The sequence below is a fragment of the Crinia signifera genome, chromosome 4, assembly GCF_055691185.1.
Source record: "Crinia signifera chromosome 4, ASM5569118v1, whole genome shotgun sequence".
In the NCBI taxonomy this organism is placed as follows: domain Eukaryota; kingdom Metazoa; phylum Chordata; class Amphibia; order Anura; family Myobatrachidae; genus Crinia; species Crinia signifera.
The window spans coordinates 44,195,715-44,484,072 of NC_139220.1; the positions used below are offsets into that span (position 1 = coordinate 44,195,715).

Below are 288,358 nucleotides of genomic sequence, written 5' to 3' on the forward strand. Positions count from 1 at the left end.
TCTGCACCAAAAAAGATTAATAAAGTTGTTGAAGTTATTTACATTTGAAGAAGAGCATAGAACTGTTTGGCTGGGTTATTATATTCATTGTGTCGGGGCACATTTGACATTGAGCCAGGACGGTGGAGTTCACGAGCGCTAACAGTCAGCCTTAAGTGTGATAGAAAAAAGTAAATTATAGGCAGTGAGGATAAGGAACAAAAAAAAGACACATGATTTGCTTGTTTTTTTTCAACGTATCTCTTATTACTGTTATATCTATCCTAACATGTGTACTTGCAGATGGTAACAGAGGCGGGTCTACCGTTAATCAAACACACCTGATGCGGCAAGTGGAAACCAGATGGGTGCATAGGCGAATCTAGAAATATGGTAATGGGTGGTCACAATCCAAATTCTGAAGCAGGTTGGACCTTTGCGCGGCGAAGCCGCGTGCCAAAAAGGGGCGTGGTATCATGGAAAGGAGGTGTGGCACCACAAAAAAGGGCATGGTGTTACACATTAGACCACACAGCAAACTCCGTAATAACCATTACAAATAAAGTCACACGCCGTAATGTCACTTACACATAAGGCCACACACCATAATGCCCATTACTCATTGTGCCACACATCATGATGCACATTACATACTATATAACAAACCATAATGCCCATTACATATTTGACACATAAGTGCCGCTTACCTACATGCTCATTGCTAGGGAGTTCTTGCTTGATGCCAGGGGCTTCATGCTTGTTGCCAAGAGGGATTTGCTAAATGCTCATTGCAAAGGGGGAGTGAAATTGCTGGTTGCCAAAGGGGTATTGCTCATTGCCAAGGGGGAATACATGCTTGTTGCCAAGAGTGAGTGAATTGTTCATAGTCAAGGGGGAGTTAAATGCTCATTGCAAAGGGGGAGTGAATTTGCTTGTTGGGGCGGGGATTGCTTGTTGCCAAGTGGGATTGCTTGTTGCCAGAGGGGAGTGAAATTGTTAGATTGGAGGAGGAGTCAGGAGGGAGCGTCATGGGGTAACGACTCAGGTCAGGCTGCGATAGAGAGTGGGTGGAGGGAGTGGTGCAGAACAGTGGAGAGGGGGCAGAGAAAGTGTAGGGTTAGGCTGAATGAGGGGGCAAAGACAGAAGTGACTCGACATATGCTGTGTCCAACACACACACACAAGGTCAGGATGCTGGCATTGGTATATTGAACTGCCGTCAGACCAGCACTGAACCTCGAAAAGGATCAGGATGCCAACGCCAGAATTTCACCAGCTGGCATCCTGATTGGTTAGTATGCAGGACGGGCTATCGTACAGTCCGAAAAGGGCAGTGGTTAGGATTAGGCAATAGTGGGGGGACTTAGGGTTAGGCTGCGGGAAGGGGAAGGTTAGGTTTAGGCTGAGGGCAGGGGGAGAAGGGTTAGGCACTTAGAAGAGGAAGTTAGGGTTAGGCTGTAGGGCAGAGGGTTAGGTTTAGGTGACAGGGACTCCCAACTACCCCCCCCCCCCCCCCGCAGGATACTGCTGCGCCCCAGCGGGAAGCGGGACCCTCCTCAAGAAAATGTATGATCCACAAAAATCAGTACAGCTGGGAAGTGGGAGGTATGTATCTACATATATATATGTGTGTGTGTGTGTGTATATATATATATATATATATATATATATATATATATATATAAAATATATATATATAAATATATATATATATATATATATATATATATATATATATATATATATATATATACCTAATTACACTACAAACTGTATTTCAATTAAATTCATGGAATGTTGGTCCCAGGATAGTGCAATGAATTGTGTGTGTTTGTCTATATATATGTGTGTGTACTACACAGGAAGTGTGCCCTCTATTAATCTTTACTCTGCTTATCACTTTCCTTTTCATGACCTAGTGTTAAAGTGATGCCACTGCCTGGGGCTCATTAAGATCTCATTAGAGCTGACAGGTGCAACAGAGTATCCTGACCCCAGCTTCTATCTAGGGGAAGGGTCTGAGCCTTCTCTGCCTCACATTACTGTAGGTGATGACAAAACCTTTAAGCCAATTACTGCAGATAAAGGAGCATTGGTTGGGTACATTCTGACCAGGCCTTTCTTCCACAGATTTATTCAGTCAATAAAAAGGACTTTCCTTTATTACACCACAAAGCAAGAACAGAAAATGTCCCTTTAAAAAAAAAAAAAAAGAAAATATTTGACTTTGTTTTTATTGGATCTAATATATGTAATTGAAATATTATTACAATGATCAATATGACAGCTGAAATTATTTATATATCTATCTATATATTTAAAATGGACAAAACCTCTAAAATGGCGCTATATACTATTTTGGGTCACTATTAACACTTCGTTATCTACTAGTAGGAACCAAAACACCAAATATCGCCAAGCAATAGTGTTATCAGTGTTATCAGAGTCGGGATAAAAGTGGAGCCGGTGGAGGTTTATTCAAACATGCGGCAACGTTTCGGGGTCAAACCCCTTTCTCAAGCCAGAATACATCTCACTTGTTGTATTCTGGCTTGAGAAAGGGGCTTGACCCCGAAACGTTGCCGCCTCTCCTGTCTCTCTGTGTACACGCTGTCAGCGTCTAGGAAGGCACCAGTGCACATTTATCCATTACAGTAACAAGGAGCGCCGGTCCAAACGGACTGTAGGACCTAAGGCCCAGAAACATCACTGTTACCACTTTGAACATACTTTTTCAAAAACGTCAGGGGGGATTGCCACTGTTTGCTTAACGCCGACTGCTATATATTTATATATATGTGTATATGGGTACTGGTCACGTTTATTGAAAATAAAAAAACTTATTTCAAAAAGAAAAACTACAAGTGTATTTACTTATTTTAACGTGATTGATTGATGGACATTACTTGTTAAGGGACCCCCCCCCCCGCCACCCCGAAGAAAAGAAAACACAATTCCAGACAAAGAGCAAGGAAGAATCAGTGAAGTTTGGGTGCAAATACCACGGTGAGTGACACCTTGAAGGAGAATTGTAGCTCCACATGCAAATAACATGTAACTTCACTGATTCTTCTCTTTCCATCGTCCTCCTCTCCTACCTTGCTCTTTGTCTGGAATTGTGTTCTCTTTTCTGATAAACATAAAATTTTGTACTAAATGATGTATGTTTTTATTTATTTATATTGTAATTCACAGTATGAAGTATAACTTCCATGGCCCCTGAGGAAGTCATTTTATATGACAAAACGCGTTGGACATTTCATCCGATATTGGAAATCTCTATTTCATCCTACTTGTTAGATGAAGTGTATTATCCATATACTGTGATGTCAATTCTTGGCCCAAAGGGCATTTTTTATTGTTATTAATAAATTGTCATTTTATTCAGTGGTTGTAATTACATCTATTAGCGCACCCTGCATTCAGAGCCGGATTAACAATGGGCCTGATGGAGCTATAGCTCCAGACCCACTCTCCAAATAGGCCCATTTTGTAGCTGAGGGTCAGGGCTTTCCAACTAGACCAGCTCTGCGTCGCTAGCCCCCCGGGAACCGGAGATACCGCCAGGCAAACCTGGAACGTTTTCCCCATAGGATAACATGGGACCCGCTAATTCCGACCTCCACCCGGTTCCAACGGCTGCCAGTTCCCTCTCCAGCATCACAGAAGCTTGAGGTTGATCTCAGTCAAACCCAAATTGCTGGGCCTTCAATCTGACACCTGGTCCATATGGGTTCATTGGTTCTAGAGATATTGCAGGTAAAAATATTTTTTTTTTCATTTCTGAAATGTAGGGGGAAATTTACTAATATGAAAAACCTAGTTTTTCGTATTAGTATTTTCCCTACGACTGCATACGACTGTTTCAGTCGTATGCAAAGTCGTGTTCCGGAGGGGGATTTACAAAGCAGTCATATACGACTGCTTTGTAACCCTCCGATGTCGTAGGAATTCGTATTAGCAGCCGTATATAAGGCTGCTAATACGAATTATTTGTAGGCAGTCTGTCAGATCCGTGCAGGCTGCTAAAACTATGTCAAGGCTTGCTGGGACGTGTAGTTTCACAACAGCTGGAGGGCCGCTGTTTGGACATGCCTGGTATAGTGTGTATTTTGGCTCAATCCATGTGGCAAAATGTGAATTTTGCCTTAATCTGTGTGCCATAGTGTGAATTTTTGCTCAATCGGTGTGAATTTTGTCTCATTCCATGTGGCATAATGTGTAAGCAAGTACAGTATAAGGGGTTACCATTGTGTTGCATGATTTGTAAAAGGGGTACATGGTGTGGTAAACTTAGGTTACCACATAAAAGGTGCTGACATATTGTCTACCAAGTTTCGGATTTCTTTTTTTTTTTTTTTTTTTTAAATTGTTAATTTTTTTTTAGACAAATATCAATAGTACATTACTGTATGCATTACATTGACGTTTACAGAGCTACAAACGTATGCACAATAAACATGACATAATAAAAGATTCATTTGTGTTGAGTCCAGTTTGTGGTTGCCTCTTAATAATGCTTGAATAATAGTCTGATATGCTACAGATTCAGTACCTGTACTAACCAAAGGTGATTTTTTATTTTTTTTATTTTTTAATAAACTTTTAACTTAGGCTAAACTTCGCGCCTGCTACATTGCTAGGCACGCAACTTCCCATTAAACGTGGGGGAAAGAGTTTAATATTACTAAATAAAGTGCAAAGAAGTACAAATAGTTCCGCTACACAGCATGCGGGGTGTTGACTGAGTAGGGTCTGATGCATTTTCCCTTGAGATTTTAGATTAAGTATGCAGAGGGGGGGGGGGGGGGGGGGGGGGGGCGGTTACTGGCATAGGTCTCTCCTTTCAGGGCCCACCTGTACAGTTCGACTATTCTGGGGGTCAGTGTCCAATGCGAATCTGGAGGCAGACCAACTTCCCCATTTCTTAATAAATGCTTCAGTTGCGCCTCTGCTTTTATATGTGAATCTTTCGTGATCCACGGTCTCATTTACTAGCGCCCTCCAGTGATGGATATTGGGATGGGTCACATCTAACCACTTCCTGGCAATAAGTACTTTAGCCAGTGAGGTCACACATACAACATATTTGTAAATTGGGGGGGTACACATCTCTCTGATCCCCAACGCAAATATACATCTGCCAGGTTGCATAGGTGGAAGGGATGGCTCAGTAATGCTAATGTCCACCCAGACCGCATTCCAAAAGGCTAATACTGGGGGGCAGGACCAAAGCATATGCCAGAAATCCGCTCCTGTTGTGGCACATCTAGGGCAGATATCATCGTCCCGTAGACCCGCCCTCCTCATAGATGCCGGTGATCGGTACGACCGGTGTAGGATATAAAAGGAGATCTGTTGGTACCTCAGGGACGCCGTGGCATGTCTAACCGACTCCAAAACCTCTGCCCAACTCTCTCCGTCCAGGGGCCCAATATCCATCTCCCATTTAGATTTAAGTGTGTCTAAGTCGTCTGGACCTATGCGGCTAAGGATATTTTTGTAAATTGTGGATACCTGCTTCGTGGCGGCCAAACTCTGGAGAAGGGTCCTGATTGGGGAGTCGGATATAGAGGGTACCGAATCACCAAATTGAGCCTGCGTTGCATGCCGGAGTTGTAGGTATCGATAAAAGGACCTATTAGTTATTTGCAGTTCATCCGCAAGTTGTTGGAAGGGTTTAAAGGCTCCCTCAGAGAACAGTTGGGAGATGGAAAGGAGGCCGGCCTTGGGCCAAAAGCCCTCCGCCCCCAACTCTCTGTATTCGGGGTATAACTTGTTATGCCATATCGGGGCTTCCCCGTCTATTCCCGCCCAGTTACAAATTTTGTGGGTCTGCTTCCATACAAGTATTATTTGTCTAAATATGGGTGCAATAATAGGTGTAGGCGGGGTTGATAGGAGAAACTGGAGGGGGGGGAGGTGGGTCCTCACACACTCGGCATAGGATCTCTCAAATGTATGTCCAGCTCTACCGAGGAGCCAGTCAGACACATGCATAAGCTGGACCGCCAAGTAATAAACCCGAAAATTCGGAAGCCCTAGTCCCCCATCCACCCTGGCCCTTGTGAGGGTTTTCAATGCAACTCTGGGTGACCTGTTCGCCCAAATAAACGAGGAGATAATAGTATCAATGACCGCAAAAGTACGTTTGGGTATATAGACCGGGGAGTGCTGTAAGAGGTACAGGTACTTAGGTAGTATTGACATTTTGATCAGATTGATCCGCCCCATGACTATAAGGGGGAGTTTCCTCCACAAGTGGACCTTCTCTTTTAGTGTACTGGTAACCTCATCTATATTAATGGATGTGAAATCCGAGACCCTCGGGGTGATCCAGACGCCCAAATATTTGAATTTAAGGACCCATTGTAGAGTTGAGGGTGAGGGCAGATTATCTGGAATTCTGCCTGACAGGGGTAGAATATTTGATTTGTCCCAATTGATGCGCAGCCCGGAGAAGTTTCCAAAGGCATCCACTATTTTAAGTAACTCGGTGAGTGATTGTCCAGTATCATTAAGAAATAAAAGTGTATCATCGGCATATAAAGCTACCACGTCCTCCCTCCCATCTATAGGGATTCCTTTAATTAATGGAGAGTCACGGAGAAGGATGGCAAGAGGCTCAATGGCTAGGGCAAACAAACCCGGTGAGAGCGGGCATCCCTGCCTAGTACCTCTCCCGAGTGCAAATGCAGAGGTCACGAACCCGTTCACCGCTACCCTCGCCCTAGGCGAGGAGTACAGCAGTTGGATCCATTCGATAAAGTTATTCCCGAATCCAAATCTCCGCAAGACCTCCCACAAGTATCCCCATTCCACCGAGTCGAAGGCCTTGGCGGCATCAAGAGAGACCACCACTGCCTCCGACCCAACTTCCCTCTGCAGGTGGCAGAAAAGTCTTCTAAGATTACGAGTAGAGGAGCGACCCGGCATAAATCCGGATTGATCCTCGTGTATGACTGAGGAAATCACTGCATTGAGCCTGGTAGCCAAAACTTTAGCAAGTATTTTCACATCAGTCGCAAGGAGGGATATGGGTCGGTAAGAATCTGGAACGGTGGGGTCCTTCCCAGGCTTGGGGATGACCACTATAATAGCCTCCGCCATGGATGAAGGAAGCGTGCCTCCCGTCTTTAGGTCTTTAAATAATTGCAGTAAGTATGGGACAAGGTGGTCTCTAAACTTTTTATATAGCTCAATTGGGATGCCATCGCTGCCAGGGGCTTTATTATTGGGAAAAGAGGCAATGGCACTCTCAATCTCTTGGGCTGTAATATCTGCCTCAAGGAGATCGACTGACTGTTGGGGCAGGGTGGGGACATCTATTTCCGCCAGGAATTGCATCAATGAAGGGTTGTCATATGTCGCTCGGGACGAGTATAGTGAGGAGTAGAATGAAAGGAATATTTGAGCTATTTCAGGTGTAGTATGATATTCCACACCCTGTGAGTTTCTCAGCATCTGCACATTGACGGAAGCTTTTTCATCTCGAGCGAGATATGCCATGTAGTTACTCCCCGTATCTGCCTGGGCATACCTAGCGTGCGCTGCAAATAGGAGCCTTCTCTTGGACTTATCAGTCAGGTAGTCAGTCCACAATTTCCTTGCCACATCCCACCTCAGTTTGTCATCATCCATCCCCGAGTTCAGGTAGGCTTTTTCACATTGTAAACATGTTTTTTCTAACCTAGCTTCCTCCGCTCTGCCGTTTTTTTTTATTCTGGCGATCCTACCTAGCATGGATCCCCGCATAACCGCTTTAAACGTCTCGTGCTTAATGCCTGGGCTGTCACATGAGGCGTTATTGATATGGAAATCAGACCACTCTTTGAGGACACCCTCCACATCCTTAATTAAAGTCAGCCAAAAGGGATTAAGTTTCCATGTACTTGCCCCCTTGGGCGGAGCCAAATCGAGGGATATACTCACAGGAGAGTGGTCCGAGATGCCCCTTTGGAGATATTCCACTGATAGGATCTTAGGGAGAACATTTGATGTAACTAAGGCTAGGTCTATCCTGGAAAAGGATTTGTACCCGGGTGAAAAGCAGGAGTACTGTCTTTGGTTAAGATGTCTGTATCTCCAGGCATCCACAAGATCTAGTTCCTGTAGTAGTTTGGCAAAAGGAGTGGGGGATGGAGCGACCGGCGCCTCCAGCCTCCCAGCTCCCGTCCATCTGTCTAGGGATTTGTCAAGTATGTTGTTAAAGTCCCCTATGCATACTACAGGTGCAGGTGATAAGGAGGTAAGGAATAAGACCGCTTTTTTAAGAATATCGTTGTTGTAGGGGGGTGGAATATACACTGCCAGAATGTTTATATCTGTATGATTAATTTTAGCTCTAAGGAAAACAAATCTGCCCTGCGGGTCTATTTGTTGATGAGTAAGATGGAAATTTACACTCTTTTTAATCAGAACTGACACCCCTCTAGCATTACTCGAGTAAGTGGAATGGAATACATGGCCCACCCAGGGTTTTTTGAGCGACATAGTCTTGGAGCCCACTAGATGAGTCTCAGAGAGGCAGGCTATGTCCGCCCCGTGCTTTTTAATTTCAGAGAGTACCAGGGATCGCTTTATACGGTCATTGAGTCCCCTCACGTTCCAGCCGAGTATGTGGAGACCCTCCCTATGGGGTGGAAGAGGCATAACACAGTTTAGATCTATGGGAGGAAGGAGCAATTACCCTCTGCCTATCATAAGGCTCGCCACGAAGCAGGCACCTCCGGACACAGAAACGAGACGGACCCAAAGGCCCACCCCATACGCACCAGCAGGCACGAGGCGGGTATGTATTTAGGGACATTTTAGAGGGTTTAACATCGTATATAATTTCCCCAGACCCGCTTAGACTTTGAATAGCCCCGAAATACTTATTGCAACCATAAGTGTGGTATGTGCGCACGCTGTCGTAGCTCTCAACAATAAACAGCACTTGAAATAAATAACAAAAAACATAACAAATAAAAACATTCCCAATCTGTCCTTTCCCACCCGGCATACCTAACAAACAATAGATACGCTTGGATCCCCAAGTTTCGGATTTCAGTATTTTTTTTATGACTGGAGTGCCTCCTGACCCTGCAAGTATCTTAGGACATCGGCATCCTGCGGGTGCACCTTTGGAGGGCACCCACCAATATATCTCCCTGCCTTTTCCAGGCATATATAATTAGTTGAAAGTATTTACACAAATAGAGACACACCCATGAGCTGACCACCCAACCAGAACACTGGTCATGCCACCCACATTATTAGGTGCTGGCCGCAACCCCTATTATTGCGCATAATAGGCCCTTGATCATTTTCAGCTTCAGGCCCATTTAGACCTTAATCTGGCTCTGCCTGCATTTCCCTTCTTTTTTCATCTCTAAAATCCTGGCTCCTGTCTAACAGGGGATCCCGCAGTGGTGCTGCTTTCACTCTGTTTTGAGCGCAAGTTTGGGGTATTGTTGTGTTTGTTTATATATATATATATATATATATATATATAATGTAAATATATATAATCTCCAATAGTGTCTACAGCGCCCTTAACAAGTAATGTCCATCAATCAATCACGTTAAAATAAGTAAATACACTTGTAGTTTTTCTTTTTGAAAGAAGTTTATTTATTTTTATTTTCAATAAACGTGACCAGTACAACAAGTGAGATGTATTCTGGCTTGAGAAAGGGGCTTGACTCTGAAACGTTGCCGCATGTTTGATTACCCTCCACTGGCTCCACTTTTATCCCAACTCTGAGTGCCGCCTCTCCTGTCTCTCTTTCTCACTCACTCTCTCTCTTTCTCTCTCTCTAGATTATGCAAAAGCAGAAAGGCACTCACGTTTGGGTGATGAAATACTGGGGCGCTGATAACAGTAAACCGTAAACCGAGCTACAGACAGATCTACTGGTAAGTGGCAGCGGCTGGGCGACTAACAGAGTAGACGTTGTGTAGATCGACCACGCTTAGTCAAACCCGTCTAGTTAGACACCTAAAGATAGGTCGACGGGAAGGTGACACAAGGTGGACATGAGTTTTTCGGGTTTTTTGCTTGGGATCGACTTGGTCCATCCAAGACTATATAGTCCAAACTGAATCAAGAATAACAAGAATTGTACTGTTGACTGCTGGCTACATTCAGAGAGAGCCTCCAGCGGGTTGAAATTGAAATACGAGGTACTTGTTACCTAGCAGGGCGCCCAGTTTCACTACGCCCAAAGCGTGGCGAGTGGACACGGAATACATGTAACGTAATCCGCGTCCCCTTGCGGGGCTTGCTGCGCTCGCCGCACCACATAAAATCAACTCTAGACCGACGTGGATAGTGGGGGTATGAAAAGGTCGGGAGGACGCGTTCCGCCGCCGCTCGCCACGCTTCGGGGTGGCGTGGATACTGGGGGGGGGGGGTTGCCTCAATCTCATTGCATCTCATACAACTGTATAGTAAAGTAAATGTCATCGCACCCTATACAATCACATGCGATTTCGCAGAGCAATTCGATCGCATGCGATGCGATCGCACCCCCGGGAGGAAAAAATAGCAGTGAATACATTACATAGGAAAAAACGCAAAAAACGGCATGCGATGCGATTTTCTTGCGCGGAATCGCCCGCTAAGCTATTTGCATGTGGAGCTACAATTCTCCTTCAAGGTGTCACTCACCGTGGTATTTGCACCCAAACTTCACTGATTCTTCTCTTTCCATCGCCCTCCTCTCCTACCTTGCTCTTTGTCTGGAATTATGTTCTCTTTTCTTCGGGGTGGCATGGATACTGGGGGTGGGGGGTCCCTTAACAAGTAATGTCAATCAATCAATTACGTTAAAATCGCATCGCATGACGTTTTTGCGATGCGATTTTCCTATGTAATGTATTCACTGCTATTTTTTCCTCCCGGGCGGTGCGATCTCATCGCATGCGATCGAATTGCTGTATAGTAAAGTAAATGGCATCACACCCTATATAATCGCATGCGATTATGCGGTGCGATCGCTCCGCCCGGGGCGGGGGGGAGATGGGGAATAGCAGTGAATAAATGACATAGGAAAATCGCATCGCATGCAAAAACACGCATGCGATGCGATTTCACTACGGTACCGTACGTAGTGAAACTGGGCGCCCTGCTACCTCGGTATTTCAATTGATGGTAACTCATACCGAACCCGCTGGAGGATCTTGCTATGAATGTAGCCAGCAGTCAACAGTACAATTCAGTGTTATTCTTGATTCAGTTTGGACTATATAGTCTTGGATGGACCAAGTCGATCCCAAGTAAAAAAAAAAGATAAACTCATGTCGACCTTGTGTCACCTTCCCGTCGACCTATCTTTAGGTGTCTAACTAGACGGGTTTGACTAAGCGTGGTCGATCTAGACAAGGTCGACTCTGTTAGTCACCCAGCCGCTGCCACTTACCAGTAGATCTGTCTGTAGCTCGGTTTACTGAGGAGGTTTTAATAACCCCACTGTGTGTTATGCTGCTTAACCAACCCAGAGCTGCCGCACTCTGTGCATCTACACATCCCTGCAGAGAACGGCTTCTGGGCTTTCCCGGCTAATGTGCCGTAACTACAACTATCACCTCCCTTTCAAAGAGGTCAATATGACTGCTGGGATGTAAACATCACCTCCTCGTGTGTGGAATCCTTATGATGTTAAGTATCATCCTTTGTAATTCTTCTATACAAATATATATGGAAAACAATAAATAATATCAAATCAAATTAATGTGAAAAACTTTATTCCTGAAGACACGACAACAGCGTTTAACCCTTTCCTTTAGTAATGTAAAAAAAAAAAAAAGAAAACCATGTAAGTGGCGCAAATACATGTGTACCCTCACACAGCCTCAATGGGTTTATTTACTAAGATAAGTGTTCTATTGAAGATGGGATGTTGCTGTGGGCAACCAATCAGATTCTATTATCTTCTAGAAGGTATTAAATTAATAAGTAGATTCTGATTGGTTTGCTATGGGCAACATCACATCTTCAATAGTACCTCCATCTTAGTAAATATACCACAATATGTCTGTGGCTGACTTTTTCTTTAGCATTTAACCTGATGGCTGCAACAGGATAAATACCGGCCGCTTTAGCATGTAGCCCACAAGTGCTGGGCAGCTTCGTTTTTACATGGACTGATTCAGACCTGTTTGCTAGGCAGCATATATTCGCTGCCTAGCAAGCAGGTGAATGGCGCCCACCTCCAAAATCCCCTCTGTAGCACCTGAGGGGATGTGTATGCGAACAGCGATTTCATGGGGACGTCATCAGGGGTTCCCCCGATGTCGCCCCCTGCCTCCCCTACCCGTACCAACGCCTTGGCAAGTGTGATACTCGGCAAAGGCGTTCACACAGGCGGTCTGCACGGATCCGATACGATTTGCCGGCGGTCGGGATCCCGGCGGTCGGAATCCCGACACTGGAATCCCGACCGCCGAAATCCCGACAAGGGGGGGACATGGATCGCCCCCCCTTGCGGGCTCGCTGCGCTCGCCACGCAGCGGGCCCGGTGCCTCGCTACGCTCGGCACGCTATTTTATTCTCCCTCTATGGGTGTCGTGGACACCCACAGAGGGAGAAAGTTTCGGGATTTCGGCGGTCGGGATTCCAGTGTCGGGATTCCGACCGCCGGGATCCCGACCGCCGGCAAATTAACTGCATCCCGTCTGCACATGTACAAATACACACATGGGGCCGAATGTGACCCCTTCCCAACAAGCCTGAATCAGGCTTTTAGATTCAAGCTTGACGACGCCCTCTATGTAGATCAGTTGAGACGATTTGTGGTGCTGCATACACATTCTTGGGCCAAATGGTCGGAGATTAGCAATTTGACCCCATTATTGCACCTATTCGTAGGCAGTATTGTCAGTCAACCAATTATTGTTCTCCACAAGGAAGGGCTTCTGGGAATAGGAAATCTCACTGGCCATATATGCATTAGCCATGCATGGAAGGCAGATATTAGCTCATAGTCACTGGCAAGTTTGTTTCGATGGCCTATCTGCAGCGCAGCAATAAAAAAACACTAGGATAGATGGTCCCAGGCGTTGGATTTTTTTTTTTTTTTGTATTGCGGCAGTTTTTTTTCTCAGGTCTTCTATGATTAAGGGCCCGATTCAGGTCTGATCGCACGGCTGCAAATTTGCATGACGGCCAATAGACTGTGCATAGGCCAATAGACTGTGCATACATACCTAGGTACCATTGCTCCACTGACCTGTTGGCTTGAGGGACATCCTCTACCACCTGCCGGATCTTGATTGCAACGTTCTCCCTATTGACGGCTGCTCCTGCACTGGGATTCTGTTCTGCAGACTGCTCCTTCCCGCTGGTCACTTCTGAGCTGAGCACACTCATTTGTTTTGTTAAAGATGGGACTGGACTTAAATGGCTCTTCAGGGGTGGAGCTAAGCTTCACTGTTGACTTACCATTAGCAGATGTGCTACATTGTTAAATAGCCTGTGAATTCCACAATATGTTCTCCCTTCATGAACCCTCAGCATACAGGGATGGCCTTTGTGATTGCTGAGCAGAACATATATTTAAGAGATCAGTGTCCGAGTGGACAAATACAATATGGAAAATGATAGATCTAGGCCACAGTTAAGTTGCAAGTATAGTCAGAAAACTGAGGGAGAAATAAGTACATTTACAGAGGAGAAAGTCCTCACAAAACTCTCAAACCTGAAAGTGGATAAATCAATGGGGACAGATGGGATACATCCAAGGATACTAAAAGAGCTTAAAGGGGAGCTGGTAAAAGCAATAACAGGATTATTCAACCAGTTACTAGCTACTGGAATAATCCCAGAGGACTGGAAAACTGCGAATGTAGTCCCACTAGAGGTAAGCAACTATCGACCAGTGAGCCTTATGCTGGGTACACACCAGGACGACTAGGGCCCGATCCCCTCAATCTAGATCCAATTCCGACCAATTGGATGTAGATTGTGTGGTGATTGGGCCCTTTTCTGTCCTGGTGTTGACCGATACCGATCCGATGCGCGGTCCCGCGGGTCGGTCGTTATTCAGATCCTACCTGCTGCAGGTAGGATCTGAATAACGACCATACAGCCGGGTGCAGGTCGCCATCGGATCGGACCCGCTCACGGTGCACATCGTGAGCGGGTCGTGCCCCCCCGCGTGAGCGGGTCGGACGAGACACTGACGACCCGCTCACAATGTGCATCGTGAGCGGGTCGTCGTGGTGTGTACCCTACATTACATTAGTAGTAGGAAAATTGATGGAAACACTCTTAAAACAAAGAGTTGAAGAATATCTCAAAACCAGCAATTTACAGGATCAGAAACAGCATGGGTTTACTGGGGGAAGATCATGTTAAACAAATCTTATTGACTTTTTTGACTGGGTGACTAAAGTAATAGATCAAGGTGGGGCTGTAGATGCAGCTTATCTAGACTTCAGTAAGGCTTTTGACACTGTCCCATATCGCAGACTGTTAAATAAACTTGAAAGCTTGGGATTGGATTTTAAGATAGTTGAATAGATAAGAGCGTGGTTGCAGGAGAGAAAACAGAAAGTTGTAGTAAACGGAGTACAGTCAAAGGAGGGAAAGGTTACAAGTGGGGTACCCCAGGGATCTGTACTTGGACCAGTGCTTTTTAATATCTTTATTGGTGATATTGCAAATGGAATTGAGGGTAAAATGTGCCTTTTTGCAGATGACACAAAGGTATGCAACAGGGTAGACACACCAGGAGGGGTAAAACAAATGATTGATGATCTAGGTAGATTAGAGGAATGGTCAAGAGCATAACAACTACAGTTTAATGCCAAAAAATGCAAAATCATGCACTTGGGTCTCAGAAATCCAAAGACTAAATATAGTATAAATGGCACTATAATGGAAACTACTGAGGAAGAGAGGGATCTAGGTGTCACTATTTCAGGGGACTTAAAGGCAGGTAGGCAAAATAACAAAGCAATGAAGAAGGCAAGTCAGATGCTTGGTTGCATAGGGAGAGGTATCAGCAGTAGAAAGAAGTAATAATGCCACTGTATAGGTCATTGGTACGACCTCACCTAGAGTATTGTGTTCAGTTCTGGAGGCCATATCTCCAGAAGGACATAAATACATTAGAGACAGTACAAAGAAGGGCAACTAAAATGGTGCATGGCCTACATCACAAAACGTACCAGGAAAGACTAAAATATCTTAATATGTATACTTTAGACCAGAGAAGGGAAAGGGGGGACATGATAGAAACTTTCAAATAACTTATATCAAGGGCTTTAACAAGGTACAGGTAGGAGACATTCTTCACAGGAAGAGGAGCAGCAGAACACAAGGACATGCATTGACACTAGAGGGAGGAAGATTCAGGGGAAATTTGAGGAAGAATTACTTCACAGAAAGAGTAGTAAAAGTGGAATAGCCTCCCATCAGAGGTGGTAGACGCAAATACAGTAGTACAATTTAAACATGCTTGGGATAAGCATATTGATATCCTTACAAAAAAATAAGGCTCAAATATGGTTTGAGGTAACATGTTTAAAAAAGGGGCAGACTAGATGGGCCAAGTGGTTCTTATCTGCCGTCAAATTCTATGTTTTTAGGCCAGCAGAGTGAATCAATGAGGCTATCAATTGCAAGGGATATTCACAGATGAATGTAAGTGCTGTAATATGCGTCTACTGTACAAGGTTACAAAGAAAAATCCAAACTGGGTACACCATAGTTAATCTATATCTGAACGTACCCGAGTGAGTGATACTGGCATGGTAGGTGGACGGGGACCTCTTAACAGGTCTGCTAGATAAACAGGGGGCTACTGGGTCAGATTAAGCTGTCACAATATTGCAACAAGTCGTTGCTGTTAAGAAAGAATAGCTGTGGGCCTCTCTACTGAAATCTATCAGGCAGCTCTTTATAAAGCAGCAGAGATTTACTCCACAGGCAAATCACAGTCTGGGGACCGGCTTTAAACTCCCACTGAGACAATGTAGCGAGTTCAGAGGAATTTTATGAGTATGTTAGTTGAGTGCTAGAAAAATGTATTTCTAACTGTGCACCGTTCCTGGGAACTATGATCACACAGTGACTGGGGAGATAATAAGGCCAATGCCTATTGTTCAGTTTCATACTCCGTGATCAAAGAGACAATATTTAAAGAAAAATAAATGTGCATAACTTGTACACAGTCAGCCTTGGGCATATGGAGGTGGTAATTCAATAGCATTCAGGACAAAAACGTGAAAAACTCATGTCGACTTTTCGACTGTTGACCTTGCCATTGTCGACCTACTGCTTGTGTCGACCCTCCAACCCTGTTGACCTTAACCATGTCAACCTATTCCATGTGTCAACCTAAGCCATGTCGACTATCAGTGGTCGACCTAATGGTTGACTTAATGACCCATACCAAATTAGACTTTCCCCAACAATAACATTTTTTTTAAGCTGAGTAACGTTTAATGAATTATGCAACAAAAAATAAAAATTATATATACGCGACTTGCGACACACCAAACTTTTACCTGAAACCTTTTTTTTCCTTTATTTTTGACACACCAAAAATGCTCCATGAAGAAGGCTTTTGAAAGCTGAAACGCGTTGAGAAATACGGACACTATCCACAATCAGGACCCCTCACAAACAACGCATGGCAACTCCGTGACGCAACCCCGGAAGACTCTACAGCAAGCGCTGATACTGAGGACGCGGCACGGCAGGACCATCCGTGAAAGGAAGGGTAAGTAGGAGGCAGACACTGCACGAGAGGCAGGAGGGCTCCCAGTCGGGCGGCGGAACACCACGCACACACCGACAATATCGGTTACGGCGAGGTGATCCTGTCACCCGCTCCAGTGCACACACCGGAAACACCGGGACCGCTACACGCTGTGGGATCCACACGCGTGCGGCGGTAACACGTTTGACAGGCTGTTCGCACACTGGCATACCCTAGGCTGCACCAACAGTTAACGCTTCCGAAAATCCACACCCCGCACCCACACCGTGGCAAGTTCTAAAGGGGTACCCGAATTCTGACATTGTGTCTGAGCAGCGGGACGCCACACTCAGACAGAGACTTTCTGCATTTTTGCAATTACCAGCAACCAAACTTTTGGGACATTTAACTTTAAACTAAGGAATCGTCTGCTTACCCCCAATCACCTTGGCAAGACGGGCAGCAAGCCCGGTGCGCAAGTCTTTTTGGGGAGATAGTTGTCTAGAAGTATTGTGATCATTTAGACCACTGTTGCAGACGACAATTCATTGTGTTACAACTTTGCTTGTATTTTATTTTGTTTCATTTACGATACCACTCAGTAAAAGCATTTTTTTGCATCACTGTGTCAGACACAATTTACATTTACATTCGATTGGACACACACCAGGGCAAAGCTCAGCACTAACCCCCATTATTTCCTATGACTACCAATATTAGAATAGTTTGAGTCGGACTATACTTAAGTGCTTTGAAGCTAGTCTGACCAGGGAACACTCAGTGCGCAGGTACACCCCCAGTATCCAAAAGTTGCCAAGGCACACCATCAGACCCCCACAGGAAATAAAACACATTGGCCCCACAGGAAAAAACAACCCATTGCAGTGTGCCATGGCAGTGGTTGAACAATGCTGTCTATAAGGGAATAGATAGAATAGGATTGGTTTCCCATAGCAACATCCCACCTTCAGTAGAGCGTCCATCTTAGTAAATAAACCACTCAGTGTTCACATGCAAAGGACTTAAAAGGAGAGTGAACTACACCCTAACCAAAGCCAGAGGATCACAGGGTAATATCCTCCTGCAGACAATCTCTTGCAAACTGTGTTGAAATTAAACAATGTAAACTATCTTCCAGTAATCATGCAGCTTTCCCTGATTAGGCAGAGAATAAGCAACATCTCTTGCCATCTACCATGTATTCTGACAAATATGGCCTGTATTCAGTGTTCGGTCTAAAACAGCATATTTTCTGCCTGAAAAAAAAAAATGTCTAGATGAATTGTACTATTCACAATCATTTTTCTAGACCAGTGGTTCCCAAACTGTGCGCCGTGGCTCCCTGGGGTGCCTCGGGACATATGCAGGGGTGCCCTGGGTTGGTAGTCCGGAACCAACTCAAATTATTAATGGTTAATTATTTATAAGCAAAACCAGTGCTGGTGGCTGCCAATCATAAAATGTGTACAAATAGAAGCAATTCCTGCCCTTTTCCACATAACTGACCCTAAGAATCGCATATAAATCCAATCTAATTAAAATAAATTTGGCCTAGGGGTGCCGCGAAAAAAATTCTTATACTCTAGGGTGCCGTGATTAAAAAAAGATTGGGAACCCCTGTTCTAGACAGTCTAAAGCATTTCGCCTGTAAACTCATTACCTTTGCCTAAATGAGTCATTTAGACTTTTTGTTTCAAATTGTCTAAATTCAGTAATGTTAATCTGATTTAGCCTATTTAGTGTCTGATTGTCTAAATGGATTCTACAGTTTTCAGTCAGGATTAAGCCAATGTGAACTAGACAATTTCTTCTGTCAGGACTGCTCTACAAAACCTTAAATATTATTGAACAGAGTTCTTTTATAGTCCATGAGCAAGAACCATAAAATCCAGCAAATTTACAGACTTCGATTCCAGGATCCGTTCTGGTTCAAGGTCTAAGGGCCTCATTCAGACCTGATCGTTGGCCTGCAAATTCACAGGCCGAGCGATTACACTAGGCAACAGCCAAAAAGGATCCAATGTAAAAACAACCAATTCTTACTAATTTCAATGCGCTGAACATGAATATGATGTTTGAAATTGTTTATTAGTTCAAGTTTTGAAGATCCTTCAGGCCCTAAATCCAGATTAACAAAAACATTTGATTGTTTCTACAAGAACAATTAAGATTAACGTAATGTCTGCAATAAGCATGGAGTGCGTTAAACATCCAAGGCTGTTGTGTGACCTAGGAAAGCATGTGACTCGGGGGTCCAATAAGGACTTATGGAAGGGCAGTGTTAGCTGGGATATCAGGGCAGGAAAGGGAGGAGTCTTCCTCTCTTTACTGAAGTTTTCCCTCCCTCCCTTGTGTTATTATGGTTGGGTTTTTAATTGCGTTGGCTGATAGGTGGGAAAGAACAGCAGGTTAATAGAATTAGTTCTTAATCAAATGATGATGCTACATATATGTTTGCTTTCGGTGCGCTCGCCTCTCATTGGCTTAGGCCTTCGTTCGATCACCCACTCCGGGGCAGCGACCCCACCCGGATGGGTGGGTAGTCAATGCAGTAGGTCCATCGGATACCGCTTGTTAGGGTAGGCTTGATTACGTATGAAGATTGTGTGGGTGGAGCTTAGTTAATTAGCCGTTCTTTCTGGGCCACCATTAATTAATTAATTATTAATAAATGAATCTAGCTTAAAAGTGCTAAAAGTCTCTGAGTCTTTATTTTAGGTTTAGTTTTGAAATGTAATGTATATACATGCTAGAGGTCACACACATCAGATGCTAGGAAGTTTAATCCGCAAGAAGGGGACACTTCATTTCTTTTTCCAAAGGAACATATAAGTACAAGGAACTCCTGGGCTAAGAAGCTCTTTGGGTGGACAGATGGCATAATGAATCTGGAATAAAATATGTTCTGTGCTTTGCAAATGCAAGGCCGGGCACTGCAGACACTAAGTCACCTGCTCTAAATGAAGACTGGACATATAAAGGGGGAAATTAGTAGATGTTTTGGTACTTTTGAAGGTTTCCCGGCGACACTGCCTCCGGATCGCATGCGATTTGCGTATGATTTGCATGATATTTGCATACAATGCGATTTAGCACACCCCACTATCCACATCAGCCTGAAGCATGGCTAGTGCAGCGTTCCCAGAAAATGAGCCCCGCGATGGAAAATCAACATCATTAAAACCTCATTGCATTTCCTAAACAAATACATGAAAGCTAAATTCCATGAGGTGATTTTCTGCCTCACTGCTAAAGATGGCTCCTTAGCTTCCACCAAAAAGGTCGATGTTTCAGGTCAGGGGAATAATGATTGAATTTGGCCAAAGACTCATACCAATTACTCTGAATCAGTAATATTTTTCTGCAAAAATAGGTCAAGATACTCCAGGTCTGGGGTGGATCAATAAATATAAAAAAAGAGAGAAAGAGAAAAAGAGAAAGAGAGAGCGAGAGAGAGAGCGAGATTGTATTTAGAAACAAGGTGACTTTAAAATAAAACTGATCTTATGGAAAGTACATTTTGGCCCAGAACAGGTTCATGCAGGAACCCAGTTCTTGATGATGTCATATTTAATTAGAGGTTTAAGGAACTGAGTTCCTGCTGAAAAATAGCACTGCTCTTAATGCTAAAAACGATGTGTGAAAGTGGCAGAAGTGACCCCAGCTCGATCTCAGCTGGGAAAGAAGGAGAAACCCATTCTTAGGGTGGATTTAGCATTCACCAGACACACCTGCTGGCATCATCATTCTTTCCCTGCCTGTACATGTTTCTCTGGACATACAGGACTATTCCTAACTGTTTCAGGATTTACCACTGCTTCAAAAATAATAATTTAAATTTAAGATATTTAGAATGGTATTTACAGGTTTTTTTTACTATTTTTTTTAAAGTAATGTATTAAAATAACATTTTTAATAATGATAACTGACCAATGTAGCCTGTGGAACATTTGTTGTATAAAAACAAAATAAAGAAATTAGTTGATCCGCATTAAAGCACAAGTTCACTTGGTTCACGAGTCTCCTAGTGCCGCTTGTCTTCTTCGCTCTACATCTATACAGGGTTGCCATACCACTCTTGAGGGCACGGGAAGCAAGTTATCCCCTGGGGGACGCCGGGGCACCAATGCGCTATATATATATATATATATATATATATATCCACAAGCCCCCAAACATTGGTAAGTCAGAAAATAGAGAAATATCTACAATCAACGGCGCTGAGTGATACAATGTGAAACAACTATATACTACATGTTCCTTTTGTGTAGAATGGATGATCAATCGTAAATAACGTGTAAACAATGTCCTCCGCCGGTTTCCTCCGTTTGGTGTCCAAGATCCACCAGACATATGAGAGGAGATGAAGAAATAAAAAAAGGAGGCAATGTGTAATATTGTCACCTCAACGGGGAAGTTGATAGGGGACATTGAAAGGGTCTCTTTGTGCTTGACCAATAAAAAAAGCGTACCGCACTCCCACATATAGGAGTAATCACAGGTGCCAAAAGGTTTCTTTATCCTCCGCTAGTGTTAGCCCTCCACCATAGGTAGGTATAGATTCCTTGCCCCAACTGTCATGAAACATGTCATGGTGAAACACATAGCGGTATCTTTAACTTTCTAAGGGTCAATAGGCGACACAAGGAGGGCGTACTACACTCACGATTTTTATGGCGTATATACGCATATTTTTTCCTGTTAGTTGGTGTTCGGGAGATAACTTTCTCATCCTCCAAATGTTAATATGTGCAATAAAAACCTTAAAAAAAAGTATACAGATTCCCCAAAGTATGGACGCGTTTCGGCTCAATATGAGCCCGTCTTAAAAGGCTTCTATTGAGCAAAAAATGCATCGTTAAAAGCCCCTCCATCGTCTGCACATGAACATCGGCAAGTGTGTGTATGCTGTGACAAATCACCCCCAGTGAACAAGCCATTAGTCACACTAGATTCCAAAGCCATCAGTAAGAAGCCAAATACATGCACTCGATTCTACAGCGTTGCCATTGCTACCCCCTATTATTATTATTATAATTTTATTTATAAGGCGCCACAAGTGTTTCGCAGCGCCGTACAGGGAGACAAAACTTGGCATAACATTGAATAAATAACAAAATAGAGTACAAATAAAGAGCGCCACAGTTCAATACACATTACAGCTTAAATATAAGTAGTGAGGACTCAATTAACATAGTATAAGAGGCTTGAGGCCAATGATGGAGATGAGTATGCAGACAAAGATGGTCACTGAGTGTTTGAGTATAGGAGAGCTGTGAGTGAAATGTGAAGAGAAGAGGGCTTTGACAACAGGAGGGAAGAGGGCCCTGCTCAGAGGAGCTTACAATCTACCGATGTTAATTGATTAGATATGGATGACATCCAAGTTTTGTGTATACATTCAAGATGGAACCCAAGAGTAATGCCTTAGATTTATTCTCTTAATGAGACCCTTATCTTCATATGCTGCTTACACGGCTATCCACATGTCGGGGAAAATGCAATAGCCTGCGAGGGAATTCCTGCAAGTCTGTCCAAGGTTTTAAAACCGCAATCATTTAAAAGGCAAAAAAATGTCAGTTTTGTCTTTTAAATGATTGCTGCTTTAAAAAATATAGGCGGTCTCGTAGGAATTCCCAACCGGTTTGCATCTCACGGGCTATTACATTTTGCTTGTTGTGTGCTAACATATTCCCAGGAATTATGGGAAAACACGCTGGTCTATAGCCAGGTCTGTGGTCCCCGTGGCCCTATTCAGTTCATTAAGATTTGTATTCTCACCTGGATTGATTGTGATTTACCAAATCTTTAGCTGTATCACTATAGCAACCTTCCACCTAGCGTAGTTCGCTCTGTGTGCGCTGATCATACAGCAACTTTTTGTTTCTCCACATCATTATTGAATGAATATACTGTATATGTAAAGTCTGGTCTGGCACTGTAGGTGCAGGGATTATAACTGGCCCGGGTTCTTGCCTCAATAGGAGTGGTGCTGGCTTTGACCGTATCTCCCCCGTTTCGGGCTCTGCCCGTCTTCAGGATATCAGATTAAAGTAACTGTCAGGCCGAATATACAAACTCCACACAGTGAGGCTGGTTTCACACACTCCGGCTCCTGCCGGACGGTGAAATCCCGCACGGCCAGGGAGCCGTGCCGCACACACTAGTTTATTATGGAAGGGATGGCCACAGCCCGGCAGCCGTCCCTTCCAGTGGCGGGATCCGGCTGCAACCGTGCGGCCGGGTCGTGGCCGTCCCGTGTGAATGGACACAATAGTGTCCATTCACAACTAATGTGTGCGGCACGGCTCCCTGGCCGTGCGGGATTTCGCCGTCCGGCAGGAGCCGGAGTGTGTGAAACCGGCCTTAGGGCAATTGATAGGAATCGGACCAATGACCTCAGTGCTGTGAGACAGTAATGCTAACCATTACACCATCCATGCAGCCAACCAGAGAGGTTGCAAACGTGATCCTCAAGGCGCCCCAACGGTCCAAGTTTTAAGTATATCCATGCTTGGCCACAGTTGACAATTAGTACCGCTGCCAATTTTATTGACCCATCTGTGATGAGCCATGCATATACTTAAACCTGGAGTATTTAGGTGCCTTAAGTACAGTGTTTGAAAACCTCTGATCTATACTATTTCAGTCAGTCTTGCCAGGAGTATCTTTCCTAGATTTCTTGAAGGTATTGTCACTTAGGCTGACATCAATAAGCCCTGGCCCACTCCACAACACCATGATTCATGGGTCTGCAAAGAGGGGGCGGGGCAAAACGGTCACAAAATGATGCAAGTCACGTCATGTTATCCCGTCCCTTGCCCAGAGGGCCGCGAATTTCAGCATTTTTTGTTGTGGGGAAGGGGCTGCGGGGGCTCCAGGGAGCAACAAAACCCCACAAGTTGATATTGAGCGCTGATTGTATATTCTGTACTGCTGCTGAACCCGTAGGGGGATTACCAAACCCCTAAAAAAGTATGCACAAGAAAAAATAGAATAGGAGCAGCGCTGTACTGAATATAAAAATATTTAATTATGAAATGCAATTAAACATGTTATCACAGTCAATAATAGACAGACAAGACTTACACACACATAACATGAAAAACTCCCCCCTACAACTGGTGCTGGTTAAATTTGTTAGTTCAATATGCAATTGCAGGTTCCTTGCTCATATACAGAGCCAGTTAGTAGGTTAATACTGAGTTCAAGTCCCCACAGAAATGTGCACATTTATCGTGGTATACTTAATTGTAATGCGGGGGTCATGCAGATAGCTTGTAAGCAGCGGTGAATTTCTCTGACCGTTAGCACTCGGTCATATCCAAGAACAATTCATCAGGCAGATGTTATTGGCAGCCTCAGTGTCCCCTCTCAACGTGTTTCTCCACCTTGGTATCCTCTCAGCGGCTTCCTAAGGAGAAGTGTGCTCCAGGGAGCATGCTGGAGACTTGCCTACCCCCCCCCCCCCCCCCCATTAGGTGCAATACACTGGGGCATTTCTGGCTGCTAATGTAGACCAAACTGTTTTAAATCAGAGCATTCACCAGTGGCGTAGCTACATCTGTGGTGGGTGCCGCTGGCTGAACTGACAGGTGACCCAGGCAGCAGTAAACCCTGAGCTTGTCCCGCCCCTTACATATCTAATGAGTGGGACCAAATGCAATGCATATTTTTGGAATAGGGTTAATCCCCACCACCTCAAGCGCTCCCTTCACCTGCTGAACCCAGGTAGGAAAGTTAGGCCTTAATTGCAGTGCATATTTAATGAGCGAGTTGGGGGGGGGGGGGGGGGGGGGGGCGCCGGAATTTTTCTGGGCAGGGGGGAGAAAAATTTATAGCTACGCCACTGCCATTCACATTGGACAAACCAAGCTTTATCCAAAATACATCCATAGAACATCAGCCTTCATCCAATCAGAAAATTTCTTCACAGAACAAGAGCAACCTGTACTCAATCAGATCATTAGAACAAAAATCAGGTCAGCCATACAGATCCCACATACAGAATATCGTGTTAGAATAGTTATATTTCAATGCATTGTTCCTTCATATTGAAAAATAAATCTTACACATTTTGTAACCTTGCTTTTGTTTCAAACTTGGTCGTAAAACGGTCTGTGTTTATTGTTTTCCAGCTTAACCAATAAAGGGGATACATAAGAGCATTCCTTCATGCTTGTTCACACACTTACACTTTGACGGGCGCTTAATTAAACTTAAAAACCCACAATAAATTTGTTTAATTATCACCGAGATTCCCACAAATCTTCTAAACTTTCAAGGGAGACCATAACTTAGAAAAAGGCTGCGGATTTAGAGCCTTTGCAAGCCTTGTAAAATAAGCGGTTTGCCACATGTGGTATAAACTGATAAGTCAACTCGTCGTAGGGATTAGGAAGTAATCAAAGCCGTAAAGAACTGTATTTTTATTTTACATCTTTTACCAATTACTCCTCATGCTAACAACGATGTGTGCAAGTGGCTGAGGTAAGCGTAACCCCAGCTTGTTCTCTGCTAAATCCTCCCTCAGAAAAGGCATAGTGAGCCTCTGCCTGCATGTAGGTGTTTCTTAGTACATAGGGAATACATTTTTTTCTATACTTTCAAACTGTAGGTCAATTGTCCGCAAACATTTTCTGTCCGGCCCTAATCAAAGCAGTTACATGAATTCCCTTCTCTTCTAGAAACAAAAAAAAAAAAGGATAATATACAGAATGTTATTTACACAATTCTTTAATTATTAAGGGGGTATTCCATGTCGGGCACTATTTCCGACAGTGGAAATAGTGCCCTCCACCTATTCAAGGCGGATTTCAACAAAACAGATCAGACTTTTAAACCAGTCGGACCTGTTTGGTTGGAAACGGTCATCAATTGGTAAATTCATGGCCGTTTCTCGACAATCCATGGCCATTTTCACCGACACGCCCCCTTTTCGACACTCGACAAGCGGAACATTGAAGTCCTACAATATATGTATAGAGTAGATATGTTTGTGAGTGTGTTTATGTATATATATATATATATATATATATATATATATCTATAGATAGATATATATATGTATGTACACAAGACCTGCACTCTCACCCTGTATGGAGGTAGCCGCTGGGGTGCCATATAAATAGCAGTGTATATACATATAAAAAGAAAACAGCACTCACCAGACTTCAGCAGTAAAGGTCATCAGGAACAGTAGGCCCCGTTTTTATTTAAGTAAATAAGGAGCCTGCCGACGTTTCGGTCCTACAGGACCATTCTCAAGGCAGTTGAATTCCAATGAGGCAACCCCTTTCCATGCTGTTTTTTGTTGCCTCATTGGAATTCAACTGCCTTGAGAATGGTCCTGTAGGACCGAAACGTCGGCAGGCTCCTTATTTACTTAAATAAAAACGGGACCTACTGTTCCTGATGACCTTTACTGCTGAAGTCTGGTGAGTGCGGTTTTCCTTTTGGGAGCTACTGTGTATATATATATATATATATATATATATATATATATATATATATATATATATATAATATATAATGGTTGGTGGGTCCTGGCACTCGCTATACAAGGCTTACTTAGCCTGTTGCCATCCGCATTTAGGAACCAAGGCAGTCCCACAATATCGCAATATTCCGGCGGCACTCAGGAATCAACTGAACAAGAAGCACAGCCTCACACGGGTATTAGCCGACGTTTCAATAAGGTTTACTTATTTTCATCAGGTTTTTATATATAAAATTATTAATTTTGAGAAATAGATCTATGAATGAAATGTGTGTAGCAACATCAATTGCTCCCTGATGTAAATATAAGTGCACATTTTTAAAAACAGTCAATATAGAAGGGAGTAAACCCAATTTTACATGGACCAGACCCAGATGAGTAGTAGCTCAGTCTTTCTAAAAGAAAAAGGTAAAAACCTGAATTTCTTTTTATAACTCAGTCCAGTTGCAGCGGTGCTGTTGCCTTAGGGGGGTTAATCCGAGATAACTAACACCACATCTGGGTAACTGCTTAATGGGGGTAAGCCACCGAACATCCACCAAGTCATCAGCTTACAGCACCCTGTGCAGAGGGATCACCAGGAAGTGTGGTAAAAGTGCAAGAAGAGTGTCCTCAATACTTTGCTGAAATCCACGTCCCAACCCACAAATACAGTAACTCATGAGTTTCTTTCTGGGTTCTAAAGGAACAGGCATGTAAAGTCTTTAGTTGGTGAATGGTGCAACTCAATTTAATGTACGTACATTTGACATAATAATTGACAATAATGCACATACCTTTTTATACAACTAACATACGGCTTTCGGCACACAACTGTGACCATCAACTGTGTTTGTAAAGCGTCACTATGTGTAGTATGATATAGAAATGCGCAGGACTGCCATCTGGTGGAGAGTTTGAAGACTGCGATATGCAATCAGCTGTGAATGTTGTTGCCCAGTTGTTGGAGGCTGTTTTTATCCTACAAACTCTAGGACTTGAAGTTGTAGTTCAATGACCACTAGAGAGTCAGAGGTTGGTAATGTCTGAAATTCAGCGTGTGCGGAAAGCTCAAAACATTATCATCAATTTGTAATATATTTATAATCTGTTCATGAATGTTCAGTCTGAGTAAAAATGCCTACAGCAATTCCCAATGACGGGATCAGCTTACTACTCCACTAGGCAGCATAGAGTTCTGCATAATTGTCAATAGGTTAGGACAGACGTTGACAGTAGACTGGAGTGAAAAGGTTGAAATTGAGATATTCAAAATCTACTAGTGTGGAAAAGTTGTGACTTGACCTGAATAGGAAACGTGCAAAAGCATTTAGCTCTGAAATCAACATCTTCTGTTCCGGCAAGACACCTAAAGTTTTGCTTTTTAGATGAAAATAACGAAATGTATGAAAAAGTTCGGTACTTGTGAGTTATCCGGGCTCCCGATTTTTTGATTGTATGCCTTAAGTTAAGGCATACAATCCGATGCGATGCGATACGATATCGCATCGCATCACATCGCATCCGACCATCGGATGCGATGACCCGATTTTTCCATAGGAATCAATGTTAAAATGATTCCTATGGAAAAAGGGGTCCTTTTCATACCCCTACTATCCAAGTGGGCATGGAGTTGGATATAAACCTGTGGCGAGCGTAGCGAGCCACCGAGCCCGAAGCGTGGCGAGCGAAGCGAGCCCCGCGAGGGGACGGTATTCCGTGTCCCCTCGCGGGGCTCGCTACGCTCGCCACAGGTTTATATCCAACTCCATGCCCACTTGGATAGTAGGGGTATGAAAAGGACCCCTTTTTCCCATTGAATTCCATGTTAAAATGGACTCAGTCCATTTTAACATTGATTCCTATGGAAAAATCGGGTCATCGCATCGCATCGCATCCGATGGTCGCATGCGATGCGATGCGATGTCCCGATCCGACCCGATTTTAAAATCGGACGCCCGGATAACTCACAAGTACCAAAAGTTCTAATCTAGTTAAAATAATGTCAGGGCGTCTTAAGGTGGCCATACATCAGAAAGATATTGTACCCAATCATACAATCTCAACTGATTGTAAGATGGATTGTATGCAGATTGTGTGCACATCTTATGTACATAATCATACAATCAATCATCAGATGGATTGTATGACTGATTGTATGATGGATTGTATGCAGATTGTGTGCACATCTTGTGTACACAATCATGCAGTAGATGGATTGTATGATTGATTGTATGATCAATTGTGTGTAGATTGTGTGTCCAAAAACCACCAAGGACTGCCGGGGATTTCAAGGGAAATTGTACACAATCATGAGCGCAATCGATCTTAAGATCGATCTTTCTGATGTATGGCCAGCTTTACAGTGGTTCATTAATATACTTTAGCATAGTGTAAAAAAAAAAAAAAAAAAAAAAAAAAGAATACGAGCTTGTCGCAGTGCAAAGTTAATGACTTTGGTGGGAGGGAAAAATCCCTGATAACGGACCCGTTTTCATGGTAACAATTGTGAATCATATGTGTTTTCACCTGAAAGTGTTTTTTTTGGGGGGTGGCGGGGGCTGTGGTGGCAGATTAAGAGTATGCTCTGTAGTTCAAGTGACCAAGAGAAAAAATTTGGGGTAAAAAATCCCTTGTGTTTGCCCTTAAAAGAATAGTGCACCTCTGTGTCTTCTAATGTCCAACTCTTTGCTTATTTTTTAATCAATGTTCTTGATTTTATTTTTCTAAACATTAGATGTATTTGTTTATTACAGCACAATGCACTTATTTAACTGTTACAGGTTGAGTATCCCTTATCTTTTGCATAATTATATTCTCTAATGCAGCCCAATCATGCATAGGGGATGCACAACTGTTTTCAGACCAATTCATGTTTAAAATAAACTGCCACAATTAAAGACAATAAACAGAAGTGTTTCAAATACTGCACCTAAATAACAAAGCGTAATGCATTGTTTGCTGGACTTACTATAGCATTCAGTAAAGAGTTGGAAATGAGAAGACACAGAGGTGCACTATTCTATTAAGGGCAAACAAAAGGGATTTACCCTGATATTTTGCCCCAAGTTTTTTCTCTTGGTCACTCCAAAAAAAAATCTTTCAGGTGAAAACACACAATATTCACAATTGTGACCATGAAACCGTGTCAGTTATCAGGGATTTTCTTCTCCCACCAAAGCTCGTTTTTTTTACTATGCTAAAGTATATTAATGAACCACTATAAGACGTCCTGACATAATTTTAACTAGATCGGAGCTTCATACATTTCGTTATTTTCATCTAAAAAGTGACACTTTAGGCCTCTTGCCAGAACAGAAGATGTTGACTCAGAGCAAAAAGCTTTTGCACGTTTCTTATTCAGGTCAAGTCACAACTTTCCCACACTTGCCGATTTTGAATCTCTCAATTTCAACTTTTTCATTCCGCCCTAGTGGACAGGCTGAAATATGAGGCAGCGCTATTTAAAATGTCCCATTCAGGCTGCACTTTGGAGCCAGGGTGTCCTTTTATTGAAGTTCCAGAAAAACTTTTTAGAAACAATCTAATCTATCAGAGCTATCATCTTAACATATATAATGGTATATACTGTATATATAATGGTATATTACATGTGAAACATGTAAGGCTTATTCAGATATGTACGTAATTCCAATATTTATGGAGTCAAATGATTGTCGTCTGACTGCGATTTTTTCGGAAAGTGATTCAGTGTCTGATATAATTTAGGGGTGATTATGGGGACTGGCAGTAAATGCAGGTGTGTCATGACCATTATTGGGGTGCGTCTCAGCCTACAACTATGATCCTGTAACATAGCGCCAGTGTCTCACTCATGCATCAATTTTGTACAAATATTAGATTGATTAGAGAGTTGATTAGTGAAGGATCAGCCAGGCTATCACAGTATTAACATATTTCCACACGTGCGCTATGCAAGGAATCACCGCTGTGAATGCATTAAGCCTGCATCAGGCCCACATTAGATAAAATGCAATATACAATTGCTCCAAAGCTTTCTCTCTACAACTGAGCCTACAGTTTACACACACCCTCCACCTGTACCGTTTCAGCTGGTACGGCTCCATCTGACAGCAGCGCGGCCTCGCAGACTGGGGAGTGGCGTGGCCTGGCAGGCGGGGAGAGACGCAGCTTGGCAAGAGGGGAGCAGAGTGGCAGGCGGGGAGCAGAATGTCTAGGGGGAAGGGAGCAGGGAAAATGCAAGGCCCCTATGCCCACATCCCCTATTTGCACCACTTTTTATGCATGAGATGTTGGGGAGTATGTATTTATGGTGGATGAATACCAACATATTTACTGACATCACTCACACCGCCCCCTCAGAGCAAGGCGAGTGAAGCAAGCCATGCAAGAGTACGCAATACACTAATTGGGGTACTGCATGCTCAGGTGTCGACATTGACACCAAAAAAAACATGAAAAACTCATGTTGACCTTGTGAAAATCAACCTAATGACTATTGGCGTAGACCAGTGATGGGGAACCTTCGGCCCTCCAACAGTTGTTGGACTACATATCCCAGCATGCCCTGCAACAGTTATAGCATGACCAAATATCAAAACTGTAGCAGGGCATGCTGGGATGTGTAGTTCAACAAGAGCTGGAGGACCGAAGGTTCCCCATCCCTGGCGTAGACACTGCCTGTGTGCGGTACCACGCCCAGATTTATGTAATAGCAATAAATCAAACAATGCGTCAAATGAAATGTATTTATTGTTGGTAAATAGAACATTTTTCATAAGAAAACAAATGCCTTCATATCAAAGACACAATAAGTGTTCTCAAAACATATTTTTTCTATTGTACAGATATAATACAAAGGCTCACATTTACAATGCGACAGAAACAAAAATGAAATATACAGTAGTAGTTGGCATATCGCCAGCACTACAGGCCGCTAGAGGTCCATCACTAATCTGCGGCACATTCTGTCTCCACTCCAGTGCTTTAGTTGGCCAATCACTAGAAGCCCCGGGTTTATGAAATGGCATTCACTCGTTGTATCTAGACAGCTTAAGTCTGGGTATAATGTTCATGGACTGTAGTTCTTGGAACAGTAGCTTGCAGGCGTATGGGATTCTCAGGGAAGACACATGACAGGAGGACTTGCAGTAATGGCACCTATAAAACACACACAATAGTTACATTTAATACTTACATTTAAAGGCAAAAATGGGATTTTCTCTCAGTCCATAAGGGATACTTGGGTAGCTTAATACAATGGGGTACAGACAGGGTCTAAAAGGAGCCAATGCACATAAAAACTTCTTCAACAGGGTGTGCTGGCTCCTCCCCTCTATGCCCCCACCTCTAGCTAAGCTTAGGAAAACTGTGTCTGAAGGAGGGATACATACATGAGAGGAGGAACAAACAGATATGAGTGGTGAGACTAGCGAACCAACACCCCCAAACAAAAATAGACCAACAACGGCTGGTCAAACAGACAGCAACAACTGATAAAACAACCACATCATAAGGGGGAGAACAGCAAGGAAATAAAACCTGCAGTCAACGAACCACCAAATGGGGAGCCCAGTATCCCTTATGGACTAAGGGCCTTATTCTGGTTCACTCACAGAGGCAAATTCCTTCTCAAATGGACAAAACCATGTGCACTGCAGGTGGGGCAGATGTAACTTGTGCAGAGAATTAGATTTGGGTGGGGTTTTACTTCAAAGTGAGATCTACATTGCAGTGTAAAATAAAACAGTCAGTATTTACCCTGCACAGAAACAAGATAACTCACCCAAATCTAACTCTCTCTGCACCTGTTACATCTGCCCCAACTGCAGTGCACATGGTTCTGCCCATTTGAGAAGGAATGTTCCTCTTCGAGTGAACTTAGAATAATAGACTAAGAGAAAAGGATTTAACGGTAGGTAATTAAAATCCCATTTTCTCTGGCATCCATAAGGGATGCTGCAGTAGCTTAGTACATTGGGGACGTCCCAAAGCTTCCAGCACGCGTGGGAACGTGGGAAGATGACTGCAGCACCTCCCTTCCAAACTGGGTATCCTCATTGGCTAGGGTGTCAAATTGGTATTGTTCCCAGACCATGTAGCGGCCCGGCACAATTGCAAGGCCGAGACACTCCAAGCAGCCGCCCACAAAGACCCCCACCAATCTAGTAGAATGTGCCTTAAATTGACTGTGGAATAGTCAAAGCCGCTGAAGCATATGCCTGCTGGATAGTTAGCTGAATCCATTGAGCAATAGACTGCTTTGACGCAGGAAAGCCCTTCTTTTTCACATCATACAACACGAAAAGAGTATTCATCTTATGAACCCTAGCTGTTTGTTGAAGATATAACTTCAACGCTCTTACAACATCCAAAGTCTCTGGTATGAAAGAAGTCTCAGACTTTGCCGGAACCACAATCAGCTGATTTAAATGAAACGCCAAAACCACCTTTGGTAGAAACCTCTGGCAGGTCCTGAGTTCTGTTCTATCCTCATAAAAGGTCAGATAAGGACTTTTGAAAGAGCAAGCCCCAATTCAGACATGCGTCTTGCTGACCCAAAGCCAAAAGCACAACTACCATGAAGAATGTAGAAAGTTCAGCACCAACGTCAAGTCCCACGGTGCTGTGGGAGGTACAAATGGGGGCTGAATATGAAGAAACCCTTGTAAAAAGGTCTGAATTTCTGGCATAATAGCCAATTTTCTTTGAAAGAAAATAGACAAAACAGAGATCTGTACTTTCATGGAACCTAGACGTAAGCCCAGATCCACACCTGCCTGTACGAAACGTAGTAAACGGCCCAACTTAAACTCCACTGGAGAAAACTTCCGCCCTTCACACCAAGAGGTATAATTCCTCCAGATAAGGTGATAATGTTTTGACGTAACTGGTTTTCTGGCCAGAAACATAGTAGATATGACTTTACTTGGAATACCATTTTCGGCTAGGATGAACCGCTAAACTGCCAGGCCGTTAAATGAAGCAGCTTTAAATTCGGGTAAAAGAATGGTCCTCGAACGACAGGTTTAGGAGGTCTGCATACCACATTCTCTGAGGCCAATCTGGTGCAATCAGGATCGCCTCTACCCGCTCCTGTCTGACCTTCTGAAGAACCTGGGGAACAATGGAATTGGAGGGAAAGGGTATACCATCTGATAAGGCCAAGAACTGTACAGCGCATGCACAGCTGTCGCCCGAGGATCTCAGGTCCTGGAAGAGTACAGCAGGAGCTTCTTATTGAGCCAAGATGCCATGAGATCTATCTGCGGATAGCCCCATCAGTTCGTGATCTGTTGAAAAATCATAGGGTGTAAGCCCCCCTTCTTTTTGTGTAGATCGTGGCGGTTAGATATCCGACTCCCAGTACTCCACACCCGGGATGAACGCAGCTGAAATCGGCAACATATGCCCTTCTGCCCAGACAGGCCCTGATGTATGTAAAGAAATAAGACTGCTCATAGAGGCACAAGATGTGTGGTAGTTGCTTTTGTAAATTAACAAATAAAACATTAATAAAATAAACCTTTTTTATTGACTATTGAACAGGCATACTGGATAATGAAACATATTCAGAAAGATAAAATAAATCCTTAATTGCATATAATTAGAGTCACTGAGTGGCACAATGGATGCTGTCCAGCAGTTGTTCCCTGGACGAGGCTTTTATTAACAGGTCATCCAGGTATGAAATTATGTTAACCCCTTGGATTTGGAGCAGAGATATCATCTCCGCCATTACTTTGGTAAAATACCCCTCAGTGCCATTGATAAGCCGAACGGCAACACTTGGAATTGGTAGTGTTCTTTCCCCAGGGCAATCCTGAGGTATGCCTTTGGGAAAACCTCTGCCCTCTGCATAGAGAAGGGACTGGTATAACAACCTGTGCTTTTGGCAATTTCTGTATAGCGTTTAGAAATAATGGGGTAGATTTATTAAGCTCGGTGAAGTGATAAAGTGTCTGTTTTTTATCACCGTCCAATCAGCTCCTACCTGTCATGTTTCAAACCAAGCCTGTAACGTCACAGGTAGGAGCTGATTGGCCGGTGATAAAAACCAGACAGTTTTTCACTTCACCGAGCTTAATAAATCTACCCCAATGTTCTTGTCTCCTGAGGAACTGGTAGACTTGTTTTGGGGAATTTGTAAAAACTCTAGTCTGTATCCCTGGGAGACTAGGTTCTTCACCCAGGAATCCTGACAAGAAACTTGCCAAACCAGAGTGAAAAACCTTAAGCGGGCCCCCACCTTGAGTCCCCCTACCAATGGAGGACTGGCATCATGCTGAAGATTTTGAAGAGGCAGAGCCAGTACCCTGGTCCTGTGGAACAGAGGCAGCAGGCTTACGTGGATTCCCCTGACAGCATTGGAAGCACCCCTGGCCCTTCCCCTGAACCTATGAGTTTGAAAGGACTGAAGAGAAGGTCCTGGATACAAACGCCTGGCTGGTGGAACCGCGGACGGGAGGAAGATCGACTTTCCCGCTGTAGCCTTAGAGATCCAGGCATTTAATTCAGCTATGAAAAGCCATTCCCCAATAAAGGGGAGAGCTTCCACACTCTTCTTTAAGTCATTATCTGCAGTCCATTGTCTAAGCCATAAGTTCTGCGTTCAGACACCACCATCATAGAAGTTCAGGCATTAATAGTGCCAACCTCCTTAAAGGAATCACAGATGACACGTACTGTGTCCTAAATGTGTTTTACCAGTTGTACCATTTCTACTTGTCCCCCACTAAGCCCTCCTGTAGTTGACCAGCCCATGAATGTATGGCATGAGATATCTCAGCCATCATAGATTTCATAGAACTAAGCCAGGCCAGCTCTGAAATATCTCCGCCCGCCCACCCCCCCACCTGAAGCTTCATTGGTTCACCCCTGTACCAGCTTTTCAGCAATGATCTGGAGGTCTCTGAAGGAGCTGGCGTCCTGCTGCAGCGCTGTGAGGCAGAGAGAAAAGGTGCCAGGAAGCCGATGGTCCCGCTCTGAGTAGGCTCTGCCCCCAACAGGGGCGCCAGTGTCTGCTTGTTATTTATACTGGTAATATCTCCCGGAGGTTTAAAAATGAAGTGCAAGCACCACCTTTTACCTAACTGTTGGTAGTCCACGCAGGGGAACTATGGGATCCCCCATGCGAAGGTCCGTATGTTCCCACTGCAGTAATGCCGCACTGCTACCGGGTTCCCTGGCTTCTACTCACCACTCCAGTGACCTTCGGACAGAATGCTAAGGGTGTGCGGCAGCTGTGGGCGGTACACTAACACTCAGGACTGGCGTCCTGTCAGCGGGGATGGAGCAGGCCTCTAAAGAGGTTGGTTACCCATCCCTCCCTTAGCTCCCACCAAGCAGGTATGCTGTTGTCCAGACAGCATACCTGAGATTAAAATAAAATAATAAACTGAAGAAAACTTTCTGTGAGCGTGCATCCTCTCCTGAGGGCATAATTTTCTAAACTGAGCTGGGGGTGACGGCATAGTGGGGAGAAGCCAGCACACCCAGGTGAAGAAGTTTTTATGTGCATGGGCTCCTTTGGACCCAGTCTATTCCCCATTGTACTAAGCTACCCCAGTATCCCTTATGGATGCCAGAGATCCAAGGGTGACATCTGCAACTCCTCCCGTTAACTCTGCCCAACCCAGCCTAACCTACAAATCCTGCCATACCTCATTTTCCAGTAACCTGGTTATACTTATACTCTTGGGGAAATGGGCACATGCCAGAAATAGACTTACCAGCCGGAATAGCCAAGTAACCCGCATTCTCCGCAGACATCTACCTCAAAGGCATCGCTTGAGATCATCAGTCTCTCCAGCAGTAGCATGCTGGCTCCATAGCCAATCAAACAATCACGCTCCATTTCCCCAAGTCGTAACCCACCATCGCGGGATCGGCCTTCGGTGGGCTGCCTGATGGGGTAGGACAAAGAAGCCAGATTACAGACAGATCATGATCTGCAGCAATAATACATTTGAAAAACTGATCATATATTTTTATGGGTCACAAGAAGTGTGCGTAGCACTGAGCATGGAGAATTGTACAATACAACAGAAGAGCGAGATAGGACTGGGAAATAATTATACCGCAGAATGAGATACAGTTAATACCACCAGCAATCGGTCACACAGCCTCTGTATAAGGCAGACAAAGGACCAGAGCCATTGTACGCTAAGTTGTGAAGCAAGAGGATGGAGGGACCTGCTTCTTGTAGCTTAAAGTCTATAGGATTTTATTTTTTTTCTGATGGTGGGGAGTTTTAGTTTTAATACAGGTGTAAACGACCCATGCTGCACAGACTATACCAGTGTGACTAGTTCTATATACACGCAGAGATCAATTTAAAGGTGGCAAAGGGTTAGTTTATTAGGGTGGCACATACCAGCAGTTCTCGCTGGGGCTGAGCAGAATAGCAAGTTAAACACAGCCCTGGTATTTGCTTTGGAAGACATCCACTGACAGCCTCACTGCAGCCTTTCTACACATGTCTGGAACAGATGCTGCAGGGTCTGCACAACAACCAAATTAGGGCACACTGTGCAGGACAAGCACACGGGGAAAACGGTCATCTAGAAAATGTCCATGTATATGCTAGAACAGGAAGCCACAGATGTGTCCTCATACACCAAGCATTGGTGTGCCATACGGCTCCAGACACCTGGCAAGACTTCGGCGTGTCTCGTTGGGCGCGTAAAAGTCCATGCCGCAACAAAACAGGACTGTGCGGTGTGTCATGAACTTATCATAAGTGTAAGATAAGTGTATGTGATAGATCTTTATGTACTGAGCAATGACACCTCTGTGCTATATAGAATGGATATAGTTACAGATAAAGGGTTCTATACAATCTAAAGCTGGTGAAGGGTGTGCTGACTTTGTTAGGCATTTGGTTTGGCTCAAATTAAAAACATTATACAAAATGACAAACTTGTACTATCAAAACTAGAGAAGCGAATTCTGGCTAATTTTGTCCATCCCAGGACTCAAGAATGAAAAAAAAAATATCAATGCCGGAAATGACTTGATCAATGAAGATACTATTGTTTTGTACTCTGTCTGGCCGCAGCAGATTCCAACACCTGATCGCTGGGCTGCGAATCTGTGAATATGTTTGCAGCTGTGCACACATGGAGACATTCATTCACCAGCGAATGAATTCCCCCTGTTTGCAGCGCCAAGTAAACCAGAACTGCGATGCCCGTGGTGAGAAAGAGCCCGTTTATGACCTCAACGGCCCTCTCTCCCAATGGCAAGGGAATGCCCAGCAAATGCCAGCTGCATGCCCCCAAATGGCTGCCCGCTGTTAATCACACCGAGTTTGTAATCGCACAAAGGGCTCACTCATGCACACTGTGGACCGTGCCCATGCACGGTCCTCCAATGATCGCCAGGTCTGAGCTGCTTAAGCCCAAAAATTCTGTAATTGGCGTTTCCACTGCAACATCTCGATCCCCGAATTGGGTTCCCTAAGCAAGACCTGACTAAGAATGAATATGATTGGATAGGACAAAGCAGACATTATGGGGTATTTAAAGTCCCCATTTAAATTTCTGAATCTTACCACTATCAATATACTGTACTGTCCTAAAGAAAATAATCTGGTGGATTTCCAGTATTTACAGATGGGTCTGAGCTGATTTTGCAAGTGATACTTAAGCTGGGTACACACTAGTGGTCCCATCTGCAGATACACCTAAAGACGGATCTGTTGTGACTGACCTCAAAACTAAGCGGGCGCATGTCCATTGAGCTCTCCTTCATCGGCGGCTCCTACAGCGCTGTACAGGCGGATCGCCCGTACCGTACAAACAGAACAATGCACCAATATATTTTTAGCTATATCAGGCATCGGCTGTGTTGCACGTCCGAAGCAATATATCTGTCAACGATGCATGTGTCCAGAGGAGCCTGCAGCCCATACGCTAACAGCAGCTAACGTTACAAGCGATGCATATACACGTGTATGCACCGCGTGTAAGACCAGTGTGGACAGATGTGTACTTATGAAGTGTAGCCCTTGTTGCATGTTCCGTAAGCAAAAATTAAGCATTTTTCCATTGCTCGCTGTACATATTTGCTGGCTGATAAACTTACCGTGTAAGAACGGCCCTCGGGCCCCTAGCTCGCGCATGCATCTTGTCCAGCACCATGTGCTTCAACTTCTGATAGTACACAGGTCCGAAGTAAATGTAGGCCTCAAGAGGTTCACTAAGAGAGACAATACACAGACATTTTGCAGTTGTCATGTGAATACGAAAATATACTTTTATATACTTAAATGCCTACCACAGGCCAACCTAAGTCCACTCCCCACTTCCACTATCCTCTTGTTCAACATTTAAAAAGTTAAATCTATTCTAGTTTATGTTCATTGATCACGTTAAGCAAACGTTTAGGATTTGGTGAGGATTGTTAATTATCTCCTGAAATGTCACCTGTTTTCTCCCCTGCACTGCCCCCTCCTGCTTCCCACTGTGAATATAACTTATTTTTGAAAACTTTTTGAAAAGGAACTACCTGTTCTAGCAGAGTGTTATATTATTCCTAGTGTGCAAAGTGGAATGCATTTCCCTCAACTATGTCTAGCAAACGTTTGGTCTTGCAAAAGATCATATCAACCTTTGTGGTGCCAGTTGCAGAGTTCTTACCCAGTGATACCAGATGTCACATAATCTTTCCCTAAGTAGTTGTAGCCATATCGAATGAGGTCTTCACAGACATCCTTCACTTTGCTGCCACCAAAGGCTGTTCCGTAGTGAAATCTGCCATCGAGGACTCCGGCCTTTCCAGCCAAGAGTTCAATTAGCTTTCCAACCTGTGTAGAGAAAGGGCTTATTATTATTATGCTTTATTTATACAAAGCAACAAAGTATCCGCAGTGCCCAGATACAGAATACATCAACAAATAGGCAACACAAGAACACAGTGACTAAAGGTCCCCAGACACTAGTATGATTTGGCCACTTTCCACCAAATTCTGGCAGATCAGGATGAAAAGGTGAAAAGTGTCCAAATACGATGTGTTTGACATCCGATCCGATGATCGGTCCCTTGCACATTGGATCTGAGTTGGAGATCGGACCGGCTGCACATCCAATCTCCGACTCAGACACCTGCTCGGGAGCGGGGAATGGAGTCACATGCGATAGATCACATGTCAAAGCACCGCATGAAGGGTACTCAAGGGGGGTCGAATGGCTCTACACTGCTCTGAGGCGCAGTAGTGTATGGCCACCTTTACAGTTAATGTAGTTTAACTACAGGGCAAATAAACTTATCTGCATTAGCAAATGATACTGAAATAAGTATCAGAAAATCAAGGCATTAGATGCCGTTCTACATAACATACTTATAGCTACAAGTTGGGCACTCTGTTTGGAAGATGACCACCCACCATTGACCTGGGTGCATGGCCATTAGCCAACCACACTAACACTGGCACCCAGTGTTGTCTGAAAGTAAATGGAGTTTGAGCGGAATTATTCTGTACTGCAGATAATATAATTGAAAAAAATTGAAATTATTGCTGACCCTAAAAAATCTTTACTCCTTTCACCTTTACAGACCTGTGTCTAAGTTTGAATCAAATCACTCTGGTCTCCAACACCAGCCATGTCAAAAGTTATTGGATGTATAATTCTCATATGTGCAAAATGATCACTTGTCCTTTAATTTGGACAAATATACCAATACCCAGCCATACAGCAAATGCTAATACCCAGGGGAACCAGTTGCCAGTTACCCACATTTAAAAGTTATACCCAGAAACACTTTGATGTAGAGTTGGGATTCTAAAACACAATAATGCCTAAATGTACAAACTTAAAGGTCCATTTATCAACTAGTTTCAGATATTTAGAGCCCGTTACGTATAAGAAATGGTATTCCAGCCAATCAGTTTCAAAATGTCATGTGAAAAATGATAGTTGGGGGGAGCTGATGGGCTGGAGCACCATTAAAATATGCAAATAGTTTTAAATAGCTCAAACTTGCAGATAAATGGGACCACTAAAATGTATATTTATTAGACATTGTAATAATGTCATTATTTTCCATGTTCATTGCTCTACTACAGCGTTTCTCAAACTGTGGATCTGGACCACCCCAGCATGGGGTCACGACTCACATTAGCTGATGGTCAGCAACATGGTCTGTGTGTGTGTGGGGGGGGGGGGTATAAGAACTCATTATGTAGACACCTTCTACTCCCCCCAACCCCCAACCCCCCCCCTGCTCTACTATATTAAATATTGTGTTCTAAAGAGCAGAGTATTATATAAGTCCAGAATTACAAAAATTTACTGTGGATATTTAAAAACAGGGACATTTCCAGTAACAAGTCCTTGAAGTCTGAACCTGTCCCTTGAAATTGGGGACAGCAAGTTACTTACAGTATGCCAGTAGCAAGTCCTTAAACCAACAAGTGTTGATGTCAGTCATGCTGTAACATACACCAAGCGACACTGCTTCAGCTTGACAGTTATCTCATAATAATTGCTATCAGTTAGAGGACCACCGCAATCTTTTACACCGTGACAAATGAAATTGCTCTGGATTACTTCTAAACTTTCTGACAGAGAATTTAAATCACTCCCTGGTCTCAAGGTCTCTGGAGCCTGAGTTAAAAGCAGCTGGGGGTTTATTAGTTTCAGTTCCATATAAAGCACTTTTAACAGGATTCTCCTCTTAAATGTAGAGAGCTTCAATGCTCACAACTCAAGACAGACATTTGTTAAGTGGTCCATGTTCCTAAAGCATGGAAAAACAGATCATTTAGGTGAGGTTCCCAGCTCAAAACTGATGTAGAATTTTCTTATTTAATAAGGATTCATGGGCCTAATTGAGAGATGTACTCTAGCCGAATGGTTTCCATACAGATCCGATGTTTCTTAAACTGGGCATGTGCAGAAGAGGTAGCATATTTTAGCACAACCACTGGGCAGCAAAAGCTGTACAATACAGTCCATCTCTGAATCAGGCTCCAGGTACAGTAGAGGAGTCCCGCTTCTGTAAAAAGGTGGGTCAATAACTGAAGGAAAGTGCTGCCTTTTCAATGGGGAGGGGATAATTTACAGGAGTAGGCAACACTTGGCAATAGCGGCACTCAACAATGTTTGGAGAAGAACTTGGGGTCAGGGGTGTTGGATCATGACCATGAGGCACATACTGTAGGTGGGTGAGTGGTGAATGACGCCACTCAGTTTCCCTGCAGCAGCGTCTCCTTTAAAAGCACTGTGTTGTTGCAGGGTGCTGTGTCCCTTCTGTACTAGCTGGCTCTCTCTCTTCACAGATGCATTACTGGCATGAGGCGTGGCTCAGCATGAGGAGGGAGAAAGGAAGCCAGCACCATAGGGGCGACAGAATGAAAATGTGTGCTCTCCCCCACCCCCAAGGTAAAAATGTATTGATGCCCCTGTTTGTGGGGTCAGTCCTCATCCTACTAGTATACCCCCTCCAGACTGGAGAACACAAGCACGGCAGACATACCCAAAGAAACCCGGGCATCTGGTAGGTAAACCAGTTAGTTCCCGCTCATTCTGATAACAGTATTTCAAAAGCATTAACTCATTCCCCAGGCTGCAAATGACCAACCTAGTCAGAGAAAATTAGCTTTCAGAAGTGGAAGCCACTAAAACCCTTTCAGATCACACAAAACACTGACTTGGGTCAAGGTGCGGTGTGAAAGCACCAAACCTACTAACCAGGATCGACCAACCCGGCAATTAAAACCGGGTCACCCTTTGTATAATGGGTGACCTGGGTTTATCGCGAAAATATCAGACCCGGGATCAAGTGTGACAGCACGGATGGTGTAATGGTTAGCATTACTGCCTCACAGTGCTGAGGCCATGGGTTCCATTCCCACCATGGCTCTAACTGTGTGGAGTTTGTATATTCTCCCTGTGCTTGCGTGGGTTTCCTGCCACAATACAAAAATATACTGGTAGGCTAATTGGCTCCCAACAAATTAACCCTAGAATGTCTGTGTGCGTGTACATGTGGTAGGGAATATAGATTGTAAGCTCCACTGGGGCAGGGACTGATGTGAATGTTCAACTACTGTATACTCTGTACAGCGTTGCAGAATATGTATGCGCTATATAAGAAACTGTTAATAAATAAATAAGAAGATCCCAGGACCGGCTCGGCTTTGCAATGCTTTGAAATTGCTATACCGCTATTAGTAATATCTATTAATTTTGTAAATATTGTAATCGCCGAGGCCCTATGGAAACTATTTTAGCTTATGATATTTTATGTATGGCACCCAGATAGAAAAATGTTGCAAGACACAATTTTAGAAGGGTCCCCCAGTTTTCAATATTGGGCAAGCATGGACAGATCCAGTGCCCAGCAATGTAGAATGTGCAGCATATTAGACTACAATGTGTTGAATACCGTAAAGCACAACAGGTTCTCAAACTCGGTCCTCCAGACCCCCCACGGTGCATGTTTTGCAGATCTCCTCACCGAATCAAAAGTGAAATAATTAGCTCCACCTGTGGATCTTTTCAATGTGTCAGCAAGTAATGCATACACCTGTGCACCTGCCGAGTGACCTGGAAAACGTGAACTGTGTGGGGTCCTGAGGACCGAGTTTGAAGAGCACTGCCTTACAGCAAAATTTTTGATTCTATAATTGGCAAACTGTACAAATCGGTTTAGTAATGTAACCACTTCTATCTAGAACATAGCAAAGGGAAGTTTGGGAGGGAAAGGTCATAGATCACAAGGTGGACATGAAGAACATTGCAGGAAGGAGGCAAGATGCAAAGTTACCAGGGGATGCAATATAACTTATGGACAAGGTCGGACATATTAACTTCTGGAGGCTGGATACACCAGGATTTTCTCTCAATCATTTTCTGTACTGTAGATCAGATCCTCCCCAATTGTCAACAATAGGCAAAAGTTGGGACAATAACAAATTACCCGAGTATAATCCCAGGATACCTACTTTAGATCAGGGGCATGAGTCCTCTGAACATAAACAAATATTTAAAAAAAATAAAGACTTCACATACAGCTATTAAAATTATGATTTACCATGGATTTCTTTTAGCCGGATATTTACATGGTCCAGATGAAGATCTACACAGTCAAGTTTGCCACTGTCCTCCAAGAATACACACTGGAAGTATAATGGCCCCCACACACTGGAAGTATAAGACCACTGTCCTAATCAACAAATATTTAAAGGGAGTGGCTGTGTAATGGTTTGGGGGGTAAAAGCAGCATAGGAGCCAATACAGGTAACACAAGTAAGGGTAATGACAGAAGAAATATGAATACTTGGAATGTGAATAAGCACAGCTGTCACAGTAAGTATATATGATAAATAAAGGTTACCCAGCTCGCACAGGTAACAAGGTGCCATTTAAGAAAAGATACGGATCATATGGTCATGTAGAGCTGAATTATAGTAAGAGACGTCATTAAATTACCCCAATTATGGTACACTTGGTGCCCTAATAAGTATCTCTAATTACCTATTGGCCCAAATAATTTATACCAAATTTAACTACTGGAACAACTCTCCAATTCTAGCAAGGGACTAAATCAAACTATTGGAATTAAAGCTATCCTATAAAGTTTTCAAACAATAAAAAAAAAACACAGTATAGCCTAAAAAAAAAACACAGCATAATAGCAAAATATCCAGATATGCCCACCGACAGATTGGATACTAGGAGCGGCAATTGTGAGATGTTTGGTGCAACCAGCATGGATCGCATAGGATTACATTGGCGTGTACACTCAAGCAATAAAGGCAATGAGGAATTCAAAAATACCCAGACCGGAACCAAAAGTGAGTATTCTTATTTGCCACCACACACATGAGAAGGGATGAGCACAGAATATTAAAGTTCTTGACCACGAAGCCTATGCATAACCATGAGGAATGGAAACATCAAGGTCAAAATCAGGATAAACCATCTCTGTTATTGTCCAATTTGAGAGGACCACATAGCCGGATTAGTTTAAGAACAGAACCCTCATTTTTCTAGTGGCATATGGACTATATGAGAGCTAATGACGAGCTCCCAGAAGGAGGAGACATGGAAGGAATACAATGAGCATGCTCCAGAGAACAGTGGGGGGAGAAAGCCTCCATGCCGAACAACTGCACCAGCCAATTTTTTAGAAATACGTGGATCCCCCAGCCCGCACCATGTGATGCTGATTGTTTTGCCAGAGCTAAATCTCCAGGTCAGATAATCTGGCCCAAAAAGCATTAAATCTGAGAGAATAATCAAAATCAGTTTTAATGGCCAAGTATACAGGCATTTACAAGGATTTGTTCCTGGTTAGCCATATATCATAAAAAAAGCATAAAAACTATTTTTAGAACATCAAAACAACAAACAGGAAATACAGCCCTCAATAAAAGTTCAAAACAATTATAAAAATATCCCCATTTCCTATTCTAATTATATGGGAAAAAACTGATACCCCTTTCAGACTGCACTTTTTACCGTTACTTTGCTGGGTTTTTTTTACCATTCCAAAATGGTAATTTGTGCAGTCTGATAGGTGCAGAGTGAATTTACCGGTTCTATTAAACTGGTATTTCTAAATGACAATAAAGCAGGGTCCTACCCGTTTCAGACCAGTTTTTTTTCCATCCACTGTTTTCTATGGGTTAAAACGGGTTCAGTGTTGTGAAGGAACAAAAATTGCACTGAAATACTGTTTAAGGACAAAAACTGCACTGAAATACAGTTTAAAGACATGTGGTGTGAAAGGGGTTTTAGCTGGCAAACCCGTTTTTAGAAACGTTTTAAAATACCTGGTCAAAGCCAGTTTTGTGGTCTGAAAGCAGCATGAATGTCTTGAAGTTTTAACCCAGCATGATCTATAACGCCAACCAGAGTAGTTGGAATAAATTATACCCTGTGATGTGTTGAATCATCGACATGGAGGCAAATGCTAGAAAAGCCCCAACTTTGGTACAAGGGGCAGTTATATTTGCCTCTAAATGAAATGTAGTCAGGGGTCAGCACTCCTTTAGGATGGATAAGAGGATGTTCTGCAGAAAAGAAGGCACTAAGTGTCCTACTCCATGCTGCTCTAAGCCTCTCCCTTATGGTGGAACAGTAATTAAAGGCCAACAAATTTCCACTGACTGTAGCTGGATACATGATCATCTATCTATCTATATCTATGTACTGTCTGATTGTGTGTCTCCAAAACACTGCCATCTGTTGGCAGGGAGTGAATCTATATCTCTTTCTCTCTCACACATGCACAAACACATAGGGTAGCAGACTAGCTTTCGAGGCATTTACTTCGAGCGGGCTTACTAGTTTAAAAACAACCAATAAAAAAGATAAAAGAAACATTCACAGGATGAATAGAAAAAGTAACTAACCGTCATACGAGATGGAAAGCCATGAGGATTCATGATAATATCGGGGCAAATGCCGGTATCACAAAACGGCATATCTTCTTGTGGAACGATTAAACCACACACACCTGCACAGAAGAGAAACCAAGTTACTTTTTTAAAATATCTGAATATTCAATTTAAAACCTTCGGGGTTGGGCTGTGTTCAAACATTACCAAAAACACTACTTCTTCGGGAAAGATAAATAAAAAAATGTTGAATAAAAGATAAATAAAGGTTGTAACTAAAGGAGGAGTTGTGCACACTTCCATCACCAGCTTTGTTTTGTCTTGCAAATAATTGCTATTTTAAAAATATGAGCAATCTAGGAACCGATTACAATTCTCTGATGGTATCAGTTCACGGGAAGTGCCTACAGGGTGAAAATACAATGAAGGAAAAAAAAAAACCTCTCTTAATAAAAAAAATATAATCAAAACATGCTAGGACTGCGCAATAGCAAATACCTTCAGGACTGCCCTATGACATTCTAAATGTTACGATCACTATTACTGGAAGAGAACGTTTCATCTATTATGAGCTCCAAGATGGACAATCGCTAGACAGTGGCTCAAAGTTCACTTGCCCTTAACAACGGTTCTAAACAACTTCAGAATTTTATGGTCAGTGCAAAATTGTTAATGCTGAAAGATTAAATACCTCTATAATGTCAACCACACTGCATCTGCCTTTATTGTTTTGATTATTCATTATTTTGAAATATATACATTGAGTTTTTGATAACACATAAGTACTATATCCTTTTATAACGTTACACAAGAACGCCACTGAACTACTTGTTTGGCTCCTCTGGCTCAGTAATTTCAATTCCCTTATGGAACCATTATTTTCTCATTATATATTTTAATTCATAAATTAAATAACTTGGAAAATGGAATATTTAACAGTATTTAATACAAAAATGTATACAGGTTTGATCATGTAACCATCAAAACCTTACAAAAGCTACATCTAAAATGTTACTTTCAAGCAGCATTGGAAAACATCTCACTTGCTTTCGGACTTCCTTGACTACAAATTTATGCTCCAACTCAGCTCTTTCCATCACTCATCTCCTTCCATTGCCCCATAACCCAGCCATATCTTCACCACTGTCCGGTTCCCACTCATGCCTGCAACACAATTAACACTCTGTGGCACTGTTGCCAAGGGCTGTTCTTAGACTATTTTAACCATTTTTTCAGAGCTTGAGCTTCTAACCCCCATCACTTCATGTTGGTGTCAGGCAAGACTCTGTCACTGGACCCCCTAGCTTTCAATTATACACCTTGTCCCTTGGTGAGCTCATCAGCTCATTTGGTCTCCCTTACCACCATTACACTGACAATGCATATATTTAATTAGACACCGACTTCTTCACCTTCTCATATCTTAAACTATGCTTCTTGGATGAATTATCTTGTTCTTGAACTCAACATATCTATTATCTCCATAAAATCTGCAGGTACAGATAATTCTTGATTCTCCAAACACTTTCTTGTGTCTTCATGATCTCCCATCTTAACTACTGAATGTCTGGCCTCTCTCTCGTCTCTTTCTTCTTCATTAATTTCTCAGTGGTAATGCTGGTTTCTTTCCCATCTCATCACAATCTTCAAACTTTCCTCTCCTTCACTGTCTACTTCAACTCTACAGAATCCAGTTTAGTCTCATCACTGTCACTTTTAAAGCACTCAATCACTCCTCCCTTCCTACAGGACATCTTCAAGGTCACTTAGTTCAGCATCCCTCTTGTCCTCTCTGCTCTTCCCCAGACTGTTATTTGCCGTATTGCAATTACCTCATCCCATTCGTGCAATTTAGACATTTACCATTATTTGGAACACTCTTTCCTGCTAAATAAAGTCTACCAGCTCTGAAACGACCACATTCTTAACTTACATCCTTCCCTCCTCATGATTTCACCTCTCAGTCACACTCCTCACTTTATCTATGCTGTAATCATTCATGTGCAGGGCCCTCCATGCACTAGTTCTTCTGACCCTACATAATACTAGACTCATACAGTGTGCTCACACTGACCAGTAGTCATGGTTACAGGTGCTGCTATAAAGTGTCAGATATTAAAAATATGCCTGACAAATAACAGCAAAAGCCAGGTCCAAGTGATGATATACAGTAGGACATAAGTCGTATGTTGTGTTAGCAGTAATTACAATGAACTGTGGTACCCAACTTAATTAATTTAAAGCTAGCTTACCCCCTTACCGACGCAGCCTGTTTTTGCCTTCCTGACAGAGCCCTTTTTTTCAAATCTGACATGTATCACTTAAGTGGGGATAACTTTTTTTTGCTTTTACTTATCCCAGTGATTTTGAGATTGTTTTCTCGTGACACATTGTTCTTCAAGTTAGTGGTAAATTTTGGTCGATACAGTCTGTGTTTTTTTGTGACAAATACCAAAATGTCGTAAAAAAATTGAAAATTTTGCAATTTGCAAAATGTTAAATTTTCTGCTTGTGAGACAAATAATCATACCACTCAAAATAGTTAATAACTAACATAGACCATATGTATACTTTATGTTTCCATCATTATTTCAACCTCCTTTTAATTTTTTTGGACACTAGGAGGCTTAAAATATGAATAGCAAATTCTCAAATTGTCAAGAAAATTTCAAACACTGATTTTTTTAGGGACCAGTTCAGTTCTGATGTGACTTTGAGGGACTTGTATGTGAGACACCCCCATAAATGATGCCATTTCAAAAACTGCACCCCCTCACAGTATTCAAAACAGCATTTTGGAAGTTTGTTAACCCTTTAGGTGTTTCACAGGAATTAAAACAAAGTGTAGGTGAAATTTCAAAATTTCATTTTTTTAGCAGATTTTCAATTTTAATACATTTTTCTAAGGAACACAGTAGATTTTACTAGAGAAATGTGACTAAAAATTGATTCCCCCAATTCTTTTGTTTTTATAAATATCCTGTATGTGGCCCTAGTGTGCACTTTGACCAAACCACAGGCTTCATAATAGAAGGAGCACCTACTTGATTTTGGAGCCTCCTTTTTATGAGATTATTTTTTAGGCACCATGTAGGTTTCTAGGCACCATAAGATGCTAAAAGTTAGGAACCCCCCCATTTTGCAAACTATACCCCTCAGGGAATTCATCTAGGGGTATAGTGTACATTTCAAACCCCCAGGGGTTTCACCAATTTTGGTACAACTGGGCTGTGAAAATAAAAAATTACATTTTTTTACACAAAAATGCAGTTCTGGCTCAAAATTTTTCATTTTCACAAGGAATGAAGGAGACAAAGCACCCCAAAATCTGTGCCCCAATTTCTCCCGAGTACGGCAATGCCTCATATGTGACCAAAAAATACCATTTGGGTGCATGGCAGGACTCAGAAGGGAAGGAGTGTTATTTGGATTTTGCAGCACACATTCTGGTGGAATGAATGGTGAGTGCTATGTCGCATTAGCAAGACCCCCGAAGCACGGTGAAATGATGAACCTAATAATCCATAGATGTGTGGTATATTTTAAAGCACTCCTTCATACATAGGCCGGGTTTGTCGGGGCAAGTTTCACAGTGGAAAATAGTTTGCTTTCGTATTCCCTTTTTATAGCAAACTTTGCACCTTTTTTGTGTCCTGCCCTTTTTTCCAGTGAAGGGGATTTCGTTAGGAAAATGCTGCCCTGATACAATACGGGGGCCAGTACTAGAAGTACTGGGGCCAGTACTAGAAGTACTGGGGCCCTCTGCCTGCTGGTTCCCAAATATTAGGCCCTTTATGACTTCCTCTTGAAAGTGCATAAATGTCCCCGTCTGGCTGGTAGAACGGAATAGTACGTAAGCGTTATACAGTGCCATCTGGATGATATACACGGCCAGCTTCTTATACCATATTTTTGTTTTCCGCAGGGCACTGTACGGCTTCAGTACCTGATCTGAAAGATCCACTCCGCCCATGTACTTATTGTAATCTAGGATACAAATAGGTTTTGAGGTGTGGGTACTGGTACCTCGTACAGGGACGGAGGTGGTACTGTCTCCGTGAATTGTTGTCAGTATAAGGACATCCCTCTTGTCCTTATATTTGACCAACAACATATTTTCGGTGCATATTCCCCTGCTTTCACCCTTTCTCAGTAATTGGGCAACTTGCGTTTTTGGGAGGCCTCTTTGGTTCTTGCGCACAGTACCGCAAGCTGCTGTACCTCTTGAACCAAGGGCCTTAAACAGGGGGATGCTGGTGTAAAAGTTATCCACATAGAGGTGATAACCCTTATCCAGGAAGGGGTGCACTAAATCCCAGACAATCTTTCCACTAACACCTACGAGGGAGGGGGGGCATTCTGGCGGTTCAATTCTTGTGTCCTTCCCTTCATATACCCTAAACCTGTGGGTGTACCCTGAGGTACTTTCGCACAGCTTATACATTTTTATGCCATACCTTGCCCTCTTATTGGGAAGGTACTGGCGGAATTTAACCCTTCCTTTAAAATGTATAAGGGACTCGTCTACACAAATGAATTTTTGGGGGATGTACATCTCAGCAAATTTGGCGCTGAAATGTTCAATGACCGGCCTGACTTTGAATAGCCGGTCAAAGGTGGGATCATCTCTGGGTGGGCACTGTGCATTATCGTTGTAATGCAAAAATTTAAGGATCGTCTCAAAACGAGTCCGGGTCATGGCCATACGATGAAGTGGGGTGCTGTACAGAACATCTGTACTCCAATATTGCCTAATTTCTGGCTTTTTAACTAATCCCATATGTAACACCAGACCCCAAAATGTCATCATCTCTACTGCATCTACAGGGGTCCACCTAGCAAATGATGACGTGGGGTTTTGGGCAATAAACTGCTGGGCATATAAATTACTTTGGTCCACCATTAAATTTATAAAATCATCAGAGAAAAAGACTTTGAAAAAGTCAATTTCTTTGAGGCCTGTACTATCAAATTGGATTCCTGGGTTGGCCAAAAACTCAGGAACCTGGGGCTCAAAATTGTCTTGTGGTGGGGTCCATACGAGATCAATCATTGGGGGGGGGTCTCAGCTGCTCTACGGGGGCGTCTTTGAGGGGGTCCCTCATCACTAGAGGAGGAAGAGGAGCTTAAGACGAATGCAAATTCATCGCTTTCTTCACTGGCTGTGTCAGTGTCAGAGGCAATAAGGGCATATGCCTCCTCCGCTGAAAACAGTCTTTGCGATGATTGGGACATTTTTATTATTTTTGTGTAGGCGTGTATAGTGTAGGGGGGGGGGTACAAACTTTATTTCAACACGGGGGGTATGTAGTGTGTATGTAGTGCTTTTACACGTGTAAGTTAAAAGAAAAAAAAAAAAGCTCCTGCGCCAAAAATTGAGCACAGATGTTGGTCAGTAACGTCCGTCACTGATCAGCGCTCAGCGGGCACTGGACACCCACAAAAGCACCGTGGGTGTAAAAAAAATTAAAAAAAAGACTCCACAGCACCCTCCAAAAAACAAAAATTAAAAAAAACTTCTGATGAGTCAAAGACAACAGGAATTTGATCCCAAAAAAAAAAAATTTGATAAAAAATGCTGATCAGTGATGTACGTCACTGATCAGCGCTCAGCGGGCACAGGACACCCACAAAAGCACCGTGGGTGTAAAAAAAATTAAAAAAAAGACTCCACAGCACCCTCCCAAAAAAAAAAAAAAAAAAAAAATGCTGATGAGTCAAAGGCAACAGTAATTTGATCAAAAAAAAAAAAAATTAGATCAACCCTGTGCCAAAAATGCTGATCAGTGATGTACGTCACTGATCAGCTCTCTGCGGCCACAGGACACCCAAAAAATCACCGTGGGTGTAAAAATTTTTTTTTAAAAAAAACCCACAGCACCCTCAAAAAACAAACAAACTGCTGATCAGTGATGCAACACTGATTAGCAGTGAGGGGCAGCAGGCACACAACTGTGGGTGCAACCTGACAGGGTATATATAAAAAAAAAAAACCTGCACCCCAAAAAAGGTGCTGATCAGTTAGTTTATACTGATCAGCACAAAAGGGGGGCAGCAGATACAAAATTATATCACACAATATATATATCTCTGACACAATGACGCTGCAGCAGCAGCACAAGCAGACAGGAAGCAAGAGCAACCAGGAAGCACCAGTAGCTGGCAGCACGGATGCCACCAACGCTGATCAGGTCAGTATAGGGCACAGATGGGCACGGAGACCACTCTGCACGCTGTTCCTGACCGGAATGGCGGCTGCAGGGCTGTCTGCGTTATTTCATTTGAGGTGTAATGGCTGTGATTGGTCCGTCGGTCCGACGGACCAATCACAGCCTTTGGGGGCAGGTGGGGTGACCACCAGTGACACCCTTACACCCGGGGGTGATTGGTGCTGTACTTAACAGCACCAATCACCACCGATCCCTGTGTCACCGGCGAACGTTATTCGCCGGTACACAGAAAACGCTGTAATTGGCTGTTCACATTGAACAGCCAATCACAGCGATCACCGATGGGTGGGGGCATCGCTGCCCCCCCTGGGCAATGAGGGAAGATGTCTGCTGTCAGGGACAGCAGACATCGTCCCTCTGTCACCGCGTCTATAGACGCGGTGACAGTTTAAAGTCATGACGTACATTTACGTCATGTGTCGGGAAGTACATCCCGACCATGACGTAAATGTACGTCAAATGTCGGGAAGGGGTTAATAAACTACAGTAAAATAAACTTCCAGTAATGGGTATAAAATTTTTGTGCGAAAAATTAATAAATCATTGATGGAACTGGAAACAGATTATGCGTGATAATAAAGCGATAAGAATTTATATTAAATGGAGAAAAAAAATAACTAAGGGAGTGTACACACTAGGCAATATAATGAACAATATCCTTCACAATGTCCCCCAGTGTGTATGTAACCCCCCCCCCCCCCCCCGGCATCAGCAAGTGTCCCTGCCTCTCCGTTATTGGCGGTGGCTGGAATCAGCAAGTGTGTACAGGCCAGGGCATAGGTTTCAATGTGAAATTCTATTTACAGCAAAACTACAGTAAGTTATATGTACAATACTAGAGAGTAATGAAAAAAGCATCACAACTCAAATACCTTATACACAAGTAGATTAATTAATAGCTGCTTATAGTTCAATAATTTTAGGACATACACTATTACTTTACGAAGAAAAATGATCTTGATATTCAAATGGATTTTTTTGCATTGCTTCGTACACATAAGTTTTATTTATATAGTGTCTCGGGTTTAAAATAGCTAAACCCAAACAAAAGTACAGTATGTGTCAAAACACATTTTGCACATTTCTGCTGCCCAGCATGGGGGTCTGCATCTTCCCGCGTCTAACTGCGCCCAGATGGCGCAATTCATGTGCTCTGTTGGGCACCATCTAGTGGGGAAACCATTTGTCCAGTAAATGTCCTTGTTGCAAGTGCTTTTCATGCATTAACCCTTTTAGTGCCAACATTGCTGAGTGATCCTCAAAATATTCGCTAAAAATGCCAGTGTTGCTCACAGAAGCCGTTCTTTTAGTATCAAAATAATGATTGGGGCCGGAGCGGATGTCATATGACTTCCCCTAGAACGTCTGGGCATGCCGGTTTTCCCCTGACACTCCCAGTAAATGGCCGGTTACCACCCCCTAAATGCCGGTTTGTTATCAATCACCTTGAGAACAGCCAGTGATTTAAAAAAAAAAGCAGCAGGATTTTATCACAGGACATCCTCGCACATGGGTACTATGGGCCGTACGCATGAATTCACAAGTCTAAACCAGGGCCTTCGCAACATCATCAGTTCCGGCCAGATATCCGCATCAACAGTCCATTCCGATAATTACTTTCATGCTTCCAGTCCAACAACCACCTCATTGGTCTCAGCCTGCTGTCTACTTATCGGTTCTGATTATTGACTCCAGTTTGTAATCTACAACATTGGTTACTATCCAATATCTATATTTTGACTCCAGCACCAGAGATCTCACATTTTCTAATAGGTCATTGCATAAACAGAAGGATTAACATACAGTTTGTCTGGTTATATGACAATGTGTTTCTACCACTCATTCCCTCATACAATCTGCGATAGTACTAACTTTCCCTGATCTTGTTTGTGATTACTTTGTGTCATGATCATGACTTACATTACACATGCTCTAAGTTACTTGTGACTTTCCTCTGCAACATGTCCTGCCGGTCAGGATTCCTGCTTGTCCTTGTTTTAATGTCAACCACTGCATCGATCCAGTTAGAGCTTCTTACCTCATATGACACAAGCAACCAGAGACCTGCAACTCCTGTTTAAACCTCTGTCCAGTTGTAGCCCGCTTCCAGGCCGGTTCAGGCACAGCCCGCCTCCAGGCCGGTTCAGGCACAGCCCACCACCACGCAAAACCCGCATCCAATGGTATCAGCTGGTATCCTGCCACAGTCCAGGTGCCACTTCAGAATCCAGAATAATTATCCAGCCCCACAGCATAACACCACCACCTCCATGCTTTATTGTGGGTAATGTACACTCTGGCATCTGGCGTTCTCCTTGCAATTGCCAAACCCAAAAACATCCATCTGTTCTCAAAAGCATAAATTGTGATTTATCACTCCATAATACTTGCTGCTACTGTTCCACTGTCCAGTTTTGCATTCTTCACACTATTAAAAGTGTATGAACAGCTGCTTGCCCATAATATCCAAGTACATGGGCCTCCCAACGAATGTAACCGTCAAATTCGTGGCCATTTGGAACTAATGTGCAAAGGAATGCATGGGACGACAACTCCTCTTTCACAGTTCCCTGATTAGAACTATCCTGTTCCTGGGTTGCAGTTTCAGTGGTCTTCCAACATCCACAATGGTTCTCAAATCCATACTCTCTAATTGACAAATCTACAATGATATCAGCATGTCAGGCAGAAAAGGTATAGGTCAATAACATAAGTTGATATGGTCGCCACATGAAAAGGTCGATGTGAGTGTATTGCACTTTAAATTTTCTTAATTTTTTGGACTTTTTCATACTTCACCACCCACGTGGACTCCAATTCGGAACAGTAAAATGCCGATGTTTGGCAAGCAAAACTAGGGTACTAAGGGGACTAAATGGGTGTCCACGTGGTAAGGTGCCGACACGGACACAAAAAACCCTGAAAAACTCAAGTTGACCTTTACCATGCCAACCTTGTGCATGACTTTTTCACCTAAAATTCACCCCAAGAGTCCACCATTTCACTTGTGCTGGGGTGTCCACTCACTTTTGTCTACATAACCTATTTAAATGCCAAGATGTGCATTAAGGCCCATACACACTAGGCAATATTCATTTCAAAAGACTTTGCCAAAAACTCTGATAGATATATCTTTCACGAAAATAGTGTGTACACACTGAGCTATTTTCCCTAAAGAGCAAGAGATGTTCAGGAAGCGAAAGACTTGTATATAAAAGAGTATTTACATAATGGACTGGGTTTAAATTCCACGGGTGGGAGCAGCGGCCATTGTATTCAGTGCATTTTCTGTTCTTGGGGCCTGATTCAGAACTGATCGCTGGGCAGCATATATATTCGGAGCCCAGCAATCAGGTAAACCGTGCCCTGCCAGGGCAAAATCCCACCCATGTGTACGGCTATATTTTATTTGCAGCCACGCACGTAGGAGAAATCCATTAACCTGCGCCAGCCATGTATATGTTACCGCCATAACGAAATATATTTATTTGGCTAGTGGCAACGGTATCGTATACATGGCTTGCTTGCGCCAGCCAGGTATATGTTACCTTCATAAAAAATATACATTGGTGGCTAGTGATGACGGTAACGTATACATGGCTGGCTTGCGTCAGCCATGTATACGTTGCCACCATAAAAAATATATTTGTGGGAAGTGGTGTTAGTAATATATACATTGCTGGCCTGTGCCAGCAATGTATATATTACTGGCTTATACTTTAAAAATACATTGGTGGGCAGTGGTGCCAGTAATATAGACATTGCTGGCCTATGCCAGCAATGTATATATATTACTGGCTTATAATCATTGGTGGGCAGTGTAGGAGACCTTGCTGCTGGCCTCTGTGCAAGGGGAGGGAGAAAGACGGGGAGTGGGGCGTTCTGACATGCTGCTGAGCCTGTCACTGCTGTGTGGCCGGGTGGCGCAGCGCGGTCAGCATCATGGTGAGTATGCTCCATGTGGAGCAGGGGAAGAAGTGGGCAGTCTGCCAGGCTGAAAGTCTACCATCTTTTAACCCAGCGGCCATACACACACTGATAAACCAGCCATCATCGGTAGACGTGCTGGTAAAACCAGCAGACTGCCCACTTTGCTAGCGATGATGCGGTCATCGCTAGCAGTCCATCACTGAGGCTTACACACTGGTCGATTTTCAGCGCAAAATCGCTCAAAACGCCCGTTTTGAACGATTTTGCGCTTAAAATCGGCAAGCGTGTATGGGCCATAATCGTATAATTCTTTCACAGCCATTTAATAACACACTTGACCATGAAGAATTCAGACTTACTCCCAAGTTGCAGATTGCTAAAGAAAGTGAAGTTTAGGAACAATTCCCAGATGAAACTACAAATCAAGGCATTTAACTTTTTCTTTTTTCCACAAAAAAATTGTTATTCTAAAATGCAAAACAACTTCCTAACTCATAGAATGATCTAAAAATTGTAAAAAATTGTAAAAAAAAAAAAAAGTATTGTTTGAAACACAATAATTCTGCACCAGTTAAAAACAAACCAAATAAAAATACAAATCAATTACAGTACCTCAACTTTCACGATTGTTATTTTACCTTAAATGCTACAATATTTGTAAGACTCGCAGGTAAATTATTTTAATGTCTACTGTAGTCACTAAACTATTTCAACAATATAATGGTATAAAATGTAAAATAAAGCATTTCCCACTATAGAACTTATACAAGTAGTCTAATCAAAAAGTATCTATTGTTATCCAACAGTCAAAAGATTAAAACAAAAAAGCAGCGAACGTTACACGTTTCTTCACTATAACTGTATATTGCAGCCTTGTTTAAAACAAACACTGCGAACCAGAACTTAAGCTCAAGGTAGCATTGAATGCGCCAATTCCTGAGAACCCCTTTTATGTGCCAAAGCGGTTCCCATAGCAGACAGTCGCTGTGTTGTTTGTTTTGTGTGAAAGTGAGTGATAAAAGAACCATGAAATCGACACAGAAAAGCAAAACAGTAGAAAGAAGTGGGGACTCTCCATCATAGCGGCTCCTACCCTCTGCTGACTCGTGTAACAATGGGATCTACACATCCATCCGCAGATCTAACACAGCTGTGCATTTCATTAGATCAAGAGGCCGAGTGACACAAGTAAATAATTAACTTATTCTGCTCCGCTGACTGTGCCTGTAAGACCAGTCATAGCTGACAGATTTTAATACAAGATTACACAAAGGGGGCATAATGAGCTTAGAATAAGTTATAGTTGGAAGGTAATGAATACTTAGAAGGGTAATATTAAAATTAAGAGCTTTTAATGCCTGAACTAAACACATCTTAAATACAAAACTTTAGAATAAAACAATTTACAAAATAAAAAAACTTTCCATTTAAAATTTTTAAAGTACGACAAAGAACACAAAAAAATAGAATGCACATTACTGTAAACAATTTAGTAAATCGAGGACTTTTTTTCTTCTTTTTTAAAACCAAGAACACACACCTGGTCACTTATCTGATAATATGCTGAATTCAGATTTATTTAAATTTGACAAATTAATTAATTAAAAAAAATATATATTCGATCGGCAAGTACCACATCATTTTAATACAATATTTGTAACCAATGTAGTCTAAAAAACTTTAATTAAATGTCACTTTCATATAAAATTTGAAGTTTCATTAAATTGTGTGGGTACTGTAGATATTGACCCTATACCATAAATAATGATAAAGGGAATTTGAATTATTTCATAACTATCAGACATGCATTTGTGTTTATGTAGAAATATTTTTAGAAAAATAATATTTTTTTTTCTTTTTAAAAGTAATCACAAAACTGACAAACTTTTTGAACTTGATGAAACCGTAGTAAGGTTACAAAATACATTATTAATAATGCTAAGGTGCAAATATATTTATCACTCTACAGTATAAGTTGTAAATATAGGAAAGCAAATAAAATAAAAACAATAATGACCAAAAAAATAGAAAGCATAAAAAAAAATGTAAAAAAAAAAAAAGACGAGATGTTACAATAAAGAGAGGAACACGGGAAATAAATTTTGTAGCTTTGGACTCAAAACATGAGCTTGGGGTAAGGAGAAACAATACACTTGGGTACACGGCTTTCCCAGAAGTCTCCAAAAAAAAAAGGCTGAGGCTAATACATTTGCATAGTGGTAAGCGCACAAAAGACCTGATTAATTGAAAAACCTCACAATGCTCCTAACCTATTATAAGGCAACTACAGGAACTTGACAAAACACACACTGAAAAAAAAAAAAGAACCTTTATCGTAACAATGTGTGCTTAGTTTAGAAGTGTCAGAAAACACAACTGTAATTTTATTCTGTGCCATAAAACGAGGAAAGTGAGAGAGCCTCTAAAGAATGTGCTGCAAGGTCAGCAGGTCAGCTCCATGGGCTCAGGGTGAGCTAAATATTTGCTTACCTTTAAATGAGCATTTAATATGGAATTCATAGATAGAACAGCAGCTAAAACCCTAAGCAATTAAAAGAAGCCTCATCACTCCTTTTCGGGACTTGCCAATTATTCTGTCATTTGAAATGAGTATTTACAGAAGGAACGTCTTATTTATGAGAACCTCACAAACGCACAGTTTGATTTCAAAGCTGTTAAAAGAGGAAAACAAAATGCCCTGAAGGGTTTTTCATGGAAAAACACAAGCGCCTTGTCTCAGATGTTATTACATTCACAATCCATTTTTAAGCTTCATTTTTTCTCCCCATTTCCCTGCAGCATCCAACTTATTTTAGAACTACAGGGCCTGCAGGCATGATGGAGCTTGTAGTTCTACCACAGCTGAGATGTTTGTAGGTTGTCCAAATCTACTTAAAAGGAAAATATATCTCTAGATCTACTAGCTTTAGAGGAATTTGCTTCGAGCGGGCTTACACTGCCAACTTTTGGCAGCAAGTGAAACTACATCTACTAGCTTTCGAAGCATTTTCTTTGAGTGCACTTACACACACACACACATAGAATTATTATTATTTATTTTACTTTTTTATCAATCTAATTATACCTAATTCATGTGATTATATTTTATATCACCATAAAACAAAGTCAAAACACAACTGTGCACCAATTTTTAGCTTTCAGCAAGTGGGTCTTACAAGAAATGTATTATGACAAGGAGGAAGAAGGGGGAGGCTGCATTTAAAATCAACACCGCCATGGCTAGTAAGCTTTGTAAAAAGATCTACACCGTTTTTTTCAATGCCTGATGAGGAATCTGTTTCCTAAACACCCAGATTTCCAGTCTCAATATTTCCTCTAAGTTGTAGAACTAGAAGGAAAATAGAAAGAAGGGCTGTTTTCTTTGATGTAAAGAAATCAATATAGGACTGGTCTTTAAAAGCATGTCTCATTCTGTCATGTGAAAAAGGATTAGCACCTCCAACAAAGATTCTGCAGATCAGAGGACTAAGCAGCAATGCCAAACAGTATTAGGGCGGGTGGAGAGTGCTAGGTGTGAGCACATGATGGCTGAAAGGGGCACAGAAAGTTTTCAAAAAGTTATTTATACTACCAATTGTGTTAATTATCTATACATAGTTTTTTGGATGTGCTAAACATGTGTATCATATATATATATATACATATTAGTTAGCCTTTTTTATTCAATAGGCTCATTTCCCGATAGTTTATTTATTTATTAAGTTTCTTATATAGCCCATACATATTCCGCAGCGCTTTAAAGAGAATATTTGAGCATTCACATCAGTCCCTGCCCCAGTGGATCTTACAATCTATATTCCCTACTACATGTACACGCACACACAGACATTCTAGGGTTAATTTGTTGGGAGCCAATTAACCTACCAGTATATTTTTGGATTGTGGGAGGAAACCGGAGTACCCGGAGGAAACCCACGCAAGCACAGGGAGAACATACAAACTCCGAACAGTTAGGACCATGATGGGAATGGAACCCATGACCTCAGCACTGTAAGGCAAAAATGCTAACCATTACACCATCCGTACTGTGATAGTTGTACCACATTATACACTGGAACATAGTCCCCGACTTTTCTATACTGTATTTAGTGCTGAATGCAGTTAGTTACTTGGCTGCAATATTTTACTCTATGTATATTGCACGAATTACAGTTGTAGCCCCTATCAACTTTGTGCCTTAGGTCGTGGCTCACCATGGCTATCCTATTGTTCTGAGCAGCAATACAATACATAGAACAATACAGTAGGGGATTAGCAGAGTAAACCAATTACTCACTTAATCCAATTAACAGGCTAAATGAAGAGGGCTCCGTCTGTACTGCTAATATTATAAATTACTATACAAATATATGACTGGGCAAAAAGAATACGTTTATTTCTTTTTTTCCTCCTGGCTTTTTATTTTACTATGCAGATTATTTTTGGGTGTCGATGGTTAATGCTGTAGTATTGTAGGTCCCTGATCCTGGAACAGTACATCTATATCTTGTAGGTTCTGCCATGAAGCCATCATGTCAACATTCAATAGACCCCCCACCCGTCAACAAGAAGTTGGAAAAATTCTACTCCAGGTCTACTCCTAGATCCAGGTCTGTGCAGGTCATTGGCTTTCCAGTTGTCTACACTGGGAGTGAGGACTGCATCTACTTATCTGGCTGGCCTCCCACATGGTCCAGTTATTCAGATAAGCCAGCCGGGGCATTCTCAATCTGAATTTTCAATGTCCTACCTTGAAGAAAAGTTAGAGCACTGGTCCGGCCTTGGAGGATTGCCCTGAACATGAAGACATTTATGGAAGTACAAGTTCAATTCATCTTGGAAGTGGATTGCTGTATAACTGCATATCTAACCTCTGAGACTGCTGTCCATGGTTACCAATGTCCAGATATTGAAGGTATGACACTGGTTTAAATGGCAGAGAGAGATAGAGGTAGTACTCCATAGTAATACACTGGGGCAGCTGCTGGTAAGAATTGCTACATTTCCTGATCACTGTGATCTGGATTACACTTGGCTAAAACTTGGGGGAACTGGACTGACTCAATGGTGGAAAGCATCAATTGCAGGGATGATTCAGCACCAAGTGAACCATGGCCTGAAGGGACAAGATCTGGGGAAGAAGCATCCATTGATGGATAGTTATGGAAATGATACACAAAGAACTCCATCTTCAGATAAACCAATTTGGATTTTCAAAAACGGATGATCCAGCTGTGGGATACCAACACTTATGTCACCTGTACATGAGCCAGAAGACCTTTTGGAGAATGGAACCTCTATCATAAATCTACTGTCACACCTATGGTCTTGAAATTGTTCAGGATCTTCATCAAACTCAGAGAATGATGACTCTTCCAGATGAGAATATGCAGATAGGTATTCCTGATTTAAATTTGACACCAGAAACACCCACTGCTCTATGCTTAGCACTGCCTGACAGATAGGGATGAAATGCTCATGTGCATTTTAATCGCGAAATCCCGGGATTGGAGGCACCGATCCCAAGACTGAAATCCCGGCCAAAAATACCTTGAAATCCAATTTAATCCTGTCCACTGCAGGTAGAGAATAGGAGGACAGTAGCCTGAATTAAATCTAAAATGTCTAATCAAGTCCAAGCTTCATAAAGAAGATACACCAACACAGGAAAATAATGGAAACCAACAGCTTTTTATCTAGGTGCCTGAAGACACTGGCTCTTCTGCCTCATGCAGGTGTAGAGCAAGGTACCAATGCTCCTCATTTACTTGAGAAGACAACTCCAGGTCAGAATGCTGCAGAAGGTTCTCATTCAATTGAGATACAGTAAGTCAGGCATTGAATCATCTCAAGATTGGAGAAACCCAGGTAACTGTACCAAGCCTTGAACTGACCAAGGATTCAAGAAAATGGGGGGAAAAAAACACTGTGGTTTGATTACCAACTGCCAGTGGCAAATTTCCCACTAGGCACATAAGGCATGTGTCTTAGGGATAAATCCTTCTGGGTGCGGGACAGCAGGCTGTCCAACCCCCACACCGGAGACAGTGAAGAGGATGTAGGTGGCAATTGAGTGCAGTAGATAGCAGAGTATCTTCTCTGTAGCTTTGCTTTACAGCCTGACTACTAAGGTAAAAGGTATTCATATTTTTAATGGAAGGCATCCAATAATATTTTGCCTAGGGGCAGCTTGACCCCTAAATTTACCTCTGCCAACCACAGTAGTGGAAGAAGACTCCCCCCAAAGGGATCTACTAGGGGGACAGCCCTGCCCTAGCATCAGCTAGGGCATATCCCAAGATGACATGTCGATTGTCACAGAGGAACTCATAGGCAAGTGTGACAATAGCACACATCACTGGCACATTGCTGTGCAACCCAAAACGTTAAGTGTCACACCAGTATGATTTGGCAATACGTATGTGTAAAAATAAAGACAGACTCCAATATACATGTTAAAAAAGTAAATTTTATGTCTGTTATCGGGATTGGTGGTGGGGGTGTTTATTGTGGGATTTGTATGGGAGGATGTAGGTACGTTGGGTATGTTGTGTATAATCAGATAGCGCTATGGTTACAATGTACTGATGCTTATCTTTTGATATGGTCTCACTGATTCCCTTTGGGGCACAGAGTAGATATACAATGCTTGTATGCAGCAGAGGATAAATGGAGAAAGACGAATGAAGATTGTGAGGAAGATTTGTACCTTTTTGTCCATGCCGACTGCTGAACTTATCGCCAATTTCTGGCCGTCTTGTTTGTCTCAGCAGGATTTTAATCAAGAAAGCTTCTTCTGCATTTGATGAAATCATAACTTTCTCAATGTAGGACTCTGTAGACCCTTTATAGCTATAAAAGAAAAGAAAAAAACCTTTGTTAAAAAATCTTGAATAAATAAAATTTTCGTTATAACTGTTGTGATAACTTTATATCCCATTTTCTCAATAGGTCTCGTTTGATATTTCTGTGAATATCTAGGATAGCAGCCACCCCATTCTTGTGTAGAAAATCATTATACGATGGCTGAAATGTGCTACTGGGTGGAGCTTACTAGTTTATAACACCGAGATATACTGGAATGCATTGGTCTTCCATGCTGGATACTACCACTGAAGACCCCAATATTCAAGGGCTGTCCTTCTCTATGTTACTAAAGTGGGCTGGTTTCACACAAGAAAAAGCCCAACTGCTAGTGAGAAGGAAACCAGTTGGAAAGCCTTGGCATTTCCGCCTGTTAAATTCTGCGGGCGATTATTGGTTATTAAGGACCCAATTTGTTACATACCATTTTCTAGTTCTGGATAGACTCGCCCATTGCCCTTAAACAGTCAAAATTGGTTGTCCGCTGGTAACACTACTTAGAGAATCTGGTCCACACTAGTATGACAGAACCACGCAGTTACTGCAGATGTGTGGGCTGCACAGAATTGTGCTGCGATTCTCCAGTTACAGTACATCCTAAAATTAGCTGTCCATTAAAGTACACTTAACATACATTGTCATGTAGACCTAGCCTGAGGTGATGTGCTCTGCAGCGAGGCGTGTCTGTTGGGTGTAGCCATTACAAGATGGTAGACCGTGGCCTTAATGTGGTCAGCAACAATTCTTTGGTAGGCTGTGGTTCAACTGATAAGTAGCCTAATATCATACTTGCCTACTTTTGAAAACTAGTTTCAGGGAGATTATAGTTGGTAGTAGAATTCTGCACAGCGCACCATTGAGGGGGCGTGTCATGCTCCACCCAAAGGGCGTGTCTAGTTCCATATATGGAGAGTTTGTGAAAAGAGATTGTGAACGTGGCCCCTAGAAGCGTGGCTGTGTACTGCTACATCTGAGAGGAATCTTGTAAAATGATTTATATCCAAGTGTAGATGATCCCCAAAGCAGTTAGTAAGAGCTAGTATACTTGGTAAAGTGCTGGGAAATGGCGCTGATGATTCAATGTAAATGTATCTGTGTCTCATTCCTTTTCCCCAAAAAATGTAACAGTCTAATGTGGGCTAGGTGACATGAGGGAGATTGCTGCTATTTCAGGGAGTCTCCTAAAGAATGCAAGAGGGTAGGCAACTACCGGTATGCCTAATATGCTCCAATAAATCATCCCTTACACCAGTGGTTCCCAACCCCTAGAACACCGTAATGCCATTCTAGGCAATATTATTCCACTCCAACTGCCCAGTTTTGAAGACCATGTGCCCACTGTAGTCTCAGTTTCCTGCTCTTAATCACTAATGATTTCAAATAAACTCTCCTTTAATCAAGGGATACACATTAAATATAATTTTTTGTAATTATTCATTACAGTTAAAGAAGTCTGAAAGTGGTTCTTTCATAAAGTACCCTTTGACAGGCTGCATGGGTAACTAAATCTATGGTTAGTAACAAAAAGTATAACAATTCTACTGTTAAATAACAGCGCTGTAGTCGAGACAACATTACAAAAAGCAAAGAGTTAAATGCATTGAAATATGGGAAAGTTTTATCGAAATCCAACCCATAACTAAGATCCAACTCAGAAAATGTTTTCAAACAACACAATGCTATGAAACCAGGTTATTGTTACAAGATGATCCTATAAACATAGAAAAATGAGGGTAATGAGGTAGAGTTTGGGGGACCTGAGCACATACAAGAATAAGAACAAGGAATCTAGTTGTACTAAAAGTTAAATGTGAAAGGAAAAAAATAATAATGAGTACACTGGAATTGTATTGTGGTTTTAAATGTTATGCACAACTTGTATACACTGATGTTAACAAAATGCTTCAAATTGGAAAAAAAAAAAAAATTCATGAAAACACAAAATTAATGAACTAGCTACACTCTGCAGAAAATCAATTGAATTACACTTTACATTAGAAGCAAAAGACCTCCAGATATCAAGGATTATTATTAAAGTTTAATTATATGAACATGATCACAACGAGGACAATGGCTGCACAGAAGTGTAAAATTAACTTACGTTACTGGTACATCCTTGAACTGTGGTTGCTGTGGCACACTACTGCCCTCTAGGGAGGTCTGCGTGACTGTTGGCATGGACTTGTTCACTAGGACTTGTTTGTTTTCCACTTTCTCGCCTAAATGAAAGAAGGGAGAACGTGAAAGATGACGAATAAAAAGGAAGCTTTGCGTACGCATCATAGGGATCAGTGTAAAACACAAAATATCTATGGAGGAGGATTAAACATCATCAGAACAATGTTTAACAGCCCATTATTGCTTAATTATTTGTAAAAGTTATTATTAACCCCTTCAGTGGCTGTTTTTTTTTGTTAGGGAGCGCTCTCCCCACTGGGCAAGGTTTTTTTTAGGAGCGCTCCCAAAAAACCCCACAATGTTTCCAGGGGCCGGGGAGCGCTGCGCACTTGATCAGCAGCTGCCCAGCCCCTGGCAACCCGGCTGTGTACGGCGCGACGTTAGCAAGGTCACGCCACAAACAGCTGGGGGGAAGGAGACGGAGCCGGGGGGGGGGAGGAGGCGGGCAGCGGCTGAAGCTGAGCACAGTGCTAATCTCAGCGCTCAGCAGCGCTGCCCAGAAGAAGGGAGCGCAGACAGTGGCACCCCTGAGAATTTTCCGGGTTTGTCAGTCTTCGGAGTGCCAGTGAAGGGGTTAATGATTGGAAATGTGCAGCAGGTAACTAAAGCTGGGTACACACTGGACTTAAGGATATCGATAACAATATTATGTGCATATCTTCCAATGTGTATGGTCAATATCATTAATAATGCACGTGGCAGCAGGTAGTCAACAACCCCCACTGTCATATGTACATGCAGCTAAATCTGACCATCTCATCAGCGACTGCATGTACGGAGCGGGTAACGTCACTGAACGATATCTGTCAATGTGTGGGTGCCCCCAATTAGTTCCCCCATGGCATCGTCGATATAGTTAACGGTACTAGTTTCCTAGAACGGCCACACCGATGTTGATCGGGTCAGTCGCATCGCATCGATCGCATGCGACCGACGCGATGGTCCCTGGGACCCTATTTTACATTGGATTCAATGTAAAAGTCTCCCCAGACCCCAATTTTAACCCCCTCAACGGCACCCCACGATTGACGCCAACCCGAAGCGTGGCGAGCGTAGCGAGCCCACGAGGGGCGGCGGTACGCGTCCTCCGACCTTTTCATACCCTACTATCCACGTCGGCGTGGAGTTGAGAATATAAAGTGTGGCGAGCGCAGCGAGCCACCAAGCCCGAAGCGTGGCGAGCCCCGCGAGGGGACGCGTATAACTTCACAGTTATACGCGTCCGCTTGCCACACTTTATATTCTCAACTCCACGCCGACGTGGATAGTAGGGGTATGAAAAGGTCGGAGGACGCGTACAGCCGCCCCTCGCCACGCTTTGGGTTGGCGTCAATCGTGGGGTGACGTTCACAATGGGGGGGGGGCATATACAATGAGAAATGGGCCATATTGGCCCATTTCCCATTTTTTTCCCGATTACAACGTTAAAAATATTTTAACATTGAACCATATGGCAAAATCGGGTGCATCGCGTCGGTCGCGTCGCGTGCCATGTTAATGCGCCCGACCGACGCCATGGACCCAATTTTGCCTTTGCCGGCAAAATGGACCTGATTTCAAAGGAAATCGGGTCCATCGGGGGTAATCGTGTACCTTAAGTTAAGGTACACGATTACCCCCGATTGTGGCCGATCTAGGAAACAAGTACCTAGTTAACTATATATGGGCGGCCGCTAGCATCGCTCCAGTGTGTAACCATCATTAGCAAACTTTTATGCTAAAGCTCTGATAGATATTCAGATAGTTTTATACCTATAACTAAACGCCTTCTACTGTATAGAATACAGTGGTATTTTTTAATGGGGAAATTCAATAAAAACGTTCACAGGTTGGCACTTTCATTAGAAACTGACCTAGGTCCTAACTACCAGACCTTTAACCTCCTTTCATTGTTTGCTGGAAATGATCATCCACTAGAATTCCGATTTGTAATATTTATGCATTTTTGGCTAAGGACTCCTATCGATACCGGGTTGCACAGATGATAGTACCTTTTTAGATAACTGGCGTTTTTTTGGGGGGAAATCCCCGTACTCTCGCACCTATTTGACACCAATACTACTGATCCCAAATATTACCTAATTCCCTTAACTCTTCCCACTCATATAACTTTTGTTATGACATGTCAAATCGCTGTTGTCCCCCCATCACCAACGCAGGCGATTATATAATGTATCTTGTATGTCTACAAGACAGGTACATGAATGCTATAATACATAATTCATACAGAACAATGAACAAAATCTGGTCTCCCGGGCAGACTTCTCACAATGGGGTAGATGCACCAAAAGGAAAATGCAGTGAACACCCCATTATCGCAGTTTTTACGGCATTTCCCCATGCACTAAAGCCTGATGGTCGGGTTTTCGCAATATAGAGTAACTCCAGAAGCCTATGGGCTTCTCTCCAGCGTGGTGTTTAAGGTCACAGATACCTCGAGCATGACCTGGGGCCGGAGCGGTCCTCACAGACAGCGCCGGCCAGAGCCACTTTGCAAAAGGACAGCTCTCATAGCAAGAGCTGTCCTTTGTGTCTATAATCGCATATGTTAGTGCATATGTGATTATTAACAATGCGGTAGCCGGCGAATGCCGATGATGCGGGGAGGTAGATGTTAATGCATCCCCCACAATGTTCCCTCACCATTTAACCCCTGATATATGAATACTCAGATATTTTAGTATTTCGATAGAATATAGCTGACAATCTATATACAAGTGCATGCACAGTAGCTTCTCCGGTACTGCCCTCCAGCATCTATGGGCCCATTTAGAGGCATCACCTCCCAATGGGACTGCCATGGGTGACTAGCAGGTCGGACTTCCAATAGGAAGTCACTGCCAGTCACAGTGAAGCCAGAGCAGTCTAAGAACAGTGGCAGATTTTACCTGGGGGGGCTGCAGCCCATAGGTAAAAACCACCACTGTTCTCAACGCTTTCTTTGCACTACTCCTTCTGACAGGTCGGACTTCCAATAGGAAGTCACTGCCAGTCACAGTGAAGCCAGAGCAGTCTAAGAACAGTGGCAGATTTTACCTGGGGGGGCTGCAGCCCATAGGTAAAAACCACCACTGTTCTCAAGGCTTTCTTTGCACTACTCCTTCTGACAGTTCACCACACCTCCATTGTGAGTTTTTTCACTTTTATTCTTATAAAACTGTTCACTTTATCGTAATTTGACGTACAGTATTGTGAGCTTTTTACTGTTACTGCGCTCCGTCATGTTCATCAATTTTATTGTGATTCATTCTATAAACAGAGGTCTTTTTTGTTTGTTTGTTTGTTTACACAGCTTTCACAGGAAAGGTAAAACTCCAGTGGTCACCCACACAAAACAAAGATTACAAAAATGACCAGCATGTAAGAACTGGAGGAATTAACATGTCCCGTGGTGTAGTGCTGTACTAAACTTACCAACAGCAACACAGATTCATTGCAGGTGACCAGCATATAATTGACATTAATGAATCAAACCCGCTTTGTTATTTATATGGTAAGGACTGCAGAGCTTAAGGCAGCCATAGATCGACAGATCGCTTGTCAGATTGGGCTGGTTGGAACAAAATCCTGGTAATGGATGAGAGCAAATGACAGTTGACCATTTGCTTTGAAATGCTGGAAAACTGCCATTCAGATACTACCAGGTTTTTGTTCCAACCAGCCCAGTCTGACAATCTATCTGTAGATGTATGGCCAACTTTAGTCTCTGAATCAATCATTCCCAAGTTCAGACCCCCAAGGCGCACTAACAAGTCCAGGTTTTAGTGATATCCGTACAGATTACTTCATTAGTTATTTTCATTTAACTATCTGTGCTTAAACCTGGATATCACTAAAACCTGCACTGTAAAGCTGAGTAAACACCTAAAGATTTATCGGTCCAATCTGTCTGGTGGGAACAAAAATATGGTAATGTATGGTAGCAAGTCACAATTCACCATTTGCTCCCAAACGCTGGAAAATGGACAAAAACGATTGTTTGGTTGATACATTTGACTTATCAAATGTATCATACAGTATTTGTCGTAATGATCATTGTCTGTTTTCCATTGCTTGGGAGTAAATGGTTGATTGTCATATGCTTCCATACATAACCAGATTTTTGTTCTTAGCAGAAAGATTGGACAGATAAATCTTCAGGTGTGTACCCAGCCTTGTTGCGCTGGAAACCAAGGTAAGGGATGCCTGCTCTAAAGGTGTCCACACTTGGATAGATTTAATGTACAATCAAATCTCTTATACAGGATGAAATGTAATAGGATAAGAGATTTGGTAAGAAATCTCCAGGGTTTTTTTTAAAGCGGCAATTATTTACACTGCAAAATCAAACTGGTCTTGCAGTGTAAATGATTGCCGCTTTAAAAAACTGGAGATTTCTTACCAAATCTCTCACTTTCTGAATCTCTCATCTTATTAAATTTCACCTACAATTTCCCTTGAAATCCAGAACACTTCCTGCCAAGCAATATCATACACGCACACACACATACAATGATTGCGTTAATGATCAGATGGTTAGATCGGTTGTTTAACGACACGGAACTTTGGGGCAGATGTATTAAGCCTTAACAAGAGATAAATGCAAAGGTGATAAGGAGAGATAAACGTCCAGCCAATCAGCTCCTTACTGACTTTTTTCAAACACAGCCTGTAACATGGCAGTTAGCAGGTGATTGGCTGGATGTTTATCTCTCCTTATCACCCTTACATTTATCTCTTGTTAGTGAGTTAGTGTGTAAAATCCTGCTCTGCAGGTTGTTCATCTTGCCTCCCGCTGAAGGGATCAGCAAGGTTGATGAACGACCGGCGGGTGCCCACATTGGTTCGTGATCATGCCCACACAGAACATTTTTGAAGGATTGGCCTTTCCCATTGGTCGAAAACAGATCTGTGCTTTCTGCATAATTTAACAAGAAATACACGAGGTAAAAACACAGGTTATTACCTGGAGAACAGATGCCATCTGCATCTAAAATCTCATGCCTCCAAATGGGCTTGCGTGTGTTGGCATCCAACATAGGACCCATGACTTTATCAAAGGTCTGATTGCTGTAGCGTTTCAGTGTGCACTTGGCATTCTTATACACGAGGCAGCGTCCAAAGCCTAGAAAACAGGAACAGATACGATTATTCACGAAGCAAAGTTACACAAGCGGAGAGCTTTTCTAGCATGTATGTAGCCTGGAACTTTGTCACCATGAGATTAAGGAATAGGAAAGTGCCGCCTTCTTCCGTCTTTAACTGAGAAGAAATATATATGGAAAACCCAAGAACACATGCTTAAGCTGCCCATACACGATCAGTTTAACGGATCCATTCGGGACTTAAATAGAACGCATTGCATCGCATCGCATGCCTTGTGCATGCAGTGTGTATGCAATGCGATCCGATGCGATGTGTAGCTAGTACAACAAGTATGTGCAGCACATACTTTTTGTACCGTACTATGTGATGCGCGGGAGCACACATCGCATAGTACAGAACGGAGCCGGCAAAAACAGATGGTGTATGGGCTCCTTTACTCTGCCAGCACAAATCATTCATTGAGTTCAGATTGATGGTGAGTTGGAGTTCTAGCCAAAGGTGGCTTGGAGAACAGAACGAATAGGCGTGACACAAAAGGGGCGGGACAGGGCAAGGGCTCAGAGATAGGGCAAGGGCTCAGAGATATGAGTGAAATGCATTGTTTGGGGGTGTGGCCAGTGTGATCACACCCTTGCCACCACATAGTGCAATGCCGTTATTACAGGCACAGCGGTGGACGGGGCTACAGTGATGCGTTCCACGTTATTTGGTCCCGCGGACCCCCACCCCACACGAGAAGGGGGTTTGTGGAATACTGGCGGCAATGCGGGGGGACTCTTTCCAAGGGTCTGGGAGCCGGACCTGATTTTTGCCGCCTCCTGCCCATTCAGGGAGGATGGGCAACCCTGCCCACTTGTGGCTAACCTTGTGAGGGGAGTAAAAATGGAAAGTGTCTGTGTTAGCGTCCATGTGTCATCATATGTCCTTGTGTAGGTGTCTTGTGTTGGTATCAGCATCAATCTTTGTGTCAGCATGTCAGTATGTGTGTCAGTGTATCTATGGGTGTCAGCGTTCAGCTGTCCATGTGCCAGCATCTATCTGCGGGTCTGTTTGTTAGCATTTGTCTGTGTGTCAGCATCCGCCTGTCAGCATACGTGTCAGCATCGATCTATGTGTCAGTGTCAGCATGTGCATCTGCATGTCAGCATAATTCGGCATATCAGCATCCGTGTCAGTCTTTTTGTCAGCATACATCTGTTTATGTGGTGGTGACCAAGTGTTGACATCTGTGTCAGCATATGTCTGTCAGTATCTTTGTGTTAACGTCTATGTGTCAGTGTCGCATAACATTTAGCACGGCAAGCATCTGTGTCAGCATCTGCCAGTGTCATCCTCCTTGTATCAGTGTGCCAACATCCGTTCACGTGGCAGTGTCCGAGTGTCAGCATCTGTCTGTGTGTCTGTGATGGAATCTGTATGCACGTCAGCATTTGTGTGTCAGCTTCCATGTGTCAGTGTCTTTGTGGTGGTGATGCTACAAAGACAGCAACTGACAAACTTACACAGTCTGCTTTACTGGTCCTGCCATCTTAAGAACACACCCATTGTTATTGACCACATCCCCACAGGCACTTTACTGTACCCTGAAATGGACACAAAATCCTTTTCACCTCTCCATACCCCACTTCGACCACTGAATGATAATAAATAATAATAGTGCCTTTTGCTCCATGGGAAGTTCTGTCCACCCTGTGATCACCTCAGGTCACATGCGTTACAGTTTGTCTGATGTACCGCCCCCGTCAAATCCCCCACCCGCCATTTATATGGAGTCTTTTGAAACCTTTTAATCTTCCTCTTGAGATGCTGCTATTCATGTTCCTTCGTTTCCAATAGTAGCTAGCTTCATTAGTCTCAGCATTAACAGAAATACTAATGTATCCACACAAAGGTTGACATAACCGAAAAGTTGCCATGGAAATGGTCGATATGTTTTTTTTGTGTTTCTTTTGGCGTCAATTTGTACATTGGATTACTGGAACCTAAATTAGTGTACCGCTTCACTCGTCATGCTTCGGACAAGGAGTCTAGCCCCGCTACAGCTGCGCGTGGCACACTTTACTATTCCCAATCAGATTCCATGTGGACGGTAAAGTGTGAAAAAAAAAATAGAAAAAACACCTCAGGTTGAGCTTTTGTTTATGTTGACCTTGGCCTATTGACCTGTCATCCCACAGCCACATCTCTTCCCTGCTATAATTTTTCTTGAAAAAGCAGTGATTTTGAAAAAGGATTTTTGGCAGTTTGGTTTTACTTTCTATGGAATGTGCCATACACTAAAACACCTAGCAACACTGGAATGAACATTATATTTAAGCCAATACTTCTGGGCGAAAGACAAACTGGAGCCTAATTCAATGCGGGTAGGGGATGGATGGGGGCGGCTGCAGGGGAACAAATTTTATGGGCGTCCTCATGAAAACGCTGGGCGTTCCCATGACGTCTTCGGCGATCAGCGGCGGAAATAAAAATCAGGAGTTATTTCCGAAGGGGAGAGAACTCATTCAATGGCCGGCGACCATTGATTGAATAATCTCCCCTTCAGACACAAGCGAGAGGATGTGCTCTCTGACATCCCCTCCCATGTTACCGAGGGGGTGCGGTTACAGTACAAAGGGCCTAGGTGGACAGTCAATAGATCGACATCATACTATCGGCATTCACAAGGTCAAACCAAGAAAATGTCGATATGAGTTTCTCAGAATTTTTTGGCCAATGTGTGGATTATCAAATTAGTGTACCGCTTCGCTCGCCATGATTTAACGTTCCTTATTGGACCCAACGTGGATTGTAAAGTTTTGAGTAAATGTTTTGTTTGACCACCCCAATAACTGACTATTGTTCAGCATAGAACTGGATAGTGATATTATACAATCCAATGTCAACACAATCATGACAGATTATAAATACACAACACAAAAAGTTCTGGGACGATATAAAGAAACTTGATGATTCCATAGATCTAAGCATAAAACGCCACCTAACCAGACCTGCAATAGAGTCCAGCCATACATCGCACTGCGTGGGTAGAACGATAGGCTCAGAGTAAATTTACATAACGGGCTGCATGTGTCTGTTGGGTACACACAGACGATACACACAACACCAGGGTTCAGCACTCCTCAACAAAAGAATGGCACCTCCAATTAACATCACTAAATGGACAGACGCCTTAGTGCTATTGTTCCACAACACCAAGTCTTGGGTCCAAAGAAAACTATAAAAGACTATTTCAGTCTCAACACTCCTCTGCTTAATGACGTGTTCGGTAATGGGCACCAGGGCACCCCCAGTTTGCAATACAAGACTAATATTACTTTTCATGCATGAAAGACAAAAAAAACCCCTACCCCACCATAGCAGAGACACTTCCCCGAAATGCAGCTGGACACAGAGCATAGAAGGGAAAAAAAACATTGAACAAGAGCTGGGAATTCATCACAATGAAACAAGTTTTAATTTTCCTTTAGATTCTATTTTACAGGAGAAATAAAAGATCTCCTGTTCAGTTCCCCTTGTATTGACACAGCCGCAAAAGCAGACATTAATGTCGAAGATAAATGTCTGGGAACAATTTTACAGACGCCTAGCAACCGACGCTGGCCATCTTGTCTGACACAGGAATAAAGGAGGCACAAGCCTGTGTGCTGTACATAGAAGGAAAATGGATCCAAGTCATACTCGCTGAAGAGAGGCTCATTTATTTCTCACTAATGACCATTTCCCCTCTCAAATTCTATCCCAATTAGCCCCTGTCAAAATAAAGGTAAGGATGGAATTTGTTTTGCCAACAGTAAATGGCGACACTTCTATGTCAATGGTAAGACATGAATGAATACAGGACGACGGAGGAATGGCAAACCATTCAGTATTAATGTGATTACTAATTTACACAGTAATTGAGGAATACAGTCCAAAATATAACCTGATAGAAACACATCTGTAATGCTAAGGAAAAGCTAAATTCTTAGAGAACACTTTAATAGCCGCCCCTACCCACCATAGCAAACATAGGTGTGGGGGGGGGGCTCCAGTTACCTGAGGCAGAAGGCCTACATGCACAGCAACCGACAGGGCTGTGGATCATAAGATCAACAGCATTTACGGGAACTATGTCGCCAGTGTCTACCCATTTAGTTCGGAACATTGACCCAAAAAAGTAAAAAAAAAATGGTCATGCTGGCAGGGATGTGTGTCAAATCCCTCTGACAACACAGCGAAGATAAGCCCATAGGCTTCTATAGGGTAACCCTATTATTAGCATAGACAGTCTCACTGCCATTCTGTCTCCTGGACACCATTTTACTTTCTGGTTATTAGCTACATAGCTAATAAGAGGCTTCACATATATCCTTTGTAAGGGATGTGGTTATGATGGTCGACAGTCATTAGGTCGACATGGGTCTAGGTCAACATGGGAAAAGGTCGACATGGTTCTAGGTCGAAAGGTCATTAGTTGGACAGGTCATTAGTTCGACAGGGTCGACAGTGTCAACAGGTCAACATGGGGTTTTTCACTGTTTTTTGAGCTGACATGTGCAGACAGGTAGTATTTCATGCCCTACCATCCACTGGGGTGTGGCGGGAGAATAAAATAGTGTGCCGAGCATAGCGAGGCACTGTGCCCGAAGCATTGCGAGCGCAGCGAGCGATGTGAGGGGATGCGGTGCACTTTAAACTGTGTCCATGTCGACTGTGTTGACATTCGGGTAAAAAAAGTGAAAAAAAAAACATGTCGACCTTTTGACTGTCGACCTAGACACTGTCGAACTAATGACCTTTCGACCTAAAACCATGTTGACCTTTTCCCATGTCCACTTAATGACTGGTGACCATCATGCTGTAGACTAAATGATCCCAACCCCTTTGTAATCTCCATGTATCTATCCATTTATGAGAATCAATCTGTTGGTAACCTATCACCCTCAATATAACTATTCTGATTTATCCCATTCTGGAATAGTGTATAATATGGAACTACTGTACAATGAGGCATTTGTACAAATGTATTATTTAATGACATTCAAAACATACTCTGACTGCAGATAAACACTTGGCCCATCTAGTCTGCACTTTTCTACCTTTCGGCAACCTCAACCCAACTCAATTGATCCTTTGTTTTTGTTTTTAGAAGAAATTCTTGTCTCTATCCCAAGCTTGTTTAAAATGCTCTACCAGTAGCAATATCATCGTGCATATCGTTTACTGTATCGTTAACTATGCGCATTCCCGGGGATGACCCGGTTCCGCTTAACATGCAGTCCAATCTGATGATATAGTCAGTGGCTGCATGTTCGCCAGGGCTTCGGGTGAGGTCACTGATCGATCATGTTAATGATATTGTTAAACGTTTGTGCCGCAAAACGCACAATCTGTTGGTTAGCCTATTGTTCACTATATCTTCGGTGATGCATATCGTATAGTGTGTACGGGGCATTAGCCTCTACCACATCAGATGTGAGGCTATTCAACCTATCTTACTCAAGTTTCCTTCTTCTACTTTCATTATATACTCTTGTGTTCTAAGACTTCATATTCTCCTTTAAAGAAGGTCTCCTTATTAAAACCCTTGATATATTTAAAAGTTTCAATCATTTTCCTTTCCTATTTCCCAAACTATACATATTAACATATTTAAGTCATTTCTGGTAAGGATTGTTGTGAAGACCATGCACCAGCATAGTTGCCCATCTTTATACAGACTTTAACATCCAAATATGCCATCAAGAATCCAACCTGAGTGTGCCGCCAGGTCTTGTGCAACTTTTTGAGACCCACGTGAATCATTTGGAGGGCATTAAACTGTCGCATCCATGATCTTGACAAGTCCTCTAGTCTACCTAAGTTCCCAAACATTTGTACTTACTGTACTTTTGTGTCATCTCCAAAAAGGTCTATTTTTCCTTTGAAACCACCTGCAATGTCCCTAACTAAGATGTTAAAAAAGTACTGGTCCAAGTCCAGATCCCTGGGGTACATAACTTGTAACTTTTCCTTTTTGAGAGACTAGCTAGTACGGTTGAAAAGGCAGCCACCGATCATAAACCAGTTTTGGTTCTAAGGTAGAAGTAAACGTGTCTACAACTATGACTCACCTCTGTCTAATGACGCTTTATTCAATACAAGAGCATCTTCAATGTCGTAGCCGCTATAACTCATCACCGCCACGGTAGCATTCTGTCCAGCGGGAAGTTTCTCAAAGTCAATGAGCTCGATGGTCCTGGTCTTTACCATTGGCTTTTGTGGGTACGCCAACAAGTACATTAGGGTGTCAATTCTATTCCTCTGATTGTATCCGATAGTCCCTGACCAAAGCAGAACAGGATAAAATCATTTTACACAAAGTACTAGGAACATTTATACATTAAATAGCACTATGGTGTAGATGGATCACAGCTTGGAGAGAGATAAAGTGATCTAAGATAAAGTACTAACCAACTTCTAAATGTCATTTTTCAAACACAGTCTGTAAAATAACCCTTAGAATCATATTGGTTGGAACTTTAACTTTCTCTACTTTAACTCCAAGATTAATCTCCCCTATTACATTTGTTGCTGCACGGTTTGAATGGACCAGATAGTACAGTATGATATGTTATTATATTCAAATTAAAGCAACATCAAAATATGCAGAGTTTTTTATGTATGGTAAAAAGTGCTGCTATTTAGTTCTAACATGTAGAATTAAACATTTTTGGGGCAGCACGGATGGTGTAATGGTTAGCATTACTGCCTCACAGCGCTGAGGTCATGGGTTCGATTCCCACCATGGCCCTAACTGTGCGGAGTTTGTATATTCTCCCCATGCTTGCGTGGGTTTACTCCGGGTACTCCCGTTTCCTCCCACAATCCAAAAATATACAGGTAGGCTAATTGGCTTCCAACAAAATTAACCCTAGAATGTCTGTGTGTGTGAGTGTACATGTGGTAGGGAATATAGATTGTAAGCTCCACTGGGGCAGGGACTGATGTGAATGTTCATATATTCTCTGTAAAGCGCTGCGTAATTTGTGCGCGCTATATAAGAAACCATAAATAAATAGTTACCAATTTAGTACTATAAAACATGAGGGATTTAAAAACAATGGACTGAATGGACTAATGGATCATTAGTCCGTTGGCCAGTGTGTACCAACAATACAGTATATCTGTCAACATCATCGTTCACAGACCGATACTCGAGTCAGCAGTATAGCACAGCCAATGGTCAATGCATCTAAAGATATATTGGAGCATCGTGCTCTGTGCAAGTCTGATCCACAGACCACCCATACGCTTGCTGCACAAACCAGTGATGATGGACTGTGCAACTAGGTGGGCACATGTAAATGGTGACATTAGTCAACAATGACCGGGCAGAGTGTATGGAAAATACACTGCCCAATCCATCTCGAGATAGATCTGCAGATGAATCTTTAGGTGTGTACCCAGCTTTAGTGCAACTATTAGTGATATCCAGGCGTCAGCACAGATGGTTAAATCAAAAGTAATACTTAATTAAGTCACCTATGCTCAAGTATGGCTATCACTTTATAGGGTATGGTGAGATATGTACTATTATTCTTTATTCGATTTTGATTATAGAAGCAAAATTGAATAGAAAAATCGAATGGGCATCATTCGTTTCCAATTGAATCAGGATCGAATCGCAAGAAAAATCACACTGTGTGTACAAACTATAAAACCTGGACATTTAGTGCTTTGAGGACTGAGGTTGGGCATGCATGCTGTTGAACATAGTGGAAAGAAAGACTATAGCAGTGGTTCAAACACTGGCCCTCAAGAACCCCCAACAATGCACGGTTTCCAGGTCTCCACACAGAATCATAATCACCTGTACACCTTTGCACCTGCTGGGTGAACTAGAAAATAGTGTTGGGGGTACTTGAGGACCAGGGTTGGGAACCACTGGACTATAGGACAGACCGTAGGAGGAAGTTGTTATCAGACAGATTCTATCAACTTTTCAACAGATCACATCAAGTGAATGATCAACTAAAAAAGCATGAAGTGGAGTCCACACACAGAGAGAATAATCATCAGATGTGACCAACATTTTGGTTCTGATTTTGAGTTGGAAGCAAAGCAGAAAAATAGAAGTAACTTCGCACCTGGAACAAACCATGTTGCAATACAAGGGGTGGAAATACTTTTATCTTTGCATGTAGGGTACAGAGTGTATGCTTTTGCATGTAGCCCAAATATGCTGGTTAAGCCTTATTTTTCCACTGCAGTTTAGATTTGAGCAGGTACAGTACATATCTCTCCTAAATCTAAACTACTCTGCCTCTGCACATTTTAAAATCTGCCCCACCTGCTTGAAAAAGCCCCTGTGTCTTTAGCTTACTTGCCTACTTTTATTGTTGCCTCTCCGAGAGAAGCCTGAAGAGGCAACACGTCGTGGGGCGGGAAGGAGGCTGATGTCACCAAGAACCGCTAAAGGCCTAAATGATACAAAACTACGTAATTGTGTAATTTACCACCGCCCCTCGCGCAGACACGTTAATTCCCAGTATTTTTGTTAGCGGGGGCTCCATGAAGCAAGAGGGAGACTTGCTCACCTTCCCGGGGGCTGAGAGGGGGACCCGATTTCGGGAGCCTCCCGGCCATTCCGGGAGGGTTGGCAAGTATGGTATTTAGTGATCATCTTTCACAATTTTTATCTTTTGACTAGTTACAATTTACCAAGGTTAGTTTAGGTGAGCTGCATCACTGTCAATGTTCCTTTCAGTATAAAACTGGGAAGATTAATATTTGCTTATATAAAATGATACTGGTATAAGAGAAAATATAGAAGAGTCTCAATTTGTCATTTATTTTAAAAACTTAAGCATTTTATAAATAAATTCAGTTCTAAATCTTACTATGTAGAAGATCTTGTTCTATACAAGTAAAACACCACCACCAGAACAGACAACAGTGCATAGTACCCCACATGCGATAAGAACAGCTATACACACAATACAGAAACGTAAATGAATTCCATATTTGGAATAGTTCAGTGGTGAATGTCAGGCCTGTAGCAGTATAATGCCAAATCCAGGCATACTGAGGTCATTAACCAACCACAGATTCTACATCATTTTAGATTAGGTTTCAGGTCATAATATGCCAGAGGTTCTGTATTGTTATACTCTAAATCCTCCCAAAACGCTTTATGACTCTATAAATTCACCGGCAATATTGAAACTACATAATATCACAGACATTGGGAACTTTGTCCTGAACAGTAAAGGCACAACATTTACTATATATACACATATTTCAGAACAAGGTACTTGTGTATCATCACGGCGCCCGATTTTACAAACGTAGTGAAACCGGATCGCATGGCATGCGATGAGATGCGATTTTACCTGTTATAATGGCATTTAATGTACTATACCCCCCCCCAGTATCCACATCATACCGAAGTGTGGCGAGTGCAGCGTGCCCCGCGAAAGGCGGCGGAACGCATCTGCCCGACCTTTTCATACCACCACTATCCACGTCGCGTGGAGTTGAATTCACATAGTGTGGCGAGCGCAGCGAGCCCAAAGCATGGCGAGCGTATTATGTTACATGTATTACGCGTCCCCTCGCAGGGCTCGTCACACTATATAAGATAAACTCCACGCCGATGCTCACCACACTTCAGGATGACGTGGATAGTGGGGGGGGGGGGGGCCCTAAATAAATGACATTATATGTAATTTAATTGTATAGCACATTAAATGCCATTATTATATGTCCAATCGGAACAGATATCTGATCACATCGCATGCCATACAATAATGGCATGCAATGCGATTTTTTATCTGACCCAATTTTTGTAATGTATTCACTGACAGAGAGCAGTGAATACATTACATAGGAAAATCGCGTTGCATCGCATGCCATACAATAATGGCATGCAATGCGATTTGACTACCCTGAATAGCCCACTACGCAAATGCCGTAGTGGGCACCGTGATAATACACAAGTACCCAGAACAATAATGTTATCTGTATCAAGTCTAACAATTAATAGTACTTTTGTAATACAGTAGATCTGTACATGGAACCACAAACACGAAACGCGCAGTACATGGAGGAATAATTGACATTGATAAATGTTTCCCATTAATAGTAGCGTCATGAGCCGACTGCTCAGGCATCACTATAGCACTGCGCACAAACCAAGGCACTTTTAGGAGGACGTGCGCAGTGAGGAATCAATCACAAATGATTTACAGCAGAATTGCGTTTTGTGGGAGTGTCATATGCATTGCTGGGCGTCTCTGCCTACGTCGGTGATATAGGCAGGAAATATGTATGGTTCAAGGATCTCCGTTCCTGCGAACATTCTGTGTGACCACACAGTCACTTACATGGTCCATTACTGAAGGATCTGTAACCACCGCTGCATCTGTATGCCTGGTGGATGTCAGTTATGGAAGGATCTGTAACCACCGCTGCGTCTGTATGCCTGGTGGATGTCAGTTATCGAAGGATCTGTAACCATCGCTGCTTCTGTATGCCTGGTGGATGTCAGTTATCGAAGGATCTGTAACCACCGTTGCGTCTGTATTCCTGGTGGATGTCAGTTATCGAAGGCTCTGTAACCACCGCTGCATCTGTATGCCTGGTGGATGTCAGTTATCGAAGGATCTGTAACCACCGCTGCATCTGTATGCCTGGTGGATGTCAGTTATGGAAGGATCGGTAAACACCGCTGCGTCTGTATGCCTGGTGGATGTCAGTTATCGAAGGTTCTGTAACCACCGCTGCATCTGTATGCCTGGTGGATGTCAGTTATGGAAGGATCTGTAACCACCGCTGCGTCTGTATGCCTGGTGGATGTCAGTTATGGAAGGATCTGTAACCACCGCTGCGTCTGTATGCCTGGTGGATGTCAGTTATGGAAGGATCTGTAACCACCGCTGCATCTGTATGCCTGGTGGATGTCAGTTATGGAAGGATCTGTAACCACCGCTGCGTCTGTATGCCTGGTGGATGTCAGTTATCGAAGGTTCTGTAACCACCGCTGCATCTGTATGCCCAGGGGACTTCTCAATACAGTTCCATGCAGCAGCATTAAAATATATTTTTAGAAGCCCAGCATGAAATTAAATTAGCATCTGTATCTGGCCCAATATGAATGATGAATGCAGGGTGTTTTATTCAAAAAATATAAGGAGAATGTGGCACCTAATAATGTAGAAACCTTCAGACCCCTCTCTTATTCTAAATGGGTTCTAATAAGTAAAAGAAATCGTGCAATTAAAGTTACATAAGCTTCCCTCCCCAACCCTAGACTGCCTAATTACTATGGGGGAGTATTCAATCCCAGGCCACGACTGTCGGTATGTCCCAACATCCATGACCCTGGACCATTTTCGTTTTGCTTGACCGCAAATTGTCAGACAGGATTCAATGCCCTGCCTGCCGATCGGCGAAAAGGGGGCGTGGATTGTCGTGTTCACGCCCGTTAGCGGCAAAATGGGTCCGACAGCTTTTAAAGTTCGGCCCGTTCTGTCGATCTTCCTCTTCAATGCTGTCTATCCCGAAAGCATTGAATAGGTGCCGGCCGCTATTTCCCCCGTCAGAAATAGCAGAGGGGATTGAATACCCCCATAAAATTGCAGGAAATGTGTGGATGGGACAGAGGCCCAGATGTCCGGAGTGGAGAGCAATAAACAACCAGCTATCTGCCATGTTACAGGCTGTGTTTGAAAAATAACAGCTTGAAGCTGATTGGAGAATGATAAACAACCAGCCACTTTCTCACTTTTTGATGTTTAGTACATCCACCCAGTGGTTTACAGATCTGTGTAAGAAAAAAAAAAGGGGGGGGGGGGGAATACCACCAGAGGGAAATCAGTGTGTTGGGAACTGAAACATATGCATCCGTCCCTGGACTGACTACATATATGGTATGACATTATCGCTATCTGCAGGTCACTAACCACGCGAGTCCTTCAAAAACCTTTAAATTACTGCAGAATAAAATACAGATACACTATTGCCGTAGCTGCGCCAAATATCCCTTCTCATCTAGCTAGGTCCTGCGAAACTTGGCCTTTCACATGTTTCTATGGGCCTTATTCTAGTTCACTCTTTCTGACAAAATCCTTCTTAGATGGACAAAACCATGTGCACTGCAGGGGGGCAGATGTAAAATGTGCAGGGAGAGTTAGATTTGGGTGAGTTATTTTGTTTCTGTGCAGGGTAAATACTGGCTGCTTTATTATTACACTGCAATATAGATCTCACTTTGAAGTAAACCCCCACTCAAATCTAATTCTCTCTGCACAAGTAACATCTGCCCACCTGCAGTGCACATGGTTTTGTCCATCTAAAAAGGAATTTGTCAGAAAGAGTGAACTAGAATAAGGCCCTATGTCTTGGTCGCCATCCAATGTGACAAAACCGCTTCCCAAGACTGCACGAATTTACATATATACAACACTCAAACATCTGTGTGCGACTGAGGACCGTATTCAATGCATCCCCATCGCTGAAAAAACCTAGTGACAGGGAAACGGCGTGTGCAGGGGGTCAGTTGAATACGGTCACAGCTCGCAAAAATTATTGAATATACCCCATGCCAAGTTCTGTAGTACTTTATCTGTGACTCTAATGGGGGTATTCAATGTCAGGGGTACGGCTGTCGAGCAAGCTAGACAGCCGTGCCCCTGTCCCGTTCTCGCTTTGCTCGACTTGAGCTCGGCGGTTGGGATTCAATGTCCCGGCCGCCGAGCGGCGAGAAAGGGGTGTAGCCGCAAGCTGAGGCAGGAAATAGACAAGCTCCGGCCGTGAGCTCGCCTATTTCCGCCTTTTCTCGGCAGAACGAGCCCGACAGCTTGTGATGTCGGGCTCGTTCTGCCGAGAACCCCTGTTCAATGAGGTCGGGGAAGACAGCATTGAATAGGGCCCCGCAGCCATCTTCCCCGTCGGGAGATGGCTGCGGGAGCACGACTAACATTGAATACCCCCATAAATATTCAAAACATTCCATGTGAAGTGAATAGTCGCTAGAGTACACCGCTCGGCGTGGCTCAGTCTCGCTGGACGCCATGTGTGAGAAGTTGTATTGAGGCTAGATGCATGAGTACAAATTTAAAAAACTAATGAAAAAAATTTTTTACGCCAAAAACAAACAAACTTATTCCTGGTGATATTTCTAAAACATGAAAATGAGTGTTTCCAGTAAGAGACATAAACCTTTTCCGATCTTAAAGGGGTTGAACCTAACTTAAACATATGCCTTTAACTTATATCTCATTGTAAGAGTACTGAACATTTTGACTAAATATTTTTCACTTTAGTGAAAACTTTGGTTTCTATAAAAGAAAAAAAAGCTCCGTTCTGTATTCAAATCTTTATGATATATTCATAAATAGTGCGTGTCTGGTGCCAATTTCATTGTCAATGAGGGTTTTATCTGCCTCTTTATTCTTTAGTCAGGTGTTTTGTAATAACAGAGAGAAACAAAGGCCCTCTTTTTATTGCTTAAGATATCTAGCAGCCTTTGTGTCCCGACCATCGGCAGGAACGTCAGAGTATTGTATCAAAGGAGCTAAATGTGCAGGACCTGGGGTCAGAGCAGCTGAATACACCAACCTCAGAAAGCTGAGACAATGAATTGCAAATGACACTCCACACAAAAAAAAAAAGGAGAGGGAGAGGAGAGAAACACCTCATTCACAGCGCAGGACAACAAAAGGACTGGGCCGGGGCGGGATTGGCTTTCTGTACACACTGATCCTCTCTCACTGTGTGGGGTGAGAGAAGAAACGTTTTACAGGACAGGAAAGGCAAAACCCAGCAGTGACCAGCGTCTCTTATTACAGTCAGAAAACTGTATAATGAGACAATTCATTTCAGGTATTCCAATAAAACTCATACCATTTTAAGGCAGATTTATTACCAATTTCTAGAATTTACGGCAAAATACTTAGGTCTAGTTATATCAGGTTCGGTATCTTTTGTCAACATCCTGTCAACATTAGAATATCAAACCCTCAGTAAATCTGACATGCAGTTACAACGGGATACAGTCATTGGGTCAAACCTATTAAGTTTAACATGCATTGGGTTGACCACTGAAGGTGGACATGGCTAAAGTCGACAGGGCTGGAAGGTCGACTCGAGCATTAGGTCGACAATGGAAAGGTTGACATGAGTTTTTCATGTTTTTTTTGTCCTAAATTTCATCGTAATTCGACAGTTGACACCCTACCAGTGTACCACATCCCCTCGCATGGCTTGCTGCACTTGTAACACGGTTATATTCTCCCTAGTGGATGGTAGGGTATGAAATACTGCATGTTTTGGGGGGGGAAATGTGAAAAAAACTCATGTCAACACTTCTGACTTTCAACCTTTCTATTGCCAACTCAGGGAGTAGATGTAGAAGCAGTGATAAGGGAGGAGAAGTGATAAAGTTCCTGGTACTTTATCACCGGCCAATCAGCTCCTGACTGTTAAGTTATAGGCTGGGTTTAAAAAGTCAGGAGCTGATTGGCCGGTAATAAAGTACCAGGAACTTTATTACTGCTCCTCCCTTATCACTGCTTCATACATCTACCCTAGAAATGCATATACCAACCGTAGCTCTGTCAACCTTCATGGTGTCAATCTAGCGACCGTATCCCTGTGCACCTTGCAACAACCAATAGCACAGATCTTTCCTTGCACTGGCAAACCTGTGATGCTGGACTACCACGATTGTTGGTGATGTTCCAGCTCCGACAACCTTTACATACATCTTTTTTAAATGTTGTCGTTCCAGATTCATTGCTGCTTTCATTAGACATATAACAGGGCAGATGGGTACTGATAAGTAATCTTACCCATGGCTTGTTTCCCCATAGCACACTGGTATGTGTTTCTTGGGGACTGGTTATGGTGGGGGTATGGAATTAGCCCAGCACAGACCCCAAGCAACGTAAATGGCTCGATCTCCAAATGCGTGGTTTGCCTAAGAAAAAAAAAAAAAGAAGACAAATGAATGTTATAATAATACAAAATCAGTATGAACATAATTTGCCAAATAATACTATAAATAAGGCCGCTGATAGAGAGCCCACTCTCAGCCTATCAACAGCTGGCCTGTCTTTTGAATTATTATTATTATTTTTTTTTAATTCTGCTGCTGTTGGATCCCATGCACATCCAGTGCCAAATCTTTATTGAGCTCTCCTGGGAAGCTGCCGGGGGAGCTAAGGGGAAACTGGGTCAGACTTGTCCTCAGGACAAGTCGGACTAGTGTATGGAGGCCTTAAAGGCCCCCATACATTAGTCCGACTTGTCCTAAGGACAAGTCGGACCTGATTCCCCCCTGCAGCTCCCCGGGAGGGGGACACACGATTTGGCACTTGATGTGCCAAGTTTTGCAAATGATACATCGCATGCGATGTATCATTTGCAACTCCAGGGGAGCTGCAATGTGAAGGGAGCAGGGGGACATTGAGGCGGCTGGGGGGACGGACGCTGCGGGGGACACAGCTGCGGCAATTACTTACAGCTGAGCCGGGCAGGGGGAGCCGGGAGCTGTCTGTACCGAAGAAAAAAAAAAGCCCATACAATGAATGGGCAGCCTGTGATTGGCTGCTGAGCGCTCTCTCAGCCAATTGCTGACTGGCTGAGAGAGCGCTCAGCCAATCACAGGCTGCCCATTCATTGTATGGGCTTTTTTTTTTTCCTTCCGTACTGACAGCTCCCGGCCGGCTCCCCCTGCCCGGGTCTATGCCGCCTGTGTCCCCCGCAGCGTCCCCAGCCCCCCCTGCTCCCTCTACCGCCGCGCCGCCCCACTAGGTCCCAAGTCGGGTGGTCGGACGTGCAGCAGGTCCGACCACCCGACGCAGATCCGATGCGCACGGGACCGCGCATCGGATCTGAGGGGACATCAAAACTAGCCAATTTTGGTCCGATTTCGGCCAGATCCGACTGATCTGGCTGAAATCTGACCAAAATCGGCTAGTGTATGGGGGCCTTTAGAGCTTAAGCACTTCAAAGCCATCATTGCAGTTATAGGGAATATTTACCTATAATTTTTAATTTGTTTACTTTGCAGAGTGATACAGTGGATAGAGGTAAAATACCAACCAACTCCTGTTTTTTTAAATACAACCTGTAACCGTAATGGCCCCTACACATGTAACGATTTAGGGGAAGTTTCTAAGCAATCTCACTAGATCGCTTAGAAAATGACCCAAAAATTGCTATGTGTGTGTAGGGGCCATAGCGATGCACAGCCCCGCGCGTCGCTATCGCCCAAATACTGAATATTAATCGGTCAGGGCCAGTGTTCTCACCAGAGAACACTGGCCCTCACACATCGCTCAGCCACCAGCGCTGACACATCACGTTGTGCTGAGCGATTTTGATGAGCGTTCTAGCATCTCCATGTGTGTAGGCCCCTTAACCACTTAAGTGGTATGCCCAGAGATTTCTCGGGCTCAGCTGCGCTCCGCAGCGGGCGGTCCCTGAAAATCTCCGGGCATACCACTAAAATGAAGGTGTGCGCCAGTAGTGTCCAGGTGTGCGCACAACCCCCCCCCCCCCCCCCAGTGGCCGCTCTACTGTCCCCTCACCTCCAGCGATTGTACGCCAGAGCTCCCCTGCCCCCGCCACCATTAGTTCTAGTGATTGACAGGCGGCAGGCTCGGGGGTGTTCGGGGCGTCTCGGGAGACTTCAGGCACCCGAGTCCTCCCGAGCAGCCGCGAAACATCATCGCGCCTGCCACCAGTGTGATCACACTGACAGGCGGCTGGGGCAGTGGCGGTAGCGGAGCTCCGGCGTACTAACGCTGGAGCGAAGGTGAAAGGGGAGGGGAGGGGGAGCGGCATCTGACCACCTGTGGTGGGTTTTGCTGGGGCAAGACAAACCTGCCCTGGTAGGTTTATCCTGCCCCAGCAAAACCCACCACTCAAGGGGTTAAGGAGTGGATTGCCTGTTACTTTATCTGGTACTTGTGAGTTATCTGGACGCCCGATTTTTTGATTGTATGCCTTAAGTTAAGGCATACAATCAGATGCGATGCGATGCGATATCGCATCGCATCGCATCGCATGCGATATCGGATGCGATGACCCGATTTTTCCATAGGAATCAATGTTAAAATGATTCCTATGGAAAAAGGGGTCCTTTTCATACCCCTACTATCCAAGTGGGCATGGAGTTGGATATAAACCTGTGGCGAGCGTAGCGAGCCACCGAGCCCGAAGCGTGGCGAGCGAAGCGAGCCCCGCGAGGGGACGGTATTCCGTGTCCCCTCGCGGGGCTCGCTACGCTCGCCACGCTTCGGGCTCGGTGGCTCGCTACGCTCGCCACAGGTTTATATCCAACTCCATGCCCACTTGGATAGTAGGGGTATGAAAAGGACCCCTTTTTCCCATTGAATTCCATGTTAAAATGGACTCAGTCCATTTTAACATTGATTCCTATGGAAAAATCGGGTCATCGCATCGCATCGCATCCGATGGTCGCATGCGATGCGATGCGATGTGCCCGATCCGACCCGATTTTCAAATCGGGCGTCCGGATAACTCACATGTACCCTTTATCTCTCTCTCCACATTATCATTCTCCTTGCTAAGTAAATAGACCCTTTATATCAGGATTACACAGTTTATTGACAGTTTGGAAACTACGATAAATGGAAGAAAAAACATGGCAAGATTGGCCACATTAATATAGCTTTAATACTGGAACTCACTTGTTTATCATGTGTTCATAGAGCGATATATTACAGTCGTTTTCTTCATTGACATCTAAATATTCCACCAGACTTTCATGGAGAAAATCCTCAAAGCTCCTGCAAATTGTCAGTGAAATAATGAGAACTCGGATATAGAATTACAGCCGCCAATGAATCCTAAATCCTGTGCACAGTCTCCCAGGAACAGCCACCTGCTCATATCTTCTGCCAGACACTGGCGATAGCACTTTCTTCACAGCAAGTCAGGTGTCTGTCTCAGGAGAACCGTCTCCTTCAGAAAATGCTTCCTTTTATTTGATATTTGTTTTTTATTAATACAGATAGTAGTCTGCAGAGGGACATTCCAATATTATCCCTCATTTTTCTTTTTTTTTTTCTTTTTATTTGATCCACTTTAATACTTTTATAAAAAAAAAAATTATTTCTAATGGGCAAAATCATGCTGCACTGCAGATGGGGCAGATGTAACATGTGCAGGGAGTTAGATTTAAGTGGGGCGTGTTCAAACTGAAATCTACATTTCTGTGTAAAAATAAAGCAGCCAGTATTTACCCTGCACAGAAACAAATAACTCCCCCTAACTCTCTCTGCACATGTTACATCTGCCCCGACAGCAGTGCAGCATGGTTTTGTCCATTAGAGAAAAAAAATGTGCCTTGCGACTCAGTCTGAATTAGGCCCATTGTCTAGGTCAGGAGTGGGCAATAAGTGGCCCTACCTCTGGTCTAGGTCAACACCAAAAAGACTGGCATAAACATAGGTCGTCATGGAGATGGTTGATCCATAATAAAGGTTGACGTGCTTGTTTGTGTTTGTGTGTCAATTTCATCATGTGCACTCGAAATTAGAGTACCGCATCACTCACCGGGCCAGCCGCCTTCATCCGCTACCGCTATGTACACTTTACCATTCCCAATCAGAGTCCACATAGGTGAAAAAGTATGAAAAAGTCCAAAAAGGAAAAGGTTCCAAAAATCAAAAAAACTCATGTCGACCTATTCATGTGTCGAGCACTGCCGTGTCAGCCCTTTGCATGGGTCACCCTTTTGTCTGTCGATCTTATGCATTTCAACCATATGGAGGGAGTCATCCTGCTCGTGCAGCAGGTGTGAATCAACAGTGCCTTGGTCAACAGTCAAAAAGTCGACCACTATTGGTCGACAGTCAAAAAAGGTCAACAGGTGAAAAAGGTGAACATGCATTAGGTCGACATAGTCAAAAGGTCAACATGGGAAAAGGTTGACATGGGTTTTCATGTTTTTTTCGGTGTCTATGTCGGCACAGACACTGTATAAGTGTACCTCGGTGCTCACCATGCTTCAGGTATGGTGCCTCGCTGGGCTCGGAACACTATTATATTCTCACTCTATGCCCACTGGGATGGTAAAAGTATGAACAAGTCTGTTTAAAATAAAAAAAGATCATGAAAAACTCATGTAGGCCTTTTGACTGTTGACCTAATGACCACATGCCCGCCGGTGCAGGCCCAAGCTGGGGCTTGGCCCGCCGGTGCAGGCCCAAGCTGAGGCTTGGCCCTCCGGTGCAGGCCCACGCTGGGGCTTGGCCCGCCGGTGCAGGCCCACGCTGGGGCTTGGCCCGCCGGTGCAGGCCCAAGCTGGGGCTTGGCCCGCCGGTGCAGGCCCACGCTGGGGCTTGGCCCGCCGGTGCAGGCCCAAGCTGGGGCTTGGCCCGCCGGTGCAGGCCCAAGCTGGGGCTTGGCCCGCCGGTGCAGGCCCAAGCTGGGGCTTGGCCCGCCGGTGCAGGCCCAAGCTGGGGCTTGGCCCGCCGGTGCAGGCCCAAGCTGGGTTTAAGCTCCCCCTGCCAGGGAAGTAATAGGCTCCATGATCTGTGAAAGGGTCTGTATCTACTTGTACATGGCAGACAGACCAGACCTATTTAGTGCCATAGCCTGATGCGTGACAAAAACAAGAAGCCTTGAGGGTCTAATATGACAATATTTGTCATAAAGTGTAATGATTGTTTCTATATAATAAGTCTTATGTGCTCAACGCTAAAATCCCGTCCATTCATAGTAATTATCAGCACAAACCTGTATCCTTGAGTGAGCTCCTGGATATGCTTGTTGGTAACGGAAGGCTTCTGAGATTTGACAATGATATAGGGCCTGTAACAGATATACACTAATGTAAGTTAGAGAAAGCACATTCTAGGACACTGGGGGACAGATGTACTAAGATAAAATGGAAAGTGATAAACAACCAACCAATCAGCTCTTGTCTGACATTTTTTTTTTAAACATAGCTAGTGACATGACAGTTAGGAGATTATTGGCTGGTCGTTTATCAATCTCCATTTGATCACTTTTTAAAGCTTAGTGTATCTGGCCCTGGGTGCTTTACAGTACATAGAATTCTGTGAGGACACATTTTAAATATATTGATAGAATACACAAAGTTACATTATTATATTCATAAACCAGACCTGGACAAAATGTATCCAAATCAGGGACGTGCAGTTAGGGGAGGCAGATGAGGTAGTGCTTCCCCTGTAATTTTGTTTAAAATATTACAAAGAATATAACTATGACACATTCTTTATTATTATTTTACAGATTTGTAATATTTAAAATAGTTTGGGAGGCACCAATAAGTGTGCCTCCCAAACAAGTGGGGATACCAGCCTGTGTGGACCCCTTCTAGCACCCAGTACCAGCCTGTGTGGACCCCTTCTAACACCCTGTGTACCAGCCTGTGTGGACCCCTTTATAGCAGTCTGTACCAGCCTGTGTGGACCCCTTCTAGCACCCAGTACCAGCCTGTGTGGACCCCTTCTAGCACCCTGTACCAGCCTGTGTGGACCCCTTTATAGCAGTCTGTACCAGCCTGTGTGGACCCCTTCTAGCACCCAGTACCAGCCTGTGTGGACCCCTTCTAGCACCCTGTACCAGCCTGTGTGGACCCCTTCTAGCACCCAGTACCAGCCTGTGTGGACCCCTTCTAGCACCCTGTACCAGCCTGTGTGGACCCCTTCAAGCACCCAGTACCAGCCTGTGTGGACCCCTTCTAGCACCCAGTACCAGCCTGTGTGGACCCCTTCTAGCACCCAGTACCAGCCTGTGTGGACCTCTTCTAGCACCCAGTACCAGCCTGTGTGGACCCCTTCTAGCACCCAGTACCAGCCTGTGTGGACCCTTCTAGCACCCAGTACCAGCCTGTGTGGACCCCTTCCAGCACCCAGTACCAGCCTGTGTGGACCCCTTCTAGCACCCAGTACCAGCCTGTGTGGACCCCTTCTAGCACCCAGTACCAGCCTGTGTGGACCCCTTCTAGCACCCAGTACCAGCCTGTGTGGACCCCTTCTAGCACCCAGTACCAGCCTGTGTGGACCCCTTCTAGTACCCTGTACCAGCCTGTGTGGACCCCTTCTAGCACCCTGTACCAGCCTGTGTGGACCCCTTCTAGCACCCAGTACCAGCCTGTGTGGACCCCTTCTAGCACCCTGTACCAGCCTGTGTGGACCCCTTCTAGCACCCAGTACCAGCCTGTGTGGACCCCTTCTAGCACCCAGTACCAGCCTGTGTGGACCCCTTCTAGCACCCAGTACCAGCCTGTGTGGACCCCTTCTAGCACCCTGTACCAGCCTGTGTGGACCCCTTCTAGCACCCAGTACCAGCCTGTGTGGACCCCTTCTAGCACCCTGTACCAGCTTGTGTGGACCCCTTCTAGCACCCTGTACCAGCCTGTGTGGACCCCTTCTAGCACCCAGTACCAGCCTGTGTGGACCCCTTCTAGCACCCAGTACCAGCCTGTGTGGACCCCTTCTAGCACCCAGTACCAGCCTGTGTGGACCCCTTCTAGCACCCAGTACCAGCCTGTGTGGACCCCTTCTAGCACCCAGTACCAGCCTGTGTGAACCCCTTCTAGCACCCTGTACCAGCCTGTGTGGACCCCTTCTAGCACCCAGTACCAGCCTGTGTGGACCCCTTCTAGCACCCTGTACCAGCCTGTGTGGACCCCTTCTAGCACCCAGTACCAGCCTGTGTGGACCCCTTCTAGCACCCAGTACCAGCCTGTGTGGACCCCTTCTAGCACCCTGTACCAGCCTGTGTGGACCCCTTCTAGCACCCTGTACCAGCCTGTGTGGACCCCCTCTAACACCCTGTGTACCAGCCTGTGTGGACCCCTTTATAGCAGTCTGTACCAGCCTGTGTTTACCCCTTCTAACACCATGTAGCAGCCCCCTTCTAGATCTCTGTCCGAGCATGTGGACCCCTTGTGGCACGCATACCCCTATAAGATTGTGTGACAAACCCTCTGCATAGCACCAGAAATCAAATCCACCAAAAATATATCTCCTTAAAAACGCATGTACTCCACCCATTAGGAGCACATACAATCACCTCATTAAAACCAATGGCGACACCTCCCACACTTGGTTAGAGGCCTGCTAAATGTATTCACCAAGGTTACTTGTTATCATGTGAAATAACTGCCTTATATCTCCCCCTTATTCTCCATTTCCTCTAGGCTCAGGATAATGAAATTAGTGCACAGTCCAATTATTTGTAAATCTAATTCCGGTTACATGCGATTATGGAAAGACGGACAGATTTCTGAGCAATTGGAAGACGCAGCTTAGGAATTCGCTCTTTCGCTCCGAATGCAATGAACACAAATATCAGTGCCTTAGAGACTTTAATCCTGGCAGCAGTCCGTATGAAGAACCGCCAACTGACTGACAGGTCTTAGTCTCACGCCCATCCTGGCACTGCCCCTTTGTGTGGGAGAAAGGCTCTGTCTAGAGAAAACCCAAGGGACTGATATGCCAGGCTTTTAGCAAGCATTCATTATTGCGTTTTGGGTCTTGCAGACCTATTGGCAGCAGAGAAAGAGCCACATTATCCACGAGACACGAACATGAATTGTTTGGGTAACATTGGCCGACAGCCTATACCTGGCTCTTTTGATATGGGACAGCTCTATTTAGCTTAATAATCTTGCATCCCCCGTCATGGATTAACACATTTGTGGCAGAATATGGACAGGTCTCTTCCAGGAGGCAGCAAATGACAGTAACAATATATATTCTACGCAATCGCTATCATCCAAGGAAGTATCCATCCACATTCTGTTTGCCAGTCAGTCACTATGGGGCCCATTTATTACGGATCACATTTACAATGTGATCTGGGTGGAATATTACCCCCCAGGATCACACTGTAATAAGCAATGCTATCGCGGGGTGGACAGAACTGTTTAAGGAGCCAGTCCCTGCGATGCGCTTAGCCGGGTGTCAGGAGGTCTGCGCATGCGCAGTCAGAGCTGACCCTCCGGCCAACCGCACTGCCCTGGAGGCAGAGTGGTCTGTAACCCATAGGCTACTGCCATCTCAGAATGGCAGTAGCACAGGGACCCGTTTTTATGTTGATACATCAGGCAGCACCGAATCCCCCATAGAAACCTGTGGGGGATGCGGCCGGCAACGGTGCAGTAGGGATCGCAGCAGGGAGATTACTGCTGCAGTCCCTCCTATGTACATTCTGGGGATACAGATGGAGCGCCTGTCATTCAGTGCCAGATCCCCTCCGCTGGCGAGAGCCGGCGGGCAAGCACTCCATCTGAAGGGGATGCGTTAGCACCTCGCATGCACGCGCGTCCCCGGCGGCGGAATCCCTGCCCGTCTCCGCTTCAGGGAGACGGGCAGGGTTAGGGGGGAGTGCAGGGAGGTGGCGGGGACCAGTGGGGACCGGCGGGGAGCAACAGGGAAGCGGCGGAGAGCTCCGTCGGGACAGGGCTTGTGAGTGTCTAATGCGCACACGCCCCCTTCCGGCAGATGGCGGGGGCTGGCAAATCGCCAGCCCTCGGCTAAATGACAGGCGCTACATCTGTACTTAATATTTTGCGAATGTTTTCGGGGATTGCCTTTAGGTGTTTTTAATTAGCATGGGTCCTTGCATTTGCTGTTGAGATATTATAATGGGCACGATGATCGGTAAGACCAGGATATATTTATTTTTGCCCAAATATGTGCTAAGAACCTCAATTATACTCAATGTTAAATTGTAGAATTTACTATAATCATTTTATCAACATTCCTATTGCCTAAATGTGCAACTGCATTTTCCTTTTATCTGTGTGGCACTACAAATCTCAGCATAGTAGCACCTCCAAAATTAGGATCTGCATGAGAGTGCCCCCCCAATTGGGCGATATACTGTATCATGAAAACCATGCACTCTAATTTAAGGAACATTTGGCACATGTACTGTATAGTATTACAGCAGGGAACTTTAGCATTATTAAACCTCAGCTGAGTAACTACAGAAATTTGGCTTACATAAGAGATACGGCACAAAGACCATTTCTAAAGGTCTATTATAGACATCTCTGACAAAAGATGAGAGCGGACCTTTTGAGACTCACCTCCAAGTAGAAACACAGCTACAATAGATGGAATGCAAGATTTCAAAGTCAAGAGTACTTGGGAAAAGCAGCAGAGTCAGAAATGAGCAGTGAACTCCGGGTGCTAGCCTATCTGTGCAGTACACACACTTGTGCCAACCAATGGGCAGAGGTCATACTAAGGACCTTTCGCTTAGCCAAAGATCATTATTTAGACTAATTATTTTCTCCATTGATAATTACCTGCACAGCCGGCCTCCGTCAGAAGATATGTACACACATCTGTCCGTCAGATTTGTGGAAATGGAGACAAATTCGTTGATATATCCAGCCCGTCTCATTAATCGAAAGGTGCTCACCAGCTTATGGTGATCTCGGATAACCCCAAGAATGTTTCCTACGTGTTAACAATGAACATAAAAACAGTTTAATAAAAAGTCAAAGAGAACTGATAAAAGACTCAACAAAAGCACCGAGGAGAGAAACACATCGAGGTCTAAAAAGCGCAAATCACAGAACAAAACAGGTATTGTTTGAAAACAAAAACAAAAATTATTTTGCTATTGTTTTGTACAATATAAAAAACTGCCATTATAGGTTCCACGGTACTTGTTTAGTTTCACGGCGGCCGATATATTGGCCAATCCGATTCGATCCTATGCGATTTTTTACCTGTTCATAACCCCACTATCCACTACGCATGGAGTTGATTTTGATTTTTATGAAGCGTGGCGAGTCCCGCGAGGAGACGCAGATTACTGCGCTCACCACACTATATAAAATCAACTCTATGCGTAGTGGATAGAGGGGTTTTGAACAGGTAAAAAAATTGTATCGGATCGCATCGGATATATCGGCCGCCGTGAAACTAAACAAGTACCGGTTCCAAAATCTGCAAACAGGGAGACAATCCTGGATTTTACACTTCTGATTTACGGTGGAAATGAAACGGGGCCGGGGATTTCCGGCGGAGTGCCAGCCAATCTCAGATGCTTTTTTTTAAAGCGGCAATCATTTACAAGGCACGGTCTTGCCTTGAAAAACAATTGGTCCTTTAAAAAAGGCCTGAGATCAGCTGATATCTCACATATTTCTTTCATAATGTTGTTTTGTTTTATTTTACCATTTTATAATGAACAGATTTTGCTGAATGGAAATAAGAAGCCGGGATTTAGTTTAAACGTATTTCAGTGTGGGTATTAGGGAAAGGTATATTAGACAACAAGCTGGGTCTGTGCGCCTTAAACACTGAACATTTAAAACTACCAAGGGCATTAATGATGGATTTTAAGAAGAAAAAAAAAATACATCAAATTTAATATGCACATTTTCCATTATCCATTATATAATCCGCTAACACAGACCTTATTACAATAGCCTCCTTTCTGACGCTTCATTTGTCCACGCTAATGGGGAGTTTACATAGCAAGTGAATCCACTCTCCCCACAGGTGGTAATGTGCACATACAAATGCATTATGGGGTGTAATTAATACAGTGTTCATTAGTCTGATCCGTTCTAATCAGCAGCTCAACAAAAAACTCTAATGCTAATACGTTCAATAGCAGAGGTGTCTAAACTGTGGGTCGAAATCCTAATTAGGATTCCAGGACGAAAAAAAGGAATTTTATTTTTCAGAAAACGAAACAAAATTTTTTTTTATATGTTTATAACCGCGACCTGCCATAGAATTTGTAAATATAGATTCCATAGGAAAAAAAACTAACAATATGACGCTTTCTCTTCACTGGAAGAGGAATGCCAGTTTAACGTGGGTGTGGTATAGGGGTCCGACAGTCGGGATCCAGACTGTCATTATCCCGACGTCGGGATTGAGACTAGCCGGACCCAGACAGCATGGTGAGCGCAACTAAGCCCCTTGCGGGCAAGCTGCGGGCAAGGTGGCTCGCTACGCTCGCCACCTATTCTATTCTCCCTCTACGGGGGTCATGGATCCTCAAACTATTTTGCTCTGGGACCCCATCAGACAATAAAAATGACAGGACCCCAGCGAGTTACTGCAGAAGGTCATCACATCACATGTGTAGTCAGCAGACCGCACATACATGGCAGCATTGTGGAGGCACAAAATGATCCGAGGAGTCTAAAATAACAATTACACAGATTTTTCAGACTCCTTGAATCACTGACGGAGACTTGAAAAGTCATCAGCCTGATTGTCAGCAACATGGAGTCGCGACCCGTTGCTGAGAAGGCCGGGACCCACAGTTTGAGAACCGCTGCCATACACTAATTCAGGGGTTCTCAAGGCACACCAACAGTCACGGTATTATGGCTAGCCCTGCTTATTCACAGATGGTGTAATCAAGCTGACTGAGGTACAAATTAAGTCACCTGTGCCTAATGCTGGCCATACATCAGAACGACCTGCATATGACCTGATCGTATATGCAGGTCGTAAGAGTGATCCTATGTGCTTTTAAAGCACATACGATCTGCTTCCGACGGCAAGCCACCCCGACTGATCTTATGTGCAGCAACCTCTGACCCAAGGGACCGCGCATCATATCGATATTTCTCACGATAAGCCTGTACAGCCATAGACCTGGACTGTTGGTGTGCCTTGAGGACCGCGGCTGGGGATCACTGCACTAATTTGCCTTTTAGAAAAGAATGGCAAATCGGAACCTTAAACCTCGCACACACTAGATGAGATTTTAAAAGTTAGAAGACCCTTATAAACGATATTATTACAGTATAAAAAAAGTCTAATGTGTGCGCTCAATATGGTTAACAATGCAAACTATATTCTGATGCTCACATACCGTGATTTAACAAAAGATAAGGTCAGTGGCTGAATTCTGGAGCATAGTCCTGCGCATATTGAGTGTTAGGGGTGCACAGACACAGGCACCGCAGTGTAAACGGTTCAAATCCCGGATCCGACCTAGCTTGGAAATGCACCGGGTGACTCACCGCTCTGGACAGGAACTAATGATATTAGTGCCCAACTAATAAAACACAACCATCTCTCAACCCATCCTTCTGTTTATACTTACTTCATCCCCTTCTGTGTCACCCCTGTCTGTCTAACCCTCCCCTTTAGAATGTAAGCTCTCACGAGCAGGGCCCTCTCTCCTCATGTGCCTTTCTTAGAATATATAAACCTCTGCCACCATGATGATTGCTTCAGTGTCCTGCCCCCTGATGTAACTATCCATATTTACCATGTACTTGTCCTAAAGTGTCTTGTACTGTAATTCGTTATGTGTTTTTGCTCATAGCTATTCTCTGTAAAGCGCTGCGGAATATGTGTGCGCTATATAAGAACCGGTTAATAAATAATTATTAGGTAAAACAGGAGACATTTACCATTAAGAAAGACAATAAATATGTTTGGATACGCCAGTTCTTCACCACAGAGCAGATTGACATCTTCTACGCCAAGATTACTGGCCAATTTGATTATAGGCCCATCCTCCATATCAGTCGTGATGTGCGTCATAAGTGCAAGGTTTTTCACTAAACCGCAGGCCTAATACAGCAGAAAAAAAAAAGTCAATGCCTGAGGCTTCCAAATAAATTGCTAATATATATTTGAATTATTAGATACTAAGTAAATAGGACACAAGTCACATAAGCCAATAGTGGCAACAGAAAAGTTCAGGTTAAAATAATATTTTATGAAATGCAGCTATTGCATTTCTACAGCCTGAGAGACCTCAGACACTTCCTAGCTAATCTATAGGGGTTGGGATCATTTGGTCTACACCATTAGGTCGACATGGGAAAAAGTCGATATGGGTTTATGTCGACATGGGAAAGGTCGACATGGGTCTATGTCGACATGGGAAAAGGTAGACATGGTTCTAGATTGAAAGGTCATTAATTCGACAATGTCTAGGTCAACAGTGAAAAGGTCGACATGGGGTTTTTCACAGTTTTTTTTACCTGAATGTCAACACAGTCGACATGGACATAGTTTAAAGTGCACCGCATCGCTTGCTGCACTCACAATGCGTCGGGCACGGTGCCTCGTTATGCTCGGCGCACTATTTTATTCTTCCACCACACCCTAGTGGATGGTAGGGCATAAAATACCGCCTGTCGGCACACGTCAGCTCAAAAAACTGTGAAAAACCCGATGTCGACCTAGACACTGTTGAACTAACGACCTGTCGACCTAAAACCATGTCGACATTTTCCTGTGTCGACCTAGACCCATGTCGACATAAACCCATATCGACTTTTTCCCATGTCAACCTAATGGTGTAGACCAAATGATCCCAACCCGTATAGATTAGCTAGGAAGTGTCTACCTAATGGTGTCGACATAATGACTGTCTACCATAATGCTGTAGACCAAATGACCGCATCCCATCTATACAATCAGAGTTCGTCGGGAGCAGTCCTTTTGTGAGGTAAACCGAAAGTCTATCTGCGGCATAGGAGTTAGACAGACATACAGGTTGCCGGCTGAACTTTTTTTTTTGGTACTTATTTCCTAGCACGGCGCCCAATTTTTTCATCTTATGCCATCGCATTGCATGCCATATAGCAGCATACGATACGATTTTTTATTGTATAAGCATCCTAATGGGTGCTTACAATGTTAAATGCACCCCCACTATCAACGCCAACCCGAAGCGTCCGACCTTTTCATACCCCCACTTCTTTACATAGTGTGGCGAGCGCAGCGTATTACTTTACGTATTCTGCGTCAGCTCGCCACACTATATAAAATCAACTCCACGCTGACGTGGATAGTGGGGGTATGAAAAGGTCAGAGGACGCGTACCGCCGCGCTCGCCACGCTTCGGGTTGGCGTTGATAGTGGGGGGGCATTTAACATTGTAAGGACCCATCTGGGTTGTGGTATACGATTTTTTATTGTACAATCGCATTGTATGGCATACAATTTTTTATTGTACAACATCGCATCGCATACCATATTTAGTCTTATGGTATACAATGCGATGGGCGCCGTACTATGAAAAAAGTATTTTTTTTTTTTTTTTTTAAGTGCCAATCATTTACAAGGTTTAGCTTTGTAAATGATTGCCACTTTTAAAAACACAACAGAGTTCGGTCAGCAACCCACACCCTCTTGCAAACTCGTACTGTATTACATCCCACTGATAGACTGTTTTGGTTTGCCTTACAAAATGGCTGCTTTCACAGTACATACTGTAGGTTATAGGTACATTGGGCGGTATTCAATGTGAATACCGGCGAGGTGCAGCGAATCCTATTCAACGGTATTCAACGAGTCAGGGGCTCGCTGCCCCTGACCGACTAATATGAGCTCCTGCGGCGAATGCCGCAGGGAGCCTGAGGACGGTGGCAGGCAGGGAGATGGAAGTCTCCCTGCCTGCCCCAGAGCGTATGTGGGGGGGGGGTGGGCTCCCCGGGTGCCAGGTATATTCACTACACCCGATCGTGCATATGTAATGATCGGGTGAAGTGAATATATGAATATCTAATGAGCGGCTCGGCTCCGGCGCCCCCTGCTGGCTGCTGTGTAGAATTTATTTTTATTTTTTTTAAATTAAATATATATTCATGCTTACAGCACATGAATAAAAATAGCATGCCCCTCCTCAGAATAAAATTCCTGATTTTTTTACACCAAATGTAAAAAACAAAGCACTTTATTTTAAAAGTTCACATTCCACTTCTCAATAAAAAGATAGCGATTGCTACTCGGTGAATCATGGCGAAAAAAACCTTCAAATGTATTCGCCATCTGGTCATAGAATAGGGTGATTCACCGTTTTAGTCAGAAATTCACCTTACAGCACAAAATCGCCATAAAAACATGGCGAATCAGGCTAATTGAATACCGCCAATTGTGTGTGTGTGCGACTGACATGTTTAAGTATTGTATGAGAAAATACTGTATATACACTACATACCTGACCAGGTTTTTTTACAAAATGAAGAAAATACTTTTTTTTATTTTTTTTCCCCATCATTGGAAACATTCCTCGATTTTGAATTTTCCTTGGATTTGAGGAAACAGAAAATGAGAAGCCCTAAGCTCGTGTGACATAGCGAGCCGCTGAGAGTGAGTTCTGTCAAGGCCAGTGTAAGAACACTGGCCCTGACCAATTAATATCCAGCTGGGCAATAGAGACAGTGATGTAGTTAAATTACTCTGACAAAAATGGCCTGACATCGCTATGTGTGTAGGCCCCATTAGTCCATTAGGGACAACTGATATCACTACATCATGATCAGTGTTGTCACTGGTTGCTCTTATAAACACTGGCAAAAGCCACAAAATGGCTGCTTATTTTATTAAAGTTCATTCTCTACAGAAAGCAGAATTACACGGAATCTTACTATTCATATGAACTTCCTTACCTCTCCTTCTGGAGTGTCGGAAGGACACAGCATACCCCACTGAGAAGGCTGCAGAGATCTCGGGCCACTGACTTTTCTCGTCTTTTCAAACTGAGAAGATATTCTCGTCATCATGCCCAAGGCGGAGATGTAAGATAACCGCGAAAGCACCTGTGTCACACCTTGTCGGTCCATTTTAAATCTTTTCAAAGACCAATTCCCCTAGAGCGAGACATACAGTAGTTCATAAATGTGCGATAACTTAAATGTACAGTATATTACACAACATACGGTTTTCACTGCAGAGCTAAGGTGCCCATACACGCACCGATCCCAGCGGTGCGATCTGTGCGCTCCCGCGGCACCTCATCGCACAGTACAAAAACTATGTGCTGCACATACTTTTTGTACATTGCGATGCAATGCTATATTAGCCAAGAACGCACGCCGGGATCGGTGCGTGTATGGGCACCTTTAAACTTTTTGCACCAATTCTTATTTTAAAACTGTAGCAACCATTTATAGTCTCTATTAAGTTTTATGATATATACATATTAAATAGCATTTACTTGTTATTTTAAACTTGGAAATTACACAAAATAATGATTTTTCTTTTCTTACAGATATATATATATTAGCTGAAGCCAAGGGGAGACAGTGTCCAACAAAGTACAAAGACTCCAAACTCCCTTTCACATCACACAAATAACCCGGGTCCGACCAGGGTTGTTGCCTGGTCGAACAGTGTCACTGTGCGTTGTGAAAGGGCCTTGTGAAAAAGCCCAGGTCTAGCAACCCGGCAGTCCGTCCCAGGTTAAAGGAAGGGTTAATCCTGGGTCGTTGCCTCTTCTCGGTCACACTATAGGGAAGAGGCAATGTCAACTCCAAAGGCTGCCTACTCCTCCGCCTCCCGATTATTCTCCACCCCCTCCCCTCCCGAAGTCGTCAGTGACCCAGCTTATTGCCAGGATGCTGTGGGGAGCTTCACCTCGCAAATGCCAGGTCGTTGCAGGGACATGCCCGTGTTGAAATCCTGGGTGCAACCTGGCATTTGCAATGTGAAATTGGTATTAATAAGTCATGCCAGCAGGAAAACACTAGTTTGTAAACAAAACGAAGGAAATACACAGTGATAAACAAAAATACACAACTCCGTACTGGAAGTTCTGTGACTGAAGAAGTAAATTATTCTGCATCGTCAGCAATCTGGGGTTCACAAACAAACTAATGAGAATGTCTCAAAGTCAAGAAGATTATCTTCTGAATGCCATAGTAAGTCACACGGAATCTTGGTGACTGTAAAGACGAATGTGTGGAAGAGGATGCGGTCATAATAAAAAGGTTAACAGTGAACAGGTCAACCACTATTGGTCGATAGGCCACAGGTCGACACATAAAAAAGGTCGAGGGGACTGCAAAAAAGGAGCTCATATGGTGCAGTGGTCAAGGAACAGGGGTAAATGATCCCAAATAGGGTAAATATTAAATTCCTGGGGGTAATGGACGGTCGCGCTGGCGAGACATAGCCAGGCATGCATATAAATCTATATACTTGCCCGGCTGTGTCTCGGCAGCGCAACTGTCCATTACCCCTAGGAATATTGCATCTGTGTGTGTCACACTACTGTAGTGTACGAGGACCTGGCGCAGTGCGTCAGGTCCTTCTGTATAACATTCTTCCCTGCATGATGCCCCGGGCCCTGCCTACAAGTCCGCCCGCTTCTTCAGTAGAGTCGACTAATTGTTGCACCACCTCGGTATCGCGCAGTCTGTACTGCCGCTGCGGTGCTCAATTTCTTTGCCTGGTTATAGGCTCCTGTCAGGGGATACCCATCTCTAGTCTAGGGAAAAAATTGCAGACTGTCACTAATAATTGCCTGGACGTCACATGATCAATGGCTATACCACACACAGCCTGGCAGCCATTGAGGATGATGAGGATTACCATGTATGGTACAAATTTTGTACCACACACAGCCATAAATGATAATCATCATCAACGGCTGCCAGGCTGTGTACCGTACTAATAGGATATATCATCAATTTCTGGGGGTACAGTGTATATTGCAAATATATGATTTACTTCCTTTCAAATCAAGAAGGAAACTTCGGCGTATCTAAATATATTTTGGGGTAAAAGAGTTACCTGACCCCTTCTCACGTGTGTGCACTCAATTTCGTTAAAGATGCGTGCTCCTGCACATGATTAACGGCCCTTCCTTTTGCTGAACATGCAGGTCAATTTGGCTATAAAGCCAATGACGCACATGTTGAGATGGCCCCGGTACATCACTGAAATACATCATTAACTGATATCGTTCAATGTGTACACGGAAATAGGCCACCTGCGGACGATACCGTTAATAATATCGGCCACGGACGATGTAATTAACGCCATCAGTCAGGGGCCCAGATCAACTAGTGTGTATGGGCCTTGAGCCTGACAACAGCAGGAAATGGTACTTACTGAAGAAGGAAGACTAGAATAAAAGCAGCAAGGTATGAAGGCATCCCAGATAAACTGATGTAAGTTCCAGAGAAAAAGGCAAGTGGCAACATTAATAAAGTACTGAACGGTAATGGTCCATAAACAAACATAAATAAAAACAGAGAGGAAAGACCAACATATATACTGAGAATGTAAACAAAAAAAAAAAAACATTTTTCAAAATCAGCAAGAGAAAAAGAAAATGAACGTAGACAATGAAATACATGATCAGAGTGTACTAAAAGCACCAAAGTAGACAGCGACACCCCAGGCAGGAAATAGGAACTGCGCAGGGTTTGAAAGCTGCAGGGTGCTAGAATGAACACTATGGTTTCTGTTAGAAGAAGAATAGGTTATCACAACATTCCCTTCCTGAGCTGTTGCGGTTCCCATCCAACTAAACACATTGGGGGAAATTTACTAAGATTGAGTGAGTTCTATTTTCACATGGGATGTTGCAATGGGCAACCAATCAGAATCTACTTATTTATTTAGCACCTTCTATAAATCCCGTTGATTAACTGAAAACAAAACCATAACCCAACGTACACATTAACCATAAACAAGTCTGCATTTAATTCCTAGTTACCAAAGCGAGAGTTTCCTGTACGCACACCCACAATTATATTTTGTGGTATATCTCCATTTTATTGTTCCCTCTAATGGAAATATAAAGGGAATATTCAATTGGGAAATTCCGACTGTCTGAGCATACGATAGTTGGAATCCCGGGCCATTTTCGTCCAGCTCGCCTGCAACTCAACAGGTGGAATTCAATGATCCACCTATCGAGTGTCAAAAAGTGGGCGTGTCAGCGACAACGGTCATGGATTGTCCAGAAAGGGCCGTGGATTCGACAATCAAAGGTCCTTTCCGACAAAACAGGTCCAACTTATTTTAAAGTCGGATCTGTTTTGTCAAAATCCTCCTGCTATGATGCCCAAAGACTTGAACATATAATATTCGTGTTCTCTAGATTCTATAAAGTTGCATGCACTACTCGTCATTGTTCCTTTTTTTCTCCTTTGGAAACCTTTGCACTACATGACATGGCCTTATTCAGTGATGGCTAACCTTGACACTCCAGCTGTTGTTGAACTGCACATCCCAGCATGCTCTGCGACAGTTTTGCTATTTGGCCATGCTAAAAATGATGTAGGGCATCCTGGGATGTGTAGTTCAACAACAGCTGGAGTGTCAAGGTTAGCCATCACTGGCCTAATTTGATTGAAAGGATGCTTGAAGATACAAAACTGAAAAGACAATTGGGCGGTATTCAATGTGGATTTTGGCGATGTGCAGCGAATCCTGTTCAGGATTCGCTGCACATTCGCCACTGGTCGCCGCGTTCCGGAGCCTCGCCGGCTCCGGTATTCAACGAGTCAGGGGCTCGCTGCCCCTGACCGGCGAATTTGAGCTCCTGCGGCGAACGCCGCAGGGAGCCTGAGGACGGTGGCAGGCAGGGAGATGGAAGTCTCCCTGCCTGCCCCAGAACGTTTGTGGGGGGGAGGTGGGCTCCCCGGGTGCCAGGCAGCACAGGCTGCCCCCCGGGGGTGCCAGCAGGGGACCGCGTATATTCACTACACCCGATCATGAATATGTAATCATCGGGTGAAGTGAATATATGAATATCTAATGAGCGGCTCCGCTCCGGCCCCCTGCTGGCTGGTCTGTGTAAAAAAAAAAAAAAAAAATTAAATATATATTCATGTGCTTACAGCACATGAATAAAAATAGCATGCCCCTCCTCAGAATAAAATTCCAGATTTTTTGACACCAATTGTAAAAAACAAAACACTTTATTTTAAAAGTTCACATTCCACTTCACCATAAAAAGATAGCGATTGCTACTCAGTGAATCATGGCGAAAAAAACCTTGAAATGTATTCGCCATCTGGTCATTGAATAGGGTGATTCACCGTTTTAGTCAGAAATTCGCCTTACAGCACAAAATCGCCATAAAAACCTGGCGAATCAGCCTCATTGAATACCGCCCAATGTGGAGACTAAAAAAAAACCTTTACATTTACTAAGATGTCATTTTTGGTGCTGGTGTTTTTAAAATGGCAACTGTAATAGATACTAAACAAGTCTGATATAGCATTTATTACAGATACTATCCTAAATACATCATAATCAAAGCCACCGATCATCGATAAACCACTGAGATAAGACCAGTCAAAGCCACTGATCGTCATCAATGTTGATAAACCATTTCTTAGTAAAATCTACCTGTTTACCATTAGCAAGCCAATGAATATACGCAACTCAGAAGTCGCTACTAAGAAAAAAAAACTTTTGAAGTTAGAGTGCCTTGAATAAAAACATTCTCCGCTATTACGTTTCCACTTTATCCAAAGCTACAAATCAAGTCAAATTTAAATTAAAAAGAAAAACCTATAGAAGTCTGCACAACTTACAGTAGATATGGCATTCACCATACCATTGGTGATTTGGTCCTGGCGCATGTGCTTCACAACATCAAACTGAGCCGCTCTTTGTTTCGGGATGACCTGGTCGGCAATCTTTTTCATCTCGGAGTTAAATTTTTTAAACAAGTCTTCAAATAACAGTGACAGCAGCTGAAATGTAAGAAAGTAGTAAGCAACGTCAGTTTGTTTTCTGCTAAATTATATGTGCAGGTTGTATAAGACCTTCCAGGGTTCTGCTTTCATGTTTTGACTAAATGCAGCCCGCACTCATGTTTATGGGTTTTAGCAAAGATGGGTTGCCAGATATGGGAATAGCTGCTGTACTCGACTAGTGGGTCAGACTCATAAAATGTCCCGTGCACATCAGATCTGAGCCGGAGGTCAGAACTGCTGCCCGTCTGACCTCTTACTCGGCCCCCCTGCCGGTGGCGGTGAACGGGTCGCATTGGATCCTGGCGCCAGTTGGCCATACACTGCTGCGAGAGAACGCAACAGTGTACGGCCACCTTAACAGGTTTTCCAAAAATAATGTATATGAGTTTGCACCCTCCCCCCACACGCACACTAGCTCTAATTGCTGTAGTGCAGCGTTTCTTAACCACTAAGAGATGATGTCACTTTCCAGACTATCAAGCGGCTGAAATTGATCAAAGTTTAGAGGGAGATAAAGTGGAAAGAGATACAGTTCAAAGCAATCGGCTCCTGACATTTTACAAACAGAGGATGTAAAATAACAGAAGCGAACTGCTTGATACTTTATCTCTCTCCATCCTTTTTGATGAAAAGCCTGAGTTTGAGAACCGCTGGTTTAGTGTGCTAGAAGTGTCATGTGACCTTGGGAGTGAAAAGACAGGCAATTGCCCAGTTTCTATTCGAGAGGCTCAAAGATGGTTCATCATCAAGGGGTTACAGGTGGATCTGTAAGGGGACCAGACTCCCTAGGGGCCTTTCCATGTGCTTTCTTTTTGTTCTGCTACACTAAATAATATATTCCAAGGGAAGGGGGTGTTGTAGATTGCATATTCCACTGAAAGTTTGGGTGTTGTTACCACACACCCAAAAGACCTCTGACACAGAGAGACTCAGGCTCCAGTCATTGTATAATGTGCCATGTTATATCTGAAAGCAGCAGAGTAACTGCAGCATTGATAAATTTCTTATAATTGCATACATAACCTAAAAGCAGTCATAAAAGAAACATAACTTTGTAAAGTGAGCAAACAGTAATGAAAAAAAAATGTGATATCAACGTTGTTACAATTTATGTTATTGGGGAAAACATCCAACATTTTTATTATATCGGTTTCGGTACTTGTTTAATAGAAGGGCGCCCACGATTTTGATCGTAGGCATCGCAAGGAAAAAAATCGCGTCGGTCGCGTCGCATGCTGACAAAAATCGCATGCGATGCGACCGACGCGATTACCGCGATTTTACATAGGGAACAATGTTAAATGGCCCACAGACCCCAAATACCCACCCTGAAGTGTGAAATGCCCCCCCCCAATTGTTAACGCCACTCCACGATCAACGTCAACCCGAAGCGTGCCCACGAGGGGCGGCGGTACGCGTCCTCCAACCTTTTCATACCCCCACTATCCACGTCGGCATGGAGTTGAGAATAGAAAGTGTGGCAAGCGCAGCGAGCCACCGAGCCCGAAGCGTGGCGAGCGCAGCGAGCCCCGCGAGGGGACACGGATTACTTAACATACATGTTAAGTAATCCGTGTGCGCTCGCCACGCTTCGGGCTCGGTGGCTCGCTGCGCTCGCCACACTTTCTATTCTCAACTCCATGCCGACGTGGATAGTGGGGGTATGAAAAGGTTGGAGGACGCGTACCGCCGCCCCTCGTGGGCACGCTTCGGGTTGACGTTGATCGTGGGGTGGCGTTAACAATTGGGGGGGGGGGCATTTAACATTGTTCACTATGTGAAATCGGGTCAATTGGGACATTTAACATTGTTCCCTATGTGAAATCGGGTCAATTGGGACATTTAACATTGTTCCCTATGTAAAATCGCGGTAATCGCGTCGGTCGCATTGCATGTCATTATAATGGCATGCGATGTACATGCGATGCCCGCGATGGGCGCACTGCTAGGAAACAAGTACCTCGGTTTCCTTTGAGCCACCAGACAGCTGCTGCTGGCGATGAGGATGGGGTAAAGGACAGAAACACTGAATAAAGGAGAAGTAGAGATGGAAAGTGGTTACTTAGCCATTGTTCCGTGCAGTGTGCTCCAGTTTAGCTTAGAACAGGGGTTCTAAAACTCAGTCCTCAGGACCCCACACAGTTCATATTTTCAAGGTCACCTGGCAGGGGACCTGGTAGGACATTATTATGAAACAGTCAGACACAGTAATTGGCCATCTGGGTTACAATTGTACCCTGGGTATTGCAATTGGATCCTAGGCAGCATCGTCTCTTTTGAACAGTTGTGTCAAAAGCTACCAGGTTTGTGATGCTTACTAAGTCCTAGACAGAAGAGTGCATAAGACCCGCCCCCTTTTATCACCAGATATGGAGATGTTGCAGTGAGTTTGCTGGATATACCTTTTTCGGTACTTATGTAGTATCTGGGCGTCCGATTTAGAAATCGGATCACATTGCATCGCATCGCATGCGACCAAATCGTATGCGATGGTCAAGATTTTTCCATAGGATTCAATGTTAAAATGGTCTGAGTCCATTTTAACATAGAATTCAATGGGAAAAAGGGGTCCTTTTCCTTTCCCCACTATCCAAGTGGGCTTGGAGTTGGATATAAACCTGTGGCGAGCGTAGCGAGCCACCGAGCCCGAAGCGTGGCGAGCGTAGCGAGCCCCGCGAGGGGACACAGAATACTTTTTAAGAAATATGCGTTCGCTCGCCACGCTTCGGGCTCGGTGGCTCGCTGCGCTCGCCACACTATATAAAATCAACTCTATGCCCACTTGGATAGTGGGGAAATGAACAGGACCTTCTTAACATTGAATCCTATGCAAAATCGCATCGAATCGCATCTGATTGTATGCCTTAAGGTAAGGCATACAATCACAAAATCGGCAGCCCAGATACTACATAAGTACCCCTTTTTCTTACCATACTCACCCTTTAAACCAGGGACAATCATACATTAATTTAATTTCAAGTGAAATATAGGCTTGACGTCAGCCAGTCATAGAACCTGTGTCATTTATTGTTCTCCATTAACCACTTGCTTGGCATGGTCACATGTATGAAACACTAGGCAGCACTGGATCAAGCCCTGACGGTGCCCAGGGAACCCAGGAAAGCAACCCTTCCCCCCCCCCCCCCCCCCAGCGCCGTTCCATTTACCACAAAGCAGCAAACCATCTCAATGCAGCCGGCATTGGAAGCTTGCGTGGGGAGGGCCCCACGCAGCAGACTCCCAGCTGTCCGGAGGGCAGGCACTGGGCAGGTGGGAAGGTAGAAGACTCCATGTCGGCCCCTTCAGATGAGCAACTGCTTGGGAAGTCAAGGTTGCAATGGTTTCCAATGTTATGATGGCGATGAGAAGATATTCTAATGTTGGTACTTATATGTTAGTTGGGCGCTACTAAGCTATTCGCGGAGCTCGCTACGCTCGGCTTGCTGCGCTCGCCACACTATATAAAATCAACTCCATGCCGACATGGATAGTGGGGGTATGAGCCTACTAAGTATAGTGAGCGCCCAACTAACATAAGTACCCTAATGTTGGTTTGGTTTATAAATTGCAGTTTACAAAACATGAAAAATCATTTGGATAATTTAAGTTCTTCACTGAATTAAAAAAAAGTGACAATTTCTGGGCGTAGAGAAAAAACTTGCCAGTGATTAAATTGTTGATACAGAGCGAAGAGAGATAGATACAGTGTGGCAGAGTCAGCATTCCCCCACATAAATGTAATTTGGAGGATCCAGACCAGGTTTTGGAAGCAGCAGCAGAATCCCAGGTGAGTAATCAGCAGCACCTGGGATTTCCTGATAAGGGTTTCCAGGGCAGAGTCACCTTGCTCTTGATGGTTGAATAGTTACCCAAACATACCCCCCAACTTTTGTAGACGGTAAGAAGGGACATCCTTGCACGCCAAAGTCGCGCCGCTTAAATTAGGGGGCATGGCTTTGCGGTAAGGGCCTATACATTGTGTCATTCTGCGAGGCCACGCCCCGTTTCTGCCGCTGTTGGGGCATGGCTAGCAGCTCTGTGAGCTGCTGGCCAGCCCCCAGCCCCTCTGCTTGCTGGAATAGACGCTGTGTGCATGCGCCAGATGACAGGGGGGGGGACGACACTGCCCCCCAGCCCCCTCCCCCCGCAGGACACTGCTGGACGCGGGAACGTCCCCAAAAACCGGAACGTTCCCGCGGTATACGGGACAGTTGGGAGGTATGCCCAAATGATAGGCCTGGGGTGTTTTATCATAGGGACCATTGGAGCCTTTTAAGAGTCTGCTCTGATGAGTCTGCCTGTATGTTACTGCCTGTAATACTGACTGCATATGAATTGAACCTGCTATGCTGTGACTTGCTTTACAAAATAAACACCAAAAGTGTTCATCTGAGTCCCCCTGTTTGTGATCCTTGTCACAATACACACATATAACCACACACACATGTATAAAGCCAATTGCTTAGTTGCAATATGGTCCATAACCTGCCCTAAAACAATTCTGAAGTTGCATAATGGTAGGGCATTTGCTCATACAATCCACTCATTAATTTTTAAAATGCTGGCTTGCAAGAACGCTGACCTCTCCGGTGCTGCAAGTGTTAACAACCAGCCTGTTTTCTCATTCATTTCAGTCAGAGACGGTACAGTTTGCATGGCAGCAATAAACGAAGTGGGAGGGAAGAAATAAAAAAAAAAAAACAGAAGGAATTTAAGCTGCTGCAACAGTTTCACCAATTAGCTTAATGTCAGAGAATTCTAATTAGGTGCCTTGAGATTGCTATTTAGCGCTAAAGCTTTTAGAGTGCCAAATTCTCCTTTTCACACAAACCAGTTGCAAAATTAAAGACATTAGGCGGCCTTAATTACATTATCAGAACAGCTGGGATTAGGCAATCTCTGAAGTCAATGCGGGATTCTTTTGTCACAAGGTAGAAATCCCTTGCCGTGCAAGGTGGTGGATTTCGGGGCCTGCTGCATATCTCCTCCTCGCAAAGCAAGCTGCATTAGACACAAGAAAATGCGGCAAAACAAAAGAGACGGGCGTAATGCTTCCCAAATAATAAACACGTTCGAGAGGGGGGAGACGGTAGGTGAAAAGATTAAGTCTCCAATCGGTAGGTTTTGCTAACACCTCTGTTGGCGAGGGGCCTAACCCAATCCTCTAGTGACATAAAAAAGGACAAAATCGCTACGTTAAATATAAAAAAAAATAACCAAAATAACAAAAACAAACACGTTTGGCTCATGAATCCACATCTGTTATCTAAAGCTGGAGCTCATTTCAAACTCCGGTTTTCCCCTGGGGTGTGAAATTAGCAGCAAAATCATATTGGTTTGTTTGCTTTCCTTTCTTTTTATGCACAATATGGTTTTATGCCGGCATTGTTGATGGAACAGACTTTTCCAGAGATCTGAACCTATTGTGAAAATTTCATTTCTCCTTTGTGTGCGTGTTTTTTTTTTTTTCCTTTTAAGCAGACAATATACATTCTGCTGGCTCTGATCGTATAAGAGGGCAGCCATAATGTTCGCTGACAATAAGGTCCAATTTAACTATATTTTGCAAGTTTCTTAACGCTTGGAAGTTTCGTAAACAAACCCCCATTTCTTACCGCTGCTAATTGCTAGAAGGTGGAACAAGGATGGCGTAATAAATGTGAGAATAGATCATTTCTACCTACGTCAACATTTTCATTGGATCTGAATAATAAACATTAAATGGAGCAGATGATACCACAAAATCTAAAAAAGGGTGGAATTCAATTACTGCGGCGATTTCTACAATCTAGATCCAGTAGGATTCCAATAATTTGTTAATCCTTGACGCAAGTAATAACGTGACCCGTAGAAAAAGATAGACTAGATCAATGGTTCCCAACCTGGGGTACATTTATTCCTGGGGGTACTTGACAATAATATTGGTAATGGCGGATTAAAGTCTAGAGATGGGGGAAGAAGTATCCCATGGTCGTGGAGATTATTCAACGTTGCATCATTTCCTGTTCCGTCTGCAGCATCATCAGCGCCTCCTCATACCAGCAATCTTATTGGAGCTATCCACGCTGCACTCAGGTATCAGTGTTCATCTGCCCAGCGCTGACACAGGTGGGGGAAGGAGCGGCAATAATCCTACAGGTGTTAGCGAAAACTCCGGAGACAGTATACAGCCGGCAGTCAGACGCAGAAGGACCAGATACCTGAACACACACTATTCCTCCATCAGGATACACGTACCAGCCAATCACAGAGCTCCTCCGACACTTTATCTTGAAAAAGGCACCGCAGTGTGCCGAAACGCGTAGAAACTCAGTGTCTGGTCAAATTCATGTGAGCAGCAGAGTTTGTGGAGCAGTATTTGGCAGTATCTGGTACCATATTCTACACCCGGGTTACATCTTATATGGTAGAAAGGCTGTTATATTATCCCTGCCCTGCTGTGATTTTTTTTAAAAGAATAAAAGAAATTTGCTTTCGTCGTGACTTTTGGAGTCATATCTGGAAAAAGATACCTTTATATGAGTTCACACACCCTGTCTTGTGTAAGCATACATGTGAGCACAGTCCCCATACACACGAGTGGGGTGACCCTATAAACCGCTTTTGATCACTTTGGAAATCTTGGGAACACGCTCTCTGTTCTTCCAGATCCCACTGGGAAAGGAAAGAAATAAACCAGTGTCTATATATCATTAATTGGTATATTCTTTTTCTGTTTCCCCATATATTCGGAACTGTGTGAAACGGGAAAGAAGAAAAAGAGATTTAATCCTTTCAAGGATCACCTACATATATATGGACTTTTTAGCGCACGTGAGACTTCTCTTGTCTTTTGTAGGATACACGTACCACTCACTTCCACTCCACTCGTAAGCACTGTGGATATTTTAAATTGAGAGGAGCAGGTACTCATAAATGAAAAGCCTAATCAAGGGGAACAGGAGAGAAAAAAGGTTGGGAACCACTAAACTAGATGATAGCTCCACAGAACTGGTGCGCACTGTATACACCAGCGGATGCATGGATCTCTTGCAAAATGGTTGAACTTTGAAGTTGCGCTAAGAGGCCCTAGGATACACCTGCAGTTTGCACCAACTTCCAAACTAAATGCTGGAAAACCACTGGATGTAGACCACCCTCCTGAGAGAAACGTGGGTTTGCCAAGGATTTTTGCTGCCCAGTTGCCCACTCAATGTATATATGGGTTCAGTATGATTTACAGACGGACGTTTGACTGACGGTCATTATACAGACACTCATTGACAGTCGAAGAACTGTCATGGTCAATATACCGCCATTAATTTTAAATGTTGGTATTTTGACTATGTCGGTCAATTAAACATGTCGGTATAAAAGACCGTCGTTTAAACATCCGTGAGGTAAAATGTCCGTCAGTAAATTGACTGCATCCTGTATAAATACTGCTGAGAATGTTGGCACAAAGTACTCTCCTCAGATAAAGGATTAGGGCGGTCTCCATCAAAGCGGTGCTCTTGTGGCTTCCTGATGACTTACATATGCCACCAGTCAAGGAGGAGTGGCTCCCAAGAGAACCAGAAAGAGGACTCCTGAATGCATTGATGGGCAGGACCGATTCAGATGGTGACCCCCATGTCCTGAAGCTGAAAATGTAAGTTACCGGCACTCCATCATTGAAGATGGGGTGTCGGAAAACGTCAAAAGAAGGTAACAAAATTTCCTCTGACCTGATTCAGTGAAAATGAGTGAAGCCGTGGCAATACCAAATGGTAGGGCATGCGAACGGAAGAGAGAAGGATGAACAGACATAAAAAAAAAATACTACAGTGAAACGGGTCCTACTCTGTAAGCACCTAATGAACACTGGAATTGGAGTGGAGCTTTCTTTTTAAAGCTACAATTTAGTTTAAGGGCCAGCTCCAGCCTCAGCCTGCACTCCTATGGTCCAGTAACCCACTAGCCTTGCTGCAAGAGAAATACAGGCCAGTGAAAAAGAGTATCCCTACTTCGAAAACTCCAGAGTTCTAAGCTAATCTGGACAACGTGTTTCCCTGCAGTATAGCGTAATATACTGCATGGGAATAATGACCATCAGGATTTTATTGCGGTAAAAGCCCTTTTTCCATGGCAAAAATTAGGGTGTGCAATAAGAAACCACCATAAGTGTTTAAGAACCTTAAGTGGCTAAAAACAGAACAATGACTCATCACTCAACGGCAGATACGAGCCTTTTGGTCCTGCTACTCAGCCCCTTCATTAATCCTTAGTTCTTTGGATAGAAATCCTTAGGTCTATCCTAAACATATTTAAATGACTCTACCGTATTAGCCTCTACCACCTCTGATGGGAGACCATTTCACTGATCCACTACCCCTTACTGCTAATTTCCCCTGAAACTCCCGACGTCCAGCTTTAGTGCATGTCCCAGTGTTTTAATATTTCTTCTCCTTCTGTATCGTGAAATATTGGCCAGTTTCTATCATGCCCCCCCCCCGCCTTTGCCTTCTCTGCTCCAAACTGGACATATTAAGATCTTTTAAGTCCTTCCAGGTAAGTTTTGTGCTGTAGGTCATGCACCATTGTAGTTGGCCATCTTTGCACAATTCTGGCGTTATGGCCTAGAGAAGAATAGTGATCTAGACCAGTGGTTCCCAACCCTGGTCCTCAAGTACCCCCAACAGTGCATGTTTTCCAGATCTCCACACAGGATCACAAGTGAAATAATAAGCTTTACCTGTGGATCTTTTAAAATGTGTTTGAATAATGAGTGCACCTGTCGGGTTGGGAGTACTGGAGGACCAGGGTTGGTAACCACTGATCTACAGATGGAGCGCCTGTCAGCCAGTCTGCAGAATCACCAAATGTCCTGAGCGGGAAGCGGCTTCCCTGCCCATCTCTGCTTCTATGGGATAGCGGGCGGGACAAGGGGGCGGGCGCCCTGTCTTCGTCACAGCACATGCAAATAAAAATCAGTTCCCACTGGCTTTTATTTGGGAGCCCAGGAGAAATCATTCGGTGGTCAGTTTCCAGCAGCGAACACATGCAAGGTGATGTGTCTTCGGTACACATCCCCTCACATGGAAACGGCGACGGTGGTGCAGATTTTCATAGAGCGGGCTCTCTGGGACTCAGTAAATTTCGATCCTTGCTGCTTACTGAGTCAACCAGAATCAGATCCTAAATGTAAGCCCATTATTTTGCTGGAGAAGGGGCAATTCCAGCCACTGGGCTTAAAGTGGTTCAAAGTCAATACCAGATTGGTTTTGCCTTTTAACCATCTGCTGTTTTACGTCTAGTGACGATCCTGCCAGAATCCTGCCGTCTGTTACATATGTGACCGTGGGCAGTTTTTACGTTCTGCAAAATAAAAGGTTTCCTATTAATGTATGTATTGTCTACTGTCCCGGATGTAGTGGGACAGCCCTGGTCTTATATCCCTGTGACGCGGTGAATGTCTTTTATCAGGTTTGATAAGGTAACATGAACTAGTAAATTATAGCTGACCTGTCCTGCCAGTTCCAATCTCTTGTTTCCATAGTAATCTCGATCATCCACTTTATTTTCTCCTTGAGCCAGGATCACCCTCCGGACCATCACAGCAGTGTAGATACATTTTGCTCTGAAATGAAACTCTTTAACCTATTAAAACGACAAGAAGGTAAAAAAAAACAGTTTACTTTATTTCCAGAATTGACCTAATGTGTATACTCTAAAGACCCCCATACATCGAGGCGATTGGTCTGATTTCGGATGATTGCGACCAATCGGCCCATTAAATCGGACCAAATCGCCTCTTCCTGACATGCCGTCGGGTCCGATGCGCGGTCCCGTGCGCATCGGACCCGACCACCCGTTCCTCCAGGCGGCGAGACGGGCGGGAAGCAGGGACGCATGCGATCCATCACAACGGATCGCATGTGTCTCTGCCGCCGGGAATGTTCCGGCGGCTCGCTCTCTGTTGGGTGCAATAGATATAATTTTACATTAAAAAAATTAAAGCCGTTTTCCACTTCAGAGAACGTCAAAGGTTCATACACAATCTCCTGCAATGTTCTACATTGTTTTTTGTTTTTTACATTTTCGTGCATCTCTGTTTAACCAAAGCATTTCTATCATTCAGGCCAAGTGGTTTACTTTGATGCCCATGGAGGTGACATAACTACTCTGGATAAAATGACATATGTATGGGTCACTGCGTCGACCACTGAATGTCGACAGGGCTTACAGATGAAGCGGCCTTCAGCTAGCCTTCTCTGGATAGCCATGGCTCACCAATGCCTATTGTTCTCAGCTGCAGCACAATACATAGAACAATACAGTAGGGGATTAGAATAGGATTAAGGCCGACAGCTCTGGCTCATTTAATCCTATTAAAGGGCTAGGTGAGGATGGCTCTATCTGCAGGTCAACACCTGCAGTAGGTTGACATGGCAAAGGTCAACAGTGTTGGAATGTCGACTCAAGCATTAGGTCGACAATGGCTAGGTCCTCATGAGTTTTTCCCTTTTTTTGTCCGGAATGTCGACATAGTCGATATGGACACCGTCCAGGTGTACCAAGTCCCCTCGCATGCTTTGGGCAAGCTATTTTATTCTCCCACCACACCATAGTGGATTGTAGGCCATGAAATACCGCCTGTCGGCACGTCGAAAAACTCATCTCGACCATTTGACTGTCGACCGTGCCATTGTTGACCTTCTAACCCTGTCAACCTTAGCCATGTCAACCTATTTCAGTTGCCGACTTGTTGACCTTTAGTGGTCAATGCATGTCTACCTATACTGACCGTATACCAAACTACATCCAGGGCAGGCTATGGAAATGAAGATCACAGCCTGCACAAACACCAGCAGAAACATAAAACAATATGTCCGATACAAACCCCTACACTGTAGCTTTACAAACCAACGAGTCCCCTGCCTAAACCTCTAAAGGAAGCTACTTACGGGTACATGAGTAAGGATGGTTGAAGCAAGCAGCTCACGGGCCTCATCCACTCGGGACTTTTTAGGACCACCTCCCCACATCCTCTGTCTCCTCACTTTATTACCAATATACTTTAAAGCCTGAAACAAAAAAAGATCATAAAAAATAAAAAAAATTGTGAAAAATTAATCAGTTTGCGTATCTAACTTGCTGTCACCTGCTGCCCACAGAAAGAGGAGTCTTAAAGAAGTTTTTTTCACATTGATTTCCTTGCCTACCGCAATAATAAACACTAGACAGTCGCAGCTAAAGCAAACATGTCATGGACATCTGGTCGGGCAGCTTTCACAGTGACCTGTCAGCGCCACTAAGCACACAGAGACGGCAGAAGTCTGACATTCTTCATCATCTGCCGACGCTTCCTGTACACTTGTCCACACACAGGAGGTGGATGCATCGCAGATCAGCCAACGCACTTCCCCATCTCTCCTAGCAGTTTTCTAGAATGGCAACAATAGAGGCCGTGACCCCAGCCAACCTTGCAAACAAACCACCCCCTAACCCCCCCTCTCTGACATCACTGCATTTGTTTTTCTCTGGTTTTAAATATACAAGATAAATAATATTGATTGGCAAATCTTTTCGCCCACTAACCTTGTCAGAGGCACCTGCTGCTTGGGGGGGTGCTCATGTTACTGTGTATTAATGGTATCAATTAAATAGAAATAATTAAACAGATACACTGGCTTTATATTTACTTCCTATGAATTGCCTAAGTAATTAGGAGACCAAACAAAACTAATTCCTCTGTGAATCTCCTAAGCCAGGTGAGTTAGTTATTTGGTGCTATTTATGCCAGTAGAGGGCAGCAGTGGGCGCCATGTATCCAACTAGGATGCTACCAAAATGAGCCCACTGGGGTTAAAGTGCAGTATTAAACCTTAAAAAAGAGTTGAGAAGTAAAGAGAAGGAATTGCCCGTGGTAACCAATAAACTTCGAGCGAGCGCAGATTAAGTACAATTTATATAATGCTGGCTGAAAGCCGATTAGTTGCTATGGGAACCATTTCCTCTAACAACTCTTTAGAAGGTTTGCTACATCTCCCAGTTAAGTTGTTTTGCAGTACAACTTTTAATTTTTATTCTTTATGGGCAGTAAATTGTGGTATGTGAAGCAGCGGACGATGAGGTTGTGGATGCGTCGTCAGTCTGAGGGCATCACATGACCAGCCTTAGCATGAAGTGGGCAGCAACACGATAGGGGGGTGGCCTGGTCTGTAAACTCAAGCTGGATAAATGTCGGAACGACCTGCATATGACCCGATTGTATGCAGGTCGTAAGACCGGTCGAACAAGCAATCGTATGTGTTTTAAAAGTTTTAAAATCTTCTTATGACGGCAAGCAAAGCCGATGGATCATATGTGCAGAACGTACGTCTGGGGATCGACCTCTCAACCCGCAGGACCGGGCATGGTAATGATATACCTCACGATGTGCAAACAATCGATAGCAGGACCTGTTGAAATTGTGCGTTCAGGCCTGAGATGGTTCTAGTATATAGCCACCTTCACCTTGATATCTACCTCCATAGAGGAACCACCGGGCAAGGTACCAGTGGATACGTCAAATATCGCATCAAGTTACTTTTTTCCTTATCGAACTGCTGTTGCCCGGTTCCTGTGCTGTACTAATGCACAATGCAGCGGCATCGGAGGAGAACTAAATGAAACCACCTGTACCATTCTGAATCTAGTCCGTTAACCAGGTCACTTCAAAAGGGAATAGAAATCTGAACAGTAAAAAGTTTATCTTGTGCTAAGCACGGCATAAAAACATTGTAATTGAGGTTCTCTCTGTCTACAGCTATGCATTGTGTTGCGGGCAGCGTACCTCCATTATAGATTTCTGAAAAAATATGTATGTATTTACTGGTTTGAGGGGGTTTTCTAAAAGACTAAAGAAAGCGGCCGTACTAGGTTCTGGTCCTTATAATGAGCGCGCACACACACACAACTAAACACTCCACACCTGCATCTGGGTGAAAATCTGCGCCTTTTGACACTCTTCCAAACTGGGACCAAAAGCCGCCATCACGTGCTCCTCTGTTCCGATCATTTGTACGATTTCTTGGTCACTTTCCACGCCCATCGCCTGCAGAAGTAAAAGGAGACCTACGGTGAGCTCAGTGTTGGCATTTGCCTATGCTAATTTGCCATTGTTTGCAGAATTGCTTTCAGGCAGCGACTTGATGCATGGGTAATGCCGGAGCCATCTGGCAACGTGCGGCGTACAATAAGCCAACCTGAACGAGTCATTAAATAAGAGATTTGATATGAATTTTAGTAAAAGGTTAAATACAATGGCAGGCAGGAACAAAAGTTTGGTAGTAAAACAGAAAAATAAAGAGAACGGTAATGACTTTCTGTGACTGGCAGGAATCTGGAGGACATCTTTACTCAATTTGTACGGGAATTTCTTTGCTGTAAAGATCGTTTCAAGTGGACTAGGTTATTCGACAGATGTCTAGAGACACCTTATTTTATACATATTAGGTTATTTTACGTGGTGGGATGTAGGCATAAAACACAGCAAGTGGCCAACCTTCTTGGCTGATTCCAACACGTGTTACAAAGTGAGGGGTCAGGTTTTATGTGGAACCCCCTGCAACCTCCCACCCTGAAAAACGGTAAGTGTTCTAAATTAACCATGTAGACAATGTAAGGAGTACAAAACGTAAAGCATACAACCTTTCCATGACTGGCAGTATGAATAAAAAGCATTTACGCATGCTTAGTATAACTGCAAGGTGCACAAAAAAGTCAAACAGCAAAACAAATAAATATATAACAATTGAGCAAAAAAAAACAAAAAAAACATGAATCTTATATCCGGATTATACCTTTTCACTTCTCTTATGCTTATTGAAGTGTAACTTGGGTAGCCCATACTTTTCACTTATGGTGCACACACTGCCCGATTGGCAGCATGCATGCATCGGCTGGCAGGGAGGGAATGTGCGGGCACTTACACTAATTACAGCACCACCATGTATTTCCCACATACCAGACTATCATGAACAATTCTCAGTTGGCCGAGTCCCATTCTCCTCTTGTACTTGTGATTGCGTGGATCTAGCGTTCCACCAAGTTTAGATGTCTAACTAGATGCGGTCGACCACTGGTATGGATATCTAACCATTTTAAATCTAGTGGCTGGATTGGCGCCCACTCCTGCAATATCATGGCCTATTACATTTGGCCCAATGTGTATTTAGGCCTGTTATATGGTTGGTAAAAACCCAATACTAAGTATTTTGCAGTACTCCCCGGATAAGTAATAACTGGGAATAGCATTTAAGAGAAGCAATCAATAGACGTGTAGTCACAGCTGCGACCTACTCCAAGTAGAGTGTACGGCTTGTGCAAGCCATTTGTAGGAGCATCTTCTGTACAAAGTATGGGGTAGAGGTAAGTGTGGCCGCTATCATATCTGGAAAACTGGGTGCTGTGCAAACACATATGTGCAAGACTCAGAATGCGTGTGGAAAGTTGCATGGGACATTTGACCATAGTAAGTGTCCATTACTGAGGCCACACTGAGTGTGACTCCGAATCACACTATCATTCGAAAATACATTTTACGCAAGACTCGCAATCCATGCTATTACTGTATAGTGCTGGAAGCTGGAGTTATTACTGTACGCCCAACTCTGGCTGGAGGACTTGCCGCAGGTCACGGTGCTGCAAGCCGTAAGCAACTGCATCACCACTTTATTACCCCATTTCACTATTTTACCAATCACCTCTAGTTGGCAATGGGAAAACGCATTATGCAAGGTTTACCTGCCTTCATACAACAATACTGAGTTATTTCCCCAGCAACAGGTATTTCAAAGCATAAGTCCAAGTCTAAACATTTTACATGGCACTGCTGTGAACTCCGAAGCCATCGTGTATGTGAACAACAAAGGAAAAGGAGTTACAACAATAAATGATCAAAAAAAGACCTAAAAAAAAACTGAACGGAATGATTGCATAAAGCAGTGCAAGCTAAAGAAACAAAGTGATGAAGATTGGACCAGCTGCATTCTCTATAAATGTAGAAAGAGAACATCTGTAATCCAATACATTTATGGAAGGTGAGAAACGCTGCCTACACTCTCCGTAGCACACGTACGGAGCGCTCACTGGAGGGCACTATTACATTCTATCATTGTAGTACTGAAAGCAGTTGTCATGAAGTGATAGGAGCACGTACAGCACCAGCAGGACTCTGCCTGTCAATCATCTTACACCCAGGCCAATCCCGGAGTGGCCTAATACCTAGTCTTACAATACATTGCATTTCAGCAGGGGGCTTAGCGTCTGCCAGTGAGGTGCATTCAATTGATAAAATATAATAAAAGTCAACATTAAAGTGGACTTGTGGCCCCAATTTCATATTTTGCTGATAAACGGTATAAAACGTAACTTTAGTCTGACTATTCAGAAACTTTTTTTTAAACAATATCTTTATTGTATTTATTTACAGTCCAAGGCTGACCAGCCACGGTGCTCATGTTTTGGCCGGGGGACCTTGTATAAAAAGTGTCCCCCGGCTGTGGCATGACACCGTGGGCTGTTGGAGCCCGGTGCTGGTTTCAAAATACGGGGGACCCCCAGATTTTTTGTCCCCCGTATTTTTGGAACCAGGACCGGTCCAAGAGTCCGGGGCTGGTTTCAGAAATACGGGGGACCCCTATGCTTTTTGTCCCCCCGTATTTTTGGAACCAGGTCCGGCTCAATGAGCCCGGGGCTGGTTATGCTTAGGAGGGGGGACCCCACGCCGTTTTTTTTTAAACTTTTTTTTTTTTGCACAAAATCGCATTTATGAAAATGCGCACATTTTCATGACTGAAAATGCGCACATTTTCATGACTAAAAATCGCCCGAAATCGCGGCAAATCGCATTTTTTGCCGCTAATTCGCATCTCATTACATATGCGAATTCGCAGCAAAAAACGCGATTTTTAAAGGTGCGATTTCTGGCGAGTTTGGAACTCGTCCAAAAATCACACCCTATTACATTTCGCCCTTGGACTCTCAATATATCATCAACATTGTTACCAGTGTTCGGAACAGAATTTTGCACCTCTTTTGCCTTAACCCTTTGAGTGCCAACATCTCAGAGATGTTCAAAATCCCGGCTAAAAATGCCAGCGTTGCTAACATTTGTTATAGAAATTCAAATAAAAAATGTTGTGTACAAAAATAAAAAGGTAAAGGTAGAAGGTAAAATTACAGGTCACTATGCTTTGCAATTTTTACATTTTTTTTTTTTTTCCAGACCATCCGGTCACACACAGCAGCACTCTAGATTTATCTATTCTAAACTGTTAGTAGATCCTTGCTATTTTGTCTAGCACTGTCTTCTTGTTCAAATGTATGCAGACTTTACCATCTGTGTATTACGCGGATTTGCCATTCTTGGCGAGACAATGACATCTGTTATTTTACACTTATTTTGACAAATTCACTTGGCACTCAAAGTGTTAACATACAGTATTAGAGGTAAAGGTTGCCAGAGATGTGTTAAAAATATTGACCAAAGCACATTAACTAATAAAATGTTAAGAATTTAAATTTGTTTTATGTTTTTTTTTAAACCCAGTACTTTAAACCATTACTACTGTATATGCATCATTTTGAAAAATGTAAAATTTTACCATAAATGTGATTCATGAAAAAAAAAAAAAAAAGGTTAAAATATATTGGGGCAGTACGGATGGTGTAATGGTTAGCATTACTGCCTAACAGCGCTGAGGTCATGGGTTCGATTTCCACCATGGCCCTGTGCAGAGTTTATTTATTTACAAATAGGTGATTCATCGCGCCCTACGGGCGCTCTTCACACCATTGTAAGGGGCTGCGCCCCCTTAATTTGTGAACATTTGTATATGAGAAATATGGTTAGAATTGTATGAAAGATGGCCTGTATTGCAAATTGAGTTATAGGTGAAATGTGTTAAATAGAGAGCATATGATTTGGAAGGGGTGTGTATTGTTTTGTTTAATTAAAAAGCGGTTACAGAGTAAGATGTACATTGATAGTGTGGATTGTACAGTGACATTTGTGGGTGTGGGGGGGCTGTGTGTGCGTGTTGTTTAGGTGTGTGTGTGTGCAATAGTATAGTAGGGTGTTTTTGAGTCAGCGGCTCCCCACTGGCGGAGGTCACGACACAGGAAAACAGGAGGCTGGGTAGTGATAGGGGTGTGTGGGCACAAGGGGGACTAAAGAGGAGGGTGGGAGACTCTGTGCAGCTTCTGCCAGTGGGTGGGGTTCCAGCGTGGCAGTACAGGAGTACAGGACGGTGGCCCTGAGTCAGTGTCTCCTACTGGGTGGGAGTTAGGGTGCATGAGAGCAGGAAGCTGGGCTATGAGGCATGATAGGGGGATGTGGGCAACACAGCATCAGCGACTCCCCAGTGGTGGAGGTTACGGTTCAGGAGAGCAGGAAGCTGGGTAGTGATAGGGGTGTGTGGGCATACGGGGGGGGGGGGGGGGCGCGGGAATCTCGCGGGAGGGGGGTCACGGTGGGTTGGCGCGAATGGCGGGAGGGGGCGGGGTTGCTGCGAACTGCGGGAGGTGGGTGTTCGCGGGGGGGGGGGGGGGGGGGGGGGGGGGGGAATTGCCGGAGTTGCTGGGGGGGGTGCCGCGAATCGCGGGAGGGGGGGCGGGGGGAAGTGTTTTGCCGCGAATCGCGGGAGGTCGTGTGTGTGTGGGGGGGGAGTGGGGGTGCCGCGAATCACGGAATGGGGGGGACGGGGGGGTGCTTTGCCGCGAATCGCGGGAGGGAGGTGATCGCGGGAGGGTGCCGCGAAGGGGGGGGGGGTCGCAGGGGGTGGCGTGAATCGCGGGAGGGGGGGTCACAGGTGTTATCCTGCGAATCGCGGGATGGGGGGCGAAGGGGGGCGCTCACCTGGTGGCTGTGGAGTAGGTTCCTGGGCAGCATGGGGAGCCAGAGGGTGTCTGGCACTGTGGGCTCACTGGGCTGGTTCTCTGTCATGTGAGTCAGTCATGTGAGTCAGAGGCTCCACCCAGCGTTAGAGACACACTCACACACTTTGAGTGACAGATGTAGCCAAATATATAAGAGATTTCTTATATAGCGCAGCAGATTCCATTGCGCTTTTGTAAATTCTCTGCGTAATTGCTTGGGTTTACTCCGGGCGCTCCGGTTTCCTCCCACAATCCAAAAAATATACTGGTAGGTCAATTAGCTTCCAACAAAGTTAACCCTAGAATGTCTGTGTGTGCGTGTCCATGTGGTAGGGAATATAGATTGTAAGCTCCACTGGGGCAGGGACTGATGTGACTGTTCAACTATACTCTGTAAAGTGCTGTGGAACATATATGCGCTATATAAGAAATAAGAAACGTCATAAATAACATTTGTCTACTATTGTAAAGCGCAACGGAATCTGCTGCGCTATATAAGAAACTGCAAATAAATAAATAAATAAATAAATTACTCTTCAGTACTGCAGCATCAGCAACTGGCCACATGGTGGCCCTATTGAGCCAAATCTTGGAATGCTGCTGTAATCTTCCAAACTCTTATTTAGAGGGGTGGGAACGTTCATCCTAGTCCTATAGAATGAAGGCCAGAACACCTGGTTTAACATACTCATTATAGCTCTGCCTTTTACCATTCACATATCTGTTACACACCAGGACAACTCTCTCCATGAAAAACAGCTATACAATAGGGCTTAAAGACTGATTAGGATTGCAGAAGTCAGACCAAAGCCCAATATCTGCATAACTAAAAAAAAACAGATTATAAATAAATATAAGTGCTACAGTATACTGGCATTATAAACCAGAGGGAGAAAAACAGTAACTATATTTAATCAGTACTATAGTACATATAACTTATGTAGCCCATACACTTATGAGATATTGCATACAATAATTTGACTCCGATAAATCCAATGACTGTAAGCACATTTTGTGGCAAAAAAAAAAAAGTCAACTCGTTGGGCGGCTCTCTGATAGAGAGCTCTCAGCCAATCAGCGGCCGCCTGAATGTGAGGATGCCGATTGGCCGAAAGAGCTCTCTCAGCCAATCAGAGGGCCACCCTGAGTAGTATAGGGGCTAGCTTAGATCTAAAGTTAATAGTGGGTTATTTCTATGTGCCAAACATGCAATAGCACCCTGTGCTAGGTTGAGGTGCCCTTACACTCAAACTCGGTCTCCAGGACCCCACACAGTGCATGTTTTGCAGGTCTCCTCAAAGAATCACAAGTGAAGTAATAAGTTCCACCTGTAGATCTTTTAAAATGTGTCAGTAAGAAATAGCACCTGCCGGGTGACCTGGAAAACGTGAACAGTGTGGAGTCCTGAGGACCGAGTTTGAGAACCTCTGCACTAGTGCAATTTGGGCCCTTCTCATTATCTTCTGACGGATCGATAGGAGAAAACAATAAAGGTGTCACCCTGAGTGATCCCACATACACAATGTGGCTCAGGGTGACACCTTTATTGTTTTTTCCTGTATCCCAAACTTTGGTGAAAGTTTCTCTTGGTGTCATTAGAGCTGTACCCCACTAGGTGGCGCATTTAGGAAATTTATAAATCTTTCCCTTGCTTGGATCGGTAGGAGAAATTGAATGAAGTGTGTCAAAATCACATGTTTAAGCATGGGACTTTGCTTCGGATCAGAGCCGGAGATTGTATGGCATGTACTATAGATTTATCAGATCCCGCAGCCATTGCCAGAATTGCTACAATATATAGTGGCCTTTATTCTGGTGCACTCGCAAATGCAAATTCCTTCTAAGATGGACAAAACCATGTGCACTGCAGGTGGGGCAGAAGTTACTTGTGCAGAGAGAGTTAGATTTTGGTGGGATTTTACTTCAAAGTGAGATCTATATTACAGCGTAAAAATAAAGCTGTCAGTATTTTCCCTGCACAGAAACAAAATAACTCACCCAAATCTAATTCTCTCGGCACATGTTACATCTGCCCAACCTGCAGTGCACATGGTTTTGTCCATTTGAGAAGGAATTTGCCTTTGCGAGTGAACCAGAATATAGGGCCAGTAAGCAAAAGGGCCGCATATAATATATCGCATGTGATCCAGCTACCAGGTCACTTGACAGAGGGTGTCACATGGGATACAAGCATGCGATACATCGGCCTAGTGTATGGGGCCTTTACCGCTTGCATACCAATAGTGCTATGTTTGGAACCCCAGGACCATGACAGCCTTCTTCCTCGATCCCTGTTCAGCAAGTGCAATGTATAGAATAATGCAAAGAAAAAAAGCTTATTGCGTAACCCCACAGACTGATAGCAGCCCAGCTGATTACACCATATCCAGGCAGCAATTACACTTCATCATCACTAGCGCTCTGGGCACAACAGGTGTATTGGCATAGGCACTGGCTGGTGATAGCTGTCACTAGCAAACTGCACTCCCCTCCTACACTAATCCTGTAACCCTAAACCCCTGAATTCATCAATGTTCTTTTAAAGCCCCATACACACTAGATGACTAGTGCAGGCATGCCCATAGTCAGGCCTGGGGGCCAATTGCGGCTCGTGCTGTCATTTCAAATGGCCCGTAGCATCCAGCTAGAAGCGAGCAGAGCATCAGATGTGGGAAGCACAGCACAGGACACTAAAGGAGGGGCACCGGCGAGCGCGCCTTTACCTTGCTGTCTGCTGCAGTGAGGAGGTGCCGGCCGCCAGTCAGATGTGTTTGGTGTCCTTCCCCTGCTGCTGCAATCGTATATCACCCTACTCCAAAATCACAGTGACAGCAGTGTTTGGGGAGGGGGGCAGCAAGGGGGAAGCTTGCTCCCGTAACATGCAGAGCGGAGGAGGGCAGCAGCGGGAGCCCAAGCATCTCCTGTCCTTGCAGTTCCTGCTTTGCCTCTCCTTCCTCTGGCTCACACAAAGGCTGGAAAACATACAGAGAAGGGAGGGGGCAGAGTGGGGGACATACAGTGAATGGAGGCAAAGTGAGGTACATAGTGATTGGGAGTCATACAGTGAAGGAGGGTCAGGCTTGGGGACATACAATGAATGGAGGCACTGATGGACATTAAGAGAAGGGGGGCAGACTGTGGGAAAGAGTGAATCGGTGCAGAGTGGGGAACATACAGTGAAGGAGGGGCAGGCTGGGGGACATACAGTGAATGGGGGAAATACAGTGAAGGGGCAGACTGGGGGACATAGAGTGAATGGGGGCAGAGTGGGGGACCATTCTGATGTGATTAATGATTCAAAGAATGTCATGCTGAATGGTCGGCCCCCACACATTTTCACCTCACCAAATCTGGCCCTCGTTGCAAAAAGTTTGGACACCCCTGGTCTAGTGTGTACACTCAATATTGTTAACAACTCCCCACATCGGGTGAATATGCAGGTTAATTTTGGCTATGTAGCCAACATCCTGGATCCCGGTGACGTAACTGAACAATATAATGTAATTCTATTGGTCAGTGTGTACACTCAATATGGTTTGACCAGCGACACTTCTGATATAGTTAACAATATCGGTGGTGCCCTTAGCAGTTTAGCGTGTACTGGGCATTAGACTTCATAGCAGGGTTTCTGAACCCCTGCCCCCAAGGCACACTGACAGTCCATGCTTTAAGGATAAGCAAACTTAAGCATGTACGAGGGTGGATCAATATGCACCAGCTCCCTCGTTCGGAATTGTTGCGACCAAATTGCATGCATTGCGCTGTGAATTGTTGCCGCATCCATCGTACTCACCTGACGTGGCTCCCTGCAACTTCTTTCTGTTCAAAAATGTGACTGGCGGAGAAAAAAATAAGCTCAAACGAGGAGGTCCTCGTCGAGACAGAAGCCTACGTTTGACAAATCACATTTTTTTAGAGGGTTTTACGAAATGGTAGGGACGTTGGGAAAAGTGTATTGCAGTGAAAGGAGATTATGTTGAAAAAGAATTAAACATTTTTGTGAAAAATTTTCGTCTTCCTTCTTAACACAAGCTTATTGATCCACCCTTGTATATCACTGAAGCCTGGACAGTTAGTGTGCCTTGAGAGCGGAGGTTGGGAAACGCAGTGCTAGAGCATCAAACGTCGCCTTACAATACCTGCAGCTCTATTCCTAGACATACTGCAGTCACATTTCCTTCCTGCACCTTTCAGAACTATGCTACTGTGCATACAAGATGCAGAACGCCAACCTGGGTTTTTTGGGCAAAAAAAAAAAAAAAAAAGAGTGAATATATTTTTTTTGTTCTATTTTCAATTGTAAAAACAAAAACCATTATAATAGGAAACACAGTTAATGCTGCCCTCTAGTGGCTAACAAAGTTAAACTCCAAGCCAATTTAAAACCCCTCTCTCTCTCTCAACACTCTATAGGGGTATGGGTCATTGGGTCGACATACATTGGGTTGACCACTGAAGGTCGACATGACTAAGGTTGACACAAGCATTAGGTCGATAATGGCAAGGTAGACATGAGTTTTTTGTCCCAAACGTCGACATGGACACCGTCTAAGTGTACCCCTGCACTCGGCACACTATTTTATTCTCCCACCATGTTGTAGTGGATGGTAGGGCATGACATACCACCTGTCGGCACATTTCAGGTCCAAAAACCGTGAAAAGCTCATGTCGACCTTCCGACCCTAGTCATGTCAACCTATTTCAAGTGTCGACCTAAGCCAGGCATGTCCAAACTATGGCTTTACAGCTGTTGTGAAACTATTAGGTAATGCTAAAACTATGGCAAGGCATGCTGGGATGTGTAGTTTCACAACAGCTGGAGGGCCACAGTTTGGACATGCCTTATCTAAGGCCTATTGACCTTCAGTGGTCAACCCAATGCATGTCGACCTAGTGACTGTATCCCCACTATAGTAGTATAAGCACACAGTGTATATCCGGCTTTCTGGGAACATGTTTAGGTTACCAAGAGCTACAGATGGAGCCGCTCTCAGCGTTTTCACCAGCGCGCCTTGGCGTTGTGCGCTCAGGTGCGTGGATGCACGCCATACAATATACATGCAATGCATATTACTGCTGGATGGCTAATGCTCCACCAATCAAGCAGCGGATTGATATACAGATGGAACCGCGCCATTCGCCAATAAAGGGATGCTCTTATGCATGAGGCACGCTAAAGGTCCATACACACTGGGCGACTATGCCCAGGGTGTATGGACAGCGATGATCGCGTTCATCGATGGGGGGAAAGCCACTCAGTGCATACACACTGAGCGGCTTTCCCCCTGCCCGGCGCTGTTAGCGGGGAGAGGAAGGTTTTGCTTAGCGCAGCGCTATGCAAAGCCGATCATCTGGTATTACCCAGCAGATGACCGGCTTTCCCAGCGATGATGCGGGAGCGCACAGCAGCGCTCATCGCCGGGGCATACACCGGGGCCTTTACTGTAAGTATTAGGAACTCGTTTGCCTCATTCCCCTGAACTGTATGTCATTCATACTGTAGCGCAATTCTGTGTTTACTGTACACAAGTGTTACCTATGCCATCAATAGCTCCACAGTTGTGGGCTCCCATGAAGCCCTGTCTCACACCAGGTAGCCATTTTGTTAACCCCCTCAGCGTTTGAGTCTGGTCTGCTCGTACTGTATGACATTCCTACTGTATATCTGTATTTAACCAGTGTAGCTAACTGAGATGCACAGACAAAAGTGCCCTTACACAAGTGGTATGGATCTGAGGTTGTCTTTGCTGCTTTCCCACCACAGCGACCCATCTTGGCACGCTGTTTGTTGTTTCTCAGTGAAAGTTCTGTATACTCAGTCGCTTATCCCCATAGCCTTCTATAAATAGCATAATGAGCCGTACATCTACGCAACAGTATTTTCAGAAAAAAGTATCTAACATACTGAACAGTACAGTAAGGTACAGTAAAGTGGTTCTTGCGCTATGGTGTATTTCAATGGACACTTCATGCACACGCAATCCAGATCCTTTTGCTATTAGACATCTTACACATGCACTGTGGTCATTTTAACCCCTTCCCGACATTTGACGTATATATACGTCATGGCCGGGAAGTACTTCCCGACACATGACGTATATATACGTCATGGCTTCTAACTGTCACTGCGTCTAGAGACGCAGTGACAGAGGGACGATGTCTGCTGTCCCTGACAGCAGACATGTCCCTGCATGCCCAGGGGGGGCTGCGATGCCGCCCCCCCGTCGGCGATCGCTGTGATTGGCTGTTCAGTGTGAACAGCCAATTACAGCGTTTTCTGTGTCACCGGCGAATAACGTTCGCCGGTGACACGGGATCGGAGGTGATTGGTGCTGTAAAGTACAGCACCAATCACCGCGGGGTGTAAGGGTGACACTGGTGTCACCCCACCTCACCCCGCCCGCCCCCAAAGGCCGTGATTGGTCCGTCGGACCGACGGACCAATCACAGCCATGGAGGGGGGTTTAAACTAACGGGGACTACACTGCAGACGCCATTCCGGTCTGGAATAGCGTGCAGTGCGGTCACCGTGCCCAGCTGTCGCCATTTACTGACCAGAACCTTGCTCAATACCAGTGTCATCGAGTTAGAGAGAGAGAGAGATAGAGAGAGAGAGATAGAGAGGCCTAGTGACAGAGAGTGCTATATTTTGTGCTGCTGCAGTGTAATAGAGTTATAGATAGAGAGATAGAGAGAGATGGAGAGAGAGAGAGATAGAGAGAGATAGAGAGATAGTGACAGATCGTGCTATATATTTTTTTATATAACTGACTGCTGCCCCCCCTTTTGTGCTGATCAGTATAAATTAACTGATCAGCAACTTTTTGGGGGCGCAGGGTATTTTTTATATATATATATATACCTGCTGCAGTGTCATAGAGTGATAGATAGTGAGAGATAGAGAGATAGAGAGAGATAGTGACAGAGAGTGATAGAGACTGCTATATTTTGTCTTCTGCCCCCCTTTTGTGCACCCCCAGCAACTTTTTGGGGGTGCAGGGGTTATTTTTCATATATATAACTGTCAGTGCTGCTGCTGCAGTGTCATAGAGTGATAGATAGTGAGATAGAGAGAGATAGAGAGAGATAGAGAGAGATAGAGAGAGATAGAGAGAGATAGAGAGAGATAGTGACAGAGAGTGACAGAGAGTGATAGAGAGTGCTAAATTTTGTGTCTGCTGCCCCCACCTTTTGTGCTGATCACTATATCTGAGGTGATCAGCAACTTTTTAGGGGTGCAGAGGTTTTTTTTTTTATATATATACCTGCCAGTTGCACTGTCAGTTGCACCAAAGGTTGTGCATCTGCTGCCCCTCACTGGTAATCAGTGTCGCATCACTGATCACCTTTTTTTTTTTTTGTGTGTGCTGTGGGGTCTTTTTTAAATTTTTTTTTTACACACACTGTGATTTTGGGGGTGTCCTGTGGCCGCTGTGCGCTGATCAGTGACGTACATCACTGATCATCTTTTTCGGCACAGGGTTGATCTATTTTTTTTTTTTTTTTGATCAAATTCCTGTTGCCTTTGAGCGCTGTTCAGTGACGGACGTTACTGACCAACATCTGTGCTCAATTTTTGGCGCAGGACCTTTTTTTTTTTTTTTTTTAACCCCTTCAATTTTTTTTTTTTTTTTAAACCCCTTCATTTTTTTTTTTTTTGTATAAAGTATTTTTTTTGCACTATTTTTTCTGCACTACATACACACTACATACCCCCCTGGTTGAAATAAAGTTTGTACCCCCCCCCTACACTATACACGTGTTGAAACATTTCACTACCAGTAACACAAAAATAAAAATGGCATCCCAAATGTCATCCCAAATGTCATCCAGAAGAATGTATTCAGTGGAGGAGGCATATGCCATGCTTGCTTCTGACTCTGACACAGCCAGTGATGCAAGAGGGGAATTTGAAGGATTCGCCTTAAGCTCCTCTTCCTCCTCTGGTGATGAGGGACCCCCTCAAAGACGCCCCCGTAGAGCAGCTGAGACCCCCCCCCCAATAATTGATCTCGTATGGACCCCACCACCAGACAATTTTGAGCCCCAGGTTCCTGAGTTTTTGGCCATGCCAGGAATCCAATTTGATTCCACAGGTCTCAGAGAAATTGACTTTTTCAAATTATTTTTCTCTGATGATTTTATAAATTTAATGGTGGACCAAACTAATTTATATGCCCAGCAGTTTATTGCTCAAAACCCCACGTCATCATTTGCTAGGTGGACCCCTGTAGATGCAGTAGAGATGATGACGTTTTGGGGTCTGGTGTTTCATATGGGCATAGTAAAAAAGCCAGAAATTAGGCAATATTGGAGTACAGATGTTCTGTACAGCACCCCATTTTACCGTATGGCCATGCCCCGGGCTCGATTTGAGACGATCCTTAAATTTTTGCATTACAACGATAATGCACAGTGCCCACCCAGAGATGATCCCACCTTTGACCGGCTATTCAAAGTCAGGCCGGTCATTGATCATTTCAGTGCCAAATTTGAAGACATGTACATCCCAGATAAATTCATTTGCATAGACGAGTCCCTTATACATTTTAAAGGAAGGGTTAAATTCCGCCAGTACCTTCCCAGTAAGAGGGCAAGGTATGGCATAAAAATGTATAAGCTGTGTGAAAGCACCTCAGGGTACACTCACAGGTTTAGGGTATATGAAGGGAAGGATTCAAGAATTGAACCGCCAGAATGCCCCCCCTCCCTCGTATGTGTTAGTGGAAAAATTGTCTGGGATTTAGTGCACCCCTTCCTGGATAAAGGTTATCACCTCTATGTGGATAACTTTTACACTAGCATCCCCCTGTTTAAGGCCCTTGGTTCAAGAGGTACAGCAGCTTGTTGTACTGTGCGCAAGAACCAAAGAGGCCTCCCAAAAACGCACATTGCCCAAGTAATGAGAAGGGGTGAAAGCAGGGGAATATGCAACGAAAATATGTTGTTGGTCAAATATAAGGACAAGAGGGATGTCCTTATACTGACAACAATTCACGGAGACAGTACCACCTCCGTCCCTGTACGAGGTACCAGTACCCACACCTCAAAACCTAATTGTATCCTGGATTACAATAGGTACATGGGCGGAGTGGATCTTTCAGATCAGGTACTGAAGCCGTACAGTGCCCTGCGGAAAACAAAAATCTGGTACAAGAAGCTGGCCGTGTATATCATCCAGATGGCACTGTATAACGCTTACGTGCTATTCCGTTCTACCGGCCAGAGGGGGACATTTATGCACTTTCAAGAGGAAGTCATAAAGGGCCTAGTATTTGGGAACCAGCAGGCAGAGGGCCCCAGTACTTCTAGTACTGGCCCCCGTATTGTACCAGGGCAGCATTTTCCGAACGAAATCCCCTCCACTGCAAGAAAGGGCAGGACACAAAAAAGGTGCAAAGTTTGCTATAAAAAGGGAATAAGAAAGGAAACTATTTTCCACTGTGAAACTTGCCCCGACAAACCCGGCCTATGTATAAAGGAGTGTTTTAAAATATACCACACATCTATGGATTATTAGGTTCATCATTTCACCGTGCTTCGGGGGTCTTGCTAATGCCACATAGCACCCACCAACATTCCACCAGAATCTGAGCTGCAAAATCCAAAAATCACTCCTTCCCTTCTGAGTCCTGCCATGCACCCAACTGGTATTTTTTGGTCACATATGAGGCATTGCCATACTCGGGAGAAATTGGGGCACAGATTTTGGGGTGCTTTTTCTCCTTCATACCTTCTGAAAATGAAAAATTTTGAGCCAGAACTGCATTTTTGTGTAAAAAAATGTAATTTTTCATTTTCACTGCCCAGTTGTATCAAAATTGGTGAAACCCCTGGGGGTTTGAAATGTACACTATACCCCTAGATGAATTCCCTGAGGGGTGTAGTTTGCAAAATGGGGTCACTTGTGGGGGGGTTCCACTGTATTGGTGCTTTGGGGGTCTTGCTAATGCGACATAGCACCCACCATCATTCCACCAGAATTTGTGCTGCAAAATCCAAATATCACTCCTTCCCTTCTGAGTCCTGCCACTTTTTGGTCACACATGAGGCATTGCCGTACTCGGGAGAAATTGGGGCACATTTTGGGGTGCTTTGTCTCCTTCATTCCTTCTGAAAATGAAAAATTTTGAGCCAGAACTGCATTTTTGTGTAAAAAAATGTAATTTTTCATTTTCACTGCCCACTTGTATCAAAATTGGTGAAACCCCTGGGGGTTTGAAATGTACACTATACCCCTAGATCAATTCCCTGAGGGGTGTAGTTTGCAAAATGGGGTGACTTGTGGGGGGGTTCTACTGTATTGGTGCAACATAGCACCCACCATTCATTCCACCAAAATCTGTGCTGCAAAATCCAAAAATCACTCCTTCCCTTCTGAGTCCTGCCATGCACCCAACTGGTATTTTTTGGTCACATGTGAGGCATTGCCGTACTCGGGAGAAATTGGGGCACAGATTTTGGGGTGCTTTTTCTCCTTCATACCTTCTGAAAATGAAAAATTTTGAGCCAGAACTGCATTTTTGTGTAAAAAAATGTAATTTTTCATTTTCACTGCCCAGTTGTATCAAAATTGGTGAAACCCCTGGGGGTTTGAAATGTACACTATACCCCTAGATGAATTCCCTGAGGGGTGTAGTTTGCAAAATGGGGTCACTTGTGGGGGGGTTCCACTGTATTGGTGCTTGGGGGGGTCTTGCTAATGCGACATAGCACCCACCAAAATTCCACCAGAATCTGAGCTGCAAAATCCAAAAATCACTCCTTCCCTTCTGAGTCCTGCCATGCACCCAACTGGTATTTTTTGGTCACATGTGAGGCATTGCCGTACTCGGGAGAAATTGGGGCACATATTTTGGGGTGCTTTTTCTCCTTCATACCTTCTGAAAATGAAAAATTTTGAGCCAGAACTGCATTTTTGTGTAAAAAAATGTAATTTTTCATTTTCACTGCCCACTTGTATCAAAATTGGTGAAACCCCTGGGGGTTTGAAATGTACACTATACCCCTAGATGAATTCCCTGAGGGGTGTACTTTGCAAAATGGGGTGACTTGTGGGGGGGTTCCACTGTATTGGTGCTTGGGGGGTCTTGCTAATGCGACATAGCACCCACCAAAATTCCACCAGAATCTGAGCTGCAAAATCCAAAAATCACTCCTTCCCTTCTGAGTCCTGCCATGCACCCAACTGGTATTTTTTGGTCACATGTGAGGCATTGCCGTACTCGGGAGAAATTGGGGCACATATTTTGGGGTGCTTTTTCTCCTTCATACCTTCTGAAAATGAAAAATTTTGAGCCAGAACTGCATTTTTGTGTAAAAAAATGTAATTTTTCATTTTCACTGCCCACTTGTATCAAAATTGGTGAAACCCCTGGGGGTTTGAAATGTACACTATACCCCTAGATGAATTCCCTGAGGGGTGTACTTTGCAAAATGGGGTGACTTGTGGGGGGGTTCCACTGTATTGGTGCAACATAGCACCCACCATTCATTCCACCAAAATCTGTGCTGCAAAATCCAAAAATCACTCCTTCCCTTCTGAGTCCTGCCATGCACCCAACTGGTATTTTTTGGTCACATGTGAGGCATTGCCGTACTCGGGAGAAATTGGGGCACAGATTTTGGGGTGCTTTTTCTCCTTCATACCTTCTGAAAATGAAAAATTTTGAGCCAGAACTGCATTTTTGTGTAAAAAAATGTAATGTTTCATTTTTACTGCCCAGTTGTATAAAAATTGGTGAAACCCCTGGGGGTTTGAAATGTACACTATACCCCTAGATGAATTCCCTGAGGGGTGTAGTTTGCAAAATGGGGTCACTTGTGGGGGGGTTCCACTGTATTGGTGCTTGGGGGGTCTTGCTAATGCGACATAGCACCCACCAAAATTCCACCAGAATCTGAGCTGCAAAATCCAAAAATCACTCCTTCCCTTCTGAGTCCTGCCATGCACCCAACTGGTATTTTTTGGTCACATGTGAGGCATTGCCGTACTCGGGAGAAATTGGGGCACTACACTATACCCCTAGATGAATTCCCTGAGGGGTGTAGTTTGCAAAATGGGGTCACTTGTGGGGGGGTTCCTAACTTTTAGCATCTTATGGTGCCTAGAAACCTACATGGTGCCTAAAAAATAATCTCATAAAAAGGAGGCTCCAAAATCAAGTAGGTGCTCCTTCTATTATGAAGCCTGTGGTTTGGTCACACTAGGGCCACATATAGGATATTTATGAAAACAAAAGAATTGGGGGAATCAATTTTTAGTCACATTTCTCTAGTAAAATGTACTGTGTTCCTTAGAAAATTGTATTCAAATTGCAAATCTGCAAAAAAAATGAAATTTTGAAATTTCACCTACACTTTGTTTTAATTCCTGTGAAACACCTAAAGGGTTAACAAACTTCCAAAATGCTGTTTTGAATACTGTGAGGGGTGCAGTTTTTGAAATGGTATCATTTATGGGGGTGTCTCACATACAAGTCCCTCAAAGTCACATCAGAACTGAACTGGTCCCTAAAAAAATCAGTGTTTGAAATTTTCTTGAAAATTTGAGAATTTGCTATTCATATTGTAAGCCTCCTAGTGTCCAAAAAAATTAAAAGGAAGTTGAAATAATGATGTCAACATAAAGTAGACATATGGTCTATGTTAGTTATTAACTATTTTGAGTGGTATGATTATTTGTCTCACAAGCAGAAAATTTAACATTTTGCAAATTGCTAAATTTTCCATTTTTTTACGACATTTTGGTATTTTTCACAAAAAAACACAGACTGTATTGACCCAAATTTACCACTAATTTGAAGTACAATGTGTCACGAAAAAACAATCTCAAAATCACTGGGATAAGTAAAAGCAAAAAAAAGTTATCCCCACTTAAGTGAGACATGTCAGATTTGAAAAAAAGGGCTCTGTCAGGAACGCAAAAACCGGCTCTGTCAGGAAGGGGTTAAAAAGCGACATCTAGTGGATGATCACTGGTATTGCACTCATCCGGTAACGCCATACGTCAAACTGTGATACTTCTTGCGCTGCCTTGCGACTAGGCCTGCTGTGGCGGATTGGGGGGACATTCGCCATAGGCAGGCTAGACAAGATCTGCTCCATCTGTATGGGTTACCTAAACATGTTGTCTTAATATGACTGGTCTTTAATACATTGGCATAAAGGAAATTATCCTCCAACCTCAAGAGTGAGCAGGCTCATCAAAGGCTTCCAAGTAATGAGGAAAACGTGATCAGCTGATGAGGATGATTGGTGGTCGGTTTTGATTGGTTGAATGAGCCTGAATGTGACCCTGAATCTTTCCCATTTCTACTACTATTTTAATGTTGTCGCCAATAGTAATACAGCAGAATTGCATTTGATCAGTGCAAGGGGAAGATGTCGGATTATTCATTTATCAGCAATACTGTCCAGAGCTGTTCAGTAACTTTAGTAAGTACAACTACCAGTATGAAGCAGAACTCCTGGATCACATTCTACTGTGCTCTCTTAGAGTAAGGGAGGTGAATGCACTGCTGTGCTGGGGGCATGTACTGGTTCAGCCAGCTCTGAGTGCACTGCTAGGCGAAATGTGTCCCTTTTGCAATTAGGACACAAAATATGTCAGTTTGACACGAGTCCACAAAGTCTATGTGCAAAGTCCTCATACATCCAGCCTCAATATGCCATATACTGTAGAGTGAGATGCCTGGCACAAGTAGCCAGCCAGGTCTTGTGCAGCTGACAAGCTCACGTCGGGCTTCTTTCTTTCCAAAAGTGCACTAGGAGAGTGTGCGAATTTATTGAATATGGCTCTTGAATATTGGGGGTTATTCTGGTTCACACGCAAAGGCAAATTCCTTCTCAAAAAGGACAAAACCATATGCACTGCAGGTGGGGCAGATGTAACTTGTGCAGAGAGAGTTCGATTTGGGTGAGTTATTTTGTTTCTGTGCAGGAAAAATACTGACTGCTTTATTTCTACACTGCAATATAGATCTCACTTTGAAAAAAAAAAACACCCAAATCTAATTCTCTCTGCACGAGTAACATTTGCCCCACCTGCAGTGCACATGGTTTTGTCCATTTGAGAAGGAATTTGCCTTTGCGAGTGAACCAGAATAAGGGCCATTTTGCGTGACTGAGTCTGTATACAGAGCAGAACAGAACTTGTATTGGAGAAACTTGCGACTGCTATAATCTATATCAGTGGTGTCAAACTCAAGGCCCTCCAGCTGTTGTGGAACTTCACATCCCAGCATGCCCTGCCACAGATTTTATATAATGTATTGCTAAAACTGTGACAGGGCATGCTGAGGTGTGTAGTTCCACAACAGCTGGAGGGCCATGAGCTTGACACCACTGTTCTATACAGTTACAGAGACTCAGTCGCACCCTGATACACAATAGATCACATTAATCAGCTGTCTCCTCATACATCCTAGCCGCATTGTGATGCAGAAAAAAAAAAAAAAGACATCCAATACTAGAAGATTCTCAAATACATGACGTGGAGATGTTTGACGAGATTGTAGCAAAGATGTATGAGGACACATCTGTATGAGGATTATGCTACTGTGCAGCTGGATTTTATTATTGTAAAGCACTGTTCATGTGGACTGCTAAATTGAAAATGGATATTTTTATGCTATTTTCCACAGGTGACCTTTAATGTTATGGTAATACAATAGTGCTGTAGGGCAATGGATCCAATTTTATTGCGACAGCCATGCGAGAATTAGAAGATTTTTTTCGAAAAAGGACAAACTCCTTTATCTTCCGTCTGGTTAGAGAGCTTCTTTGAACAGTGGTGGCCAAACCTGTCCTCCAGATCTACCAACAGTTCCTGTTTGTCAGGCCACCTGTGGATCTATAGTAGGAATGAATGCAGCGTGTTTGATTATGTGACAGTTAGTAATGACTACGGCTGTGCACCAGAGTGATTTGGAAAACGTGGACCGTTGGTAGATCTCGAGGACCGGTTTGGCCAGCCCTGGTCTAGGATATATCCACGCTGCCCTCCCGTGCTCTAGTTGAGCTCCATTGGATTGCAGTCCTCTAGCTGTGAGCACAATCCTGACAGGTGTAACCATAGAGACTTCTATGGCAAATACAATATCACTACAGACTAACACCGGCTCCAAGCACCATGGAGGAACCATGAGCAGACTAGGCTGACATAGCAATTACCGTAAGAAACTCCACACTGAGGGCACAATTTAGTTGAGCTACGACTCGCTAAACTACAAGCCATGGCAGCAGGCTGCATGGGGCCACCCAGCACATGGTAAGGCTGGCACATAGTAAATCAGTAGTGTGCAAGCGCTTCACTACACAGCAAAGGTGCCAGCTACCCCTTGGCTGCACAGCCCAGTTGCAAAGCCAGACGCAGACAGCCAAGTTCTGGGCCACAGCGGCTGCGTGTGACATCCTGCAATTGCTGCAGCCCGCCCTGGAGCAGTGCGGACATGCCTGTATTGTCCATACCGCTCCCACAACATGGTCCGTAGCTAAACTCCCCCTACCCTCGCCAGCAGTTTCAAGGCTTGCCTATGTGCACTCTGACTACTATGACAAAGTCTACCTCAGCAGCTGACCCAGAATCCCACTGGGCTCCTCTATGAAATCCAAGCAATCAGCACCCATTTCCCCTACCTCTCTCACCACCCCTGCTTAGATTTACACGTTGATCTAAAGGTTATTTAAAGATACTTTACTACATACAGATGGAGCGCCTGCCGCTCAACTACGGGGCTCGCCAGACCGCCCCCGCTGGCGCTCCATCTGACTTAAAAGCGCGAGCATCCCACATGCGCGTGCGTCCCAGTTTCGTTTCGGCGGAGGAAGCGAACCCTGCCTATCTCCGCTTCAGGGAGACGGGCAGAGTTAAGGGAGGGGGGACCGGGGAGGTGTGATCGGGTGGCGGAGAGCTCCGTTGTAAGGGGACGTGCTCGTGTCCCCTTCCGGCGGGGGCCAGCCCCTGCCTGAATGACAGGCGCTCCATTAGTATATTAAGTATCAGAATAAAAGCTTATTTGTGACCACTTAACATCCAGTTAAATAAATCAGCAAACTATTTTTGATTTCAAACAAGGACGGGAAAAAAAAAAAAATTCTATAACAAATGCAACGAAATATTGAGTATAGGGTTTTAAATACTGACCTTGAAAATAATGGCAATCGGAATATCCTCTGACAATGTATTGTGCTTCAAATAGAACCTCCCCTGCTTCATAACTAGGTTGGTCCTGCTTTTCTTCTCATGGGTAGAGCTGCACAAGACAGAAAGGATAATACCAGATTAAAAAAAATTTTTTTTAAAACAAAAACATTTTGGTATAGAGCCTCCAGAATGAATCTACCTCTAGAGCAGAGTTCACAATTTAAATAACCAAATAAATTATATATTCAGGGCAGCCAGATGAAACCTATTTTTTTTTTAAATAAAAAAAGTGTGTATATATTTACACATATTGGCCCTTATTCAGATCTGATCGCAGTAAAAATTTGTTCTCAAAATGGACAAAACCATGTGCACTGCAGATGGGGCAGATGTAACATGTATAGAGAGAGTTAGATTTGGGCGAGTTATTTTGTTTCTGTGTCGGGTAAATACTGGCTGCTTTATTTTTACACTGCAATTTAGATTTCAGTTTGAACACACCCCACCCAAATGTAACTCTCTGCACATGTTACATCTGCCCCACCTGCAGTGCACATGGTTTTGCCCATTTTGAGAAAAAATTTGTACTGCGATCAGATCTGAATAAGGGCGAAACGTAATAGGATGAGAGATTCAGAAAGTGAGAGATTTGGTAAGAAATCTCCAGTTTTTGTAAAGCAGCAATCATTTACACTTCAAAATCAAAACGGGTTTTGCAGTGTAAATGATTGCCGCTTTAAAAAAAATAAAAAATGGAGATTTCTTACCAAATCTCTCAATTTCTGAATCTCTCGTACTATTAAATTCCCCCCTTTGAAACTTCAGGTCACATTCAAAGTACTCTGCACTTGAATTCAATACAATTGCAGGGTTCCATATTGTACTAAACAGCAATATTGCCTTTATGCAATAGGGAAATGTATTAACAGTAATTACTGTACCAATTAATAATTTAACAATACAAATTTGGGTACTTATGTAATATCTGGGCTCCCGGTTTTCTTATGAGACCGTGTCCGCTCGCCACGCTTCGGGCACGGTGGCTCGCTACGCTCGCCACACTATATAAAATCAACTCCAAGCATAGTTGGATAGTAGGGGTATGAAACAATGGGGTGCATTTAACATGGGAGTCCAGATAATACATAAGTACCCAAATTTGAACTGCCACGTTCATTGCTCAGATGTAGAATCATTTAAAGTGTGGAATTCAATTCACCTTGCTGGCTGGGGAAAGCCTACGGAACCAGTGGAGGGGAGAAGGAACCAGTAAGATCACTAATTTCAGCTTGCGCCTCAAAAAGTTATTCAGGAAAATTAGTAATGATATATTGGGATATACAGCCGGACCATCAACAGAAATGAGAAATAATTGTTCCCCATTACTATAACCGCGCACCAAATCCGGTAACTGTTTGGTTGTTATAGGCAACACATTTTTCTAATCGTTGTAATTATAATAAACTAGTTAAAAGCCGGTGAAAATGACGGCTGCTGCAATGTAAAGGCTACATCAATGTGAAGGCTACATCACTTTCATTTTTAGCCCACAAACTCTCCACACCACACCCCCCATCTTCTTCTACCTCCAATCTGTCTTCACAGCAAGTTTGAAACCTATCAGTATCCCTGCAAAAATCGCTTTTACTTTCTGTTATGTCTTCTTTAAGCACACAAAGTAGTAATTTGGCCTCTAGTGGTCACTGGTGGTACTTTATCTCATAGAGGTGAGGATTAGTTAGCCTTTTATAGAAATATATATATACACACACATACATATACTGTATATAGAATATATATATATATATATATATATATATATATATATATATAAGTGAAAGGGGGGCAGGACGAGGCAGACATCCCCAAGCCCCCCATAACAGACAGTCGTGTTAATTTGTGGGTCCGTGGATTGGGGGAGGGGCTAAAATGACATGAAATTTGGGATTTTATACAGAGTGGAAGGAGAGAGCGGGTGCTGAAGGAGACTTGCCCACCTTCCCGGGGGGGCGGGAGGGGGTCCCAATTTGCGGGACCCTATGGGCCATTCTGGGAGGGTAGGCAAGTATGATATATATTGCATAATATTTAAACCAATGAGTGACTTGTGATGGTCTCATTAAAATATATGGCATCATGTAGTGAGGAGGACAAAGAGGAGCAATGCTGATGCGCAATGTTTGCTCATCAGTGACGTCACTGGCTTCTAGTGATCATAGCTACATTCGGTTCAACCCACAAAACAGCTGCCCCCAGGAAGCAATTTATCCACATTAAAGGAAACAGAAATTATCACACAGCTACAATATATTACAGTATAGTAAATGTATTGTCATTCCACATTCATTTCTAATAAAAGTGCCCTGAAGACAAACCTGTATTGCAAAGAACTATTATTTAGCATTTCCATGCCATAGATCAATGCAAGAAAATAACTAACTCTGAGATGGAAAACATTTCCCTGACCAGAGAGACGGATGGTTTGTGCTCTCACAGAGGGAAGTTCTGAGATATATTTTCCAGTTATAGATTTCCGATGATACAGCATTTGAGCCAGACCGTATTAGATTACATTCTGTGCATTCATAAGAACAGGGCTACAAGACTCAGAGGCCAAACATTATTAAAATGCTTAATCAACCCCTCACACTTCAGCAATGGCCGGAATAGATCACTGGAAAGCAAGCGAGAAGATGCCTGCAGAAAGCAGCGGACATTTGTCCAAGTGCCACCACCACACAGGTTCTCATATCCAGATTCCCAACCAATCTAGTAAGGTGCAGTGAGTGAAGACTCTGATTACACAATTATTACACAATTATTTTACAATTAAACATGTTTAAAAATCCCAATGCTCCAACCCTAGTGATGGGGGTATGGGTCATAGTATCGACAGTAATTAAGTCAACAGTCAGTAGGTCGAACACTATTGGTCGACATGTGGTAAAGGTCGACATATGCAAAAGATCGAACTGAAAAAAAAGTCAACTGAAGGGAACAAAGTCAACCTGAGTTTTTCAGGTTTTTATGGGGAGGGATCTATGTCGGCATAGGTGGAAATGGACACCGTATAAGTGTACCGCATCCCAACGTATGGCTCGCCATGCTTCCCCCTTGCACACTATTATGATCTAATTCTATGGGCGGTATTCAATGTGAATACCTGCGAGGTGCAGCGAATCCTTTTTAGGATTCGCTGCACATTCGCCACGTTCAGGAGCCAGCGGGCTCCGGTATTCAACAAGTCAGGGGCTCGCTGCCCCTGACAGGCGAATATGAGCTCCTGCAGCGAATGCCGCAGGGAGCCTGAGGAGGGTGCCAGGCAGAGAGATGGAAGTCTCTCTGCCTGCCCCTGAATGTTTGTGTGGGGCAGGTGGGCTCCCCGGGTGCCAGGCAACACAGGCTGCCCCCCGGGGGAGCCAGCAGGGGAGCGTATATTCACTACACACGATCGGGTGCAGTGAATATATGAATATGTAATGAGCGGCTCGGCTCCGGCGCCCCCTGCTGGCTGCTGTGTAAATGAATAAAAGTTCACATGAACACATGAATAAAAGTAGCATGCCCCTCCTCAGAATAAAATTCCTGATTTTTTGACACCAAATGTAAAAAACAAAAACACTTTATTTTAAAAGTTCACATTCCACTTCTCCATAAAAAGATAGCGATTGCTACTCGGAGAATCATGGCGAAAAAAACCTTCAAATGTATTCGCCATGTGGTCATTGAATAGGGTGATTCACCGTTTTTGTCAAAAAATCGCCAAACAGCACAAATTCGCCATAAAAACATGGCGAATCAGGCTCATTGAATACCGCTTTATGTCCACTAGGATAGTCAAGTATGAAAAAAAACACCTGTTTTCGAAAACAAAAAAACGTGAAAAACTCATGTTTTTCATGACTATTGCTTGAGTTGACCTTTTGACCATATCGACCTAAAGCAGGGATGGGGAACCATTCGCCCTCCAGCTGTTGTTGAACTACGCATCCCAGCATGCCCTGCAACCGTTTTAGCATGGCCAAATAGCAAACCTGAAGCAGGGCATGCTGGGATGCGTAGTTCAACAACAGCTGGATGGCCAAAGGTTGCCTATCACTGACCTAAAATATGGCAACCTTTGGCATGTGTCAACCTATGGCCTGTCGACCAATAGTGGTCTACCTATTGACTGTTGACCGCATCTCAGTGGTCATTGGGGAATGAGACTTTTTTTTTTTTTTTTAAATCATGTATTTTTATTGAGTTTTCAAAGATACATATACTATATATGTAATAAACATACAAACAAATAAGAAAAAACAAGATTTAACAATAAAGAAAATTAAACATTACATGTGTGTTGCATCATTCAAGAATTATTATACTATACTATAGTTCCATAAATGTGTTTACAGTCTAGGATTAGTTGTCAGGTTCATAGACAGTTGTGGTTACAGGATATAAGTAGAGTAAGGGGTAAGTTCATGGGGGCACGCGGGCGGGTCCTGGTCATAGACATTAGACTATCCTTTTTAGACATACGGGCAGTTCTAGTGAATTACGTGCAGGGGTCCTGTAAGTACAGTGCAGAGGTCTGCCACAGGTTCCAAACTTTGCTAAATTTCCCCAGACAATTCCGTTTAGTGTACATAAATCGCTCATGTGATACAGTGGTATTAACAAGCGCAACCCACATATTGGAGGATGGGGGAGCAGGGCTCATCCAAGCTCTAGCAATGCATACACGGGCCAGGGTGAGAAGGTTATTTCAGTATATTCTCTGGTGCTTAGGGAGTAGCTCCTCTAGCTCCAAGCCAAAGATACAAATGTGGGGGTCAGCGAGTGGGGCCTGCACACCCGTATCCCGAACATTAGCCAGGACGGTTTCCCAAAAGGAGTGCACCCGCGGGCAATGCCACAGCAGATGCCAGACGTCAGCACCAGGCCCCTGACATTTAGGACAGGCGTCCGACCCGGTACCACCCATCTGCATCAGCCCATGGGGGGGTCCAGTAGACTCGGTGCAGGATATACAGCTGAATCTGTTGGAACCTGGCAAACGCCGTGGCACCCCTAGGGGAGCTCAGTATGTGAGACCAATCCTCGTCCTCAATAGGCCCTATGTCCACCACCCACCTAGCTCTCAGAGCATTCAGCTGATCCGTGCCAGAAAAGGTGAGGAGAGGAGAGTACAGAGCTGAGACCCTCCTCCGATCCGGGAGTTTACGGATCATTGCACGGACTGGACTTTCCACGAGTTCAGGTACATTCCCCCTCCATTGCGCACCTATTGCGTGTCTAAGCTGGAGATATTTGTAAAAGTGGTGGCGTGGCACTGCATACTTAGTCACCATTTGTTCAAAGGAGTGAAGTATCCCATCCTGGAAAAGGTGGCCGATCTCAGAAACCCCAAAAGGTACCCATTCCGTACCAGCTCTCAATTTATAGAGTTCAGGGAAGTCCTTATTCCTCCATATAGAGGAGCAGGAGTCTACCACTGGGCTGCCTCTTATGACCCCCACCGCCAACCATACCCTACGGGCCTGCTGCAGGAGAGGGGGAAGCGCTGCCAGGGGGGTTCGTGCTAGTAAAAATTGCAAGGGCGAAAAAATTAAGCCCGCCTTACTTAGAAGGGCAATAGGTAAGTTCCCATAGTGCGCAGGCGCAACCCACTCTACCAGTTGAGCCAGTTGGGCTGCCAGGTAGTATAATCGTAAGTCGGGAAGTGCCAGGCCTCCATCATAGCGAGACCTGCACAGAGTTTTGGCTGCTATCCTTGAACGTTTGCCTCCCCAAACAAAGGAGACAATATGTTGCATGATAAGTTTAAACTGGGAGATTGGGATATATACTGGGGAATTCTGAATAATATATAAGAATTTTGGTTGAACAGTCATTTTAATGAGATTCACTCTGCCAGTGACCGATAGAGGAAGCGTTTGCTAGACACGGGCCCTCTGGCGTAACGAGGCAATCTGCGGGGATAAATTCAGAGCTATAAAATCAGAAGGGGAGTGGGAGACTTGTACACCCAAATATTTGAATTGTGTACACCAACGAAGGGGATAGTTATATGATACAGGCTGTTGTGTGGTAGGGAGCAAAGGAAACACAACTGACTTATCCCAATTTATCCCCACCCCGGAGAACCGGGCATATTCCGTCATTAAAGGGAGGAGTGCTGGGAGGGAGGAAGTCATGTTAGTCAGGTACAGGATCATATAATCAGCATATAGCCCGATTTTTTCCTCACCACTCCCGATCCCAAAACCCTTGATCAATGGAGAGGCCCTTATATAGCAAGCCAATGGTTCCACCGCAAGAGCAAATAGCAGGGGGGACAGAGGGCACCCCTGTCTGGTCCCCCTCCCCAAGTCAAAGGAGGCTGTGGTGAAACCATTATCCGGGCGGCAGGGCCAGAATATAACAACCTAATCCACGCCAAGTAGTTCGGTCCTATCCCAAATTTACCCAGAACATCCCATAGATAGACCCACTCCACTGAGTCAAATGCGCGGGCCGCGTCCAATGAGACTATGACCGCGTCATCCAGGTCTTCTCTAGCTCACTGTAGGTAGGTAAAGAGGCGGCGTAGGTTGAGGGACGTCGATCTACCAGGCATAAAGCCAGTTTGGTCAGCATGCACCAATTCTAGTACAACCGCATTTAAGCGCACAGCCAGTAGTTTAGCCAATATCTTAATGTCGGTAGATAGCAAGGATATGGGCCGGTACGAGTTGGGGGATAATGGGTCTTTACCGGGTTTCGGAATGAGGACTATCAGCGCCTCCGCCATAGAGGGAGGTAGGGAGCCCTGCTCCAGCAGGTTATTATAAAGGGATAATAGTCTAGGGGCAAAAAAGGTTATATGGGTTTTATATACTTCAATAGGGAGTCCATCCACTCCTGGGGCCTTAGAGTTGGGGAAGGCTTTAATTGCCCCCTCCACCTCCTCCAGCGTAAAAGGGGCATCCAAGAAACGTCTAGAGTCAGCGCTTAAACTGGGGGTGGTGATATTATTCAGATATTCGGTCAATTCGGCAGAGGTATAAGTCACCCGGGATCTATATACTTCCTTAAAATGATTATAAAAGGAGGTTGCGACTGGTAGGGTCCCGGTGCATATTACGCCGTCTTCCTGGCGCACACTGTGCACAACGGTAGGGGGAAGGTTCTCCCTGGCCAGATAAGCCAGAAATTTACCAGATCTATCACCCTGAGTATAGAAATCGTGGGATTGAAACAGCAGGCGCCTTTTAGATTTGTCTAATAGCAGCTCATTCCATTGTTTATGGACTACAAGCCATTCCACACGGTCCACCTCAAGCCCAGAGGCCAAATATCTCTGTTCAAGCTCTGTACTCTGCCTCTCCAATTCCGCCTCAGCCCTGTGGCTAAAGACCTTTAGCTGTGCAACACGGTAAATTAGTGAGCCACGAAGAAATGCCTTAAACGTATCCCACACTAAGGAGGTGTTCTCCTCTATAGGGTTATTAACAAAAAAATCCTCCCACATTGCCAGCAGTTCGGAAGCTGCTCCCATCTGCGTCAGCCAGAAAGGATTAAAGCGCCAAAATTTTGCTCCCCTAGGGCACTCTAACTCCACTGAAAGGCATACAGGGGAGTGGTCCGAGACACCCCGGGGTAAATACTCAGTGGCAGTCACAGAGGGGGATCAGCCATCTAGAAATCAGGGCCATATCAATACGAGAAAAAACTCTGTGTGTACCCGAGAAGCAGGAGTAACATTTTGCCAATGGAAATCTAAGCCTCCAAACATCCACCAAACCCACTTCAGCAACAAGGCGGGCGAAGGGCGTAGCCCCGCTCCGTCCACCCCCGGGGTAGGCCTCCGTCTATCCAGAGACTCATCCATGACAGCGTTAAAGTCCCCCACACATATAACTGGATATGAGGGGAAGTCTTGCATAAAAGTACACGCCTTATTAATTATAGTGGGCTGATAGGGAGGGGGGTTATAGATAGCTAACAATACAACAGGGGAGTCGTGTAAGGTACCCGCCAGGAATACATAACAACCTCTGGGGTCTATTTGGACCTTTTGACATCTAAAGCCCATATTCTTATGAAGTAGAACTGACACACCTCTAGAGTTAGGATGAAAAACGGAGTGGAAGGACCACCCCACCCAGGGTTTTTTCAGAGCTAGTACACGGCTGCCCACAAGGTGAGTCTCGAAGAGACATGCAATACCCGGGGAACGAGTCCTAAGTTGATTCATTACCAATGTACGTTTGACTCGGTCATTAAGACCTCTAACATTCCATCCTATGACATTCACCATTGTATGTCAAGGGGGAAAGGAAAAAGCAGGAGTAAATAACTCATTAACGGTCTTGGATGATCAATCCCTCCCAGCCCACATGCCACCCAAAAGAACATATAGAGGAATAATGCACACACTTCAATGAAAACAAAAAACATAACATAAAAAAAAAAAAAAACCAAACCCTCCCGGCATACCCACCCGAACATAGGTATACTTCTTCCCTAACAGTAAACCCGGTGTGACCCCTCTAAGAAGTCGTTCTAATAGAAAACAATAAACCCCTGGGGGGTGATTGGACCCACGGACCAATCACAGCCAAGGCGCGTGATTGAAACTAACGGTGACTGCGCTGCAGACGCCATTCCGGTCTGGAATTGCGTGCAGAGCGGTCACCGTGCCAATCTGTCGTGATACATACCTGATCCTTGCCTGAAACTTACCTGATCACCGCTGATCACCGCTGGTAGCGTGCTGCCAGCAGCTGGATACTTCCTGGATCTTGTGACTTCTGTGTGTGCTGCTGCTGCAGCAGTGTCATAGAGTCACAGATCGTGAGAGATAGGGACAGATAGTGACAGATAGTGACAGAGAGTGATAGAGAGTGATAGAGAGTGATAGAGAGTGATAGATAGAGAGAGATAGTGACAGAGAGTGATAGAGAGTGCTATATTTTGTGTCTGCTACCCCCCCTTTTGTGCTGATCAGTATATCTGTGCTGATCAGCAACTTTTTGGGGGTGCAGGGGTTTTTTTTTTTTATATATACCTGTCAGTTGCACTGTCAGTTGCACCAAAGGTTGTGCACCTGCTGCCCATCACTGGTAATCAGTGTCGCATCACTGATCACCTTTTTTTTTTTTTTTTGAGGGTGCTGTGGGGTCTTTTTTTAATTTTTTTTTTTTTACACACACTGTGATTTTGTGGGTGTCCTGTGGCCACTGTGCGCTGATCAGTGACGTACATCACTGATCAGCTTTTTCGGCACAGGGTTGATCTATTTTTTTTTTTTTTTTATCAAATTCCTGTTGCCTTTGAGCGCTGTTCAGTGACGGACGTTACTGACCAACATCTGTGCTCAATTTTTGGCGCAGGACCTTTTTTTTTTTTTTTTTTTAACCCCTTCAATTTTTTTTTTTTTTTTATTGGGATCAAATTCCTGTATAAAGTATTTTTTTTTCTGCACTACATACACACTACACACTACATACCCCCCGTGTTGAAATAAAGTTTGTACCCCCCCTACACTATACACGTGTTGAAACATTACACTTACAGAAACACAAAAATAAAAATGGCATCCCAAATGTCATCCCAAATGTCATCCCAGTCATCCAGAAGAATGTATTCAGCGGAGGAGGCATATGCCATGCTTGCCTCTGACTCTGACACAGCCAGTGATGCAAGCGGGGAATTTGAAGGATTCGCCTTAAGCTCCTCTTCCTCCTCTGCTGATGAAGGACCCCCTCAAAGACGCCCCCGTAGAGCAGCTGAGACCCCCCCAAATTATTGATCCCGTATGGACCCCACCACCAGACAATTTTGAGCCCCAGGTTCCTGAGTTTTTGGCCATCCCAGGAATCCAATTTGATTCAGCAGGTCTCAGAGAAATTGACTTTTTCAAATTATTTTTCTCTGATGATTTTATAAATTTAATGGTGGACCAAACTAATTTATATGCCCAGCAGTTTATTGCTCAAAACCCCACGTCATCATTTGCTAGGTGGACCCCTGTAGATGCAGTAGAGATTATGACGTTTTGGGGTCTGGTGTTACATATGGGCATAGTAAAAAAGCCAGAAATTAGGCAATATTGGAGTACAGATGTTCTGTGCAGCACCCCATTTTACCGTATGGCCATGACTCGGGCTCGTTTTGAGATAATCCTTAAATTTTTACATTACACCGATAATACACTGTGCCCACCCAGAGATGATCCCACCTTTGACCGGCTATTCAAAGTCAGGCCGGTCATTGATCATTTCAGTGCCAAATTTGCAGAGATGTACATCCCTGAAAAATTTATTTGTATTGACGAGTCCCTTATACATTTTAAAGGAAGGGTTAAATTCCGCCAGTACCTTCCCAGTAAGAGGGCAAGGTATGGCATAAAAATGTATAAGCTGTGTGAAAGCACCTCAGGGTACACCCACAGGTTTAGGGTATATGAAGGGAAGGATTCAAGAATTGAACCGCCAGAATGCCCCCCCTCCCTCGTAGGTGTTAGTGGAAAAATTGTCTGGGATTTAGTGCACCCCTTCCTGGATAAAGGTTATCACCTCTATGTGGATAACTTTTACACTAGCATCCCCCTGTTTAAGGCCCTTGGTTCAAGAGGTACAGCAGCTTGCGGTACTGTGCGTAAGAACCAAAGAGGCCTCCCAAAAACGCACATTGCCCAAGTAATGAGAAGGGGTGAAAGCAGGGGAATATGCACCGAAAATATGTTGTTGGTCAAATATAAGGACAAGAGGGATGTCCTTATACTGACAACAATTCATGGAGACAGTACCACCTCCATCCCTGTACGAGGTACCAGTACCCACACCTCAAAACCTAATTGTATCCTAGATTACAATAGGTACATGGGCGGAGTGGATCTTTCAGATCAGGTACTGAAGCCGTACAGTGCCCTGCGGAAAACAAAAATCTGGTACAAGAAGCTGGCCGTGTATATCATCCAGATGGCACTGTATAACGCTTACGTGCTATTCCGTTCTACCAGCCAGAGGGGGACATTTATGCACTTTCAAGAGGAAGTCATAAAGGGCCTAATATTTGGGAACCAGCAGGCAGAGGGCCCCAGTACTTCTAGTACTGGCCCCCGTATTGTACCAGGGCAGCATTTTCCTAACGAAATCCCCTCCACTGCAAGAAAGGGCAGGACACAAAAAAGGTGCAAAGTTTGCTATAAAAAGGGAATAAGAAAGGAAACTATTTTCCACTGTGAAACTTGCCCCGACAAACCCGGCCTATGTATAAAGGAGTGTTTTAAAATATACCACACATCTATGGATTATTAGGTTCATCATTTCACCGTGCTTCGTGGGTCTTGCTAATGCCACATAGCACCCACCATTCATTCCACCAGAATCTGAGCTGCAAAATCCAAAAATCACTCCTTCCCTTCTGAGTCCTGCCATGCACCCAACTGGTATTTTTTGGTCACATATGAGGCATTGCCATACTCGGGAGAAATTGGGGCACAGATTTTGGGGTGCTTTTTCTCCTTCATACCTTCTGAAAATGAAAAATTTTGAGCCAGAACTGCATTTTTGTGTAAAAAAATTAAATTTTTCATTTTCACTGCCCAGTTGTATCAAAATTGGTGAAACCCCTGGGGGTTTGAAATGTACACTATACCCCTAGATGAATTCCCTGAGGGGTGTAATTTGCAAAATGGGGTCACTTGTGGGGGGCTTCCACTGTATTGGTGCTTTGGGGGTCTTGCTAATGCGACATAGCACCCACCAACATTCCACCAGAATCTGTGCTGCAAAATCCAAAAATCACTCCTTCCCTTCTGAGTCCTGCCATGCACCCAAATGGTATTTTTTGGTCACATGTGAGACATTGCCGTACTCGGGAGAAATTGGGGCACAGATTTTGGGGTGCTTTTTCTCCTTCATTCCTTGTGAAAATGAAAAATTTTGAGCCAGAACTGCATTTTTGTGTAAAAAATGTAATTTTTCATTTGCACAGCCCAGTTGTATCAAAATTGGTGAAACCCCTGGGGGTTTGAAATGTACACTATACCCCTAGATGAATTCCCTGAGGGGTGTAGTTTGCAAAATGGGGTCACTTGTGGGGGGGGTTCCACTGTATTGGTGCTTGGGGGGTCTTGCTAATGCGACATAGCACCCACCAACATTCCACCAGAATCGGAGCTGCAAAATCCAAAAATCACTCCTTCCCTTCTGAGTCCTGCCATGCACCCAAATGGTATTTTTTGGTCACATGTGAGGCATTGCCGTACTCGGGAGAAATTGGGGCACAGATTTTGGGGTGCTTTTTCTCCTTCATACCTTCTGAAAATGAAAAATTTTGAGCCAGAACTGCATTTTTGTGTAAAAAATGTAATTTTTCATTTTCACTGCCCAGTTGTATCAAAATTGGTGAAACCCCTGGGGGTTTGAAATGTACACTATACCCCTAGATGAATTCCCTGAGGGGTGTAGTTTGCAAAATGGGGTCACTTGTGGGGGGGTTCCACTGTATTGGTGCTTTGGGGGTCTTGCTAATGCGACATAGCACCCACCAACATTCCACCAGAATCTGTGCTGCAAAATCCAAAAATCACTCCTTCCCCTCTGAGTCCTGCCATGCACCCAAATGGTATTTTTTGGTCACATGTGAGACATTGCCGTACTCGGGAGAAATTGGGGCACAGATTTTGGGGTGCTTTTTCTCCTTCATTCCTTGTGAAAATGAAAAATTTTGAGCCAGAACTGCATTTTTGTGTAAAAAATGTAATTTTTCATTTGCACAGCCCAGTTGTATCAAAATTGGTGAAACCCCTGGGGGTTTGAAATGTACACTATACCCCTAGATGAATTCCCTGAGGGGTGTAGTTTGCAAAATGGGGTCACTTGTGGGGGGGTTCCACTGTATTGGTGCTTGGGGGGTCTTGCTAATGCGACATAGCACCCACCAACATTCCACCAGAATCTGAGCTGCAAAATCCAAAAATCACTCCTTCCCTTCTGAGTCCTGCCATGCACCCAAATGGTATTTTTTGGTCACATGTGAGGCATTGCCGTACTCGGGAGAAATTGGGGCACAGATTTTGGGGTGCTTTGTCTCCTTCATTCCTTGTGAAAATGAAAAATTTTGAGCCAGAACTGCATTTTTGTGTAAAAAATTTAATTTTTCATTTTCACTGCCCAGTTGTACCACAATTGGTGAAACCCCTGGGGGTTTGAAATGTACACTATACCCCTAGATGAATTTTCTGAGGGGTGTAGTTTGCAAAATGGGGTCACTTGTGGGGGGGTTCCTAAATTTTAGCATCTTATGGTGCCTAGAAACCTACATGGTGCCTAAAAAATAATCTCATAAAAAGGAGGCTCCAAAATCAAGTAGGTGCTCCTTCTATTATGAAGCCTGTGGTTTGGTCAACGTGCACACTAGGGCCACATATAGGATATTTATGAAAACAAAAGAATTGGGGGAATCAATTTTTAGTCACATTTCTCTAGTAAAATCTACTGTGTTCCTTAGAAAAATGTATTAAAATTGCAAATCTGCAAAAAAAATGAAATTTTGAAATTTCACCTACACTTGAGGGGTGCAGTTTTTGAAATGGCATCATTTATGGGGGTGTCTTCACATACAAGTCCCTCAAAGTCACATCAGAACTGAACTGGTCCCTAAAAAAATCAGTGTTTGAAATTTTCTTGAAAATTTGAGAATTTGCTATTCATATTGTAAGCCTCCTAGTGTCCAAAAAAATTAAAAGGAAGTTGAAATAATGATGGAAACATAAAGTAGACATATGGTCTATGTTAGTTATTAACTATTTTGAGTGGTATGATTATTTGTCTCACAAGCAGAAAATTTAACATTTTGCAAATTGCTAAATTTTCCATTTTTTTACGACATTTTGGTATTTTTCACAAAAAAACACAGACTGTATCGACCCAAATTTACCACTAATTTGAAGTACAATGTGTCACGAGAAAACAATCTCAAAATCACTGGGATAAGTAAAAGCAAAAAAAAGTTATCCCCACTTAAGTGATACATGTCAGATTTGAAAAAAAGGGCTCTGTCAGGAAGGCAAAAACTGGCTGTGTCAGGAAGGGGTTAACACCCGTGAACTGTGACCGGGATTTCTGGACCTCAACTGAGAAGTCCTGGAAAGCCGCCACCCGCCGGCCCTCATATTCAAGGGGACCCTTCACCCTTGCCAGCCTGAGAACAGTGTCCCGGTCTTTATAATGGAGAAACTTTGCAATAAACGTACGCGGTGGTGCACCAAGGGGCAGCAGGCGCGTGGGAACCCTATGCGCTCTTTCCACTGCAAATTGGGGGGTGAATGCATCCTTCCCAAACAGGGACACCATCCAGGATTCAAGGAAGGATTCTGGGTTTGCGCCCTCCGCCTTCTCAGGAAGTCACACAAAGCGTACGTTATTCCTCCTGAGCCTCCCCTCCATATCAGTCAATTTCTGCTGACATGTTGACATTTGAGATTCCAGTGCGGAGAGGCGGTTAGGGATAGGTGCAGTGGTATCTTCTAGCGCAGAGATCCGGGTCTCAGTTTCCTCTACCCGATCTCTCAGTTTCTGCATGTCCTGACGTATAAAGGATATATCAATTTTCACCTCCGCTACCATACCAGTCAGGCGTTTCTCTGAATCAGTAATGGCCTGCAAAAGTTGTGCCAGGGTCACTTCAGTGGGTTCCGCCATCACGGGTTCAGGGGAGGAGGGCCCAGAGGGGGCCGGCACACCAGGCGAAACGAAGGGGGCGGGTGGGGGGGGGGGTCGGTGCTCGTTCTTCTCTAGCAAACTTGGCCAGCCGTGCCGCAGCAGTAGAGCCGTTCCTTCGGCCCATAGAGTAACAGGAGATCTCCCAGATAGGGAAAGCAACAGCCGCCTCGTACCGCAACTAGGAGGGTGTCAGCAGCAAGGGCTTAATATCAGATGTCCAGAGTATCAGGGCATGGGGTCGCACCACAGTCAAAGTCACAGCAGGGGTTCACAGTTATAAGCCCGCTTTAGAGGAGTATAAGGTACCACGTGTGTTCCTTAGTGACAATTATAACAGTCCAGTATACAAATGGAACACAGTAATAGGGCAGGGTGTTGGGGTCAAGCAGCTCTGTGAAGCAAGGCAGCACACTCCACCTGTAGCCCCAGGCTGGCAGCTTTTTATATGGGGGCTGTATCAGTGTTGTATTGTGCACCATCAGGTAGCACAGGCAAAACAGGGGTACTGCAGCTTCCTTGTCCCAAGATGGTGGGGGCTGCTCACTATTTGGCAGGAGCTCTTTTCCTGCAGGTACCAGCAGTTAGGCAGGGGGTCCCCAGCTCCAGGGCAGTGGAGTCAGTCACTGTGCCTTTCTCCGTTCCCCCTTCTCAAGAGGGGGGTCCCAGAGGGGCCACAGTCCTCCGGGTAGCACAGCAAGTGCAGGGGGGGGCTCTCTCAAAATGGCAGTGGGTACTCACTATTGCGCAGGACCCGGTGCTCTCTGGAAGCCGGCAGTCGGACAGGAGATCCCGGGCAGCAGATGCAGCGGTCGTCGCCCTATCTCCGGTCCACTTCACAGGCGCGGCCGCCCTCCCAGGGAGGAGGCTTGGCTTGGGGGGGAGCCCGTCGTTTATGGCGTCCCGCAGACGGCGGGTACCAGTCCGGGCACACGCAGGGACTGCAGGCTCCTCTCAGCCCGGTTCAGGGGTCCCCAGACTCCGCACCTTCGCCGGCGAGGGGGGTCTGGAAGCAGCGGGCGTAGCGGGGTCTCTGGACGTCCTCCCCCGGGCGATACCGCACAGCAGGCGCCGGGTCAGCCCTCGCTTTCCTCCGTCCCAAGATGGCGCCGGACAGCGCGCCACAGACAGGGGGATCTCTCCGGAGCCAGGTACAGGGCAATTCTGGCGGCGCAGGCACCCCTCCTCAGAGTCAGCACATTCAGGGGGACAGGTGTCACCTATGCCCACTACTGAGAGGCTCTCCCAACTGGCACAGGATAATTTCAGGAGTACTGGGTCAGGAGCTCAGCAGGGACACGTCCTACTCCATATGCCGCTAGGCCACGCCCCCGGGGAATGAGACTTTTGTTTCAATTTAATTTTTTACATGTTTAATTCTCCAATGGATCACCAATCAATCATCACTGGCTGCTGATCGGCGCATCCAGTCGGGAGAACGTCAGTTTGGGGGATCTGGAGACCGTGCCCACTGATGTATGGGAACCTTAACTCTTGCCTAGGACTTTGCCGTCTCCTCTAATGCGCAAGTGGTAACAGATTTAGCAGGATTAAGGGGTGAATTTATGAAGCTTGGAGAAGTGTTATCTATCCCCATAAAGAACGTTATGAGCAAGGTGATAATGGTTCAGCCAATCAGCTACAATATGTAAATTGACAGGTAAGAGCTGATTGGCTGAACCATTATCACCTTGCACTTAACGTTTTTTATGGGGATAGATAACACTTCTCCAAGCTTCATAAATTCACCCCTAAATATTGTATATGTTCTGTGCACAAAATAGTTGCCTCCAGTTAATGATAGATATATTTAACGAAACCTGCAAATATAACAGATCCTCTTACACAAAACCTGACGAAAAACGGAGCATTAAAAATATTAAATAAAGTTAGATTTAATTTGTAAAACCATTCTAGTCTTAATAAGTCTAGTAAACCAGAACTCCGCATTTATCTTCCATAGAGCAATAGAACGATACCTGGTCACTGAGGCCCCAACGTTTCCTTTGCGGTCAGCTTCTACAATAATCCTATTTTTGGACAGTTGTTCTTGAATAAGAATCACTTTTTCCACTCCTTTAACAATAAAGTAGCCGCCTGTAGAAAGCAAGAAACAAATCTAGACAATAATATACTTTACATGATGAATTAAAACCAATAAAGCAGTGGGTCTCAAAGTCGGTCCTCAGGACCCCAACACAGTGCGCATTTTCCAGATCACCCGACAGGTGCACTCATTACTGACAATTTAAAAGATCCACAGGTGGAGCTAATTATTTCACTGGTGATTCTGTGAGGAGACCTGGAAACCATGCACCGTGTAGGGTCCTGAGGACCGACTTTGAGAACCTGTGCAATAAAGCATGCAGATTTCCGGTTTAGTTTTTAGCAACTGTAGGTAAATACAAGGGGAGAACCACATAATGTGCTGTCCAGCTGGCCAGATGTTACTGTACAAGGCTCAGGTTACTGTTGAGTGATCGCCACCATACAGGGAACCTCCGCAGTCATTGTCAGACTCATATTTTCTGATTTGTCCCACATCCATGCAGATATAAACTGCTCCCCTTTACTGAACTAATAGAATAGCAATCTCTAGGCAGAAGCATCTGGTCACAGCAAAGAATGCACCAAGCGTGACACCATACAAACAGAAAGAATCAGAGCACACACACACGCACACACCCCCGAACGCAGAGCTACATCTATGGGGGAGATTTTATCAAGCGCTGTAAACTACAGCGGTGGAAACATAGGAGTTTGCTTCGGGCTTTAATGCCTGAAGCTATTCAATTAGTCTCCCAACTTCTCCCGGCAGGTTGTGCCATCGATTGTGTGCACATCGTGAGGTTTATCGTGTGGCCCCGCGGGTCGAAAGGTCACTCAGCTGATCATATGTATGATCAGTCGGGATGACTTCCAGTCGTGATCAGATAGTATGTGTTTTAGAGCACATACGATCGCTTGATCGATCACACCACCTGCATATGCTCTGCATTGTGTGCAGGTCATTCTAATGTATGGCAGCTTAACTCACAGAATCCATTAAAAGTTCCTATATTCCTGCCGGAATGCACTTATGGCACCTGGGATTACTCTTTTTTTCCACCGGTTGAGGTAGGTCAAAATAAATCTCTGATGACTGCCAGCTTTGGGCTAGTTGGATAGCCTCTGGGGGTCCATGTGCCTATATTCATTTACTGCAGCTAATTGAATTCCCCCATAATATTTTCCTTCACATTTGACAGTCTGTGTTCATTATATTGACATTCAGAAAATGAATACCAGAATGCCAACAGTACAGGGTTAGGTGGTGGGTTAGTGCCATGTCGGCTTAACAGAACACACCCCATTTGGGGGTCTGCATTTTGGTCCCAGATTGTAGTTCATAAACATTATGACCCATGGAGGATAATCTCAATAAAATATATATTTTTTTTTTAAAAGGTGATATTTGTCCTGTGTTACGTGCTTAAATAAAATGGTGCCAGTATTAATAACAAAATACACAATAGAATAATAGAAGTTGTTTTCAGCTAATATTTCAGCACAATTATGCCGCTAGAGCCCCAACAGCCCATCTACAATCTGTCATAAGCTTAGCTCTAGAACCCAATGGCATTTTAACTGCTCTCCTTTATAAGCTGTACAGATTGATCCGCCTCTCACCTGGATCCAGTGGGCACTCATTTAACTTGGCAAACTCAGCTGGAGTCTTCCCGGTGAGGACACAATTGGAACTCCGCAGCATGATGGGCATTCTGTAAAGTAAGAAATAACTACTATAGTATAGTACAAAGGGAAATCGCGAAGCACAATCACAAAAATGATATATTTGAACTTTACAAAAATGCCATAAATATAGCAATATCACAGCTAGTTGTCTCATATAAAGCCGCTTCAAAATAGATCTAACATTGAAGCAAAACCCCACCCAAATCTAAGTCTCTCTGCACAAGTTACATCTGCCCCACCATGGTTTTGTCCATTTGAGAAGGAATTTGCCTTTTCGAGTGAACCAGAATAAGGGCCTACATCCAAGTCTTCAGCGCAAGTAATGAATTCTTAACCCTTTGAGTGCCAACATCTCTGAGAGCGATGTTCAAAATATACGCTAAGAATGCCAGCGTCACTCACATTTGTTATATAAATTCAAATAAAAAACGGTTATATGTTCTTTATAAGGTAAACATTCCAGGCCATTATGAGGCACAGAAAAGTTTGCTTGGCATTCTTTACTCCTATTTTGACAAATTCACTTTGCACTCAAAGGGTTGAGTCTGAAAATGGAAAAAAAAAAAATCGCACTTTTCATGTTGCATTTGTAGTATGTTGTATAAACTAATATCATGGTCACCATTCTTGATGGAAATAAATAAATGGCACTAAGTTTAAGGGGGGTTCACAAACTTTCTATCACCAGTGTTCTATGTCAGAGTGAATTTCAGTCCAAGCAATCATATGCTGCGGTCAGCGACATTTACCGCTTCCATCTGGCAGACATACTAGTCAAACGCAGATATCAACCTCATGTAATAGGGAGGGTGTGTCACCATTTTACTGAAAAACCTTAAAATAAATGCATCAATAGCCAATATCCCAAACAGAATACTATTTATGCAGAAGCCAGAATTGTCATCTTTTAAACCTTATTAGATATGGATTAGTGAGGCTTGAATATTCTATCCCTCATACTTTATTTACAATTACAGAGCGTCTCATATTGATTTCATTTTGAAGTCATTCTGATATGAACTGGCCCTTAATCAATACTGTATCACAGGGAGGAATGGTTGTGCATTTTAAGCACGGTCAGGTTTCCTGTTCTTTGTTTATTCGTTTAATACGGAAAATATCGCAGTTTCATAGGAACATCATGCTGCAGACTGAATTTCCACATTCCTGAAGCTTCTGGCCTTAAAATATGTCAGTAAGAGCTGGCAGTAACATAAGCTGATTTGCATTTGTTTGGTTGAGAACCCTTTAGATGTCTCGGTAAAGTATAGTTCTAGAAATGGAAGATGGCAGTAAAACCGTGGTGAATGGTAAATTATTCCCTACCCCCAGCAATGTACTTGTCAAAGCTCTTTGGCATACCTGCCTACTTTTAAAGTCTCCTCTCTGGGAGAAACCCGGTGAAAAGACTGTCAGCAGCACTTCTGGGGGCGGGGCTTGATAGAAACGCATCAAACCCCGCCCCCAGTATGGCAAATCCAGCAATTCGCAGGTCTTCGAGGAGGGGACGGGGCTAAAATGAAGCAATTTGCATATTTAGTCCCGCCCCTCCTCTGAAAAGCCGCTAATGGCAGGTAATTTCTCCCGGCCATTGCTAGACAAACTTTTGCATTATTAACTTAAGCTGGGTACACATATATACAATTGTCGGGCCGTTCTTCCGTTCTGGGTCGGACAGCCGTTCAATTGTATATGTGTGTACACTGTCCCGTACGAGCGATAAACGGCAAAAAACTGTCTTGTCCGTCCAAACTCGGTCGGTCGAAGGTTCTTTGCAGTTTAATTTTCATCCGACAGGACGGCCTCATATCGGAACAAAAGTGCAGTGTGTACGCACGTTCGATCGATATGCTGCCGTCCTTGCGACTATACTGCCAAAGCTGGAACGCCCATGTGGGCGTTCCATAGCTGCATGATCTCTCCTACAGCACATATAGACTGGTTATGCGTCTAAACTTTAAGAAGCCGCTTAGAGATATAGAGAGCAGCGGTTAAATGATCATTAGCCGCAGACACAAATAGAATCAATTGTGGACTCATAATAAAGATAAATATACAAAAATCTGGATATCAGTCTACATAAAAAATTCTAATAAAATCAGCCAAAAATCTGCCAATTCCCTAACAGCCTGAGACGGAGGAAGCGGCAGGGGAAGCTGTAGATTTACAGCATCAGGAAAGGCATTCAGGATCGTCCTGCCCGCTGCACTAACATCCTAAATTATCCCTCAGCATACAGCAGGTCGCCCCGTGCCCCCTCTATATAGCTAAAAATGGCCCTGGGTGGAAATATTACTGTTTTACAAGCACAATTACAATTACCGCTAAACCCATCCACGGCTGATACATAATGCGCCCAGCGCACTACAGTCTTCTCCAGCGGCGCGGAGGGGGGGTTCATCTTGTTTGCAGCCCAGCTTTCAGAGAGATTCATTTCAATGGACCTCAAACAGCAGCAACTTCAATTTCCAAAGGGAACGACACATGCAGCGTTTGGGAACCCCAGTAAAATCCCGACTCCCAAAAGCCCAACCTGCACCAGCCCTGGAACTCTGACTCCTCACACAGTAGCTCTGCAGCTGCACCACGCACCCACCAGCAACACTGTACCCATAGGCATGGAGGGACAGGACAGCCCGGGTCGCGCGACTTCGCCCGCAGCTACAGTATGAATCCCTGGCACATACATGACTAGGGGACACTACCATGCCTCACACAGGGGACCTGCTGCTCCTTGACTCGGTCAGTAAGATCCACTAGATCCAGAGGGGGTTGCAGCACTGGTACCAGTCAGACACATCCAGATCCAGGCACAGAGAGAGCGACTGCAGCAGCGCTGCCGGCTGACTAAAGTTTACACGCATAACCCGTCTACATAGAACTTTAGTCACCCTGCCGGCTGACTTATATATATATGACTATCGGCAGGGTGACTAAAGTTCTATGTAGACGGGTTATGCTCCAAAAACTGTGGAAGCCCGTACAGAGCTAGACACAGATATTAATAGCTGGAAACAACTGTTGTGTAACAAATAATCACTCATATCACACCAGTGAAGGGAATTAATAATTGAATGACACACAAGGATTTGCATATGACTGAGTATGGATGCCAAATTATTCCAGACAAAGGATTAATTACTAAAGAAGGAATTAATGCATTCACATGTACACCTTAAATCAAACTGCCTATATGCAAATAAGAAATAATATATGAAACAAAATAACTTCACACATTGTCTTTTTAAGAGAGAAGCTACCAGAATACAGCCCCAAATTACCTGTTTAAATAAGAAAATATTGCTCTCCGATAAAACTCTGCAAACTCCCGTAAGAAGCTTAACCAATGAAGAACTAACCATAAAACAGTTACATTGTATAACTGGCAAGCAGCCCAGAAAACAGATCAAAGATTCATGATATAAGCAGAACTGAAAAAGATACAAAGTACAAAAATATATTGAAAAAGATACTGTACATAATTTCTTACCAGCGCTGTTGCTAGACTTGATCTAGAGACCAGACTGACAGGCTCATAGTCCCTCTATGCGGATGCCCTGCGCACCATCTACCGTCTCCCCACTCAGTGCAGGCACAGGAGGAAGAGCCCCAGGTCAAGGAAGGAGAGGCGCAGTGTAAGGGGGTCACAGGAGCAGAAGTGGTGCAGTGTATGGGGAGCAGCAGCACCGTGTATATGGAGGAGTGGCGCCATGCACATAATGAGCACCAAACTGCTATAAAGCCGGGTATGCGACTACAGGGTGACTACCGCAAACTGACTATACTCGCATACCCGGCTTTATAGAAATAATGAACTACAATAGTTACAGTTGCGGTAGTCACCCTGTAGTCGCATACCCGGCTTTATAGCAGTTTGGCAGGGTGACTACTGTATCTCTTGCGGCGGATGGCGGTGTCGGCGGTCAGTGTCGGCGGTCCCTCTGGCGCAGGGGAAAAGACCCTATGATTGCCGGCGCTGCTGTATCTCCCCCCGGCGGCCGGTCCTTGCGGCGGATGGACAGTCAGTGTCGGCGGTCCCTCTGGCGCAGGGGAAAGAAATAGTACTATTTTCCCTGCGCCAGAGGGACCGCCGACACTGACTGTCCATCCGCCGCAAGGACCGGCCGCCGGGGGGGAGATACAGCAGCGCCGGCAATCATAGGGTCTTTTCCCCTGCGCCAGAGGAACCGCCGACACTGACCGCCGAGGGACCGCCGACACCGCCATCCTCCGCAAGAGATACAGCAGCGGGGGAGATACAGCAGTGGCAGCGCCGTGTCAGGCTGGCCGCTGACAGGTACCCCATCTCCACTCAGTAGCCGCAGGGACCCCCCTCCTCCCGCAGCACCCGGGGACAGCTTCCCCCCTCTACCCCCACAACACCCGGGGACAGCTTCCCCCCTCTACCCCCTCCAAGCTATATAGATAGATCTATATAGATCTATATATATATAGATATATATCTATATATATAGATATATATATATCTATATATATATATATATATATATATAGATATATATCTATATATATATCTATATAGATATGTATATCTATATATATATATATAGATATCTATATCTATATATATATATATAGATATCTATATATATCTATAGATATCTATATATATATATATATATATATATATATATATATATATATATATATATATATATATATATATATATATATATATATATATATATATATATATATAGATATATAGATATATATATATCAACAAGGAAAGGCAGGGCTGACCCAGGTCTGCGACTAGTCAGTTTGCGGTAGTCACCCTGCCAAACTGCTATAAAGCCGGGTATGCGACTACAGGGTGACTACCACAAACTGACTATACTCCCATACCCGGCTTTATAGAAGTTTGGCAGGGTGACTACCGCAAACTGACTAGTCGCATACCCGGCTTTATAGAAGTTTGGAGCTCCGTGTGTGTCACATTATGTAATGCATATTGAAATATTAGCAACTGTGCCTTGTATTATCCTTGGCCATTTTAAGGGCTATTGTCTGTCTGCTTGTGCCTCTCAAATTTAACTGCGGGACCAGTCCGGCATTTCTATACTGAAGTTTAGTAGACGCGTACCCCGTCACTTTTGTTTAGGTTCTGTACTCACGCCTCTTTGTTTTGGTATGCCCTTAACCCAGCCCATTATGATAATTTTGTTCATATATATCGTGTCAAAAGCCCAAATCGAGAGAGTGTGTACGGTGGTACAATCTTTTTCTTGCGACTGTTTGGACGGGAGTACATCGGACGTCGCAAGTAAAATTGTACAGGTGTGTACGCGCGTGATCGGCTGTTGTTTGTGGACGGTCCGACGGGAGTACAGTCGGACAAACGGTTGGATTGTATATATGTGTACCCAGCTTTACTGTATACATTATTGTAATTTGCACTTTACCACACTACAGACCTAAATAAAAATGTAAAAGCTTAAAAGTTATGGATAATATGTAATAACCTGTTACCTGCCAATGGGTAACGCATTGCGGATAATTCTTTGGCTGCCTCTTGTGTATTCTATATCAACGGTGATAGAGGCAGAGTAGGTCATGTCTCGGAGACGGCACTGGAAGAGAAAGTGGTTGGCAATGACTACAACTAGTTATCGCAGCCAACATCAGTTGACTAGACAGATACCCCCCAACTGAGTCATATTAGATCTATTAAGCCAAGTGCCACCCATCAAGCTCTCGATCAGCTTGGCCAAATTGAATATTGATCCCGTTACTTTACCCCTTCAGTGGTACTCCTGAGAATTCTCCAGGCTGTGCTCCAGTGCCCAGACTGGCAAGCCCGGAAAATTCTCAGGATTACCATTGTCTGTGCTGTTTAGTGCCGGGCAGCGCCGCTAAGCTGAGTGCTGAGCTCAGCACCCGCTGCTGCCCAGCACCGCCTCCTTCCCCCCTGCTGTGTGCGGCGTGGTTTGCTAACATCACTCCGCGCACAGCCAGGTTCCCAGGGGCAGGGCCGGGCAGCAGCTGATATAGTCCTCAGCGGCGCTGCCCGGCCCCGGGAGAGACAGTGCTGGGGTTTAAGGGAGAGCTCCCCCAAAAAAACTCACCCAGTGGGGAGCGCTACCTAAAAAAAAAACAACCACCCACCACTGAAGGGGTTAATCTGGCAGCAGGAATGACCTTTAAGTGGTCACCAACTTAATTAAGCCGGTCAGATATTGGCCACAGGAGTGCTACAGTAGCCATACCTCATGTGGCGATACCGGTCTGGTCACATTAAAACTTTCTTCTACGTCTGGAGCTCCCACATATATATTAAGGTACCTGCAAATAAAAAAAGATTATATAAAATAGAAAACAAGGTTTTGTGGATTATTATAATACTGAACAAATTATTTAAATTAAAAAAACCTGCAAAGACCCCATATTTGGGTGACAAATATGTACATTTCCCTTCTATCAGGCTGAAGCATTAGGGCAACATGGTCTAGGTCGACAGCTAAAAGGTCGACATGGGGTTTTTCACTGGGTGCTTTTTACCCAAATGTTCACACAGTGGAAATGGACACAGGACTAAGTGCCCCACGTGCGCTCGCCATGCTTCGGGCACGGTGCCTCACTGCGCTCGGAACACTATTTTATTCTCCCACCATGCCCTAGTGGATGGTAGGGTATGAAATACCGCCTGTCAGCAAATGTCGGTTCAAAACACAGTGAAAAACCCCATGCTGACCTAATGACCTGTCGACCTTGCAGTATGTCGACCTAGTGATGTCAACCTAATGACTGTTGACAATCTTTAGGTCGACCAACCGACCATATCCCATTATTATTGTCACAGCCTGTCCATAAGTTGCCTATAGGTGGTGTTGGGAAGGACCAAATGTAAAATACATATAAAAAAAAAAAAAAAGTATCCTCTACACCACACCTCTAACGGTGCACAAGGATCAGAAAGACATGGAAGCAGCAAAAGAAGAAGACAGGAGTTTGCTCCAGCAAAAAAAAACACATCTGCCACCTGGAAAGAACATTTTTGAGTTGTTGAGACACAGGTAAGTAAACTAGACTGATGCTTTCATAGAGGGTTACAAACAATTAGTTTGAAGGTTAGAATGGACATGGAACCAAAATGGTGTTTAATCCTCCATTTTATTATGCACTGTACTTTTGATGTGTTTTGTACCAACACACGGGGGGTATTCAATCTCCCGCCACTATTCCTGACGAAGGAAATAGCGGCAGGGCCCTATTCAAAGCTGTCTTCACCGACAGCATTGAACAGGGATCTTGGCAGAAAGGGCCCGACTTTACAAGCCGTCGGGTCCGTTCTGCCGAGAACGGTCAGGAATTGTCGACCTCCTGGCCGCAGCTCAACGATTTACGGCTGTTTCTCACAGGCTGTTTCTCACAGGCACGCCCCCTATTCGGCACTCGGCAGGTTGGACATTGAATCCGTGCTGCCGTCGAGCCGGCCGAGAATGGTCGTGAAGCCCTTAAAGTTTTGTGACATTAATGTATCTTTGGTTCAACTGAACATCTTTCAGTTCCACTGAAATTTGCCCTGGCTTCATCATTTCTTTAATTGTTAAAAACAATATGTACTGTAGATACCAGGTATTTAGACTTATGCAGATAGAAAAAGAATAGCTTTTCATAAATCATTAGTTTGGCAACACTCTTTTTTCTTATACCCAATAACGGATGTGAATGTGTAATGCCCCTTTCCCACTGCAGCCTTAAAACGGTATATTGCCGATTTTTGAGGGCAAAATACCGTTTAAGGCTGCAGTGGGAAAGCGCCAGAGTTGAAATACCGTTTAAAGTTAAACGGTATTTCAACCCGTTTACAAAGCAGAGTCCTACACGGTTAAATAACGTTTAAGAGGCAGTGGGAATGCCTCTTAAACGTTATTTAGCCTCCAGGCAGTCCCAGTGCCTGATGAAACCTAGTAGTTCGCACTTTGTGCATGTGTAATGTGTGCACGTGCATACTAATGAGCCGCTAATTACATATGCGCATATGTAATGAGCGGCTCATTAGTATGCACGTGCACTCATTACATATGCGAAAAATGAGAACTAGGTCTCATCAGGCACTGGGACTGCCTGTACCCCGCATGGACCCTGCAATGACCCCCGCTGCCTCCCCACTGCCCACAGGTAAGTACAAGGGGAGGGGAGGTGGGGGCACAGGGCAGGTACGGGGGGTTAGGCACTATTTACACTGGGGGGGGGGATTAGGCTCTCTTTACACTGGGGGAAGGGGGGGTTAGGCACTCTACATTATACACGTTCACTGCAATGGGAATGGTACTTAAATGGTATTTAAAACGGTAATCTGCTGCAGTGGGAATGCTAATACCGTTTTAAATACCATTTAAGATTACCAGTACTTTAAACTGGTCTGCAGTGGGAAAGCAGCATAAATATTCTCTGTTAAGCGCTGCGTAATATGTGTGCGCTATATAAATAAGTTAATAAATAAATAAATAGGTGTCCATTGTTGGTTACAGTAATGGTAGCTACTGGCTACACCTCAGACAAGCTTGTAATATCTCTTCCACTTCACAAGAACTACGGACGCCATTAACCGAAATAAACTTACTTCAAGTACCACATTGGATCTGCATCACTTGTCACCTTTTCATTTGCTTTCATTATTTTTTTAATCTGGGAAAACCAAAGGCATCATCACACGTATAAGCAGTAATAAACCATAATAAAGTAATATTCATTAGCAAATCTGCATTAAATTGCCAAATTAGGGACTAATCACTGGTTCTCTAGGATGTGGCCAGGCTGCTTTCGGACATCATTATTGTAACACCTAAGGTGTCCATACACTATATGAACTTTTTCACATTATTTCAACCCATCGAGCTGACAAATCAGGTAATAAGTGTGACTGCCATCGCACATGATACATCGTATGCCAAAGGAGCACATATGGCTATATATTCAATTGATGCCAGATCCATTCCGAAATTCTTTTTCCCGGAATGGATCCAACATCCATTATTCAATGTAGAAGCCAAATCCGACGTGGAATTTGGCCGCTGATTGATGCTCACCCGGCCGGTGCGGGGACCGGGTGAGCGCAGTGGCGGGAGGCAGCGGAGGCCGGGTGAGCTGCTCTCATCTGGCCTGGCGGCGGTGGGTGGGTACAGGAGGATGCGGGCTGTGGTGGACAGGAGAACGGCGCTGCGTAAACTGCTGCTGCTCACCCGGCACCATCATCCCTGCCTCGATCCGCATCTTTCTTAATGTCAGATTGAGATTGACAGAAACACAGCCAAAACCTTTCGGTTTTGGCTGTGTTTCCATCAAAAGCAGGTGGATTAGCGTCTTTTCCTTCAATCCACCAGCTTTTCGAACTCCTTCCAATCTATTCATGTCGAAAACTGCCGTATTTTCGGCAAGACGGCGGTTTCAACACTCATTGAATATACCCCTCGATGTAACGTATGTGATCCTTCCACCTGGGAGCCCGGTGGCTCACCAGTGAGTAGTTGGCGGGGTATCGCATATGAGTTACACATGCTATACTTTGCAGTAGCGTATGGGGGCCTGAAGAGTGGAATTCAATTGGGGGCAAGGCTTAGGGAGGTAGTAATAAAAAAAAAAAAAAAAAGCTTACGTCCCTCGTGCCCAGTTCTGGATTAGCATGAGTATACGAGCTCCCATTACCAGTTGCAGACCATTTTTAAAGTTGGTTGTGGAATTTAGTAGTAGTGTACAGCAGAAAATAAACACAATTTTCACACACTGACCAGTCATTAAGGAGATGGTAGCAACATTATCATTCGTTGGCTACCGTACTTAAAAAAATACATAAACAAAGTGGGAATTTGGAAAGTATACTATTTTTGCAACATCTAAAAGAGGTAAATGTATCAAATATTGGAGAGATAAAGTAAACATTAAAAGGACAACAAGCCACTAACTGCCATTTTACAAATTATGAAAATATCAGTTTGGAGCTAATTGATTGCTACTTTATATCCATCTCTGAGCTTTTTTCCACAAATGTAAAATAAAACTACGGCCTACAGTAGGTGGTAGGATTGGCAGCACACGTAACATTACAAGATCATCTCTCCGCACCGTAATGCCAATGTTCATTTGTCAACTGCAGCAGGACTGAGCAAGTGGGCACTTACCTCCACATTGATGAAGTAATTGAATGAATCTATGTGCTGTTTCACAAGGCCCTTCACCTGTCAGAAGCAATGACAGCAGGTGAGGGAACACACTTATAACTTCTACTAGTAAGCCTGTTTAAAGTAAAAGCTTTGAAAGCTAGTTGCCTCTTTGAGAGAGAAATAGATGCAGTTTCACTTGCTGTCAACAGATGGCAGTGTTTCAGAGACACATGGACAACAGACATATATATAGATCAGGCATGTCCAAACTGCGGCCCTCCAGCTGTTGTGAAACTACAAGTCCCATCATACCTTGCCACAATTTTGCAAATAGGGAATGCTAAAACTATTGCAAAGCTTGCTGGGTTGTGTAGTTTCAGAACAGCTGGAGGGTCACAGTTTGGACATGCCTGATATAGATGATTCTGTTAAAATTGACTAAGAGAACTAATGACTTACTATATACAAGAACACAGCCTAAATGCAATTTTGTTTCTTGAAATATGGCCCAAATTAAACCTGAGGCAGCCATTTTTGAATGAATGTGAGTATGCAGCCTTTAAATTCGCTAGAAACCATTGATAACAATTTACAATGAAAATGGCTTCAGATTTAAAAATAAATAAAAAGTCTACCTTCCAAAAACACCAGTGACAAATATCATTCTGTAAAGTTAGCAGCTGCAGTCTTCCAAAGAATAATTGACCTGACAAAATGGCTGCCTCCACAGTGTATAGACAACATGTGTACATTAATCATAAACGTACATTCAAAGGGAAAAGCAATATGTTGATACATAGGTTACAGTTAATTATGCAAGTGGCTTGCCATATATCAATAATTCTCTACTCTAGCCGCCAGGGGACATAACAGCGTATATATATATATATATATATATATATATATATACACAGTATATAAAACCGGAAGGGCCGTCACTCTGGAATGAGATGAGCTGGAAAGAATAGCTTGCCCTGGTGCCAGCTTACAGAGGGCAGCAGCGATGAACTGCCCACAAAATATAGTAGAGCAATGAATGGGAACTCAGGGACTCACGAATGCTGGTGAAATCAAAGACCAAGTTTATTCCATATGTGGTCTTACAAGCGCCTGTAAGACCACATATGGAATAAACTTGGTCTTTGATTTCACCAGCATTCGTGAGTCTCTGAGTGCCCATTCATTGCTCTAATTATATATATATATATATATATATATATATATATATATATATATATATATCCTTCCTGGAGCATGGGTATACTTATTATTGACAGACATTTTAGTAGAAGAACAGGCAGTACTAATTATTTCACTTGTGATTCTGGGAATAATGTGGACAATTACCCATAGCAACCAAATCTGCCAATTACATAGCTAGAAGCAGATTCGTTGCTATGGGAACATTCATTTCATCCTCCTGGAGTCCCTGTAGAGGCTTAGGCGATGGCAGGGCAGCAGTGGGTGACAAGCAGAATGAGTAAAAGATGGTAACGAGGAGGCAGTAGGTGACAGACGGGGAGGCAGAGAGGGGCATGGGGAAGTATTGGGTAACGAGGTGGCAGAGTTTGACAGGGAGATGCAAAGGGTTGCAGTGTGAGAGGTTGATGCAGTGGCCGGATGGAGAGGCAGAGGGTGACTAGGGAGAGGTAGTGGGTGACCAGGATGACAGGGGAAAGGCAAAGGATGACTAGGGACAGAGAGTGACAGGTGGAGGCGTAGGTGTGCAGGGGGATGGAAGTGGGTGACAGGGAATGGCAGAGTGTGACAATGGGTAACGGGGATGAAAGAGGGAGGCAGTGGGTGATTAAGGAGATTTCCCCTGTCTCCCTCCACTGTGTGTTCCCTGTTTACCCCATCCACAAACACATCCTATAAAGTCTGCGCTCAGTGACTAGAATTCCTTAAACAAATGAATAACTTCAGGCAGGCTTTGGAGGCGAGATGGGCAGAATTTATACAGGATAACCAACCTCATGCGGAAAACCCCATGCTCCTGTGGCAAACAGCAAAGGCAGTGTTAAGGGGGGAAATTATTTTGTATGTTTCTGAAAACAAAAGAGATCGGACGGCAGACCTACTGAAAGCACAAAACAAACTGACCGACACATATGCAGCGTTTCAGGCCTCCCCTTCCCCAACAAATAAAGCAGCGTACACCCAAGCTAAATTGGTGTATGACTCCCTCCTAGATAAACAGACCATACAACACATTAATAATATAAATTTTCAGTTTTATAAACAGGGCAACAAAAATGGCCGTCTACTATCAAACCTGATTCGGGGAGCAAGGCCATCAGCCTTTATCCCCATCCTAAAAAACCCTGATGGGAAAAGAGTCAATAGGGGACCCGACATCATAAAGATTTTTCAAAATTATTACAAAGAGCTATATAAGCAGGGACCCCTAAATTTAGAGAAAAAAAGACAGTTCTGGGCCTCCCAGGAACTACCACAGGCCCCTGAGTCCGGTAGAGAACGCCTAATGGCACCTATATCAATAGAAGAGGTTAAATCAGCAATTAAAAAATTGAAACCGTTGAAAGCCCCCGGCCCTGATGGATATTCAGGGGAATTTTATCAAATTTTAGTGGATAAAGTTAGTAACACTCTTACTGACATGTTTAATGCCATCCTCAAAGGGGAACAGATTCTACCTTATTTCAATGCAGCAGTGATTAAAGTCCTCCCCAAGCCAGGTTGAGACCCAGAAGATCCTGGATCTTATCGCCCTATATCGCTACTTAATGAAGACTACAAACTCCTAACCAAGATAATGGCAGATAGATTAAAATACATACTGCCCATCATAATTAGCCCAGATCAGACAGGCTTTATCCCAGGCCGCCACTCGGTGGTTAATGTTAGGAAGGTGCTGGCTGCAGTCCAGCACATAGAGGGAAAGAAGACCCCAGATAACCAGGCAGTAATTTCCATGGATGCAGAAAAGGCATTTGACCTGGTCGTCTGGGATCACTTATTTGAAACAATCCACCGATTTGGCCTACCGGAAACCTTTACGGGCCTATTGCAAAACCTATACCGGAATCCTCTTACCCAAATCGCATGCAATGGACACCTATCCCAGACATTCCCGATTCAAAAGGGCACACGACAGGGATGCCCACTCTCGCCTCTCCTGTTTGCTCTGGCCTTGGAGCCCCTAGCTATTGCATTACAATCCAACAAATCCTTCTCAGGCATTAATATTGGTCCATCAACGCTAAAAATTTGCCTATTCGCAGATGATATGATGCTATTTGTTTCTAATCTGGCCTATTCATTACCGAGCATTTTAGACACGCTAGAGACGTATGGTTCCTTTGCAGGATACAGGGTAAATATACATAAGTCGGAGTTGTTAAAGGTGTCAGGCTGTTCCCTTGCATCGGTCCCGCAACAGTTGCTAAGCCAATTCAGAGTCAAGTCTCAATCTGTAAAGTACCTGGGAATATTCATTCCAAGCACCATAGATGATCTTTACCCTCTTAATTACAAGCCCATTATAAATAAGGTTGTGGCGCAGCTGGAGGCATGGAGGTCTCTCCCACTGTCACTATTGGGGAGGGCGGCAGTCTTACAGTCTATCATATTTCCTAAATTATCCTATGGGATTCAAATGTTGCCAATTAGCCTTTCTAAGGCAGACATAAAAAAAACTCACAGCAGCTTTTTTCGCCTTCTTATGGCAGGGGAAGAAACCTAGGATTGAGACACACAAGCTGTATTCCAAGAAAAATGAGGGAGGCCTGGGTATACCGAATATCCTAGCATTCACGCAGTCAGTATTAATGAGATACACCTTAGACTGGTTACTGGGCACAGAGAGCTATACCCACAAAATCACTGAGGAGGCGGTGTTTGCCCCTTATGCACCGGCGGCCCTCTTGCATGCTCCACGTTCAGATCTCCCCCCGCAGATAATCAACAACGTCTTATTCAGAGATACCTACTTATCATGGTTAGGGGTTAAAAAAAAACTGGGTAGGGATCACCGAACAACGAAGTATGCCCCTTTATGGGGCAACCCTGCTTTCCAACCCAGTTTGATGAACTCAGGCTTTCTACGTTGGAAGGCAAAGGGAATCCTAGCAATACGAGACATCTTTGACCCAGGGGGAAAAGTGTTATCTTTTCAAGAATTAGCTGATAAATTTGAAATAGATAGAGGAGAATTTTTTATGTATTTGCAAGCTAGGCACTATGCCCAAACTTTACCACCAGTCATGAAGGTCCCAGATACCCCTGACCCCCTACATTCCATATTCGTGCTGAGTCTGACAGGGCCCTTTAGAATCAGATATGTATATGCAGAGTTATTACCAATATCCAGTGAAATTATATGGTCCAAAATAGCGGCAAGATGGGAGAAGGATATCCCACAAGTCACTTCAGCGGAGTATTTAGTGAAACCCATGGAAAAAACGCTTAAGACGTTGAAATCTGCTATGCTTCAAGAGGTTCATCTTAAAACGGTTCACCAGGCGTATATTTCACAGTCTCAAAGGAAATACTTCATACCCGGGGATCTAGGGTTATGTTTAAAATGTAAAAGCTCATGCGCATCATCCTATCATAATATGTGGGACTGTGGCAGACTCAGGAAATTCTGGGACAAAGTGATGTGTTTTATTAACGAGGTATGTCACCTGAAACTGGTCAAAGACCCGTCGGCCATGCTTTTGGCAAATTTTTGCAACTGGGATTTCCAGGGCAGAAAACGGGCCCTGACCCCTTTTATGGTCATGGTAGTAACGGTGGCAAAGAAAGTAATTCTCAGAAATTGGACGGTCTCATCCCCCCCATTTTTGCTAGCAGTAAAACTGACGCTAATGCAGACCCTGTATATGGACAGGAGAGCCACACTTCCAGATGTGGAAAACGGGGCAAAGAAATTTTTTGAGAAATGGGGGGTATATGTCGACTACCTACCACAACCCACACAGACACACATATATAAGTTGTTTACGGACACCACATGGTACCTGCATAGATCACTTTCGATGTGATCAATCATACCAAGTAGCCTTTCGGGGAAAAGGGAGAGGGAGGGGGCAAAGAGTTGGGGAGGGATAGTTAGTTTTAGTAGGGTAATTTTGTAGTATGTTAATATGTTTGATAAGTGACCAAATCCAAATATACTGACAATCTAAGTAATGGCAATAATTCATCTATCAGGGAGGAGACGAGAGAATGTAAGAACAACACTAGAACATAATGAATGCCGATGTATATCATGGATATCTATTCTTCCAATCTATGTCAGAATTGTTGATAATGGAATGCCTATTACTATTGTGTAATCTTGTAATGAAACATTGTCATGTAAGACTGAAATTTGACAAAATAAAGGAAAATTGTTTTGAAAAAAAAAAAAAAAATAACTTTGTCTATACAAAGACCACTTCTATGAAAATATCTATCTTGTTTACCTTCAGAAAAGCTGGCAGTAGTTTCCATTTCTCCTGCAAATGAAAACAGCAAATATTCACAACCACAATTATATGAAATATATCCAACACAATGTACCAAGGAGCATGTTATTAAAGGCGGCAAAATGGAATTACGAGGCTGGATTGAAAAGTAATGTTTATTTGTGAACGCATTTGAACACATTTTTTTGTACATGATAACTCAGCCTCATAGTTACCCTTTCTTACACATACTGGGCCAGATGCTCTAAGTTTCAAATGTGATAAACAACCAATCAGCTCCTGTCTCATATTTTTCAAACACAGTCTGTGACATGTCAGGTAGGAGCTGATTGGCTGGCTGTTTATCACTCTCCATATTATCACTTTTGCAGAGTGCATCTGGCCCACTGAATGAAGGGGCTTTCTTCTAAAAAAAAAATTAGAATAGAAGGAAGTTTTTATTTAGACATTGGACAATGTGTGCCTAAAGAGAAAATGTCTGTATATTATCAGGGTCACTGTTATTAAACATCACTGTTATTAAACAACTTCTCTTGAGACAAAAATATGCCACATTAATTTCCTCTGCCACTAATTACCCTGTAGTAGAGACACTGAGGAAAGCGGTCAGGGTGCAGGAAGTAGAGATAGATGTGTGGCAGCCAGATTATTTGAGCTGGAGCAAACAGAATGTTGGGGATTGGATTACAGAGCAGGCTGTGGTGACACAAGCACTACCTGACCTGATCAGCAGCGACTAGTATCTGCTCAGTATGTACTGGTCAGTCTAAAGCAACATACACACACACAGATCTATCACCAGGCTACTGTACATTTTTCTTTGTCAGCCACCTCCCCAAGATTGCTCATCAAGCCCTTGACCCATGTTATGCCCGCAATTCAGCAAATCTAAACCCCAGTGAACTGTCTTATACCCCTTTAACACCAACGAAAATTACCGGGTTGGCCCTGGGAACAACCGGGTCTAGTGCTGGTGTGAAAGGGTCACACCAGTAGGTGTTCATACAGGCCAGTAACCCAGTCCCGGGTTACTGGCCGGGATGAAAGGTGCAGGGACATGTACCTCTTTCCCGTGTTGCCTCTGCTGATGCCGATTGGCTATGCATCGAAACTTCCTTTTGTTGTGGATGTTCAGAGAGGCATAACACAGCATGCAGAGAGGGGTTGGGATCGTTTGGTCGAATGCATTATGGTCGAATGTCATTACATCGAATCCATTAGGTCGAATTGCTAAAAGGTCGACATGATTCTAGGTCGACATGGGAAAAGGTCGAAATGATTCTAGGTCGAAAGGTCATTAGTTCGACAGGTCATTAGGTCGACAAGGTCATTATTCACAAAGTCGACATGGGGTTTTTCACTGTTTTTTTACCTGAATGTCAACACAGTCAACATGGACACAGTTTAAAGTGCACTGCATCCCCTCGCATCGCTCGCTGCGCTCGCAATGCGTCGGGCACGGTGCCTCGCTACGCTCGGCACACTATTTTATTCTCCCACCACGCCCTAGTGGATGGTAGGGCATGAAATACCGTCTGTCAGCACATGTCGGCTCAAAAAACAGTGAAAAACCCCATGTCGACTTTGTGAATGTCGACCTAGACAATGTCGACCTAATGACCTGTCGAACTAATGACCTTTCGACCTAGAATCATTTCGACCTTTTCCCATGTCGACCTTTTAGCAATTCGACCTAATGGATTCGATGTAATGACATTCGACCATAATGCATTCGACCAAATGACCGCATCCCGCAGGAAGACACTATGCAAGCTCTGGGGTACAACAGACCCCAGCAGCGCTATTTAACCCCTGCAAGCCAAGAATGTTTTGGACAAATGATGAGGTGAGGGAGCTTCTAAACATTAGAGGGGGAGAGGAGATCCGGTGCCAGATTACAGATACTGTTAAGGATGCCCAGATATACTATAACATTGTGAAGTTCCTTCCATCGTGGGGCATCTCCGTCTCCCCCTCTCCCCTCCCTCTCTAATGAATTTGGGCGGGATGTTCTAACATCCGCAGCCCAGCTCTGCCCCCATCGCATATATAATTATCGCATATGCTCTAACAAATGTGATAATTATGGCAAAGGACTCTTGCGTTGAGCTGTCCTTTGCGGTGAGTCAGCGGCTCTCCCCTCCCTCCCTTACCCGGCGCAGCTGCAACGGGCTCTCCTCCTCCCTGCACCTGGAAGAGGATCATCGTGCAGGGAGGAGGCGGCCACCGGTCCGGGCAGCACAGCTCTCTGCTGCCCAAACACAGATGAGGGGGGGGGGGGCGGTGCGGGGCAGCGGTCGGTCGGTGCGGGGTGGCAGTGGGACGCGTTAGAAGCCCATAGGCTTCTATGGGTCATCGCCAGATTTTTCTGCCGATGCCCCCCGTCGCATTTACCCAGCGGGGGATGCAAAATGCCGTAAAAACCCTGATAACAGGGTTTTTACCACATTTTTAGTTTAGAGAATCTCCCCCCTTATCTTAAATGCCATTTCTAATGATATTCTCATAGAAATGCAGGGTCGTCCCGGTTTCAGCATGAAAGGTGCTGACTCGGGATGTCCCTGCTTCAAAAGCATGTGTAATCAGGGCCCAACCCGAGAATGTCCCTACCTGTCCCCGGAATTTCATTCCCGGATTGGTTCCTGTATTTCTGGTGTGTAATTCCCCTTTCACACCAGAAAATGCAGGGACTTATCCGGGAATATGGTCCTTGGATCATGCAGGGACATTCCCAGGATGGCCCCTTTCACACCAGTCCTTGCATTTTCTGGTGTGAGGGAAGAGACGGCGTGAGGCGGGGTAAGTGGGATGATGCTGGCGGGGCCGGCCGAGGTTTGGCTCAGGGTGGAATTATACTCATTAGTCACCCGGAGGCTTCCCCCAGCGGCGGGAGACCGTAGGAGACGTTACTGCTGGCAGCAGGTCAGCGCTCTCCACCAGCAGCTACAGGCGGGACCCCCCTGACCGGAACCCGCCCCCCACAGGCCTGACCTCCCAAACCGGCACCAGCACCCACACACCCACACCCACACACACCCACACCCACACACGTGTACGGGATCCCCGAGTCCCGCACCCTGGCTGCCACCGTCTCCCAGACTCCACAGACCGACTCCGGTGAGCAGACACCAGGAAGCCAGGTTGGCCCCTCAATCAACCTGGGTTGATTGAGGGAGCAACCCTGCTAGCTAGCATGACCTTTTACACCAGCGCTAGTCGCAGGTTGTTCCCGGGCCCAACCTGGGAATTGAGGCTGGTGTGAAAAGGGTATTACACATAGCGATAGTTATATAGTTGCAGGACCCAGGTTATATAGTTGCATACCAGCAGAACACATTTGCATCAGAAGCGATTGGGTCTAACCCGTCATCTAGCATAAATAGAGAGACTTTCCATTTTCAGTGAGAGGTGTTTGTAAATGTTTTAATGGCAAGGGAGCACTGTAATGAGTTATAACATGAACTGGAGAACACTATAATGTGGCATAAATGTGAACAGGGGAATAGCAATGTGGTACAATTAGAACCGGGGGCACTGTAATGTGGCATACTATGAAGCAGAGAGCTCTACACTATGAAAGAATATAAATCAGGGGCACTGTAATGTGGCATAATATGAACTGGGGACACAGTATGTCATGTGTATTGGGAGTACTGCGTGCCATAATGTGTACCTGCAGCCTTACATAATGTAAGCTAGGGCACTACCATGGTTCATAAACTAATCTAGGTCATTACTATGGAACACAAAATTAATTAGGGCACTACAATGTTTCATAAGGGTATGGGTCATAGGGTCGACAAGATGAAGGTCGACATGCATTTGGTTGATCACTGAAGGTAGACTTGGGGCTAGGTCGACATGGGATTTTTTCACTTTTTTTCTTTCCGAATGTCGACATGGACACTAAATAATGTGCACCATGTCACACGTGCTACGCTCGGCACACTATTTTATTTTCCCACCATGCCATAAAGGATAGTAGGGCAGGAAATAAACACCTGTCGGTGTGTCGGCTCCAAAAAACGTGAAAAACATCATGTCAACTTTTTGACTGTCGACCTTCAGTTGTCGACCCAATGACCATATCCCGTTCATAAAATGAAATAGAACAGTATTATGGTGACTGCTGCAGGGTGTTTTTATTGCTAGGAGTTCCACAAAGTTCTGGCCATAGTTTCACATATCCATTTGAAAGACAGGAAGAGAGAGGGAGAGACTGATAGTAATAAGCATCATGGGGGTAAAGGCCAGAGAGCGAGAGAAAGTTTTTTGTTTTTATTTTGTTCTTCAAATTTGCACATGAATTTTTTTTATATATATATATATATATATATATATATATATATATATATATATATATATATATATATATATGTGGCATTGCTTTTGGATAAATGTGCTTAAAATTCAATAATCGAATGTAAAATTTACTATAATAATACAAATAATACATGATTCAATGTGCAGTGTACACTAATAATACACACCACTTACTATAAAAAGTGCAATCTGCAATAATAAATGTACTGTTAATAATAACTATTATTATAATACCAATATTTATAATATTAATAATAATATCAAATATACTATCATGATTATAATAACATTGCAATGTAGTTTGCTGACAATTGAACACACTACATGGCACTATGAAATTGTCCATTTCCTACACATAACAAATGATTACACAGCAGCCTGCACTCTCACCTCCACTGTGTCAATAGGAGCTATTAGTTGTTCCTGAGTGAGATTCCCAAACTCCTTTGCTAGAACATCCATGATACCCTGCTACCTCCTCCAGCACCAACACATGGGAAGAAGTGACGTGTGAAGCCTCCAAAATGTTCCCCCCAATACAAGCGCCGATCTACGAGCGTTCCGGAATAGCTACACTGACAGGTCCTATGCCATTGCAAGCCCCGTGCGGCCATATTTGATGAGGGCTAATAGACATACAGGAGCAAAAAAACATGCGGAGAGAAAATGTCCAGGATTTGCTGCGTGTGTACGGTCCACGTGTTGAAACTGCCCACATTTTATGTCGGAAGGTTCGAAATGTATATCAATAACATTTTAAAATCGCGTAGTAGGAGGGTTGACAACTTGACACTTAAGAGCCCCGTCCTAGAGCCTTTCATATGCATCACCTGACCACTAGGGGGCAAAAGGTCCTACTCCTTACGTTGAATGGGGAATAGTCTGCTCTGTAGGTCTGTATTTAAAAAGACACACACAACCTCCTCAAAGCCGCCCAGTAGGCTAGACTTATGGATACTAGCAATGATTCGTCAAGTTGGTTGCATTTAAATTATTAAAGCAGAGGTTTCTAAATGCGTTTCTCAAAACACACCAACAGCACAGGTTTTAAGTACATCCCTGCTTGGCCACGGGTGAGTCAATTTGATTTCATTATTTGTGGTGAGCCATGGATATATGTTGGGGTGCCTTTTGGTCCCCATTTAGGAACCTCTGGGTTAAAGTCAGGGTTGCCTATCTGACACCTTTCCTTCAGGGAGAAAATGCTCTGTTCCTGGACTTCCCTGGCAATGTATGATTGCCATCACCTGTGGTGAGCTAGTTAATTAATAAGAAAAGGCGTTTTACCACAGGTGATCAGGGCCGCATACCTCCCAACTGCATACCTCCCAACTGTCACGATTTCCGCGGGAACGTCCCGATATTCGGGGACGTTCCCGCGTCCCGCCCGGGGCCGCCAATGTCCCGCGGTGGGGGGGACAGTTGGGAGCCCCCCCAGCTTGCCGAGAATAGACGCTGTGCGCATGCGCACAGCATCTATTCAGCGCCGACGAGCGGCGAAAACGGGGCGTGGCCGGAGTTCGTGTCACCCCGTGAGGCCACGCCCCCTTTTCTCGATGCCACGCCCTTTTTTCACCGCGCGAACGTCCCGACCTCCCAACTTCAAAAGTTGGGAGGTATGCAACTGTCACGATTTTAGAGGGACAGTCCCGATTTTGGGGTCCTGTCCCGCTGTCCCACCCACAGCAGGCATTGTCCCGCTGCGGGGGGTGGCAGTTGGGAGACCCCCCAATCTAGTAGAATAGACGCTATGCGCATGCGCACAGCGTCTATTCTCGTATGAAAATGAGGTCGCGGCTAATTAGCATAAGCCGCACCCTCATTTGCATACGCCCCCTTTTCGGGGGGTATGGGGGGTATGCGGCCGGTGCAAGGCACCGAGGCGAACCAGGCGAGTCGGGGTGGGGGTGGTATCTGTTGTGGACGCTGTCGGTGTCCCGGCAGTGCTGGAGCGGGCAGGGGTGTCCGTGCCACGGGGTACCTGCGGCGCGGTCACTGTATAAAGCTGCTGGCGGCAGCGGGGTCCCTGCAGTGAATAGAGAATAACTAGCGCTATAAGCGCGACGGTGCAGGAAGCACTTCTGATTTTAAAACCACTTGGCGCACGCTGATTGGCTGAATCTCAGCCAATCAGCATGCGGCAAGTGGTTTCAAACCCAGAAGCGCTTCTCGCGCCATCGCGCTAGTTATTCTCTATTCACTGCAGGGACCCCGCTGCCGCCAGCAGCTTTATACAGTGACAGCGCCGCAGGTACCCCCGCAACAAGGACACCCCTGCCCGCTCCAGCACTGCAGGGACACCGACAGCTATATGCTGGGGGTGAGGGGCGAACTGCCGCCCTCCAGGTGCCGGCGCCCTAGGCAAATGCCTAGAGCTGCCTAGTGGTGGCGCCGGCCCTGCAGGTAAATGGCAATCACACATGACCAGGGAAGTCCAGGAAGAGAGTATTTTCTCCCTGAAGGAGAGGGTCCACTATGGTCGCCAACCATTAAATGATGTGGAAGGAACACGCAAAACTAAGACACTCTCAGGTGTCTTCGCTTTGTAGGTATTCCTAGGGGGGGAAATGGCAGGCAGCTGACATCCGGAGATGTCAGCTGCCCGTCCATGGAAATTCGCATGCGCATATGAAAAACATTGCACTCGCATGCAAGCTTATTAATCAGAATGACTTCTTAACAATATTAAACAAAGGTGTGTTATCTATGAGACTGCAAACTAAAAAGATAAAACAAGCAACTCTGCACTGGACCAGAAGTGCACATGGCAAATCATGAAAAAGTGTTACCTATGAGACTGCAAGCAAATAAGACAAAATAGCAGCTCTAAACTGAACCAAAAGTGCACATTGCTAATAATGAAAAGAGATACATGTTACCTATGAGACTGCAAGCTAATACTACATTCAAGCAGTACTAAACTGAACTAAAACTGCACGCTAACAGTATTAAACAAAGATGTGTTACCTATGAGACTGCAAGCTAAAAATACATACGAGCAACTCTGCACTGAACCAAAAGTGCACATTGCAAATCATGAAAAAGGTGTTACCTATGAGACTGTGAGCAAATAAGTCAAAATAGCAGCTCTACACTGAACCAAAAGTGTACATGGCTAATATTAAAAAATATATGTTACCTATGAGACTACAAGCTAATACTACATGCAAGCAGCACAGCACTGAACTACACAATAACAGTATTAGATAAAGACATGTTACCTAAAGATGTCAGCTGCCCACCCACTTCCTCACGCGCGTCCACGCATATGTAAGTGATTTGAGAGTCACTTTTATATGCGTGCACCTTTGCCATCATTTAAAGGTCGCCGACCATCAAATGATGTGGGTGGATCCCACTAGGCTGTGAATGGTTGTTACTGTGTAAAATCCATTCGCAGGCCCTGCGAGGGAATTGCCCTAGCGAATGGGTGGCGTCCAGTCCACCATTTGCAAGGCGGGGTTTGGTGAACCAGAATAACCCCCTAAAGCTCCTTCTTCAGTTACACTGAAGGGGCAGGTACAATACATAGTGGTTATCCCCTTACCATTGTACTCAGCCCAGCTAACTAATACCCCTTTTACACCGCTGCAAAACCCGGGTTTTTCCCTTGTAGACCTGGGTCAGCGGCAGTGTAAAACACGGGCAGGACCTGGGTAGAGGGAAGTGTAAATGGGTACACCGGGTCAGCCTCCAGAACGCAGCGTCCTGCGGTCAGTATGGAGGTTGGATGGAGGGCGCACACAGCCTCCGCTGCTGTCTGCTGTACTGTGCAGACAGCAGCGGAGGCAGGGAGGAGGTGAATAGATGCCTGTTTGTGGCATCCATTCACCTCACTGACGGGGGCTGGGGGGTTGCACGGGGGCTGGGGGCAGCCCAGCAGCTTACCTTGGTGCTTGGCTTGCCCCCAGCGTGACGATCAGCAGTCCCGGTGGGGTGATCAGCGGTCCCGGCACTTGGATATGATGTTATCTCCAAGCGCCGCCTCCGGTGCGAATCCCAGATCCGACCTGGCTTGGATCAGTGTTCCAAATACCGGGTCGTATCCAGGATTTGGGTGTATTACATTGTTTTTAAAAGATTCCTCCACATCGACTGACACTGTGCATGTTTATATCATATGCATAGTTTTTTTCATTGCATGCTTTTGATGCAATGGTTACTTTTGATAGTGAAAGCCCAGCCTAGCACCGGCCCTGCTCCCAGCCATTCCAGGAGGGTAGGCAAAGTCTGCATCTCTGCTTGTCCAGGAACCTCTGTGGGCTGCCAAGATGTCCTCTGTTCCTGAGCTGTAAATGTATGCATTTTAAAATAACTCTGTCCAAAAAAATTGTTAATAAACTATTGTGGAATTCATCTTGGTCACTCTTGCACATGGTTTTGTCCATCAGAAGAAATTTTCCTCTAAGAGTGAATTAGAATAAGGCCCACAGTCTGAGACATTGCAAGTAGGAGCTCATTGGTGAATAATCTTGTGTGAACAAAACAGATAATCGGTCGAAAATCGGCCGATATTGGTCCGATGCGCGCTCCCGTGGATCTTTTGCTGAATCATATATTGAGGGTGACCAAACTGCTGATGCGGCCCCCGATGAATTTGAGTTTGACACCCCTGCACTAGAAAGATCTACGATCGTAAGATGTGCGCATAAATTAGCCTCGATATCTTTTGCCCGTCCTGCACAAAAGATTTCAGGCAAGCGCACATCTTTACCAAAGATTTTTCTTAAGATCCCATGTGCGTTCCTATGGATCTTTTGTTAAATCTTCTGATCTTTCGTGCAGCATGTAAGATCAGAAGATTCAGCAACAGATCCACGGGAGCGCACATCGGACCGATATCGGCCGATTTTCGACCGATTATCTGTAAACATCGGGTGATATATCGGCCGATTTATCGGAAATCGGACAATCGGCCAAAAAATCGTGTGTGTGTGCACCTTTAGGTGTTTCTACTCTGTGGATCTGTCTATAGCTGCACTGACCCATCAGTCACATTTTTGTACTTTGCATCCAGTTGAGATGTAAATCTCTGCAGCAAGTACATGCTAACCACCTGTATACACACCCAGACGCACCGATGTATCTGTAGATATATTGGATATCACCTGCTCTGCAGGGCCAATGCCATATGTCTGTGAAGGACATAGTTCACAGACATATTGAGGGTACACAAACCTGCCGTTCGATAAATCACATGAAAAAAATGCATTTTTGTGCATTTAATTTTTTCATTCGATCATGAGATTTATTGAATGCACCGTTTAATAAAAAATTTTGTCGGGATCGCATGATCGAATGCGATCGCATCAAATGCGTTAAAAAACACACCAAATTATCGAACAGATCTTGAAAAGTTAAAATAGAGGGCTGGCCTATCTGGGACAGTATAATGGTGGGCAGTATAATGGTGTGCACATGGGCCTGCACGGCCAGCAATATGCAGTGGTGAAGCATCTTGTCCAATGGGCCACAGTATAAATGGTGTGCAGTGGTGTTGTTTACAAAGCATTAAAAACATTGGTGGCCAGTGGTGTAGCCTGCCTACCTTTTCCCCTGCAGCCTGGGAGCCCAGCAGCGTGCATCCAGCCTCCTCTCCAGTCATGTGCACAGGGTGGGGGGATTCTTGAATCTTCAAGAATCACACGTCGCAGTTTAGAAAAATCGCATGCGCACAAAACAGCATTCGACCGCACGTACAATTCGAGAAATATTATGTGCAGCACATAAGACTGTGAGACGCGACATTCCAGCGGCGTGCCCACGCACAGGGCAGCCGAGAGGAATGCCGGGCCCCGGTAAAATTTTGAGGGTGTGGCCTAAGTGTGTGTGTGTGGCGTGGGCACCTCCCCCACTTGGGCCACGCCCCCAAAATGTTTAGAGGAGGGTGAAAGAAAACTCTAAACTCAGCAGCAGCACACGCCTACAGCGTGTGCTGTGCTGACAGCAGGCTCAGCATGACCTCTCAAGCTGTCATTGAGACACTCATGATGAGCCTGCTGTTAGCACGGCACATACTGTAGAAGTGTGTGCTGCTGTTGCTACCTGGGACGGACGGAGGGGGAAGGGAGGGGTCGGACCAGGGCCCCTGCGGGGCCCCTTCAGCAAGCCTGGGCCCGGGTAATTAGTACCCTCTCCCCCCCTCTCTCGGCTCCCCTGCCCACGCATCGCGTCGAATGGTACACATTTTGTGCATACAATCATTTGATTTCTTGGCCAGATGAGGTTGAAATCGAAGGATTGCACGCAATATCTCACAAGTGTATGCTCAGCATAACTGCATAACAGCAGCAGATCTACAGCTGTGCCTTGGCCCTGTCTCTATAGTTACATATGTGTCACATGGGAGACAGCTCCTCTCTGTCTGATTTCTCTGTGAGAGCCAATGGCAGCTTGAGGCTAAGGGAACCAAGCTATGAGTGGGTGTGGTCTAAGCAGTAGGTGGGTGTGACCATTTTGAATGGTCATATGACTGTTACTAACTGTTACCAGTATCAGTCAGACAGAAATGGACGTGGGACAAGAGAGGAGAGATGAGGGTGCTCCTTCTAGTGAAACTGGTTCATCATTGAGGCAGGGAGACCACACCACAGACTCAGTGCAGATGGTCAAAGAGGAGACTGGCCCACCAGTTGTCACCTATCCCTTGGCAGGTACTCATGATTCAAGCCAGGTCACAGGATTAAGGGACAGATGTATCAAGCTTCAAATAGTGGTAAAATGGAGAGTGATAAACAGCCAGCCAATCAGCCCCTACCTGCCATGTTACAGGCTGGGTTTGAAAAATGATAGGTAGGAGCTGATTGGTTGGTTTATCACTTGATCACTTTTGGAAGCTTGATACATCTGGCCTTAAATGATATCTAGGGCCAGTGGTGTTAGCAGGGGATGCTAGGTTGCACACAGGGCAAATCATGGGCAATAATGTCAGTGTGGGTGTGTAACAAAGACCCAGACAAAAGGACAATGACTATTGTTAGATGTCTGAGGTCAATAGCCAGAAAGCAGGGCATAGTGACACAGAGCGCTGGTCACATGCAGACCGGAGAGGATGCTGGGATAGATCTGAGCGCACCATTACTGTGTGGTACAACATAAATGGCAGATGATGAGTATAATAGTATATTGTTTCTGTATGAACCAACCCCCCCCCCAATATTGAAATAACCAGGCAATCTCCTACCACAGTCCGGAGCACTGCTGTCAATCTCGAACCTGCACCGCACAAACTATCCATTAATGCGGCATTTCGAAAGCCAAGCGAGAGACAGAAGCGGCAGGGAGAGCCGGTCACAGTGACAGCAGATGTGTGCTGATCTTTTCAATATTGAATATTGTGGTATCCAGCCCACAGTGTTTTTAACCTCGGTACGAGCATTGATTGGATATACCTTGTTTACACATTATTATTTGTATTAAACTTCATTTATACACTATGGAGCGCTCCACCTCTTCTCTATTTATCTATATATATATCAGAAAAGAATGGAGTGCACAAATAAACATATATATGTAAAATATTTTACTTAAATAATCACTACACGTACATAGAGATTTAGAATGATCTACTTGCCATTAGCAGAAACATTGACGACACAGCATAGATGCAAGATGGTACAAACTCTTATAAGTGGGAAAATTATACACAATGGGGGTTATTTTGGTTCACTCAGAAAGGCACAATCACTCTCTAATGGACAAAACCATGTGCACTGCAGGTGGGGCAGATGTAACATGTGCAGAGAGAGTGAGATTTGGGTGTCCTATTGTTTCTGCGCAGGGTAAATATTGGCTGCTTTATTTTTACGCTGCAATATAGATATCAGTTTGCAGTACAACCCCACCCAAATGTAACTCTCTCTGCACATGTTACATCAGCCCCACCTGCAGTGCATATGGTTTTGTCCATTAGAGACTGATTTTGCCTTTGCGAGTGAACCAGAATAAACCCCAATATGTATAACAATATAAGTGTTTATTATAAGTGCTATTTATTAACTTAATAAAGTGTAAGGCTATATAAAAAAATGTATGTATATAAACATAAATATATATCAATAATTCATATACAGAGAACATTATGGGGGAAATTTACTAAAGGAAATATGTAAAAAATAGGTGTAAAAATAGGTGTATTTGTATCCAGAAATACACTTATTTTTGACATTTACTATCCTGAAAATACGGCAATTTGTATTCGTATTGATGTTCTATCAATACGAATACGAATTGCCGTATTTTCGGGATAGTAAATGTCAAAAATAAGTGTTCTTCTGGATACAAATACACCTATTTTTTTCAAATTTCCTTTAGTAAATTTCCCCCTATATGTGTGCTAATAAAAATAAAAAGTCTATATAAACATGTATATCATACATAAAAAAAAAATAATAATAATAAGACATCTTTATAACGCAACTTTCATCGACGTCAGCCTGCAAGATTTACAAACGAGGTTAAACACATTAAATGACACAACATATTATATATGTGTGTGTGTGTGTGTGTGTGTGTTTGTGTGTGTGTGTGTGTACAGCTCATCATACATACTGTATATATTTAATAAAAAGATTTTTAATAAAATGTTTTAATATATAATAGTATTTTTTTTTATGGTAATACAGGAGGCAAATACATCAATTGAATGTAACACTAGGCAGGAACACCTGGGGCACATCGCAAGTGCCTCCTATTGCTCCATTTGGTGGGGCTATGCATCCAACAACACCACTGGGGCAGTGGGCACCTCGACTATGGACCATTAGTGTAGAAAAGGAGTGATCTCATAACTTTCATTCATGCCTGCCGGACTTAAAGTTCCCAGCATATATATCCAAAATGTTTGTCTTCTACCCAGTTTATTCCTTAGGTCGCCCCCTCTATTGTCTAAAATCACATGCTCAATTCTGAGATTACTCGGAGCCAAAAGTAATTTCAAAGTATTTGCTCTTTTAAACACTAGTTGTGTTTTTATTCAGGAGTATATCAGGAAGTAAGGGGTCAAGTAATAGTATATCCCAGTGTTTATTTAGGATGTTTCTAATCTCCTTGTCACAAGAATTATATCTAGTGATCATACTTGCCGACTAGCCCGGAGAGGAGTGAAAGGGGGCGGGTAGAGGCTTCGTTTTGGGGGCGGGGCACTGGTGATGTCATCAAGCCCCGCCCCCATGACGGGCTGAAGCCTCAATTTGCGGGTCCGTTTGTGGGGGGAGGGGCTAAAAATGACGCAAAATGCCGCGAATTGCGTCATTTAGTCCCGCCCCCTCCCCGCGGACCCGCAAAAGTCATAGTTTTTAGACCGCGGGGGGAGCCGGGGCTGTAGGGAAATGCGGGAGACTTGCCCCCCGGGGACCTGGAGGGGGACCCGATTTGCGGGACCCTCCCGGCCATTCCGGGAGGGTAGGCAAGTATGCTAGTGATAAATGGTATAAATCCACTTTTAGCGTTCACATCCAATATAGGTTTATCCTTATATACCAGCAATTCCTGTCTGTTAAGGTTCCTAGCTCTCTCTCTCTGCATTTATCTATCAATGTTAAAGGCTATTTATTTTCATTAAACTTCATACAGGTTGAGTATCCCTTATCCAAAATGCTCGGGACCAGAAGAATTTTGGATAACGGATTATTCCGTATTTCAGAATATTTGTATATTTCAATGATGTATCTTGAGGTATGTTGCATTTATGTTGTATAAACACATCAAACACATGAAGTACACACAAATATATTTTATTGTTTCAAAACATGTTCAAAGTTTGTGTACAATCTCAGATACTGAATTTAAATGCCAAGCAATCATTTTCTTGCAGATATATTTAGTGTTAGTTACATATCATGACCGCAGTAGTGCTGTTACAGATATCACCAGTAGTGCTTTAAGCAGCAACACAAAATTCCCACTTTCTGGAATGTATGGTTTTTGGAATAATTTGGATAACGGATATTTGGATAAGGGATACTCAACCTGTATCAAACATTTTTGATTGTTCATCATATTTCTCAATAGAATTTCATTTTTTTCTGATTCTTCTGAACTGCGAGTAGGATATGTTAGATATCCATTTATGGCCATAGGCGAATCTAAGGGGTGGTCCGGGGGTGCACCGGACCACCCATTAGACTGACCGACCGTTCTGCACCTTTAAATTGAATCACCGGCGCTGCCCGTTTTATCACACCAAAAAACATGGCCACGGGAGTGCTGCGCGCATGCCCGACTGCACGCAGCTCCTCCCATGGTCCTTTGCGGAGCGTGAGTGCCGGGCGGCTCCCTCCGTCTCTGTCCTCCTCCTCATGCTGCTGCAGCAGGCTAGAGTGTGCAGCGTGCAGGGTCCGGGTCGCACGCGGCGGAGATTGACAGTCCTGGGCCCCGAGCGGAACACAAAACATTAAGTAAGTGAAAGTGCCTCAGACAGCAGCCTGTCTACCTCCACATTGCGGCATGCCTTGCCCTGCCCAGTGTCCTGCCCTGCCTTAAAAAAACAAACAAGGTAATCTGTCCCCCCCTGGCTTGTGGGGGGTAGATAGTGGGAGCCCTTGGTTTTAACCCATTGCATGCTGTCACCCAGGTTGGGAACTGTCAGCGAGCGTCTGGCTCTGCGAGCTCCCGTCACCCACTCATAACAAGTGACAGGGCGGCGCAATTCCCCTATAATGTTGTGGGTGCAGGACCTGACATGTTGTGGGGACAGATGGGCGTGGTCAGTATGGGGTACCTCATGTAGCAATGCAGAGTAATGTCCTCACTATGGGCCTTATTTTGGTTCACTCTTTCTGACAAAATACTTCTTAGATGTACAAAACCATGTGCACTGCAGGGGGGCAGATGTAACATGTGCAGAGAGAATTAGATTTGGGTGAGTAATTTTGTTTCTGTGCAGGGAAAATACTGGCTGCTTTATTTTTACACTTCGATATAGATCTCACTTTGAAATAAAACCCCACCCAAATCTAACTCTCTCTGCACATTTTGCATATGCTCCCCTGCAGTGCACATGGTTTTGTCCATCTAAGAAGGATTTTGTCAGAAAGAGTGAACCAAAATAAGGACCTATGCTAGAAACACATTTTTTCTGATTTACTTTATTGTCATTTAGGTGAGCGCTGCACAGTAAGGTGTAGCAGATGTATAATGTATTGTCTAACCTGCATTAAACTACACATGATGCTTATAGTTCTTGACTGTAACCACTGCATACTGTAATTATTGGCCTATTTATGGTGGGGAGTGACTTGCCCCTGTTAAGCCACGCCCCTCAAATGAGGCCACACACCCTTTTTGGCGCTCTTCAGTGGTACTACTGAGAGGGGTGCCCGCCGCTGCACGGACCTGCTCGTGGCGAGATGCTGCGGGCCGCCATCTTGGACCTGCTCCCCCGACCTTGATGAGGTAACAGCGGGCTCCCTGGGGATAGCTTGCCGGCAGGGAGCATTTGGGGACAGTGTGAGTGACTGGTGAAGGTGTGTCTGCTGCAGAGGCTGCTGCGGCACGTTGACAGGCCACCTCATCTGTTAATCGGGCAGCTACATTTATCACTGCGCCAGTCACGCTCTTGACTGGTATCCGGTACTAACCTGGGCTCCCTATAGACCCTGTGGCCCTTCACCTGGACACTTTATTTTCTAACATATTGCTCCCTGCCTTATCTGTGATAACCTCTCCAGTGGACTTGATGCTGCCAGTTGTTTCTTCACTTAATACTAGTCCCTCCTCCAGCAACCCCTACTGGTGCCAATATGGGGAAAAGTCACCAAACTGCTGCAGCTGCTAAGCTGGAGAAATTTTCCAGGATCCCGCCACAACCTAAACAAACTAAAGAAACCAATCCTTGCAGGCCAACTGCAATCAATCAGACCTATCCATCATTCATCATGATCTGCAACGTGTGAGGGAGAGGTTCGATGAGGTGGAGGTGCGTACATCCACACTGGAAGATTCGGTGACTCCACTGGATAGACGCACCACTACCCTGGAATCCCAAATGCAAGAAGTCCATAAGAAAATTACCGATATGGAGGGTCGCCTCAGGCGTAATAACATCCGTTTTGTGGGCCTGCCTGAAAAGGAGATGGGCAACTCGCCAGAACAATTTCTGGAGAAATGGCTCATTGAATTCTTTGGCGCAGAGGCGTTTACAAACCAGTTTGCAGTGGAGCGTGCGCACAGAGTCCCAATGCGCCCGCTCCCACCTGGGGCGCCTCCTCGCACATTTCTAGCTAAACTTCTACATTATCAAGACCGTGACACCATCCTTCGTTTGGCCCACACCGCAGGCCCTCTTAAGTGGAATGGATCACCTATCTCAGTGTTCCCGGACTTCGCAGTGGACGTCCAGAAAGAAAGGGCTCAATTTGTCCCGATAAAGAGTAGGCGTAAAGAGCATAACATCCAATAAGCCATGCTTTTCGCATCAAGATTGAGAATTATTGCTGATGGCGAAACTACAGTTTTTGCAACTCCGAGAGAGGCGGCGGCCTGGCTCGACAGACACAGACCACAGAGGCGTGCACTTTCCACTGACTGACAATCTGCACCGATCACCTCCTTGAACTTGGTTGGATAAGTAGCCATTTTCTCATTGCAAATGAGTGATATTGTTAGCTCCTAATTATCACAACCTGCTACGTATATTACTGTGACGTTATGGGGGAAATTTACTAAGAATACGAATACAAAAAATTGTATTCGTATTCTTGCTACGAATGAATACGACTGCATACCTCGTATGCCAAGTCGTGTTCTGGAGGGGAATTTACAAAGCAGTCAAATACGACTGCTTTGTAACCCTCCGATGTCATATTAATTCGTATTAGCTGGCCATATATATGGCCGCTAATACGAATTAGTGTAGGCAGTCTGCACGGATCAGTCAGATCCGTGCAGGCTGCAAGGTGTAAAAAATTTGAAATAAAAATAAATAAATAAAAAAAACGGCGTTGGGGTCCCCCCCACAGCCGTAACCAGCACCAGGCTGAAAGAGTCGGGACCGGTAATTAAAAAAACAGGGAACCCGACAAATAGGGGTTCCCCGATTTTGAACAACCCGGTTTTTAACAACCAGCCCCAGGCTCCGAGAAAGTCGGCTACTGATTGGCCGCTAGTCCTGGAGCCCTGGACTCTGAAGCCCTGGAGCCCCGGACCCCGACTTAGCAGCCCTGATCAGATGGGTTTTATGCCTAACACAACCACCTCCATTAACCTACGTCATCTATTTACACACCTCCAGACCCCCGGGGTGAACCAGGACACATCGTCTATTGCTTCCCTAGATGCAGCAAAAGCATTCGATTCAGTCCAATAGGGTTACCTCTGGGAGGTATTGGATAGATTTGGATTTGGCCCAAAATTTATTAGATTTATTCAAACCTTATATACTTCACCTAAGGCCAGAATCTCGGGAAACGGGCATGTTTTCCACTCGTTCCCCCTATTTAGAGGTACAAGACAGGGATGCCCCCTGCCCCCAGCCCGATTCACTATCGCCATTGAGCCCCTGGCCTGCCTAATTAGATCAAATGAAAATATTGTTGGTCTAAATATTGGTTCTAGAGAAGACAAAATAGCCTTAAACGCTGATGACATTCTCCTTTTTATCCAGGATCACTCTAATTCCCTACCCTTGATATTCAATACCATTACAGCTATTGGCCAGTTTTCCAGGTTATGAATCAACTGGTTCAAATCCTCTATAACATCGCTAAAGGGCAATATCCCGACTCACCTCCCAACACAACTCCCACTTCCATGGTCTGATACCTTCAAATAATTAGGAATATGGATCTCAAATAAATCCGAATCGTATGTCCAGCTAAATCTCCTCCCACAAATAACTTATCTTCGATCTAAAATACCACTTTGGAGTAAATTGCCACTAACTGTTACTGGCCAAATTAATTTGGTAAAAATGATCTTTCAACCTAAGCTCCTCTACATTCTCCAACAAGCCCCGATCTATATCCCTCAGAAGTACTTTAAACAAATTGAAAGCCTACTCTTCTTGTGAATATGGGCGGGCAAGCACCCTAGAGTAAATCTTCGAACCCTCACTAGAACCAAGAATTCCGGTGGCCTTGCTCTCCCAGAATTCAGACACTATTATTATGCAGCACAACTTTCCTTTGTATGGGAATGGTTAAATGTAACGGATGATACTACTCTCCATATGCAGCTGCCCAACAATGCCCAGAACTCTCTCCTCTACAAACCCTACTAGGAGGCATTACTAGTAATATTCAAATCCCATTGATAAAACAAGCAATGATTATATGGCGTCTGGTCCGCAGATCTATGGGAGGTCAGGGGTGGGATCCGGAGGTCTCCTTGTTGAATACCTGTGCCCTACCTGAATTATCCTCGCTAGACATGGAGAATGCATGGTGTAGATGGAATGTATGTAGCCTGGGAGACCTATACTCTAATAACATTCTTAAAACCTTCCAAGAGCTACAGGTTAATTTTTCCATTCCCAACTCGCAATTTTACAGGTACCTTCAGATACGGCATGCCCTCAATAAGCAAATGGGAACATCCTCCCCAACTATTATCAATTCCCCTCTTAAAACACTGTTACAGAACGCCCCGGTTACACACCTTGTATCTACAGTGTACTCGGCTATACAGCAGAGATCTCATTCGGACCTTCTCCCCTCCGTTAGATCAAAGTGGGAAGCTGACCTGGGAGCGGTGACAGACGAGACATGGGCTAGTGCCCTAGAAGCCCCCAGACTCTCCCCAACAAATATCAGATACCAACAGATACAATACTTTATCCTACACCGAGTGTACATGACCCCAACCCTACTACACCGTATAGGAGGCTCCTCCTCTTCGACATGTCCTAAGTGTGATTCAGCAGAGGGTACCTTTCTACATTTGATATGGTCGTGCCCTAGGATAACATTATTTTGGAACACTGTTACTGATTTTTTAGTCCAATCTGGTATCCCTAGGAATATAATAACCCCCGCCTCCTGCTTGCTCTCAGCTATTGATGAGGAATCCCTCAACACTTCAGATAAACGATTTATGATTAACATATGTGCCCTGGCTAAGGTAGTCATAGCCAGGCTGTGGATGGCCGGGGAGGCACTGAGCATACCGACCTGGATCTCCCTGGTAAATGAAACCGCGAACCTTGAGAAATTTGTATATTTGACCAGAAATAGTGAAAAAAAGTTCCATTCTGTATGGTCAAAGTGGCTAGAGTCTAATTATAACAAACAATGCTCTTGGGCATTGATACCATATGGAGTGTACCTTGCTACATAAAGCACCTCCAATAGGGATTAGCACCTAATGTGACTTAACTCTAGAATATTATCTCTTTACACCCTGGCATTCAGCTAATATTGCCTTGTACGCCTACTAATGATTTTGTACACTTTTGTTTTTGTTTCCCTTTTTGTAGTTCTAGCCTAATCGATAATAAGAGACCACACATGTGAAATGATATAGTATGTTGGCAAGCTTTGCAGTTTTTATTGATCTAAAGACAGTAATGATTATATATTCAACGTAAGTTAAGGTGCCGATACACGGTACAATGGTGCTGTGCGATGCGATGCGCGCTCCCTTGGGTATCCCATCGCACAGCACATAAAGTCTGTGCAGCCCGTGCTTTTAGTACTAGATTGCCTCGTATCTAGTACAAAAAGTACGGCGCTGTAGCACATTGTATGCTTTTTGTACTAGATGCTATGCAATCTAGTACTAAAAGGACTGAGTTCATCGCACCGTGTATGGGCACCTTACAGTGTATCATATTATACAATTACAACCATTTGTATGTATATAACAACAATCCAGATTGTGATATTGAGACTCTGTATCTTTGAACCCTTGTATCTGTGTATTTCCTGCTTGATTGCTTGTCTGTTTGTTTGTTTGTTTGTTTGTTTGTTTTTTTGTTATGTATCTGAAAAACTAAAATCAATAAAAATGTATTGAATTAAAAAAAAAAGAAAATAGCTGTGGAAGGATGTGTGTTAATAACACATTGTGATTCGTTTAGTGAGAGACAATTTTTCTGTAGTCCACTCTTAACAAGGGTAGTAACATTATCCACCACATCACTTGTAGGATCACAGCTGAGTCTACAATATGTATCAGTATCACCCAGTAGACGGTAAGCTTCTTCTAAATAATTGCCTTTTTCAAAACGACTACCCCCCCCCCCCCCCACACACACACACACACACACACACTTTTATCAGCCTGCTTTATAATAATATTATTATTTTTTAAATTCCAAAAAAACAGCTGATGTCACTACCCCATATGAATCCTCATCTCAGGGCTCTGGGACTGGTTTAAAACCCAAGTCCTCTTTTTTACCCTGTGGAATCTCGGGGAAGTTATATTGATACATTCTAAAATTTCATTAAACAGGTTTTTGATAATTTATGTAAAAGTAATGTCTCCAAGAAAAATAATATGAACAAAAATGAATATATAGCGATGCAGAATTTTGTACCAATTCTTACCGTACTCACAAGAGTCTTGTATTCAGGGTCACGTCTTGTATTCGGGGGATTCCTGTCACCCGGGTCACCATTTGTGTATTAGTACCAATTTGTACCGTACTCACATGAATACACAAAGAGTACACAAAGAGTCTTGTATCTAATGCCCCTTTCCCACTGCAGGCTTTACACGGTAAAATGACGTTTTTTTAGCCTTTTTAAACAGCTAGAGCTGCAGTGGGAAAGCTCCAGGTTGCTTTACCCGGGTAACAAATACCGGTATTTGTTAACCGGGTAAAAAGCAGTGTTTTACCCGTGTAAGAGCCGGTTTTTTGGCAATGGGAAAGGGTTTTAAACGGTATTTAGAAATAATAATAAAGGTTAAGAACATGATTGGTGCATGTGATGTTTTTAATGACAGGCAAGGTTTACTAGAGAGTTTAAACGTGTTGCTTTGTGATTTACACGGGTAAGTGTGAATGGGACATTTACTGCTTTTAAACGGTAATTTACCGTTTAAAAGCTGCAGTGGGAAAGGGTCTTTGTGGCTCTTACCCGGGTAAAGACCCATTTAAAAAAAACGGGTCTTTACCCGGGTAGGCAGTGGGAAAGCAGCATAAAGGTATTTTTGGTTGGGATATTCCCATGCAGTGACTCTCAGGTCGGTAAAGCTCAGCCAGAGCAATAACACCCAAAAAAATTGCGCAAAGTTTCTTTGTGAGCGAAGTGCATAAAATGCCTGCAACGTGCATGAACAACAAAAATGGTACAGAGGAAGTGGTAAGTGGCCACAGACCGCTGGCCAGGTATCCACACAGGAACACAGTTACAGGTATGGGTAGCACAGCCCATCTCCACCAACGCTTTTGATTATATTTTCAACAATGTGGCTGAATGTGGCAGCGATTAAGGACTTTGAAATCATTCACATCGTCCACTGTGTACATACTATCACATGCTCCCATGAGTCTTTCATCACATCTTGATTGTGCATGCAGCTCAATATGATATCACTAGTGTTGGTGCCATCGTTCCTTCGCTCCCTGCATGGGCAAGTGTGCGTGCACATACCGGATTCACGTCCTCTTCCTGTTAACCAAGATTTCTTGCTGGATACACATTGTCTGATGCAGTGGTGTCAAATTCATGGTCCTCCAGCTGTTGTGGAACTACACGTCCCAGCATGCCCTGCCACAGTTTTAGTAATCCATTATATAAAATCTGTGTCAGGGCATGCTGGGATGTGTAGTTCCACAACAACTGGAGGGCCATGAGTTTGACACCACTGGTCTAATGTGTATACAGATTTAGATTTGAGAGGGTGTATCCAAACTTAAATCTAAATTGTAAGTGTAAAAATAAAGTTGTCCAGCATCTGTGGGTCACATGCAAAAGCAGCCAGTATGTATCCTGCATACAAACAAAAGACATGTATATGCGCAGTGGTGCACGCAGGGGGGGTTTCTGAGTACCCAGAAACCCCCCAGGAGTCTAAGAGCCCTAGCCTGAAAGCTGAAGGTCCCCTCTTTCCATGGGTACAAGAATTTTAAAAATCGGTACTTGGGAACCGGAGATATCTGACTTCAAAGCAGTGGTCCCCATCCAAGCCTGTTTATTGCTCTTCCCAGTCAGATATTTCAGGTTCTGTCTGACTTATGCCCCTTTCAGACCGCATTTAAAAACCAGTATTTTGCCGATTTTTAACCATTTTAAAATGGTAATCTGAAAGGTGCAGGACCACTTTACCGTTTTACAAAAGCCGTTTTTGTAAAACGGTTAAAATGGAGGGTCCTACCCGTTTCAGACCCGGTATTTTGACATCAAAATCGGGTCTGAAACGGTATTTAGGGCCCAGCCAATGAGCTGGGTCCTAAATTCAGCGCAGTGAATATATAATGAGCGCCCATTAAATATTCATAGCACTTGAGCCACCCCCCCCCCGCGCGTGGGTTAACACCCCCTGACTCCCCCCTTACCCTGCAATTTGTTAAGAACCCCCCCCCCCCCCTGTGCAGCCGGTACCTCCATAATTGCGGATCCCGGCAGTATGGACGGCTGCGCTTATAAAAAAAAAATTGACTTTCGGAAAATGGCTGCCCCATAGGAAAACCTGTTTAAAACAACTGTCTTTCGTATGGGGGCAGTGACTTTCGGAAAATGTCCATCTCCGTCCAGCTCCGTGCTTTGCTCCGCCCCTCTGGAAACCCCCTTCTGAAAATCCTGCGTTTGCCCCTGATGCACCCATAGCAGGATGTGTCTGGGCACAAAATAGTTTTCTTTTGTTTTTGCTCCCATCTAGAATAAACTCATGATTGTATTTGCCACATGAAAAAGCAGATTAATAATATTCTATATAATTTGTTCTTTGTAATTTGCTCCTAGGAATGCCTGATTTGCCCTTCAGGACATACCTACATGGTCATATAAAAAGACCAAAGCATGATTTATTAATATTCAAAAATTCTCCTTTTAGTAATAAAGAAAGAAGACCCTGATGCCAACAAATTAGAGGTCAGTTGCCAGTTAGGGATGGGATGGAATGCACTGCCCTATGAGCAACAGAAACAGTATGATGAGGAAGCAGCACACAAGATCAGAAAGTACAAAGAAGCGTTTCCAGGTATGTAACCAATGGCAGCCAAAACTGACACCATTCTAATGCATCATATAAAGACATAACCAACACGTCACAGTAATATAGTCTTTTATATCTTTGTTCTGATTTAACATTGTTTTATTACAGGGGTGCTCAACCTATTTTGCTCTGGGACCCCGTCAGACAATAAAAATTATTACAGTACCCCAGCAAGTTAATACTGAATGGCCTCCACAAGTGTGGTCAGTGAAGTGACCGCTTTTATGTCATAGAGGCAGTGGGTAATGGGGGGGGGGGAGGGTGGAAAAGGGTGACAAGGGATTGGAAGAGGGAAGCAGTGGGTGTTTACTTAATAAGTTATACCGGCGGGTTCCGCCCTTTACATTCCACTGAAACTGCCCTGACCAAAGTCACTAACGATCTACTATCGGCTAAATCCAAAGGCCTCTTCTCTATCCTCATCCAGCTTGATCTGTCGGCTGCCTTTGACACTGTTGACCACCCTCTCCTGCTCAACACCCTCCGCTCCTTTGGCATCACTGGCACGGTCTTCTCCTGGTTCACCTCATACCTCTCCGATCGCTCCTTCTCCGTCTCCACTCCGAGCTCCTCCTCTCCTACTACCCCCCAGCCAGTCGGTGTTCCCCAAGGGTCAGTCCTTGGCCCTCTCCTCTTCTCCCTCTACACCACCTCTCTGGGCACCCTCATCAGCTCCTATGGTTTTCATTACCACCTTTATGCTGATGATACCCTAATCTATCTCTCCTCCCCCGACTTATCCCCATCACTTCTGTCCAAGGTCTCCGAATGCCTCAAGGCCATCTCAGCCTGGATGACCCAACGCTTCCTGAAACTAAACATGGCTAAAACTGAACTTCTAATCTTCCATCCCCCGAACATCCCCTCTTCTCCCACTATCTCCATCAGCATTGGTGAAACCGAGATCACGTCCACAGACCAAACGCGCTGCCTCGGTGTCATCATTGACTCCTCCCTCTCTTTCACCCCCCACATTCGTGCTCTCTCACAGTCTTGCCGCTTTCACCTACGCAACATCTCACGCATCAGACCATTCCTCTCCACTGACGCGACCAAAATTCTCATTCACTCTCTTGTCATCTCCCGCCTTGACTACTGCAACATCCTTCTCTCTGGGCTACCTCTCACCCGCCTCGCACCTCTCCAATCCATTCTTAACGCTGCTGCTAGGCTCATCTTCCTCTCCCGCCGCTCTACCTCCGCCTCCCCCCTCTGTTTATCTCTTCACTGGCTCCCCATTCCTTTCCGAGTTCTCTTTAAACTCCTCACCACCACCTACAAGGCTCTCTCCTCCTCCACAGCTCCCTACCTCTCTTCACTGATCTCTATCCACACTCCCTCCCGTCCTCTTCGCTCCATCGCTGACCGCCGACTGACCTCTCACCTAATCACCTCCTCCCACTCCCGTGTCCAAGATTTCTCTCGCGCTGCCCCCCTGCACTGGAACAACCTCCCGCCACCCATCAGGCTATCTGATTCCCTTACCTCCTTCAAGCGCTCCCTCAAAACCCACTTTTTTCGACTAGCCTATCCCTCCTCCTAACCTCTTTTGATCCTCCTATCCTGCCTCCGTTCCCCTCCGTTCCTACTTATCCTATTGTATTTCGTTCGTCCACCCACCTATTTTTAGTATGTTAACTCTTATGAGCAGGGCCCTCCTTCCTCACGTACTCACCCTACCTCATTACCTCACCTGTGCTCCTGTCCTGTTCTTCCCTTCCTCTACTTCATCTTCGGTCTCCTTGACTATTTTGACACCTACTTCTGAACTGATGCTGATTTTAGTTCTACCAGCTATACCCCTATTTATACTGTATCTGTCTACACACCCTGTACGTTACCTTGTATTTTTTTTTTTTTGTTTGCTATGTACGGCGCTGCGGACACTTTGTGGCGCCTTATAAATAAACGTACTACTACTACTACTACTACTACTTGCCCCCCCTCCACATACACATTAGCCTGATGATCAGCAACATAGAGTCGTGACCCATGCTGAGGTGGTCGGGATCCACTTTGGGGTCAGGACCCACAGTTTGAGAACCGCTGTTTTATTACATCAGATAAGAGAAAGGGTTTCATTTTATACCCCATCCTCCAATGTATAGGAACTATATGGACTATGGAATCTGACTCACTGGGGGACATCTACCAAGAAGGCCGATTACAGCTGATATGAACGGGTATGACCGGGATCGGCCATAATCGGCCCAAAACTGTCTAATTTACAAAGATGCTGTATACTCCAATGTTTCCCAGCAGCCAAATACGGACAAGCATGACGCGTCACACAGATCAGTCAGATCCATGCAATGCTTCTCTGTGTAAAAAAAATAAAGAAAGAAAAAGAAAGAAATAATTTAAACTGGGGTGGGATCCCCCCCAAGAGCATAACACAGTCCAGGGCACATTGAACCGGTCCTGGTTGCAGAAATACAGGGAGGAAAATCAAATGGCATCCTCCCGTATTTCTATAACCAGCACCAGGCTCTTGGCCCAGTCCTGGTTCCCAAAATACGGGGGAAACATGACTCCTTCCAGGAGCGACAAAATGCTTGGTTACTTGGCTTCTCTCTTAAATTAGCATTGCCATCACATTTTTTAATAGTTCAACACAGTTGATCCCAATCATACTATCAGAGAGCAGTCCAAGACCAGAGCATTTTAACCCTCCTGGAATGGGTCATATTGGGAGTTAAGTGATACAATCAGTATTTATAAGGGATGAATTAATTATTTACCAGTTCTATATTCTTTACACACCATAAATATGAGCTGGTAGTTTATCTGCAATCACAGAACCTGCTCAGGCTGTAATCTGAACTCTCAGTTGATTCTATGATCAATTGGCAACATCCCAGATGAATATATTACAATTTGCAAAACTGTGCAAGGGGGGAAAAGGCGGCAGAAAATCTAACTTCCAATTATAGGTGGGAAAAATTCCACATTAAATGCACATTAAATGCAAACCTGACATATCTATATAGTCATAACAAAGCAGATAGAGGTGAGCAAATAAGGTAAAGCAGGCTTGCCGACACTCCCGGAATAGCCGGGAAGCTCCAGAAAATTGGGTTGTTAAGGGCCTGCTATTCATGGTTGGAGTAACCTAGGAGTGAAAGTGTATAACTTGCAGAGAGTGGAAGACGTCTTTAGAAGGAGGAGCCATTCTTTTTGCATTTCAGAAAATTGTGGAACAGCACCATCGGTGGTAATGTCATGTAATAAATGTTTTTGGATAACAAAGGTGGTAATGGAGGATTTGACTAAACCTGGGGGAAAAGCAGGATTACGAAACAATGTTATCAAAGGAGACTGTCTTGTGGCTAATTGAAAGCATCTATTTACAACGTCTTAAATAGCCAATGAATGGAGAAATGGTAAAATATTATCATATGTCAATGTTTGGGCCCTTCTGAGTGATATCTTTGAAATAAATCAAGTAATGTGTATAGGGCTTTATGTAATGCACCTTACACACTGGAGGATATAGTACAAGATATCGCTCAGGCTTTCTGAGCAATTTCTTCTACTTTATCGTGTTTACACTCACTATCGTTAACAACGCACCTCCTGCACATCGTAAATGGGCCACACTGTATGCTGAACATCCAGGTCAATTTGGCTACATGGCCAATGACTTACGTGTCCCGCTGACATCCCTGAACGATATAGTTTAACATCTGCAGCTGGTATCATATAGTGTGTTTCGGGCTTTATTCTGGTAAATGTCTCAGAATAATTATACTCTGTACAAAATGTTATTGAGCCTCACATTTGCCATTTCCCTCTAGGAGCACCTGATATACCAGTAGGCACAGGTAAACATGGGTATATAAAGCGACCAATGAATGCTTTCTTGATATGGGCGCGAATTCACCGTCAAGCAGTGAGGCAAGCCAATCCTGATGCCAGTAATTCGGGGATCAGTGTGCAGTTAGGGAAGGAATGGAACAAGCTGACTGATTGTCAAAAGAAACCATATTTTGTTGAAGCACTCAGGATCAAACAGAAGCACAATGAAGAGTTTTCAGGTATGTACCTAATGGGAGCTGAAAATCACCATGTGAGAGTTATATCTGGGCTTGCATACTTCCCGACATTGTAGGGTCTGGACTAAGTTGCTCTGAGAGGGGGGGGCATGGGTTAGGGAAAAGGGGCATGGCTATGAGTAATGTCTGTAATCGTGAAGCCACGCCCCATACACAGTAGAGCATGTTGATGGCCCACGATTGTACCACACAGTAGAGAACTTTTGGTCTGAGGCACTTTGTTAGCCCGTTGGTATAACCATCTGATCTGCCAATTCCATCCTGTAGTATATCTTCCACGGGTGCTCAAGTAGGTAAAAAGTTTCAGATTGCCCTGGATTAGTCTAGAATAGGGGTAGACAACCTGAGGCACTCCAGCAGCTGTGGATCTACACATCCTAGTATGTCTGACATTTTAGTTGATAGGGCAGACGAACACCATTGCAGAGCATGCTGGGATGTTTCAGATCAGCTGGCGTGCCACACATTGCCTACTCCTGAAGGTCATAACTCTCATAACCCATCATAGCAGAGGGCTCAGTATGATGCTTGCCTCTATGACCTGGTCTTTATAAATACGGGTTATTATATGTACTGCGCACCTATACAGGATCCAGTCTGAGCATACACAAATGGGTCCTGCAAGCAACCCGCTATCATATTGTCAATAGACAATAGATATTTTAAATGATAAAGTATCAATCAATTTGCCCATTCTGAGCAATATTGTTTATAATATTGCTTAGTGTGTATGCTCAATATCGTCAAAGATGCACGCTCCCATGGATCGTTAACGATGTCTTCCATCATCCTGCATGTATAGACAATGGAGCACATTGTCGTCTGCATCATGGCCCCCGCTCCCCCCTGCCATCGTTCTTTAATGCCAGCATTGACAAGTGTGTATGCACTTGCCATGCCGGCACTCCGCCAGGTTCCCGTCTCTGCTGATATCACTGGGAACACATGTCCTGTAGTGTGTACATAGCTAAGTGGCACCTTTTTCAAAAACTTCCTTCTCCTGGATACCCTATATCCCAAGCTAGGAAAGCTTTGGAGCTGGATAATTTTTCGTGTAGTTCTTAATTTTTCAGGTAATGCCTTACTACAATAAAAAGAAGACAAGCCATACTTGCCGACTTTTGAAAACTAGTTTCAGGGAGATTATAGTTGGTAGTAGAATTTGCACGGCACCCCATTGAGGGGGCGTGTCATGCTCTACCCAAAGGGCGTGTCTTGTTCCATATATGGGGAGATTGTGAAAAGAGATTGTGCACGTGGCACCTAGAAGCGTGGGTGTGTACTGCTACATCTGAGGGGAATCTTTTAAAATGACTTATATCCAAATGTAGATGACCCCCACAGCAGTTAGTAAAAGCTACTATACTTGGTAAAGTGCTGGGAAATGGCGCTGATGATTCAATGTAAATGTATCTGTCTCTCATTCCTTTTTTTTCCAAAAATGTAACAGTGTAATGTAGGCTAGGTGAAATGAGGGAGATTGCTAGACTAATGAGGGAGATAGGGGATTGCTGCTATTTCAGGGAGTCTCCTGCAGAATGCAGGAGGGTAGGCAACTATGAGACAAGCTGTTCTTAGGGATAAACCTTTCTTTCAGCCCTAATGGTCCCTAAGGTCCATTCATATTAGGACATTTTTCATTTAGGATTTAGCCCTGGATAAGTCTCCGGAGGAAGTAGGAATTCTTCACACTCACTGAATATTGTGAGGGCATTTTGGGCAAATGCAGAGGAGGAGGGGGGGGGGGGTTCTGGTTACACAGGAAACCCCCTCCTCTTGGTCGGCGGCTCAAATGATGACCATAATGGCAACAGTGTATAATATGATTACTAGAGCTGACACCACAACATATAGTTTAAGGGTCAGAGTGGAGCTGCATGTGCCCAGTGGTAGCATAGGGGTAGCTGCCAAAAAGAAGAGACAGTTGCCTTACCATGAGGTGGGATGAATGTGTTTACAAAGTGATACTGTCTCCTACAGGCTCTATTATGTACCTGCATTCATACTTTATATTATGGGATGTTTAACCTTTTCCTGACCATTTATGTTATTTATATTAAATATGATTGATACAGCCTGTACTATATACCATCTATACTTTCAGTGTATAAAAAGACCAATGTGTACATTTATGTCCAGGGTTGGTACTAGGTTCTTCTACCAGTCCCTCAGACTCCTGCACTTGCTCCAATGCTCAATATAATGGAGTTTGCAGAATGCATTTGGAAACCCCGTCTAGAAATCCTGCATTTGCCCCTGCACTGGACCTATCATCACAAAACCAGGACATTGTGTGTAGGACAAATGACTTGTTGGGCCATTCGGATGTCCACAAGAGAGCTGGGCTAACTTCTAAACAGACCATTGTTTGGTGTCTTGCTTTTGTTATTTCCCAAGTTTCCTGTCCTCCTTCTTGTTCTGTATTCCCCATTTTTCTGATATTTAGACAGTACTGAGCTTCCCAGCTGACTTCTATGGAAAACAATCAAATCCCATTTTTAAACTTAAGCTATTCAATTCCCTGTATCTGTCTGCATTGATTTGTATGTGACCATAATCTTTGTCTTTTAGATTCTGATTATCAGCCACAGCCGGCAAAGAAAAAGAAAAAAAACCTTCTTGCCACTAAGAATCCAAAAGGTGTAGCCACAGCTACTCTCTCCACGGCAAATCCCCAGCCCAGCAATACTATCGGTAAGTCATGTGTGTAAGGGGTACATTTTTGTACAGCTTCTAAAAATGCGAAGATTTCGGGGGGAGTATTCAATCCCCACCACTATTTCCAACGGGGGAAATATCGCCGGCGGCTATTGAATGCTGTCTTGTCCGTCAGCATTGAAGAGACAGTACGGGCCTGACTTTGAAAGCTTTCGGACCCGTTTTGTCGATTACGGCCTTGAATCTCGACAATCCACTGCCGTTTATGCGGACACACCCCCTTTTCGCTGATCGCCAAGCGGGACATTGAATTCCTCCTGGCGATATGCTGTAGAGCAAAACGATAATGGGCCAGGGTCATGGCTGTTGGGATGGACCGATAGTCATGACCCAGAATTAAATACCCCCATGATATTGCCCATAGCAACCAATTAAATTTTGTCTATCATTGGGCCAGTATCAAAGCATGTTGATGGCCCGCGATTGTACCACACAGTAGAGAACCTTTGGTCCAAGACACTTTGTTGGCCCGCTGGTATATCCATCTGATCTGCCAATTCCATCCTGTATTATATCTTCCACGGGTGCTAAAGTAGGTAAAAAGATTCAGATAGCACTGGATTAGTCTAGAATAGGGGTAGACAACCTGTGGCACTCCAGCAGCTGTGGATCTACACATCCTAGTATGTCTGACATATTAGTTGATAGGGAAACGAACACCATTGCAGAGCATGCAGGGATGTTTCAGATCAGCTGGCGTGCCACACATTGCCTACTCCTGAAGGTCATAACTCTCATAACCCATCATAGCAGAGGGCTCAGTATGGTGCTTGCCTCTATGACCTAGTCTCTAAAAATATAGGTTATTATATGTACTGTGCACCTATAAAAGGTGTTAATGTCTAAATAATATCATACCAATGGATAATAAGTGACGTGCGCAGTTTACGTACTGTGTCCGTAAACTTAAAACCTTTTATTCCTAACTACGGGCGAACTAAAGCATAGCACCACGTAGCGAACTTTATTTGTGTATTACACACGCTAAACCCGATACCCTGATGGCGGAATCCTTTCGCAGTACTTTTTGAGTCCCTAGCGGAAGACAGGGGATTACAGAAATAAGAATACAATAACGGATTATGCAGATCACTATACAACACACACAATATATTGAAAAGGGGAGAAAACAGATGAAAATATAATCAGCCACAGCACACCTACACATACAGAGAAAAGAACAGTTACCGTCTCTCAACACGCCGGCGCAACTCAGGGCCGGCGCCACCACTAGGCAAATCTAGGCATTTGCCTAGGGCGCCGGCCACTGGAGGGCGGCTTTGCCCCCCCCCCCCCCGTGCCACGGGGGTACCTGTCCTACGCTGTGTATATAAAGCTTGCGGCGGCAGCTGGGGGTCCCTGCAGTCAATAAGAATTTAATAACGAGCGCTATCCACCTGGCTACGCGGAAGCGCTTCTGTTGTGGAAACACTGGCCGCACGCTGATTGGCTGAGATTCAACCAATCAGCGTGCGCCGTGCGGCCAGTGTTTTCACAACAGAAGCGCTTCCGCATAGCCCGGCGGATAGCGCTCGTTATTAAATTCTTATTGACTGCAGGGACGCCGCCGCAAGCTTGGCGCAACTCGGTCCGTGTATCCTGTATTCAATCCAGAGTACAGTCCAAAATAGAAGATAGAGATAAATGAGTGAGAGCGTTCTCAAGCTGAGTTCAACATTATATAGTGTCCAGACAAAAGGGGGTCAGTAAAGTTCTCCATTGGCCAAGAGGTCAGGTTTCGATTGGTACAGTAGAATGCACATCTGTGTCTTTGTCCAGGACTTTGTCATAGGTCTGGAAGTCAAGTTGTGCAACCTGTTTTATCCGGATCTCCCAATTATACTGTCCTCATGGCAATGTAAAACATTATATATGTATTTGGTCCATAACTTTTTACTGGTACATGCACTCCGCCAGGTTCCCGTCGCTGCTGATATCACTGGGAACACATCCTGTAGTGTGTATATAGCTAAGTGGCACCTTTTTCAAAAACTTCCTTCTCCTGGATGCCAGATTTCCCAAGCTAGGAAAGCTTTGGAGCTGGATAATTTTTCGTGTAGCTCTTCATTTTTCAGGTAATCCCTTACTACAATGAAAAGAAGACAAGCCATACTTGCCTACTTTTGAAAACTAGTTTTAGGGAGATTATAGTTAATAGTAGAATTTGCACGGCACCCCATTGAGGGGGAGTGTCATGCTCCACCCAAAGGGCGTGTCTAGTTCCATACATGGGGAGATTGTGAAAAGAGATTGTGCATGTTGGACCTAGAAGCGTGGGTGTGTATTGCTACATATCAGAGGAATCTTTTAAAATGACTTATATACAAATGTAGATGACCCCAAAGCAGTTAGTAAGAGTTACTATACTTGGTAAAGTGCTGGGAAATGGCGCTGATGATTCAATGTAAATATATCTCTCATTCCTTAACAGTGTAATGTGGGCTAGGTGAAATGAGGGAGATTGCTAGACTAATGAGGGAGATTGCTGCTATTTCAGGGAGTCTCCTCCAGAATGCAGGAGGGTAGGCAACTATGAGACTGTTCTTAGGGATAAACCTTTCTTTCAGCCCTAATGGTCCCTAAGGTCCATCCCTATTAGGACATTTTCATTTAGGATTTAGCCCTGGATAAGTCTCCGGAGGAAGTAGGAATTCTTCACACTCACTGAATATTGTGAGGGTATTCTGGGAAAATGCAGAGGAGGAGGGGGTGGGGGGTGTTACACAGGAAACCCCCTCCTCTTGGTCAGCGGCTCAAATGATGACCATAATGGCAGCAGTATATAATACGATTACTAGAGCTGCCACCACAACACGTACTGCTGCATGTGCCCAGTGGTAGCATAGGGGTAGCTGCTAAAAAGAAGAGACAGGTGCCTTACCATGAGGTGGGATGAATGTGTTTACAAAGTGATACTGTCTCCTACAGGCTCTATTATGTACCTGCATTCATACTGTATATTATGGGATGTTTTTTAACCCTTTCCTGACCATTTATGTTATTTATATGAAATATGATTGATACAGTCTGTACTATATACCATCTATACCTTCAGTGTATAAAAATACCAATGTGTACATTTATGTCCAGGGTTGGTACTAGGTTCTTCTACCAGTCTCTCAGACTCTTGCACTTGCTCCAATGCTCAATACTGTATAATGGAAGTTTGTAGAATGCATTTGGAAACCCCATCTAGAAATCCTGCATTTGCCCCTGCACCGGACCTATCATCACAAGACCAGGACATTGTGTAGGACAAATGACTTGTTGGGCCATTCGGAAGTCCACAAGAGAGCTTGGCTAACTTCTAAACAGACCATTGTTTGGTGTCTTGCTTCTGTTATTTCCCAAGTTTCCTGTCCTCCTTCTTGTTCTGTATTCCCCATTTTTCTGATATTTAGACAGTACTGAGCTTCCCAGCTGACTTCTATGGAAAACTATCAAATCCCATGTTAAAACTTAAGCTATTCAATTACCTGTATCTGTCTGCATTGCTTTGTATGTGACCATAATCTTTGTCTTTTAGATTATGATTATCCGCCACAGCAGGGAAAGAAAAAGAAAATTCCCCTTCTTGCCACTAAGAATCCAAAAGGTGTAGCCACAGCTACTCTCTCCACGGCAAATCCCCAGCCCGGCAATACTATCGGTAAGTCATGTGTGTAAGGGGTAAATTTATTACAGCTTCTAAAAATGCAAAGATTGGGGGGGTATTCAATCCCCACGATCAGCGAAAAGGGGGCGTGTCCGCATAAACGGCAGTGGATTGTCGAGATTCAAGACTGTAATCGACAAAATGGGTCCGACAGCTTTCAAAGTCAAGCCCGTACTGTCGATCTGCCTCTTCAATGCTGACGGACAAGACAGCATTGAATAGGCGCCGGCGATATTTCCCCTGTTGAAATATCGCCGGCGCCTATTCAATGCTGTCTTGTCCGTCAGCATTGAAGAGGCAGATCGACAGTACGGGCCTGACTTTGAAAGCTTTCGGACCCATTTTGTCGATTACGGCCTGGAATCTCGACAATCCACTGCCGTTTATGCGGACACGCCCCCTTTTCGCTGATTGCCAAGCGGGACATTGAATCCCTCCTGGCGATATGCTGTCGAGCAAAACGATTACGGGCCAGGGTCATGGCTGTCGGGATAGACTGACAGTCATGACCTTGAATTAAATACCCCCATGTTCCGCAGCTGATCGTAAAGCCCTCCAGAGGGTGGTGTCAGTGGCAAGCAAAATAGTGGGGGTTGTTCTGCCAAGTATCCACCATGTATTCGAATCCAGGCTTCTCAAGAAGACAAACAGTATTTTGAGGGATTCTTCCCATTCCAGTAGCGACATGTTTTCCTTACTCCCCTCCAACAAGCGTTATCGTTCTGTTTTGTGTAAGTCTAAACGATACAGAGAAAGCTTCTTTCCAACAGCAATTCGTGTTTTAAATTCTTAGTTGGAATTTTTCTGGGTACAGATCTTATTTGCATATTGTTCTACTTTTATTGTCTTTTCTCATCTTTTGTACTGTTCATAACTGAATTTCGTTTAATGTTCATGTATGTGAGCATTTTATGATAATAAAGACATTATTATTATTATATCGCCCATAGCAACCAATCAGATTTTGTCAATCATTTGTCTATTGCACCTTAAAGAAAAAATCACAAACTGATTGGTTGCTATGGGTAACATCACTTTTTTTCATTTTTAGAAGCTTTAGTAAATTTACCTCTTAGGATCAAGAGGAATAGAGGATTAGCTACAGCAAATAGGTGTGAGAGGAGAGCAATAACCAACTGCTATACAGTAACAAGTCTAGGACTGGTCCACCATATGTGTAGAGAAGTACCTTCCTCCGATCATCCCCTATCCAAAGTGTCAGCAAACATGGCTATAAGTCTACAAGGCACATAATACCAACAATACAATCATTTAGAAACATTTTCTTTAATTTTAACACAGATGGAACTAGAGGCTGCATTATGCAAATTTCAGAATAATCATCACTATTTAAAGCATTTCCTAGGTCTAACTAATTAATGTAAATTCATGAGGATCCTGTTGAGGGCCCACTTCCTCCTCTAGTAGGGCATAGATGGATGGAAGATATTAGACCTCTAGTAGATAAGCGTTTCCAACAAATATAGTCCAAGGGAGTTAAGGGCCTACTATTCATGGTTGGAGTTACCTTGGAGTGAAAGTGTATAACTTGCAGAGAGTGGAAGAAGTCTTTAGAACAGGGGTGTCCAAACTTTTTGCGACGAGGGCCAGATTTGGTGAGGTGAAAATATGGGGGGCCGATCATTCAGCCTGACATTCTTTAAATCATTAATCACATTAGAATGGTCCCCCACTCTGCCCCTATTCACTCTATGTCCCCCAGCCTGCCCCTTCACTGTATTTCCCCCAGCCTGCCCCATTCACTGTATGTCCCCCAGCCTGCCCCTCCTTCACTGTATGTCCCCCATTCACTGTATGTTCCCCACTCTGCACCCAGCCTGCACCCATTCACTCTGTCCCACAGCCTGCCCCCCTTCTCTTAATGTCCATCAGTGCCTCCATTCATTGTATGTCCCCAAGCCTGACCCTCCTTCGCTGTATGACTGTATGACCCCCATTCACTATGTACCCCACTCTGCCACCATTACTGTATGAACCCCAGCCTGCCCCTGATCGCCCTTCTCTGAATGGCCATCACTGCCTCCATTCACTGTATGTCCCCCAGCCTGACCCTCCTTCGCTGTATGTTCCCCACTCTGCCCCCTCCCTTCTCTGTATGTTTCCCAGCCCCTTGTGTGAGCCAGAGGAAGGAGAGGCAAAGCAGGCACTGCAAGGACAGGAGATGCTTGGGCTCCCGCTGCTGCCCTCCTCCGCTCTGCATGTTACGGGAGCAAGCTTCCTCCTTGCTGCCCCCCTCCCCAAACACTGCTGTCACTGTGATTGTGGAGTAGGGTGATATACGATTGCCGCTGCAGGGGTAGGAAGCCAAACACATCTGACTGTGGCGGCAGGCTCCTCCTCACTGCAGCAGACAGCATGGTAAAACGCGCTCGCCGGGGCCCCACCTTTAGTGTCCTGTGCTGTGCTTCCCACATCTGATGCTCTGCCTGCTTCCAGCTTTAGGCTGCGGGCCACTTGAAATGACAGCACGGGCTGCAATTGGCCCCCGGGCCTGACTTTGGGCATGCCTGCTTTTTGAATTTCAGGAAATTGGGGAACAATTACCATCGGTGGTAATGTCTTGTAATAAATGTTTTTGGATAGCAGAAGTGGTAAAGGAGGATTTGCAAACACCTGGGGCCAGTCCTGTGGCTCATTTAAAGCATCTATTTACAATGTCTCAAATAGCCAATGAACGGAGAAATAAATTATTAGAACGTGTCAATATTTGGGCCCTTCTGAGCGATATATTTGAAAAAAATCAAGTAATGTGTATGCCATTTCCCTCTAGGAGAGCCTGATATACCAGTAGGCACAGGAAGACATGTGCATATAAAGCGCCCAATGAATGCTTTCATGATATGGGCACGATTTCACCGTCAAGCAGTGCAGCAAGCCAATCCTGATGCCAGTAATAAAGACGTCACTGTGCAGTTAGGGGAGGTTTGGAACAAGCTGACTGAATGGCAAAAGGAACCCTATTTCCTTGAAGCACACAGGATCAGACAGAAACACAATGAAGAGTTTCCAGGTATGTAACTAATGGCAGCTGAACATCACCATGTGAGAGTTATATCTGGGCTTGCATACTTCCCGACATTGTAGGGTCCGGAGTCAGGACTCCCACGTGGCTCCAAAAAGGGGGCATGGATTAGGGAAAAGGGGCGTGGCTATGAGTAATGTTTGTAATCGTGAAGCCATGCCCCATACACAGTAGAGCATGTTGATGGCCCACAATTGTACCACACAGTAGAGAACTTTTGGTCCGAGACACTTTGTTGGCCCGTTGGTATAACCATCTGATCTGCCAATTCCATCCTGTATTATATCTTCCACAGGTGCTACAGAAGGTAAAAAGATTCAGATAGCCCTGGATTAGTCTAGATAGAATAGGGGTAGACAACCTGTGGCACTCCAGCTGCTGTGGATCTACACATCCTAGTATGTCTGACACAGTTTGTTGATAGGGCAGACCATTGCAGGGCATGCTGGGATGTGTACTTTTAGATCAGCTGGAGTGCCACACATTGCCTACTCCTAAAGGTCTCTAAAAATACGGGGTAATATATGTACTTTGCACCTATACAGGATCTGTTCTGACATGTGTGAATGGGTCCTGCGTCATAGGTAGCAAGCAAACCGCAATCAGTTATTAGACAATAAATATTTTAAATGATATCGCTCCATTTGCCCCATGGGTTGTTAACGATATCCTGCATGTACAGACAATGGAGCACAATGTCATCTGCATCATGGCCCCCGCTTCCCCCTGCCATTGTTCTTTGACGCCGTCGCCGCTGATATTGCTGGGTATACACATTGTGTAGTGTACAAAGCTAAGTGGTTCCTTTTTAAAGAAAACTTCCTTCTCATGGATACCATAGATATCTCCCAAGCTAGGAAAGCTTTGGAGCTGGATGTTATTTCTTGTAGTTCTTAATTTTTCAGGTAATTCCTTACTGCAATGAAAAGTAAACAAGCTGTTCTTAGGGACAAACCTTTCTTTCAGCCCTAATGGCATACTGGACTACTTTCAACGTCACCTCTCCGGGCATGGGGGGAGCGGGGGCTATTACCAGAATGCGGGAGACTTGCCCACCTTCTTGGGGGGCCGGGAGGCGGACCCGATTTTCGGGAGGCTCCCGGCCATTCCCGGAGGGTAGAAAAGCCTGCCTAATGGTCCATTTCGTAAATCTAGATCAGAGCATTTTTATTTAGACCTGGATAAGTCTCCAGAGGAAGCAGGATTCCATCACTCACTGAATATTGTGAGGACATTCTGGGCAAATCCAGAGGAGGCGGGGGGGCGGGGAGTTTCTGGTTACACGGGAAACCCCCTCCTCTCAAATTATGGGCAACAGGATATAATACAATCACTAGAGCTGCCGCCAAAACATATAGTTTAAGGGTCAGAGTGGAGCTGCTGCACATGCCCAGTGGCTGCCAAGAGGAAGAGACAGGTGCCTTACCATGGGGTGGGATGAATGTGTTTACAAAGCGATACTTTCTCACACAGCTATATTATGTGCTACATTCATATATTATGGGATGTTTAACCTTTTCCTGACCATTTATGTAATTTATACAGCCTGTACTATATACCATCTATACCTTCAGAGTATAATAGACCAATGTGTACATTTATGTCCAGGGTTGGTACTAGGTTCTTCTACCACTTCCTCAGACTACTGCACTTGCTCCAATACTCAATATAGCGCAGGGGTGGGCAATTATTTTGGCCGGGGGGGTCAACAATTCCAGTAAATATTCGTGAACCGCACACAAAATGATGCCACACAGTACGAGCTCAAATTCTATATATAATTCTATATATATAGAAAAACAGGCTGTCTTACTTGTTTTGTAGGGAGCAGCCAGCACAGAGACAAGAGGAGAGCAGACACTCTCTCTGTCTCTCCTCCAAGCAGCCTCTATCCACACGGCACAAGCTCCCTGGGATCCCGCCTCCTGCACGCTCCCCGGGATCCCGCCTCCTGCAGCCCTGCACAGCCTGTGGCTCAGCCAATCACTGAGCCTCCAGCATCTACCTATCACACTAAGGGACAGCTGAGCCATCACTCAGCTGCCCTGCACTGCTGTGCGGCGCGGATGGCTCAGCTGTAACTCAATTGAGTCAGAGCAGCGGGGAGCCGGGTTATGCAATGCCACTGAGGAAATCCCATCCGGCTGCCCCCTGTGTGGAGTGCAAAACATGTCCTCAGTGGCACTGAGGGCCAGTCAAGGTCGGGTCACGTGCCCGCGGGCCGTAGTTTGCCCACCCCTGATATAGCGTAAGTTTGTAGAATGCATTTTGAAACCCCCACTTGAAATCCTACATGTGCCCTTGCACTGGGCCTATCATCACAAGACCAGGACATTGCGTAGGACAAATGACTTGTTAGGCCATTCGGATGTCGGAAGAGAGCTTGGCTAACTTCTACACAGACTATTGTTTAGTGTCTTACTTTTCCCAAGTTGTCTGACCTCCATGCACCACACTGTATAGCCCTGTACCCTGAGGACTCAGAGAAAACAATTTAAATAATATTTAAGCTCCTCCATTCCCTGTATATGTCTGTATTATACACAGGTCTTGCTTTGTATGTGACCATAATCTTTGTCTTTTAGGTTGGAATTATCAGCCACAGCCGGGAAAGAAAACAAAAATTCCACTTAGTGCCGCTAAGGATCCAAAATGTGCACCCACAGCTACTGTCTCCACAGCAAATCCCCAGGCCAGCAATCCTCTTGGCAAGTCATGTACAGTATGTAGGGAATTCAGCTCTCAGCTCACCTTTGTATTATAGCAGTAACTGTACCTCAGCTAAAATGTTTCCATAGTCCACAGGTGATAAAGGTTGTGGCTGCCTTTTGGAGGGTAGTCCAGTCCAACTAAGTGGGCATGTGTGCCAGAGTATGAATGACAGAGCAATGAAGGGGCGTGTCAAGTTTACAACTTCCTCTTCATCCATATTCCCTAAAAATGTTCTGTGTCCACCGAAAAAGCCAATGATTACACACTATTCACTAAATATGATTTTAATATCAGCAGAAATAAAATATACTTTAAACATAATATTAAGGGCCTGGTTCAGGTTTTCTCTGTAAACTGCGAACATTGCAGCTTACCGAGCACCTGAGACACCGCCCTGCCGAATACCTTCCCCCTACCTCCGATTCCTCTATGTATCATGCGGGGGGATGTGCACCTGCAGCAGGACAAGCACACACGCATCTCAGTACAAGCCGGAGAACTGGCCGCCCGCGTCACATCCCTGCTTGCAAAGCCACGGTTGGGGAATCCCTCCTCAGCTTCTGCATCTTAGACTCACTGCCGGGCGTGTGCACGGGATGCACGGCCACAGTGGGCTGTCCACTGACACGCATCCTTTCCGGTAACAGGGCCCCGGAGGTCCATGCAACTGCAGCAGGACGAGCAAGGCCAGATTAACAATGAGGATGGAGCTGCAACTCCAGTCCCCACATTGAAAATAGGCTCACATCATCTTTTATGCTGCTGCTGTGGACAGGAAAATATTTTTCCTGCTACAGCAGCCTTGTAAGGCTGTTTGCTTCCCTTATGTTTGCTCCCGGCCGTGACCCCCTTCACCCATTTGAAAGGCTGACACCGCAGCATGTACTGTAAAGCTCATGCCGGATCAAGGCAGGGAGGCTTCCTTCACTAGCTCCAGCCTCCCTGAGTTTGAAAAAACTCAGGAGCCCGAGGTGTGCTCCCCACCACCAGTGCTATGCCTAAACACGTGCAAAGGAGGCCGTGCGATCGAATGGGTCCGTCTCCCGAAGGAGACAGGGCCCCGTTTTTCCCCTAACCCCTCTCAACAATAAGGCCGAAGAGGGGAAAATAGGGAACGGTGGGTCCTCTTCGCCGAAGCTCAGAGAGACCCTCATTCCTCAACCCCCGAAAGGGTTAGGACGGTGGGTCCTCCGCACCCCATGGTTTGGAGAGACCCGCAGTGGACTTCCCTCCGCCTTGCGGCTCGGGGTCGTCCTCGGGGGGACCACAGCTCTCCCCAAAAGGCGAGAGCTTTGGCACATTGGGGAAATGGAAGGCCCGAAAGGGTCGACCACACAACCCAAAAAAAACGTGACAAAACTACAAAAAACAAGGAACGTGAAAAGTGACAAACGTGAGAGGGGGAAGAGAAATAAATAATAAAGGACCCTAGCCAGAAGGCCAGGGTGGGGGTGCTCCAGCCTCCCTGTGCCACCGCATACAGAGGACGGGGGATGTCGCAAAGGCTCGGCCCCTCACCACCGCGCGCTGCAGTGATGGCGGCTCGATACTGGGACAGGGCCACTTATCCTCGTGAAGTGAGGTGTCGTCCTGATGGCTACTGCACAACAACTCATATAATAAATATAATTAAGGCACTGACTATAATAACATGAAACACTGCCATCTGTTGGCAGTGAGTGAAACTGCATCTCTTTCTCCCACACATGTACAAACACAGAGGCAAGTGTTTGTGCATGTTTGTACAAAGTAGCAAACTAGCTTATTAGTATATCATACTGTACTTGCCTAATTTTGAAAAGAGCATTTCAGGGAGATTGTAAAAGCCTAACCTACGCGTATGCTGTTACGTGGACTTCTACATCTGTCACAGTCATAAAAATGAATTATAAAATATAAATGAGTCCCAAAGATCTACTGTACTTGTTGATGAAAACACTGGATTCTTTTCAGGGCGTTAAAAATGAATAATAGATTTTTTTAGGAGCGCTTAAAGAAAATGTAACAAAGAGAAAAAGATCCAAGTGGCGCTTAAATCACAGACAAACAATTTATTAAAATTAAACAATTATTATAATTGAATAGGCAACCATAAATTAAATACTCTAAAAAACATGTTTTAAACAATTTAAAAAAAAAACGACTTAATTATATTACACTAAAAGTTAATGAAAGATCAATGATGAAAAAGGGGAATGATCGATATTACACCTAATGTCCCTGACACACGATTAAAGTGATTTGTGAATAGGCTCAATAACATATGCCTCAATGGCCACTGTAATTAATCACCTGCTTAGAACTCACAAACAAAAATTGGGAGTGTCCTGGTAAATGACAATAGGTCACTATAAAGAAAATGTGTGTGTTTTTTTGCCAAACTTTATTTCCTGCCAAAGAGAAATAATTTTAAAAACAAAGGATTTTTTTAAATGTTTACACTCTTTTGAGTGACTTGGTTTTAAAAGGCTGTGGCGTGGGTCTCCTTAATTGTAGCTTGTTGGGCCGCTACTTTCACTTACCCTAACTTTCCCTACCTGGGCCCAGGTGTAAGTAAAGGTGCCCATACACGTTGCGATTATCGCATGCGTTTTGAACTTTTTAGTTCTAATGTTCTAATAAGTACAAAAAGTATCTGCAGCAAGTACTTTTTTGTACTAGATCGCATTGCATCGTATCACTTTGTTAGTACATTCTGATGCGATACGATGCGACGCAATAAATAAACTTATAATAATAATGCGATGCGATGTTCCTAAAGGTGACTATATACTATTTAAAAAATATATATTTTTTAAAAGGTTAAAATCGCATCGCACCGTACAAATTACACATCGCATTGCATACAAGTGGCAAAATCACAGCACCATTGTACATTACAAAACGCATTGCACAGTACTGTCGCAATGTGTATGGGCACCTTAAGGTAGTCTGTGTTCAGAAGTTTTTAGGCAGTCCATCCCTCTTTGAGTTGTTGTGGTCTGCGGGATGTTAGGAGACTTCAGCTCCGGCTGCTTCTCCCGCTGTCATCTTCTTGCTGTCGCCGCTGTTGGATGTGTGCGGCGCCGTCCGGCTGCCCGATGAGGTCACTCGGTTCCCGGCAGGGTTCGGCTGCTGCTTCAAGTATTCTGTCGGAGGTTTCCACGCTCACCAGCCACCAACGTGTTTCGTGTATACAATACACTTTTTCAAGGATCGTTGATGGATACACATTGTCTAATGTGTATCCGGAGTAATGCTGGGTACACACCAGGACGACTAGGGCACGATTCTGTCAATTTAGATCCAATTCCGACCGGTTGTATGCAGATTGTGTGTATTATCGTGTGTTTTTGCCATTTATTTGATCCGATTCCGATCCAATGCGCGTTCACGCCGCTCGTTTGGTCGCATCTTTGGTCCTACGTGCTGCAGGTAGGATCCGTCAATCCCAGGCCGACCGACCGTCAATCGTATGCAGATCGTGAGTGTTTTTTGCCGCCTCCGTCGTCCGTCCGTCGGTGCGTCCGTCGTTTGATCCAGCCTATTTGAGTGGCATTTCCTAAACACTCCCCCGGCGCCATGTTTTTCCACATAGCAAACAGCGCTGGCGCAGCAGTTGGACTCTCCTTCTTGTCTCATCTCCCAGAACAACAACCTGGTATGTTTGCACTCCCAATGCTCTTCTATGCATGCCCACTGTTGCCACCAATGTATATAGTGTGTATAAAGCACTGGTTTGGCAACCGTGCACCCGACCATGTCACTTTTGTTTTTTTGGGTGGGCCCCATCTGTGTGTGTATACATATAACCAATGTCCACCATTGCAGTATTCCAAGCACTCCTCTCTGCTAGGCCCCATTCACCTGTGTGTGTGTGTGTGTGTGTGTGTGTGTGTGTGTGTGTGTGTGTTTGTGTATATATAGATATATATACATAAACCATTGTCCACCATTGCAGTATTCCATGCACTCCTCTCTGCTAGGCCCCATTCACCTGTGTGTGTGTGTGTTTGTGTATATATAGATATATATACATAAACCATTGTCCACCATTGCAGTATTCCATGCACTCCTCTCTGCTAGGCCCCATTCACCTGTGTGTGTGTGTGTTTGTGTATATATAGATATATATACATAAACCATTGTCCACCATTGCAGTATTCCATGCACTCCTCTCTGCTAGGCCCCATTCACCTGTGTGCGTGTGTTTGTGTATATATAGATATATATACATAAACCATTGTCCACCATTGCAGTATTCCATGCACTCCTCTCTGCTAGGCCCCATTCACCTGTGTGTGTGTGTGTGTTTGTGTATATATAGATATATATACATAAACCATTGTCCACCATTGCAGTATTCCATGCACTCCTCTCTGCTAGGCCCCATTCACCTGTGTGTGTGAATAGCAATCTGCACAATAAAATGTATAGTGGTTTTCATAAAAGTTTATTAACATTTTAAATACTTAAAACATAAGAACTAGGTAAACTGGTAACTATAACTATAAAAATTTAAATATGAAACAAAACATGGGTATAACTATAACAACTAAAATGGTTTTATCTTTTTACAGTCCCAATGTCCAACGCAAAGGAACAAGAGTTTCTTGAAGGGTTTATTGAAAAATATCGTGCACACGAATGCCTGTGGCGAACTAAATCCAAGGAGTATTCAAACAAAATGAAAAGAAACCAAGCCTTGGAGGAGTTGGCACGCTACAGTCTTCCATTTCACCCAGAGGCCAATGTTGAATGGGTGAGGAAACGCATCCAGAATATGCGCACGGTGTTCTTAAAGGAACACAAGAAGATGGAGGCTGCAAAGAAGTCTGGTGCTGGAGTCGACGAGATGTATCAAACATCGCTCTGGTACTATGACCGGTTGACATTCACCCTCAGCCAGGAGTCGATGAGGACAGGAGTAGTCCTTATGGTAGAACATGAAAACCAAGAAGTCACGGCGCAGGAGGAGGAGGAGAATTCGCAGTCTGCATCGGTGAGTCTATTTTTTTGGCTATCTAATTGATTCCTCCTGCCAATCCACAGCGCCCTCCCCATTAAAGTAGGCCATGTACTCTTCCCTCACCTGTTTGGCTCGTGCACTCCCTGTGTAGTGTTGTGTTGGGGTTTGCAAGGAGGATATCTGCACTACCTCCTCTGGCAGTTCTTGGTCTTCTTGGAGTGCTGTGCCTGTAGCCCTTTGCTGTGTGGCTTTTCTGCGGAGCAAATTGTGCAGGACACAGCACGCCGTGACAACCCAGTCAATTTTGTCCACCCTCAGGTTAATGGCAGTGTGGAAAATGCGAAACCGGCTTGCCAGGATGCCAAAAGCATTTTCCACAACACGCCGTGCCCTGGATAGCCTGTAGTTAAAGATCCTTTTGTCATGGTTCAACCCCCTTTGCGCATATGGCTTCATGACATGCTCGTGCAGGCCAAAAGCCTCGTCAGCCACAAAAACAAAGTTAAGCCCCTGTTTAGTTTCCTGGACAGACGGCAAGTGAAGGGTGTTCGCTATGAGCCTTTCGTAGAACTTTGTGTCCTTGAAAGTGCCACCATCCGATGCACGGCCATTCCTTCCTACATCCAGGAAGATAAACTCATAGTTCGCATTAACAACAGCCATTAGTACAATGCTAAAATAGCCCTTGTAATTAAAATAGTAGGAACCACTATTGATAGGCTGGGCTATGCGGACATGTTTGCCATCAATGGCTCCACCGCAATTTGGGAAGTTCCATCGCTGTTCAAACTCCTCTGCGATGACTTTCCATTCATTCACGCTGGTAGGGAACTGAAATTAGAAGTAAATAGAATTGATTAGTAAACATGTTCAATTTTTTTACAGCTTGGTGACTACCCACCTGCAACCCCAGACCTATCTGTCCTATCTGAGAATGCATGCACATCGAACGAAGTTCCTACTCCGGCACGCACTCCGCCACCCACCCTGGAACCCACTCCACCACTCCCCCGTGCCAAAAAAATGCGTGGCAAAGGAAAAAAAGGAGAAGCAGCGGCACATGAAGAATTTATGATGCGGGCACATCAAGTCCTGCAAAGAAACCCCGACAAACATGACAACTACTTCACTTATGTGGCAGAGTGTGTTCGCAACATGGCTCCTGACCAGCAACTTACTTTTGAAAAGTTATGCATGGAGTTGGTGTATAATGGCAGTTTAGGGTATCTCAACAGTGGCACTAAAATAGTTGGCATTGGTAGTGCACCAGACACACCACTGTCATTAGAATCACCAGTGCCTACTCCGCCTGCCACCGTAGCAGGCCAGTCGAGCACAATTCCAACACATACCCAGTCAACACCTACACAGCCTTCTCAACCCCCCCAGTACCGTCAATTCTACAGTTCTTTACTGATAGAAGATCCAGAGTGTCCTGTTTTTGAGGATCTGTCTTAAAAAATAGGCTACTTTATCATTTACCATCGACATGGTCTCAGCTGCAGGTATGTGATGGCCACTGCTCACATGGCGTATGGCGCACATCAATGGGGCCGGGACCATTGCATCTGCGCCATGCGCCATGTGGGCCGCAGCCTTTACATATCTGCAGCAGACATCCTCTGCCACACAAGGGCCACAGTGTGTATTTTTGTTTATTTATATGCTGCTACCTGTACCTGCATTACCAGAGGGAGAACAGGATTCTCCTCAATCTGGATAGCAAACTCCATTTATTGCCCTTTTTTCTTTGCCAATAGTATGGGGTACTGTGCGGCAGACATGGTCTCAGCTGCAGGTATGTGATGGCCACTGCTCACATGGCGTATGGCGCACATCAATGGGGCCGGGACCATTGCATCTGCGCCATGCGCCATGTGGGCCGCAGCCTTTACATATCTGCAGCAGACATCCTCTGCCGCACAGTACCTTATCCCTACTGTTGTAAGGGCATGTTCCAGAAGTTACCAGAGTGTGTTTTTTTTGTTTATTTATATGCTGCTACCTGTACCTGCATTACCAGAGGGAGAACAGGATTCTCCTCAATCTGGATAGCAAACTCCATTTATTGCCCTTTTTTCTTTGCCAATAGTATGGGGTACTGTGCGGCAGACATGGTCTCAGCTGCAGGTATGTGATGGCCACTGCTCACATGGCGTATGGCGCACATCAATGGGGCCGGGACCATTGCATCTGCGCCATGCGCCATGTGGGCCGCAGCCTTTACTTATCTGCGGCAGACATCCTCTGCCACACAGTAGCCCGTACTTATTGGGAAAGTTTAAACTGGGTCATACATACTTAAATCTTTATATATAGTGTGTGTTTTTGTACAATATCTTTTATATATGGTATTATAATATATTTGTGTTGACACAATCTATTTACTATTTTACATGTTTTAACCATGAAAGGCCTAAAAAACCTGTTTCTGTCCTAGGCCTAAATTATAAATAAAAATATTTTGTTTGCACAATAAAGTGTACAGTGTATATTTCATCCTTACCTTGCAATACTGGTACTGCAGCACCTTCACAATGGCTTTGCAGGTCTCCGGGATGATGAGGCCCAAAGCTTGCGGGGAGATGAGGGATCCAAACTTTAGGTCAGCAAGAGACCGTCCTGTCGCCAGAAACCTCAGGGTCACCACCAGCCGTTCCTCAGCAGGGATAGCCATGCGATACTTGGTATCCTGCTTCTCGATGTGGGGAGTCACCAGACGCAGCAATTCCTGGAATGTGGCATCATCCATCCTCAAGAAGTTACGAAAATCGTCTGGGTTATTCTCCCTGATGTCCCTGAGCAGTGGCATGTGCGAACGAGTCTGACGCTGAAGTAGCCACTGCTTTGTCCAGCATGATCTTTCTCTCCTGCGCTGGGCTCTCTGACGTCTGAGCTTCAACACTGCATAATAGAGCAGGTACTGTTGCTGGTGACTACCCATCACTGCATTCTCCATAGTGCAGGGTTAAAAGACACTTTGTAATGGCAGGCAAAACAAAGTAATGTGTAAATAGCTATGTCCAGCGTTCAGCAGGTATAAACCAAGCCTCACTAGTAACAAAGCAGAAATACACTGGTTTAAAATGGCTGCTGCTATTCCTATCCCCTCTGCTAGTCCAGCCCCTTCATTTAAATTTCAAAGGCCAATCGGACGACGGTCGCAGGTGTTCTTGCAAAAAAACAAAAACCAGCGATCCGACCGTCTTAACGACCATCGCGGGCGCATCGGGATCGGATCTAGATCGTTCCGCCAAAAAACCACAATTTTTGCTAATCGTTTGCTGGGGACTGCCTGGGAGCTCCCGGGAAGTCCAAGGGAAATCGTTCCATGGTCGTCTATCGGTCGTGAACGACGGTGGTCGTCCTGGTGTGTACCCTACATTAGATATGAGAGGGTGTATCCAAACTTAAATCGTAAGTGTAAAAATAAGCTGTACAGCATTGGTGGGTTACATGCAAAAGCAGCCTGCATACAAACAAAAGACATGTATATGCACCCATAGCAGCATGGTGTTTCCGGGTACAAAATTGCATTCGGTACTTGTGTATTATCAAGGCGCCCCCGATATTGATCGCGCAATGTTTTAATCGCAGCGCATCACATGCCATACACCCGATGCACTGCGATAAGATTTTAGCCCCCTATGCGATGAAAAAATTTAAATGAACCTCTGCGACACCCCCCACTATAAACGTGAACCCGATGCATGGCGAGCATATCGAGCCCGCGAGGGGCAGCGGTACGCGTCCTACGACCTTCCCATCCCCCCACTATCCACTTCGGTGTGGAGTTGATTTTATAAAGTGTGGCGAGCGCAGCGAGTCACCGAGCCCGAAGCGTGGCGAGCGCAGTGAGGTATGCGTATACCTGTAAAGTTATGCGCATCCGCTCGCTGCGCTCGCCACACTTTATAAAATCAGCTCCACGCCGACGTGGATAGTGGGGGTATGAAAGGGTCGTAGGACCCGTACCGCCGCCCCTCGCGGGCTCGCTGCACTCGCGACGCTTCGGGTTCATTTATAGTGGGGGGTGGCGTGGGGGTGCATTTAACATTGTAAGCACCCATTAGGGTGCTTATACAAGTTATAATCACATCCCATCGCATTGTATGGCATTGTATGCCATATACAATGCCATACAATTTTAAAATTGTATGACATTGTAGAACATCGTGCGATATCGCATCGCATACCATCGCATGCCTTATGGTATGCGATGCGATGGGCGCCGTGATAATACACAAGTACCTTGCATTCTTTTGTTTTTGCTCCCATCTAGAATAAACTCATGAATGTCTTTAACACATGAAAAGCAGGTTAATAATATTCTATATCATTTGTTATTTGCCATTTGCTCCTATGAATGCCTGATGTGCCCTTCAGGACATACCTACATGGTCATATAAAAAGACCAAAGCATGATTTATTAATATGTTCAAAAATTCTCCTTTTAGCAGTAAAGAAAGAAGACCCTGATGCCTACAAATTAGATGTCAGTTGCCAGTTAGGGGTGGGATGGAATGCACTGACCTATGAGCAACAGAAACAGTATGATGTGGAAGCACACAAGATCAGAAAGTACAAAGAAGAGTTTCCAGGTATATATATTGGGTTTCATGGTCCCCACAGGGGACATCAGGGTTGTAGGCGGATCCAGAGGACCGTAGCACCAATCAGCAAAGCTCTTAAGTTTTCCCGGATGCCTGGTCCCTCTCCCCTATAACCCCGCCTCCACGCTCAGCTCCTCAGTTTTTTGTTGGTGCCAGAGTAATACGGTCCTTTATATCTTTTGTCATGATTTAAAGTTGTTTTATTACATCAGATAAGAGAAATGGGTTAATTATATTCCCCAACCTTCAATGAATAGGAACTATATGATATATAAAAACAAGGCCGATTACAGCTGATCCTGTGTATGAACGGGTACGACCGGGATCGGCCATAATCGGCCCGAAAATCCAAACGGAGAATATCCCACCTTAGTAGATGGCCTGACTTTAGAAAGTATGAGTTTCTTTAGAGGTCCCACTTCATTTCACAGGTGTTTTTTGTAGAAAAAAAAATTCCTAGGGATTTTAAAATGTACCAAAATTGATTTAATAAAGATAAATATACAAAAAACAGAAAAAAAAGAAAAAGAATGAAAATGGAATCACCTTCCAACAATGGGGGAATACATAGAGATAGATGGTAAGCAGTTTTTATATGTTCCTCCAATAGACGGTGAAAAAGGACAATTCAGTATTTACAAAAAAATACATACAATAAAAGAAGTCCAAATAGAGATCCAAGGATAGTTGGCTGTTCATGCCCCTCAAGCACAGTCAATGCGTTTCTGTCCGTGGTCATCTCCGCGTTATTAATGAGCTTCACTGTTTGCTGAACATGCATGTCAATTTGGCTATATTGCCAGTGACCTACATGTTCAGATGGTCCCACTGACTTTACCGAACAATATAGTTTACCGATATAATTCAGTTTGTACTGTTAACTATATCAGCCGGCACCGGTATCGTGTAGTAGTGTGTATGGGCTTTATTCAGGTTGCTAAATGTCTCAGAATAATAATGCTCTGTACAAAATGTTATTGAGCCCACAGTACATTTGCCATTTCCCTCTAGGAGTGCCTGGTATACCAGTAGGCACAGGAAGACATGGGCAGATAAAGCGTCCAATGAATGCTTTCATGATATGGGCACGAATTCACCGTCCGGCAGTGAAGCAAGCCAATCCTGATGCCAGTAATGCAGACGTCAGTGTGCAGTTAGGGGATGATTGGAACAAGCTGACTGAATGGCAAAAGAAACCCTATTTCGATGAAGCACACAGGATCAGACAGAAGCACAATGAAGAGTTTCCAGGTATGTAACTAAGGGCAACTGAAAATCACCATGGAGGTTATTCTGGTTGGTGCGTAAATTTCCGAATTATTTCGGAGCGGTCCGCACGCCACGCTGTGCGGACATGGTACGAAGAAACGCCCACCGGTCCTCCGCATTCGGACGGACTCACACTTTAAGAAGAGGGCGTGTTTACGGACGACATCCAAACCTTGCGTGTGCGGTGGACACACACATATTCTGCACGGTCTTACAGCGTCTGCATGGTCTTACCGCGTCAGAACGGACGGGAACCTGGCCGTGCGCACCGATGCGGTGTATTTTCGCAAAACTCACCACTATTATCTGAACTCAGAAATCGGTCACATGACCCACTTATGCAATTAGCCAACCTCATTAAAAAGGGATTGTTTTTAATGGTCATCTATTATTTCTCAAATTGATAATTAAACACTTTACTACCACTTTAGATTAACCCTTTATATTAGTGATAGGAAGTTCTGTCCATTGCTTGCAGTGTAAATGTGTGTCAAAAATGCAGCATATATTTGTGTGTTTAGTAATGGTCCATTTAAGCTGCAATGGTTCCAATTGAAGCAATGACAAGAGTGTAATTAATGAGTAATGAGTAAAGGAGTGGATTGTATTGTGTTCAGGTGACATTGGTTGAGGTGCGCCCGTACTGATTGGGCGTTCCGAATGCCTAGCGCATGACCGAGTGGTGTCCGCAAAGCAATACTTGCTTATGAAGACCGCATATTTCATGCCTTTTTTATTCGTGTGCATTCGGTGTGCTGTCCGAATGTACGCGTACCAGAATTAGTGCACTCCCTCCAGTGGCGGAACTTGTGAATGGGGGGCCCAGGTGCAAAAGTACAATTTGGGCCCCACAACAGTGGGTGACAGAGGTACAAGCTGCTGGTCTAGGCAGTAGTGGGCCCCTTAGTCCTCAGGGGCCCCGGTGCAATGCACCTGCTGCACCAATGGTAGTTCCGCCTCTGACTCCCTCGTGTACGCCCATGTTTACGCCCAGTTTAGCCCACTTTGAAACTACGCCCCTGTGTACTTCCGAATGACGCCCATAATACGCCCATATCTCCAGAGTGAATGCGGTGCACATTTCTGAACGGTATTAGTGAGAACAAGTACAGAGACCTTGCGTGGCACATGCGCATAGTGTTGCCTACGCATGCGCAGACGGCTAAAAAACACCATCCGAAAGAGTTCGAGAAAGTACGCATCGACCAGAATAAGGCCCCATGTGAGAGTTATATCTGGGCTTGCATACTTCCCAACATTGTAGGGTCAGGACTCCCACGTGGCTCCAAAAAGGGGGCATGGGTTATGGAAAAGGGGCGTGGCTTCGAGGAATGTCCGCAATCGTGAAGACACGCCCATACTCCACGATTGCTATGTGCCACACCTGCAATTCTAAAAACCTACCCGTTAGTATATATACCCCTTCCTATTCTGGGGGGGGGGGTCATCCAGATAATGACACATGTTGATGACACGATTTAAAAGATTCAGATAGCCCTGGATTAATCTAGAATAGGGGTAGACAACCTGTGGCACTCCAGCTGCTGTGGATCTACACATCCTAGTAGTATGTCTGACACAGTTTTGTTGATAGGGCAGGCAAACACCATTGCATGCTGGGATGTGTAGTTTCAGGTCAGCTGGAGAGCCACACATTGCCTACTCCTGATGGTCAGAACCCATCACAGCAGTGCATAATGCGTTTTCCATTCTGACCGATCGTACACTAATTGATGCATTGTAAACAGTATGATGCTTGCCTCTAAGATTACGGGTTATTATATGTACTTTGCACCTATACAGGATCCGTTCTGAGCATGCGCAAATGGGTCCTGCGGCACAGGTAGCAAGCAACCCACAATCAGATTGTTAATAGACAATAGATAGTTTAAATGATATCGCTCATTTTGCCCCTTCTGATTGTATATAATATCACTTGTTTGTATGCTCAATATCGTCAACGATGCACGCTCCCACAGGTTTTTAACAATGTCTTCCATCATCCTGCATGTACACACAATAGAGCACAATGTCATCTGCATCATGGCGCCCACTCCCCCCTGTCATCGTTCTTTGATGCCAGCATCGGCAAGTGTGTATGCACTTACCATGACGGCACACCGACAGGACCCTATCGCCGCTGATATTGCTGGGTATAACCGTCATGTAGTGCGCACATAGCTGTGGTTCCTTTGTAAAAAAAAAACCTTCCTTTTCCTGGATACCCTATCTCCCAAGCTAGGAAAGCTTTGGAGCTGGATCTTATTTCTTTTAGTTCTTCATTAGGTTGATCTATATTAGGAAACTTTCATTGAGGACTAAAGGTGCGTACACACGGATAGATTTGGCAAAAGATTTGGGCGTTCCTGACCGATTGAGACGACCAATCGCTCAAATCGTTTCGTGTGTATGGACGATATATCGGACGATGCGCGTACCCGACGGTCATTGGTAAAGGTCGCTGATCTTTCCTGCATGCAGAAAGATCAGCGACCAATCGTTAATGATGTGTACCAATCGTTTCATATTTGAGAAAATCGTTAAAGAGATTGAATCGTTGGCAGATCTATCCGTGTGTACGCACCTTTAGCCCTGGATAAGTCTCCAGAGGAGGCAGGATTTCTCCACTCACTGAATATTGTGAGGGCATTCTGGGCAAATGCAGAGGAGGGGATTTCTGGTTACACGGGAAATCCCCTCCTCTTGGTGAGCGGCTAAAATTATGACCATAATGGCAGCAGTATATAATACAATTACTAGAGCTGCCACCACAACATGTAGTTTAAGGGTCAGAGTGGAGCTGCATGTGCCCAGTGGTAGAAGAGACAGGTGCCTTACCATGGGGTGGGATGAATGTATTTACAAAGTTATACTGTCTCCTACAGCTATATTATGTGCGAACATTCATATATTATGGGTTGTTTAACCATTTCCTGACCATTTATGTTATTTATATTAAATATGATTGATACAGCCTGTACTATATACCATCTATACTTTCAGTGTTTAAAAAGACCAATGTGTACATTTATGTCCAGGGTTGGTACTAGGTTCTTCTACCAGTCCCTCAGACTCCTGCACTTACTCCAATGCTTAATATAGCGGAAGTTTGTGGAATTCATTTGGAAACCACCTCTAGAAATCCTGCATTTGCCCCTGCATCGGGCCTATCATCACAAGTCCGGGAGATTGTGTAGGACAAATGACTTGTTGGGCCATGCGGATGTCCACAAGAGAGGCTAACTTCTACACAGACCATTGCTACGTGTGACCATAATGTTTGTCTTTTAGATTGGGTTTATCAGCCACAGCCGGGAAAGAAAAAGAAAATTCCCCTTAGTGCCACTAAGGACTCAAAATGTGCACTCACAGCTACTCTCTCCACAGCAAATCCCCAGCCCAGCAGTACTATCGGTAAGACATGTATGTAGGGAATTCAGCTCTCAGCTCACCTTATAGCTTTGGGCTTGTAGTGTTTGGACAGGTTTTCCAATGTACAACACATTTCTTATTGCTTATAGCAGTAACTGTATCTCAGTTAAAACTTTTCCATAGTCCACTGGTGACTGGCTATCTTCTTCTAAGCCTGGAGGGTAGTCCAGTCCAACGTATACCTATTTTCCATTTAAAGTTGTACCCAGCTCCAACCCGGGTGGGCTTGTGAACCCCTTTCCACTAGCGTCACCACCCGGCATAATGCCAGGCAGGTGATGTCACCGGAGGCAGGTCCTGAGTTGGCACTGGGACAGGAGAGCATCTCCCAGCGCCGGCTATTGCATTGCAGTGAAGGGACCCAGGTTACAAATTTTCACTGCACAGTAAGACGGTTGAAATGACAGGTTTCACAACCCGGGTCATTTCAACTGGGAGAGTTTTCACCGTGATCCCGTTCAAAAACCCGGGATATTTAGGCTAGTGGAAAAGGGGTATAAGTGGACATGTGTGCCAGAGTATGAATGACAGAGCAATGAAGGGAGGTGTCAAGTTTAGGATTGTCCTCCATCTGGCTCCTCCTTCTTCCATATATCCTAAAAATGTTCTGTGTCCACGAAGAAACCAATGATTGCACCCTATCCTCTAAATATGATTTTAATATATGTAGCAACAAAACAAAATGTACTTCGTACATAACATTAAGTTACTGGCCTACATTTACATATTAACGTCCCATCAGAACATTCTGACTACTATAGACACTGCGATTTTCTTATGTAAACTTCATGGGTGCTACTCAAAATAAAAATGATTGATTTTAAAAGGGGAACATGCAATGTCCCATAATACGGGGCTTCTGGACTCAATTATGGAAATATACCATGCAACATTTGGTCTCAGCATTGTCGCCGACTCCCGAGTGGGTGATATTTGGCATTATGCCAGATGGAAGAAGGGTCACACAAGGGGTCCGTAAACTTCTGATTTTTTGCTTAAAAATATATTCTTTAGGTATAGGCTGCACCCTATAGCTCCTCCATTCACCTTTTTCTTCAAAATGATCCCACACTCTAAAAGATCAAATATTGAGGAATACAATTTGGTACGAAACACAAACTTGCATGAAAGACCCCCTGATTTTGTTTGACACTACCTAGCCTTGAGTACCTACTGTCCTCCTTTGGGCCTGTGTGTGATGAGACTGTTGGCTGGACCCACCATGTCATTGTTGTGATGTTGAATCATTCTCTTTTTTATTGATATAACTTATTGCACAAAACTCACTGATTCATTGCTGTAATGGTGCAGCATACACTTTTATTGTGACATGTTATTATGTGAATTATAGGTACTTGTGGACAATCACGGCTCCCACGATGTGCATCGTATGGTAAAAAATCGCATCGCATGCGATTTTTAACAGAAATGCATCCAAATGCAGTGAAATTTGTATCAAACATGTTCAATGGCCCCCAAATGTAATTTTTCAGGCTGTCCACCCCCACTATCAACGCGAAACCGAAGCGCGGCGAGCGCTGCGAGCCCGCGAGGGGTGGCGGTACGCATCCTACGACCTTTTCATACCCCCACTATCCACGTCGGCGTGGAGTTGAGAATAGAAAGTGTGGCGAGCGCAGCGAGCCCGGAGCGCGGCGAGCGCAGCGAGGGGACACGGATACCTTCACAGGTATCCGCGTCCCCTCGCGGGCTTCACAGGTGTCCGCGTCCGCTCGCCACGCTTCGGGCTCGGTGGCTCGCTGCGCTCGCCACACTTTCTATTCTCAACTCCACTCCGACGTGGATAGTGGGGGTATGAAAAGGTCGTAGGACGCGTACCGCCACCCCTCGCGGGCTTGCTGCGCTCGCCACGCTTCGGGTTCGCGTTGATAGTGGGGGTGGTACAGCATGAAAAATGACATTTGGGGGCCATTGAACATGTTTGATACACATTTTAATGCATTTGGATGCATTTCTGTTAAAAATTGCATGCGATGCAATTGCATGCGATTTTTGGGAAAAAAATGCCTAAAAACTGCAAAAATCGTATCCAATCGCATGCCACTACATATGGCATGCGATGGGAGCCGTGATAATCCACAAGTACCTAATTATATATTGACTTTCTGTACAACTTCAGAAGTCTAGCTGTGCAGGAACTATGGTGTATAAGTAAGAGTGCCTAAGCTCATGTACCACACTCTATAGCCATGTACCCTTATGACTGAGAGAAAACTGTAATAATCCCATTGTATGCTTCAGCTATTCATTTACCTATGTGTGTCTGCATTGTACACAGGTCTTGCTTTGTATGTGACCATAATCTTTGTCTTTTAGATAGGGGTTATCAGCCACAGCCGACAATTCCCCTTAGTGCCATTTATGACCCAAGATATACCACAGCTTCTCACTCCACAGCAATGATCCAGCCCTGCAACACTCTCGGTAAGACATGTATGTAGGGAATTCAGCCTACATCAATGTATAAACCCCCTGAACCCTACATCAATAAGCGTTTTGGCAGAAATTATACCAGTTCGCCTTTTTCCACCTTTTGGGGCAACCCATGTTTCACCCCGGGTCTGGAAAACAATTCTTATCTAGAGTGGCGACAGAAGGGTATATCTGCGATAAGAAATATCTTTGATCCTCGCGGCACTATTTTACCCTTTCCAAAACTCACGGACAAACACCATATTCCTAGACCCCAATTTTTGATGTATCTACAAGCACGCCATTTTGCTCAATCCCAGCCGAAACCACTCCCTACCGTGCTGGGATACAGAATAAGGCACCTATATCAGTTACTTGTGATCCTCCCTGAGGAAAGATTCTTAAATCTTGAAACTAGATGGAGAGCAGATATACCCTCTTTTCCTTCATGCTCAGTTCTTTTAAAAAAGCTTCCCTACTCGTTAAAATATCTCCAATCCGCCTCCCTTCAGGAGACCCATCTTAAGTTCCGCAACAGGGCCTATGTCTCCCAACAACAGAGGAGCCATTTTATTCCTGGTGACTTATGTCCTAAATGCAAAATGAGAGGGGCGACCTTCTACCATAATTTTTGGGAGTGTGGTCGGATAAAAACCTTCTGGAGGAAATTATTGGGCTTCCTCTACACAACGTTTTCTTTAGACTTAACCCCTTCCCGACATTTGACGTACATGTACGTCATGGTCGGGAAGTACTTCCCGACATTGGACGTACATGTACGTCATGGCTTGTAACTGTCACTGCGTCTATAGACGCGGTGACAGTTAGGAGATGTCTGCTGTCCCTGACAGCAGACATCCCCCCTCGCCGCCCAGGGGGGGCAGGGGTGCCCCCCCCGGTCGGCGATCGCTGTGATTGGCTGTTCAGATTTGAACAGCCAATCTCAGCGTTTCCTGTGTTACCGGCGGCTAAGCCGCTCGGTAACACAGAAAACGGTGGTGATCGGTGCAGCACCGATCACCACCGATCAGCAGCACCCCCCTCCCACCCACCCGGCACTCACCCGGCAGCTCCCGCAGGTCCCCCGGCAGCAGCAGCAGCACACCAGGTCCCCCGGCAGCAGCAGCAGCACGGATCCTCAGCGCACGCAGCGCTTCCCCCCTCCCACCCCACCAATGAGTTAAAAAAATAAGGTACTGAAATATATATATATATATAAATATATATATATATATATATATATATATATATATATATATATATATGTGTGTATGTGTATATATATATATATACACACATATATGTATGTGTATATATGTATATATATATATATACACACATATATATATGTATATATATATATACACAGATATATGTGTATATATATATATACACACATACATACACACACACACACATATATATATATATATATATATATATATATATATATAGAAAGATATTCCCGACATATGACGTATATATACGTCATGGTCGGGATGTACTTCCCGACCGAAGACGTATATATACGTCATGGTTTTAAACTGTCACCGCGTCTATAGACGCGGTGACAGTTTGGAGATGTCTGCTGTCCCTGACAGCAGACATCCCCCCTCGCGGCGATCGCTGCGATTGGCTGTTCAAATGTGAACAGCCAATTGCAGCGTTTTCTGTGTTACCGGCGGCTAAGCCGCTCGGTAACACAGTGATCGGTGGTGATCGGTGCTGTTAAGTACAGCACCGATCACCACCGATCGCCAGCCCCCCCCCCTCCCACCCGGCAGCCCCCCTCACTCCCACCCACCCGGCTGCCGCAGCGCCAGCACCCCTCCCACCCCCCCGCCAGCCGCAGCGCCAGCCCCCCTCCCAAAGCTGGTGACCAAAATGGGGTCACTTGTGGGGGGGTTCCACTGTATTGGTGCTTCGGGGGTCTTGCTAATGCGACATAGCACCCACCATTCATTCCACCACCAAAAATCACTCCTTCCCTTCTGAGTCCTGCCATGCACCCAACTGGTATTTTTTGGTCACATGTGAGGCATTGCCGTACTCGGGAGAAATTGGGGCACAGATTTTGGGGTGCTTTGTATCCTTCATTCCTTGTGAAAATGAAAAATTTTGAGCCAGAACTGCATTTTTCTGTAAAAAATTACATTTTTTTACACAAAAATGCAGATCTGGCTCAAAATTTTTCATTTTCACAAGGAATGAAGGATACAAAGCACCCCAAAATCTGTGCCCCAATTTCTCCCGAGTACGGCAATGCCTCACATGTGACCAAAACATACCAGTTGGGTGCATGGCAGGACTCAGAAGGGAAGGAGTGATTTTTGGATTTTGCAGCACAGATTTTGGTGGAATGAATGGTGGGTGCTATGTTGCACCAATACAGTGGAACCCCCCCACAAGTCACCCCATTTTGCAAACTACACCCTTCAGGGAATTCATCAAGGGGTATAGTGTACATTTCAAACCCCCAGGGGTTTCACCAATTTTGATACAACTGAGCTGTGAAAATGAAAAATTATTTTTTTTTATTTTCACTGCCCAGTTGTACCACAATTGGTGAAACCCCTGGGGGTTTGAAATGTACACTATACCCCTAGATGAATTCCCTGAAGGGTGTAGTTTGCAAAATGGGGTCACTTGTGGGGGGGTTCCTAACTTTTAGCATCTTATGGTGCCTAGAAACCTACATGGTGCCTAAAAAATAATCTCATAAAAAGGAGGCTCCAAAATCAAGTAGGTGCTCCTTCTATTATGGAGCCTGTGGTTTGGTCACCGTGCACACTAGGGCCACATATAGGATATTTATGAAAACCAAAGAATTGGGGGAATCAATTTTTAGTCACATTTCTCTAGTAAAATCTACTGTATTCGTTAGAAAAATGTATTAAAATTGAAACTCTGCAAAAAAAATGAAATTTTGAAATTTCACCTACACTTTGTTTTAATTCCTGTGAAACACCTAAAGGGTTAACAAACTTCCAAAATGCTGTTTTGAATACTGTGAGGGGTGCAGTTTTTGAAATGGCATCATTTATGGGGGTGTCTCACATACAAGTCCCTCAAAGTCACATCAGAACTGAACTGGTCCCTAAAAAAATCAGTGTTTGAAATTTTCTTGAAAATTTGAGAATTTGAGAATTTGCTATTCATATTGTAAGCCTCCTAGTGTCCAAAAAAATTAAAAGGAAGTTGAAATAATGATGGAAACATAAAGTAGACATATGGTCTATGTTAGCTATTTTGAGTGGTATGATTATTTGTCTCACAAGCAGAAAATTTAACATTTTGCAAATCGCTAAATTTTCCATTTTTTCACGACATTTTGGTATTTTTCACAAAAAAACACAGACTGTATCGACCCAAATTTACCACTAATTTGAAGTACAATGTGTCACGAAAAAACAATCTCAAAATCACTGGGATAAGTAAAAGCAAAAAAAAGTTATCCCCACTTAAGTGAGACATGTCAGATTTGAAAAAAATGGCTCTGTCAGGAACGCAAAAACTAGCTCTGTCAGGAAGGGGTTAACATATAACCCACTACCCTCATTGTTTTTATACTTCTCTGAGTGGAACCTGGGTCAAAATAGGAAAAAACTTACACCATTACTTACACTGATTCTAGTCCTAGCAAAAAAACTGATCTTAACCCATTGGATTCATAGGACCCCTCCCTCGCAAAATTTAAAAATTCTCTCCACAAAATTTTATTTTTTGAACGCAAGGCCGCCTTATTTGATATTGAGAAAGGGGTGGTTCGCTTTTATGCTAAATGGGAAACATATATCCTAACTTTAGACCCTACAGTGCAAACGACTATACAGAAAACACTAACTGGTACTTGATCTGCCAGGTGGCCCTCCCACCCGCATTTGTATAGCTTAATTGAGGCTGCTATGCTCCTAGACTTCTTTAAGCTGTTGACACCCCCCCCCCCCCCCCCCCAATATGGCTGAGTTTATCTGTCAGGTACAACCACCGAGTCACAACTAGGTATATCATTGGTTGTCAGAAGTCTTAGTCTTAGTATGTTTGTCTTGTCTCCCACCATCACCCATTCCCCTCCTTCCCTTACCTATCTGTCTCCAACCCCTTCTTTCTATGTGTGTTTCACATTGTTCTAAGTAGAATTACTGTTTTCTATTTAAATGTCAATACCATGTGTCATGACTATCCATTCATGTTTCATGCTATGCATCGGGAAAATGTATACCTTTGTATTTCTGATGCATTTGCCGCATTAGTACTTGCTGATACACATACTAGTCACCGTGAGTGTTTTGTGAAGACACAAGATGCTCTCTCACCTGGGGGAACCAAATTGTATGATTCCCCTATCATGTGTTATATATTTCAAATTAATACGAATCAAGAGCCATGATGTAAATGTGATATCACCTTTATTCTTGTCTGTTTACAATGTTGTTTTATAAATTGAAAAATCAAAAACGTCTTTAAAAAAAAAAAAAGGGGGAACATGGAATGTCCCATAATACGGGGCTTCTGGACTCAAGTATGGAAATATCCCATGCAACATTTGATCTCAGCATTGTCGCTGACTCCCGAGTGTGTGATATTTGGCATTATGCCAGATGGAAGAAGGGTGACACAAGGGGTCCGTAAAAAATTCTTCAGTTTTAGTTGCACCCTACAGCTCCTCCATTCACCCTTTTCTTCAATAAATGATCCCAAACTCTAAAAGATCAAATATGGAGGTGCATTAGGCATACACTTTGGTACGAAACACAAACTTGCATGAAAGACTTTTGTTTGATTTTGTTTTATACTACCTAGCCTCGAGTATCTATTGTCCTCCTTTGGGCCTGTGTGTGTGATGAGAATGTTGGCTTGGCGATGGACCTGGACCCACCATGTCATTGTTGTGATGTTGAATCATTCTCTTTTTTATTGATATAACTCATTGCACAAAACTCACTGATTCATTGCTGTAATGGTGCAGCATACACTTTTATTGTGACTTGTTATTATGTGAATTATATATTGACTTATGTACAACTTCAGAGGTCTACAGAAAAGGGAAATGAATGAGACACTCCTTCCGGCGCAGCAGCCAAAGACAATCTCAATGTTTGATGGGGAGACACCCCTCCCCCAACAACATACACGAAACAAGAATTTCAAACAGAGATATCTTAGCGCTTATACAGATTAGTACTTCCCTTTGGGTGGGTGATTATTTTCAAGATTGGATCTTCTGATATTTGTGGGTCCAATTCTTTAACAGAGAGTCCTCATATTCACGAGTCCCGTGTTAAATATGGGGAAAAAATACATAAAACAATGTTTTTAGGAAAGTTCCAAGACACATATATTAGAATCTTGATCTGTTTTTTCACCCATGTGATTGGGCCTATAAAGCTTGTGTTGACAGACCCTTCACCGATATATGAGGGTTTTCGTACCCAACTCACATGGATGGTGGGCAAAAAACACCTATCAAGGTATCTTTATATATGGAATGATTCCCAAATGATTTATATTCAGATTAGACGGTGCAAAATGAGGTGCATACCCCAACTCACTCAGCAAGGTGTTAGTATGTTCCCATCAAGGTATCTTTTAAGGAGACCAGAGCAATGGAATTTCCACAAGACACTTTATTAACATCGGTCCTCCAACAACAGGATACACCGTAAAACAAACAATAAAAAGTGGTGAGGACCACAAATGGTTCCAGATATTTCGAGATCAGGCAGATGTTTGAAAAACAAAGTCTACAACCTGGAGTGGTGTCCGGACTCGCTTTCCAGGTCGCCTTGACTTTGAGCCGTGTTCTCCAATCTGGATCCAAGTGGTGCCCTTCTTCTCTGCTTCCCTACGCATTTCGACCCTACCTGGGTCTTTATCAAGGTGTGCAGAGTGTTCTCAGTAAAGGGTTTATATACCCACTAGACAGGAAGTACAATTCCTTCCTGTTTCCTGTCATACATTCTAATTAAACAATGCAAACAATACAAACAATACAAACATTACATGGTGTCTTCACTTATATATATATTGTTGCATTTGGGAACCATTCATGTAGGAATGTAGATCACATTATGCTTAAATCAATATATGGTATATGAGTGCAAAATCGCGGTGTGCGTTCCATTGCACTTCCGCATTCCACTAACCGGATTTCCGGTCTGTATGGTGTGGCTGAGATGGGTGTTTTGTAGAGCGCAAAACAGGAAGTTCTTGCGCTCCACACGCCATCTCACTGCAGGAGCCGGAAGCGGAAAGCATGCGCCGCACGGCCCTGAGTCGTGGACCGCAAGACGCGGAAGTGCCTGCGTCTCCTCCCTTCCGTAGTACCCGGAAGTTCCTATAGCTCAACTGCGCGTCCATGGTAACATAGTACACTCTAATGGAACGCAAATATGCGTTCCACAGTGGCGATAAAGTGCATGATACTTAGATCGCTGAAAAAGTGCATGGTGCTTAGTTATTCCCAGGTGCAACATTATCTATGTACATATATAATTCATAAAAATATATTAAAAACATTTTTAAGGGATCATATCATATTAAATATCGTATAAAAATACAAAAGTACAAAAATTGAATAAAAATGCATAACAAGATATGTAAAAACATGAGGTAGTTGAACTGACATTAGGTAGATCCACAAGAAGCTGAAACAAAAAGAGAGAAGTGGAAATGATCACATCATATAACACTTATAAGAACCATTTCAATTCAAAATCGCTATTGTGTCCATTAGGGGACAAGGTTTTAAAGTAAAAAATGCACTGCATCTCCAGTTTTGCTAACCTACTTGCAGTATCCTTATCTATAAGGTCTGCAGTAACTGTTTTCAGCCTCTTAAATGGGAGGGTGAACAATTGTGTTTCTCTTTAAAATGGGCTGATAAGGCATGGGTTTCTACCCCTTTCTTGATATTTCTTATGTGTTCTGCAATGCGAGTTTTCAACGGCCTTGAAGTACGCCCAATATAAAATTTCTCACATGAACACTTCACAGTATAGATAACATTCTGACTATTACATGTGATAAAATTAGTAATTTTTGCAATTTTTCCATTGATATTTACTTCAGTGGTTTTATTCCTTCAGAGGTCTAGCTGTGCAGGAACTGTGGTGTATAAGTAAGAGTGCCTAAGCTCATGTACCACACTCTATAGCAGGCATTCCCAACCACGGTCCTCAAGGCACACCAACAGTGCAGGTTTTAGTGATATCCAGGCACAGCACAGATGGTTAAATCAGAATCACTCAGGTACTAATTACTGTAAGTCACCTGTGCTCAAGCCTGGATATCACTAAAACCTGCACCGTTGGTGTGCTTTGAGGACCGTGGTTGGGAATGCCTGCTCTATAGCTATGTACCCTTAGGACCAGTGGCGTAACTACTGTAAGGCAGCCCCAACTGCCGCTTGGGGGAGCAAGCGGCAACAGGGTCTGTGTGGGCGCCGGCACCCGCTCAACGCACTGACATGCTGATGCCTGCCTGCTGGCTGAGCACTGGAGGCGAGTCAGCTGCAGCACAGGTGCGGCCATGACAGAGACGACAAATCCCCCCACTGATTCAATTGACTGTACACAGAGCCGGACATAGCACTGAAATAGCCCTGGTATATGTGCTAAACGATCTTCTGATGGCAAGAGACAGAGGTGACTGTTCAATCTTAATCCTTCTGGACCTCTCTGTAGCATTTGGTACTGTGGACCATGGGCTTCTGATTGAACGCCTAAAAAATTTCTCTGGACTGGATGGCACAGTACTAAGCTGGTTTAAATCATTTCTCACTGGCCAGTCACAGAGAGTGTTATCTGGAGTATACTCATCTTCATCCGTGCCATTGCCATGCGGTGCCCCACAAGGTTCTATATTATCCCCATGCTTTTTGCAGTGTACATGCTGCCAATGGGTGAAATAATTAGGCGCCATGGCCTTGTCTACCACTGCTATGCAGATGACACACTGCTGTACTTGTCCTTTGCTCCAGGCACTGTAAACCCAATAGCAACCCTAAATGGCTGTCTAGCTGAGCTCCAGGAATGGATGAGTGCCAGTTGGCTGAGACTGAATCCTGATAAAACAGAGGTCCTTATGATTGGACCTCAACATCAGAGGACAAGACTGCCGCATAGCCACCCAACTGGACTGACACTTGGGGGTACAGAATTACAAAACTCTGATCATGTGCGGAATCTTGGCGTGGTACTAGATGGTGGATTGACACTTAAACATCAGATATCAGCCACAATCAAATCCTCATTCTTTCATCTGAGGAACATAGCCAGAATCAAACACTTAATCCCATCTGAAGACCTGCCAAAAGTCATACATGCATTTGTATCATCTCGTTTGGATTACTGCAATGCCCTTTACCTTGGTCTACCAGCAAAAGAACTTCACCGATTACAGCTGGTACAAAACACAGCTGCCAGGCTGTTAACTAAACAGCCCCGCTCTAGCCACATTACTCCCATTCTCTACTCCCTTCACTGGCTGCCAATAAAATGGCGAATAATTTTCAAGATCAATCTACTGAGTTTCAAAGCCCTACATGACCAAGGCCCAAGGTACCTGAAGCAGCTTCTGATTCCATACTGTCCCACCCGATTACTGCGGTCTGTAGATGAAGGACTTTTAGCAGTACCTAGGATCTCCTGTAATTCATCTGGGGGTCGAGCTTTTAGCCATTCAGCTCCGACTTTATGGAACTCACTTCCCAGCACAGTTCGAGAGACCCCCACTCTAGAATCCTTCAAAAACAGACTCAAGACCTTCCTATTTACTCAAGGGTTTCCTTCAGTCCCTTAAGTATTGTTTATGAAAAGCTTTTCTGTACTGTATTACAGATGTAGCGGGATTCATCTTTGCAGGGGATGGCGATGGCGTCGCCATCACCATCCCCTGCCCCGTCGCCATCTGTATGCCGGAAGGGGACGCACGTGCACCAGGCGACCGCACCCCCCCCCCCCCCCCCCCCGTAGCCTCCTCGGGTCCCCGCCCTGCCCCTCGAGCGGGAGGCGGACAGTAATGCATCCGCCTCGCCGCCCCGTCGCTCGGATACTGTGACGCGCGTGCGTGGGGGACGCACGCGCGTCACAGTCAGATAGCGGCGCCGTGTTGCTGGCGGATCGCCAGCAAAGACAAGGCATGATTCATCTTTACATGCATTCTATCTGTTAAGCGCCTTGAGTCCTATTGAAGAAAGAGCGCTATATAAATAAAATTATTATTATTATTACTGTGTACAGGATGGGCGGGCGGCTGGGGTGGCCTGGGACGTGTCGTAGCCAGGCGAATCAGCAGTGTCTGCTGGTCTTTCTGCCTCTCTACTGCTTCAGCTTCTCCATTATGCGTGTGACATCATCAATCACACTCTGGCGAGGAGTGGTAGGGGGGAGCAAAATTTTTGGTAGGGGGGAGCAAACTTTTTGGTAGGGGGGAGCAAAATTTATAGTTACGCCACTGCTTAGGACTGAGCGAAAACTGTAATAATCCCATTGTATGCTTCAGCTATTCATTTACCTGTATGTGTCTGCATTGTACACAGGTCTTGCTTTGTATGTGACCATAATCTTTGTCTTTTAGATAGGGTTTATCAGCCACAGCCGACTATTCCCCAAGGTGCCATTTATGACCCAAGATATATCACAGCTTCTCACTCCACAGCAATGATCCAGCCCTGCAACACTCTCGGTAAGACATGTATGTAGGGAATTCAGCCCACCTTTATTTAGCTTTTCCAGTGTCCAAAACAAGGCATCACAAACACACACACAGGCGAAGAAGGGTACAGGGTGTCACACATGGGGGGTAAGGGGAGGGGGGTTTATACATTGGTTAGGGGGAGCAGAGCCAGATTAAGGGGAGTGAGTGCAGGATATACATTGCCCTCTAACAGGGGCACCCCATGCCTGCATTCTTGTACCCCAGCGCTTCTGTTGGTAGTGTGCACAGCAGTACAAGCAGTGCTCCTGTGACTTGGTAGCTCATGAAAGTTCCAGCCACACACTAAGTGGAAAGCCAGGGGCTGCCTGGAGGTACTCTGTCCTACTATGGGGGGGGGGGGGGGGACACGTCTCCCAATCCTGCCTTACTCACTGTCAGCTGCAGAGAAGTGGATGGCTTGGATATTAGCTCTGCTCCCCATGGTCTGCCTCTGGCTCCATGACAACGTTCACATAGCCATTGGACACCATTGGTTTACCTAATCCCGCTACTAATGGCCACTCTCCATGATTTAGCTTTTTTATTATCTGCCCTGAACTGCCGTCTCTGCCCTGCACTGCCGTCTCTGCCCTGCACTGCCGTCTCTGCCCTGCACTGCCGTCTCTGTCCTGCACTGTCGTCTCTGCCCTGCACTGCCGTCTCTGTCCTGCACTGCCGTCTCTGTCCTGCACTGCCGTCTCTGCCCTGCACTGCCGTCTCTGCCCTGCACTGCCGTCTCTGCCCTGCACTGCCGTCTCTGCCCTGCACTGCCGTCTCTGCCCTGCACTGCCGTCTCTGCCCTGCACTGCTGTCTCTGCCCTGCCTGCAGCATGAGCCAAATTGAGAACTTTCTTCCAGGTATCATTGGCTTCCCTGCAGCTAATTGCCAGGGGAGAAGGGACAAAAAATCTCTGCAGTGCATCTCACAGCGCTGTTACTGTTGCTGCAGTACTTGCCCAACAGTTTTAAAGTATGGGGCGCTGCAAACACTACTATGAGGCATCTCACATAAGTCATATACATAGGAGCCCCTTTAATATAAGTGTAATACAGCCTGGGACTGACAAAATGTTCAGATACCCCCATGAAGCTCAGGACTCAGAGAGTCCCAAAGAATGCAGTGTAGACTATCTGCAGCTGGCCGGCTCATGGAACGTTGGAGAACATGGATTGGTTTCTGCACCTCCTATAATGTGGAGCAATGTGAGGCCTTCCCTACTCTAACCTGCCCAAGTATTACATAAATAATAATATGGCCTCTGTTCCCCGGCCATCTAGACTTTAAGGAGCGTTAACATATAGTAATTAGGGCTGGTCCAACACAACCACATTTACAACTTTAACCCGTTCACTGGTAATCCTGGGAATTTTCCAGGCTATGCCTTAATGCCCGGACTAGAAAGCAAGGAAAATTCTCGGGATTGCCAGTGTTTAGCGACGGGCAGCGCTGCTGAGTTCATCGCTGAACTCAGCTGGCTTCAGCGCTGTCTGGCTCCCTCTCCTCCGCCTCACCCCACCTATCATCACAAGACCAGGACATTGCATAGGACAAATGACTTGTTGGCCCTAATCGGATGTCCACAAGAGAGCTTGGCTAACTTCTACATAGACTATTACTAAGTGTCTTACTTTGGTCATTTCCCAAGTTGTCTGACCTCCATGCACCACACTCTGTACCCTGTACCCTGAGGACTCAGGGAAAACAATTTAAATCACATTTCAGCTCCTCCATTCCCTGTATCTGTCTGCATTGTACACAGGTCTTGCTTTTTTATGTGGCCATAATCTTTGTCTTTTAGATTGGGTTTATCAGCCACAGCCGGGAAAGAAAAAGAAAATTCCACTTCGTGCCACTAAGGATCCAAAATGTGAACCCACAGCTACTGTCTCCACAGCAAATCCCCAGGCCAGCAATACTCTTGGTAAGTCATGTACAGTATGTAGGGAATTCAGCTCTCAGCTCACCTTTGTATAGCTTTCGGCTTGTAGGGTTTGGACAGCTTTTCCAGTGCACAACATAGTGACCACATTTCTCATTGCTTATAGCAGTAACTGTACCTCAGCCAAAAGGTCTCCATAGTCCACTGGTGATAAAGGTTGTGGCTGGCTATCACCTTCTAACCCTGGAGAGTAGGGAGGCAAGAGTATGAATGACAGCAATGAAGGGGGTGTCAAGTTTAGGATTGTCCTTCAATTAACTCCCTCTTCTTCCATATGCCCTAAAAATGTTCTATGTCCACGCAGAAACCAATGATTGCACCCTGTTCGCTAAATATGATTTTATTATAAATGTACTTCAAACATAACATTGAGTTCCTGGCCGACATTTAGTTTTCAACGCCCCATCAGAACATGCTGATTTTCATATGTAAACTTCATGGGTGCTACTCAAAATAAAAATTATTGATTTTGAAAGGGGAACATGGAATGTCCCATAATACGGGGCTTCTGGACTCAAGTGTGGAAATATACCAAGCAACATCTAATCTCAGCATTTTCGCTGACTCCCGAGTGGGTGATATTTGCCATTATGCCAGATGGAAGAAAGGTGACACAAGGGGTCCGTAAACTTTTGATTATTGTGTCCGCAGTTGCTAAAATATTCTTCAGTTTTAGTTGCACCCTACAGCTCCTCCATTCATCCTTTTCTTTAATAAATGATCCCACACTCTAAAAGATCAAATATGGAGGTGCATGAGGAATACACTTTGGTACAAAACACAAACTGGCATGAAAGATCCTCTGATTTTGTTTGACACTACCTAGCCTCGAGTACCTACTGTCCTCCTTTGGGCCTGTGTGTGATGAGACTGTTGGCTTGGCGATGGACCTGGACCCACCATGTCATTGTTGTGGTGTTGAATCAGTCTCTTTTTTTATTGATATAACTCATTGCACAAAACTCACTGATTCATTGCTGTAATGGTGCAGCATACCCATTTATTGTGACTTGTTATTATGTGAATTATATATTGACTTTCTGTACAACTTCAGAGGTCTAGCTGTGCAGGAACTGTGGCGTATAAGTAAGAGTGCCTCAGCTCATGTACCACACTCTATAGCCATGTACCCTTATGACTGAGAGAAAACTGTAATAATCCCATTGTATGCTTCAGCTATTCATGTACCTGTATCTGTCTGCATTATACACAGGTCTTGCTTTGTATGTGACCATAATCTTTGTCTTTTAGATAGGGGTTATCAGCCACAGCCGACAATTCCCCTTAGTGCCATTTATGACCCAAGATATACCACAGCTTCTCTCTCCACAGCAATGCTCCAGCCCAGCAACACTCTTGGTAAGGGTACAGGGTGTCACACATTGGGGGTAAGGGGGGGGGGGGGTTATACAGTGTATAGGGGGAGCAGAGCTGGATTAAGGGGAGTGAGTGCAGGATATATACTGTCCTCTAACAGGGGCACCCCATGCCTGCGTTCTCGTACCCCACGGCTTCTGTTGGTGTTCAAAGCAGTACAAACAGTGCTCCTGTGACTTTGTAGCTCATGAAAGTTCCAGCCACACACTAAGTAGAAAGCCAGGGGCTGCCTACTCAGAACTGGAGGTACTCTGTCCTACTATGGGGGGACACGTCTCCCAATCCTGCCTTTCTCACTGTCAGCTGCAAAGGAGTGGCTGGCTTGGATATTAGCTCTGCTCCCCCTGGTCTGCCTCCGGCTCCATGACAATGTTCACACAGCCATTGGACACCAGTCACTGCCCACACTCTGCACCATTGGTTTACCTAAACCCGCTACTAACGGCCAATCTTCATGATTTTGTTTTTTTTTATTATCTGCCATGTACTGCTGTCTCTGCCCTGCACTGCTTTCTCTGTCCTGCACTGCTTTCTCTGTCCTGCACAGCTGTCTCTGCCCTGCACGCCTGTCTCTGCCCTGCACTGCCGCCTCTGCCCTGCACTGCCGCCTCTGCCCTGCACTGCCGTCTCTGGCCTGCACTGCCGTCTCTGGCCTGCACTGCCGTCTCTGGCCTGCACTGCCGTCTCTGGCCTGCACTGCCGTCTCTGGCCTGCACTGCCGTCTCTGTCCTGCACTGCTGTCTCTGCCCTGCACTGATTTCTCTATCCTGCATTCCTGTCTCTGTCCTGCACTGCTGTCTCTGCCCTGCGCTGCCGTCTCTGTCCTGTGCTGCCGTCTCTGCCCTGCGCTGCCGTCTCTGCCCTGCGCTGCCGTCTCTGCCCTGCGCTGCTGTCTCTGCCCTGCGGTCTCTGTCCTGCACTGCCGTCTCTGTCCTACACTGCTGTCTCTGTCCTGCCTGCAGCATGAGCCAAATTGAGAACTTTCTCGCAGGTGTCAATGGCTTCCCTGCAGCTAATTGCCAGGGGAGAAGGGACAAATAATCTCTGCAGTGCATCTCACAGCGCTGCTGCTGCTGCTGTACTTGCCCAACAGTTTTAAAGTATGGGGAGCTGCAAACACTACTATGAGGCATCTCAGATAAGTCATATACATAGGAACCACTTTAATATTAGTGTAATACAGCCTGGGACTGACAAAATGTTCAGATACCCCCCTGAAGCTCAGGAGAGTCCCCAGGAATGCATCTTAGACTATCTGCAGCTGGCCGGCTCATGGAACGTTGGAGAACATGGATTGGTTTCTGCACCTCCTATAAAGTGGAGCAATGTGAGGCCTTCCCTTCTCTAACCTGCCCAAGTGTTACAGAAATAATAATATGGCCTCTGTTCCCCGGCCATCTAGACTTCAAGGAGCGTTAACATATAGTAATTAGGGCTGGTCCAACACAGCCACATTTACAACTTTAACCGTTCATGGTAACCCTGAGAATTTTCCGGGCTATGCCTTAATGCCCGGACTGGCAAGCCCCGAAAATTCTCGGGATTGCCAGTGTTTAGCGCCGGCAGCGCTGCTTAGTTCATTGCTGAACTCAGCTGGCTTCAGCGCTGCCCGGCTCCCTCTCCTCCGCCGCGCCTCCGCCTCACCCCGCATATCATCACAAGACCAGGACATTGTGTAGGACAAATGACTTGTTGGGCCAATCGGATGGCCACAAGAGAGCTTGGCTGACTTCTATATAGACTATTGCTAAGTTTCTTACTTTGGTTATTTCCCAAGTTGTCTGACCTCCATGCACCACACTCTATAGCCCTGTACCCTGAGGACTCAGGGAAACCAATTTAAATCACATTTCAGCTCCTCCATTCCCTGTATATGTCTGCATTGTACACAGGGCTTGCTTTGTATGTGACCATAATCTTTGTCTTTTAGATAGGGTTTATCAGCCACAGCCGAACATTCCCCTTAGTGCCATTTATGACCCAAGATATACCACAGCTTCTCTCTCCACAGGGCTCCAGCCCTGCAACACTCTCGGTAAGTCATGTACTGTATGTAGGGAATTCAGCCCACCTTTATTTAGCCTTTCCAGTGCACAAACAAGGCATCACAAATACACAGAGGAAGGAGGGTACAGGGTATCACACATGGGGGTAAGGGGGGGGGTTATACAGTGTTTAGGGGGAGCAAAGCCGGATTAAGGGGAGTGAGTGCAGGATATATTGTCCTCTATAAGGGGAACTCCATGCCTGCATTCTTGTACCCCAGCGCTTCTGTTGGTAGTGTGCACAGCAGTACAAGCAGTGCTGCTGTGACTTTGTAGCTCATGAAAGTTCCAGCCACACACTAAGTGGAAAGCCAAGGGCTGCCTACTCAGAACTGGAGGTACTCTGTCCTACTATGGGGGGACACGTCTCCCAATCTTGCCTTTCTCACTCAGCTGCAAAGGAGTGGTTGGCTTGGATATTAGCTCTGCTCCCCCTGGTCTGCCTCCTCCATGACAATGTTCACACAGCCATTGGACACCAGTCACTGCCCACACTCTGCACCATTGGTTTACCTAAACCCGCTACTAATGGGCAGTCTTCATGATTTTTTTTTTTTTTATTATCTGCCCTGTACTGATTTCTCTGTCCTGCACTGCTGTCTCTGCCCTGCACTGCTGTCTCTTCCCTGCACTGCTGTCTCTGTCCTGCACGCCTGTCTCTGTCCTGCACTGCCGCCTCTGTCCTGCACTGCCGTCTCTGCCCTGCACTGCCGTCTCTGCCCTGCACTGCCGTCTCTGCCCTGCACTGCTGTCTCTGCCCTGCACTGCTGTCTCTGTCCTGCACTGCTGTCTCTGCCCTGCACTGATTTCTCTATCCTGCATTCCTGTCTCTGTCCTGCACTGCTGTCTCTGCCCTGCGCTGCTGTCTCTGCCCTGCGCTGCCGTCTCTGTCCTGCGCTGCCGTCTCTGTCCTGCGCTGCCGTCTCTGTCCTGCGCTGCCGTCTCTGTCCTGCGCTGCCGTCTCTGTCCTGCACGCCCGTCTCTGTCCTGCACGCCCGTCTCTGTCCTGCACGCCCGTCTCTGTCCTGCACGCCCGTCTCTGTCCTGCACGCCCGTCTCTGTCCTGCACTGCCGTCTCTGTCCTGCACGCCTGTCTCTGTCCTGCACTGCCGTCTCTGTCCTGCACTGCCGTCTCTGTCCTGCACTGCCGTCTCTGTCCTGCACTGCCGTCTCTGTCCTGCACTGCCGTCTCTGCCATCTTTGTCCTGTACTGCTGTCTCTGTCCTGCACTGCTGTCTCTGTCCTGCCTGCAGCATGAGCCAAATTGAGAACTTTCTCGCAGGTGTCAATGGCTTCCCTGCAGCTAATTGCCAGGGGAGAAGGGACATAAATCTTTGCAATGCATCTCACAGCGCTGCTGCTGCTGCTACTGTACTTGCCCAACAGCTTTAAAGTATGGGGCGCTGCAAACACTACTATGAGGCATCGCACATAAGTCATATACATAGGAACCCCTTTAATATAAGTGTAATACAGCCTGGGACTGACAAAATGTTCAGATACCCCCCTGAAGCTCAGGAGAGTCCCCAGGAATGCAGTGTAGTCTATCTGCAGCTGGCCGGCTCATGGAACGTTGGAGAACATGGATTGGTTTCTGCACCTCCTATAAAGTGGAGCAATGTGAGGCCTTCCCTTCTCTAACCTGCCCAAGTATTACATAAATAATATTATGGCCTCTTTTCCCCAGCCATCTAGACTTCAAGGAGCGTTAACATATAGTAATTAGGGCTGGTCCAACACAACCACATTTACAACTTTAACCCATTCATGGTAACCCTGAGAATTTTCCGGGCTATGCCTTAATGCCCGGACTGGCAAGCCCTGAAAATTCTTGGGATTGCCAGTGTTTAGCGCCGGCAGCGCTGCTGAGTTCATTGCTGAACTCAGCTGGCTTCAGCGCTGCCCGGCTCCCTCTCCTCCGCCGCGCCTCCGCCTCACCCCGCATATCATCACAAGACCAGGCCATTGTGTAGGACAAATGACTTGTTGGCCCAATCGGATGGCCACAAGAGAGCTTGGCTGACTTCTACATAGACTATTGCTAAGTGTCTTACTTTGGTTATTTCCCAAGTTGTCTGACCTCCATGCACCACACTCTATAGCCCTGTACCCTGAGGACTCAGGGAAAACTATTTAAATTACATTTCAGCTCCTCCATCCCTGTATATGTCTGCATTGTACACAGGGCTTGCTTTGTATGTGACCATAATCTTTGTCTTTTAGATAGGGTTTATCAGCCACAGCCGAACATTCCCCTTAGTGCCATTTATGACCCAAGATATACCTCAGCTTCTCTCTCCACAGCAATGCTCCAGCCCAGCAACACTCTCGGTAAGTCATGTACTGTATGTAGGGAATTCAGCCCACCTTTATTTAGCCTTTCCAGTGCACAAACAAGGCATCACAAACACACAGAGGAAGGAGGGTACAGGGTATCACACATGGGGTAAGGGGGGGGGGGTTATACAGTGTTTAGGGGGAGCAGAGACGGATTAAGGGGAGTGAGTGCAGGATATATATTTTGTCCTCTATAAGGGGAACTCCATGCCTCCATTCTTGTACCCCACGGCTTCTGTTGGTAGTGTGCACAGCAGTACAAGCAGTGCTCCTGTGACTTTGTAGCTCATGAAAGTTCCAGCCACACACTTAGTGGAAAGCCAGGGGCTGCCTACTCAGAACTGGGGGTACTCTGTCCTACTATGGGGGTGTCACAATTCAGGATGCACTTCAGCTCGGGAATTGGCTTGACCTATCACAGGGGCGCGGAGTCTAACCGTGCCGGGGGGTTTCTGCCAGTGACCCCTCCAAGCGGGATTTGGGCTTCTGCGGCGCCCGACACGTCGGTCGCGGCCCCCTGGATAGGTTTCCCTAATGAGCTGATGTGCTGGGTAAATATGGACGTGGTCGTCTAGCCGGGTCAGAACCAGATGGGCAGTGCGGTACAAGTGGTGCAGCAAAGAGTGGTCAGGACAGGCCGGGTCAGGTACACGGGAATGACTAGTATCAGGAATCAGGCAAACGGGTAATCGGAGTCAGGCTGGGTCGGTACACGGGAGATCAAAGTGGCGGTACACAGGGGTATAGCAAATGGATGGTCAGGAATAGCTGGGGTCAAATCACGATGAATAACAATATGGGAACGCTGGAGCAGACTGATGTGAGCCTATACTCTGGCAAGGTTTACCTGCAAGGGACTTCCTTTTATCCCCGCAGGTAAGCCCACTATTTCCTGCCTGTCACTTTAAATTTACTTGTACTGCGGCGCGCGCGCCCCTAGTGAACGCGCACCCGCCTGCTGCTGAGACGCCGGCCACCTCCCCCACCGGCGCTGTTGAGTGCTCCCTGTTGCCGGCGGGGAGGGACACCGCACGCCCCGGCTGCCGATCGCCGATGCCCGGGCGTGATGGGACGGGCGCCCACGATGAACATACCCCCGGACACGGTAAGTGACGCCACTGGTCCGGGGGACTGTGACATTACCCCCTCCTCTAGGGGTGGGCACCGAACACCCCAAGAACGGCTTGTCAGGATACTTGCGATGGAAGTCTTGCAATAACTGGGGAGCATGAATCTCAGAAGATTCGACCCAAGAGCGCTCCTCTGGGCCAAACCCCTTCCAGTCTACGAGGAATTGGAGCTTCCCTCGGGATCTTCTGGAATCCAGAATTTGGTTAACCTCATATTCCTCGTGGTCCTCTACCGTGACAGGTGCCGGAGGTTGTCTGGTGTTGGAAAACTTGTTAATAACCAGTGGTTTGAGGAGAGACACATGGAAGACATTGGGGATTCTCAACGACTTGGGGAGTCTAAGTCTTACGGCAACTGGATTTATTATTTGCAAAATACTGAATGGGCCAATAAATCTTTGGGCCAGTTTCATAGACGGTACTCTAAGCCGCAGATGTTTGGTGGAAAGCCAAACTCTGTCTCCAGGTTTGAATTGAGGAGAAATTCTTCTTTTAGTGTTGGCAACCTGTCTGTAGCGGTCTGATGCCCTCCTGAGATTCCTCTTGACTGTTGACCAAATGTTTTGAAAATTCTTGACCACATGTTGGACTGCTGGAAGTGTGCCATTGGCCTTTGAAAAGAATTCAGGGAGATTGGGATGGAATCCATGTTGGACAAAAAATGGAGAGTACCCAGAAGATTCATGAAAGAGATTATTATGGGCAAATTCGGCCCACGGAAGCAGGGATACCCAGTCATCTTGATTTGCCGATACGTAGACTCTTAAAAACTTCTCCAAGTCCTGATTTACCCTCTCAGTTTGCCCAGTACTCTGAGGGTGATAGGCCGACGAAAGGTTGAGCTTAATGTTAAATGAGGCACATAAAGACCGCCAAAATTTGGAGGTAAACTGTACTCCTCTGTCTGACACGATGCTGCGAGGAAAGCCATGGAGACGGAAGATTTCCTTGATAAAGACTTGAGCTAGCTTGGGAGCCGAAGGGAGACCTTTTAACGGGATAAAGTGAGCTGCTTTCGAGAACCGATCTACCACCACCCAGATGGTGTTGCAACCGTGGCTGAGCGGAAGTTCAGATATGAAATCCATCGAAATGTCCTCCCAGGGGTGATTTGGGATGGGAAGAGGATGGAGTAACCCGGCTGGAGCTTTTGTGGTGGATTTATGTTGGGCACAAGTACTGCAAGCCGCCACAAAGTCCTTGACGTCAGACCTTATGGATGGCCACCAGTAATCACGACAAATAAGTTCTAGCGTCTTAGCAGATCCCGCATGACCAGAGAAGCGTGAAGAGTGGAACCACCGCATGAGACCCCTTCTTGCCCTGGGGGAAACCAATGTCTTACCCGCAGGTATCTTGATTCTTCTGGAGGATGCGATGAAACAGGATGATTTCAAGATGGGCTTTTGCTCACTTAATTCTTCGGAGACCGCTGGCCCATATGCTCTAGAAAGGGCGTCTGCTTTAACATTCTTATCTCCCGGACGGTATGTTAGAACCAGATCGAACCGGTCGAAGAATAGTGACCATCTTGCTTGACGATAGTTGAGGCAGTGTGCCGTCTTAAGATACAATAAATTCTTATGGTCTGTGTAGACCGTCACTGGGAATTTCGCCCCCTCCAAGATGTGTCGCCATTCCTGTAGAGCCAATTTAATCGCTAGTAATTCTTTATCTCCCACTGCGTAGTTGCGTTCTGCAGGTTGAAATTTCTTGGAAAAAAACCCGCAGGAATACCATTTATTGGTATCATCTTTCTGGGAGAGTACTGCTCCGACTCCTACTGATGAGGCATCCACTTCCAAGAAGAAGGGCTTGTCAGGATTGGGACGTCTTAGAATGGGAGCGGATACGAAGAGTTGTTTCAGAAGAAGAAAGGCTTGCTTGGCCTCTGTTGGCCATTCTTTAGTGTTCTCGCCCTTGCGGGTAAGCCTGTTTATAGGAGCCACCACCGAAGAGAAATTTTTGATGAACTGTCTGTAAAAATTACAGAATCCCAAAATCGTTGGATGGCCTTCACCCCCACTGGTTGCGGCCAGTTGGCAATAGCCGACAATTTCTGCGGATCCATACGTAGTTCATTACTCGTGACAATGAACCCCAAAACGGCATCTGCGGTTGTTTAAAGGAACACTTCTCTAGTTTGCAGTATAGCTGGTATTTGCGGAGACGGGACAGTACTTCGCATACCTGGTCTCGGTGCACTTGGATGTCCTTCGAAAAAACCAGTATGTCATCGAGGTAAACCACCATGAACTTGTTTAACAGATCTTGAAAAATGGAATTCATAAATCTCTGAAATACCGCTGGAGAATTGCTCAACCCAAACGGCATCACTAGGTATTCGAAGTGTCCGTCCCGGGTGTTGAACGCCGTTTTCCATTCGTCACCCTGTTTGATGCGAATTAAGTTATATGCCCCACGAAGATCCAATTTGGTAAAAACTCGTGCCCCCTTGATCCTATCAAAAAGCTCAGAAATTAAGGGAAGGGGGAAGCGATCCTTCACCGTAATGGCATTCAAGCCCCTGTAATCGATGCAGGGCCTCAGACCCCCATCTTTCTTCTTGACGAAGAATAGACCCGCACCTGCCGGTGATTTGGACTCGCGGATGAAGCCTCGTTCCAGATTGTCCTTGATGTATTCGGACACCGCTTGTGACTCTACCAAGGATAATGGAAATACTCGGCCCCGAGGAGGTGTCTTCCCAGGAATTAATTCGATGGCGCAATCCCAATCCATATGGACCAGGTAGTTTTTCTGCCTGCTTTTTACTGAAGACATCAGCGTAAGCCTGGTAAGGTTCAGGAATGTTGGCTTCGGATTTTGGTTCTGTTAAGGAGAAGGAACACTGGAGACGCTCGATCTTGGATATGCATCGCCTATGACAATCCTCTCCCACGCTAGTATTTGCGGATCTCTCCAATCTAACACGGGTGAATGTTGCTGGAGCCAGGGCAATCCTAAAATGATTGGATTCTCAGCAGAGGGAAAGACGAAGAAGGAAATGGTCTCTTGATGTAGAGCTCCGACTCTCAGGGTTACAGGCTGGGTAGACACTTGGATGCTGGAGAGTGGGAGCCGATTACCATCCACCCCTATAATGTGTAGGGGGTTGGACAACTCTTGAGATGGTATTCCCAGATCTCTAGCTGTCTGAGCGGTGATGAAATTACCATCTGCACCTGAGTCTAGGAAAGCCTTGAGGACTTGGGGGGAATCTCGACCTTGAAGGGTGACATCAATGGTAAATCTGGCAGCGGAGACTCGAGGAGGGGTATAGGAGATGGTACCTAAACTGACCCCTGGCCATCAGTTAGGTCCTGTCGTTTCCCGGACGCTTGGGGACAGTTGGAGAGAAGATGTCCAGATTCTCCGCAATATAAACACAGGCGAATTTCTGAATCTCCGTTCTCTCTCTGCGATTGGAAGACGGGATTTCCCAATCTGCATGGGTTCTTCCGGTGGTTGGTTGATTGTCACAACCGGTGCAGAGGCTGAACTAGAGCCCGGGGGAATGAACCGAGGGGCTAACTTGAAACTGTATCTGCGAGATTGTTCTCTCTCTCTCTCTCTCTCTCGGTGGCGAAGATCTATGCGATTACACAAGGAAATCAAATCATCCAAAGAAGCGGAGGTTCACGGGAAGCCAATTCGTCCTTGATTCTGTCGGAAAGGCCCTGCGTGAAAGTAGCAACCAAGGCCTCCTCGTTCCACCCTACCTCGGAGGCTAGGGTCCGGAAATGAACAGTGTACTGGCCCACCGTCTGGGTCCCTTGTTTCAGACGAAGAATGGCTGCTGCGGAGGAAGTCACCCTTCCTGGCTCGTCGAAGACTTTACGGAATTCGGCAATGAAATCGGCACTCCGGTTGACGATCGCATGGTTTCCCTCCCAGAGAGGAGAAGCCCAGGACAGAGCTTGACCGGTCAATAGGGAAATTATATAGGCCACCTTCGTCCTCTCCGTTTGGAAAGAGGCCCCTTGGACTCGAACTGGATTAAGCATTGGTTCAAAAACCTCGACATTCCTTGGGGTTGCCATCAAACTTGGCCGGGTTAGGAATTCGCAAGGACGGAGCCCCGACTACTACGGCTGGCGGTGCTGGCACAGGAGGAGTTGGCGGAGGCGATTCTACCCGCTGCATCAACGTTTGGAGGCACTGCATAATCTGTGCTTGGTCCTGCTCCTGTTTGTCCACCCTAGTGAGGAGGTGTTCCAGGAGCTCCTTTGGAGACGGTCCAGTCGCTGGGTCCATATTCACTGGGCCAGAGTATTCTGTCACAATTCAGGATGCACTTCAGCTCGGGAATTGGCTTGACTATCACAGGGGCGCGGAGTCTAACCGGGGGGTTTCTGCCAGTGACCCCCTCCAAGCGGGATTGGGCTTCTGCGGCGCCCGACACGTCGGTCGCGGCCCCCTGGATAGGTTTCCCTAATGAGCTGATGTGCTGGGTAAAATATGGACGTGGTCGTCTAGCCGGGTCAGAACCAGATGGGCAGTGCGGTACAAGTGGTGCAGCAAAGAGTTGTCAGGACAGGCCGGGTCAGGTACACGGGGAATGACTAGTATCAGGAATCAGGCAAACGGGTAATCGGAGTCAGGCTGGGTCGGTACACGGGAGATCACAGTGGCGGTACACAGGGGTATAGCAAATGGATGGTCAGGAATAGCTGGGGTCAAATCACGATGAATAACAATATGGGAACGCTGGAGCAGACTGATGTGAGCCTATACTCTGGCAAGGTTTACCTGCAAGGGACTTCCTTTTATCCCCGCAGGTAAGCCCACTATTTCCTGCCTGTCACTTTAAATTTACTTGTACTGCGGCGCGCGCGCCCCTAGTGAACGCGCACCCGCCTGCTGCTGAGACGCCGGCCACCTCCCCCACCGGCGCTGTTGAGTGCTCCCTGTTGCCGGCGGGGAGGGACACCGCACGCCCCGGCTGCCGATCGCCGATGCCCGGCCATGATGGGACGGGCGCCCACGATGAACATACCCCGGACCCGGTAAGTGACGCCACTGGTCCGGGGGACTGTGACAGGGGGACACATCTCCCAATCCTGCCTTTCTCACTGTCAAAGGAGTGGCTGGCTTGGATATTTAGCTCTGCTCCCCATGGTCTGCCTATGATTCCATGACAGGGAAGAAGGGACATAAATCTCTGCAGTGCATCTCACAGCGCTGTTGCTGCTGCTGCAGTACTTGCCCAACAGTTTTAAAGTATGGGGCGCTGCAAACACTACTATGAGGCATCTCACATAAGTCATATACATAAGGAGCCCCTTTAATATAAGTGTAATACAGCCTGGGACTGACAAAATATTCAGATACCCCTTGATGCTCAGGAGAGTCCCCAGGAATGCAGTGTAGAGTATCTGCAGCTGGCCGGCTCATGGAACGCTGGAGAACATGGATTGGTTTCTGCACCTCCTATAAAGTGGAGCAATGTGAGGCCTTCCCTTCTCTAACCTACCCAAGTGTTACATAAATAATAATATGGCCTCTGTTCCCCGCCCATCTAGACTTTAAGGAGCATTAACATATAGTAAAAAGGGCTGGTCCAACACAACCACATTTACAACTTTAACTTGATTGCATTTATGTGTAATAACTAGGCCTAATTATGCGTCAATTAGCCCTGACATTGAATAGCAATCATATTTGTAAAGAAAAATAGACTACAGTATTTCCCCCAATCAGACCCAACATTAGATCAGTAGCACTCCTATTTACATTCTCTTGTCTGAGCAGAGTCCTCCCTACCCTTTGTTTTCATGTCTGTAATTATTTAGTCTACCTTGGATGCCCTTATATACAGATATAGATAGATAGATAGATAGATAGATAGATAGATAGATAGATAGATAGGACCCCACACTGCGCTAAAGAATAATCTAAGCAGCAACCCTAAAAGAGTCCCCTGTTAGATGGGACCTGGCATTTAGAAATGGAAAAAAAGAAAAGGTTTCAGTGTAAACTTTAATGTATAGATCTTTAGAACTAAGGAAATTCTTTACTTCAAAAAAATAAAAAAAATGGTGCTTTCTGGCTTTAACGACAGTCAGCAATCGTATTGTGATTCACAATGGGAGAAGTGTACAGCTCAGCTCCTATATCAGGAAATCTTCTCCCAAGATTGGCAAATTCGCCACTGGCACCCTGTGCTCTTCACGGATGAAAGCAGGTTCATACTGAGCACATGACAGACGTGACAGAGTCTGAAGACGCCAAGGAAAATGTTTTGCTGCCTGCAACATCCTCCAGCATGACCGGTTTGGCAGTGGGTCAGCAATGATGTGGGGTGGCATTTCTTTAAGGGGCCGCACAGCCCTCCATGTGCTCGCCAGAGGTAGCCTGACTGCCATTAGGTACCGAGATGAGATCCTCAGACCCCTTGTGAGACCATATGCTGGTGCAGTTGGCCCTGTGATCCTCCTAATAAAAGACAATGCTAGACCTCATGTGGCTGGAGTGAGTTAGCAGTTCCTGCAAGACGAAGGCATTGATACTATGGTTCCCTTTATATATATATATATATATATACTAGGTGATTCATCGCGCCCTACGGGCGCTCTTCACACCGGCGTAAGGGGCTACGCCCCTTAATTTGTGAACATTTGTATTGTGAGAAATATGGTTAGAATTGTATGAAAGATGCCCTGTATTGCAGCTTCTGGCAGTGGGTGAGGGTCCAGCGTGGCAGCACAGGAGTACCGGACGGTGGCCCTGAGTCAGTGTCTCCTCCTACTGGGTGGGAGTTAGGGTGCATGAGAGCAGGAGGCTGGAATATGAGGCATGATAGGGGTATGTGGGCAACACAGCGTCAGCGATTACCCAGTGGTGGAAGTTACGGTTCAGGAGAGCAGGAAGCTGGGTAGTGATAGGGGTGTGTGGGCATACGGGGGACTAAAGAGGGTGGTGGACACTGTGCAGCTTCTGCCAGTGGGTGAGGGTCCAGCGTGGCAGCACAGAAATACAGGAGTCAGTGTCTCCTCCGACTGGGTGGGAGTTAGGGTGCATGAGAGCAGGAGGCTGGGCGGTAAAGCATGATAGGGGAATGTGGGCAACACAGGGTGAGCGGGTCTCCACTGGCGGAAGTTACGGGGCAGGAGAACAGGAGGCAGGGCAGTGTCCTCCCACATTGATGCCAAAAGTATTCAACATCGGCCATAAACCATTGATTATTTGAAAATCATTGATGGTCGATGGGCATCCCTAGAACTGGAGGAGGGTGGGGGACAGTATGCAGCTCCCGGCAGTGGGTGAGCGTCTCCTCCCACTGGGAGGGAGTGAGCGTGCATGAGAGCAGGAGGCTGTATAATAGTGGTATGTGGGCAAGACATTGATAAAAGTTGTGGCGCTGGTGCAGAGGGCAGTGGGGAAACCTGCAGTGCGGCAGCCAGGTCCGGATTTCCCACCTAGGGGCGGTACCTGCTTGTGGTGGTACAGGATCCCCCATTGTCACGGGGGTACGTGAAATGCGGGAGCGGGGGCCGCGGTGGTCCGCTGGGGGGTGGAATTGCCGGAAGGGGGTCTGCAAATTGCGGGAGGGGGGGTGGTGTGTGGGGATCCGCGGTTAGCGGGAGGGGGCGGGGGTCCGCAAATCGGGGGCGGGGGCGCGGGGGGGCTTGAATCGTGGGAAGGGGGGTCCGCAAATTGCGGGAGGGGGGTTGTCGGGGTTAGTGAATTGCGGGAGGGGGGGTTGCGGAGGTCCGTGAATTGCGGGAGGGGCGCGTGGGGTGCTGTGAGTCAAGGGGGGGGTGGTGCGGGGGTCCGTGAATCACGGGAGGGGTCATGAATCGCAGGAGGCGGGGGTCGTGGGGGGGCTGCAAATCGCAGGAGGGGGGGTGTGGGGGGTTGCCGTGAATTGCATGAGAGGGGGCGTGAATCAAGGGAGGGTGGGCGCAGGGGGGTGGTGCGGGGGTCCGTGAATCGCGGGAGGGGGCATGAATCGCGGGAGGGGGGGTTGTGGGGGGTTCCGAATCGCAGGAAGGGGGGCATGGGGGGTGCCGTGAATTGCGTGAGGGGGCATGAATCGCGAGAGGGGGGGTCCCCGAATGTGTGAATTACGGGGCAGTCGCAAATCGCGAGAGGTGCCGGAGGGGGCCCGCAAATCGCGGGAGGGGGGCGCTAAGGGGGGTTTCGTGAATCGCGGGAGGGGGGGTCGTGGGGGGTTGCAAATCGCAGGAAGGGGGGTGTGGGGGGTGCCGTGAATTGCGTGAGGGGGGCATGAATCGCGGGAGGTGGGGTCCCCGAATGTGTGAATTAGGGGGCGGTCGCAAATCGCGATAAGTGCCAAGGGGGGCCCGCAAATCGCGGGAGGGGGGCGCTACGGGGGTTCCGTGAATCGCGGGAGGGGGGGTCGTGGGGGGTTGCGAATCGCAGGAAGGGGGCGTGGGGGGTGCCGTGAATTGCGTGAGGGGGGCATGAATCGCGGGAGGTGGGGTCCCCGAATGTGTGAATTAGGGGGCGGTCGCAAATCGCGAGAAGTGCCGAGGGGGCCCGCAAATCGCGGGAGGGGGGCGCTACGGGGGGTTCCGTGAATCGCGGGAGGGGGCGGCGCGAATTGCGGGAGGGGGGTCGCAAATCACAGTAGGGGGGGGGGGTGCCGTGAATCGCGGGAGGGGGGGTCGCGGGGGGCCCTTTTAAGGCCGGGAGGGGGGGTCGCAGGGGTCCCACGAATCGCGGGAGGGGAGGATGCAGGGGTCCTGCGAATCGCGGGAGGGGGCTCGCGGGAGGGAGGGGTCGCTGGGGTCCCGCGATTTGCGGGAGAGTCGCGGGGGTCCCGCGTTTCGCGGGAGAGGGTGGTCGCGGAGATCCAGCGAATCGCGGGAGGGGGTGGTCGGGTCTGGGACGGATATTAGACAGCACTTACATCGACAGCCATTACATCGACACCATTAGTTCGACAGCTCAATAGGTCGACATGGTTTTAGGTCGACATACCATTAGGTCGACATGTCATTATGTCGACAGCTCATTAGGTCGACAGCTCATTAGGTCGACATCTCATTAGGTCGACATGTTTTTAGGTCGACACTGCCATTAGGTCGACAGAGTCTATGTCGACAGTCAAAAGGTCGACATGGGTTTTTTCACTGTTTTTTGGCCGAAATGTCGACACAGTCGACATGGACACAGTTTGAAGTGTACCGCAGCCGCTTGCTATGCTTCGGGCACGGTGCCTTGCTGCGCTCGGCACACTATTTTATTCTCCCACCACGCCCTAGTGGATAGTAGGGCATGAAATACCGCCTGTCGGCACATGTCGGCTCAATAAACAGTAAAAAAAAACATGTCGACTTTTTGACTGTCGACATAGACACTGTCGACCTAATGGCAGTGTCGACCTAAAAACATGTCGACCTAATGAGCTGTCGACCTAATGAGCAGTCGACCTAATGAGCTGTCGACATAATGACATGTCGACCTAATGGTATGTCGACCTAAAACCATGTCGACCTATTGAGGTGTCGAACTAATGGTGTCGATGTAATGGCTGTCGATGTAAGTGCTGTCTAACAATAGTCCGGATACCGGGGTGGTCGCGGGGGTCCCGCGAATCGCGGGAGGGGGGTCGCGGGGGTCCCGCGAATCGCGGGAGGGGGGGTTCGCGGGGGTCCCGCGAATCACGGGAGGGGGGTCGCGGGGGTCCCGCGACTTGCGGGAGGGTGGAAAGCGGGGGTCCCGCGAATCGCGGGAGGGGGGGTGCGGGGTCCTGCGAATGGCGGGAGGGGGGGGGGGTCACGGGGGTTCCGCAAATCGCGGGAGGGGGGGGGTCGCGGGGGTCCCGCGAATCGCGGGAGGGGGGTCGCGGGGGTCCCGCGATTCGCGGGAGGGGGGGTCGCGGGGGTCCCGCGATTCGCGGGAGGGGGGTCACGGGGGGTCCCGCGAATCGCGGGAGGGGGCGCGGGGGGGTCCCGCAAATCGTGGGAGGGGGGGGTCGCGGGGGGTCCTGTGAATCGCGGGAGGGGGGTCGCAGGGGTCCTGGCAGAGGGTAGGGATGTGCAGGAGTAATGGTGGATGGTGGCTGTGGAGTAATGGTGGATGGTGGGCGTGTACTGTAGCCCTGGCTGGGCGGGGGGAGGTGATGTCAAGGGGGTGGAACGTCAGACACATGAAAGTGAAACTGTTCTACACAGGAACGTTCTCCACAGGGGTTGAGTGACAGATCTGGCTAAATATATAAGAGATATATATATATATATATATATATATTTATACACACACACACACACACACACATACATACAGCTGTGCCCATAAGTTTACATACCCTAGCAGAATTTGTGATTTTCAGGCCATTTGTCAGAGAATATGAATGATAACTCACAAACTTTTCTTTCACTCATGGTTAGTGGTTGGGTGAAGCCATTTATTGTCAAACAACTGTGTTTATTAGTTTACATACCCTGGAGATTTTGGCCTGATAACATGCACACAAGTTGACACAAACAGATTTGAACGGCTACTAAAGGTAACCATCCTCACCTGTGATCTGTCTGCTTGTAATCAGTGTGTGTGTGTGTATAAAAGGGCAGTGAGTTTCTGGTCTCCAGAAAGACCCTTGCATCAAGTGCTGCACTGACTTGTCTGGATTCTGTGTCATGGGGAAAGCAAAAGAATTGTCAAAGGATCTGCGGGAAAAGGTAATTGGGTACTTATGTAATATCTGGACTCCCATTTTTCTTATTAGACCGCGTCCCCTCGCGGGGCTCGCCACGCTTCAGGCACGGTGGCTCGCTGCGCTCGCCACACTATATAAACTCCATGCGTAGTTGGATAGTAGGGGTATGAAAAAATGGGGTGCATTTAACATGGGAGCCCAGATAATACATAAGTACCGGTAATTGAACTGTATAAAACAGGAAAGGGATATGAAAAGATATCCAAGCAATTGAGAATGCCAATCAGCAGTGTTCAAATTAAGAAGTGGAAAATAAGGGATTCTGTGGAAACCAAATCACGTTCAGGTAGACCAACAAAAATGTCAGCCACAACTGCCAGTTAAATTGTTCGGATGCAAAGAAAAATCCACAAATATCTTCAGCTGAAATACAGGACTCTCTGAAAAAAAGTGGTGTGGTTGTTTCAAGATGCACAATAAGGAGGCATTTGTAGAAAAATGGGCTGCATGGTAAAGTCACCAGAAGAAAACCATTACTACGCAAATGCCACAAAGCATCCCGCTTACAATACTCCAAACAGCACAGAAACCAGCCTCAAAACTTCTGTTATATTTGGAGAGGAGTCAACAAGGCCTATGATCAGAATCAGAATCAGCTTTATTGGCCAGGTATACTTGCGTATACTAGGAATTTGTTTTCGGTTTGCTGTGCAGCAGCCAGGTGGGTAACAAGTAAACAATATACAGTATAAATAATAAACAATATAAACAGGTGGGGGAACATGTACAGTCATATAGAATGTTATTCAGAGGGGACACCGTGTTAAGGCCCATACACACTTGACGATTTTCAGCTGAAAATCGCTCAAAACAGCCGTTTTGAGCGATTTTCGGCTCAAAATCGCCTAGTGTGTATGGCCCAGAGATTGCCCACTAGCGATGATGCGCGCTCCCGCATCATCGCTAGGAAAGTGGTTCATCTGCTGGTTTTACCAGCAGATGAGGCGATGATGGATGGTTTTTCATCCATCATCGCCATGTGTGTACGCCTGCCGGGCTGAAAGATTAACCACTTTCAGCCCGGCGGACCGCCCCGCTGCCCCCTCGCCCCCTCGCCTGTCATACTCACGCCTGTCAGCTCTCCCTCTGGCCGGCTGGCGCTGGCGCTGCTGCTGCTGCTTCCCGGCCAGGTTAAACACCCGGCTGGCCCCGCCCCCCGCCCTGCACAACACGGAGCAGACAGCACAGAAGTACTGTCTGCCCAGCTAAACACACTGACCACCAATGTTTATATATTTCTGCCCACTGCCACCAATGCATTAATTTAAAGGCAGCAAATATTATATATATATATATATATATATATATATATTATTATATATATAATATATATATATTATTATATATATAATATATATATTATTATATATAATATATATATTATTATATATAATATATATATTATTATATATAATATATATATATATATTGTTATATATAATATATATTATTATATATATATATATATTATATATATAATATATATATTATTATATATAATATATATATTATTATATATAATATATATATTATTATATATAATATATATATATATATTATAATATATATATATATATATATATATATATATATATATATATATATATATGGCCAGGTAGCGCCCCAGGCGGGGGGGCGCTCCAGCACTACTCGCTCCACTGGGGAAGGGGGTGTGATGCGGGTGCCGCGTTGCTCCACGGGGTATCGCTCCGAGGGAGGGAAGGGGCTGCGGGTGATGCGGCCGGCGCTGCATGGCTCCACGGGGGGGAGGCTGGCGGGTGATGCGGTGAGGGCTGCCACGTCGGAACCCTTGGAATTCAAACCCAGCCCATTTATAATGAAAGATTTTCAGCAAAGTCTTTCGCCCTTCTGAAAATCTCTTGCTCTTTGGGGACAATAGCTTAGTGTGTACGCACTACTTTGGTGAAAGATATATCTATCAAAGATTTTGGCAAAGTCTTTTGAAATGAAAATCTTCAAGTGTGTATGGGCCTTTAGATTATGTACAAGGGGTTATGGCACGACTGGACAGTGATGAGTTCACGTGTCAACAGGTGAACTGCTTGAGGAAAGAAACTTTTTAGGATTCTGGTGGACCTGGTGTGAATAGCCCTGTAGCGTCTGCCTGATGGCAGCAGGTTTGTCACGTTCTTAGAAGCACCAGGTGTAGAGAACGGAGGCTGGGTGCTTTAATGTAAGGATGTTGCATCCACGACAGAAGGGAGTGAAACAATAGAATAAAATAAAATTGGTTTAATAAAGATCCCTTATATATTTGGCTACATCTGTCACTCAAAGTGGGTGTCTGTGTCTATAACGCTCTGTTCCTGGACTTTCCTCTTAATGTGTGATTGCCTTCATCTGTGCTGAACACCTTTCTGAGAAATTAACCTGTTTAAAACAGGTGATGGCAATCATTCATTAAGGGGAAGTCTAGAAACAGAGCATTGTGTCCCTCCTGGAGAGGGTCATGTTGGGAGGTATGTGACAGAGAACCAGCCCAGTGAGCCCACAGACAGTGCCAGACACCCACTGCCTTCCCATGTTGCCCAGCACTGCTACTCCACAGCCACCAGGTGAGCGCCCCCCTCCCGCGATTTGCGGCAAAACCTCCCCCCCCCCGCGCGCCCCCCCCCCCTCCCGCAATTCGCGGCAAAAACACCCGCTCCCCCGCAACCCCCCCTACCGCGATTCGCAGCAAAAACACCCCCGCGACCCCCCCTCCCGCGATTCGCTGCAAAAAGAACCCCCCCACGACCCCTCCCGCAATTCGCGGCATAACCACCACCCCGTGACCCCCCCCTCCCGCGAATCGCGGCAAACCCTCCCCCGTGACACACCCCCCCCGATTCGCGGAAAAAACACCCCCCCCGCGACCTCCCTCCCGCGATTCGCGGCAAAAAGAACCCCCCCCGCGACCCCCCCTTGCACGATTGGCGGCACCCCCCCTGCGACCCCCCTCCCGCGATTCGCGGCACCCCCCCCCCTGCAATTCGCAGCAGCCCCAGGATTAAATGGCACATGCAAAACACTGACATGGCTATGGTCGACAATGAAAAAGGTTGACATGAGTTTTTGAAGATTTATTTTTAATTTTTTTAATTTTTTCATATTCATTGTCATGTGTCGACATGGACACCAATGAAGTGGCACACTTATGTCAACATTTACATGTGTTGACCTTTCTGTGTTGATTTTTTCTTGTGGCGATTCGCGTCACACCCCCCCGCAACCCCGCCTCCCGCGGCACCCCCCGTGACCCCCCACCTCCCCGCAATTCGCGGCAACCCCCCACCGGAACCCCTGTGAACCCCGCCCTCCCGCGATTCGCGGCACCCACCCCCGCGACCCCCCCCTCCCGCAATTCGCGGCACCCCCCCGTCATTCGCGGCAGCTCCAGAATTAAATTGCACATGGAAAACACTGACATGGCTATGGTCGACAATGAAAAAGGTTGACATGAGTTTTGAAGTTTTTTTGTAATTTTTTGAATATTTTCATATTCATTCTCATGTGTCGACATGGACACCAATGAAGTGCCACACTTATGTCAACATTTACATGTGTTGACCTTTCTGTGTTGATTTTTTTCTTGTGGCGATTCGCGTCACACCCCCCACAACCCCCCCTCCGGCGATTCGCGGCACCCCCCCCGCGACCCCCCCCCCCTCCCGCAATTCGCGGCAACCCCCCACCGGAACCCCCATGAACCCCGCTCTCCCGCGATTCGCGGCACCCACCCCCCGCAACCCCCCCCCCCTCCCGCAAATCGTGGCACCCCCCGCGATTCGCGGCAGCCCCAGGATTAAATGGCACATGCAAAACACTGGCACGGCTATGGTCGACAATGAAAAAGGTTGACATGAGTTTTTGAAGATTTATTTCATTTTTTTAATGTTTTCATATTCATTGTCATGTGTCACCATGGACACCAATGAAGTGGCACACTTATGTCAACATTTACATGTGTTGACCTTTCTGTGTTGATTTTTTTCTTGTGGCGATTTGCGTCACACCCCTGTGAACCCCCCCCTCCCGCGATTCGCGGCACCCCCCGTGACCCCCCCACCTCCCGCAATTCGCGGCAACCCCCCACCGGAACCCCTGTGAACCCCGCCCTCCCACGATTCGCGGCACCCAACCCCGCGACCCCCCCCCCCCTCCCGCAATTCGCGGCACCCCCCGTGATTCGCGGCAGCTCCAGAATTAAATTGCACATGGAAAACACTGACATGGCTATGGTCGATGGCGATTTGCGTCACACCCCCCCCACAACCCCCACTCCCGCGATTCACGGCACACACACACACACACACCTCCCCCGCGATTCTCGGCACCCCACCCCGTGACCCCCCCTCCCCGTGATTCACGGCACACCCCCGCGATTCGCGGCAGCTCCAGAATTAAATTGCACATGGAAAACACTGACATGGCTATGGTCGACAATGAAAAAGGTTGGCATGAGTTTTTTTTTTTTTTTTCATTTTTTGAATGTTTTCATATTCATTCTCATGTGTCGACATGGACACCAATGAAGTGCCACACTTATGTCAACATTTACATGTGTTGACCTTTCTGTGTTGATTTTTTCTTGTGGCGATTTGCGTCACCCCCCCCCCCCCACAACCCCCACTCCCGCGATTCACGGCACACACACACACACACACACCTCCCCCGCGATTCTCGGCACCCCACCCCGTGACCCCCCCTCCCGTGATTCACAGCACACCCCACGACCTCCCCTCCCATGATTCGCCCCAACCCCCGCCCCGTAACCCCCCTCCCGCGATTCGCGGCACCCACCCCGCGACCCCCCCCACCTCCCGCAATTCGCGGCACCCCCCCCCCCCCCGCGATTCGCGGCAGCTCCAGAATTAAATTGCACATGGAAAACACTGACATGGCTATGGTCGACAATGAAAAAGGTTGACATGAGTTTTTGAAGTTTTTTTTTCATTTTTTGAATGTTTTTATATTCATTCTCATGTGTCGACATGGACACCAATAAAGTGCCACACTTATGTCAACATTTACATGTGTTGACCTTTCTGTGTTGATTTTTTCTTGTGGCGATTCGCGTCACACCCCCCCCCACCCCCCCCGCAACCCCCACTCCCGCGATTCACGGCACACACACACACCCCCGCGATTCTCGGCACCCCACCCCGTGACCCCCCCCTCCCGTGATTCACGGCACACCCCCGCGACCCCCCCTACCATGATTCGCCGCAACCCCCGCCCCCGTAACCCCCCTCCCGCGATTTGCGGCAACTCACCCCGCGACCCCCCTCCCACGATTCTCTGCAATCCCTCCCCTCCTGCGATTCGCAGCATCCACCCCCCCACAACCCCCCCTCCTGCAATTCGCGGCACCCCCCGCGACCCCCCCTCCTGCAATTCGTGGCACCCTCCGCGACCCCCCCTCCCGCGATTCGCGGACACCTAAGTTGCAATACAGGGCATCTTTCATACAATTCTAACCATATTTCTCATATACAAACGTTCACAAATTAAGGGGGCGCAGCCCCTTACGACGGTGTGAAGAGCGCCCGTAGGGCGCGATAAATCACCTAGTATTGTAATACAAGTGATACTGATGGCACGAATAATATACTGAAGATTATGCAAATGTAAAAGTCAATAGTCCAATACGTTATTGTATAATATGATGATTCTTGGTACTGGGAAGAATATTATAATGTGGTTTGAAGAATTGAAGAATAATTGAAGAAGAGGAGATTTGATTGGGTAATTGAAGGATTGGTTGAAAGATTGGATGTTTGAATGAAGACTGAAGAAATAACAGTAAGATTGGATGGTTGGTTGGAAGATTGATTGAATGATTGGTTGGAAGGTTGGGTGATTGGATGATTGGTTGAAGATTGGATGATTGGTTGAAGATAGAAGAATAAAGAATGGTAATGAAGAAGACTGTCCTTGCTGGATTGGATCGTGGCTGCAATCAGAGGTGACCGTGGATAATAACCGTCGGGAATGATAAGTAAGATAATACCCCTTTGAGGGGCTAACCTTACATGATCCGCATTGGCGGCAGTGGAGTCCGTGGTACATGAAATGAGCAGTAGACGATCAGAAGGAGAGTACTTCCCTTGAAGACACGAGAGGATTGTAGTGGGAATTACAGAGCCAGACCGGAGCAATGATGTATAGGGATAGACATCATTATACTGATTGCCGGTCTAACCCAGCCAGTCAGTACTTAACAGGTGAGCTGTGCGGCTATTGGTCAGCCTATTGACAGGGGAGGCGGAGCCGCACAGGACAGGCTGAGGGAATCAAAAAAATGGCGTCCGCCAGAGGGGGCGACAGGTTACAGCCGGCAGTTAGTGTGCACATCTGCGCAAACGCCGGCATTCAGACACAGGCCTAACCAGGCACAAAACACACATGGCGGTTCAGGTCTCATACCGCTCATGCCCTGCATGGCACCAGGGCACACAGCACCACCGTCACCACGCGGTGACAGCGCGGACACATGTACAGGGACATAAGCGGAGGTGAGCGCCATAGTGTTACACATGCGGTTAGAGAGCCTAGGGCTGGGCACAGCACAGGGGATTTGGGTGAGAGCCATGGTGAATGTGACAAGGTTAAACAAGCCATGGCCAGGATGTAGTTGGTCCTTGACTATCTTCGTTGCCCGCTGATAGTCAAGATGAAAGGTACACCATTCCTACTGTGAAACACGGAGGTGGATCGCTGATGTTTTGGGGATGTGTGAGCTACAAAGGCACTGGAAACTTGGTCAAAATTGATGGCAAGATGAATGCAGCATGTTATCAGAAAATACTGGAGGAAAATTTGCACTCATCAGCTCGGAAGCTGTGCATGGAACGTACCAACATGATAATGACCCAAAACACACGGATCATTGGCTACAGCAGAATAAACTCTGGGGAGATCTCAAACGTGCAGTTAATGCAAGAAAGACCAATAATATATTTATATATATATATATATATATATATATATATATATATATATATTGTAACACTGTAGGGGAACAGGTTGCCTTTTCCTGGGGTAGAAGGCAGCAAACAGCAGCTGAGAAAACATAGTCCAGTCTCTGTGGTGCAACTGGCCGCAGCCGGTTTTATTCAGCCGAAAATAAAAATAAACAACAAAAGCAAATACCTTGCCTGTCCGGCACTAACTGAACAAAGAATATTCCTAACTATCTCTAAACAAAACACCACGTTTTCCAGTCACTACTGGATAGCTTACTTGCATCAGAAAGCTTGCTCCTCTCACAGAGATTCTGCAGCCTCCCCACACTAATCAGTCCAGCAGCTCTACATGGGCCTTGCACAGCTGCAAGTGTTGATTAGCCCTATGTGAGGCCAAACACCTGAACTGGGGGCTTTATTCAGCTTTAACAAAAAAAAGAAACATTCTCATGGAAGTTTTCCTGTTTCTAAAAGGTATAAGACAAGAACCTGGGACAAATATACCTGCCCCCAAACACTATTCCAGTGTTCTTGTCACTATATATATATATATATATATTTATATATAGTATATAACAGAAGATACTGTAGGGCACTTATTGGGGACAATCTAGGCCTTTGACACTATTATGATAATTTATCTTACTACAAATATACTTTCTTGTCTTGAAAGGGGAACAAGCTTTTCGAAGAACAGTGGCAACAACTCATGAACATCACTCATTCACCAGGACAATGTTGCATCCTTCTGCCATGAATTATATGCCGATAATGCCAACTCCCCCGCACCCATTCCTTTTTGGTGCTCCGCCATTTTTCCCTTCTCATCAACCTATTTTCCTGCCAAGATCACAGTTCATCCCACCGAGGTAAGCAGGATTTGTAACACTTATCTGTAGATTGTTGGTTGAACATTTATCATTTTATAACTTTACTATTTAGAACAGTGGTCTAGTGAATCTCACGTTGCTTGTAATGTTGATTGCACTTTGAGTACTGAGAGCTTACCCCCTGTAATGGCTGTAGGTCTAGATTGACACAGCGGTTCGACTTTAAAAGCTTTTGGGCCTGTTTTGCTGAGAACGGCTGTGAATTGTCGCTATCACGGGCGGATCTCGACAAGCCACGGCCATTTACGCAGACACTGCCTTTTCGCCGAGTGGGACATTGAATCCCGCCTGGTGATTTGCGCTTGAGATGAAAACGGGCCAGGGTCACGGCTGTCGAGACGTCCCGACAGACAGTATTCACCCGGGATTGAATACTTCCCAAAGTGACCTCTTTGTGACATAACTAGGCTACTAAGCACTGAGCTGTTTGTTTGAGGGGGAGGAGTGGGTTGTAGTCATAATTTGAGCTGGAAGATGTACTTGTGATGTTATCACAGTCGTCTTGTCAGCAGAGGAAGGAAAGCAGGAGGTGCCTGTGAGTGATTTAAGGTCGCAGAGATAGAGATCACAGATTTTACTGTTAAATAGCTTGATTTGTAATCATGGATATAAAGGCATACAGTAACTAGAGCTCAGCTGTATGGCCCCCCCAGGGGCAAACCCAGGATTCACATGGGGGGGTTTCCGCACACACACACATTCATCAAAAACCGCATTATCTTAATAATTAGATCACATCACAGCATGTTGCCTAATTTCTTATATAATAGCCCAGAACTGTCAATCTGTGAGTGTGTGTATAAAGCTGGGCGGAGTTTGGGCTGAGCCATACATTCACAGACTGACCCTGTTCTGATAATAAATGCTCCCCCTCATACCCCCACACCCCTACCATGCCGCGCCGGATGGCCCCCGCTGGGTGCCGGACAGTTTTGCGACAGTCGGGATCCTGACAGTCATTACCCCAACTTCGGGATCCCGATTGCCAAACCCCGACACTCGGGGTCCTGATGGCTACCGGCTATTCTCCCTCGTGGGGGTCCACGACCCCCATAGAGGGAGAATAGAATAGATGGCAAGCCACAGTGTCCGCAGCGTGTCGAGCCTGCAAGGGGCTTTTTTTGCGCTTGCCCTGCCAGTCTGGATCCCGATGACTGGATAATGACTGTCGGGACCATATACCACACCCGAACTGATTTATTCTATTCACTTTAGTTTGGCAGTTCCCTTGTAATGGATCAGGACACATTGGGGGAAATAACTAACCAAAAATTTTATTAAATAGGCATATTCGTATATAAAAATATGCCTATTTTATTCGTATTTTTGGGTTTTACTATCCCGAAAATAAGCCAATTCGTATTCATGGCACATTTGTATTTGTAAATACAAATCCGAATCTATACGCCATCAACAGAATACGAATAGGAATTGCCATTCAAAAGAATGGTAACTCCTAATTTACTAAGCGGGCATATTGAAAATACAGGCGCTAATTGCTGGCCAAATACGGCTGGAAAATAGACTTTGGCTTTAGCCTGCATGAACACTGTAAACACAAATCTGTTGGTAAGAGGTTGGGAACCGGCGGTTTAGTCAGTGTGTTCCTCAGAATAAACATTCTTCCTTCCTATCCCACACAGTGTATTTCCCTCTACTCATCCTCAGTTTGGTTTTGGACACTTTGCAGCCCCATTGCCAAATTACCAGGGGTATTATATGAACCAGTACGATCAGCGTGGAGACATGTTTTCAGGCTATACCAGAGATTTTCCTTGTCATGTGTTCAGCACGGAGTCGGCCCACAGCTTTGACTCTCGTGGTTATTGGAGCATCCCCCCCATGCAGCAAGAAGTGGGGGTAGGGCTGGCTAGAGCTTCTACTTCAGCTGGACAACCTGAATGCTCTCAGCAGATTTATGTTCCTGGCAGTGAAGGTGATTCAGAGTCCAAAATCTTCAAAGACTTATAGAGTTCAGGGCTATAGAATTCTGAATAAATCCACCAGTAGGTTTGGGTTTGTGTTGAGTTTGTTTTTCTATGAATTTGTTTTTAATGGTCTAATGTATTTGTTACACATTTGGAAAATAAACGGTTTTGAATACTTATTACTTTTATATTGGAATCCTTTTGTCCTTGGCACACTCATAATTAAATGTTTCTGCTCCAAAATGCACAAGCCTTTTGACTAATACCCCTTTTACACCGCCGCAAAAACCCAGGTCAGATGCGGTGTTAATAGGTCAAGCCGTGTCCCTTTACACGGGACTTCTACCCAAGTCCTGACCTGGGTTGAACACGGCTAGGACCTGGGTAGAGGGCAGTGTAAATGGGTATGCTGGGTCATTCAACCTGGCTCCCATTTACATCAATGAGAGGAATCCCAACCTGTGGACCGCAGCATCAGCAGGTTGGGTAGGGGGGCACACACAGCCTCCGCTGCTGTACTCTGCAGACAGCCATGGAGGCAGGGAGAAGGTGAATGGATGCCCATGAGCGGCATCCATTCACCTCCCGGACGAGGGCTGGAGGGGTGCACGGGGGCTGGTGCTTGGGGCTGGGCTTGCCCCCAGCATGACTATCTGGGACCCGGCGCATTGTTCGGCGGCCCCGGCGCTTGGAGATTATGTCATCTCCAAGCGCCGTGGGAACCACTTCTGCTTCACTTTTGTGTTTCACTCTTAAAGTCATGTACACACGTGGCGATTTCAGCATGACTCGCTGGGATGTGGTTGCTGAGCGTCCATATCCCCATTTCTTCTGGGGAGACAGACGTCAGGAGCATGCTTCTGCGACCAGCCCTGAAGTCATCGCTGGTCCCAGGAGCATGCTCCGGAGACCAGCGGCTTCCCCCGGCAGGAGCTGGTCGCTGATGTAAACAGGACACTGAGCGATATGCTCCCCGAGCGACAATCGCTTAGCAGGCATATAGCCCCATGCGTATGAGGCTTTAACTTACTGTAGATCTCAAAAATATCCCAGTTCACTCACACTGGTAAGATGCTTTATCATTTTCAAACAATAATGTTCTACTTGTCTATTTAAATACATACTGTATGTGTGTCTTTGTGTACGTAGCTATGTATGTAATAATCTGTGGTGGTCTGAGCCGTGCATCACAGCTGGGAGACAGACCACCAAGAGAGGATCATTCTGTCGGAGGAAATGGCTAAATATAGGGAGGAGGTGTAGGAGTGGAGAGGGAGAAAAGGCAGGTGAAGTCACTGGTCGGAGGAGCATGCTCCTCCGACCAGCGACCATTAGGGGACTGAAAATGGGAGCGCGCAACCGGCGATTTATCGCCAGTGCACACTCCAATCGCTAGCAATATGGTTGCTAAGCGGAGTGGAGAAGTCAGTCACCCATGGCAACTGCTACCTATAACTGTATGGAATGCGCTTTGTAATAGTTACTTCAAAGCTGATTGGTTGCCATAAGCAACTTCTTCACTCATCTCACCCATTGTTACAGCCAGTGGTCATGGGCTCAGTGGCTGGAGAGCAGTTAGGGCCACATATTACAAGTCATGTTACAACTACACTTGTTAGTAATAAGCAGCACGGATGGTGTAATGGTTAGCATTACATCCTCACTGCGCTGAGGTCATGGGTTTCATTCCCACCATGGCCCTAACTGTGCGGAGTTTATATATTCTTCCCACGTTTGCGTGGGTTTACTCCGGGAACTCTGGATTCGGAATCACAAAATGTCCAAATTGTCCAGTGTGTACACACTATGTCGCTGACAATGGCCCTTATTCTGGAAAGGCAAATTCCTTCTCAAATGGACAAAACTATAGGCACTGCAGGGGTGCAGATGTAAAATGTGCACTGCAGGGGTGGCGAGATTTAGATTTGGGTGAGTTATTTTGTTTCTGTGCAGGGAAAATACTGACTGCTTTATTTTTACACTGCAATATAGATCTCACTTTGCAGTAAAACCCCACCCAAATCTAATTCTCTCTGCACAAGTTACATCTGCCCCACCTGCAGTGCACATGGTTCTGTCCATTTGAGAAGGAATTTGCCTTTGCGAGTGAACCAGAACAATTGCCAAAGTGCAATCTGGCGTGTCATCAGGAACACCCAGAACGGGAGACATCGCTAGTGAGGGCCATACTGCAAAATGCAGCATGGAGCACTCCAGATCCTGCTGCCTACGATGTTGCTGGGTACAGACATAGGGCCTTATTCAGATCTGAGCTCAGTACAAATTTGTTTGGAAAATGGGCAAAGCCATGTGCAGTGCAGGTGGGGCAGATGTTACACGTATAGAGAGAGTTAGATTTGTGCGAGTTATTTTGTTTCAGGCTGCATTATTTTTATACTGCAATTTAGATTTCAGTTTCAGCTCACCCCACCCAAATTTTTGTGCAAACAATTTTTATTAAAATAAAGAGTTCAAACATCTTCAAGGTGTTACATTGTAATGTACTGTCTGAACAAAGTAAAACAATAATAAACAGAAGGAAACAATTACAGTCGTCGTGCACATCACTTCCAGAGTGAGGACATTGCAAAGTTAGAAATATCATGTCGAATATAAAATGCTAGGATTATCTCTCACATTTTAGCAGAAATAGAGACATTCTGTGTAATTGTACGAAAGGTATCGTATATTTAAGGAACAACAAGGAGAAGAAGAGAGAAAGGAAAGGAGAGGAAGAAGAACAGTAAGGCGGAGAGGGGGTGGGTTATGCCCACGGACAGTTACGTCTCTGGGTTCTGAGTGGGTGTAGCCAACCGGGAGTATTCCGTTGACTCCTTGAAAGTGATCCAACTCAGCCATGTCGCCACAAAAGATTGGGAGGGGTCTTTCAGGAAAGAAGACAGGTCCTCCATAGACATGTATAGGTCCACTCTACGGAACCAGTGTGATATAGGGGGTGGTGTCGTTGATCTCCAGTGACATGGGATAACTGCTCTAGCCGCATTCAATAAATGCTTGAGTAAAGATTTCTTAAATCGAGAGATCGCTATATCTGTAAGGTTGAGCAGCCAAAACTCTGGGGTGAAAGGCAGTGAGGAATTAGTGATTTTTTCTGCAATTCTATGTACCTGGCGCCAGTAATCTTGGATGCCAGGGCACCCCCACCATATATGTAGTGGAGTACCTGATGATTGACTACATCTCCAGCAGAGGTCAGGTATAGTGTTATTCAATTTATGTAGTGTGGATGGACATCCATACCAACGTGACAGTATTTTATACTGAGTCTCCAGTGTCTGAACTGATGAGGAGGAGACAGAATTAAATTTAAATATTTGCAACCACTGGTCTTCCGATAGGTCCCGCCCCAGCTCCCTGTGCCAAGCCATGGTGTAACCGGGCATCCAGCCGGATGAACTATTTAGGCATGTTTGATAAAATTTAGAGATTAAATGCTTTGGGGGCTCCTGGGAGAGTAGTAGAGACTCGAAAGGAGTTGGTTCCCAGGATTGAGTGCGCTTGGGCAGTGAGGCGACGTAGTGTCTAATTTGGAGGTAGAACCAAAATAGACTCGTCGGGAGACCAGTCTCCTTGTGCAGATCCTCAAAGGAACGCAAACCAGTCCTGTCCACTAATTGACCCAGATAAGACATGTCAACTGGGGATCGGCTAGAGAGATTACGCAAGCCAAATCCTGGGGGAAATTCAGGGTTATTAACTAATGGTGTGAGAAGTGATGTGCCGGGGTTAAAGTACTGGAGGTGCTTGTACTTGCTCCAACACAAAAGCGTTGGGGTCAAGGTCGGATGTCGCACTGTCGGGGTCTTCCGAAGCCAGGGAATAACCCGGGGAGATACACCAGATGAGTGGCCTTCAATAGCTGGCCATTGTTTAAGTTGGACTGGCCGGGACATCTCCACCACCCTAGTAATATGGACCGAGTGATAGTAGCTAATAAAATGAGGGAGCTGGAGGCCTCCCCTTTCCTTGCTCTGGACTAAAATCTTTTGAGAGAGCCTAGGCCTGCGGTTGGCCCACACAAATTTACCTACCAGGCCTTGTAACTCTCTGAAAAAAGAGGGGGGTATCGTGATTGGAAGAGCTTGAAGCAAATACAATATCTTAGGGAGAATATTCATTTTTATCGTGTTGATCTTTCCCAGCCAGGACAATTTGAGTGTAGACCATTTAGAGAACGAGGCTTTAAAGCTAGCAAGCAGCGGCGTAAAATTAAGTTGAAAAAGGTCCGCATTATCTCGGGTTAATAAGGTCCCTAGGTATTTAATATGTGTCGACTGCCAATGAAAGGGGAAAGCTCCCTTAAGAGCTTCCACCTGATCAACAGGAGCCGACACGTTTAATGCGGCAGATTTGGTGTAATTTATTTTAAAGTTAGACAAGCGTGCGTATCTCTCAAATTCCTTCATTAGGGACGGCAGGGATGTGGTAGGGCTAGAGACGAAGGCTAATAAATCATCAGCGTATAGAGCAAGCTTGTGTTCGCTCCTACCCACCACCACTCCCTTGATGTTTTCATTCATTCGTATTGCACGCGCCAGTGCCTCCATACATAATACAAAAATTAAGGGTGACAGAGGGCAGCCCTGGCGCGTACCATTTCGAATGCTAAAGGAATCAGAGAGTTCGCCATTTACCCGTATGCTTGCTGAGGGAGAACTATAAAGCGCTAAGATGCGATGGAGACATCTCGGGCCCAGTCCGATATGTTCGAGAAGGGTCTCCATAAAGGTCCAATTTACCCTATCGAAGGCTTTCTCCGCGTCGGTAGACAGAAGGACCAAGTGGGCCCCGCCGAGCCTCGTGAAATGGATTAAGTCAATCACTTTGGTCGTGTTATCTTTAGCTTCTCGTCCTGTGACGAAGCCCACCTGGTCCTCATGTATCAACCCAGGGAGGAGATGCCCCAATCTCAGCGCAAGGAGTTTAGCAAATAGTTTCAAGTCAGTGTTTAAGAGAGAGATAGGCCTATAGCTCGAGCACTGCGCCGGGTCCTTTCCTTCTTTTGGGATTATGGAGATATGTGCCTCAAGGCTTTGTGGAGAAAAGAGCTTTTCTTTAGAAATGGCATTACATGCCTTTAAGAAAAGTGGCATGAGTGCTGAGCGAAAGGCCTTGTAATAGGTTATCGTAAAGCCGTCTGGGCCTGGACTCTTACCCGATGGGGTGTTGGAGAGGGCCTGCTCTAGTTCCTTTATGGAGAAGGGTTGCTCAAGTGTCGCCAAATCTGACTCTGAAAGCCGTGGGAATTGGACTGAGGTTAGATAATCATTAATTTCTTGTTTAAGTAGGGATCTATCAAGTTGGGAAATATCTCCCCTTAAGTTATAGAGTCGTGTGTAGTAGGTTTCGAAAGCTTTTGCTATCTGGGTGAAGGTATGCACCCGTTTCCCATGCGTGCCCATGATGCTCTGGACATAGGATTGTGCTCTTTGGGCTCTCAAAGCTCTCGCCAGCATGGAACTAGGTTTGTTGCCCCAGAGGTAAAATTTATGTCTACATTTCCGAAGTTCAAATTTAGTTCTGTCTAGCATTAATTGGTTAAGTGCGACTCTAGCATCGGTGAGCTCTTTTAATATATCTGGGGAGAGTGTGGACTTGTGGGATGTTTCTAAAGATTTTATCTGAGCTATCAGTGTCTGCTTCCGCAGCTCTTTCTCCCTTTTTATTTGGGATCCCAATTGAATGCACTTCCCCCTAAGCACGCATTTATGTGCTTCCCAGATCATTATCGGGGACGTCTGATCGTTGTCATTAACAGAAATGTATTCCGAGATTGCGTCAGATAGGTCTTTCTTATGTTTAACATCAGATAATAAGAGCTCGTTAAATCTCCAATTCCAAGGGCGTGGAGAGGGAGCAGAGACGCCAATCGTGACATATACAGGGGCGTGATCAGACCATGTGATCTGTCCGATTTCACTATGTGTGAAGCTGTGCAGGGACCTATGGTCGACCAGGAAATAATCTAAACGCGAGTATGTCGAATGAGGGGCAGAGAAAAATGAAAAGTCTTTCACCGTAGGGTTAAGAATCCGCCAGACATCTATCAACTGGTGTTCGTGCAGGAGTTGTTTAACCCTACGATGGTCCTTTCCCCGTAGTGAGCTCGGTACTGGATTGCAGTCCAGGAGAGGGTCTAATGACCAATTAAAGTCTCCTCCAATCACGAGATAGCCCTCTCTGTAAGGTTCAATAAGACGCAAGAACCTATTAAAAAATTGTCTCTGCTTAGTGTTGGGGGAGTAAACATTAACAAATGTGTATCTCTGTGAAGAAATTGTGCACTGCAAAACTTGGCAGCGGCCCTCTATTAGGGAGTAATGAGATATATCTGTGGGGTGTAGGCGACGGGAGAATAACATGGAAACGCCTAGAGTTTTCCCTAAGGAATTACAGCTGGAGTAAGCCAGTGGATAGTAATGACTGCTCAACCTTGGTGATGCCCCCTGCTTGAAATGTGTTTCCTGTATAAAGGCCACGTCAACCTTATTAGTGCGGAGTTCTCTGACCAGAGTGGACCTTTTCTCAGGGACATTAAGCCCCTTCACATTCAGGGAGCATAGCTTAAGTGACCTCATATTAGGCAACGGCATGACTGAGTTAGTAGGAGCACACTCACCTCCAGGATAGCGTCAGCAGATGTCGGTATGCACTTACAAAGAGGTCCTAGGGCAGTGGAGGGAAGGGGGAGGGGCATAGAAAGAGAAGGAAACGAGAGCAAAGAGAAATACATTTGCATGTAAGAAGAAAACAAAACAATATAAGCTATCAACAAGAACAATATGAAACCACTGTTGGACTGAATGGTGCACGCATGGTGCACGCATGGTGCACCATAGTCCAAAAAGAAATGTGGTTCACCCCAACTGGGGGCGGTGGCCACATCCCCCACCGGGCGCGGGGTAGTTTAAGGTATAAACAGAACCAATAACATTTCAAAAAGTCGGTACTGTGACAATAAACAAATCTACCAACAACTGTCCCTCGATTAGAGGAACGATAGTCCCCTGGTGTAGAGGGTCTGTCCGGGAACAGACAACATCCCATTGGTCAAATTATTAAAGCCTGAATTAGGGAACCTCTCTAAGCTGAGAAAAATATAGAGAAACAGAAAAAGAACAAACAACTCTGATAACTCTTTTGCACTAAGGACATATAGGGGGGTCCCTCGAGGCCCGGAGCAGGAACCCTAGAGTAATCACTAGGTGAGAAAAACACAATTAGAGGGTCCTGGTTATTATGTATAACAGGTGCTCCTATCTCCCTGCAACATTATCATGAAGTAATATCTAAGGCATTTTGAATAGGGCAGGTAATCGATCTTAAGTTATATGAAAGTTGTGACCCGAAAAAGTTACAAGAAATTACAACTCACACCTGAGTTCCATAAATGTGGTATAAGGGGGCCACAGCGTCTAGGCCTCTTGGTTATGGGCCATTCTCTACGTCACGGGAAGGCCCCCCCCGTTCAAGGGGAGCATGAGGAGGAGGAGACATCCACAAATTGCAATGTAATAGCAGGGAGTTCACCATGCAGTGGGTATATCACACCCTCCTTTATGTAAGATGAGGACCAGTCCTTCTCAAAAGGCTCCAAGTCAGGTCGCGTGGTCGGAGTGGGTTGACGTTGCTGGGGAGGCCATTCCGGCACCACTGCCTACTGTCTGCCATCGTGCGCGTCCAGACGGAGGGCACGGAGGGTCTAGACGTTTTGTCAGATGTAGCCAGTCAGCGAGATGTGGTCTTGGGATATCGAGGGCTTTGCAGAATGGGTCTAAGTCTTCCGGGGTCTGCAGAGTCACCATTTTACCTTCGTGAGTCGCCTGGATACTCAAAGGGAAGCCCCAGCGGAATCTAACGTTTTTCTGTTTAAGCTGATCCGTGAGGGGTTTAAGCAGACGCCTTTGTTGGAGAGTGTTCCAAGACAAGTCTGGAAATATATGCACCCTTTCTCCATTAAATTCAATGGCTTCCAGTTTGCGGGCTTTACTCAGGATTTCTTCACGCTCTCTGTGATAGTGCAACCGGCAGATAATATCCCTCGGCTTGTCAGGTTGAAGACCCCTTGGTCTCAATGCGCGGTGGGCACGGTCAAAGAGAAACGTGTGGTCAGGTGCGGCATCTGTTAATTCGTTAAATATTTTTGTGAGCGCGTCAATAATTCCAGGCCCTTGGATGTCTTCTGTAAGACCTCTGATGCGTAGATTATTTCTCCTCCCCCTGTTGTCCAAATCATCAAGGCGCCGCTGCAAGGACTTTAATTCCTGGGCGTGGGTGGATGCTGTTTCATATAATTTATCCTGGTAGTGAACCACGTCATTCGTGAGATCTTCCAGGTCTGAAACACGCTGCGTTGTCTGGTTTAGCTCAGATTGGACTGATGAGATCTCCGTTTTGATCGTTTCACGTAGCTTCTGCTCCATGTCCAAGAAGTCCTTTTTGGAAGGGAGGTCTGACTTAGTAGGTAAGGTGCGGAGGTATGCTAGGACCTCCGTCAATGTGGTCTCAGGGTGTTGCGGGATGGAGGGACCAGGAGAGGAGTCCATTTGCAGCGGGTCTCTAGGTGATTGCGAACAGTCTGAAGGTGCCTGGGAGTCTTCTATATTTGTCCCGGAGTTGTGGGTAAGGTATTGAAAAATTGTAGGTTTGGAAGAGCCGTCACTTGGGTGCTTAGACATAGGTGTCTGTGGGCCTCTCTTAGACTTCCTCATAAGTGGACCGGAAATACACTGAGAGTAAACAGGGGGGGCGACTTCAGAGACACTTGGTAGTACCGACTCAAGGGAGAATTCACAGAAGCCCGGAGGGAGACCAGTGGCCACACTCCCCCATATTAGCGGGTGGCTAGGGAGTCATGGCCTGTAGTATGTTAACAGTGTCCATCCAGAGCTGTCATCCTGGATTTATTGCGGATAAGGGAGGTATCATGGCATCGTACAGTAATAGTAAAGTAGAGAGGTTTTAAATTTAAACTTGAGTTGCAGTTTCAATATCGGCCACAAGATGGAGTGTGGAGACCAGGGCTGTGGTGCTAGGGTAGGGAATATCTCCCTTTTAGAGGAGCTTTTGCAGGGAGATGAACCTATGGAACTGAATCAGGGGTATCTTATATATCTCAGCACACTCCAAGCACAGTGAACCTAGCAGGGGGGTAGGGCAGGCAGGTATAGTACCCCCAGGAACAGGGGCAAAAGGCAAGAGGTTTCCCTGCAGGGTCAGTCTATGTCAATATCCCAAGGAGAGAGTGCCACACTGCAGGGACAGTCTCTGTATCAGAATCAGTGGGTGTTGTATAGTGGGTAGTTTTTAGTGGGGGATTAAGCCCACTTGCTGTGCCCACTGGAAGGTGACCGCTCCAGGTATCTGGCTCTGGAGGGGAGAATGGGCCAGCTTCTATGTGCAGGGGGTTGCTGGTGTATCCTCAAGAAGGCCGCTGCTCCTATTCTCCAGGGCACCCCAGTCCACTCAGCCCCTCCGTGGGGAGCACCGGCGCCCCAGCGCGTCCCCTCTCACTGTCTTCTCAGGCTCTGGGGGGGGGGGCCCACCGCTTCCAGATGCGAGCCCTCTGCTATATTTTATGTTAGGTGCCCTCTCCCTCTCGCCGCGGCAGCGTGGATGTAAGCCGCCGGCCGAATCCAAGATGGCCGCCGCGGCTAGGAGACGGAGCGAAACCCTGCAGCCCTGAGCCTCCCTCCGGCCAACAAGCTCACCAGGGCAGGAGAGGGTAGTCCGCTAGGGCAGGGGGAGACTCCGCTTACCTCCCAGAGCCTGGTGTTACACCGCGAGGTCCCGGATTCCGTTCCGAGCGGATCCTGGAGCTCATCCGCCGGGTGCTTGCTGAAATTGAGGCCGCGGCTTCGTCCGGGCTACCAGGCCGCAACCCGCAGGGCAGGATTCCTCCTACCCCCGGCTCCGCAGCACCGATAACCCCGATTCAGGGGGACCCCACCGGACAGGCAGGTAATATTGGAGGCAGTAGGGGATCAAGATTAGGCACAAAATGCCGTTTTGGAGGGTATATTGTGGGAGCTCTGCTAGGAGACGTCTGTTCTCTTCAGCGTTAGGCCACGCCCCCCCACCCCACCCAAATTTAACTCTCTCTATACATGTTACATCTACCCCACCTGCAGTGCAAACGGTTTTGCCCATTTTCCAAACAAATTTATACTGAGCTCAGATCAGAATAAGGCCCATTGTCTAGTTGTATTTATCCACCTTTAAGGAATATTAAACAGTGTATTCCATAATGTAATATAACCTTGACTTGGAACTGTACTAAAACACTGAATAAACTGGACTCTGGAAAAAAAACGAAACAATTTTATTTTAAAATACAATTTTAAATAGTTTTACATAATTAAAACAAATCCGATCAGTCCAGCAGTATTATGTGATGTGGTCCATACTTCTCTGCAGCATATAAATAGTCCATCACACCATTCAGCAATCAGCAGAAAGTATATCTGGATGCTCCTCCCAAAACTTCTCGCCGATGACATCACAGTGCAAAACCTCAGTTTGGCTGCGCACACGTGACACCTCCACCTCTTTCTCCTCTGCGTCATCTGGTAACTTTATTACTTTCTTGCTGACAGAAATGACCTAGATGTATGTAAAAGGACTAAATCATTAGACCAGAGCCCACTGTCACAATACAAATGCATGACTACAGTATGTATGCAAGGGGTGAACAGAGGAGGGAAGACCAGAAGATAACTTTGCAGTTTTAGGGGGGTATTCAATGTGCCGCCGCTATTTCCGACAGGGGAAATAGCGGCGGCTCCCTAATCAACGCTGTCTTTAGCGACAGCATTGAGGCGCGATCACGACAGAACAGGCTCGACTTCAGAAGCCATCGGACCCGTCCTGCCGATAACGGCCTTGGATTGTCGCGATCCCGGCCACAGATCGCTAATCCATGGCCATTTTCGGGGCCACGCCCCCTTTGCACCAATCGGCAGGCAAGACATTGAATCCCGCCTGTCGTTCAGCTGTCAGGCTGACCGCAAACAGGCCAGTATCACGGCTTTCAGCAGGGATCGACAGCTGTGATCCTAGATTGAATAGCCCCCTTAGTCTTAAGGTATGCTAGAACCGTTTCAGGGTATGCTGGGATGTTTGGTTCCGCAGCAGTTAGAGGGACACATCCCCTGAAATGGACCATATTGCCCAGTTTGCAAATGGATTGGTTAAAACATGCACTTTTATTAATGCTGTCATGTTATAAACAGATAAGCAAAGGGCAGCGAGCTGTCAAACTAAATCCAATGCACAGTAAATATTAGATTTTTATGAGCTGGAGATAGGACACATTCAGCAATATTTGAATTCTCCAAGCACCCATTGTACACCAATAACCCTCTTACCTTATTCCATATTATGACAGAACCTTTCCTGAAGAGCAGAGGCTCATTGTTGTAGTTAATGTTGAACTCTGAAAACAGGATTTCATTCTTATCGGCAGCGAGCGTTCCCTGCAGTGAATTACAGAGAAGCAGTGGGTTATTATACCCACATGAAGGAGGGACCCACCCATGTGTGAGTACAAGTGGAGGAGGAGGAAAATGGCAATCACACAAGTCTGCTGAGGTCCTGAAGACAAATACTGATAAGAGCTGTGGCCAGAATGATTTTGGGGCTAGTTGGATAGATCAGGGGGAAGGGAGGGTTTGAGGGCCATTACTGATAATTGAATTGCCCCTAAATGAAGCGCATCAATCACATACAGACAGCTATAGAGATATCCTGAGCAGAGACAATATTCAACAAGCTGAAGCACCATTGGTGACAGGCTCGATTCAATTTTGCCTATTTATAGAAAATTCGCCATTAGAAATAAGACCACCACGCGTAGTTTTTATTTTTGCACGTGAAATACCAGTATAGAGAAAACACAAACCATATCCTATTTATGCCACTAGGTGGGGCCAGTGCTACAGGAATTCCAAGAACGTATACTGTATGTGACTATCTAACCAGTTATTTTCAGATAAAGAACAATGGGGTAAATGTAGGGAAAAGAGGGGAGACATTGCCCATAGAATGCAGGGGTATGGGTCGACCAAATTAAGGTAGACATGCATTGGGTCGACAGGCCTTATGTTGACATATGAAAAAGGGTCAAAAGGTCAACACAAGCATTAGGTCGAAAATGGGAAGGTCAACAGTCAAAAGGCCGACATGGATTTTTCACAGGTTTTTTTGTCCCTAATGTCGACACAATTGACATGGACAACAAAAAAAGTGCACCGCGTCTGCTCATCATGCTTTGGGCTTGGTGAATCGCTACGTTCTGCACACCATTATATTCTCCCTCCATGCCCAAGTGGATGGTGGGGCATGAAATATCTCCTGTCGGTACATGCCGGCTCAAAAAACATACAAACGTGAAAACCACATTTCCACCCTTTGACTATTATATATGTCAACCTTAACGACCGAATACAGCATAGAATGCTTACTCAGTAGCAGTGAACGGGACCCGGGTTACCCGTTTACACTGCCTAGCAATCTGGCTCCGATCCGAATAAAACCCTTCTTTTAACCCAGATTTGATCGTCGGATAACTGGACCCAGGTTTTTCAAAATGGTGCTTTCACTCCGCACAGAAACCCGGGTCGACCTGGATTATCTATGCAATGTGAAAGGGGTAAATGTGAGCAGTTTAAGATTCGGGGATTCCGCAGGATGTGCATCCCCTATAGTTTTCCCGTAAACAATGGCACTGGACAGCATGGTAGAGCAGTGACTAGTAATGCCTCACAGCTAGCAAGGTTTGGGTTTGATTCAAACCAAGGCTGTGTGTGTGGAGTTTAGATGTTCTCCCAGTCACTCTTGTTTCCTTGTCAAAAGGACTAAGGCATTAGTACTGTATATGAATCCTGTCCAGGACTGTATATACATTTCTACCAGAGATCTATGCTGCTATTACTAGATGATATTTATAATACTGCCGCTTAGAATTGCTCTGGAAGGGATTTTATTATATATACACACTTCTGGCATTTTACTGTGAGTAATAACTGAGCGAATAGGTGCAAATGTCTCTCCGTATCCCCTATAAGCGCAGATCCGTTACTCAGACCAGAAGACACTGTTAGGGGGAGGTAGTGGCAAAAATGCAGCATAACATGGTATTTGGGGGTGTATCACCTTCTGTGGGATCCTGTATGCATTAAAGATGGTGTTCGTGCCTCCGTACATGCCGCCATACTCCATCACCATATGATTAATCAAAAGCCAATAATCAAAGGATCCGTGATCTCGCTGGACCTTGGTATGCAGTTGCTGACCATAGCAAAGCCAGAGGACAGCCCCTCAGTACAGGCAGCTGTGACATCTGCATATTGCCGCATAGTACCCGTATAAGGGATAACAGCTGAGTGCATTAAAGTGCATCTCCGAACCGGCTCCAGAGAGGGTAAGAAGTTTTTCGTATATTGTTTAAGAGATTGTGAAAACGTAACACCCTACGGTATTATCTTAAAGAAGAAGAAGAACCTTTGAGAGGACAATATCTTGCCACATTGCTTAAGAAAAGGGATAGTAGAGAACAGTAGTACTCAACCTCAGTCCTCAAGTACCCCCAACAGTGCAGGTTTTCAAGGTCACCCGGCAGGTGCACAGATTCACTGACACATTTTAAAAGATCCAAAGGTGGGGCTAATTATTTTACTAGTGATTCTGTGAGGAGACCTGAAAAACATGCACTGTTGGGGGTACTTGAGGACTGGAGTTGAGAACCACTGGTATAGAATATATCTATGACCATGTCCCCATAAGCAATAGCTATGCAAATTCTGGGCCTAGGATTAAACACGCACAAAAAAACCACTGCCAGCTGTTGGTGACTGCCCACTTAAATATGCCCATCTTACCCGTAGCTTATCCTGAGCTTGAGCTGGAGTTAACCCACCCTTCTGTACCAGCATCCAGAACACGGTATTGTACTGGTTGTTGACGTGACCTGCAGAGACAGAATAAGACTGAAGAAGAAGGTGTACACGGTGGGTTTGTTTATTATTGAGTATGGAAATGTCAGAGCAGCTTTTGGAATAGAAGTGCTCTTCCCTCACTTATACCATCCCATACACCTCAGTGGGTTTCTGCTGCCTATTGGAGTATCAGGACCACTCATGTAGCAATATTTATAACCCAAGTCACTACTTGTCCTGTCCCTTTGGAAACTAGCGGTCTCCGCTTTGTATAGCAGACAGCGTTATAATTGCGGTCTCCACTGGATTTTGTATGTCCGCCTCTCTGCTATATCTTAGGTCCATCAGTGCAGGGTGCCCGCCGGCAGTTGTTTGTAGCCACAATAAAGCTTCTTCTGTACCGATGCGTTTCCCCGCCTTAGGATCTTTGCGAAAGCTGCAGATGCACTAAGGCAGGGAAACGCATCAATACACAAGAAGCTTTATTGTGGCTACAAACAACTGCCGGTCAGCACCCTACACCGATGGACCTAAGATATAGCAGAGAGGCGGACATACAAAATCCAGCGGAAACTGCAAGTGTAACGCTGTCTGCTGTACAAAGGGGAGACCGTTAGTTATCATCCCCAGGATATATCTGGATGCTTAGCACTTATTGTGTTCCGTCCGTGACAGCTATTTGTGGCTATAGAGATAAGGAGATTGGGCCTTCTGTGATTGGATGAACTTTATCCTAATAACCAGAAGATTGACCGTTTACTAACACTTTAACCACAGACGCTGACTATGGCCCTTATTCAGATCTGAGCTCAGTACTAATTTGTTCTCAAAATGGGCAAAACCATGTGCACTGCAGGTGAGTCAGATGTAACATGTGCACAGAGAATTCAATTTGGGTGGGGTGTGTTGAAACTGAAATCTAAATTGCAGTGTAAACATAATGCAGCCAGTATTTACCTTGCACAGAAACAAAATAACTCACACAAATCTAACTCTCTCTCTCTATACATGTTACATCTGCCCCACCTGCAGTGCACATGGTTGTGCCCATTTTGAGAACAAATTTGTACTGAGCTCAGATCTGAATAAGGGCCTATATGTGTGTAATACGCATATGGATTGGAACCTACTATTAATATATTGGTTAGAGCCTACTAACCATTGATATTTTAGAACCACCGGCCGGTGTGTATGAATGTATACTGTATTGTCTAAAGGAAATTAATTTATTTATTTTTGTTATTTATTAAATCTAGTTTTTTTAATTATTGCAACTGGCTATTGCTCTACTTATTAAGATGTACCTGGTTCCGAGCGCTGTCTATTGTATATCTTTTATATTCAACCTACACATTATGATGGGTGGGGTGACATAACTTGAATATATTAATCTTCTCTTAATTTAATTTCTGGCTTTAGTACTCTTTGAGCTTGTGCAGAGTAACATAACCAATTTTGTCTCCAGCATTAAAACAAGATCAGATTAAGAATTAAACTGTCCTATTGTTTATAACTGTACACAATACACGAACCTTTATATCATGGGGATTTCTTTTTCCATTAGTCACATACAGAGAAGACATCTTGTCAGCTGAACCAGCACGAATAGAAACAATGGTATATATTCAATTGATGCCGGATCCATTGCGAAATTCTTTTGCCTGAATGAATCAGTCATCCATCATTCAATGCAGCGGCCAAATCAGCCGCTGATTGAAACTCACCCGGCCGGCATGGGGACCCGGTGAGTGCAGCAGGAGCCGGGACGGAGCCGGGTGAGCTGCTCTCACCTGGCCCAGCAGCAGGTGGGGATGGGAGGCAGCGGGAGGGTGCGGACGGCGTCGTGTAAACTGCTGCTGCTCACCCGGTGCCGTCCTTCTTGCCTCATTCCAGCATCTTTTTATGTACGATTGAGATTGCCGAAAACATAGCCAAAAGCTTTTGGTTTTGGCTGTGTTTCAGTCAAAAGCAGGGCTGTGGAGTCGGTAGATAAATGGTCCGACTCCTCGACTCCTCTGTATTAATATGCAAATGTATTTGATACATTCCTTGAAGGAAAGAAAGGCAACATACATATTATTACTACAGAAACTAGAGGCTGGGAAGCCAACAGTCTACTGTATTGAACAGTTTAAGCAAAGGACAAACACAATGTTTGTCCGCTGGTTTGCTTGCTCGTCACCGTTCAATTCACAGACACAAGGAACGATTTCTTTACCGAATCGTTACTGGCGACGAAAAATGGTGCCTGTACATCAATTTGAACCAGCATAAGGAATGGCTTAGCCAAGGTAAACAAACGACCCCGCGCATGAAACAATATCTTCATCCGCGTAAAAAGATGTTGTGCGTATGGTGGGAGAGCTTAGTTGAATTTTTCGAGGTACTGAAAACCTTATTGAACGTTTGAAATAAGTTGTAAACTACAAGGGAGAATACATATATAAGTATTGGTGTTCCGAATTGTGCGTTGCGTGCCATATAGTGAAGCACATGAAAAGCATGCTTTTTCACGGTCACTTAACATGTTAGTTTTGCGGTTAAGTGAGGCACTGCATGCATTAGTCTTTATTCTTACAGTAGAGAAGTCATTAATTATAATTTTCGGAGTCGGAGTTGGAGTCGGTACGTTGTTTGCCGTCTCCGACCCCAGGTACTCGAAATTTACTCCGACTCCGACTCCACAGCCCTGGTCAAAAGCAGGTAAACCGCCATCTTTTCGGCAAGACGGCAGTTTCGACATGCATTGAATATACCCCCCTTGTCTATTAATTTACTATGAACCAGTGACATTAAGAAGCTACTGCACCCGTTATCTGTAGGTGATCAGTGAACGGTAAAGGTGACAAGATCATTTAAAAAAGGATCCTTACAATCGACCTGTCTCCAGCTTAGGTAATCCTTTAAGTTTTCCTCACTGGGGTACAACACCACTCTTCCGTCAAAGCCTGGGGGATAGAGGATTGGCTGGTCTGGAAAGAATTCCTTCCAATAGAAGACGTAGCTGGAGGCAAACTGTGAGACCACGTGCGTCATAAACTTGCTTACACATAGAAAGAGACAAGGAGGGAAAAAGGAAAAGGAAACAAAGATTTTCACAGTTGTAAACTAGGATCAATTGGTAAATAATATATTAAAACCCATTGTATACTTGCACATTAGATTAAATACATTCACCCCTGATTTCAAGGACATGCATTACAAATCAAACTCTGTATATTCAGGGTATAACAGAAGAAGGAACCAGTCTGACAAATGCCCAGATATGAAGAAGGATACAGGAGCTTGCCAGACAAATATATAATGGGGAAATTTACTAAGATGGGGGTTATTTCACATGGGGTCAGAATCTATTCCCTGTTTATGCAGCACCTCCTAGAAGATAATAGATACTATCTGATTGGTTGTCCATAGCAACATCCCATGTAAAATACAACTCCCAGCTTTGCAAATTTCCCTCAATTAGTCACGGAGGAAAAAATTCCATACAAAAATGTGTGGGTCCCAGGGACCCCTCACTTCATAAAGGTTGGGGTTCCGTCACTGTTTCTGGGTTCCATCACATATTATGCTTTTGAGCTACCCCCCACCCCGTCACTACAATGCCTCTTTAAAAGGGAAGAAGAAAGAGTGAGTGGAGTGAGAGATAGACAAGGAGGATGTCAGGAGAAGAGAGGGAGCAAAAAGAGAGAAAAGAGAAATAGGTAGAGAGGGCTGATCTGGGAGAGAGGGCTTCATGGAAAAAAGAGGGAATGAGAGAGGGTGTCAGAGAAATGGGGAGAAGCAAGAGGGAGGGGTACAAGCAGGAGTAAGAGAGAATGTCAGGAAGTGAATGATGGGTGCAAGAGAGTGAGTTTGTCAGGGAGAGAAGGGGTGTCAAGGAAAAAGAGATCGTATCAGGCAGAGAAAGGTTAAACACGAAGTGAGAGAGCACGAGAGACAGCGCCACGTAGAGAGTGAGAGGTGAGGAGTCTCCCGTTCCCCAGAGGCTAGAGGGGGTGGGGTGCTATGTCCCCAGGGAAATACTCCGTCCGCCCAGCTCTCCTGCTCCCCAGCTTGGCTGTGGCTAGAGGGGGTGGGGTGCTGTGTCCCCAGGGAAATACTCCGTCCACCCAGCTCTCCTGCTCCCCAGCTTGGCTGCGGCTAGAGGGGGTGGGGTGCTGTGTCCCCAGGGAAATACTCCGTCCGCCCAGCTCTCCTGCTAGGCTGCGGCTAGAGGGGGTGAGGTGCTGTGTCCCCAGGGAAATACTCCGTCCACCCAGCTCTCCTTGCTCCCCAGCTTGGCTGCGGCTAGAGGGGGTGGGGTGCTGTGTCCCCAGGGAAATACTCCGTCCGCCCAGCTCTCCTGCGGCTAGAGGGGGTGAGGTGCTGTGTCCCCAGGGAAATACTCCGTCCACCCAGCTCTCCTGCTCCCCAGCTAGGCTGCAGCTAGAGGGGGTGGGGTGCTGTGTCCCCAGGGAAATACTCCATCCACCCAGCTCTCCTGCTCCCCAGCTAGGCTGCGGCTAGAGGGGGTGAGGTGCTGTGTCCCCAGGGAAATACTCCGTCCACCCAGCTCTCCTGCTCCCCAGCTAGGCTGCAGCTAGAAGGGGTGGGGTGCTGTGTCCCCAGGGAAATACTCCGTCCACCCAGCTCTCCTGCTCCCCAGCTAGGCTGCAGCTAGAGGGGGTGAGGTGCTGTGTCCCCAGGGAAATACTCCGTCCACCCAGCTCTCCTTGCTCCCCAGCTTGGCTGCGGCTAGAGGGGGTGGGGTGCTGTGTCCCCAGGGAAATACTCCGTCCGCCCAGCTCTCCTGCGGCTAGAGGGGGTGAGGTGCTGTGTCCCCAGGGAAATACTCCGTCCACCCAGCTCTCCTGCTCCCCAGCTAGGCTGCAGCTAGAGGGGGTGGGGTGCTGTGTCCCCAGGGAAATACTCCATCCACCCAGCTCTCCTGCTCCCCAGCTAGGCTGCGGCTAGAGGGGGTGAGGTGCTGTGTCCCCAGGGAAATACTCCGTCCACCCAGCTCTCCTGCTCCCCAGCTAGGCTGCAGCTAGAAGGGGTGGGGTGCTGTGTCCCCAGGGAAATACTCCGTCCACCCAGCTCTCCTGCTCCCCAGCTAGGCTGCAGCTAGAGGGGGTGAGGTGCTGTGTCCCTGGGGCAATACTCAGGACGCCGGGCTCTCTTGCTCAGTTGCAGCAGAGCGCTTTTCAGGGGACCAGCTCATTGCGTAAAATTGAGTCCCGTGCCCATTCCGGGTAAAATAAATAGCATGCATTTACAATCACTGCTATTCAGTTAGGGTTTACACTATATAATATACAATGTAGGATATTACTGACCTTGCCCGTCTTTTGTACCAGTTGGATTTCTTGTGAAAGACAAAGCTATATTCATCACTTTGCCCATAAGCCAGACATATGTCTTTTAGTTCAGAAAGTACATTCTGGGCGCAGCGATTCATGAGATGAAGAGCGCGGGCATCGTTGGGTTTAACGAAATTGTGCTGCTCAGAGAATCTGCCAAAGAAAGTGGACAGAGCTGAGGCATATACAAGGAGGGATACTTATGCAGTCAGTGACAGTATGAACCAGACATTGGGGGACATTTACTAAGATGTGTATTCTATTTGACATAGGATGTTGCTATGGACAACCAATCAGAATCTACTTCTAATTTATTTAGCACCTTCTAGAAGATAATAGATAGTCTCTGATCGGTTGCCCATAGCAACATCCCATGTAAAATACAACTCCCATCTTTGTAAATTTCCCCCGTTATGTTTAAAGGCTTAAGTCACTGATGGCTAACCTTGACACTCCAGCTGTTGTTGAACTACACATCCCAGCATGCCCTGCTAGAGCTTTACTATTTTGACATGCTAAAACGGATGCAGGGC

General features: G+C 45.2%; 3 protein-coding genes across 9 annotated transcripts in view; 1 reads left to right on the forward strand and 2 right to left on the reverse strand.

Moving 5' to 3' along the window:
- Positions 1–30,864: 30,864 nt before the first annotated feature.
- Positions 30,865–178,627, reverse strand: POLR3B (RNA polymerase III subunit B). Of its 2 annotated transcripts, none has more exons than XM_083181668.1 (28): positions 178,604–178,627; positions 173,220–173,251; positions 167,806–167,862; positions 166,251–166,315; positions 163,891–163,966; positions 163,154–163,254; positions 157,595–157,686; positions 155,905–156,022; positions 139,227–139,335; positions 118,131–118,253; positions 116,122–116,241; positions 114,680–114,814; positions 105,032–105,193; positions 100,145–100,345; positions 97,151–97,313; positions 94,061–94,214; positions 89,506–89,580; positions 87,453–87,551; positions 84,585–84,712; positions 75,864–76,073; positions 69,629–69,787; positions 64,607–64,724; positions 62,351–62,493; positions 45,497–45,600; positions 38,772–38,938; positions 38,218–38,331; positions 35,862–36,035; positions 30,865–31,290 (listed from the first exon to the last, which is right to left on the reverse strand). In XM_083181668.1, exons 4-28 carry the CDS (start codon positions 166,301–166,303, stop codon positions 31,161–31,163), a joined length of 3,228 nt encoding a protein of 1,075 aa, XP_083037794.1. In that variant the 5' UTR covers positions 166,304–166,315; positions 167,806–167,862; positions 173,220–173,251; positions 178,604–178,627; the 3' UTR covers positions 30,865–31,160. The 2 variants fall into 2 exon arrangements, with proteins under 2 accessions (XP_083037794.1, XP_083037793.1); XM_083181667.1 differs by lacking the exon at positions 178,604–178,627 and adding an exon at positions 177,936–178,122 and having other exon boundaries at positions 173,220–173,252.
- Positions 178,628–184,027: 5,400 nt separating this feature from the next.
- On the forward strand, positions 184,028–268,707 carry SOX30 (SRY-box transcription factor 30). 4 transcript variants are annotated; one of them, XM_083181669.1, is made up of 18 exons: positions 184,028–184,198; positions 196,485–196,631; positions 200,444–200,683; positions 203,273–203,395; positions 206,946–207,068; positions 209,866–210,105; positions 212,703–212,825; positions 222,235–222,378; positions 223,402–223,641; positions 226,951–227,073; positions 229,429–229,536; positions 239,104–239,211; positions 241,023–241,145; positions 242,415–242,522; positions 244,471–244,575; positions 246,809–246,916; positions 266,384–266,579; positions 268,244–268,707. In XM_083181669.1, the coding sequence occupies exons 1-18, from the start codon at positions 184,054–184,056 to the stop codon at positions 268,569–268,571; spliced, it is 2,832 nt and encodes a 943-aa protein (XP_083037795.1). In that variant the 5' UTR covers positions 184,028–184,053; the 3' UTR covers positions 268,572–268,707. The 4 variants fall into 4 exon arrangements, with proteins under 4 accessions (XP_083037795.1, XP_083037798.1, XP_083037797.1 ...); XM_083181672.1 differs by lacking the exon at positions 246,809–246,916; XM_083181671.1 differs by lacking the exon at positions 244,471–244,575.
- Positions 268,708–278,851: 10,144 nt separating this feature from the next.
- Positions 278,852–288,358, reverse strand: part of THG1L (tRNA-histidine guanylyltransferase 1 like) — an 11,550-nt gene continuing 2,043 nt past the window's right edge. For 2 of the 3 annotated variants that reach the window (XM_083181676.1, XM_083181677.1), the window contains 5 exons: positions 287,802–287,978; positions 285,357–285,526; positions 282,427–282,515; positions 279,916–280,023; positions 278,852–279,151 (listed from right to left, as the gene is read on the reverse strand). In XM_083181676.1, coding sequence (XP_083037802.1) covers positions 278,990–279,151; positions 279,916–280,023; positions 282,427–282,515; positions 285,357–285,526; positions 287,802–287,978 — 706 coding nt within the window. In that variant the 3' untranslated portion in view covers positions 278,852–278,989. Of the gene's footprint in view, positions 279,152–279,915; positions 280,024–282,426; positions 282,516–285,356; positions 285,527–287,801; positions 287,979–288,358 lie in introns of those variants that run through there. The other variant, XM_083181678.1, reaches the window with a different exon arrangement.

Excerpts from the sequence above, each read along its gene's own strand:
- POLR3B (XM_083181667.1), bottom strand. The coding sequence starts at position 178,007 with ATGGATGTTCTAGCAAAGGAGTTTGGGAATCTCACTCAGGAACAACTA. Across the intron at positions 105,194-114,679 it reads GATTGGAACTGGCAGGACAG|CTGCTGTCACTGTTATTTGA; the intron begins GTCAGCTATAAT and ends CTTACATTTCAG. Across the intron at positions 36,036-38,217 it reads CCGAGGGCCGTTCTTACACG|GCAGCCCACCGAAGGCCGAT; the intron begins GTAAGTTTATCA and ends CTACCCCATCAG.
- SOX30 (XM_083181669.1), top strand. The coding sequence starts at position 184,054 with ATGGACGTGGGACAAGAGAGGAGAGATGAGGGTGCTCCTTCTAGTGAA. Across the intron at positions 227,074-229,428 it reads CCAGCCCAGCAGTACTATCG|ATAGGGGTTATCAGCCACAG; the intron begins GTAAGACATGTA and ends TTTGTCTTTTAG. Across the intron at positions 244,576-246,808 it reads CCAGCCCTGCAACACTCTCG|ATAGGGTTTATCAGCCACAG; the intron begins GTAAGTCATGTA and ends TTTGTCTTTTAG.